At 40.9% G+C, this 251,792-nt stretch overlaps 16 protein-coding genes across 38 annotated transcripts; 8 read left to right on the plus strand and 8 right to left on the minus strand.

The window, feature by feature from the left end:
• Positions 1 to 11,665: 11,665 nt before the first annotated feature.
• On the minus strand, positions 11,666 to 20,094 carry LOC131692738 (tetratricopeptide repeat protein 17). Its single transcript, XM_058979974.1, has 4 exons — positions 19,751 to 20,094; positions 18,743 to 19,647; positions 12,167 to 12,257; positions 11,666 to 12,099 (listed from the first exon to the last, which is right to left on the minus strand). Exons 1-4 carry the CDS (start codon positions 19,865 to 19,867, stop codon positions 11,830 to 11,832), a joined length of 1,383 nt encoding a protein of 460 aa, XP_058835957.1. The 5' UTR covers positions 19,868 to 20,094; the 3' UTR covers positions 11,666 to 11,829.
• A 4,409-nt stretch (positions 20,095 to 24,503) lies between these two features.
• On the plus strand, positions 24,504 to 32,777 carry LOC131692642 (ubiquitin carboxyl-terminal hydrolase Usp2). Of its 8 annotated transcripts, none has more exons than XM_058979832.1 (10): positions 24,504 to 25,124; positions 26,621 to 28,962; positions 29,459 to 29,666; positions 29,727 to 29,873; positions 29,936 to 30,158; positions 30,213 to 30,365; positions 30,422 to 30,594; positions 30,656 to 30,808; positions 30,880 to 30,958; positions 31,023 to 32,777. In XM_058979832.1, exons 2-10 carry the CDS (start codon positions 26,662 to 26,664, stop codon positions 31,090 to 31,092), a joined length of 3,507 nt encoding a protein of 1,168 aa, XP_058835815.1. In that variant the 5' UTR covers positions 24,504 to 25,124; positions 26,621 to 26,661; the 3' UTR covers positions 31,093 to 32,777. The 8 variants fall into 8 exon arrangements, with proteins under 8 accessions (XP_058835815.1, XP_058835824.1, XP_058835787.1 ...); XM_058979841.1 differs by having other exon boundaries at positions 24,508 to 25,124; positions 26,621 to 27,282; positions 28,513 to 28,962; positions 29,459 to 29,873; XM_058979804.1 differs by having other exon boundaries at positions 24,508 to 25,124; positions 29,459 to 29,873.
• Positions 32,778 to 34,788: 2,011 nt separating this feature from the next.
• On the minus strand, positions 34,789 to 39,822 carry LOC131692634 (transcription initiation factor TFIID subunit 3-like). The gene is made up of 3 exons (XM_058979793.1): positions 39,452 to 39,822; positions 36,188 to 39,390; positions 34,789 to 36,128 (listed from the first exon to the last, which is right to left on the minus strand). The coding sequence occupies exons 2-3, from the start codon at positions 39,388 to 39,390 to the stop codon at positions 34,985 to 34,987; spliced, it is 4,347 nt and encodes a 1,448-aa protein (XP_058835776.1). The 5' UTR covers positions 39,452 to 39,822; the 3' UTR covers positions 34,789 to 34,984.
• A 2,982-nt stretch (positions 39,823 to 42,804) lies between these two features.
• Positions 42,805 to 47,857, minus strand: LOC131692769 (zinc finger protein 492-like). Its single transcript, XM_058980039.1, has 2 exons — positions 47,473 to 47,857; positions 42,805 to 43,768 (listed from the first exon to the last, which is right to left on the minus strand). The coding sequence occupies exon 2, from the start codon at positions 43,600 to 43,602 to the stop codon at positions 42,805 to 42,807; it is 798 nt and encodes a 265-aa protein (XP_058836022.1). The 5' UTR covers positions 43,603 to 43,768; positions 47,473 to 47,857.
• Positions 47,858 to 51,607: 3,750 nt separating this feature from the next.
• LOC131692704 (palmitoyltransferase ZDHHC8) lies at positions 51,608 to 78,224 on the minus strand. Of its 4 annotated transcripts, XM_058979919.1 has the most exons (10): positions 78,034 to 78,224; positions 77,462 to 77,917; positions 71,304 to 71,425; positions 65,660 to 65,817; positions 65,426 to 65,601; positions 65,171 to 65,365; positions 64,825 to 65,104; positions 63,542 to 63,598; positions 61,446 to 61,921; positions 51,608 to 55,776 (listed from the first exon to the last, which is right to left on the minus strand). In XM_058979919.1, the coding sequence occupies exons 2-10, from the start codon at positions 77,551 to 77,553 to the stop codon at positions 54,753 to 54,755; spliced, it is 2,580 nt and encodes an 859-aa protein (XP_058835902.1). In that variant the 5' UTR covers positions 77,554 to 77,917; positions 78,034 to 78,224; the 3' UTR covers positions 51,608 to 54,752. The 4 variants fall into 4 exon arrangements, with proteins under 4 accessions (XP_058835902.1, XP_058835893.1, XP_058835921.1 ...); XM_058979910.1 differs by lacking the exon at positions 78,034 to 78,224 and having other exon boundaries at positions 77,462 to 78,008; XM_058979938.1 differs by lacking the exons at positions 63,542 to 63,598; positions 78,034 to 78,224 and having other exon boundaries at positions 64,894 to 65,104; positions 77,462 to 78,008.
• Positions 78,225 to 79,165: 941 nt separating this feature from the next.
• LOC131692761 (nucleoporin Nup43) lies at positions 79,166 to 80,680 on the minus strand. The gene is made up of 2 exons (XM_058980011.1): positions 79,852 to 80,680; positions 79,166 to 79,793 (listed from the first exon to the last, which is right to left on the minus strand). The coding sequence occupies exons 1-2, from the start codon at positions 80,554 to 80,556 to the stop codon at positions 79,380 to 79,382; spliced, it is 1,119 nt and encodes a 372-aa protein (XP_058835994.1). The 5' UTR covers positions 80,557 to 80,680; the 3' UTR covers positions 79,166 to 79,379.
• A 925-nt stretch (positions 80,681 to 81,605) lies between these two features.
• On the plus strand, positions 81,606 to 97,871 carry LOC131692695 (centrosomal protein of 162 kDa). The gene is made up of 7 exons (XM_058979882.1): positions 81,606 to 82,341; positions 92,271 to 92,992; positions 93,053 to 93,267; positions 93,322 to 94,160; positions 94,219 to 94,377; positions 96,175 to 96,440; positions 97,755 to 97,871. The coding sequence occupies exons 1-7, from the start codon at positions 81,811 to 81,813 to the stop codon at positions 97,855 to 97,857; spliced, it is 2,835 nt and encodes a 944-aa protein (XP_058835865.1). The 5' UTR covers positions 81,606 to 81,810; the 3' UTR covers positions 97,858 to 97,871.
• Positions 82,405 to 86,886, minus strand: LOC131692747 (carboxypeptidase B-like). The gene is made up of 4 exons (XM_058979985.1): positions 85,730 to 86,886; positions 85,453 to 85,644; positions 82,706 to 83,373; positions 82,405 to 82,647 (listed from the first exon to the last, which is right to left on the minus strand). Exons 1-4 carry the CDS (start codon positions 85,983 to 85,985, stop codon positions 82,405 to 82,407), a joined length of 1,359 nt encoding a protein of 452 aa, XP_058835968.1. The 5' UTR covers positions 85,986 to 86,886.
• Positions 97,872 to 98,688: 817 nt separating the features above from the next.
• LOC131692880 (inhibitor of growth protein 3) lies at positions 98,689 to 101,933 on the plus strand. Of its 2 annotated transcripts, none has more exons than XM_058980230.1 (5): positions 98,689 to 98,831; positions 99,140 to 99,211; positions 99,906 to 100,835; positions 101,086 to 101,468; positions 101,619 to 101,933. In XM_058980230.1, exons 1-5 carry the CDS (start codon positions 98,804 to 98,806, stop codon positions 101,733 to 101,735), a joined length of 1,530 nt encoding a protein of 509 aa, XP_058836213.1. In that variant the 5' UTR covers positions 98,689 to 98,803; the 3' UTR covers positions 101,736 to 101,933. The 2 variants fall into 2 exon arrangements, with proteins under 2 accessions (XP_058836213.1, XP_058836223.1); XM_058980240.1 differs by having other exon boundaries at positions 101,161 to 101,468.
• A 4,514-nt stretch (positions 101,934 to 106,447) lies between these two features.
• LOC131692827 (glutamate receptor-interacting protein 1) lies at positions 106,448 to 153,848 on the plus strand. Of its 8 annotated transcripts, none has more exons than XM_058980141.1 (10): positions 106,448 to 106,484; positions 112,526 to 113,272; positions 144,918 to 145,043; positions 145,658 to 145,855; positions 146,072 to 146,262; positions 146,323 to 146,615; positions 146,676 to 146,842; positions 151,361 to 152,168; positions 152,222 to 153,221; positions 153,283 to 153,848. In XM_058980141.1, the coding sequence occupies exons 2-10, from the start codon at positions 112,930 to 112,932 to the stop codon at positions 153,388 to 153,390; spliced, it is 3,234 nt and encodes a 1,077-aa protein (XP_058836124.1). In that variant the 5' UTR covers positions 106,448 to 106,484; positions 112,526 to 112,929; the 3' UTR covers positions 153,391 to 153,848. The 8 variants fall into 8 exon arrangements, with proteins under 8 accessions (XP_058836124.1, XP_058836139.1, XP_058836147.1 ...); XM_058980156.1 differs by having other exon boundaries at positions 106,456 to 106,588; XM_058980164.1 differs by having other exon boundaries at positions 106,456 to 106,588; positions 112,533 to 113,272.
• A 9,501-nt stretch (positions 153,849 to 163,349) lies between these two features.
• Positions 163,350 to 165,828, plus strand: LOC131692854 (pancreatic lipase-related protein 2-like). Its single transcript, XM_058980190.1, has 4 exons — positions 163,350 to 163,785; positions 164,056 to 164,483; positions 164,547 to 165,325; positions 165,392 to 165,828. Exons 1-4 carry the CDS (start codon positions 163,668 to 163,670, stop codon positions 165,687 to 165,689), a joined length of 1,623 nt encoding a protein of 540 aa, XP_058836173.1. The 5' UTR covers positions 163,350 to 163,667; the 3' UTR covers positions 165,690 to 165,828.
• A 9,897-nt stretch (positions 165,829 to 175,725) lies between these two features.
• Positions 175,726 to 178,024, plus strand: LOC131692861 (pancreatic triacylglycerol lipase-like). The gene is made up of 4 exons (XM_058980202.1): positions 175,726 to 176,142; positions 176,315 to 176,580; positions 176,637 to 177,456; positions 177,518 to 178,024. The coding sequence occupies exons 1-4, from the start codon at positions 176,019 to 176,021 to the stop codon at positions 177,925 to 177,927; spliced, it is 1,620 nt and encodes a 539-aa protein (XP_058836185.1). The 5' UTR covers positions 175,726 to 176,018; the 3' UTR covers positions 177,928 to 178,024.
• Positions 178,025 to 183,823: 5,799 nt separating this feature from the next.
• On the plus strand, positions 183,824 to 185,504 carry LOC131692914 (BTB/POZ domain-containing protein 2-like). 2 transcript variants are annotated; one of them, XM_058980326.1, is made up of 4 exons: positions 183,830 to 183,920; positions 184,008 to 184,115; positions 184,183 to 184,245; positions 184,307 to 185,504. In XM_058980326.1, the coding sequence occupies exons 3-4, from the start codon at positions 184,205 to 184,207 to the stop codon at positions 185,016 to 185,018; spliced, it is 753 nt and encodes a 250-aa protein (XP_058836309.1). In that variant the 5' UTR covers positions 183,830 to 183,920; positions 184,008 to 184,115; positions 184,183 to 184,204; the 3' UTR covers positions 185,019 to 185,504. The 2 variants fall into 2 exon arrangements, with proteins under 2 accessions (XP_058836298.1, XP_058836309.1); XM_058980315.1 differs by lacking the exon at positions 184,008 to 184,115 and having other exon boundaries at positions 183,824 to 183,920.
• LOC131692894 (BTB/POZ domain-containing protein 6-A-like) lies at positions 185,465 to 188,991 on the minus strand. Of its 4 annotated transcripts, none has more exons than XM_058980266.1 (4): positions 188,799 to 188,991; positions 186,979 to 187,045; positions 186,879 to 186,890; positions 185,465 to 186,697 (listed from the first exon to the last, which is right to left on the minus strand). In XM_058980266.1, the coding sequence occupies exons 2-4, from the start codon at positions 187,021 to 187,023 to the stop codon at positions 185,594 to 185,596; spliced, it is 1,161 nt and encodes a 386-aa protein (XP_058836249.1). In that variant the 5' UTR covers positions 187,024 to 187,045; positions 188,799 to 188,991; the 3' UTR covers positions 185,465 to 185,593. The 4 variants fall into 4 exon arrangements, with proteins under 4 accessions (XP_058836249.1, XP_058836273.1, XP_058836263.1 ...); XM_058980290.1 differs by having other exon boundaries at positions 185,465 to 186,808; XM_058980280.1 differs by lacking the exon at positions 186,879 to 186,890.
• A 10,162-nt stretch (positions 188,992 to 199,153) lies between these two features.
• On the plus strand, positions 199,154 to 207,261 carry LOC131692911 (ethanolamine kinase). The gene is made up of 5 exons (XM_058980304.1): positions 199,154 to 199,822; positions 201,273 to 201,715; positions 201,900 to 202,126; positions 202,180 to 202,399; positions 206,788 to 207,261. The coding sequence occupies exons 1-5, from the start codon at positions 199,706 to 199,708 to the stop codon at positions 206,858 to 206,860; spliced, it is 1,080 nt and encodes a 359-aa protein (XP_058836287.1). The 5' UTR covers positions 199,154 to 199,705; the 3' UTR covers positions 206,861 to 207,261.
• Positions 207,262 to 207,286: 25 nt separating this feature from the next.
• On the minus strand, positions 207,287 to 210,534 carry LOC131692889 (lipoamide acyltransferase component of branched-chain alpha-keto acid dehydrogenase complex, mitochondrial). The gene is made up of 4 exons (XM_058980252.1): positions 210,277 to 210,534; positions 208,277 to 208,969; positions 207,820 to 208,215; positions 207,287 to 207,761 (listed from the first exon to the last, which is right to left on the minus strand). The coding sequence occupies exons 1-4, from the start codon at positions 210,343 to 210,345 to the stop codon at positions 207,522 to 207,524; spliced, it is 1,398 nt and encodes a 465-aa protein (XP_058836235.1). The 5' UTR covers positions 210,346 to 210,534; the 3' UTR covers positions 207,287 to 207,521.
• Positions 210,535 to 251,792: the final 41,258 nt, after the last annotated feature.

Below are 251,792 nucleotides of genomic sequence, written 5' to 3' on the forward strand. Positions count from 1 at the left end.
AAAACTGAATGATTTAAAACTAGAACTCGCTCTCTTCAGCAGCAGTTTTAGCGGGTGCTCTATTTAATTTAAAATGTTTCGTCGTGTCATCAGCGTTACTGGACTCAAATTTATTTTCCCCAGTGCATCGGGACTAAGGATGCTCACAGAGTGGCGGCGAGAAGCTGAGCTGGGACTGGTACTGACAGTAGGATGCGAGATGCGAGAAGCCTGCTTGCAACATATCAAATGGAGCCTATTAGAGTAAAAGCAGGCATCCTAATGTCAGTCCCACCCCCAGCTCAGTTTCTCGCCGACACTCTGAAGTGGCCTAAGCGTCCGTGCTGAATACTCTCTATGTATTTAGAACACAATTCTAAACAAAAAAGACAGCGGCGTATACCATTTTTAAATTAAAAAAAAAATGCTTGAAATTGTAAACTCTGCTAGGGATGCGATTGTCTCAGTTCTAGTTCTACTTTGAAACTCCTATAAAAGTAAAACGGTGCTGAACATGCTCTAAAAGTGTGATAAAAGCGCTCGTCCACCTTGAATTCCCGAGAGCTGGATCTAAGTAGGCCTCGCTTGTGTATAGACGTCAATTTTTTCATGTGCTTTTTTTGGGCAAAAAGTGTTTTAAAATGTGTGTGTTATTCTGAGGAGAGTTTTTTCTAAAATGTATTATAGTGATGATGCGTTCAGTAAAGTGGTGGAGATCATTTTGACTTTGTTGGAGTCTCTAGCTAAATACGTCTAATGTTAACTATCTGTGTTTTTGATGAACCCCTTAAACTATTTTTTCTAACTTATTTAAACATCATTCATTGATCGTCAAACGCTTCATCTCCTCCAGCGACCGCTTCGCGTAATGTGCCAAGGCCAGTACCCGACTTCTCCTTCGAGTAGTGTTTTTTAATGAAGGCCGCAGATTCCGGTAAGTACTTTGTGCTTTGCACCTCCCCGTTGACCGAAGAAAAGTAGACCGGCTTTGACGTTCTCACTGATTGTCAGCTTAAAATTGATCTTTTTTGGGAACTTCCTGTGACAGATGCGCTTTGCATCGCCGCATACCTTCTGTCTGGGGGACATAAAATAACCTGTTTCCTACTAGCCATTACCGCTGATCACAACCTCGTTGTGCTTCGTAAGTAAGACATCCTTCACGAGCATCTTCAGTCTTATGATTGGACGACTGCGATTTCGACTTCCGCTTCCTCATGGCGATGTCGATGTTTGCAAAGTATTTTTTGACCGTCTGGCCGGGTGCACCGACCTCCTTGCCCAAGGCGCGAAAAGGTTTCGCCGCTTCGTCTTCTGTCCACCAAATTTGTGTCTGCTGTTCAGGCAATAATGACAGCTGCGAAAGCTATGTCAAGCACTTCAAACTCAACAGCCTATACCACCAGTAAAGAAATTACTACCAATGATGGAGAGTTTTCCCTCGTGACCCGCAAGGGCAAGAAGCTAGGAAGAACATCTGATCGCTAGTACGAAAGCAGTAATCAAAATCATGATACGGACGTAAACAGGATCTAAATAAATGCAATTGTGATTTTTGTATTTCATATCTTAATATACAAGAGACCCACGGCTCCTCTAAGCTAACGCATTAAACCGTGCCAAATAAAAGAATGATGACAGCACAGCTACAGTCAAACTTTGAGGTAAATCAATTACGAACTGAAATTTTAACGTTACGACCAATTCGAAGAACATACACCAGACCGAGCGCATAAAACAGTAAAACCGCAGAATGAATTGATTCGTGAAATTTTATTTTAAGCGACTTTATGAACACTGGTTTCGATTAGTTTTCATGTATGACTTAAAGCGGTGAGATAACATGGTTCTCACAAGGCTCCCATCTCATGCCTCCATGCGAGTCAAGACGTGATGACACGTTGACCTTAGACCGGCGACGACTGGGTGCAGTCAGTCTTCTGCCGATAGTTGCAGAATGAGGGTGTGGACGGATCTGAGCGTAAAAACACATAAAAATGAGTAAAATTAATAGTTAATCGAATATCAGTTCCATTACGACATAATTCTGACTAGTATTGATGATCACGGGTAAATAGGTTAACAATACCCTTTGATGGGCATTGTTATCGCTCGTATTCGCGTATTCTACAAATAATCCTATATGAAAAAAATCATAACTATTTGTCTTTATTACGTATTATCATCACAGACTAACAGACATAACGCTATGAGGAAATTCCTTAAAAAAATATCGATTCGCCAATTTTACTAGAACACTAGCTCCACCTTTTCTTCACGGTCCCAACCACTCATTTGCAAAAGGGTTATCCCTTAGGCTCTGGAACAATTTTTCACTAGTGGTCTATTCCCCTTATACTTGCGCATATATCGGTGGCGCCATAATCTCAAATGCGGCCACAGTCCCAACTAAAAATATATTTAAAATGACCGTTAAAGCGGTCGAAAAATTGTTTTCGAGTGTTATGTCTGTTAGTCTGTGTTATCATCACTGGTAATGAAAAATTCAAATCATGCTTCGTAACAAATATACCTCTTAAATCTAGAGAATTTAAATTGGTATCAGCACTACCGCTGGTCTTCTGTCCGAAGTTCAAGTTGATTCTGACGAAATTTACTCTCGACAAACCGTTATCCAGAGTTTACATAGAACTGCATATATTTATTCTAATCATTCTTGATTAGAATAAATATACAACAACCACAACTTAAAGTTATATTCTCAGTCGCATCACATGCTTGAAGTGAATCCTGACTAAATACCTACCCACTACCAAATCCGTGGTACTTATAGGGGTGTCACGGAGTCGGAGTCTTCCGTTAAGCAAGTACCACATCAACCCCTTCCTTCTAATATTCCAAGTTACGGTAAAGATGATCGTGGCCCGCAATGGTGGCTCTCAGATCATGTTCTCGCTAGGACTGGGACAATTGTCATTTCCAAACATCATTTCTCAAGCGGTCTGTGTGGGAATGACAGTTATCAGTTTGCAATCTACGAAACATACCGTGCTTATGCAACGCAACATCGATTATTTTCTATGCAAATCATGACACTAAATCGTAGACATATTTTAAAAATTCAAGCTTCTGAAAATGACACCAGATGTTATTCATTTTCTAAATAAATGAAGGACAGGCGAATTTGAATACAATCTTGAATATTTCCTGGTTTTAAAAGAATATCGAAGTGTTAAAAAAATAACAATTTCAATTAAAATTTTTGCACATGATTCTAATAGCATTATTATTATTTTACTATCTCGTTTGGAATCGGAAAATTGTAATGTTACCAAATTGTTATATTTTAAACAATGAAGGCCTTTTGTTTTACTCAGGCTCTGTGCGTTAGTCCAACTGGACCTTGGATTTGCAAATATTTACAAAATATTTTAGTAAAAGATAACAAAAATCAGTGCCTGTTCCCTAGATTCTATTTATACGATGATGGTCTAGATAAGTGTAGTAAATTTTGTTTCATATTTCTGTATAAATAACATAGGTCATGTTGCGTGAAGGGCGATAACAGATACGTGACAGTGAGGTGAAGTGCGCGCGTGCGACAATAGAAATACCTATCGAAAAAAAGCCGGCCCTCTGGGTACGGATACACAATAAAGATTGGTGCTGAATTGCCGCAATAGGGCTGCTAAGTGCCGAGGAGTTTACGCTAAACGTCAATGATCCTTAGCATCTACCCCTCTTGCTGTAGAGAATATACCGAACGAGCCTGCTCTCCTCTGCAGCTAACAGCCAAGAAGATGAAAGTAGGTATGACAACGGCTCCACCCTGGAAGAACACATTGGTGCCTTCTGAGGTTCCATACGAGGAGCAAGCGAATCCGACGATATCTCGTTACAGTCGCTAGGGAAGTTCCAACAAAGGAGCCTAGCTCACCTCCCTAACTCAACGCCAAGGACCGCTACCGCCGCAGTCCACGAAGATACGACCGAAGGAGAACGCGACCGTTGATGACCCGGCCGGTCGGAAGACACCGCTCGTCACCAGCAGCATCACATCAAGTATCAGCGTGCAGGGCAGAGAAGGGAGAGTGGAAGTGGCGTCTTTTTTTTTTTTTTTTTTTTTTTTTACAATGGAGAAGACCTTTATGTCCTAGCCCAGTACACGTGCTAACGGTAGGGTCCAATCTACCACACGGGGTGCACTGGGGGCGTGTCGGACTCGAATGGTGACCAGCCATTAATACCGACTAAACTCCATTGGGCTCCGCCATCATTCCTCCCAGGAACTACCTCTCGGTATTACTTCTGGGAGGATGGCTGTACTAAGTGTACTCATTCACTCTCACTCACGCGATCATACATCCTGTATGAGGCTTACTTGGGTGCTCTCTCAATCACACTTTGATTCGCTCTCAAACACTCCCACATGAGGCTGACTTTTGTGCTCACCTTTTACGTTCCATGCGAGGCTGACTTGTGTGCTCACCTTACTCATTCCTTGCTAGGCTTACTTTTGTGCTCGCCCTACCCATACATGTGAGGCTGACTTGGGTGCTCACCCTATCACCTGATTCACTCTCAATCGTGCCACTCTATTGTACCTTTGTCACTCCCTCTGGCATCCCATGTGGGACATTTTTCTTAGGCCCCACTTCTGACATACCATGCGAGGCTGACTTTTGTGCTCACCTTTTTCATTCCTTGCTTGCTACCAACCTGTGAGGCTGACTTTTATGCTCACCCTTAACATGCAGTGTGAGACTGACTTGGATGCTCACCCTTTCACTCCTCTGCCACGCCATGAGGCATCGATAGCTTAGTTCCAACATACTACGCTACGACCCTCCCGTCTTGGCATGAGGCAGTCCACTTATACGCCTATACACTCACTCTTCTGTCTTGCTTCGGGGTGGCTGGGTTTACCCCTTACGCGGTTGCCATTCGCTGCGCCAACCTACCTCGGCATGAACAGACCATTCACTCTCTTATTTTGCGCTTGGCCTTTTTCGCTCCAGCTAACCAATCACTAGTTAGCCGTGCCCGCCGTCTGTTGCTTGGTTCGCCAGATTACCTGTAGCCTACTGGCAATCTGGATGGTAGCAGCCGAGACTGCGTTCCACTTCTCCACCGTTTGACACATCCGCTGGATAAGGGTATCCGGGGTTGTGTCCCAGCCACAGACGTCAAGCATTGCTCTTCTTTCGACGTCGAACCGATGACATACGAACAGTATGTGTTCGGCAGTTTCATCTACACCTGGGCAGTCCGGGCAGACTGGGACCTCCGCGTGCCCGAACCTGTGGAGGTACTGACGGAAACAGCCATGGCCTGACAGGAATTGTGTCAGGTGGAAGTGAACTTCCCCATGGGGTCTTCCCACCCAGCTCGATATGCTAGGTATCAGCCGGTGGGTCCACCTACCTTTCGAGGAGTTGTCCCACTCACGCTGCCATCTGGCGACCGAGGTCACCCTGGTGCGCTCGCGGGCTCCCCTATTTCCACGTAGCTCAAAGCACTCCTCGTCTTCCCGAATGACCAGCCCGACTGGCATCATGCTCGCTATCACGCAGGATGCATCGTGTGATACCGTGCGGTAGGCAGATATCACTCTGAGGCACATCACGCGGTAGGTGCTCTCCAGTTTCTGTAGGTAACTGGTTACCCTCAGTGCTCTTGACCATGACGGGCCGCCGTACCTGAGGATAGATACGGCAACGCCTGCCAGTAACCTACGTCTACTGGCGCACACCTTTGAGCTGTTGGACATCATTCTCGATAGTGCCACAACAGCAGTCGACGCTCTCTTGCACGTATAGTCGACATGGCTGCCGAAGGTCAGCTTGTCGTCTATAATGACTCCGAGAGACTTCAGACTTCGCTGTGAAGTGATCGCGACTTCTCCCACATGGATAACTGCATGTTGTGCCGACTTGCGGTTGTTGACGATAACTACCTCCGTCTTATGATGAGCGAGCTCCAGGCCTCTCGCGCTCATCCATTCCTCCACCGTGCTAATCGCGTGTTCTGCGGTTAGTTCTACCTCAGGAATTGACTCCCCGTAGACCTCCAAGGTTACGTCGTCGGCAAAGCCGACGATCTTGACCCCAGGAGGGAACTTCAGTCTCAGAACCCCGTCATACATGAGGTTCCATAGCACCGGGCCTAGGATCGAGCCCTGCGGGACTCCGGCGGTAATCGGAACCCTTTTCTGACCGGCATCGGTCTCGTATAGCAGTACGCGGTTTTGGAAGTAACTTTCCAGGATCCGGTACAGACCCACCGGTAGGCTAAGCCGGTGTAAGGAGAGCGCGATGGCATCCCAGCTTGCGCTGTTGAATGCATTCTTCACGTCAAGTGTCACTAACGCACAGTATCGAATACCTCGCCTTTTTCGTTGGATCGCTATCTCGGCAGTATTTATCACTGAGTTGAGAGCGTCCACTGTGGACTTACCCTTCCGAAAGCCAAACTGGTTGCTTGACAGACCGTCCGTACCTTCCGCGTACGGGGTGAGCCTGTTGAGGATGATCCTCTCAAGCAGTTTGCCAGTCGTGTCTATCAGACAGATTGGTTTGTACGCCGATGGGTCGCCTGGCGGCTTCCCGGGCTTCGGCAACAGCACCAGTTTCTGCCTTTTCCATCTATCGGGGAAACGGCACTCGTCAAGGCATCTCTGCATAGCTAGCCTGAACATGTTCGGGTTCGCTATGATCGCTGCCTTGAGAGCGTTGTTCGGAACTCCATCCGGCCCTGGAGCTTTGTTCATTGCTAGGGATTTAGCCACTGCGAGTAGTTCTTCGTTCGTCACTGGAGCCACCATTTCGACCGTGCCCGCACTGTCTCGTAGTGCAGGTGGCCAGGGGCTTGTGGCTCGAGACGGGAAGAGTACTTCGATAATCGTTGCCAACCGGTCCGGAGACCGTTCTGGGGGTGAGGAGCCCCCTTTGGTCTTGGCCATCACAATCCGGTAGGCGTCACCCCACGGATTCGCGTTGGCACTCTCACACAGGTTGTCGAAACACGCTCTCTTGCTGCTTTTGATAGCCTTGTTAAGGGCTAATTTCGCAGCTCGAAACACTTCACGGCGGTTCTCTCTTGCATCCTCGGTGCGAGCTCTTTGCATCCTACGTCTAGCTCTGAGGCAGGCTGACCGTAGAGCTGCAATCTCGGCACTCCACCAGTATACCGGGCATCTGCCGTTTCTTGGCAGTGTTTTTCTCGGCATAGTGGCGTCGCACGCGCGTGATAGAACAGCTACCAGCGCATCCCCGCTTAGACTGTCGGTGTTGGCCTCCAGTCCCAGGGCCGCGGTGAAAGCTTCGCTGTCGAAGTGATTGGACTTCCACCCGCTTACCTGACAGGGATCTCCCGCCCTCGGATGCTGCACACCATAGTTGATCTTAAAGCGGATTGCTAAATGATCACTATGGGTGTAGCCTTCGTCTACCCTCCATTCCATGCCTGGAGCCAGACTCGGGCTGGCAAAGGTCAAATCAATCCACGCCTCCACTCCGTTTCTACGGAATGTACTAGCGGAGCCATCATTAGCTAGCACAGTATCGAGTTTCGCAAACGCTTCCATTAGCGCTTGACCCCTGCTATTTGTACAGCGGCTGCCCCACTCCACTGCCCAAGCGTTGAAGTCTCCCGCTATTACTACCGGTTTCCGGCCCACGAGGTCCGACGAGAGCCTGTCGATCATCTGGTAGAACTGTTCTATTGGCCACCTTGGTGGGGCGTAGCAGCTGCAATAGAACACACCATTGATCTTGGCAATCGCCACACCCTCGGCGGAGGGGTGTATTACCTCTTGAACCGGGAACCTTCCCGTTGTACAGATTGCCACCATTCCAGACCCGTCCGACACCCAATTGCCGTTGCCGGCAGGGATGCTGTACGGGTCTGATAAGAGGGCGACATCTGTCCTCGACTCCGAGACCGACTGCCACAGCAGCTGTTGGGCTGCTGCACAATGGTTAAGATTTAGCTGTGTGACTCTCACGGCTTCTTCTTATTTAACTCGCCGAAGGGACACGAAGGTCCGCCCATAGCATGTTTATGGGCTTGCTTCTTAGAGGTGCAGATAAGACACTTATATGCCTTAGTGCACCCCCGCTCTTTATGCCCCTCCTCGCCGCATCTACGACATAGCTTACTCCTGTCTAGGCCTTTGCATTCGTAAGCTTTATGGCCGGATTCTAGGCACCGATAGCACCTGTCCACTGAAGGCGGCTGGGGTATACTGATAGGGCATACCGACCAGCCGATCTTCAGCTTCCCTTTCTCGGTTACCTTTTTGGCATCCGCATTGAGTAGCCTGAGGTAGGCTACTTGGGTGCCAGAGGGTCCGTCCCTCAATCGCACAGAGGCCCGCTCGATTGTGACGCCGCAGTGCTCCTTGACGGCTGCGACGACGTCTTCTGCGGTCGCGAACTCGTCCAAGTGCTTGCACTGGAGAGTTGTTTCCGCTCCTAGCGACCTGATTTGGGCGCCCTCGCCAAGGACCTCTTGAGCCAAGGCCTTGTATATTGCACTTGATTGTGCGCCTCGCTTCAGCACCAGGAGCATCTCTCCCGTGTTGGTGCGTCTTACGCTACGCACATCCTGCCCAAGGGCCAAGAGGCTTTCGGCCGCCTTCATCGATTTAAGGACATCGGCGTATTTGTCCTTGTCGGTTTTTAACCACAAGGCTTCGCCTCTGTCCTTGGCCTTCCTCGCAGGCCGCGGTACCTCCGGTTTCGGTGCCGGCTTTTTCTTGGTAACCAGCGTCCAGGGGTTTGAGCCCCCCTGCCCCGGTCGTGTCGGGTTGCTGGTACCATCGCTCTCCACAGCGAGGTCACTCTCGCCCTCGCTTACCTCACCCAGGCGGCGTTTGACCTTGACGGTTGCACGCCGAGTGGTGTCGGTTTTGGCACCCTCTCCTGGCGACTTCCTAGGGCGCTTCGCATTCGATGCCGTCTTGCGATTGCACTTTCCCTTTCCCTTCGAGGGGAACTCGGTCGCCGCTCCGATCGACGTGGCTGCTCCATAGAAGGTAAAGGCCACTGTCTGTGAACCTCTATTAACCTTCTCTCTTTCCTCCCTATTGGAGGCCACTGTCTGGGTTTCTCTGTCGGGCCTCTCCCGACATTCCACCCTCTCAACATATGCCTGCTGTTCCTGTCTTGCGACACGAACAGCTTTCCGGAGCTCCAGAAGGCTCAACTTCAACTCCTTGGCTATGTTCTGCTTTGCGCTAGCGAAGTCGATTATAGCATCGAGTTGCTTCGCTACTTTGCGCATCGCAGCTATTGGCCCCTCCGATGCATTGGTAGGGGTATTGCCTACCGCTGCTGGGGGGTCACTGGTGCTTTCGAGTACAGCACTCATCGTTCCACTACTCTCCCCACGGGGGGGAGACCTCGCCAAACCACCTCTTGCGAAGGGGTTTGGCACCTCCGTCTGTTTATTTTTATTTTTATTTTGCTCCATGAAAATTCCCACGAGTAGCGCGAGAAATATATGTCCGCCACGCCAGAGCTCCGCATTAGCGTGGTAAGGGACGCTTACTGTGGGGGTTGCCCAGGTACCCCACAGGCTCCGTTAACGATCGAGCATCTTTTTCACCCCCTCGATCACTCATCCCTCGGCACGGGTCGCTTCACGCCTTGGAATTGGGGTTATGCCCTACCTTGCTTTACGTGGTGATCTCGGCCCGGATCATCACAACCATCCTCCTTTACCAGGGCTTTGGACCTGTAGCTCTGGTTCTCAATAGTTCCATGTACGTATGTTATTACAGACATGCTACTATTGAGATCCGTCATTCGCTAGCGGAGTTGGAAGTGGCGTCTAAAAGTGGACAAATGTATATATGTGTTTGGTTTGTTTATGTATGAAAATCCGTAAGTATAGTAGAGTCGCCTAGGCCGCTCGGACACATAGGGTCCACCGGGCAAATATGAACCCAAGTAGTGGGGAAACCCCTACTTACACGGTTTGAATGAGTGAGGACTATTCATTTTTGGCATATTTTGTTAAAAAAATCAAACTAAGATAACGTGACTTGTTGCTGGGAAAATATATCCGAAACCACGTTGTGTGCTTATGAATCTGAGATTACCACCTCTCCATTCTGTAAACAAGCTTTACAACGGGAAACCACGTGCTGAATCGCTTAAAATTAGGCACGCATTGAAAATAAAATTATCATGCACATAAACATCAGTACTGCTCAACCAGATTAGCATGTTTACTAAACAACTGTTGTACAGAAGACAAATAACTTTAATGATCTAGTAGACGTAACAAGACATCGGCGGCGAAAGATGGTCGAAGAAAACATCTCCGAAGAAAGTATACTGAATAAGGATCCCTAGGTGTTATTAGACAATACTGAAAATGCTTTACTAATTAGAGAAAGGATATTCCACAAGCTCACACAAAGCCTTGTCTCAAACAGACTACAGGGACCCGAGGAAGCGTTTCACCAATGTCAGAAACACGGCAGAATGAGCCCTTTCTTGAACCAACCATGACACCTAATGTCTCCTGTCTAGAATTCTATACATTCGAACAAATAAGAATGGTCCAGTAAGGTGATAAGGTAAGCAAAATTTTTAAAGCGTCATCTACTAGTAATGTACACTCAGGTTTTTTTTACGCGGGGGATACGAGCCGCGTAAATGAAAACCGCGTAAATTTCAAAATCCGCGTAAATGAAAACCGCGTAAATTTCAAAATCCGCGTAAATGAAAACCGCGTAAATTTCAAAATCCGCGTAAAAAAACCGCGTAAAAAAATACCGCGCAAAAAAAACCGCGTAAAAAAAAACTTGAGTGTACTTGTTTAATGCGTGACGAATGAATTAAAATTTAAAGTCACGTTAATAGAAATAAAAAAAAACTTGTTTAATAAAGTAAGTGTTGCTATTCTAATCTCCTTAAAGGATCGACTCAGTAAATATATCACCCATTATTGGCAGTTTATTCTACATGAAATATTATCACTCGATTGGTGTCACTCTAATATCGATTGTTATTACTGATTATTTGTTATCGAGGGTAAGATGATTGCGAACCACACTAAAACAGTTCTAATAATAAAATTAGTCATGTTTTGTTGTCAAAGAGCTGATAGTTTCATTATGAAAGTACACGCATTTAGGAATTCTTAATCTGTTCCTTCTTTCGTGATATCTTGGAAGAATGAATTCTAACAATATTCAATAAGCTAAAAAATTTTTAATGCGAAATCATTAAGTTCCGTAACACATGCACAAAATTCCAGCTGTAAATCAAAGCCATTTTTAAACGAAACCTGAGAAAAAACTATTACCCAACCACCTATCCGATGTCCTACAGTCGTTGTTTTACGCAACACTTAGGTAAGTTCTTACAGAAACAAGAACGCGAAGCGCCCCCAGGCAACCGCCCCTTTTGTTCGTTTCTGTCACGCAAAGCGACCAAATCAGTCCCCATCGGTTCCACCAAAAGTCACGAGACAGTAGGTATACTACATAGTTCACTGGGAAGGCGCTGGAAATTCCATCGGGATAGGACGAAGGCATAACACATACCCGGGGGGTACCTGCAAAATAGGTCTGCCATGTAAGCTACTGTACGGTTTCCCGTGCACTCACGAAGCAACAATAAGAAGAAACACCACAAGTGGGGGCTGGAAACCTCTCAACAGTAACAGGGCGGCAGGGACTAATCTCATTAGAAAAAAAAATGCACCTAAATACTTGGGTTGATTGTGCTGTACATTTCAGATTCTGGTATTCCATTTCATTTGTACGAACGATTTCAATTCATTTCACCCTTCAACGAGTACTAAAACTCATAGTTTGATTAAATCTCAATAAATATCCTAGAGGCAGGGAAAACGCAACGAGCGGGACTAGTCTCAGAAGTGCTCCACAAAGATCTTCTTGTAGATACCGAGCGAGTTAATTTTGTACGTATTGATGAGCTCCTTCTTCAGATCCACATAGTTGTTCAGGATCTCGACCGCAAAGTCCTCCATCAGCATCTGCACGTCGGAGATGAAATCGCAGGAAAGGATCGGTTCGCTCTTCTCCTTCGTCATCCGCGTGGTGCAGATCTGGCTGCGCTGAATCAGAAAGTCGACCTGTTTGCTGTACGCTTCGTCGAACACGCGCGTCTTCAGCGGGGCCTGTGGGAGGAAATGTTTAATAGTCTCGTTTAGATTATGATTCAGAGATAGAGTAGAGAGCGCTTACCTGTTCCCTGTCCAGCTTTTCATGGTACTCGTCGAACTCTTTTTGGAGAGAACCGTACCGCTCTAGGCCCGGGATGATGTCCTGCAGGAGTCTGTAAGGGTGGAAATTGAATATAGTTAAAACATAAAACTAGGGAACACCAAAAATTAATTAAATATCTAGATAAACAAATTTGATTTGCAATGTTTGTACACGTTTATTAGAAGGAGTCTGTTATAATTTAGATTAGCCTTAAGCGGCCCTTACACGTTCAATATTTTCGTCAATACCAGTATTGAACATATTGTTACAATATTTCAGTCCCGTTTGAAATCCACATCGTCAATACAACTTTTTTCCATTACACGTGCAATACTTTTGTCAATACTCTCTAGTATTGTCAAAAATATTGAACGTGTAAGGCCCGCTTTACGAAGGCTAAACAAAACAAAAAATGAATTTGTTAAACTTGTACTGGAATACAAATCAGAGCACTAAAAGATAATCGTCATGGTAGGCGATGATTAATAACAGTGTACAACTGTTATACGTTTATTTATTTGTGATTTTTGACACTACAATGCAAATTCAAGTAACCTGTGTCAGCGGGGACTAGTTTTCCATAGTAATTTACAAAATGTTGAAGGAAAATCAAAGGTAATGAATCTGTACTGATTTCTCAATCGAAACAGGTAGCTTGCGGAAGAGAATGTGCGAGTAAGGTAAGCAATCAATTTCTATCAATTAAAGGTAGGGTGACCATACGTCCTGGTTTCCCAGGATATGTCCCGATTTTCAACTGAATGTCCTAGCGTCCTGGATATCAAGGGAAAGTATTGATTTGTGTTGAATTTTCTCCAATAAACCTAAAATATTTGTGTTCGAGTTTTATTCACTCTGAACCAGTTCTCAGTTACGGCCAACAACTCACTCTCAAGCAGAATACGAGAAACTAAGGCCGATGACAAGCTGAAGCGGAAAGCGAAGCGTTTGCGGACGCGTCCATAGTGTTTTGCCGCGTTCGCCCCGCTTTTACTATGACAGTATTACGCGTTCTACATGCACACGCCAAAGAGATAGGTCAAACGCATTCGCTTCGCTTACCGCTACCGCATCGCAAATCGCGTAAGCATGTCATCGGCCTAAGCCTAATATACTCGAATCTTAGTCGTCTTGCAATCCCGGACCCAACAGATTTCCTCTGGTGCTTCTCAAAAAGCACGTTCGACACTCGGCTTCTTGACAACCTTCAATCATCTCTTGCCAGTGACACTTTTTTTCTGACATCAATAACTATCGTGGAATGACTTCATTGAACGCTATCTCAAACTAGGTATGGAGCTTGCACTAAAAAGAGGCAGTTTTCGAATGGATGAGGAAAAAACTAAACAAATTTTCATTGATACCTCTATAATTCACGATACCACAAAAATGATAGCCGTTTGCAAAGACCATAAATATGACTGATGGACTTCTTCGCTCCTGGGTGAAGCTGGCGGCACAAACCATCAAGCGTAGTTATTTCACTACTTACTCCATGATAGAGCTTTTAGTCATTTTTTCTGTGCATGGTCTGCTTGCATTCATTGACAAACACCGGTTGATCGTTACCACATATAGAGAAATAATTTTGATTGAGATGATTGTCAGATATCCACATTTACTTCTATGTCAGGAATACTCCAGGGAAGCTACATGGGACCGTTCATGTTTCTGCTTTACTTCAATAACGTATATTTAGCGCTGAAAATTCTCAACTGTCCTGGATTAGCAAAACCTTTACTTGATTCCGGTACTCTTATATACCAAGATTAAGGTTGCACAGAGAATGCGCAAAATTCGCAAACGAAAAAAGCAGTTTTTTTCCACACCGTATGTCAGATCTTCATAAAAATCAATCAGCAGTACTGTAACAACATCCTACATACGCTGATTGATTTTTATGAAGATCTGACATACGGTGTGGAAAAAAAACTGCTTTTTTCGTTTGCGAATTTTGCGCATTCTCTGTGCAACCTTAATTCAAGGGCGCCTTCGTCCCAATGGTGGTTACTTAGACTAGTTCCACTTAATGAGACAGCTTAGTTTCAAACGAATTTTTCGTGGAGTGGAAGTCGCTCTTCAAGGCGGATTCGCTCTTAGCGGAGCATCTAACGAATTCACCACCAAATCATATTCTTCACTCGCTTGAATTGACTTATCACTAACAGCAACGAGACAAGCAGATCTGTTTTGAACGGTGACTTCTGCACCCCACATAAGACGTACCTAACCAAGTTTCTTCGAATAAGGCACGATATTCAACGGTGAATACGACGTCGTATGTCGCTCAGCAGATTGTAACTACAACTGTGTTTCTTTGCGACAACACTTCTGCAGATATACCGACATTTTCTTCTCCACGATCTGTTGTAGCACTAAGTTCCTAACAAATCATTTCTCGTGTCTCCTCATACGCTTCTCTGCCATACTAGAACTGACGGAAATCGAATATCATCGTCTCTGAAGGCGTTTACCGACGCGTATTATTGTCCTCACCAAAATCTTTCCTGGATCTGCAATTAGCATCCGATTCTGGAGCCATGTCCATCGGCGGTCCAATGGTGCAAATGCTTCATTCAAATTAAGATAGGAAGTGTTTACATCGGACAATCTATCACCTCAAAGTAACCTTGCCTATAATCGCAAGTAGATAGGGAACCCCATAGAACATGAGGTTATCTTACGATTATGGACAGAGTAATTGCTGGTAGTTCTTCACAAACTATTTATCTAGGGTGGAGAAGCCACAAGCTTTTGTTGTCGTCTCGTCGCTGGTGATAAAGATTGACTACTCTTGTGTCTGTGTGGTCAACGTCGGTTATCGTCATGCCAAGAACAATCACGCCAACAGTTGTTCGCTCCGAACACTCAAGCTGGAATCACCATCACTTTCGCTACCACTCTCCGATCGATACATGCCTATTACCGATCGAAAGATCTATCGGGCTGGAATCAGGAATTCTATCAGATGGGAAACATACGACACACTGATATCCACACTTGCTCGGTGCTCGCCCACTAGTCATCGTTGAACACTCGAGCTTGTATACAAAGGGCAACAGCGATGAGCACACCACCACTCGATGGCTTATGGCTGTAGATGCCTTGCGGTCACAACGGTAGGCTCTAAATGCTGAACCAAATACCTGACGAGACAGAATACATGTCTCAATCAAGGTGATGACATAGCAGCAGCCCGTATCCGAGAGCAAATAGCTGTCTGCTGATGAATTTAGTCCTTCGATTTTCTAGTAGTTAACTTTGTAACCCGTCAGGGTAACAATTTAGCACTGGGTGGAAATATACTCTTTTTTGGTTATACAATCCATAGAGTGTAGTGTTTATGTGTTTTATGGTTATGGTTTGACTACAGTGGACGCTGACCACCGACGGTACCATTGTTTTCGGATAACTGTTTTGATGTGTTTGACGGCGTATGCTCCCGGAACAGATACAGCTAATGGAGCAATGTTCCTCGCTTCTCCTGCGAGTCTGTCAGCTTCCTTGTTACCACGGATGCCAGCATGGCCTGGGATACAGCAAAGATTGATTTGATGATTTCGAAGCAATCTGCTGAATCTACGGATGTTGCGATGTGCTAGCTTGTAATGCCAAAAAAACGCTTCTGCCGAGAACACACTTATTGCGATAGGAGGCCAACTAATTGTTGAAAATGTTCTCCAAACACTCCTGCGCCTTCTGCATTGTTGTCTTTCGAGCTATCCGTGTAGACGACTGTTGAACGGTTGAAACGATCTGCCAGGAGCTCCTGAAAAGCCGGCTGAACAATTTCCGAGGGATCTCCAGCTTTCACAAGTTTCTTTATGTCCCACACGATCTGGGGCTTGGGTTCGTACCATTTTCGAGCAATTGAACGCGTACGAGTGCAAACATCTGGAAGACGGGTTCCGACCACCTCTGTCAACGATCGGAAGCTCGATGTACCAGGGGGTGATCGGTATTGTCCCTACTTTTTTCCAACATATGAATAGTCAACCGGACTATGCTTTGAAGAACGAGTAGGTCGAATGGGAGGGTTCCTGCTTCTGCCTAGCCTTCTTTAAAATTGAGCAGCGTTTGTGTCGGATCAGCTACACCATCCACTTTTATCGCTTGCGTGGGTTCTCAGCGGGGGCTACAATAAATGATGTTGGATTTCGTTGCAGATATCGTAAATCCAACATTTCTCGACCACTTATCGACAGCTTTTACTGCGGACTGAAGTTGTCGGTAGAGCGACAGGTCTTTCTTCACCCATACTAAAAGCAGAATATCATCGGCATACAGCAACACGTGTACGGAATTCGGAACCACGCGTAAGATGAGTTTGAAACGAGAAACAGCGTAACCGATAGCACTGAGCCCTGTGGCACACCTGGAACGTTCTTTCGGCCAGAAAACTGTTCAGGATGTTCATCATTCTTCCACTTATCGGCCATTTCTGTAGTGTTCATAGGATGCCATATCTCCAAATGGTGTCGTATGCCTTAGACAAATCAAGCGAAGCTATCAGGTAGTGATCGTCACGATCCGGTAATGACTGCTTGAATCCTGCAAAGTATGTGTCAGTGTCCCGGTTAGACCTAAAGGCATGTTGTCGTTTATCGAGACGCCCGTTCGACTCTAGTTCGATGATCAACCGTCGACTGACTATTCGTTCAAAAACCTTCGCCATACAGCTCGTCCCTCGAGTTTGGCTTTGGAATTGGTACGATTATTTCAGTTCGCCAACAGGGTGGTAATAGGCCGCTGAGCCATATTCTGTTGAACAGTTCCAACATGGCAGTTTTCACCGAGTGTGGCAGTCACTGAATCATTGGATAACCGATGCAGTCCGGTCCTGTTCGTTCTCTGACGAGAGTCCACAGCAGCTCGTTCAGAGTGAAGTTGGAATTGTAAATATCGTAATAATAATGTTCATATCCTCGTTGCAGTTTAATCCTCCTTGGATTTTGTTTTGTGTCAAAAAACGCGAGGACATTTCTAACGTGAGAAGTACCACAATTTGGCTGGACGTGAGTAGATACAGAAACCTTTTAGCGACGCGCGAAATTTACTGATTATTTTTGAATAACTTGGTCTTTAGTTCAGCACAGACGTCATCCGTTTCCTCAGCTATAGCAGTACTAGTAGACCCAATTGAAGATCACTGTATTACGGAAACGAACGAATTGCAATAGCTTGCCATATTCATTACTCATCCAATTTTTTTAGGTTTCCAGCGAGAATTCTAAAGCACATTTGATTGAGTCGTTTCCCGCGCTGCACATGCACCTTATTTTTACAAAAGTTCATATATTCGATGAAGTTTTCGTCAAATTTGATGGTGCTGGAACAGTGATAAAATAAGAAATGATAATCGGGCTTGGTCCAGGTGATGCTGGTTACGAAATACTTGCTGAACAGCGTGCTCCTGGGTTCAATCGATCCATATTCGTTCGAAAAATCAATCCGTCCTAATGCACTGATTTGTAACTTGAACACCAGGAGCATTTTTCCTTATTTTATAGCTGCATTACGATGTCCTGAAATAAAATGCGAAGCCGGGTAACTGAATACATCGCAATCAGAGGGTGTCATCCGCTATGAAGATATACGTACTTTGACAGTAGTCAACATATGATGGGCCTAGTTCGCTTTTAGACCCATGCTATTGCAATCCAATCCGGGGTTTACTTGTAGTTGAACTGACTGTGTTCCTATCCCAAACTGTTGTCAAATGTATGCTTGCCAGCAGTTATATTTCACAACTGAGTCAGATTCAGCCTCAAACAAAAAAGGTGTGATTCTTGGGATGTAAATCGGTACACATCCATGCACTTCGACACTATCGTAATAACTGTCGGTCATTCCGTCTAAGATTTAACTAGAACTCTACTCCTAAACTTACGAAACTGTTTCCAGTATAAAATTCCGCAATGTGAACATAACTCAACTGTCAAGTAGCTCATTTCCAACTAATTTTCATAGCCTACTGACATCGTTATCTCTACATCAGTGTTTTTCAACCGTGGGTGAATTCACCCCGAGGGATAGTCAGATTATGAATTATTCCGGGTAAATTTCAACTTGTTATCCTAATATTTCCATCGAAATATTTTCTCTATATTATAGAGTAACTAGTTCGATGGAAACATTAGGATAACAAGTTGAAATTTACCCGGAATAATTCATATTCTGACATACCCGTGGGGGTGAATTCACCCCCGGTTGAAAAATATTGCTCTACATACAAGTTGATAATAGGCAACGACTCATTCGATTGGGGTTGCTTTGCCAACGTCAAAACTTATAAAATTTCAGGAATTAAGTTCAATGGCAGCATTAAAGCAAGAACGCAAGTAGTTGATTAATCATTTTAGTTGTCCTAAATTCGGTTAATCCGGAAACGACTGCCTTGGGTTTTCAATTTCAAGCTATTAATAATGGTTTACGATAGAATAACTTCCTACTCCCCTCAGTATTTTCATTATGAAAAATATGTTCTTAGCGCCGTCTAGTACACATTGCAGCTTAGCTAATGACTCAACGTAAAACTAACAAAACCCCACCTACCTCTCCATCGTGAGCAGATTAATCTTGAGATCTTTGAAGCAGTTAATAGACTTCCGAATGTAGTCGTTGTGTTCCGCGTACACCGAGTCCAAACTTTCCGCCGCTCGGTACGCCTCGAACGAGCGATTGAACTCGGACAGCAGCATGTAGGTGTTACCTAGGGCCATCTGATTTTCCGGTTCGTTTGGTTCGTGATCGACGGCCGCCCGTAGTACAATCAACGAATCGTTTACGTACTGTGACCGCTGCAATATCGTTCCCATGCTGAGCAGTGGGATGTCTTTGTACTTTCGTGGTGCGAGGACGACCGCTCGCCGGGCGCACTCCATCGCTTCCCGGGCGTTGCCCTTCTTGCGCCAGTAGTACGAGGCGATTGTGTGGTACTTCCAAGAGTTGGGATTCTTGCGCAGATCTTCGGCCAGAACCTGGGGAGATTTGACGGATGGTATGTAGTACTCTAACGATTTGAACATATCCTCTGGAGCCATTTTCAGCTGAGTCCGGTTTGCAATGCCCTCCAGATGATCGAAACTAGCCACACTAAAATTCATCTTCATATAATCGCCGCATTTTGGGGAGGGAGCTTTCCCTTTAATCGCAATCGCTTTGGAACTGATAGCGCCGGCTGCTGCCGATCCTCTCTCCGGAACCGTTATCCTATTGATGTAGTTCATGTTGATAATCGTACTCAAGATATCCGATTCATCCAGATAAAAGTTCGGTATGCAGCCGATCTTGTTGGTGAGATCGTTCGTGTAGGCATCCAAATTGTTCATCTTAGCAGTGAGATTCGATTTGATCGCCAATAGTTCGCTGATGATCAGATCTATTTTCTGCTTGTAGACATTTTGGTTGAGGAAGGCAATCAGATCGTACGATCGGCGTAGGTAAAAGGGTGAGGATAGCTGTTGTATCGAACGAGGAAAAAAAAGCAAGCAGCAAGTGGGTTACATCGATTGCTAATTATAAACGCACAGAAAAAGAGATCAATCAATCGTGAGTGATTACCTGGGGTATGATCTGTCCTTCGTTATTCAACAACCAATGGGTGCTGGCCTCGGAACTGTGATAATAGATGCTGTGAGCCAATAGAACCAGCAGCAAGTACCGTGACCTTGTTATCATGGTTTCGAATCTACGCGTAAGAACGAATCGACAAAGCTCAAACCTGCATGCAGATTGTAGAACAAATCACTGATAGAGATCACGAATTTTCGGTGACACGGTCTAAATTCGATTCGCGAGATAATAACGCACTGTACTTTGGCTAAAGCACCGAAGGATTCAGATGCTGCGGGCAGCAGAAAGCTAGTGTTTTTCTTTCTCTTGTTATCGCTCGTTCCTTCTTTTGACTGACACTGATTCGCCGATTGAAAACAGATGACGAGGGAGTGGACATTGTGACATACAAGTCAGCATTGACTTGTAAGGTATGCTCATTTTGTTAGTCATGAAAACTTGAAAATTTATTTATACAGTAGTAGATATTCGTTTAGTTGCACCCGAAATAAATTGAAAAAAATGGGAAATGATTCACACTTTTCTGCCGAATCTCAGCTTTTTTTGCATCTTTTGTCGAAATTTCAACAGCTGAGATTCAGCAAACATTATTTTTGCTGAGATGTCAGTAAAAGTGACGTTTGAGTGCTGAGACTCGGAAAATTTTTCACCGAAAATCAGCGAACTAATCTCACTTTACTGAGATATCAGTTTCTATATTTGCTGACCATGCAGCTGTTGGGAAATTACCGAGCCGAATCGAATGTGATTCATATGTTTATTTTACAGGAATACTTTTTTGGCGTAATAGTTGTATGATTGCAGTACTTCCATAGGCAGGATGTGATCCATAAAAGTAGCATTGGTGGGATGAACCTAGTGTAAAGTTCCACGTAGTTGAAAGCCATCAAAGTGACTTACTCCGAATGTTCATTTGCACAAGGTATGCAGAAGATGTGCAAATGTCAAAAATATAGATTTTATCAGCATTTAATTTCGTTTTACGGTCCAAGTTTAACCTTTTTTTTCTTTTTGTATGTCTCCCACCACATACCACCGTACCAAAAAGCTCGCACTGAGAGTCCCCTGGTCACGGACACATACATTGCCTCTTTTGTATAGAAAGTTGATTAAATCGTTCTGAAAAACGACAAACTTCAACAAACCGACAAACGAATGTGGGAAATTGTGGAATCGTGTGTAAGTATAGTGGAACATTATCTCTGACCTAAAGTCTTAATGAAAGTCAGATTGTGGTAAGTTTTGGTGTGCAATGCCAATTTCACCATTGATTCTTCCTATAGTTGGGTGGTGATTACCTACTATACTGATAAGTTTATGTGAGTAGATAATGAATCCGAAAATTTCACAAGTATTATTTGTAATTTTCATATTAGGCAATTATGGACGATTAAATGGTGCGTTCCCTGGGCGATTTGGAGGCGACAAATCGCCCAAATGTTGCATTTGAAATAGTTCCCTAATTGCCAGCAGTTTGCTGGCAAATTGAAGGGCCATTAGCGTATCCGAGTTGGAAAACAGCCCCCCGTTCGCCAGCAACTTGCCCTTTTTGACTGACTGTGTTGCCCCTATAGGGGCGGTTCATATGTGATGCATTTTTAAAAATCAGCGAAATCAAATGCAGTTCTTTCCATCAAAATAAAAATTGATAATGTATTTTGCGTTGCGTGCAATGTATTTTGCGCTACGTGAAACCATACAAAACTACTAGCCCACCTACATTCAACAAAATGGATTAGCGTAGAATATTTGTTTAACAAACTTTTCTGCGAGGGTTGTTGATGTAAAAATGAAAATTAAAGCATTTTTTCTATTTTTTTTCGCAAATTTGTTATATATTCCTAAAGTGATCTGCCCCTAGCTTGCCACTCAACTTATTTCGTGAAATATTTCAAGATCGTCAAAGTCAGAGTATTTTGCTATGCAGTCGGCCGACTCAATCTTACCGTGATAAAATCAGTCTGCGAATCCTGATTTTGCTTTAGCAGCTAGTAGATCTGTTTCCAAGATAATTCGTTCAGCTAGAGTAATGATGAATTTTTGAAAAGCGGCTGACGAATTAGTCTGCGCAGTGGATGCCGAGTGGATGTTGAGTGGAAGCCCTCTACTGAACTGAAACGCGGTGGAAAAGCTGAGCGTTTCAGTTCAGTAAAGCGCTTATCGAAATGAGCGCAATTTGGGTCTAATCGACAGCGGGCCGGAGAGAACTCGAGAGAAAGATCTCGACCTTTGAAGAAGTTTGACAGGATTTTTTAAAGTAAGGGGATTCGTAAATAATATTTGAAAAAAAGCGTGGACGTTAGGTGACGATTTCGATCGACGAGCACTGAAAGCAAAACCATCCAGCTGGCGAGCTCGGTGCTACTCGTCAACTACCGTAAACCGGGGTGACTTTGATCATCGGGGTGACTTTGATCACTCGAAACTTTTTTCGTACATCGCTTATTAAACCAGAATAGTCTACCGAATCATTTTAGTTTGAAATGATTTTTACTCTAAACTTATGAAATACTGGTTTGTTATATTTTTTGAGAATTTGTTCGGTTTTGGGTACAAAAACTACAAAAAACCGAAATTTGACTTTACCTTATTTTTACGAAGCTTCATAAAGTGTCTATTTTTTATAAAACAAATAAATCTCAGATTTGAGCAAGAGTAATAAATTACAAGCGAGATTTTATTTTCCTTCAGAGTGGGATGTACCAAATTTACTTTTAAGAGTTTGTTTATTTTTAGTACATTTTTTTGTGAAACTAGTTGGCAATTATTTAACATTTTTTTAAGCTAAAGCTCGCAACTTTTTTATTGTTCAATATTCCAACATGTTAAAATGGATGAAACATTTTGTACATTGATAAAACACTGAAATAAAACAATTTTAGCAGTTTTACAGGTTTTCAGAATTTTTTATTCTAGTTGGACACAAATTATACGAATTTTGGTTACTCGAATTTTACAGTACATTGAATACTTTGTTTAATACCAATTAAAATTTATTTAACAATGAGTCAACAATCTTTCCAGAATTAGTTTAAACAAACATTTGAATGAAAAACATTGACATCAATAACTTAATGTGGGTGAACATATAACCTGCATGCATGCAAAGTCACCCCGGAATACGAAAACGGACATCAACTTGAAATCATTTTTGGAAAAATAGCTGTAAGCGGACAATTTTAAGTAAAACCATTCAATCTTGTTCTCCTTACAGCAGTACATGGTTTAAAAATATTAAACTTGAAAAAAATGTATTGCGTCTAAAAATATGCAATGATTACTTCGAAAAGTAATCAATGTCACTCCGGTTTACGGTACCTCGTTTTGAAAAAACCATTACCGTATCGTGATTTTTTCGGCCGTCCAGGTGATACTTCAGATGAACACCAAAAGCCTTGTGTCGCACAGTTAGCATCTTACCGCAACGCCCATAATCATGTCCTCGTCAATATCGATCACTATCTTGCATGTTTTTGCACACCAAGGCGAAAATGTTCTCAGGATCATACGAACACCGTTCCTGATCCGTATTCGTCCCGCACCCCGAAACCTACTCTAACCACGTCACTGTCCAGCTTATCACCCGTACCCATCATCACTCTGTAGTTACCATCTCGAAAAGATCCCCGCCATCACGATTGTGATCATCGTCGCCGCCACCTGCATTTGTTAACTTCAGCCGCTGCCGTATTCAAAAAATTAGAAAAGGTATTTATTCTTGCCTTTTCAAGTTTAGGTCAGCCGAGCATCCGTAATTTCCCCGCATTCACCGCTCTAAGATTCGGGGAATAAGAGGTTTTTAGTGCCCGCTCCAAGATCTCCATAACAGGAGTCGGCGTTTTGGCGAATCTCCATCTGTAGTGTTGTATAACAGTTATTTCAGTAAACGTTTCCCTTCAATTGACTTTGGATACGGCCAGTAGATCAAGCTGAAGTTCATCACCACGAGAGTAGAGGACGCCGCACAGGCCTGTCGCGAATGACGACATGGTTACAGAAGATACAACTTTGAGTTCAAACTTCGTCTACGGCCGTTGGCAAATTGTAATGGATATGGTAAGCAAATACACACCAGATCTTGAAGGAAATGAGGTAGCAAAGATTGCAAAACGAAGAAAGATACCCCCAGGTTCTGCGAAAAATCGGAGACATAGTTCTGGGCTTTCCTTGGTGGAGTTTTTGATCACAGCAGCGCATAACCCAGAACCACTCATCGATTTTTTGTTTGAAATAGAAACTGGGTATCTTTATCCTTATTGATATCTTAGCTAATGGGCCATGCTTTGGATTTGAGCCTAACGACCTTTCGTTGAGGTATAACAGCGATTCCTTAAATACTTTTTGTATTTAGAATTGGACTCACGTGTGATGTGTCAGAATAAATTGGCATTGACTTCCCCGGTCGGGATGAAATATTATGAATGGTCAGATATCGTAAACGCGAATATGTACTGTTGAAATAATTGCTATTCATGCAATTTCAACCCGCAAAAACTGCTTGAAAAGTCATTTGATTGGTCCGAAACAAAAAACATTAAAAATCAGGTATGCTCACCACCGCAAGCTGCCCGTTCCCAGTCTCTGACGGGAGGGAAAACTCGATTATGTGATGTGCCATAAATATCATGCTACCTGTTCAGGCCGCCCCTGCACTACTGCTGCAGTGGGAGTGGTATGCGTACGGAAAACTCGCCCATTTGTGAACGTGTGTAATGATTTCATTTGACATTTTCCAATTTTCCTTCCCTTTCGACAGTCGTCTCCCGTGCTCCGATCCGGTCACTACACACGTCGACGCCTGATTCGCGACGGTCAGTCTTTTCTAGCACCAGAAAAGGAATTCGGCGGTGATCCTCCCACGGACCGTGCCGACTAGCACACGCACGGCTACCAAGGCCGAAATAGAGACAAAAGAGATGCAGTGCTGAAATTGCGAACGTAATAGAATAGGAAGAAAGCTTTGGAATTTTCATCTTCGGACAACGAAAAAAAGAAAGAAAGAACGAACAATTTGCAAATTCGCGTGAGCGAATCGTACATCGCCGTCGTTGTCGTCGAGTAGCCTGTGTTTGGTAACCAGCAAGTCGCCTTCCTCAGCGAGCTGTGTGAATCACGAGAGTGAAAAAAAAACAGTCGACATTTTTTTCAAGTTTAAATTTTCACTTGCGGCTTGTGATAGCAGCAGTGAGTGAATCGAGCGGAACAGTGCGTGATTAAAGAGGAGCTGATATAGCCACCGATATTTGATTGGCCCTTCAAGGCCTACCTGCCAAAAGTGGAGCAGAAGCAGATTTTTCACCCTCCACCATTCCCTCGGCAGAGCAGCAGCTGTGTGTACTATGATCGTTCTAAATTCAGACAGGTTGGTCGTGTGTGAGCTACTACAATTTATGTGAGCATTTTTTTTGTTGGTGCAGGTGTAAAGTTAAGTTGAATGCAGTGCTTTTTCCGAGCTATTGATTTTGACTTTTTCACGAGTAATGGCGTGTCACGGTAGACCTTCTTGGCACGCTTAGAAAAACAAGTAGCAGGGGTTCGAGGAAAACAGTTTCGTCTCTCTAAATTTATATCGATTTTCGTGTAATCGTGTGTAAGTTGTCGTCTAGTTTATGCAGCGGAGAGGGGAAAAAGCTCCACCGTGAAGAGGTGAGAAAATTTTTCGCGCTGACAATTTCCCTTTTCATCGCCACTAATTATGCTACATTTGCGGCGATTCGTGGGTGTGTGGTTTCCATATTTCACGTGCATACACCTCACCAGAAACTAGACTGTGAATTGACACCCACATCCTCTCGTTTGGTGGTGAAGAGCTGAGACTGGAGCAGCCACAAAAAAAACGCAGGTGGAGTAAGGTGATTGCTGCAGCAGAATTCAATCATAGTTTGGCTCTTGCATTCCACGTACGTGTAAGCAGAAAGGATTTCCCTTCACATTTCGTGATATAATTCAAGTCGGTTCAATAAAACACTTCTAAAAATAAACCAGTCGAAAAAAAATCGAAGCACGTCAAGGAAAAATCTACGTGCTACTGTTTCGGCTAGTTGATAGTGACTTTATTTCTGCTGCTGTTCATGACCGTGAGCGAAAAGGGGCGCCATAAATTACCAGAGAATTCTCGCGCCAGGCATCCAAATTTGTCAGCCGACAATGGAATACGAAAACAAGAGCAAACACTCAGCCAGCGGAATGAAACGTGCGAATCTGGTACCCATGTGGTAATTGAGCAATGGTTTCTAATTGTTGACACCTGAATGACGCAACCGTTCCATCGGTGTGATTTTTCATCGTGTGTTTTCTTCCCCCTCGATTTCATTCACTACTTCGGTCAAAGTCACAGACTGTCACAAGTTGAAAGCTCGTCGGAGAGATGACGTCAACCCCCGCGCACTGCGTATTGTTTACTGACATTGTTTCGACTGATTTCAAGTGCAGCCCTGGCTGCTGTGGTGCAGCGAAATATATTTTGTTTCGAATCGGGAAAGCATGCTGTTCGGGAAATAGTTTTGTCATCGAAAGAAGTTTTATGTGGTTCTACAGGAAATTTTAATAGTATGTCTGTTTTGAGAAACAATAATATAAAATGTTTATTTAGTTTGTATTTGGCAAAAATTGTGTATGGTGCTCCCGTAAAGAAAAGATTTCACAGAAACAACGATGGATTTTTTGTGTGGGTAAAATAGAACTAAAAAAACATTTGCCACTGAGTGAGTACGGGAAATAGCAACAGAATGGGTTGTTTCGTTTTATTAAATCAATAATGTTTAGCTGTCATACTGCACATACCTTCGCCGAGACGATATGATTCGATTAGTTTCCGTACAAAGTTAGGAACAACGTTTTCCTCTGTTTTATTTTCAGAATTATACTGCGCAACCCCAGGGAACTCGAAGCAGTCTAATATGCATGTGAAATCAGCATATTCGACTAGTGGCAGTAGTTACATCTCTCCGTCATCATACCGCTACAGATCCAGCCTAAGCGATCGGACGAGTTACACCAATAGTAGCACCACTAGCAGTAACATCTATCGGCGAAGTTTTCGCTATGATCTACCGTCTTCTTCGTCAGCATATTCATCGTACCGATCGGACCGTGCAGCAGATACAGATCTATCGACCTCACTGTCAGCGCTTAGTACCAAAGATTCGGCTGTAAGCTCTGGTAGCACACCATCAACTACAGTTAACAGTAAAGACACCTTCAGCAGACCCAGTCGTTACTCGACAGCTTATAGTTATAGTTCATCAAGTCAAGTACCCGCCAGAGATTACAGCAGTTCACGCATCACTTCACGTTCGTCGGATACACGACCAAAAGATCGGGACAATAATTATCTGTGCACCGGTGGTGCTGGATCTTCCTCCAGTTATATCTCAAATCTACGAAGTACCGCTCTTAGCGGTGCCGAAATTTACCAAAAGTATAGCATCTCGACCTACAAGCCAAACAGTTTTGAATCTCGGATTGCTGCTACCCGAACGCAACCGGATACTTCAACGGCTGCGTTGGACGTTAGCAAGGTAAACAACACCGTTAAGGATAGAAACAGTAACATTGACGCTGGCGTCGTCGTCAGCAATAACAATAAACACACTAACACCAGTGAAGGCATTCCCAGTGTTGCTAACACCCCTCAACTAGCATCTAACTGTAAGCTCGCGTCAACTAACAATACCAGCACTAAGTCAAACGCAGCATGTTCACTCAACGTCCGTTCCGAGACGCCCGCTAAACGCAATTGCATTACTGGTACTACAGTTGTTACTACTACCACTACTACAATTACTACCACTACCTCCTCTACATCCGTGTTACTGTCATCATCGTCATCATCTTCGGTGCTGTACGAATCGACGGCCGCTAGTCTTGAAACTGCCCGACTGCGCAAACCAGCTGCAGACCTCGCAAAGCTCAAAGCGTCAAGAACCGAATTCGGCTATCCGTTGAATAAACTGCGATCCGCCGGTAAACCTCCCATACCGAGAACCGCATTTACTAGCGGTAGCTCTAGCGATCTGTCCTCTACTACCAACGGGCGCAAAGAGGTGCTGGGACTGTCGGCCTATCGAAATCAAAACTTCCTTAAAAACGAGTGCGATCTGGTTAAACGCGAACTCAGTAAAAGTGCCACAGAACTTCCATTCAAACAGGGGGGCTCTTACCAAACGGCCATCAAGTCTAACGGAATTGGTTCGGCAACAAGTCGCGTGGGTGCCAGCGTGGACGATTCGAAGACGTCCAGCAGTAGCTACCAAACAAAACTGGAAGTTCCTAAAGTGAGACAGTTTTTACCACCAGTTCCCAATTTCAAATCTGGTCAGCCCAAAGATCATGAGGATGATGACAAAAAAAATCACCAACATCAAAACCACATCCAGATCACCACTACTACCACTAGTGACAGTTCACAAGTACCTAGCGCACGGCAGCCCACTACCAACAACTCTACCAGTAGTAGTACTTCAGGTGTGGAACTAAAACACATCGACCAACGGCCGACGTTATCAAACATTCTTCAGTGTACTCAAAGAAATGAAACTTCTCTTTTCAAACCATTTCTATCATCTTCGAAAACCACGACACGGACAACGATCACCACTTCTACAACTACAACAATCACAGAGTCGCTAACAACTATCTGTTCGTCACCACCATCATCAACCAGTAGCACAGCCTATACTTATTCTACCAATTCTCGTTCCGCCAACGTCAACGCTATGAAATCGCTACACATTACTTCCGAACTGGAGGAACCCGTTGCGCAGGCCACCATCAAACTGCGATCGTCACTGAACGGAACTAGCAATGGCGGCACGGGTTATGGTAGCCGCTGTATAGCAACTGCTTCGGCTACCACGGACGACATTGCTGAGTTCGATTATCACAACGTTACCGCTACGATACGAATTAAACCAAAGTCTAGTATAAATCACAGCACAAGTAGTAGTAGCAGTAGCAGCACCACCAGCATAAACAACATCAACAACAATGCAAATGATGGTGATTCGAATAACAGCAGCAGCGACGAACATGAAACTTCCAACGGAATCGTTCGTAATAATAACAACTGTTTAGATAACGGAGTCAACGACGGAGGCGGAGAGGACGTCGATGAAGTGCCATCGCCAGCAGCAACCGTAACCATCAACTCAGCGGATAAGGAACCGAAAGCGTTCGATGATGATAAAAAAGTTTCTTATGTAAGTAACGCTTGGTCTGTACTTCCCCAATACACAGTCCTTTTCTCTTCTTCTGCTTCTCATCCCTCCCGAAGTCGACGAAGCAAACACTAATTCTATTAACACAAACACCGTCTCCGTATATAGTTGTACCGCTCCGATAATACGGTTCACTATTCCTTCTCTGCAAAAGCTAGAGCGATTGATGAGTCCTGTACCTCGATGTGTTTGGTCAGTGTTACCTGTACTATGCCTGTGGTGTTCGTAACTTGCTTCCCACACTACGTTTCTATACATAGATTTGAACGTTGCGTTTCGGAGCGCCGCTTAAGCTTCCTTCATCCGGTTCAAAGATCAAAGTTTCATAGACCAGGACCACGGGTAATACGGCTGTTCGTCCGCATGCTAGCCTTACATGACTAAAACAGTCCAACCACACTATCCCATTCGGAAACGAGCTTCGTCCGCAAATGTTCATGTCTATCTCTCTCCCTCTTCAACCTATTCTGTATTCAAGCTACGTGCTGGCACAGCGTCCAAGAGCATCCATTCGACCAGTCCGGTCGGTTATCGGAGCCGTGAGTGCGACTCTGGCCTGAGCAGTTACCGTTCCGGACTAGGTATCGCAGCTCCATCGTTAGCAGTACAAAAATCCAGTTACAATGATCGAACGAACGGCGAGGAGTCTAGCGAAACTCTCGCTCGTGGTGGTAGCCGAAAGGAGGGTACGTTATCTGTAGCGTCTACGCAAAGCATTCAGTCTGACCATGTGCCCCCTCACACAGGTCTCTGCGGTCTATACAATATCGGCAACACCTGCTTTATGAACTCTGTGATACAGTGCCTAAGCCATACCCGGGAGCTCACGAACTTCCTCCGGACGCAGTCGGCGGTCGAGCGAGGAACGGTCAAAGATCACAAGATTCTAGCCGGTAGGTTCCGTACCATGAAAGCTCGCAGTTCTGTACCAAGATCATCTCATTTTTTTTTGTAGAGTACATCAAACTAATCAAAGACATGTGGAACGGGATCAACCGTAGCGTGAACCCCTCGGAACTGAAGTACGCCTTCTCCAGCAAGCATCGGATGTACTCTGGATCGGCACAGCAGGATGCTCAGGAGTTTCTACGGTTCTTCATCGATTCGCTGCACAGTGCGCTGAACGTTTCCATCAAACGGGAACCCATTTCCAGTGCGATCGAGGATGACGATTTGAAGTAAGGATGTTTTTGTGATTTACAGTTTGGTCTTAAACCATGTATCACTTTCAGTAATCGCATCAAAGCCGACATGATGTGGGAGTGGTATTCTAAGGTGGAAAATTCTGTTATCAAAGACCTGTTCGTCGGGTTGCTGCGTAGTACTCTGAAGTGTACGGTGTGCAACGGTTGTAGCGTGACATTCGATCCCTTCTGGGATCTCAGGTAGGCGTCCGCTGTTTATAACTATTTAAAAGTAAAATCACTCATGTTTCTTGCAGTTTACCGCTTCCATCCACCAACTCACGCTGCAAGCTGGAGAACTGTCTGGACATGTTCGTTAAGGAGGAGGTTATGGACGGAATTGATCAACCGACCTGCTCCAGATGCAAGACGCGGAGGAAATGCACGAAAAGCCTTACCATCGAACGGTTCCCCAAATATCTGGTGATACGTACGTTGACTTCTGTTGAATCTTAACATCTAGTCATTTAACTGTTAACTGTATCGCACAGATTTGAAACGCTTCTCGGAGACCCGGTGGAGTAAATTAACCAATGTGATTGAGTTCCCAACCGGTGAACGCGAGCTAAACCTGCAGCCTTACGCTTCCGAAGACAATACGGGACCGGTGTACTACTCGCTGTATGGCATCTCGAACCATATGGGTATGTTTGATGATCGGTTTGCTTTCGATTTGAAGTTGTTGATTGGTTTGTTTTTGTTTGGGTTTCTGTAGGATCCACTGCTGGCGGTCACTACGTTGCTGTTTGCAAGCATCCGGTCAGCAAAGAGTGGCATGAGTTCAATGATAACTTGTGAGTATCGTTATTTTATTTCGCTTTAAAGAGCATGTAATGGATTCCGGTTTTCTTGTTTCAGTGTAAGTGACGCGTCCGAGAGAAGTTTGGTGACATCCAGTGCCTATGTATTATTCTACGAGCGAGCGTGAATTGTCTGAACATTGATAGCTCGAGGGATGCGAGAGAAAGTTAACTAGTGGTTCTTTACTCTGAATTCACACGCGAGGAATGATTAGTAGATAGCTGAAACGTGCGAAAATTGCGAGGAGTTGTTACAGTATGTCTGATTCCTGATGGATGTGAATAATGATTCGCACAGAAACGTAAACGATGAGTTGGTCTTTTGTAAACTATGGGAAGGTTCTGTAACAATCAATAAGTCTCTCGTGAAAATAGAGATACTCAACCAACTAGTGTTGCGTCCAATAAGCCTGTGCAACACTGAACCGCGCATGGAACATGATCAACTGTAACAACCCAGCAGCAGAACTAGCACCGTATGCAAGGAGACTAATGCCGTTTTTGTTTGACCCCAAAACTAAAGAAGCTGAACCCCTATCCAATTTGTTACGTACTATAATGGCAGCCAACATTGCCCTGTTCGTGCTCAGACCCCATATTTTGACAATAGTCATTTATGTCACCTACCCGGTAAGAGGAAGTCGTCCTACGTGAGTCCAATGCGTTTACCATTTATTCAATAAATGTTAAACATTCATAACTGGACGTAGCTGTTACGCTGACGTAAACAACTACTGTCAGAATAGGGACTGCTTGAAAATTACGAACGACATAAAAATGACCGCCATTATGGCAGGTAAAAAGCTGGATATAAAGCTCGACAACTACATCTTTCGTTTTCCAATGCTTCTCTCAATGTTAACAACATTCAAATCCCTCGAATCCATAGTTCTTCTATACATATTGTCTCCTCAAGCAGGCCTTGCTTTAGTCTGCAAAGTCGAATGATTCTAGTATTCGGATTGGAATGACACTGATAGATAAATTGTAAACAAAAAATGGAGATGGTGAATCCTTCTTATACGGAGATTCAGCGTCTTTACCCGAAACTGAGTCAGTTCATACATTTTGACAGCAGCTAGGGTTAGAAGCTGACTTAATTTCGGCTCAAAACAGGAACCTCATTAATAAGACAAGATTGCATTAGTTTCGCTACCAATTAAGTGCGTGGTGGGTGTAAGGAATCACCTGTCCTATAGCTGACAATTCGTGTGCATATTGATAAGATCAAGATCAAAATATGAACAATAGTCGAAACTCAACAATGTAACGAAAAAAGATTATTAGCTGAAGAAGAGATACCCCAACTGATCGCAGGAATAGCTGATCGGAAATGACAGAGGATTAGATTTGTAATATTTATTTTGCTATTTATTCTAGAGGGAAACACAGAACAATATTTATACGTAGAGTGTAACGTGTTGAGATGATAACCAAAATCTTAGTTGTTGACCATATTTGTTTTCAATGGGCTAAATGCTACTTTTAAACTAAAATTACTGCAACTGATGTGTTGGGATGGACACGAAATGACGCAAATTGTTAATAAAATTTATTTTGTAGATCTTTCAAACATACCTTTTCTAGCAACTGATTCTCGGGATGGTAAATGGAATCTAATTCCCGTCTAAATCAAACTACTTACTATAGCTCGAGTGAGCTGATGGAACGAAGAAAAAAACATTCGGCAATGATTTTTAGTAGACATGCTAGATACTAAACAAACTCACGGAGAAAACAGCGCCTCTCCCGTCCCAATTAACCATTGTTGCGTTGTGTTGAAATTAATAAATCGACAGAAACACCAAAAAAAGAGTTCTGTACTCATTAACAAACTGATGACCGGCTTCCCCCAGGGCGAATGGCTGGTTTCAACAAATTCCTTCTAGTCACTAGGTGACGTGACTGTGGAAAAAGGGCTCTTGTATTCACCACTCTGCATCGATTCCGTTCATCGTCGCATTTACACTACCGGTGAACTAGTGAAACATCCACTGTGAACAGATGTCACTGTGGAATATTTGAAATGATCTGGGAATATGAATATTATTGCATTCATAATTATATCGAAAAATTCAATATTAATTCGTCAAAAGAGCGAAAGTGTTTTTTTGTAAGCAAACTTGTTTCGCTCATTAGTCTGCTGCAGAGTGGAATTTCATGAAAAATATGCGTTAATGTAAATTTTTACCCTTCGTAGAAGTAATTTCACTTGTTTTCTTCTTTGAAATTATAGTAAATTAAGAGAAACCATCAAAATAAAAGTTTGTTTACAAATCTTATTCTCCCTTTTGCAAATTTAATATGGAATTCTTCATGGATTCGATAAGTATATTAACATGTTAAAGAAACGCGAAAAAAAACCAAGTCCATTTCAGCCGCCAGAAAATTTGCCTAAGTATTGAAATTGCCTTTAAATCGCATTCGCAAATTGCATTTGTTCCTACGGGTAAATAGCACAGGCGAGTAGAGTAAAATGTCAAAATATTCAATTCGCCTGACAATGTTTGTCCGCCTTTTTGATGACTGGGAATATTCGTCCGCCTTTTTGTTGACTGCGGGCTGTCATTAGCGGGCCCTACACGAGCAGAAATATTGACAATAAATCATATATTGATCAATATATTGATAGTGTAAGATCATCTTGAAAATATTGATTCTGTAGAATTTAAATGGGATTGATGGATTGAAGTAGTCTTGTCAATATATTTATGGACAATATTCCTGTCTCGTGTAGGGTCCGCTAGATCAACGTCATTACACGGTAAAAAAAACTTTACTAATTTTATGTATTCAAATTGCCCATTTTCGGAAGATATTCCAGCTGTCAAAAAACTGGGTATATTTTTGTTTCTAACAATGAGTACGTTTTATCCATTTCACAACTACTCGATGAGGTAATGTCCATTGGTATAGTGATCTTAACAATGGGTGAAGAATCCTGAAAAGTGTGCAAACGTGGTGCCTTTATAGTTTTAGGCATTTTTTGACCAAGGAAACGTGGCCTCCATCTCCGGATGTCAACCCACTCATCGTTCCAATCTTTATACTGTATGAGTTGAACTTGCAAAAGAAACATGAGTTGAGTTTTTAATAAAAAGTTTGACCGATTTAGGGCTTTATTCTCACAGTCACGTCACTTGGTGACTATAGAAGAAAATTTCCTTCTAGTCACTAAGTGACGTGACTGTGAGAATGGGGCCCTTATTCACTAATTTTTGATAGTAACACCCTTTAATAGTTGAGGTAAGGTAGCTGAAGACTACACTTTAACCAGAGTTTAATCATTTGCTCAGAAAAATGGTCATTTGCGCTACAGCAAATGACAGCATCTAGGCCTCCTGCAGGACCATCTTGTCCATCATCGAGCGAACTTTGAGACCATTAGAAACATGCGACCTTCAAAGGACCTCACCGGCGTTCATCCACAGCATTATGAATTATTATAGGAAGTTCGTTCCGAACATGAGGAGTCTTCGATGTCCACCGAACGAATGACTCAAAACCAATTTATCGTTGGTCTCCAGGCGTTCGATAAGTTCAAATCGATTATGTCCTCTGATAAGTGTGTCTGCAGATACATCATCCACTCGAGTTGGAGCGCAAAGGAACCATAAGCTCCCCGACAGTAAGATTAAGTTTATTAAGGTATGTATCTCAGGTGCTCACAACTTCCAAAAAACGATGTTGCCAACCAGATCACAAAGTATTGGCGGAAATTCTTGTTCGGGAGGCTATTACAATCGACACTTTTCTCACCAGATTCTCAGAGTCCAGTTGAGTGAAGGACAAATAGAATTTGCATAAAACCCCAAAGTAACGAATATTGCATTAACGATTGTTTTTATTGTTTCTCAAATGTCGTTTTCTCCCGCAACCTTGCGTTCATTACAACATCGTACATCAATTTAGTTATTGATTTAAAATCAGTGGAATTAAGTTACTAATATGCTACATATAGAAGAAAAGAAACGCAAGCATTCCAACAACAAGACCATTCATTCCCACCCGCACTCTGCTCTACTCTTTGGGATTTCGCTTGTCCTTCTTCTTTCGCTTCCTCTGCTTCTCGTCACCGTGCGATTCCTGCTTCTTACCGATACATACCCGGCAGTACCAGTCCTCGTTGGAATCGGGCGGAACCTGAATACCGACGCAAACCCAGTGATACCAGGCATCGCAGCCATCACAACCGATCATCGGTGTTCCATCGTCAACACGGCCACAGGCCGGACAGATCCAGACTACGTTGCCATCGGCATCTTTCACGTTGACCGATGCACTGAGTGGGGCTGGAATTGTGACCCCGAGACTGACTGAGGCCGAGCTACTGCTGATGCTGCCATGTGACTTAGATGATGTTTTCGATTCCTTCGGTTGCTTTTTCGCTGAATGTGGCATTTGATCTCCAGAGACGCCGACAGCTGACGACGTTGATGCCGACGATGAAGGTACCGACGAAGCTTTGTTTGATTGAACAGTAGACGGATTGTGGGTGGGAGTAACCGAGAACAGATCGATTGAATCTGGTAGTGCTTGAATACCACGTGGTCGAGGTTTGGTTGCCACATCTGCACTCAGATCCGGCTTACCTGCTGCCTTACCAGAATGATCTACTAATTTTGATAATTTTCCTCCTTCTTCCTCCTTGATTTTACCTTTGTTCGGAGGTGCTTTCAGTTTTGGGGGCCTCGTCACTAGTGCCGAAATACGAGCTAGCTCTGGCGATGCTTCACGTTTGACTTCTACCTTTTCCTCTTTGACCACCCCAACATCCAAGGGGGTAACATCCGGCGTGTTAGATCGCGGCGACGGATTCGCACTGGAACCAAGTTTCAACATAAGCTTCGGTACCGATGCGGTCGATCCGTCGCTATGATCACGCTGATCCGAACTGCTCGCTGTTGTAGTTCCAGCAGCGGACGTTGAACCTAAACCGAAACTGCTACGGTGATGATCGGAAAAGGAAGCTGCTTCCAGGGCAGCAGCCGCCACACGTTCCTTCTCCTTCCGTTTCTCTTTTTTAAGTTTTTCCTTCTTTTTCTCTTTTTTCTCCTTTCTGCGGAACTGCTCCTGCTGGGGGTTCAGTTCCTCAACCGGGGCACTAACGATGTCGCTTGGGATTGGTTCTATCGCACCGTCCGGGTGGAACGAGTGAGAAGATCTGGCAAAAAGGAAAAAAATAAATGATTTTTATTTAAAAAAAACTGTGTCAACACTTACTTTGGTCTCTCGCGGTCACGATCTTTACTTCTGTTCTTATCTTTCTTGTCCTTCTTCTTCTTGATTTTACCCTCCTTCAGCTTCCTGTCCTTTTTGTGCTCCTTGCTTTTGCGTTTTTCGGTTTTGTCCTTTTTACCAGCCTCGTCGAGACCCATGGCGGTCATCGTCACCGTCGATTGACTGTTTGTATCGGAATCGGACCCGATGATGATGGTTTCACCCGGAGCTATGGGAAGCACGTTGGGAGGCAACGGGGCTAACTGTTGTAATTGTGCTGCTGTGGCGATGTTCAACATCGGAGTCTGAGTCGGAGGTGGCTCCGGTTTTTGTGGCGGTAGGGCAGCTACAACTGGTTGACGTACCTCCGGATGGATTGCTTTGACGATCGGAGGTTTCTGAACGGTCGTTTGATTTGTCAGAATGGCGGTTTTGGTGGAAAGGTTCAGAGAGTGCTCCTGCGGTGGAGGTTGAATTGTATGTTGACGTTGTTGTTGTATCTGTGTAATATTTTGACGTTCTTTGACTGCTGGCGAAACTTGTTTGCGGCTTCCTACTGATGACTTGACGGGCATTGGATCAATCTGAAGCGATGGTGGCACGAGCGGAGCCACATTGCAGGTGCTTTTCTGTAGATCCAACGGAGTGTGTGCGAGCTTTGTTTCCGGATCTAGATTGTCGTAATTGTCCACAGGTTGGGCTTTCGGGGGACGTGGATAGCGCAGAAGATTACCAATGTCGAATCGTGGCGGCATTGGTGGCATTCCAAATGGTCCCGTCGGAAGGAACGACGGTTGTCCGGGAAATGAGTTAAAGAGTGGATTCTCTGGGATGAGGCCTGGGCCGGATGGCAGTGGAAACATTCCAAACATTGGGTTCCGTACCTGGGAGGACAGGAATGCCGGTGGCATTGCTTGATTTAACAGTTTAGCGTATGATGAAACTGCATCCTGGAGTGGTTTCTTGTCGATAGATGATGTCGACACCGGAGGCAACTGTTGCTGAGAGGACTGTTGATGTTGGAACTGTTGTAATAGATTGAAATCGCTCATGAGTTGATTATTCTTCGCTTTTTTAGGATTTGGAGCTCTTGGTTGCTTTTGTCGTTGGCGTTTCTTTTTCTCCTCCTTCGGAGCGGGAAGCCCGAAGTTTGGAAAATCGCCGAAAAGTGGTCCAGGTCCGGTATTTAGCTTGCCAGAATCACTCATCCAGGAGGCACTGGAGCTAGAACTGGACTGCAGCTTTATGTCCGGGGTTTTGGGCATATTGGAAGGCGTTTTGGGAGGTGAAAATTCTCGAGAGAATGACGACATCAGTCCTATGCCAGAATGTTCGCCGGAGTTCATACTGATATTAAAGGGCAGATCCGGAGAGGACAGTGTATCCTGAAATGGAAAGACACCAGCAGTGGACGTTTTTGGGAGTCTCTTTTTGGCCATAGGCGTAGTCGGAAATTGAGGCTGATGAGGCGGACTCTTATCGTCGTCGATGATAATTATTGGTCCTTGGGTAGTTGGCACCGGGGATGGTTCCTTTTTTGCTACCTTCTTGAAAATGTTGAGTTTATGTTTATCGGGAGAAGTACTGTGTAGTCCGGCGGGTCCAGCGGTAGATGGACCAGGAGATGGTGTTATCTCCAGACTTGGGTGGAGCTTCTGCAAAATGTCCAGCTGAGTTTGGGCAGGATGTTCCGAGAAATTTGGTTTCTGCATCATCAGTTGCTGCGGGGGAGGAAACATAGATGGTTGAAATAGTCCCGGTAGAGGTTTCTTCCCAGGTGAAAACATTTCCAGAATACTTTGTGCATTTAGAGGAGCTTGAAACTGTTGCAGTTGATCCATATATTGTTGCTGAATTTGTTTTTTTGTGAGCTTGGGGCGCTTGGGTTTCGGTGGTTTTGGGGGAGTGATTTGATTCATTAGCAGTGGAGGATTCTGAGGAGAAAACAACCCTCCCATGTTCATAGCCGGATTCATTGGCATCGCAGAAACCGGAGACTTCTGTTTCGGTTGTTGTTGCTTCTTTTTTCGTGGTACTCTTTCTTTCTTCACTTTAGCCGTCGGTTTCACGGGGGTTACAGGCAGTGCTGGTTTCTCTATTTCCGGAGGTGGCAACAACGGTTCTGGTGGTTTAATATCCGGTACAGGGGTTGGCGGTTTTGGCGGTGGATCCAGAGTAGCTAAAACTGGTTTCACATCTTCTGTATCTACAAGCAAAGGTTTCACTTCAGCTACGGGAACAGCTGCTGGAGTTGCTGGTCTACTAGCAGCTTCCTTTTCACCACCTTCCTTTTTCTTCTCCACCTTTTTGTCTTTCTTTTTCTCTTTTTCAACCGGTTTCTTTCTACCCTTTTTCGCAAACTTATCGTCCATTTTGGATACTGGAAGCACAGTCGTCACAGGCGGGGGAGGTGGTGGAGGTGCAGGTTTTGGTTTCTCTTCTGGTATTTCGGGTACCTTCGAATCCGGCAATTTTCCTTCCCGAGCCGGTGAAATAAAACCCGACGTTGTCATAATGACACTACTTATCTCCCTCGTTGGTCTCCCTTCATCCGGCAAAGTTCGGGGCTTCTTAGCCTCTTGTCCTCCTTCAGTAACAAATTCCGGTGGCCGCTTGAAAGTAACAACCTCTTCATTTGGACCGGTTTCCATCATCGCAACCTCCTCAGCACCTACTTCCTCAAACTTCTCAACAAATTCGTCTACGTCCGGTTTCACTTCCTCTACCGTTGCTTGCTCCTCCTCTTCAAGCAGCTGAGCTCGGAGGCGCTGCCTTCGATAATCTTCTTCTTTTTCCTCCTCCGAATCGACTAACATCGGAGGCATATGCTCAGGGATGTGTACCGGTCGGGTTAGAACTTCCTTACTACCAGGTTTCATAAAATTCAAATGCGTTTCCTTCGGCAACGGATACTTGGGCACCTCGAACGGTCTGGCGATGGGATCCACAAACTGCAGGTACTCCTGTAGGTCGCCCAAGTTAATGCCGATATCCCGGTAGGCCAGAGCCACATCATCTAAATTGGGATCCGTTCGATTGTACAGTTCCGAATAACGATGAGTTAACCGGGTTATATCCCTCAGGTACTGATCCAGTATATCCATCATCAGCTCCAGCGGGGTCGATTGGATCGAATGCCAACCGATAGTCTGGCATACCTGGGCAACCACTACCTTCAATAGCTGGTGAGTGTATCTTTCCGACATCTGGAAGAAAAGGTGTTAAAATTAATTGCAAAAAAACAGCAAAAAGCTAATAAAAAAAAACCTTCGAAAATAGTTTGTTTACGATTCTAGTAGTGTTGTCAACAACGCAGTGCTGCTTCGTCGCTTTCACCAACACACTCTCACGAAGCGCTCTTCAATCGGCTTTCGTCTCACACCTTAATCTTCTTGCACAGCAAGCAATCAACGGAACAAGCCAGATTGGCAAAAAAAGAAATTTCAACTCAAAATTTCTTCACCATTTCGCGAATTTTCAGAGCAAACTTCTAGTTTATTCGGCGTCAAAAATCGTCAGCTATGAAATGAAACTGTTTTAGGTTGGTTCTGAGCAAGGTTAATCGATATAATTTTCAATTAATGCACACGACGGCACGTAATCACAATTTTCACTCTGATGAATCGCACTTCGTTCAGATATTTTTCTCCTACTAATTTTTGACGTTTTACCTTATCACGCTTTCGTCGAACGGTTATGCGAGGGATAGGACTGCGAGAGAATCATACCTCTAGTACTTTACAGTCTAGTACATACACGCTCATTCAGAACAACATAAAATATGGGTTCCGAGTACGAACTCAATTTTACAAACTTAAGCGAATCGTTATAAAAAGGTGTTTGGCGATGAACAGAATGATCTCAACTCTTGAGTGACGGTTTATATAATGAAGTCTTCATGGCGGCGTCTCGTCAGTATGTAACCTTCCGGATTCTTTTAGATTTTTAGGCATATAGATTAATGTTTGTGTATTTAATCCAGATTTTGAATTATATGTCCAGATTTATCCAGAGCTAGGGGCTAAATAGAAATTTAAACTGTACTTTGCATTGCGTGTAACACGCAAAGCCTTGCAAGAAACTAGCTCTATACCCAACAAAGCATCGAACGAAGCAGATCAGCGTAAGATGTTTGTTGAACAAAATTTTCGGCGAGGGAGTGCAATGTTGATGCTAAAATGGAAATTAAATGCATTTTTTCGAAATGGATTCAAATTTCTTATACATTCATGCACAGAAAAAAAAAATGTTGGTAAAAATAAGTTTTTCGCTTTTTACAAAAAAAAAACAACCAACATAATCTTAGTTTGGAAATAAAACTTTTATTTAGATCGCTATTCTCCAATAATTAAAAGGAAAACTTTTTTGATTACTATTACTACAGTCGTGATTCGCTGGTTGGGCCACACCTCTGTCCAACTAACGAATTTGATTCGTTAGTTGGACCGACTGACAGATGTAAAAAACTCTCCAAAGGAGACGCTAGTAGTGTAATTGCATCTATTCACATCTCTAATAATTGTCAGATTGATTGTCAAAGTAAATTTGTCATAAAATTTTTACATTCAGATGCTTTTTAGTTGGACAATGGTCCAACTAGCGGAGGTCCAACTAAAAAGCGGTCCAGTTAAAAAATGTCCAACCAGCGAATTACGACTGTACTTGATTAGTTTAAGTTTTACTTTCAACCTAACAGCGGGCGGTGGTTGGTTTGTATTAAGAGCGGAACACTCTTTCCTTATTTACCAATATATTTTTGTGTGTGTAGAGTTATCTACCCCTAGATCCAGGCCTTATATTCCCACAGACACGTCACCTAATTACTAGAAGGAAATTTTCTTCAAGTCACTACATGCAGAAAAGATTTGTAGGTTCAGTATTTTTTGTTACAATAAAAAGATTTATTGTTCTCTTTTTAAATAATTTTTTTTATTGAAATTAAAACTGTTGTTATTGAAAGCAAAAGTTTATTAACGTTCTAATAAAAAATGTTTTCAAACCAATAAAATTGTTGGTTGAAGTAGTAAACAATAAATCTCGACAAACATATGATTAGGGCTCAAAAGCCAAATGTCAAAAATCACTTTCAGGAGAATTTCTGGAGAAACCGTTATTATTCAACCACGGTGCATACTGCCGCTAGAAGCATAACTGTCCCATGTGCTATGGGATTCCCTATACACATGGGACAATTGCGCTTCTAGCGGCAGCATATCAGTCAACGAAAGAGATAACTTGTCTCTTTTGCTTGCTATCAACGGCTGTGCTGGAGGATTAACGGTTCGGACGGAGTTTCCCCCCGAAAGTGAATTTTGATAGTTGGCTTTTGAGCCCAAATCATATGTTTGTCAAGAAATGATTGGATTCTATTCTAAAAAAAAAAATTGATGTGATTCAGACAGATTCATGTTCTTCTTCTTCATGCTCTAGTTATTTTCCGTTGGCCTATTTCCAGTACGAGGCCAAACACCGACGTCAGAGAGGTGAATCCACTATCTGGACTAAATATTGACATTAATTCATAGACTGTGTAACCTTTGGTTACACCGTTTATTGTCGGCTTCGCTGCAATGAAATATTACACGTGATTTCATCAGTGAGGCCCACCCATCCTAATTCTGTGTTCTAATTTTATAACAAATTACACCGTCTTTTATATCCTTCCTGAGACCTCGTGAATCTTTCGGTGTTTGAAGTATGAGTATTTCCGTGCAAATCCTTTTCCTCATAGGGTAACGAGGGTATTTTGGACCAGTACCATATTTTGGACCACTTGACGATGATTTGTACATTTTTCCATTCAAAGCTCATAACAAATTGAAATATTGCTAATGTAACACTGAAATTATCATGTTAGAAAGCAACTCCCGTTATATTCTGAGCAAATTGGTTTAACAGGAAGCATTGAATTGAAAATTTTTGATCGTGTTTTCACATTTCAGCTGATCTTGTCCAAAATCAAGAGGAGGTGGTATTGTTGTAACCAACATCGAAGAGTTATTATTTCTAAAGTATATACATTTCAATCATTCAAATAACGTTATTATGCTTATAAAATACATAAGATATCGATTTTAGGTTGAAAAAAGTAATCAGATGTATTGAAATTGTTATTTTAAGTATGTCCGAAATATGTGAGCTATTTCCAAACGATAACATATTATCGCCATGCTCCCAATTAACTCTGACACCTCGTTGCATATCTACTCTGCATTTAAAAAAAGTTCTCTTTTTGTTCCCAGAAAAGCACTTCTTACCCAATCATGTACAAATTCATCATACAAAGAAAGATATGTGAACATTTGGATGGTCCAAAATATGTTTCGAGATCGGTCCAAAATATGTTTGCAGCAATGGCACAAAGGAAAGTCAATGGTCCAAAATGTGCTTTGTTTACGGTCCAAAATAAAATTCACTGGTCCAAAATAACAAAAATGCGCGTTCACTATTTATCATTTTTCCCAAGTATTTACGTTTATTTGACTATATAGAATACAACATATCCAAAAAATGATAAGGCCGTACATATTAGCCTATTGAATGATCCAGAATAAATAGCCAAACCGTATTTTTTCAGATTTTTTTCTCATGACTTCCTAAAGCGGTCCAAAATACCCCTGTTACCCTATATCACACTCGTACGGTTTTCCACCGGTGTGCGTCAACATGTGCAGATCGAAGTAGTGTCGGAAGACAAATTCTTTTCCACAAGTCTCACACCGAAGTGGTGGTTCACCGACATGTTCACTCTTATGCGAGTCCAGTTCTTGTTGAGTGAGGAATCGTTGTTTGCAAATCTCACAACCATAAGGAAGCTCAATACCATGTGAATGCGTATGCCGATTCCGGGTTATTGCTGCTGCAAAGCCTCTGCCGCATATATCGCATAAGAATGGTTTTTCGCCACTATGCGAGCGCATGTACACGGTAAATTGACATTTCTTCAGAAATTCTTTGTCACAAATGTCACATTTGAAGCGGTAGATGCCCTCGTGCATGCCTTTGTGTAGGACGAATAGATAATTATCTTTGAATTCTTTTCCACAAATATCACACTGAGACGGTCGTGCGTGAGTGCGTAGGTGAACAACCACTTGATCTTTTACAGCAAATCCTTTCTCGCAGATATCACACTTGTATGGTCTCTCGCCGGTATGAGTGCGCTTGTGCTCCTTCAAACGAATACCATTAACGAATCCTTTCCCACATACATCACACCTGTGAGGGTAGTTACCCGTGTGATGGACCATGTGGGTAATTAGGTTATTTTTGAACTTAAAATCTTTGCCACACACGGTGCAAATATATGGCCGCTTATCGGTATGTAAAAGCCGATGGCGAGAAATGCCGCAGCGTGTGGTGAATGCTTGACCGCAGATATCGCATTTGAATTGTTTTTCGCCACTATGAATGCGCATGTGCACCTTTAAATTATATTTCTTCAGAAATCTTTTGCCACAAAGTTCGCATTCATAACTTTTGTAATCAATGGTTTGGATGGAAGATGCTGCCTTCGAGGTGTTAACTGCTTTTCCATTGCTCTGTCCGTTGTCATTCGCTCGATCGACTACCAGTTTTTCCGTGCTGGAAATATTATTATTATTAACTTTTTGTATGGATTAGGAAACAAGAATAGATATAATAATATTCTATACATAGAATAGAGCAATTCTTGGCTGAATCAAAGTTTGATCGTACACGATCTGTCTCACGTCTACGTGTATTTGTTACGTGCTACCGAAGTTTACCTTCGGTAGCACGTAACAAATACACGTGATTTAAAGCGTGTGTCGGCCAAGGTAAAAATACGCACCACAAAGATTAAATTGAGGTGCTACTCTGGAAGGATCATCAAACCGAAAGGTAGAGCAGAATTAGATATCAAACTGAAGGATGGAACCAAAACGCTGACATTCCTGGTCGTCAAGAAAACGCGACCGCCTTTACTGTCAGCGCAGTCAGCTATAGATCTCGGTATCATTAAGGTCCATGATATATATAATGTGAATTCACTACATCAAGATTGTGACGAACTACTACGTAAGTACAAGGATGTTTTTGAAGGTGACGGTGTGTTCCGTGGAAAATTCAAAATTGAAGTTGATGACTCCGTTACAGCTGTTCAACAAAAGGCCCGACGGATCCCCCTCGCATATCTCCCAGAGCTAAAGCAAAAGATTGACGATTTGGAGAAACGAGGAATTGTGGAACCAGTGAACAAACACATGGAGTGGTTAAGTAATCTGGTGCTAGTGAAGAAAGGCAACAAAATGCGGATGTGCCTGGATCCGGCAGAGCTCAACCGGGCTGTTAAACGAGTCAATCACCAAATCCCCACCATAGAGGGACTGCTTCCGGAATTCGCTAAGGCTAAGGTGTTCAGCGTACTCGACGCCAAAAACGGATTTTGGCATTTGGAACTGGACGAATGTAGCTCGGATTTAACAGTTTTTTGGACACCAATGGGCGTATATCGTTGGAAGCGGATGCCATTTGGTATTTCGTGCGCACCAGAAGTTTTTCAAAAGGCGCAACAACAGATTTTTGCTGGTCTTCGAGGCGTACGTTGTTTGGCTGATGATGCAGTGGTATTTGGTTGTGGAGATACTATGGAAGAGGCAATGCTTGACCATAATCGAAATTTGGAGGAGGTACTTCAAAGATGCAGAGACAGAGGACTGAAGCTGAACCGAGAAAAAGCGAAAATTGCGTTGACATCGGTACCGTTCTTTGGACATATTTTAACCAACGAAGGAGTGAAACCGGATCCCGGAAAAATATCAGCTGTTGTGAACATTCATCCTCCGAAAAATAAGAAGGAATTACTGACATTTTTAGGACTTGCAACATATCTGGGACGATTTCTACCAATACTGGCTGAAGTTAGTGCTCCTCTTCGGAAACTGACCCGAGACACAGCAGAATACATCTGGGATGAGGAAGCAGCAGATGCTTTTACACGCATAAAAAAGTTGGCGACATAGGCACCAATATTGCGTTATTATGATCCCACAGAACCTCTCGTGATTCAATGCGATGCAAGCATGTTGGGTGTTGGATGTGTTTTGCTTCAAGAGGGTCGACCAGTGTCTTACGCTTCTCGAACACTCAACAAGACGGAAAGCAACTACGCTCCCATAGAACGCGAATGTTTGGCAATCGTGTTTGCGTGCAAAAGATTTGATCAATATGTAGCCGGACGGTTTGTCGTAGTAGAATCAGACCACAAACCTTTGGAAGACATTTTCAAAAAGCCGATTACGGATGCACCGCTCAGACTTCAGAAAATGAGAATGACGTTGCAGCGATACGATGTACTTGTTCGATATCGGAAAGGTAGTGAGATGCATATAGCTGATTTGCTGTCTAGGACTGCCACGGAAACGAATAAATTTCCAGGAGGAAAAGTGGACACAGCGTTTCAAGAGATCGCAGACATTAATGTAATGGAATTTATTAACATTTCGGATGAACGTTTTCAAGAAATTTCGACAGAAACCAAGAAGGATCTCACTTTAAGCAAACTATCGCAACTGCTCATCGAAGGATGGCCAGAACGAAAATCTGATCTTGATGACGAAATGCACATTTACTGGACAAATAAAAACGAGCTGTCAACGCATCAAGGAATTATCTTCAAAAATGGTAGAGTATTGGTACCAAAAAGTCTTCGGAAGAAGATGTTAGACAACCTGCATATTGCGCATTTGGGGATTGATTATACTATACGTGCAGCAAGGGAGTCTTTCTTCTGGCCAGGAATGAGTGATCAGGTCACAAACTACATAAGAAACTGTGAAGTGTGTATGGAGTTTAGTGGACACCAATGTAAACCTCCAATGACAACGCACCAAATACCAGAGTATCCATTTCAGCGGGTTAATATTGATCTGGGCGAAATAAAAACAGACAACAAGAAGCTGACAATAATGGTAACAGCAGACAGTTATTCGGATTTTGTGGAAGTGGATTTTTTGAGCGATACCAAGACAAAAACTGTTGTGAGCGCATGCAAACGCAATTTCGCACGGCATGGCAGTCCTGAAGTAGTGGTTACCGATAACGGACCGCAGTTCGATAATGAGGAATGGCTTAAGTTTGCACATGAATGGGATTTTGCACCAGTAACGTCATCTCCATATCACGCTCAAGGCAATGGAAAATCAGAGTCAGCAGTAAAATCAATGAAACAGCTCTACAGAAAATGCACAAAAAGCGGAACCGATTTTTGGAGAGCTCTACAGCAGCATCGCAACACTCCGAACTCCATAGGATCAAGTCCGAACCAGAGATTATATTCCAGGGATACGAGAAATACAGTACCGGTCATCACAAATCGTTTGAAACCACCTAAAGCACTGCAGGTGGAGGAAAGTATTCGTCATAAGCGAGCTATCACCAAGGTGAGCTATGATAAAAATTCAAGAAAGCTACCAGATTTGCAAGTCGGAGAGAATGTACTGGTTCAACGCAGGCCGGATCTTCAATCAGCATGGGAGCAAGCAATTTTGTTGCGGCGACTCGAAGATCAATCATGTGAAGTACAAATGAAAGATGGAGCAGTATATCGCAGAAGTGCTGTGCACGTGAAGCCAGGTAAACGAGTTCAAGGCAGTAAAACTGAAATGCAGGCAGAAAACACACAAAATTTGCAACTAGAGCCGGTGGAAAAATCAGTTCGGCAGGAACCAATGGTTGAACGCGATGAGGAACATAATGTATCGGCAGAGTCGCGGAAGCAGCGTGTGTTTGAACGATATACATATAACAAGGTAAACTCGACTGGAAACAAAGGTATATTAGCTAACCAGAATCGAAAGCATCCCCATGCGTTGGATATAGAGGGTCATCTCGATTCAACCGTAGAGGAGAATGAGGTCGCGTCAACATCTTCTTCAGCTCGACCTAGGCGAGAGGTAAAGAAACCTGCGAGGTTCTCAGATTATGCGATGTAAACTAGACTTGCCCTTATATTTAATTAAAAATTGAGCTTCCCAAAAAAGGGAAGATGTTGTATTTGAATCACCCTATTATAATCCACATATTTGTACCACCCTAAGTTTTCATATGTCAATAAACAGTTATAAGAAGATACTCAACAACACCACATGTCGTATACAAAACACTTGTGACTAACAGATATTTACCAAAATCGAACGCACGGATCAGGACAAATAGGTAACAAATCGAAAATGATCGAGACAAAAGGGTACTCTGCATTTTTTCACGCTAGAATCGGCTCTATATCAGCAACTATATGAATTACATAAAAAATATAACGGACGCACCTGTATGGTTGGTCACCGGTATGAATGCCCTTGTGTTCCTTCAAACGAGCATGGCTAACGAATCCTTTATCACACACATCGCACTTGTGACGGTAGTCACCCGTATGAATAAGAATGTGCCTAATCAGGTAACGTTTAGAGGCAAAACTTTTGTCGCAAAATTTGCACTTGAACGGTCGCTCACTGGTGTGTGTCAACCGATGTCGCAAAGTATCGCTACGTCTGATAAATGATTTACCACAAACATCACAACAGAATGGTCGTTCGTTGAGATGTGTCCGAACGTGTCGGCGAAGGTTCCTATTGTGGATAAATCGTTTGCTACAAACCTCACATTCGTATGGACGTGCGGAGTCGACGATTGCGGGGGAAGACACTTCCTGCAAACTTTTGGGTGGTTATATCAGCTTAACATTCAACATGGGACTAGGCAAATGTAAAGAACGAACTCACCTTTGATCCGGTACATTGAAATTTTTAGAATGGATTGTCGGTTACTCGCCATTAGGACACTCGAAACGAGATTTATTTGGTGTCTCACTTTCACGCAACAAGTTTTCTGATGTTCGATCCGTGCTTTTAGTGCATTCTTCCATATCACTAAATTCTAAAATTTAGGAAAATGTTCATTGATCAGACTAAAGCAACTGCATATAAACGATATAAACCTATAAAAATGCCTTAAAAAGATGTTTCAAAATTCAAATTCGTCGCCAGTTTTTTGACTTGTCAGTGGGAAAGTAAATATAAATATTCAGCTCGCTTTACACTGAATTACACGCTACCGAGAAAGAATGCATCTGAATGCAACATGAATACCTATCAACTGCAATGCTAAGACAAGACGTGACAATCGGCTTCTTGTTTTTCATTAGACATTCTTCTTTTCGCAGATTTCCACCCTGCCGAAATCTTCCGAACAGTGTTGCTATTTTTTAAAATGAAAATGGCTTCTTGTTAATTTATTTTATGCCTGCAATATTTTGTATCTTGAATCCATTATATTAATAAAGGGCACCGTTTTTCCGTGTCATGGGTGTTTAGTAAGGTTTGATGAAACCATTTTCTGACAAATTTTTAGATTCATTTATTCATTTTTACTCCAAACGATAATAATATTATTTGTCAAAAGTAATTACATTTTTTTTCTATAAATATAGCAACACTGCCAAACATCATTTAGCTATCCCTGCAGTAACATTACGTACGGTGCAAGAAGTCAGAATCAACCAATCAGGAGCTGGAACATTCTGACGTAAAATTGGAACAAAAACGACCCCCTCTATTGTCATGTCTTGTACAAAGAGAATAGGAAAAGAGACGAATAGTGTGAAGCCAAAAATACCTTATTGAGCAGACCAATCGTGCAATGTAAATAAACATTACTCATGCCTGAGTTGGAGGAGATAAGTATTGTAAATCTATCAAAAAAAAATTGAATTTTCGTCAGAATTTAGTGCAATCGTGATTGTAATGTGCATTCTAGAGTCTATGTATGAGTAAAAACAAGTTTTAGAATTATTTCATCTCTTTGTTTCGAAATGCACATCGTTTGATATACAAATTCAACGATCGACAAAAGGTTTGTTTTCAAAATATAATAGGAGTCATTTAAAGTGCTGCCTTTGGAAACGGTTGCCAAATTCTAGTGTTGAAATCATCGTAAAGGGAGTGTTGCCGTTTTGACTGATTTTCACTCTGCGTCTCTTTCACTATTCTCTTTGGTCTTGTATAGCTGCAATGCAAAAAAAAACTACCCATTTCTCGACAAACATATGATTACGGCCTAAAAGCCAACTGTCAAAATCCACTTTGAATGGAAATTTCGGACAAACCGTTACACGCCAATCACAGATGTTGGTAGTACAGGAAAGAGAAAAGTTTACTCTTTCATAAACTGTTGTGAACTGTATTCGACTAGTAACGGTTTGTCTGGAATTTCCATTCAAAGTTGATTTTTAAAAGCTGGCTTTTAGGCCGTAATCACATGTTTGTCGAGATTTTATGTATTCAAATTGCACATTTTCGGAAGTTATTTGAGCTGTCAAAAAATGGGAACTTTTTTGTTTCCAACAATGGGTACTTTTTATCCATTTCACAACCTCTCGATGAGGTAATGCCAATGGGTATATTGATCCTGATAATGAGTGAAAAATCCTTTAAGAATAATTTAAAACGAACTAACCTGCAAATTGTGGATCGTTCCGGAACCAGCAACAACCAGCAATTATCGGCTCGTAGCCGAAACCGTGGCATTTTATTTAGTTTTGTGGCTTTAGAACGGAATCCTTATGGAGATTCGTATACTTTCATGAGAGGGAAATATGTAATGTGAAATCGATGTTTTGTGATGTCTTTTTTAATTCAGAAATGTATTTTTAATATTTTTCAGCCCAACCCAAGCAACCAATAAGCATTATAACGTAGCATAATATCTGCTTTAGATCCACATATAAAGCTATCTTAAAGAGCTGTGAAGCCCTAAATACTGATATAATTCTGGTATCATGCCAGAAAAGACGAAATATAGTGCTATTACTGTGCAGAGATTGACAGCTCGTTTCTGCAGTACTAATGCTGTTATATAGCACCAGCGCACAAATGTCGAATTTGAAAGCCTAATATTGGCACTACTAATGCTATTAAAAAGCTTCAGTTGGCTGTCATTGTCCGCCATGGTCTCAAAACCATTTCTTATGTTTCCTTTCGGTATGATGAGCAAAAAGGAAATTTTTTTAAATAAAATTACAGAGAACAGACGTCCATCTTCAGCATTCAACTTGTGTAAAATCTCTAACGGTTTCGAAGATAGTTGGGATATCCAAACCAGGTGCGCTACTGTCATGTTTAATGGATTTAATGGGTTCTCGACGGATAGTTGGGATAGGTTGGTGTGGCGGCGCTAGTGTTTATCGTATATTAATTCAAATGTTTACACGTTTTTTAAATATTTTTGTTCGATCATGGATGTCTGTTCTCTGTGATAAAATGTTCTGTTTAAAACCGTAATTGACTCTCTTCTAATTCATTGTAATGAATATCCTTAATGGGTTCTCGTTCTCACATGATATGTTTTACGAAAATTACCTTTAGTAAGACTCGAACTGAGGTACCTTGCCTCGTCCTTCACGGTAAGTCGTGAAAAAAATATTATTGCTGTCGTCTAATCTTAGCGCACGGTTTCCGCTTCTCGCATTAATTTTCTTTCTTGGTGGTAAACAATGGTCAGGTTTACCCTCTACCGCAGGCTGATCATTCCGTCTACCTTCTTCCTTGCTCGTGTTCGCCGTTAGAAGAGCTCTAATTTTCGCTGTTGGCTGTTTGGTGCTTTTTGTTTCGTGAGATTTTGGCATAGTTTTCTTCTTATTTTTTTCTTCCCTACGTTTGTAGGCTTGGGGATACTGTAGAATATCGTTTGCCCGGCAGGTAAGTTGGTTCAGCCGCACCACTCGAACACCGTTGACCATTCGAACACCTTTGAGAATTCCAGGAAAAAAGTTTCTCCAAGTGTCGTTTGTGACAGATTCCACTTCTTCATTTTTCGACATGAATCTTTTAATATGGTAGTACGAGGTGTCAAATCGTGGAGGCGAATTTCCGTAAGATCATTGTCCATATACACGGGGATCTTGGTTTTGACGTTTTCGTATTCGACCTCGTATTGCATGTTGTTCTTCGCTGCGAAGCATTCTGCCTCGGCTAAGGAGTTGAACGTTATTAGTACTACTTGTCTCGTGTGATGTAGTTGTATGTGTGACACTTCTGTAAGCACAAGTTCCATTTTCACCTTGATCAACCGCTCCACCCTGCGCACTGTAGATCTAAGACGGGTTTGCGAAAAATTATTCGGGGTTTTGTTCTCCCGTATTTTGTGGTTCACTTATTTCACTTGCAATTGCGGGCCAGGAAACTTTGCTGTGTCCATATGTTACACTTACACATTAGAGCGGCGCGGCTCAGGCGGCACAGGTAGTATTTTTTGTTTGTATACTGTTCGCTAGAGGTGACGCTTTTGATACATTTTTTCAGTTTCAATTCAGTTTCCCCTATATGAAGTTCTACATTGCTCAGCATACTTGATCACGTGCTCTCCTTTCTTTTATATCTATTCGAGTTAATATCACATACTACAGAGTTTCTTCACTTTTTTTTTATTTTCATATATATGTATATATTCACAGTGAAATATTACAGTTTCTTTTGTCATATATATAAGTGTTTTCAGCTGTTTGCTGTATCATTATATCCTTTTTCAAATCGTCAAATTCTATTTTTGTTCACTTGCTTGTAAAACACCCAACCGACTCGGTTTGTCTCTTTCGTGAATCTGTTTTATTTCTTTACTAACTTTCCACAAATATAACTAGTTTTTGTTTGTCTTGAACACAATCTAAAAAAACACGATTTGTTCCGCGTTATAGACATTATTTTGTGAGTTACGGAGAACAGTTGCCAATGGATCAGTACTATTGTATGTGGGGTCAATTGGCACATTGGATCCAAGTTCTGTGGGAAGCCTTTGAATGCATATTGTTAATTCAAATTTTTCGTATTACATTATTAAAGGTGAGCTCAACAATCAGTGTAGCCAGCTTTTTACGTACCGTAATAGCGACCAACATAGTCTTGGTAATAACATGTAAACAGCAGAAATCTCGAAATCCCGAGAGACCAATGGATTAGTGGAACTCATCGACCACCAGTGTCTTCTACAGCCCACACTATATATTTGAAGTAAACGGCCAGAAGCCTAGAACAAAGTTTCAATAACCTATAACATGCCTGCATCTATTTTAACCTGCTCGGTCACCATTTCGTTTACTGGGACAATTGAAATGATCATCACCACACCCAACTGCTCTTCGTTCAGTTATTAGGAGAGGTTCGCGTGAACTAACAACGGTCCCCTGATTGTTTTTAGCTAACAACGTTGTTTCCATTATGCCAAATGACCTCATATCAAACACTTAAAGATCCAGTAAAGAAAAACGATATTTCAGCATAACAAACAGAAAAAAACGTAACACATAGGAACAGACTCAAGCGCTATCTGTCGGATCGGTTACTGCAACTTACTATTGTCGGTGATTGCGCATTCTCTTGTTGTGCCCGTTAATCTGTAGGTATGCTTTACTTTACTCAAACAAGGTTAGTATTTATCTCGTTAAAACATCCTCTTAATATAGTTTTCCTTTCCTTCACTTCCTCCAAGGTAGATTTTTGATAGTTCCAATCAATGACATTGCAAACCGAAAGTGATGCTATGGAGGTGTTATATCGCGAACATCATGCGTACAATTACTATACAATTTATTAATAAATACATTTAACTATCATTTTCTCGGTTTCATCATCAACTGAGACATATGTGTCAATCTTTTGCTTTTACTCGTTTGATAAAACTTTAACCTTACCTCATAAAAACCATTTCATCTTCTTTGCGTGATCCTGGAAAATTTCCGAGTTCAGAAAGAATTCCATAATAAACTAACAGTTATACACGTGTACAAAATGGTCGCTGCTCTAGCTTCTGCTTAATTGGCTACCGTGTGATGTAGATTTTTTCAATCTCGGAAGGGGGCGGGAAACTATTTTGCGAGTGGAACTTTGAACACCCTCTAACAACACGGGCAGTGAATGCATCCTTCTCCAAATCATCATTCAACTGTTCATTAAAGAATCGTTCACTCCGAAGTTCCGTGTGTACTGAATAGAACCTAAATGCCCTAGGCTTGTGTAGTCCCTGGCTGTTATTTGGCAACCTTTGGCGCTTCCGGAGAATCACCTTCAGATTTCATACCTAGCAGTTCTTTATTAATAAATTTGTTCGTTTTCATATCGGACATACATACGACTTGCTTTGTTTTTGTTTTTTTCCTAAGATTACAATGAATGTTTGTATTTGTATTTGCGTCAGTGAAAAAGGACGTGTGAGTGTGTTTACTATGAAGAATCTATTTACAAGTATGTGGGTCTATATACTTTCTTGAGGGGGTTTACAGGATCCCTCGCTGGAGACCAACAATCGCTTTGGAATAGGTTAATCGTTACTCGCTAGCAGCACTATTACCATTCATAGGTGGATACCTATCCCACATAGGTACACTCTGAGTGTGCACATATACTAGAAACACAGCGACATTGATCATTTTAACAAAACTCAAACAAAAAAAAAAACAGAACAATAATCCTCGATGGGGAGGGAGGGTAACCAAATATTAAGGTCGCAGTACGAAGTAACGTTAAGAAGGGCGGAGTTCGATGAGCAGTTACTAAAACTAATCAGTTAAATTTGTGTAAAGCGAACCGTTGGCAAGTGATAACATTTTCTGGGTACCAGGCATCGTAATTCACACTAAATCACGCGAGTAGGGAATAACCTTACAGCGCCAATATATTTACACTATTAGCAACGAAACAAGAATACAAAGCTATTAACTGTTTTTAGAGCGTGTTTTGAGCGTGGCAACGCATCAAACACGAAAGGGAAGTGTGTCTAATCTGCTCATTACAATGCCTGTTGGACACACTAGTAAGCTGGTGGCAGTTGCTGTATTTGTCAATACATAAATGTAATAGTTTAATGATCTTAACTGAAGATCACAAATATCCTTCAATTTAGAAATTAGAAAGGCGAATCGTACTTCTCAACGACCTCGCCGATTTTAAACTAGATGGAATAATATTTCACACTTCGTCTATATTCTATCGGATGTGACAGATTCTCGATTTGAAAATACAGTATCCGCCGTAATGCAGAATAACTATAGGTATAACACAAAAATATTCGAAAAAATGTATGTATAAGGTCTTTACTCATGCTACAGTCCAGATTGACCAATTCATTACATAACTTGAGAAACCTATCCTATGATTTTTCTAATAGGTGGTAGATCACTCAACCGAGCGATCTAGTCAAGCGTCCCAGCAATGGCACCTCTTTCTTTCGTTCCCCGAAAATATTACCACTATAGTAAACCAACTGTACACGCCCTAGACAACAGCACAGGTTAGTACGTTAGACTATTGTGTAAAACAAAGACAAGACTGCCATAACTAAAATCACGTGGCACATACACGCTAGAAATCTACCGTAAGGAGGGATTGAACTGTACAATTGAAATAAGAATAAATATAAAAACCCAAACAAAACAACCATGGCGTCTACCAACAAACGACAATTCTTGCACGCTTACCACCACTAATTACCAAGTCGTTGCCTACAACTATTGCTACTACTGTTGCTGCTGCTGCTGCTGCTTCACCACCGGCTGCTCTTGTTATACGGAAATCTCGTAGTTCATATCGTACACGCTACCCCGTTCCGGTGGCGTCGGAGTAGTTGCCCGTCCGGACTGCCCACCCGGCTGTTGTTGCTGCTGCCCGCTACTGCTGCTACCGTCGGTCGGGTTCATCTCGATTGCGTCAGTCATCTCGAGTGCCCTCACAAACGACATCGGTCTGGTAGGGATGGCCTTCCGTTTGATCTGCGGCGATGGAGCCTGCGGACCGTTGGCAGATTGTGCGACTGGATTGCCTGTGGCAGTAACAACATTTGGTACTGCCGAAGCTGGAAGGGGTTGAGGAGGAAACACTGGGACACCACCGCGAAGTGCCGGATGGTAGCTGTTCATGCTGGCCTGCTGCTGTTGCTGCTGTAGTTGATAGCGGGCCGCACTAACGCTACCATACTGGGGTAGTTGTTGCGACTGCTGCTGTTGAGGTGCTGTTGGACTGGGTGTGTTCTGGTAGACAGATTGAGCCATACTCACGAATACCCCTGGAGATTGTGTCTGATTGCTGAGTAGTTGTTGCGTCTGATTGGCTGTTCCGTTTCCGTTGCTGAAACCAGGCGAGGTATCCTTCCACATGTAAACTCCCCGCTGGGGACTTCCAGCAAGTTCGCGAATGTTGTCCACCGTTTGGTTACTCCTAGCATAGGACAGTTCGGCTCCCTGGCGAGCTAATTCTCCCTCGGAGAGATAACGTCGCTGAGGACTTCCGTGGTGGTAGACAATGTTCGGAGGTCTTTGCTGTTGCTGTTGTTGCTGCTGCTGTTGCTGGGGCAGCCCACCATTGTGGTGAATCATCGGGTATTGTGACTGTTGCTGGGACATTGGCGCCTGCTGATGATAGGGATGCACTGGTGGAAGACCCGTTTGATGAAGCTGTACTTGCTGTTGTTGCTGCTGGAGGGGAAAATCGTAATAGGTTGCACCTGGTTGCTGCTGCTGCTGTTGGTTGACCATGTTCACTCCGATGAAATCTGGTCGTCGGGGTTGGGTTGGCGTACCAGGATTCGATCTAGACGATGAGAGGAAAAGAGATTGTTTTAGACCGCGAAAAGAATTGGGGGTGTAGAATCAAGAAATTTCTACTGAGCGAAGAATTCTAGCAAAATATCTTTTAGATAATGGGAAGCATTTAGCCGCTATATTTACGGCATATACTGAGCAATAAAAATGCGGATCTTCGAGCGAAGCGATATATTTTTTTGACAAATAGTATGCGATATTATCAAGTTAGCTAAACATTTTCTGAGGCATAGATTTACCCAAAAAGATATAATAATCCATAGTAAAAAATAATTAAATTATTTTAACGAGAAAATTACAGTTCAAATTTTATAGCAAAATAGCGTACTCATAATAAAGATCGAAACTTAACAACTAAAAAAGCCACTCATGTCTCATTTCTCCTCTTCTTCTATTTCTTCTCACCTGTCACACACTTATTAATATTTCTCATTTCTTACTATTCATCTCATTTTAACTTCTTACTTCAACGCCTCACAGGTCTCATCTTTGTTTTCAGACTTCGTACTACTTAACTCTCATTTATTATCCATTCCTTCTGATATCTCACCTGTCATTCTCTGTCATATCATGCCTCTTATTACCATCTACCTCTCATCAATGTACTCTCACCTCTCCTCTTGCTTCAATATATTATCTTACATTTCGCGCACTTAACTTCTCTTGTCTAACAACTTTGCTTTCATCTCACACCTCTATTTTCTCAGTGGTACTAATCACATCTCACTTCTCATTTTTATACACATCGCTCATCCCTCACATTTTACCTATCCCCAACAATGGCATAATAAATCTCAGAGCAAATCAAGAGATATTAATATATTAATATTAAAGAACATTGTTTTGAACTTTCCGTGCAAAACAATGTTCTTTAATATTTCAACTATTCAATACGTTGTGTGTTTTGGAACTGTGTTGCTCTTTCACCGATATGATGTATGATATGCTATACGGAATATTGTTTGATGACATCTATAAAACACACCATTTTGTTGAAAATAGGACTCTCATTTTTTTACGAGATGATGCCAGATCGCGATTTTGTATAAAAATTAAATTATAAGGTGCCTTTCCAAGTCCCGACTAAACATAATCCTATGAAGGCAATTTTCGAAAAAAAATAAATATTTCGAGATGACAAGAGATCTCGATGTTTCATGACATTCTCTAAGACATTTGAGGTCAAACATAGGAACACTTTTTTTTTAATTTCAAAGGGTTTTTTCACGGATGAACATTTTTGAATTTGACCGTTTTGCCAGTCTTTTAATTCGAAACACAAATTGTTTTTCCGTTTTTGGATCTAGCGTTAATCCAGCGCTAAATTATTTCGGTTTTAAGTTAGTGATGGATTCTGATGAGACGAAGTCAAAACGCAGCACATGACTTTATTAAGTTACGATTTGTGTCCTTCACGCACTAAGAGTGGTTTCACCAAAAAATTTCGCCATGGCGAGAAATATTGGTATTTACCAAATTTTCTCTTCTTAGGGCACAATATAGCATAAATCAGTAGCATATTTTAAATGTAATTACGAGTTTCTATGGAATTTTACCTTGTTTTCTGCATGAGCTGTTTCTGAAAAATAATGGCTGTAATTTCATTGATTTGAAATAAAATTTGTTTGATTTTGCTTCAACATGAGCGAGAAACAAAAGCCCCGTCAAATCTAACATGTGCTACCATGTTTTAATTGCTGCAAGGTACTACTATATCGATTTTGTTGGCTATTTTCGGCAAATTTAAGACTAAGAGAAATGATTTCATTGCTTAAATTGAAAGATGGATAGGTATTCTAGAGTGAATCAGTTATAAACTTAGAACGGAAAACTACTTCATGGTTTGATGCTAACAGAAGGGGAAAAGAATGATCGCATGGTCGTTCTGGGCGAGGAGTCTCTTCTTCCGGCGTTGGCGGTAAAGCATGATGATGAGTAATGGTCTATCAATGACCATGCGGTAGATCTGGGTGCAACGCCAAACTCCTACTTAGCAGAAGGCAAAGGATTCTCACATTTCCTTTCGATCATGTCCATATGAGCCTGCCTAGTCCTACTTTGCCGTTCTAAGATTATAACTGATTCACTCTAGAATATCTATCCGTCTTTCAATTTTATTGCTTTCGTTTCTCTTAGTCTTAAATTTACCGAAAATAGCCAACAAAATCGATACAGCAAATCTAACATGTGTTCGGAAAGTTTTTGAAATAATTTCAATGCACGTCATTTGGAAACAAAACATCAAATTAAAAATTCTTCTTAATGGGTATTTCATTTTATCTATAAAGTGGCGTAAATTTAAAGTGTACTTTTACCTTGTCCAATTTTTTTCTATTCAGCTAATCCGTCGTTTTTTCGCTTAATGGCGTCTTAACAGATCCGGCCAAAGTATGATTTCTTCCCAACTGTGATATTTTTCGATGAATTGCTTCAAATTCGACAAGCATTTACTGATATAACCATGTGCATCGACATTTCCATTCGTAAAGTGTTTACGGTGAAATGTACGGCAGCAAATTGGTATTATTTCGAGTTGTTTCGCTATCTATTTTGGTGCTCGCTTACGTTAATACAGTGGACAGTTGAGCTTGAAATATCAAATTTTGATGTCAATTTGTGCGCTGATTGTTCAACCTTGTTTTTGCGCCCAAGGCAGTTTTCTTCAGATTGGCGCTAAATTCTGATGGGCGACCGACTTTTTGCCTTCATGACAATCCTTCAAAATCTTGAAAATAATTGCAGCAAGATTGGCTGGTCTTTGAACGCTATAAGAATTTCTTTTATGCTGAGTAATCCAAAAAGGTTAGCGAATGATTTATGTAACTCCAGCTTGTTAGTGTGACAAATGTATTGGTAGACATTTTTGTGCTTGTTTATACTGTAGAATAAATGCTTGAATTTAGTCTAAAAACTTTTCGACCAGATTAAAGAAATCAGCATGCATAAGATAGTACCGAGTCACTAGATTCCTACGTTTCAAGCCCAGAATTCAGCTGCTAGACTTCAGAAATCGGAGTGTAAAGTCCAGAATTTCAGAGTCAAAAGCTCAGACCTCATATTTAAAAAAAATCAGACTCGAGAGAGTCCCAAGTCCAGAGGACAGCTTTTAAATAACAGAGCTCAGATAACAAAGACCAGAACAGAGAATACAGATATCGGAGTTCAGGGACCCGAATCCAACATCCATAATGAAGTGTAACAAAATGAATCTAGAAAAGTGACTAGGGTTCTGAGTCTAATGTCTCGCATTCTTAACCATAGACCCAGGTTCAGATCGCCGAATTCGGCATCCAGTGTTCGGAGTCCTGCGTTCATTGTCCAGCGATCCATAGTCAATTCAGAAGCGAGAAACTGGAGTTCCGAGTGCGCTCTTACTCGCTCCCGTGTACGTCCATGTCGTCTTCGCTAGAGTAGTTTTGGTTTTCACTGTTTGAGGTGTTTGATGGTTTTTGTTGTTTTTTTTTAGGTTCTGGGCGACTCTGGTATAACCGTCTTTCTTTTCGTTTGTTACTCGCTAGGTGTGCTAGCTGTTGGATTGGGGTTGTCGAGCATTTTTGGTTTTCTGGCAATTTTTGATTTAGCAGCAGATGTCTATGGCTGTTTGTTATTGTTGATTGTGGAAAATAAATGTTCCTTAGCAGTTTTGGCGCATGGCTTACCATATTGTGCCGTCTAGTTATAGACCTGGCACGTGGGCGTCTGCCCATAGTACTTATATAGTTTTTTGAATTAGTTAAGCTGATCAATTTGGAAGAAAAAATCGTACCCCATGCTGCAACGAAATTTAATCGCTGACCGTGCTCAACCAGACGGTCTGTATAGTGCACGGATTGTTTCGTCAGAGATGATTTGCAATTGAAAGTCAGATTAGAAGAAAACCTCTGTTTTAACATTTTCATATACTACGTCTTATTGCATGTTGTTCTTCACAATTAAGCATTTTGCGTCAGCTAAACTATGGATCGGCATCAGCACCACATTGCGAGTATGGTGTAGTTGGATATGGAATACTTCCGTAAACTCCACTTTCATTTTCACCTATATCAACTGTTCCACCTCGCGCACTGTTGCTCTAATGTAGGTCTGCGTTAGTTTACGCACCTTGTTTTGTGGTTCACTCATTTAAGCCACAGTAAGGGGCTACGAGACGTTGTTATTTCTACAGTTTATAAGTAACAGAGCGATGCGAGTAGGATTTGCTGTTAACAAGGGGTGTGTTTTTAGCTTCTGATATTATGAGATGAGAAGGTACATTATCCATGGTGTCATGTTCTCGGTTCAAAATGAGTCCAGTGACAAGAATTTACACAACAAATAATTTAGTTGAATAATAGCTTGAATCTTTCTAGTTTCGGCTTATTCTTTCGTATCAAAGGCGTGGTTAGCTTTCGTTGTTTGATGGGTTTAGTTTAAAATTCGAAGTGTAGATCACATAGTTCAGTGTACAGAGTCCAAGCTGCAGAGACCAGATATCAGCGTTCTGAGTTCCTGAGTACTCAGAGACTTGAGTCCAGAATATACAGTTTAGAATCGCGAATACTGGGACACAAGGCCATATTCAAATATATTCCGGTGTTCGCAGCTCCGAAATCAGATTTCATAGTTCAGTAATCAGAAATCAGAGACTCCGATACCGAGTTCCTGACTCTCGAGCTCAGAATGCAGAATTTCCTAAATGTTGATACTCAAGGTAATAGTACCGCTTTGCGTTCGTAGTGCTAATATTTTCATTATGACATGCTACGCGTTGTATACTTGAACTAATGATCACTCGTTAAGTGCTTGCCGTGATCGTTGATATCGAAACTTAATCCTAGAATGAGTAGATGGAGACCACTGCCTGGCGTGGAGCAAGCGTTATCTAGCGTTCTACCGACCTAAGAACTACATCAAAACAACTCAAACATACAAAAACTGCACAACAAATTGGTTGCCCAAACGAACAGAACCGAGCTGGCCTCAAACACTATTTTCAATTACCAGTGGCAAGGCAGGTGGTTGTCGTTGACGGCAATATGCGTCAGGGCGTTTCTGTCCCGATGTGGAGAATAGTGGAGCGTTTAACATTTCGAACAAAAAAAGGCGATGTGTAGGGTTCTGAAAACCGACCGACGAGGACCGGTAGATTAGGCTAAAATTAATCGGTACCCAATGCCTATCTTCATGCAGTTGTCTTTTCAAACATCCGGAGAAAGCATGCTCCTACGATGCTACGGAGGTCGTCATCAAATCCGCGCGCGGTGCCTTTCGGTGTATTTCCAGATAAAAAGAAAAACACGCGGAACAGAGACTTTGTGGTTGGGTGGGTTCAGGTTTTGTACGACTTGTGTGGATGGGTTACCGATGACGTTGGCCCAGCTACCGACCGTAACTTAGTCTATTGTTTGATTAAGAATTAGGTTTTCTCCGGCTTACGTCCATCTGTGCCGTTTTTTTGGGGGAGGGTTTATCGAGTAGGATAAAATAAGAAACGCGATGGAATCGGGGGTCATTTCAAGAGAAAAAAGAGAAACAAGCAACATAAGACGTCAGTAATAATCAGAAAAATTTACACTGGATTGTTGGATGCATGATATTCGAATAATTTCTAATAAAATTAACTGGAAATATAATGTAACTCAATGAATGGGAATTATTGGGAAAAAACGTTTAACATACCTCCTAACAGGACTAGACAACGCCAGAGGTGTGGCTACACCGAGAGCCTTGATCCGCTGCTGCATTGTCGGTGTTGCCGAAGTGCCCCGTGGCATACCGGACTGATTTTGCTGCTGCTGCTGTTGTTGTTGCATTTGTTGGGCTTGCTGTTGTTGAATAGTTATCATCGGCGGAGGCTGATCCGGTGATAGGCCCTCCGGCGTGAAGCTTCGAGACGGATCCAATCCTCGTTGGCGAGGATGCGGACTGTGTCGTGGATGGTACATCCGTATGTGTCGTGGTGAATCACCACCACCGTTGCTACCTTGACCCTGACCACCACCTCCTATGTTGATTCCTCCGTTACCATCAATCGGTGGTAGGAAGAAATTACTCTTGGAACCGTGTCGCTGTAGAGGTGGTGTCGGTTCACAGTCCCGACTTTGCGATGCCTGCGGTTCCATGTCAATGTCGGAGCACTCCCGACCCGGTGATAGCTAATGTGGATGATAATGAGATCTTCGATTAGAAATTGGACCAACATTCGAAGGTGTGGCAATCATTTTTTTTTTCTTAATCAATTATTATCATCAAAACAACTATTTAAATATACAGATATACTTTCAGATAATTCCACATAAATACAAGGCATTCTCGTACGGAAAAAAAACTAAATCAAGCCAGCATTTATAATCCATCTGTAGATGGCTATCAAGCTTCGGGATTTTTCGTTTCAAACTTTCGGATCAAGCATCGGGATTTGCGGAGCAATGCGTTTGGTGTAAGCGAAAAAGCTATCATCGGAGCTATCATCGTCCTCAAGACTGAGCCCACGGCTTGTAGAAGATCCGGTAGCCAGCTGGAAGGCGAGCTGATGTCGTCCGAAACGACTGACTCGGTGAAGCGCACCCAGCTGGGCTGCTCCATTGTGGATTGCCAGATCCAAGCTATCGTAGCTGCTTCCGCTCGGAAGCGTGGAAAAAGACGAACTCGAACGTAGCGCCGGTGGAACGACACGCAAGCTTGAGGAGGGGATTTGTTGGGACGGTTCTTGATAGGTCTTCGAGCTCTGGAAGAGGAGGGGTTAGGGAGAAGCGTATTACAGGTTGGATTTAGGATTGGGTGAATTCTACGCTATAGCAGAAAGTTTTAGCCACACTAGTTGAGCTTTGCACAGAACGGGCTCAGATTCTTGGACAGATGAACTTACCTTTTCGCGGTTATGTTCGATAAGTAAACTAACATTCTCAACAGGTGGAAAAAGATCTGAAGTACAAGCGGAATAGGATAAATACGCTTTCGAAAAAGGTTTAAATGGGTAATGCCAGGGATATAAGCAGAGCGACGTAGCACTACACGTAGAGATGTTAATTCAAATGTACATACTGATGTTTAACGAACTTTTTTGCGGAATAACTCTTGTTCGTCTCATCTAGTTTTTTGAGCTAATTAATTGTATCTTAACAAACATATTTTTGGAAAATTATTAAATTTTATTGAAATTCAAAAATATTTGAGATTACACCTTCTTCTAAACATGAGCTACTTTTAGAAAAAAAATATTGAAAATGGTATATTCTGGGAGAAATACATTTCCCAGAAATGGCATTTCTGGAATTAGTTTTCCACGAAATGGTGTTCTGGGAAGCAACGTACAATCCTCTAGATCAAAATGTTGCTTTATCCAAGCAAGTTTTTATGGTGTCAACAACCATACTGGTCCTTAAAAGACCACAAATAACACAACCACAGAAAACATGTCATGAATACACCAAATCCCTAACGCGTCGATCAACAGAAGGTACTTTATAATGAGGAAACTAAGAATTTTGAACCGAATTACACGCTATAAATGACTTAACGAGGAAGGCATAAAAGTGTACTTTCCGAACAAGTTCGAGTATGATAGAAAGGTTAGTGTCCTGGCATATTTCCGGAAATATTTCTGGAATCAATAACACCTTTGATTTCGAAACGCTCTAGAACATGCAGCAAAAAGCAATTTATCTGACGGGGAAAAGGACAGGCACAACACAGCTGATAGAACCTCGCATAACCAACACCAAGCTTCTTTTTTATTGGCATATAAAATGTGATAAGTTAGTTGGTACCGTTACCTCCTTCTCGAGGAACATTTTGCTAGAGTTCAAAAATGATTCGAGAGAGCACGAGAGCTATACAAAAATACAAGTACAGACATATTTATAAGGTATAAAGAATGGTTGTAAAGATCAAATTGAGCCAATGAGCAAAATCAGTTACAAACTTAAGGAAATCATAATAAACGGTATCCTAGTTAGTAGGTAATGTTGAGAGAATGTGAATTAAATTTAGGTTAAAATTTTGATAAACGGTTCAATCGACTTAATAGTTTTCCTTCTTTTTCGTAAATAAAACCTCGTAGAGCCGAAAATAAAGTGTGCACGTATAGACTGCTTGTTGAATTGTTATTAAAGTGCGTTAGTGATAGATAGTTCATGAGTAAGTGCAAAATGAAACCACATCAAAACTGGTGAACGACGATCACAGAGAAACAGAGACAAAGAAGTTACTACACTTCACGATCAGAGTGGAGATGTTAATTACTTAAAAACAAAAATTGTAATAGAAAAACAAGTAAAAAAAACTTGAAGGTTTTTCAAAAATATTTATTTTCTTACAGAGACGAAATATCACTCTTAAAAAATCAACTAAAACATACAAAGAAATTCAGTACCGGGACAAATGGTCACTTTATAATTTAAAAAAAATACATCGTTCCTCTGTTATACAATAGAATTCGAAACTAAACTGAGATGTGTGTTCACTGAGGAATCAAGGGTTGAAACCCCGTCCGTAAAGGAATGTGTTCCATTTCATAAAAGAGGGTGTTAAATTTAGGGCAGGCCGTGTGATGTAGCAGCTTCTTCTCTGCTTCCCGCGGGGCTGGTCTCTGTGTTCGCGGAGCGAGCTAGGCACGCGTGTGTGTGTGTTTTTTTTGTTGAGCATAACAAACTTCTCGCAAAGCAGTAGGTTTTGTGTATTGTTTGTGAAACCGAAACATGAAAACGAGCGTTTTTTTCTCTGCGTGCACTTTTAGTGGTGCGACGAAAATTTGTTGCCGGCGTTTTTTTTTACACGAGATATTGTTTTTGTACATTTTTTTCTCGAAAATGGGGGATTTTTGAGTATACACTAGGTTACGGATCGCTCTGTCAACTACAAAAACCAAACGAAAGAAAAAAAAGAAAAGGTAAACAAACCTTATAAATGATACATAATAGTTCGCGCAAAGAGGTTGTGTAATATTGTTAACCGAAAGTCAGAACGGAAAAGAAACAGCAACGAAAAACAGAACTTAGGACAGGCATTCAATAAAAAAACAAGCGCAAATATAGGGAAGATAACAAATACTACGCACCTTACTGTAATGACTGGATCCAACCGTACGAATACCGTGACCATTGCCATGATCCATATAGGTTTTTACCTGCGTGTGGCGACTGTTATCATAGATGCCCTGGCTACCGCTACTGCCGCCGGAACCACTGCCGCTAAGGGCCTGCTGCTGGGAGTTGAGATGACGACTGGAATTACCTCCGCCTCCACCTCCACCAGGACCACCGTCGTTCGTGATCGTACTGATCGATTGGTTTTCCTTGTTGGAACGGCGAGCGACATACTTCTGCGGTTTCAGCAAACTAAAAAGAAAACGCAACTGCTTTTAGCATACGCGAAACAGTAATGCACAATTTGTTGCAGCAAACCTTGGATACTGCGGGCCGCACTGGGCATAACAGCAGTTGTTCCAACAACCGCGTGAAAACGGATTGTAGCCGCCTTTGAACTTTCCGGTGACCTGCTCATTGGTTGTCCGTCCTCGTGACACTAAAACCATGTGAAAACCAGTCAGCCCGAAGATCGGAATCGCCAGCAGGGTAACGATCGCCATAAGAACCATTCTGAAAGAGAGCGGAACCGTTTCTATCGAAGGTATCGATTACATTTGTAAGGTTACTTACGACACAATTGGTTCCACCTCGGTTAGCTTATCCTTCTCCTTCTGTAGCACGTAGATCAGCGAGAGGGCAAATATGCTCATCATGTGGATTGATAGTGAAATCAGGAAGAAGAAAAAGAAACGATAGTTCCGTCGACCGATGCAGTTGTTCACCCACGGACAGTGATGATCGAAGGTCTGTGGAAGCGAAAGATTGAAGTACACTCAAAATACCGGATAATCTAAACACACTCACCTCGATACAGTGGTTGCACACGGAACAGTGCGAACAGCGTGGTGGCCGGTAAAATTTGCATGTCACGCACCATTTCATCCGCACCGTGATGCCGTTGATTTCGGCATTTTTGTACAGTGGTGCGCGAAACTCATCCTCGCGATCTTCGTCAGGTGGGGCTGGAAATTTTTAGCGAAACGATGAATATTGACAAGAGATATTGAGAAGTTTACGAAAATTGGAAGGAAAACAAACAATGACCGGAAAGCTGCAAGGTCGTCGTGATCAGCGCGAAACGTGTATGCTGCAAATGAGAAAATAATTGCTCCATCATGTGTATTCGATTATCAAGCCGGGGCACTTTAGCGTCGCCGATTGCCTCACCGGACCACAATTATTCAGTTCGATCGACTGCGGTTCGTAATAAACAAACATTACATTACACAGATGCGTAAATAAGCTGATAAATTAGCAACAGATCAAACACGATTCGATTATGGGGGATGGAACTGTTTGATAGGTTTTCAACTATTTGAAGATTTGTTAGTATTCTTCTATGGAGCTGAGTCGGGTCAAAAACAAATATCACCCACCAGTTTACTGAATTGTACCAATGTGACGTTCTGTGAACGAACTGAAAAAATGCCTAGAATCAATATTTGTACAGTCTCCACGAAATTTCTTGTTTTCAACACATTACATTAATCATTCTAACCGCATTTCAATTTGTAGAATCTAAATAAGAACATTTAAAATTTCCGACTAGACTGTGTTCCTTCCTAAAATATGGTTTCACTCGTATCTGCCGGAACGAGAAATGACAGTATAGATTGAAGACTGCATAACATCCCCAATCTCAGTCAGCTCCGTAGTACCTCAGGGTAGCCACCTTGGACCGTTTATATGTGTACTATACCTAAACGACTTAGAGCGTTTGTTAAACTGTAGTAAATTCTTGCAATTGCAAAGTTATTAAAGTGATATTAAACCCCTCAAAATGGTGTGTGTTCTTGAATTCCAACATGGATTTCAAGCGCCACATAGAGTACACTATTTCTAAGGTCTCAAAGCATCTAGGATGCATTTTTTGAGTCACCAAGACTAAAGATTTGATGCGTTCTACACTCGAATACATTGTTGTTATTTGGTCATTATTAAAGGGTGTCCCACATCAAATTGCATCACGATAAAACGCTATGATCACCCATTGGGTATTTTCTCTTGAAAATTTGGGCAGAAGTAGTTTAGCGTGTATTGTTTACATTGTATTTTTTTATTGCTGTCAGTTCTTCAAAAATTGAAAAAGAATGTCGTGACCCGAAAAACAAGATCGCGAATTGATACTGCGCAAGCATCTGGAAAATGCTCAGCTCTCTCATTGGAACATCGAAAAACAAATCGGAATCGTGCAGTCAACCGTGAATCGTGTGATTACACGTTACTGCCAAACTCTGAGCATCGAACGGAAGGACAAATGCGATCAGAATGAAAGTTCTATTAGTGATCAGGATCACGAGCTTAAACGTTTTAAGCGGAATCCCAATGCTTCGGTCAGGGAAGTGGTCAAAAAGATGAATCTGTCCGAGCCTCCGTTCAAAAAGCCAAGGACCGAGAGGGACCGTATACGTACAAAGTGCAGAAGGCTCTAAATCGTCACGAACTGCAAAATACGGTGGAAAAGTCACGGACTCGGAAACTGCACTGACGAAGCCTCATTTTTTTATTTCGACTATAGAGGTTTTAACCTTAAGATCACTCGCCTCTTCGGGTTAAAAAAATCTCTTATGAAAAATTTCTAACCCTATGTGCGGGGTCGGGACTCGAACCCAGTTGCACTGCGTACAAGGCAATTGATTTACCAACTACGCTACGCCCACCCCGCGGAGTCTCATTGTCTCATCATGGATGATGGAACTTACGTCATGGCGGACTTCCGACAGCTTTTGAGGCTACTGTTCTTAATCTCCCAGCACAAGTTTGATGTTCCGTAGGAAGTATGAAAGCAGAAACTTTCAAAGTTTTACAAAACAAAAAATATGATTTGGTAAGCGATCTGCTCATGTGGCAGAAGGAGCGCGCCGTTCGTGACTACCGGAACCGTAAACGTTCTGCCTCAAGGAGTGTCTACAACAGCTTCTGCTTCCTCTGTTGAAGTAACACGAGGAGCCCACGATCTTCTGGCCGGATTCAGCTTCATGCCATCATTAAAATGTTGTCGTGGAGTGGTACGAAGCCAACGTGATCACTTTCATACCCAATGACATGGCCCAATGCACCGCAACTAAGTCTCATCGAAAAATACTGGCCAGTTATGAAGCAGATACTACGGAAGCATCTCTAGGGGGTCAAGTCTGAGGAAGACATGAGGAAAAAGCGGGTTTCCGTATATATAATAGGTTATATTTTGTCTGAAAGTTTAAAAGGAATCGGTTCACTAGGTAATTTTCTACAGCATTTTTCCGTGATGCAATTTAATGTGGGACACCCGTTAGATCGAAGGCCTTTGAGCGGAAGGATGACTGGGATTGTCTGCAAAAATTGCCACTTAGGAGCAGACATTTAAATTGGTCATATGAGAGGTTTCAATACCCATACTACTCATGTACAGTGACAGTTCTGCCTTGGAGAGACAGCATTACCAGTGGATGCGAGTAGACTTTAAGTAGACTGAGTTTGTTTATCAATATATTTTTTTTGGTACATTTCATAGGGACAATTCATTAATTATGTAACACTTTTAAGGGGCAGGGGGTGAGACAAAATGTTAAATTTTGTGATATATAGGGAGGGGGGGGGGTATACTAGAGCCCGAGGGAACAAGTTTTTTACTGTAGAAAATAAATGATTTGTTGTGTACTGGGCAGGGGAGTTACGTGATTTTTGAACGGGTGGGGTCGACTCGTAAACAGAACCACATATGCACATTCCGTGGGGAACGGAGAATTTCTTTGCAACACAACAATAACGTCCATCCACGTGAGGGATTATGGAAGGAAAGGAAAAGAATGTTAGTCCGATACATGCTTTTGCTAGAGGCCGTATATACTACTGCGCACTCCACAAGTATCACGGGAGGAGGAATTTTGTTAGTAAGTATAGAAATTGGATTCTACTTCTGCATTACCGACGCCAGAGAGGTGACTCCACTATCTGGACTAGATAACGATCCATCAACTCATGGACTGGGGGACCAACGGTTTTACTTCCCTTCCGAAGGAAGACGAGACCACAGCTTTTATTCCACCTCAGAAAAATCTCAACGACCTCGGCTGGGATTGAACCCCGACCAACTGGAATGAATGGCGGTCCTGCTTACCATTCAACAACCCCTGAGTCGAATGCTAGCTCCGCCATGCATATCTGTTCTACATTTGTCCCTAAACGGACAAGTCTAGCTACAGGACCAACGCACTTGAAGTTTGTTTGTGTTGTTTGACAATTTAGATGGAGAAAACCCACTAGCTCGCATTTTCATCGCCAGATGACACTGTGTGCATTACATTGCTACAAGTGAAAAGAAGAAAGAAAATTTTATTGGCTACAGTTTTGTCGAAGACTGTGAATAAATTCAGCCTTCATGGGAGAAGTTTTAACGAAGTGATGTCTGAGTCATTTTTACATAAGGCTAAACAGTGACTCCTAACTTCTTTTTCTCACCGTTAAAAAGTTAGTGTTGGCACCCACTATGCGGAAATTTGGAACTAAAATTTGTCATCCAAGTATTGAACCATTATGTAATAAAACTCTTTCAAATGTAATATTCAGCTAAACCAAACCGTTGTTTCGCAAAATAATAAAATTCGTTAAATTCACCACCTACACTGTTTGGCCCCATACAAAACTGACTCAGATATCACTGCGTTAAAAGTTTAGCATCTTCTTTCAAAGCTACGTTGATTCGTAGTATTCGACAAAGTTGTAAACAATAACATTATTTTTTTTATTTTCATTTTTAGTGATAATCTGATACATACAGTACCACCTAGCGGTGAATATGCGAGCTATCGCAATTCTCGCCATATGATGCGATTTATGCGGATGCCAAATCCAAAATAACTATGTGCTAAATTGGCGGCCGTTTTTTATAGATAAAGCTTTAACGGTAAATCGAAAACAGACATGATGCCACAAACTAATTATGTCGGCACACAGCGAATAATGGGAACCAATCAGAACATGCTAGAAAAATTCAAATTTTGCATTATTTTCCGTTTGTTGAAAATACTCAAAAATTTTGGACAAGACCGTTGTAGTCATTTTCAACCAAATAGTATTCCGTTTCAGTTTAACCGTTAAACTTGAAATGCCACTGTCAAAATTCACTTTGATAGAAAATTCCGCACAAACCGTAACTCGTCGAGAATGTATGTTAACATTTTACGAAAGAGAAAATTTTCCCTTTTGTTTACTGCTGTGGTGAATAATCGGCGATAAATGGTTTGTCCAGAATTTCCTCTCAATGTAAAATTTGACAGTATGCTTATCGATCCTTTTAAAAAAACACACGTTAGATGTTGAATACTCTGGGCTGGTTTGTTGGTTAATGGGAATCAGGAGTACATTGCTTCCCCATCAAAATAAAACAATGTGCGATAAAGATTTTTCAGCGACGCAGGGCATGTTAATCTATTCAATTAATTTCCATACGATAATGCAACATTAAGCAACATCTTCCTAAATTTTCAGTGGAAAATATTGAAATTAGGTGAGTGACAGTGAATTTTCAGGAAGCACCTCAAAAAATGCGGCATGTACCATAATTCAAAATCTGGACCAATCGCTCGAAAATTTTGCACAGTTCTTCTTCAAATAATTGCCCAGCTAGCTACGGGAACATCTTTCAAAAAATTAATTATTATTTTTACAATAGCAATCAGACTTTTGGCTTCAAAGCGCTTCGAAAAATTGAAAAATCGAAGTAAATAAAAGCTTCCGTAGTTACCTGCGGAATAATATGAAGTAGATTGTCCTGGACAATTAGTCCAGTAGATTTTGAGTTATGATGTAGGGGGCGAAATAAGTCTCCTACCAAGCGCCTTCGGATATTCACTCAATTTTCAGTATTTTGAAAAAAATATCTCAATTGCGGTATATTTAATTGAAAATTTGATGAATATACTAACACACCAAATTTATACAAATGTATCTTTTTGCTGAATTAACCTTACTTGACTGCTTACAAATTTTCGCAGTATCTTTAGAATTGCTACCACCAGCGACGTACGTGCGTTTTCAGCAGCCGCCGTGTCGTGGCAATTGTTTTAATTTGGAAATATTTTATGTGATTTATAATAAGTATTATAAATCAACTTTTACAGAGTCTCGATTAATCTCTTCATTGCACCAAGAAAACTTCCCAAAATATGCCTATTTTTCGTGTTCCACAGTGGTATCGCCCTTTAAAGCTTGGTATACCAGTATATAAATACTTCACTTTAATTGCTATGTCCTCTGACAAAATGACGACATTGTCGTCGTCTCAAACCATAGGCCTGATAATTATGTTGCACGAGTTACGTGTGTTGTTAAAGGGGATACATAAAAATAGTCAGATTACGCGACGCCGCATTTAAATTCATAGTTGAAAGACTTTCTTTTTCATTGCGCTGACGATAGTCCTACTACTTTTCACTACTATAAGCAAAATCACACCACAAAAACTCACCTTTCGGTATGACACCGGGATCCATAAAGGTGGCCAGCGTAAAGTTGGCGATGACGAAGAACGTGATGACAGCCTGATAAGCCGGTACCCATGGGTGTCGATGTATGTAAAACTGGCGGCATCTGTAACGGGATAAACAGGAAGGCATGAGAAAAGTTACGTTTCGTTGATTTATACAAGAGCAAAGAGCATGTTATGTAGATTGCTATGCTTGGTGAGTGACATGTTTGCAAGTACCATCCTGGCAAAAAAGGTCATTATGCTGCTCTACCAGAGTCGCCGTCGTTGTCGTAGACACAGGTTGCAATTCTTTTGCACTCACAAGGTAAGGTATGGGGTGAAGAATGAATTATTCTACTCTGCATAAGTTTTTGTTATACTGTCCACCTTACCCTACTCAGTTGAAATAATATGCAGTGCTAGACGAGGCGAATGTCTTCGTTCAAGCGTGCCCGCAGCTCGTCTGAATTAGTTTTAATAGTCGTACCTCACGTCCAAGGCAATTGGAAAAACATGACTGACGTCGAATAACATAAAAAACACTCACACACACCCAGACCGCACCTGTTGTCGTCAGCCTGACCAAAGCCTTGTTGGGTGGGTGGATGGATGTGTGCATTCCAGTTCTACTGTCCGCGTCAAGGCTGGCTAATGGCTAATGTCGAAACCCCAACAATGCAGCGTGGCAGCGATGAGCGCAGCTAAGCTCATCGCTCACTACGATCAAAGTTGGTAATTAATCACATGTTCTAATTTGGGGAAAAAAGCCAAACCAGTTTAGAAACCGCACCCGTGAAGCCGCTGCCCCGGTAGTCGTCTGTTACAGTCGTTGCTTTAAAATGTTGCCAAAAGTTTCTCATTAGCATACAGGTTCCAGTAGGAGGAGGGGTTCGTATAGGACAAACAGTGTGGCATGGCAACAAAGTGGAAAATTGAATCCGTCCCTGATAGGTGATTATAATAGGAATAGTAGATCGGTCTGTTGATGCAATATGGAAAAGGAATAGACTTTTGTACAGAACAGCAAACTTGTTCCACTACACTTAGTTGCTGCTACGTACTATTTATAGGTTTTTGATTGGCTTTATCGAATGAGATAGAGACAAAATTTGGTCGGGCAAGCCCAACGAAACTAAACCTTACACAAATTAAACTATGATATGGAGAGGGCAAGTAATGCCCATCTTTCTATTGGATAGAGTCGGGCAGGTTTTACTATATGTTTGAAAGAAGGTGGTGCAAAGAGTGGCGAAAGAAAACTTTCCGTCACCTGTTTGGGAAACTCGATTTTAATTTTAAAACGTGTACTGGGTGTTGATGGATAGCTAGCTGATGAACGGATAAGGATGATAGTGAGCAGAGAAAAATATTAGAGAACTTTACAGTTAACTGACTTTAGAGGAAAGTGAATCACTCTGACTAAGGGAAAATAAGTATTATTTTTGTTTAGTAATCGGGTGGACATGTTAACACTTCTATTGAAACACGAAAAAATCTGTTCATAAATTCATGAAAAAATAATTACAATTTCGTGAAATAAGCCGTTTATGAAAATTGTGATCGAGCTTCCGACAACGTAAAAACCAAACCTTGCACTCAGGACATTATTTGGTTTTTTACAAAACTAGTTCACGTTACATGGCGATACACTCGAATGTTTAGTAGGGTTCCTGAGGTTGTTTCCGGAAAATGATTGATTTTTTATTACTGTATTTCGTTGATAGCTCGACTTAGAGCGACTGGATTGCGCTAAAATAGGTATTATCATTACAGTTTAAGCCTGGAAAATCTAACCAGCGACAATCGTTTTTTCTCTTGTTTAGTTTTAGTCCATGATGTCGGAAGTAGTGCGCTGTATGTATACCTAGTACATTATTGCACGAATACAGCGCACTACTTCCGACGTGATTCTATTGTTTAGAACCAAAGAAAATACGATTGTCGCTGATTGGATTTTCCAGTTTTCAACTGCATCCAGAATATCATCATCTTTGCTTCGTTCCAAAGAAGCAATACAGGTAAAATTTTTGCCTGGAAAATGTAAAATGCTCGCGTTTGAGCAAAGCGAAAAGTCGAGTACAAGGTACCCTTCTTCATCTTACCATTTGAGCTAATGCGTTGCATAGAGATAGCAGACGCATCTCTAACTAATGCATTCAAACGGGTGGGATGAATAGAGGAGCTAAGATGAATTAGGGCGCAGTAACCCTATGTATTAACTATATCGACGGCCGAGAATTGAATAATATTCATGATTTCAAGAGGTCGACAACAGACTTCCCATGAACATCGACAAGTTTGCGCCTGTGTTCAAAATTTCGTGCACGCGTTCAACCTCAAACATGCTTCGTCTCGATGTACCAGTTCGCCTCGAACATCTAACCCAAGTGAACGATGTGCAAACTCTAGTTTAAACATCCGTGTACGTACATCGGGTGCATATACGAGAACGATTCGCACAAGGCAAAAAGAGGCTACGCTAGTGATGACTTTGTGTGCGATGTTCATTTGGGAAGACTGGTTGATAATGATTTTCGTAATGATATTATATTTATTCAAGAGTTTGTTGTCGGTTTTTTCTAGAAGAATAATGTAATTCACGGTCATGAATTCACTCTCAGATATTTCGCGTGGAGTAATGTGATTCATGTTCACAGTTCTAGGAACTAGTCAGGAGTCAGTAGTCACGATTTTAGTAATTCCTATGTACGTTATAATCATTTTTTATTCATGACATTGCTATCGGATTTTTTACGAGTAGTAACGCGACAACAATATGAACATAACATAATAAAACATGAAAGTGTATCGGTATCTCATGGTTTGGTGAACTATTTCACGAACACGATTAGTGACTGTTTTGGCGTTCAATTTCTGGATATAAATGCGTTATGTGGGTGCTACGAAAGAAAACCTGGGCACGCCTAACACATGATTTTTGGGCACGGTCCGGTTTTCGTAACGTGAATGTTCCAGATTTCACGACACTTTATTCACGAATATGAGAAACAAATTAGTGTAATTTTCATTTGAACCCATTAGTTAGAGGAACATTATATATCTTTGTTCAATACGTTGGCTCAAATGGTATAGACGTGGAAATGTATTGTTCGATTCGATTTTTGTTATTTTACTGATTCTTGTGTAGGAAGCAGAGAGGAAAAACGAACCTTTATTAATTTCATTATTCAGGATGTACACAATTCCATTTATTATTCGGCCAACAATGAATGGATTGTGCCTAAATCAGTCTAATAACAAGGCTAGCGTAAAAATTGTAAAATAGATACCGATTTCAACGTAATTCTTTGATCATGGTTTGAGTAATCTATGATGTAGTGTGCCACCCTGATCAGGTGTCGAATATGCCAGGGAATTCCGCATTGTTATGCATCATTTTTGTTATTTAACATTTTTATTCGTATTTATTTTTCGTCGGTCTACGTTCGCACTGAGTTCCTATCATCGACGCAAGAAAGGTGATTCCACCATCTAGACCCTAGATCAGGGTTACATATTCACAGATTTTTCTGTAATGTCACAGATTTTTTTCACAATTGTTTATCACAGATGACAGATTTTTGGCATTTTGATAAAAATGCCAAAATTTGATATTGATATTGATTTTTCACAGATTTTTTGGAAATTTATCACAGATTTTTTTCCTGTTTTAGTCTTCACAGATGGTAAAAAGATTTTTTGGCCGAAACGCAGATTTCAATGTGGCATCCCTGCCCTAAATATCGGCCCATCAACACATGAACCGAGACCCATTTCCTTTCCGATGGGAGACGAGATCACAGAATTTTCTCCTCAGAAAATCTCAACGACCTGGATTTAAACTGGGGTGGGAAGCGGCTACAATCAACAACCCGCGGCGTCCTTTCTAGAAAATGCTTTACTCGACTATATGGACCTGGGGCTATGTGTAAAACTGAAATTTGTTATTGAACCCGCGTCACAAAAGTGTGGCATAATATTAAACGATCGTAGCGTTGTTAATTGATATATTTCCGTTATTTATCTATGAATCTATTCATGCAAGTTTAACTTAAAAATTGTTAGAAAATTTATTTAAGTGTTTTAATTATACACTTTACAAAAATCCGTATTATTGTGAGAAAATAGATGTTTTTGCATAAATTTCGTTAATTGTTGGTGGATTTTCATAATTCGACCCCCTAATCGATTTAAATAAGTGCCAATTGCTGTCAAATATGTGTTTTAATACTACAGATACAATTTTCGCAAATTTGGGCAAGATTTTCCCCAACAGACCCCATTTCTATACTCATAAGCGTCATACAAAGCTCATCCAACAATATAAAAGGAATATTTCAGACCGAATTCGATCATTACTGTTACTACTCTGTTGAAAGCACGAGTAAGAGTCTAGCTGCGGTTTCTGGTAGGGTTTTGCCGTTTCAAGGCCAAGTGCGAATTGTACAACCGATAACGAAAGTTGGCAGGTTTATACTGTGCGTATGAGCTGTGCCAACATGGTCCAAACTAAAATTTCCGAAAACTTTTGATCCGATTCGTTTTGAATGGGAAATACAAGCAACGACAGATTGGGATAAATATTAATAACTGTCAGTGGAAGCATTGTATTTTTCATTTGAATTGAAATTACGTTTTGGGAACGGGGTGAAGACTTCTTTGAGAAATCGGGGTAATATTAACTCAGGTACTTGGTAATTTCTGGCGGGACATCAAAAACTGTCGTAGTTTAGTAATGTGTTGAAAAACAAAACAAAGCCAAGTCCTTTGGTGCCTATGTTCATAAGTTTGGCACCATCTAATGTTATGGTTGCACGAACTTATATGGAAAATCACTGTGTGATCATATTTTTCTACTATTTATCCGGAACCGCAATTCCGATGCCTATGGAAGCGTTATACCGTTTGCCTGAAATTAAGTTTGTTCAAATCGGTTACATACACACACGCATATAGAGACATTTTCTGGTCTTTATTAGGTCTTTATATTACTGATTGTGAATGGAATAAATATTACCCTTGGCTTTCCAACCTTCGATTGAAAAGTTGATCATTTCAAAGTGATTGCATGGCCTGTCTTTATATAAGACTGAAATTTAAACTTGCTAAATGTTATTGTTGTATCCTATCGCAAAAATGCATACTCATAACAACAGATAAAAAAGAATGCTACCCTGACTCACCGACGGAGCGTCAGAGCACGGCTTAAAAAATCTGTCTATTCATGGGCTGCTTTCAATATGGGTCACGGTACTGCTTCAGTGACGGAACTATCTGTTTGAATCTTACAACAGGCCTTTTTTGTGTCACATGTGAACAGAGTTCTGCTATGTAGAACCTTGTCTTTCCAAGGATCATAATCCCATTCTGTACATGAATGGTTCAGATCGTGTCGTGAACAAGTTTTGCCAAACAAGTGCCGGATAAACAATGTTGGAACTAGAACCTGACTGACGTAATATGCCAACATGAACAATAATTTGTCACTACAATATTATAAACAATAGACTTGCAATTCAAGTCCAGAGAAAGATTCCAATTGGTACAAATGCGATTAGTAATAGTTTATACTGGACATAATCCGCTAGATAAATAGATACTGAACAGTAGTGAATCCTTCCACATTTCCTAGTTTATTCGGTAACACAAGTATGCGCCCACTGCGTTTATCAGAAACTGCATTATGGATCCGAAGCAGAAATTGCGACACAGTTTCATTATTTATGATTGCAAACAGTCCCATAAGCTTTGAGACATAAGCATATGTGATGATAGGATTCGAGAGCGTTCAACCCTCTGTCCGTTGGAAAACTTTTTAGTCCAACTCATGAGAAAGAAAAAAAAGGTCACTGATATTGATAGCAGCGATAATCGATAATACGGTTGGTAGATTGATTGCATGGAGTCAACTTGACTTTAAGTAAGCTATGTCGTCCATGTATTGAAAGAAATAATAGATACGGTATGAAGTTTTGTGATATAATCGTCCGTTTAGTGTGATATGATTATTGATTAGCCACCACCTGTGTGAACGAGCAAGCACAATGATTCAGTAACCGGACTGTAATTGTTATTTATTAGTTCGCGATACTCGGTTCGCTACATTTGTATACCTTATGCCAGGTCAAGGATAAATTAATAGGAAACATAATACTCACGGATAGTAGAAAAACAGAAACGTCGTGCCCAGCAACAATGTCCAGGCGAAGGTCGCCGGAATATACCTAGTTTTAACATCACATTTCGGCATCCTCTTTCTCTGTTGCTACTGTTACCCGCTAAAACAATTTTTCCAGGTTTTCCGAAGACCCTTGAAAAACCCTAAACTTTGTGTTTTACTATTCAATCAATCAGTTCGCACTGGGTATTTCCGTTTTCCACCTCATTGAGATTGCTGTTGGATTTTATTTATCTAAATCCACTTGCTTCTTTGTTTTTGTTTTCTTCGTGATTTATCTACACAGTAGTAGTAGATTTTTCCTTCTGCACAGGCTGCTATGACCATAATTTTGCACTATTTTTGCGCAAAATTTTCATCACTCACTAATCTACTCGACTCTTTATCCATTTTTTTTTATCGAAATCCGCGAAGTTGATTCACCATTTTTTCATTTCTTGGAATGCCAAAAAGGGAAAATTCTTTCACCTATAATCGTGTTTTTTTCTCTATCTCCCGTGTCAGTCAGGGAAGAGTTCGTGGTCCTCCTCCACTTGACCACTTTTCACTCACTCGCACACTCCGCGGCTCCGCACGCACTATTCCGGAGGTTTTCGCAGCCTAGAAATCCGTATTTTTGCAACACCCGTAACCAGTAACAGAAACTCTACATTCTAGAAGAAGGCTGCCTGGCAGATATCGCGAGGGCAAGAAAAAAGTTGAACCTTCGCCGTCATGAAAGTTCATCATGATGGCTGACTGACAGTTGGCTGCAAAGATGCCGCACCACCACATGCAAACTGATCGCGTCAAACATGACAGGACAGTGTTGCGTTGCTAAATTTTGCTGAGCGGGCCATACTATGTGGGTAGTGCGGAAAAGACGACATGTTCCTCAAAGTTCGACGCCACAAAATATTTTTTCGTTTACTTTTTAGTACATAGGGTAACTAGTCAGAATACATATTTTGGATACTTTTGATGCATTTGTTTTCTTTAATGCCCCATTTCTCTAAATTTGTTTGGTTTATGAAGGTAATTACATTATTTGGTTTGTTTTAAAGTCTCAACATAGTTAATCTTTTATTGATTTAAATTGTCGACACACTTTTGATTAGGGCTAAAAACCAACTGTCAAAATTTACTTTGAGTGGAAATTGCAAACGAACATGTAAGCAGAAACGTTATTTAATAGACCAGCTGTCAGTTTTTTGGCTGAATTATTTTCTTTGATTTTAAATCAGAAAAGGAGGTTTAAAAACGATATCAGTTTGCTGATAAGGAGACCCGCCATCGACGCATATGAAGAACTGACTGATTTTTACCAAATTAAATATCCCTATTACGTTGGACTGACCATAAAACAGCAAAACATACATTTACGCTGCAATACTCCACTAAGTATTTTTATACGTTCAAACGAAATTCAATTTCATAGAACTGGAAAATAGGAAGAATATGAAGTCAAACTATTAAAGGTAAAATAAGGATTTGTAGAAGAATGTACCGAAAAGCGAAACAATCCATCAATCGATTCAACTTAAATACCTACTACCCGAATAGAAATACTTCGTGTCAAAAGCTCCACTGTGACAGTACAGTAATATTCCAATAATTCACATTGAACAAATAAAAAACAAATTAACGTTTTTTAGGCAAAGAGGGGTGGTTCTGGCTAAACATTGAAAGATTTGTTTTTCTCAGGAACGAATATTTCATATTAATTTATTTTTGGGCCATTGCACCCATAATAGAGGATCGTCTGGCTGTAGTAGCTAATATAAATATAGCGTTCCCGTTTCCAAACAGTGCCATTACACCGGTGTAGTGTAAAAACAGAAATATATCCAAATTTTAGTGAATGAAGTCGATGTTACACCGGTGCAGAGCAATGTCAAAAACGAAAGCGCCATAAAATATTAGTTCAAGTTTTCCACCAGGTAGATAGCCTCGTTGTCTCCACCGCAAATCACCTTCGACCGGCAGGAATCAAACGAATTTATGGCCTTCCGGATGCCGCTCAACAGAGAAGTGACGTTGATCTTGCTTTTGGCTCTTTCGCCATTCAACCAGGGATTGTTTGTTTCCGTTGATTCCACACCCGAACCGGTAACCGTTGAATTAAGTAAACCTCCTGCTGCAGTTGGAAGTGTATTTTGATTCCATTGCCACAGCTCACCACCCTCCGATGCCGAATACAGCCGGGACGGTTGAGTCTTGTGGAAGGCCAATTCAGTGATTGCGTGTTCGTGTGCTTTCAGATATGAGGCAGGAAACTGCGGATGTCGTAGGTCCCAAACGGTGATCGAACCTTCTTCACTACCAGCGAGGATCTAAAAGAAAAAAACGCTGAGTACTTGTGATCGTTGCTCGATAATACAGTTTACCTACAATGTGTCTCTGAGTTGGATGATAAGCCAAGCAAGTAACGCAATTCGATCTTTTCTCATCCTCGCAGGATACAGCAAAACTATTCGTGGGTTTGTGGCTCTCGGCTCTAATGTCAAAACATTTGATTATTCCTAACCTATTGCCGGTCAATATCTCTTTCGGACTCAGAAAAGCAACGCAGCTTAGAGTGCAACTGTCCGCATTTGAAATGCTTCTCAACACCGTTTGACCGACGGTAGATACGATATTCAATCGACCATCTTCTCCCACAGAAGCCACATCTGTTTCGTACACCGATAGAGCCGTGCAAGGCGCTTCGTTCATAACATTAAACGTATCAAACTGATGTAGATTTTCAAATCGATGCCGTTCCTGTAAATTATCCTCGTCTCTGTCCCGGTCCAGGGTAATAAGACTGACGAACCCTTCCGTGTTAGATACAACGATGCTTCGTTCATCCACAAACTCCAGTCCACTGATATCACCGGCGAAGCAGATCTCGGCAGTACATTTGGGCACAAATTCGTTCTCATCATCGGCATAATCGTTCCGATACAGCTTCCAGACCTTCACATTGTTTATGTTCAAATCCCAGCTAGTGGTGATAAACGAGTTCGACTCGTCGTACTGCTCCGGAATCCATCGGATGCGGGACACTTTTTCCGAAATGAATGTGCTATTTACTTTGCTGGATTCCGATTGCATTTTGAATTGAAATTTTTGGGGATTGTTTATAGATTTTGGCACAGTTTTTGTTATTTTCCGCGCTGTACACCGACCGGCAAAGAATCGAAGCAAAACAACCGCAGTGCAATCCGGGACGATCCGCGCGCTGTCACGAGTAAAAACTGTTATACCTGGTGGTGAATATAATGGAATGCGTTCACAGACGAATTTAAATATCTGTTCGATTCCGTCCTCGCGCCGTAGTAGAATCAGTGTTGTCAGATATACCGATTCTTTTATTCCAATAACAAAACTAATTTAGTCTAAAAGTGCATGATTTTAAATTAATTTAGATTAAAGCATAATTTTATTGAATGTTACTATTTCGGAACGATATGTGAATGAAAAATTAATACATTATATTACAATTGTTACTATAAAACAGCAGAAAAAATACGGTAGTGTCAATTGCTGTTATGTTCACGTTATAAGCTATCGCCTTTCCAAACCAAAAACCAACTTAGCGCAATAATTATTCAACTTCGGATATCGGATCAATGCTGGACGAATCCAACAGGATCAGCAGATAAATTAAGCTTGAAATACCAATTCGCGGACAAGCAATTAATATCAATTATATTCATTTGATTAGTTCAATATAAAGCCGAATTTACACCTATCCGATCCGTTTCAGTGCCGGTTCAGTTCCGTGCACGGACGCCAATATTCTTTCATACAAATCAAATGCAAGCGTTCACACTTGTCCGGCACGGCACCGTCCCGGACAAGTGTGAAAGCTTGCATTTGAAGTGTATGAAAGAATTTTGGCGTCCGTGCACGGAACTGAACCGGCACTGAAACGGATCGGATAGGTGTTAATTCGGCTTAATGTGTGATTTCAATTCTGGTAGCCAGACACAATTATGTAAATCTTTAAAATTCTATTTCTGTGATCTAGATGATAATTCCAAAGTTTAGCGAGACGAGAGAGGCTAATTTTTTATACGCCGCTACCCTAAACTGTTCTACAAAACTTTTGCTCTTTCGCGATGTGTGCGTGAAGCAAACACCACCCACCGTGCTTGACAACCCATCCCTCGCGATCCTTTTAGTGCAAAACACAAACAAAAAAGACAAAAAGGATAACGCAAGCAAGAACCAAGCTCTAGACGGGAAAATTTTCCGTGGCGTGATTTTAATTTTTTCCTCCTAACAAATGTGTTTAAAGGTTGTTATACTGATTTGTTTTGCTTTGTCATGAAATTCACGTAGATTCGGTATCGTGTTGAATAAATGTCGCTCTGGCAGCAGCAGAAGCTAGCCGCTGCTAGTCCGGAAATGGGTGGATCAAGTGTAATGGAAAAATTGCTCGAAGCCCAACAGCAGCAACTGGATGACATAACGAGTGAATCGTCATTCTTGGAGTTTCTCCGAAACGAGCAAAGCTGCTTGGCAGCGGTAATATCTGGAAGTTGCGGTAGCGCCAGGGTTGCCGTTAAGGAAAACGGTTCCCGGGAAGATGTAGATGTGGATAGAATATTTGAGCAGGTGAGCCAGCTGGCTGGGACGGGGGAAGACAGCAGAAGTGTCGATGAGATCCTGCAGGAGGCGGAACAGTTGATAAGAAAGCAGCCGGTTTTCGGGGAAGTGAGTAGTCGGAATGATGATAGCTCGCCTGGGGATGGGTTGTTACCGACGGAACAGACGACTAGTGCTTTGAGAGATATTTCATGTGAATCGACGCCAACGGAGATGAGAGGTGGAGTACTGGAAGAACTGGAAGTGCTTGCGATGAGAGAAGACGGATTTCAAGAGGTTGACAAGGTAAGTTAAATCAGTGCGATTTGTGATGGTAAATAAGTCTCCGGTAATTGGGTTTTATTTTGATCACAATTTTGAAATAGCGCTAGCGATAGAATCGATAATTAACAAACCATCTTGTCCGGATGGCTGAATCTCGCTTGCCGGAAGAACGAACCCATGGCGACCGGTGTCTCTCAGTTCTACAGTATAAACAAATTTAATATTCATTGCACCTCGTGCCCAATCATCTGATCCACCGGCTGCAGGATATAGCGTATTTCCCGACGGTCCAACCGTGTACTGAGCACCTCCTTTTTGAAGCATTCGCTAGAATGAAACATGATAGTATAATGAATCAGTTTTTCAATTGGGGATCCAATCTCACCTGAGCTGCCTCGTCGCCCACCCGTTTCAGATCTAAATGATCTGGCGGAACTGATCTATCGTGCCCCCACGGATACAGAATATATTGGCCGTAACTATGGAAAGTTAGAAATCCTTTCCAATCGGCTGCCGACTTTTGCATAAACTTGTACACAGCCTTCGTTTCCGGTTCTGAAAACGCTCCCGATCCGGCATATATTTCTGAGCAGGGTTGTTTCGAAGAGCCTTGTCCACCCCACTTGTATCCGTAATTTCGATTCAAATCAACCCCAGCGCATGGACCGAACTTTACGGCCCGACGGTTCTTTCGCCACAATCTGTCAATCTTGTGGGTGTATTCGTATCCATCCGGGTTGTGCACCGGAAGCACGTACCAGTCGATGTTTCGAATGTATTCCGGTTGATCGTCCCATTCCTCGACCAGATTGTTTATGATGTAGGTAACCGTAGCCGGACTGATCCATTCGCGTGCGTGAATACCACCGTCCATCCAAACGGCTGCGTTCGATGGGTTGCCGTTGGAAATACGGAGTACCTTCATATCGCGCCCTTGAAACGATTTTCCAATGCTGTTGGTACTGCACAGATCCGGGTATGTCTTGCCCAAATACTCCATCCATTCGTGGATGTCTTCTAACCGATGATAGGCTGTCCATGTCATTCGATGACCTGAAGCAGAAAAAAATAACAAAGTATCCTATAGGTTCTTTGATTATCTTCATGTAATAGCACTCAGCCAATATTGATCGTACAATCGAAAGCGATGCTGAGTAAAAAAGCGTAACAGGCGTTGTCGGGGTGTTACTGAATGTGCAATTGCGTTGCAAGCCTTGACGTATGGCGGCGAGGGTACTTAAATTTTTCCCCTTAAAGTATTGATAAAACTTTTCGAAACCATTCCGGTGCCGGTTGATTCCCATAACAAATCGGGAGCGGTAAATTAATTACACACCTTTTGTGCAAAAGCGCGCGCCCTGTCCGCACGGAACGGATCAATCATAAAAGTTTTGAAGTTACTACCTATATGGGAATTGAAACAGTTGAAGTTCTATCGATAATTGCTTTAATTATCGTTCTTGATTGGTTTACGAGGGAAGGTTAGAAACTGTTTTCGCCGCTCTTCAAGGGCAGTAATCACGCAACTAAAGAAGAAAGGATTTTATAACACCTCACAAATGGATTGGTTTGAGGTAAGCTGTAGGACTATTACATGCTAATCGCACCGGAAATGAGCCAATGGTGGAAATATTGCTTTCCACTGGATAATTTACTGCTCATGTTTGGAGAGTTTAGTGTAGGTCTTTCCTAGCATATGTGAGTAATACAACAATTCATCGACAAAAGTGTGGCTTGATGCAAGCACAGCTGAATAATTTCTTCAGTAGTGTCAATTGATAACTGATATCATCGAGTAAAACGAGCTATTTTGATGATGGTAGGTAGGTGGACGTTTGATGGATTGATGGCAAAATCCATCTAACGGATAGAAGGTGTTGAATGTCTATAATAGGATATTCACAAAAGTTGCATACATTTAGAGTGAAGAGAAGAGGGAGCACAGTACAAGTCATGCTGTTGCCCTTGGTAATCCCTACATAACAATCCATGTGTGAACACCCCTCTCTGTGTGTTTTGTCCGTAACTTTTCATACTAAAATGCAATAAAAATCCGAAAGTCAATCCTGAAATCATAGAGCAAATTGTTCAATCTTTTTTAGGTGTAATGTGGGTCTATTTATGTAGGGGAGACGCGTGTATTTATTTGCTATTTAAACATAGTAAAACATTGTTTTGTGTGTTTGGATTTCTCTTGAAAGGTTGAAGTGAAATTCCAACTCTAAAGATATCCTAAAATTTAGAAAAATTGTTTTCACCAATGTAAATTAGAGCACTCTAGTTAGAGTGTGGCCATGAGGAAGAAGAAAACATATGACGTATCCAAACGAGCACGAAATTTGACCTAGTCACCATAGAAATACGTCAAATTTCATGCTAGTTTGGATACGTAATGTTTTCTTCTTCCTCGTAGACATACTCTAACTAGAGTGCTTTAATGTAAATTCCTGTTCAACTTACAATTAATACTCAATTGCTGTTTTCAGACATAGGATTTTTAAGACGAAATTCTTCATAGAAGTGGAATGAATGTGAAATAAGTTGAATTGGCCTTTAATTTAGCACCAAAGCAAATATTCGGCTACGTTATCATGCACATACAGGCACAGAAGTAGCTTTATTTCTGGTCCATACTCGTAGCTTCCCCGCATCGATAGGGACCATGTCCCACTAATATTCTACAATTTATTTACAAATTGCGCTAACGCAGAATTTTTACAACATAGATAAGTAAATTAAAAATTCTGCAAAATTCATGGAAACACGATAACCGTTACAAGAGTTGAACTGAAAACCTGAACAAGTTTCCTCTATCCACAAAATTCCTTCTTCCGTTTCGTCAAACAAAATGCTCACTCACGACCAATCAAAAGCATTTCAATCAATCAAACCAACCTGTTCCTACCCGGTGCCCCATTGTGTTACACAACCCGCGAACAAAGCATTCCAGAAGGAAGAAGGGTGGGAGAACAACTCACGCAACTCTTCAAAATAACACTTCCCCGTGACAACCGGGTAGTAATCCGTTCACACCAAATAAATCGGGATTCGTGCCTTAATCGTCACAGTCGCGTTTCTATCGTTTATCAGGTCGGTTCGGTTCAGTTTCGGTTTGTTGTCGGTTCTTATTACCATTACGATTTTCCCACATATCCAGTTGGTCCTTGGGTGGATTCTCTTGATCAATCGCGCGCTGCATATTATCGATAACGACGTTGAAGCGGACATTCGCCTTCCGAAGAAAGTGACAGGCCTCAGGAAGCTGCTCTGGACGTTTGAGGAAGATGTCCACCGAGGTGGCATTGAAGGCCCACATAGCGGTTTCTGTCAGAGCGGAGGAAAAAGTAAATTCGTGAATTTCGCGGGATAAGAACTGAAGGTGAATTTAAACTGTAATCACTGAACACACCAAACTTTTCCTGCAGCTCTGCTACTGTGTTCTTCTTTTGTTGATCATCGAAATCAATCCTCCACAGTTGGGCTCCGTCATACGAGACAGGCCGATCTGGTTCCTGTTTGATTGTTTCATCTGAAATTTCCTCCGTAACCTTTTGAGGGTCGACTATCAGTGCATCCGCTGTTCGCCCGACAGTTGACAAAGCACATGTTTGATCAAGAACCACTAGCACTGCTGAGAATAGGCTCAACCACTTCACTTTTTCCATTTCCTCAATGAGCTGATCTTCTCAGCACACAAATCAACCGCGGAATATAGGTCAGTCTCCGTTGAGACTTTCTATATCATCCTGACTGAACAAAACCAAAAAAAAACCAAATCACTAACCAGTGTCAGTTCCCAATCGCTACTGTCTGAGAATGACTGACCGGTGAGCCATCTTATATACAAATGGGTGCTTTCTCCCGGTCACCCCGTAGGACCCCTTTCTGATCCAGCAAACATTGCCGTTGCATAGGGTAAGGAGTTCAATAATCCCGTTTTTTAAGCGATGTGCCACACCTTTCCCGTCTCGGAGCACGTCTCCGTCGGTTTCCATCTTACGTTATAGCTATACTGGGCACTCTGTAATGACTAAACGGTTCTCAGCACCCAAAAGAATAATAAAAAATAAAAATACACGACTAACAACGACGGCTTCAGAGATTGGTGATGAATGGTCAAATATTGAAATGATGAACACGCGGCAAGACAAGTACCTTTCCCAGATACCTATGTTGTTGAGGTTAGTAGGTGAGAGGGACGCAGAAGGTTGTTCTTTCTCCGGCGCGCAACGGGGGAGTGCTCATTATAAAATCAAAAAGCAGTGTCCCGGTACCGCAGCGACACTGCATTGTTTGTAGAATTTTAATAAGTAACGAAAGTGGCAATGGGAAAATAAATGTGCTACGGTTGTTATACCTGTTTACGGGCTATGTTTAGACCTATATGCGGTGTTATGTGATATGAGAATTGATTGATATTCCCCGATCGGTGCCGCGGTTGTGTCACTAGCTGGAGATTGCTTGAACAGTAAGTCCGTCTTGGTTAGCTATAGATCTTTCCACTACTGTAAGGGCCAAATGGGGACGGAATCGTAAGCGGGGACACTTGCACATATCCCGATTTATTTCAAACTTTGTATAAAGATTCTATGTATAAAATACCTTACCCCTTACGTTGAGTTTTCGAGATAATTTTTCAATAAAGGGAATTTTTTACTAAAAGTGGCGGAATTTTTCGTGAAAAATAGCAATTTTTTTTATTTTACTTGATTTACACTTCAAATGATTATTTTTTAGCTTACAGAGAAAATAAATGAATCCAGCGACACACGATTATTTCACGAGCATCATCTTCCCGAAACAATTGAAGAATTTTATCTTTGAACAAATCGCTGTAAAGCTCAATTATCTTCGGGTCACCTGTAAGAAACAAAGCCTACAAACCATAAGAATGAGGCGTACTATTTCGTCTCGCAACTACTCTTGTATATGGTAAATCGGGCATGCGTGGATTCTAAAGTCCGGGAGCTTCACGCTTATTTTTATGTGCAAGCTGAAATCGTCAAGAGATTCATCATCTGCATGCGAATGATCACTAATGCCGTTCTTGTCTGACCTCTAAACTAGTGTGATTTCAACCCCAACGCGTAAGATGGGGCTCGAGAAATTTCACCCGTAGGGAGAGAACCCTTTGTTCGGGGGTCAAAGTCGTATTTTTGATGCCTATTGTCTTTGAGGTGCGTTAGGCGTCCGGAATCGTTTCGAAGGAGATCTTTTTTGGTCGACGGTTTTTGTGTTAGGATGGGACTTGAGTTTGGAGGTGCAGCTCTAGATTATTATTGTGCTTTGGCAGGTGTGCAATTCTGGAAGTTTTGGGATGGGGGAAAATTAAATACTGCATTTCCGAACTTGGCTCGGAAATTTTCTGAGTCCCGGAGAGCTTGAGCGTGTGCGACCACCTCTGACTACTACTGCGTTATTGCTCAGAGAATCAATAGAAAATAATGCCTGGGAGTAACAAATCATCCTTCAATATACAACACCTGGCAATCTCAAGTTGTTTATTGATTAATACCGGCGCTGGCCAGGCCCGAACATAGATCGCATTAGGAAAGAGAAGGAATGTTAGTGCGACACTGTGCGCCCACGAGGAGACTTACTAGGTGCTTAAAATACGTTTAGAAATATCGTAATAATACGTAAATAAAATAGACAATATCTAAAATTATATTTAATTCATATATTTTTACAAAAGACAAACTAGCAAAGAGAAAAGCAACAAAAATATTCGAGAACAAAAAAATAAAAGTGGAAAACCAGCTGAAAAATATAGGGGTCATTCCACGTCAAATTTACAACCAAAATTTTAATTCCCTCCAAAATATTTTCTTGTATTATTTAGCTAAAAATCTTCGACACGCATTTTTTTTTCTTTTGGCTGAATATGACATTTTTTCAAGTTATTAGTTTTTGAACTGTTGAAGTTTATAAAATTGGACATTTTTCAAGCACTGATAACTCGGAAACGATTCGATGCATGGAAAAAATTATTAAATAAAAAATGTGTTTTCAAATAAGCTTACTGAAAAAATTAACATTTTTTTGTTGTTGGATAATTTATGAAATCTGCCACCATTATAAACAAATTAATATTTAAAGAAAATAATAAGCAAAAATGATCAACTTAAAAAAATAAGCTGGCCCATTTTTTACTTATTATTTTCTTTAAATATTAAGAATCACCTTAAAAAGATTGTGTAAAAATTTGGGAGAGGATATCAAAAAACTTGGCGAGATATTACAATTATAAACTTAAAACAAGGTAATTTTACATTGAACACCTGGTGACAGACCTGTTATAAAAGTAATAAGAGATCCATTCTGATATTTCTACACAATCTTCTCAATATATTTATAAATTATTTTAGAAAAATTATATTTTTTGGCTCAATTTATATAAAAAAATGATTAAGTTCAAAAACTCATAACAAGAAAAAAAATATCATATTCAACCTCAGCAAAAAATTCGTATCAATTATTTTTAGCTAAAGAATGCAAACAATTTTTTTTGGAAGGAATTAAATTTTTGGTTGTAAATCTGACGTGAAATGACTCAATAGTTTATTTTCGCGACAAAGATATGGAAAAAATTTGAGCGGTGCAAAATTAGCTCAAGTTAAAATCTTAATTTATTGTTGTTTGTTTGTTTATTGGGGCTTTAACCTCCTGGTCATTCATCCACCTTAATTTATTATTATCCCAACTACTACAGAGAGAAGCAAGTAGGTTTATCATAAGAAGATAAGAAGAACCATTAGAATTAATTTACTAATTTAGTATAAAAAAACTAGAAAGTCTAGAAGATGCAGGAGATCAAGTAAAGAGTCTTGTTTTTGTTGCTTTTTATGACACGAAAGTAGGACAAAACTGAATTACTAGTTTAAAACAACAATATACTAAAACCAGAAAATGCAGAAGATGCAAGAAATAAAGAAAGGTCTCTTGGTTTTGTCACCCTTTAACACAAAAACACAACAAAATATTTAATGAACATTATTTACTGAACTAAAAGCAAACTAATGAACATGACACTAAACTATTTGTTCTTTGTGCTGACATGACTGAATGAAATTGGTAACCGGTTTTCAATCCTTCTCGCGAATTGTCAATTCTCAAATCTCATACATGATTGAAGTCATCATTCCACTCAGACAAGACCATGCGTGTTCCCCATGCACATTCACTGTCCTGTGGATTAGTTCCCTAGTCGGTCAAATAAACACTAAAACATATAAATTAGTTTGTTCAGCCCAAAGAAATGTTAGCTTGATTGGCATCACCCGGCGGATACGTGTTTCCTTACAATGCCATCAAATAAACGAACATTTAAAATAACATAAGACAAACTATGTGCAATTTTGAAAATAATGAGCTAAATATACAAAAGCCCATGTGAATATGCAAACGACAAAACGAATTTTCAAATAGAAATATATGCGAAGTTACATACACACTAGCACACGCAACATGTAAACGATCCAAAACTTTGACATACAAACGCTCGTGTATTCGCGATAATATAAACCAGGTTGCAATCACGAATATGCAATCGTAACCAACCATCCTCGATTCAAACATCTATGCTCAGTTTTTCAGTTGCACCATTTCCACAATAGAAAACAAACTCATACACTAGTCTCAAGGTCTCAAATTTCAAGACACCATAGCCGCAGACTGTAGCTAATTGGAAGAACGCACATTTCCAGGGTCTGTCATTGCCATTGTTATTTCTCAGCCCGCACCCCGGCAGCCGTTCATCCGCCCATCTAAACTCTGTCAAGATGAGGACATACAATGCCCAACTGTTCGTAGGTGCTAGTCCGTATAGTACACCAGTTTCTTCCACAAGCAGGCGCCGGCTGTTAACCAGTCCCACAAGTTTCAGATACATTACATAGAGGATAGTCGGAGGCAGAAAATGAAGAGATAGTAGAGATTTTGGTTTGCTGAAACGAGACAAGAAAAGCAAAACAATTGTGATTAGTATTAGTTATAATAAATAAGTAGACGATTTCTCATCTGTTGTTTGTTTCCTTGTTCGTAGTCCTCCTTCCTGGCTCCTGATCTGTTTGGACTATTGGCTTTGCGTTTCCTTGGCCGTCACGTTCTCTTGCACCGAGTTGCATATATTGTAGCAAGAGAAATAAATGAAAAGACAAAAAATGAAAATAAATGCGAAATGCTCTCCTTCCAGACCACGAATATAACCTTTACTTTCCCATTTGCTTATCATTTTGGTACCACCCGGGAAGCACTTGGCCTTGTACCCACTGCTCTTCCACCATCCTCGTTGTTTTCTCCATTTATCACTGGCGTCACGTTCTCTGAAAGAAGATTTCCAGGTAATTAGTGCACTTTCTGCACCAGGTATCATATCGCATTTGTAGATACACATATTAAGTGTATTTAGTATACGATATGATGGTTGGAAGGATAGATAAGCAACCCAAGCTCCCCAAGAACGCACACTTCCAGCATCTGAACCGCAAATTCATTATTAAACATCAGTATCACATGCAAACATTCGAAAGTTCACGCAAATATGCAAATGACCTCACGGTTTTACAAACGAATTTATACACGCGGAGTTACAATACTCGCTAGCACACGCAACAAACGCCACGCGATTAAACACGTTAACGTGCAAACGCTCAAGCTCTTCTCGAACAAACCTAATCACAAACGCAAACATGCAATCGCGGTCGAATACGTTCGTGATCAAAGTGATACACGCTCCGAGCAGAAGAAAATAATTTCCGAATACCAAATTCAGGTATGCTGTACCCAATACATGAGCACCACAATAAGGTATTGAGGAGCCTTGCATAAGAGGTAAAATACCTAAAATAATAACTGAGACATGTACTAGGAATCACTAGTTAATAATGAAACGAGTTTTTTAATAACAAAACCTTTTCAACCTTCAAACAACAAATTCATTGCTTGAAGGCATTCAATATGGTATTGATTTGGTATTAGTAAAAATCATTGGAATACATAAATAACACTAAAATCAAGTATTATACCTGATTGAGGTATTAAGACGGTATTGCAGAATGTTTCTTCAATACCTGCTTAATACCTCAATGAGGTATTAACAATCAATTAAAACCAGGTTTTGGTATGATACCAGAAAATAGTATGCTCGGGTTATTGGCCAGTTATTTTCTCCTGGCCGGGGCAGCAACGTAAAAATACGATCACACAAGCAACGTTCATACAAAGACGCATACTAGTACACAGATTGTAAAAAATATTCGACTGGCGATGGGGCGAAGTACATTTCAAACGTAAAACTTGAAATTTCAATAATTGCCGTGGTTCTGCGATGCTATTGCTCACATACAAAACCATGGTTTAGTCCCTTAAGTTAGGAATTTATGGAACCCAGAAGCTCCCATCCTCAGTCGCGGCCCAGCAGTCTATGGAGGGAACCACAAAAAATTCCACACATTAGATTTGGAGCTAGAACAATGGTTTTCCGTGCTGATCTGTAATTTCCCCATGTATTTTGTATTCTACTATCTGAAACGAAAATATTTACCCCATCATAGATGAACATTCTATTCTAATGATCAGTCAAGTCTGTCAGTCAATTTGTCGAAATGTTAACGATGTGATAATCAACAGTACGCCAGAAAACCACCATTAATCCCCTTCGACACCAAGTCGCACCGCGGGTGGCGTCGGTAAAACTGTCGAATAGAAGTTCATAACAATCTGAATCTACATCTGATGTTGCTCCAAGTGTATATGATCCAAGACAACATATCAACAACATAAATACAGTAGCGCTTCATATAACCAGACAAGAAAAACTTAACTAAAAACTGCACTGGAATGGAGCCCTCTTGCTTTTTTTCCATTTAGACAATTTTGAATTTTTTTAACTAAGCGTACCAGTCCTAAAACTACCTCTTATTAAATTTCTGCTCTATACTTATTCGCAGATAAATATTCAAGACGAGGACACCGATCCATCGGCAATAGATTTATCCCGCCGTCGAAGTTTCGTCATCTGTACGACCGAACAACAGGACGACCAAACCTATCGACGACCCCACTCAGATCTAACATACACTGTACCCCTGCCGGTGTCAGTACCAGTGCCAACCGAAATGCGCACCAAGAAAAATAGCGCCACTACGTCCACCGGGAAAATTTCTCCTGCTACAAGCGGAAAAGTGTCCACGCCAAAGAAACGAACCAACATCGGTAAATCAACGCTGACAGCGCCTCGCAAATCCGCCGAAGATAACAAGGAAAATCAACTGTTGAGCCACGATGATCGAATCAAAGATCTGGAAGAAATCTACAATTTGACATTGAATGACACACGAAGAGAGCGCAACAGTTCATCGCCGGTAGCGGCGATCACTAGACAGAAGACCTTCTGCGACAAATCAACGGCCCCCTCGCCAACTCACTCTGCAACCCCGATTATCGACGACTCATATAGTTGGACAAAGGAACGTGAACTGGAGAGCAGTATCAGCGAACTTCAGGAAAAATTGAAGGACACTAAAGAGCGGTACGAGAGTTTGAAGATTCAGTACGACACGTTGTCGCAAGTGCACCGAGCGCTGCGGGAGAATCATGGAACGGTACAGGAGGAAAATGATAAGTTAAAGCTGGAAGTTCAACACCTGACGGAATGTGCCAATGTCTTAAGGTACTGTTTAGTTGAAAAGAACAATTGAATTGGTTGAACAAGATTTATTTTTCAATCTAGATCTGAACTACAATCCGCGCGAAGTGATCGAGATGCTGCCCTCGAGCTGCAAAAGATACTTCAGTCGGAGCTAGAGGAATCTCGGCGGGAGAAGAAACGGTACCAGGAACTTAACGAGAAGGATGCCAAAACAATCCAGGATTTACAGCGCCAGTGTCGCGAGATGGAACGGATTCTGATGCGAAAGCATCCAGATTCGGTATCAGCACTGATCGGTATGTTACTATGTGATGTTTCCGTTACTGTAAAACAATTTTTTTTTCTTTCAGTGGCCAGTAAGCAAACTGCCAACAGCAAACCGGGCGAAGATGCTTCCCAGACGCGTCGTCTGTTGGAGCAGCGCATTGCGCAGCTGGAATCGGATGCCAAGGAGCAGGATGCTAAGGCACAAGGTATTCTAGCAAACGTTCAAGCTCGCTTCAATTCCGTACAGGCTAAATACGAAACGCACATTGCCGATCTGGAGATGCAGGTGCTCAGTCTGCAGGAGATTAATTCCAAGCTGAATGAAAAAATCATCCGGCAGATTGATGAACTCTCCAGTATTACGAGTCACTCGGCTTCTTCGCTGCCCAGGGTAGCGGCGCAAACCAGCAGCAACTTTACGCAAACCGAAGATTTCCCCGAAAAGGAGTGTATTAAAACACGATCCATTTCAGTTCAAACGGATAGCAAATTAACGGGTGCCGTGGTCGCTGGTGGACGCACCCAGGCGGCATCCACGACGAAACGCGCTGCTTCTGCCAGTGCGGGTGCAAAAATTCCCAACTCCCTGTCGGACTCACACATTCAGAACCGAGAGGATGCTCATCTACTTGCCACGATTCGAGGAATGCGAGTGGATTTGGCCATCAAGGAAAAGGCCGTTCAACGGCTTACTCGCGAGTTGGAAGATTGTAAGAAAACTATCAAGAAGCTGCAGAAGGAGCGTGATGCTTATCTGAGACCGGATGGAAAACCTACGAGTAGCACGAAGGGTAAAATCTACGATCCTTCGCAATTTTCTGATGGAAGTGCGTGCGAAAATGGCGCACTAAAGGATGCACATCTTAAGATTAAGCTGCTGGAGGCAGACTACAAAACGTTGCACGATAAGAGGTTGCAGGATGTGGGTGACATTTTTCGGTTTAGAAAAAGGTAAATTCCTAATTAAGTGTTTATTTTAGCTTAAAACGCTTCAAGCAGCTCACGAGCGAGAGTTGGCCGCCTGTCATGAAACGGTTCGAATCTTACAGCAACGTTTGACCGAACGGGAAGAGCATGCACATACCAAGGAGAAGCGTCGACCGAACCACAACATCGACTACTATGCACTGAAAGCGAAGGTAAGCGGGAAAAGGGTGGATTCTAAGTAAAATATAAAGGTTGGATTTTTATTGAGAAAATTTAGTTGCACTCCTACAAACTCATTGAAAAGAACATCGTTTTATGTTAGATTTTTGTTATAAAAATCACGCTTCTCGCACTGATAGAACTGAATCCGACTATCTTTTTCCTTTTCTCGCTGCCATTCATTTGCCATCTTGATTGCTAACTGCGACGTTCCGGTTTTTTGGTTTCTGGCGTGCGTGTCATGTGATATTGCATTTTGCTTTCGATGTCGGAAGTAGAGAAAGCAATGTGTTAGGAAATCACTATCCGTATCAACGCGTCGGTATTGGCTTCCTGGGTCATATTGTCGTCGCCGGCGTGTCTGGGTAAATGCGACGAAGTTGGTTTATTCAAATCTGATTTTCAAGGGTGATGATAGCATTCAATACACGACAAGCAAGAAATCGAAATCGGTTTTATATGAAACCAGTAGTCAGAGTAACGGTCATTCGCGAATGGTCGTTCAGCCAGACAATCCCACTTGCACGTAGCAGTAGAATGTGCTTCGATATTTTATGTCCCGTTATTATACACGATATGTGTGAACTGCTGTTTGAGGAATAGGCATATATCTTATTTTTCTATTTTTTATCGAAAGATCCTCTAATTCTTAAGGTTACTCCCGTGGGAGTACAGCAATACAATACAAAAATAGACCTGCCGTATTTTGTTGTATGTTACAAGCAGAGATGCCAGGTACTTTTTTCAAATGTCTGCAATAATAATTTTAAAAGTCTGGGAAGAACAAAAAATGTGAGGCAAGCTAGGGTAACCAAAAGCCTTTATATTCAAAAATCTGCAAATATTTGCAACCAAACTAAAAAATCTGCAAATATCTGCAACCAAACGGAAAAATCTGCAAATATCTGCGTCATCGAAAAAATCTGCAGCTTAAATTAAAAGTCTGCGAATTTGCAGACTTGTCTGCAAATCTGGCATCTCTGGTTACAAGCTAATAGAAAATGAGTTGGCATCGCGTTTGATTCATATTTTTTAATCTTGCAATATATTTTTATGCGTCTTAACCCTCCGGAAGTCGCGCTTATGGCTCACTGAACCAGCAGACGCTGGTGCCCTAAGACGATTTCGCTAGATTTTCAGAGCAGCGCGCACTCAGTGCACTAGCGCGACTGCCGGAAGGTTAAGTATCTTGATGTTTAAATTAAAAATCAACGACTAACACCATTGATCAGAGGGCTTTCGATAAAAAAAGATTTTTGTTCGACAAGGTTCAGTTAGGCAATCCATGAGACGTTTCTGATCAGCTGATTATTTCTTGTTTACTTATTCTGACGTTACTCCGAGGGGTGCGACGTCCGACAATATCGTTGATTCGATCCAACATCAAACGAATCGGACTAACAAAGTTGTTTGTCGGACGAGTTTTTCTGTTCGCAAGAGTAGACTTGTTGACAGAACCCACCGCTGAATTGTCAAACAAACGTCTAATGGATTGCCTAGTTGCCGTTCTGAAGAGCCCTGCAGTAACTTTCAACGTTTTTTGGTGTTTTGCATGTTTATAATATATTTCGAAAATTTTGCTATTTATTTTACTCTTTTTTACCGTTTCTACATAATTTTGTTTGGTTTCCCCTCGTTTCCTTTTTTGAGCTCGATGTGAAAAAACTTCAAAAGTTCTGAATAATGTAAGAATTCCACAAGATTTGCTTATAATGTTCCTCTATTCTTCTGGATATCATCCATGCCATTACAACCCTTTAACAAAAACACACGACAAAACGGATTAACAGGTGACCTCGCTGGAACGCCGCCACACGGAGCGCGAACAGCGCCTCCACATGCTAGTGGAAGCTCTCAGCAAGGGAGGAAGATTGAATGGTGTACACATTCGTTCATTGACCGCTGGCGGTGCTGCTGCTGCTGCTGCTAGTACCGTGACAACCGCCACCACAATCGGTGACGAAGAAAACCACAACCCAACTATTGGCAACAACCGTAAGAGCAACGTTGTAAACGCCCATCAACACAATAATGCGACCACCGTTGGAGGGAATCTGTAAGCATTACCCGACTACGTTACCTACTAGGTTTTCGTTTTCTCTTTAAAATTTTTACACTTTTGATGTTGGTCCCAGTCACAAGGTGGTACTTTTTAAGACTCTCATGTAGTAAATCCACTATAGATCTAAATAGGCGTTGGGTTCCTAACTACCGATTAGATGTCAACAGATTTAAGCAATCGATTTTAGGTCGTTTTCTCCCTTAGAAATAATATAGTCTCCACTTTGACAAAATCGGTAAGAGATCATCATTGTTACTCATGCTAAAAAGTTCAACAATTGTTCATTTTTCATAATTAGTTAGCTATGAATTCGAATAATTTAAAACCATTCTTTTTAACTATTAACTTTCGAAGAAGACTGGCAACTCTTTCCTATCTCATATGTGAATCATCAATGCTCGCAAGGTATTCTAAAGGAACTATTTGTAAAAGTACCATCTGCTAGAGCATGACCCTGTTTTAGCCTCTCCTAGAATTGCCAGTCTTCTTGATATGCTGTCTTCGTTTTCAAGATATTCTTGAATTCCGAGAGGGTGCGGGCGTATGAAGGAGCGAACATCTAACAGAATATTTTGATAAATATAGAATAAATAAAATAGTATGGTAGATACAGAAACGAAAACAAACGAGTGTGAAAAAATAGCGTTTGAGTAGACCGCGCAACATTGGAGCTAAATCATCCACTAATTTTGCGTCCAAAGAAATGTTTTTAGTGTTTAGGAATAGTGGCTGTAGCACCATGTTAGCGTTTATTTTTTAATTGTTTGATGGGCTTTTCCCATGGACTAGATCCCATTGTTCATCGAAGACCATGCTATTTTCAATCAAATGATTTGAATTTTTCTAAAATACGTTTGCGGGAATATTTTAATTTGCTGCTTGTCTTTTTTCTGTTAGCCTTGGCGATCAGAAAGGTGCTGATTTTTGTAGAATATATTTTGATAAATTCCAAATTGGATTGGTAAAAATTTACATTAGTTCTAACGGACATAGTCTGTTTCCGTCAATCGTACTGTAGTTGTAAGGGTTGAACCACTTTCCATCAATCATTCCGTTCAATTTAGAGATCTCAGTGAATGGTAGTTTGCGCTACTAAAGAGCATCCGTTCCATACATGTTAATTGTAAGCATAATTATTTTAGCATTTAGCATTGTATTGGTCGTAGTTTTTCGATGGGTGGTATAAGAATAAAGTAACATAAAAAAATATCGTGACAATAGTTTTAGCAACAGTTTTTTACAAGGAGTCGTATTTTTGTCGCAGTCATTTTTTCACTCGATTTACAGTTAAATTTATAAACTTCTAAGTTTTCAGAATGCAAACCAGATTTTCAAACTACTGTCTACCGTTTTGCCGAGAAGAAGATACTCGCAAGCAGCAGTAAACAAGTTATCTAATAACATTCAATAAATGAGTTCAATTAACACGGTGAGGATTTCGTTGTATCCGAAATTCTAGCATTGGGAGGAAGTAATCGGATCTTTTACATTGAACCCGATTCTCAGTCACGTCACCTAGTGACCAGGAGAAAAATTTCTTCTAGTACTACGTGACTGAGAGTAGGTCCCATTACACGCAGTTTTGGAAATTAACCTAGGTCGACTGTGTACAAAGCGAACGTCTTGCCTTGCCACCTTACTACTTTCTTTCTATCGTAACCCTATTAAAAACATACACAAACTTTAACCCATATAGTCGAACGATTCCACTTATACTTTGGTTGATTCTCTGAACAAATCGTTAGGCTCTTCGATCATAAGATGTTTATAAGGGAATGCTTTCGGAATTAGATTCAAATATGAAAACTCAGCCAGCATAATATTCCAAATTTATTACCAACTACGGCAATTCCAGGAAACCGATTCTCGCTCGTATCTCCTGTTTCGTTTTCGCCATCCCTACCTTCGGTAGCATCGTCCCCGATACCTCAGGCGTTCTTATCGAGTCAGTGTCGCCGGTGGGGGCCGCTGCAGACGCTGAGCCACTTAGGGATGAGTCCTCTGTGGCCCGTGCTAACCGTTCCTGTTTGGCCACGTCATACTCCTTCAGATCGCTCAATTTGAGGGTAAAGTTCTGAATTTCACGGCGGCGCATTTCAATTTTTCCTTTGTTAGCACCTGAAAATAATTTGCGCCGTGACTGTGATCCGTAAATTTATCCAAGACACCCTGAATACTCACCACTCGTTCGGTGTGGAACACGTTCACTGATCAACCGCAAACGTCAAAGTGCAGAAATCAAAACAACACACCCAAGCGCTAGCGAGCGTATTTCCAGTTTTTTCACTTTTCAGCAGAAAATATTTCCTGTTTCTATCTATATCTACCGGTAAAACATTCAGTTCAACTGCCGCAGGATGCTGTATCTGGAGGATTATCTCGAAAGTAAGTACACTAAGTGCGATAACAGAAAAAGATATTCCGTCCCGTTGTTTCTGCGAGTATTTTCACATACGGTGGGTGGAAGCAAAATGGACGCTACTGTTTTAGTGTAAAACCTTACGGGAAACATGAGCATCGATTTTGAAGGTTTCGATCACTACTATAAGTGGTTACGTTCACAGTTATGCAGAAATTTTGAATTAGGCGCATCATTTGCGAAACCATGCCTTCGTAGGATGGCTCAAATAAAACTTCATTGAAAGATGTTTCTTTAATTTTTAACAAACTTTCTGCTTTTTTTTCTTCCTCAGTGATTGAACATTTACCACAAGAGCTACGGGATCGTTTCACAGAAATGCGTGAGATGGATCTTTCCGTGCAAAGTAAGTATATTGTGTAGCTAGGCTAGGATAAGTTTTTGATTCGCTTAAATGTTCCGCACGAAATTTTTATGTAAACAATAAAATGTTACAATATGTCTGTGGGTGTTAACACAATCGCATCTGTACATCCCTCCCTAAATATGACTCATACCATTTTTATTTGAGACTCGACTTCGAACCTAACTGTAGCTAATCCGTTTGTTTGAAGTCAATATCGAATTAAAGTTCCCGCCACTGAACTGAAAATCGGATTGGGTTCTAATTTGGATTAATATACATTAGATTCGCTCGCTGTCAGTCAGCTCCATTAAAAGCATTCGTTTGGTGCAAATAAGCTGGTATTGTTTCGAGGTTTTCAAGGAAAAATGATGTCGGTTTCGCCTCGACCAAAGCCATGAAGTAATGATTAATGAAATATGTCTCGCTTCTAAAGGGTTATAAAGGGTTCGAAAAATTTAAACATTAATGAGGGGGCATAAGCTAAAAGGATACATTTTTATTGAAAAAAATATGACTACTATGATGCTAGTAGAGCGGGGTGTATTGGGGGTAAACTGTTACTGGTTCAAATTTCAATAATCTTGAATAGTGAATGGACATAAACTCATCGTTTAATTAATTTTTGTCATGCAAATTAAGCTAAATTGTTAGTTCGTTACTAACAATCATTTTTCCCTTTTACTCTGTTCCCCAGACAATATGGACTCGCTGGATAAACGCGTCCGGACGCTGTTCCAGCAGTGCCGCCGTGGTGAGGTAGCCGGAGTACAGGCCGATTCGGACTTTCACTCGATTCGCAAGGACTACTACCGGGTGCTGGAGGACTCAGACGAAAAGGTCCAACTGGCCGGACAAATGTACGATCTGGTGGATCGATATCTGCGCCGACTGGACAGTGAACTGTACAAGTTCAAGTGTGAACTGGAAGCGGATCACAACGGAATCACGGAAATTCTGGAGAAACGATCGCTAGAGCTAGACTCGTCAACGAGCAATGGAGGATTGAATCAGAAAGAGAATCGATATTTTGATACACTGCCCGGTTTTACAAGCGGTGGTATCCTGAGCAGTGGCGGTGGTGGTAGTGGAAGTGCAGCCCGCGTGGATCGTTACAAAGTTAAACCGGAGAAACGGCGTGATAGTGTTGGGATGTCGGTTCTAAGTGGACCTCCGCCGGAAAAACGCCCGGCAGTTACTGTCACTACTGCAATCAGTAGTGGGCCTCCCGTTCGTCCGACAACACCGGGTTTGAGCGCTTCTACTGGTCCATACCATATGCTATCATCCTCCGGTTCAAGCACTCCGAACGCAACAACTTCGATAGCGTACAATCTGCAGCAGTTTGGAGCGGGCAATGCAATAGCAGCTGCTGCCAGTCAGGCCATAGCTCAGACCCAACAGATGCAGCAGGGTAGAAGAACAGCCAGCTTGAAGGCCTCGTACGATGCTATCCATGGCGCAGGTGCCACCGGAACTGGGCCTCATGATCTGCTGATAAATCGTGAATTGGCCGGAGCCACTCATAACGCGTTGCAGGCCGTGGAGCGTGAAACGAACAATGCGTTTTCCAATCAACAGCGAAGGCAGCACAAGAAAAAGCTGACCGCAAATACGTCTGCAGCAGGTTAGTGAGATTCGTTTGTGAACGACTTTTAGAATCTGGGTGCATCCCAGTTTGACAAATGTTTTAATTGTTTAATTTATTTGATATTTCCGAAAAGAATCATTTTATTTTTAATTTATTTGGTGAATTTGGCCAATGGCTATCATTATCACAAATAAAATTGTTTTTAATTTTCTGTCATCATTTCGTTTCGTTTTCCTTCTTTTTGTACATTCCCATCGCAACACCACAACAACAACCACAACACCAGCCACACTGTTACAAGCACACCAGAAGCAGCAGCACTCAGTCGCCCTTAATCCTAACCTGTCCTCCTCGTCTCTAGATTTGCTGGAACCGACCACCAGCGTTGTTCCCGGGTTGCTATCGGGGGTAACGAGTGGACCATCGGTGGCATCCACCAGCATAGGAACATCGAGACCACCCAGTTCCAGCTCCGGGGGTCCACCGCCAATGAGTGCTGCTGGTTTGGGGATCTCATTGTCGCTCGGAACCGGAGCAGTGCTGAACGAGAACGGGATGGTAGTGGAACAGACGCCCGATGGCGAGTGGACTTACGATCCGAACGAGCCGCGCTACTGCATCTGTAATCAGGTGTCGTACGGCGATATGGTGGCATGCGATAATGAAGATGTAAGTATAGAACCGGGTTAATGCAAGGGACTTCAACTAACAGACAGATATGAAATATGCCTTCAAGAAAGATGAAGTGGAAAAACTTATATTTTATTTATAACTCCATCAACGCTAATTTGTTCTACCATCGTTTTCTGTTTCTTTTAGTGTCCTTTCGAGTGGTTCCACTACCCATGCGTGAACATAACATCCTCCCCGAAAGGTAAATGGTACTGTCCGCAGTGCAGTAGTTCTATGAAGCGACGCGCTTCACGAAAGAACTAAAGCGTACACTCAAATATCCGGCATGATACGGTAATTAGCTGTTTTCCTAATCTATTACTACTCTATTCATTGCAACCCATATTACCATGTGAAAATGTTGTTGAACGAAAAAATAATAGTTGGCCTACTCCGGGACGGCGTGTAGCGTCCCGGCTACTTTTTAATCAGCAAAATTCAATACATGCAAGAAAATAAATCACTGGTATAAAAAACTCTTTCCGTACATCGATAAAACTGCTTCCGAAATCCGGTGTGTTCTATAAGTGCTGGTGGGAAACTCGCTTACTTTGATGAGTTGGCAACTTACAATTCTCGGCTATCGGTTCCTTTTCACACATAAAACAAAAACGAAACCAATGTGAACTGCGACGACGGTGACTGCCGTACCGCTTTAGAACAGGATATGGGATTTAACAGATTTAACGCTCACTTCACTCGCTTCGTCAGGGTCGCTTTGAACGGTTGTGTTTTCGCTCTGTTGGACGTGTTTTTTTATTTCTAAGCGCAGTGATTAATGTGTCTGTGGCTGCGCGGGTCCGCGCCTAGTTGTTGGTTGGAGAACACGTGTTCTACCTATTACGGGTTGAACGTTTATTAATATTCGTGCATAGGAGTGACAATTTTATTACTGGATCGAAAAATGGGTCTTGAGGTAAATTTGGTACTCAGTTCTATAGCTTTTTAGTGGGTCTTCTACGATATATTTTTTCTTTACGACTTTCCTATGTCGTTTTTGTTTGAAACGAAACTGAGTTAGGTTTTAACCCCAACTGCTATCAAAATGTATGAAATGACAGCGTTTAGGACCTAACCCAAGAGCCCTACAATTAGGAAGCTTTCGGAAGGAATTAGGAAGTGGGTCGTGAATACCCACTATTCCGGACATTTCCATTCTGAAGAATCGCAGCCTAAGAACGATTACCAGCTGACTCGGAACATGGTGTTCGCAGACCTATCACACCGGTTTTTCTATGACTGAATTACGCCATATGCACACATACTTTATAGAGACAGTTTGGGCGCAATCGCTTCGTCTACCGCAATTGCACCGCTTTCCTCGCAAATATGTCCGCGGTTAAGCCTTTTTCACGCTAAAATCTTCCAACTACAAGGAAGTCTGATGTAAATAACTTCAACATGCAGTTAAAATGTTTTTGATTATTTCACTGTCTAGGATCAAGCATCGTTGAGTTCCAGGATCTAGGATCCTTGAGTTCCAGTAAACTGTATTTTACTTCAACAAAGTCATGCGTACGATAAGCATTATAGTTAGAACGTAGAATAAATTCACGCCAGAAGGGGTTATAAATTCTTTATCCTCCTTCGATGGCATTTTGTTTTGAACATAACACTCGGGGAGAATCGAATCGACAAACAAGTCAGCCACTATATGAAAGTACAAAGCTAGTACTTTCAGAATCTTATGATGTTTACTCATTGACGTGTTGTTTAAGGTGGAAGTTTCCCTAGAAATATCGCAAAATTTGGAATATCTTTTTAAATACAACAGATAGGAAGCTACTTTGTTCCGCAAAAATAAGTGATTCGACACCGTAAGCATATGTGTGGAAGATTCCGAGAACATGGGACAGTAACTAAAAAATTTATCACGAAAAAACTCATTTTAAGGGGTCTTCAGCAATTTCTTTTACAGCAATATTTTCTGCAACTTTGTCGAAGATACGAAATTTATATCTTAATTAGTTCAGGAAATAAATTTCGTATATCACTTATAGGTGATTTAATCACTGAACAATATATTCCTGTAGATGTGCTGTTCTCCGAACAAACGATACTGTGCAACCTGTCACGAAATTCGACACAAAATTGTTCATTTAGCAAAAAAAAGTAATCAAAAATCCTGTGTACGTCATTGGACAAATCAATTTCGAATATACTGTGAAAATTTCAAAACGATCAAAAATCTTTTGTTCGAGTTACATTTCCGGCCAGCTCAAAAAGGTGGGTTCGAGAAAAAACGCTGCTAAAGTTTTCAGCACACTCGAGGTATACATAAGAGGCATTGCGGCAGAATTGAAAATTCTCGACAAACATGTGATTACGGCGTAAAAGCCAACTGTCAAAATTCTCTTTTCCAGGCAAACCATTACTGGTCGAGTACAATACATGGCAGTTAAGAAAACTTTTCTCTTTTATCTACTGCTAACATCTGCGATTTGTGAGTTACGGTTTGTCCGGAATTTCCATTCAAATTTAATGTTAACAGTTGGTTTTTAAGCCGTAATCATATGTTTGTCGACAATTTTAACATTTATATATTGTTTTCGTCTTCCATTTATTGGGATATCATTTTTAAGATCCTATAGCGCAGTTTAGGCCAATAAATACAATATTGATTCGTTAAAAATTCTGCGGTGGTGTAACCCCTTAACCTGTCCGGTTGACCCTAAGTGACAGGGCGAGATTTTCGTACCTACACGACAAGAAAGGGAAACAAAGAAATAAATTAAATTTCACCGTATATTGTCTCCACATAACTCCTCTCGGCTGGCAACTACTGTCGCTGGATGCTACCTAAGATGGGCAGGGGGGCGGTTTCTTCCGACCAGCCGGAAAAAAACAACAACCACGTTCTACTGGGTCGTATCTTTGGTCCTTGTATTTTAGCTAGTGAGATGAGCTCGGCGTCTCTGTTGGAACCAACCCCGCGACGGTGGTGATAAATCACCGGATCGTCTACTCGCCACCAACAATCCCGGAAGTCACCGCTGTGATCCTCCCAGAAGGAGCCTTTATTCGCCCTGCTTTGTTCTCCTCGGCAATTAACTGTGGAGGAGAGCTTAGCTCGTTCCTCCACAGTGAGAACGGCCGGTGTTCGCTTTCTATCGTTTAGCCGGGGTAGCGGGAGCACTGCTTTGCGGTTAGCTGTCCTCTATATCGAGCCAACAGAACACACAGGAGTGCCTGAACCATGAACCGGGATTTTCGCTGTCCCACTACATTTAAATATTCTTTCCTTTGCTCGTGAGTTTTCTGTACCAATCTCGGAATCTCACTTGATCCATGGAATGGTTCGACCTTTGAGCGATTTAGCTCCCAACTCTTCTCTTGCTTTCCTTCTTGCTTGCTTGAACAGTTTAGCCCCAAACTCCATCCGGATATTCCTCAGCAGTAAATTGCCGCATACCGTTTAGCTTCGGTTTCCGTGAACATAGCTTTTTTTGTTGGAGACGAACCACTGCGACCAGTATTTCAATCTATTGTGGTACCCTAGCTCCGTCACGATATACTTTGATAGTCCCCGGCAGTGAATCTACCCTATTTCCTCGGGGGTGCATTTTTCCCGATTTCGTCGCCCTGTCACGTAGTGTCTGCAGGACAGGTAAAGATAGAACCCGAGTAGTGGTTAGCACTGACAAAAATATTTTTCAAAATTGTAAAATATTTTTTATAATTTTTGCCTTTTCTAAAATGAAAAACTTTCGTTGAACAGTTCTTGTTGTTTCTTCAGCAATATTTTCATATCTCCTGATTCGGATCTTTCGGGTGTCCAGTGATAGCGGCGCCTTCGGGAAATTTTGTTCTACATCGCAAATAAATACATTCAAAGGAAGTTGAATATAGCAAAACAGATTTTGTGGACCTAATCAGTGTTTCTGAATATATCCTAAAGGTTATTCTGAAATTTCGACTGGGCAAGATTAGGATGCAAATAAAATTACAGCGGATAATTACAGTTAAATTTTGCTCTTAATTTTCTTGTAATAATTCTATAAGTATCTTTTTCGATATCTTATTATATAATTAATTAACAAATCATGATAAGATCTTATGTAGGGGGGAGGGGGGTTTAAGGTTCAAAAGTTCTAAAAAAGCCTTACATAATTAGTGCACGGCCCCTATAGTAGCTCTGTTTCTTGTAGCTTTTATACATAAATCTGATTTATTAGATAAATGTGAAAATTCCCTTTTTCTATATTATTTTATTAGGAAAGAATTTGCTCGGTTGTGAATACCACATGTGTGATGTATTTGAATGTTCCGCATGGTAAAATTTGGTATGGTAAGTCATTTAGGTGTAGATTTTAGAATTATTAAAATTCTTTCTCTAACGTTTTATCGGGGTCCGGGAGTGACTTTGTAGTTTGAGTGCCCATCATTATTTAGTAAAAAAAGACCGAAAGATTCATACATTAGTGTCAGTATGAATTACCGAAAGATTCCCCGTTCGTTTATCGAAACGTTCTAAGTGAGACCTATCTGTACTTTTCCATTTTCTTCCACGGTATACGACAATATTCCCCGCACCATTCTCACTAACCACCAGACGAACGAGAAGCGAGAATCATAATCATCGAAACGCGCAGTAGGCCAGAACTTGTTTCAACATCCAAACATGCTGCAAGCATAGAAATGTCTGCCAAAAATCAATCACTTCTCTCTCATTTTCCATTCTCATCGCACGCTCCCTCTCTCTTTTCCTTGAAGCTTGAGATTTTCCTCTTCTGTACCGTGTGATACCATACATACAACCATCGAAGCAGCTGATGTTTTGCTCGAGTGGGTGGCAGCCAGGACGAGACGGCGGAAAATTGCGAGAACCTCTCGCTCACCCAGCCGGGGCTGCCTGGTGTGTATGCGGACCCTCTCGTGTACCCACACCGCGTACATACCGACAGTTGGTTCACGGTGAAAATGTTGTTGAATGCTCTGATCTCCACCCGAGAGCGCCGATCCTCGCATTTAGAATCCGGCAGTTGAACGCGTCGCAACTTTCGGCGGTCTACGGTACGGTGTGCTCTCAGACCATTTTCGGCACTCGGTTGACGTTGACGGTTTTTTTTCGGGTGACGACGGATACGGGATTCGCCTCTTCTAACGTTTGTGAGTGTGTGCGTGTTTTGACGGACGGTGATTAAAGATCATCTTTTTCCGCACTGTTTTATTAGCACTCGTGAAAAGTTATTTGACGCGGGAAGAATTTTCTTTTTTGTGAAATTTACGGGTTGATTGTTAATTTTGATTTTTAACTGAAACCATCAAATCTAGGAAAGAGTTGGCAAACTGACGGAAAAAGTGTGGTGCCTGGTACAGGTGTGTGTGTTTGTGTGTATTGGTGATCGTGTCACAGAGACGGCGTGTCACAACTTTTAGGTGTGCGGATTTCCCTATTTTCGGAGGACGAGAATGGGTGGCCATCAGGCTGGTTAGCGGTGGCGGCTGACGGTGATTGACGACGAACCGAGAATGAAATAAACATACACTCACTGTGTGCGAAACCGATCGTGTGTGATCGTGAAAACTTGATCGTGCTGGATGTTGGTGTTTTTTGGTTAGAGGTTTTTAAAAAGGGCGTAAAATGAATGATTAAAATATTAAATGTTGGATAAATCGTAGTCTATCCAGATCAGAAGATCTTAAAGCATATTGCTATCAGATTTTTATCTCCAATAGCTACTTGTTATATTATTTTCATATCCGTAACGAAAATCATGAAATTAAAAAAAATCGATTGCCATTGTTCATGCCCACAAACGAAAACGTGAAGAAAACTTACAAATGCGTGACAAATTTTGGTTCTTGAACTACCAGTACAACAACCCAATGGTCGTTGAATGAGAATTTTAAACGTTTGTCGATATACGCTCAAGATTTCATGACACCATCGTAATCTTTGACAACATTCTAGTAATTCTACATTGTAACCTGATTTTAATATTACGATAACATACTTTTCGTAGACATATATTTGATTTTCCGAGAATTTGTTCTAATACGAAACGTTGAAACAAACGTTTTATAATTGAAACATCGATTACAATTAATCAGGTTCTAACCAAACTCAATTGATGCTTTCTTATGTGATATGAAACTTGTGTGAATGTCGATTTTAGTTTTACTTGGCCACTGCTGACCCATTTATGCTCCTTAAATTTAAAGCTTGTGCAAAAATTGCACGTATTTTTTTGAGTCGCATATACATCAATCTAATTCGCAATCTGAGAAATAAACCTTTTCGTACCACATGGGTTAATTCAATACACACTTCAATGCTTTTTTTTAGTTTACAAAAGTTTTCTAACAGTGGTGCAAAATCTCAAATTCAGTTGCCTATTTCTGCGTGAATTTAGAGCCAGCACAGAAATAACATACAGTTTTCAACTGAAGTTAAGTTTGAATCGAACGTAATTGAATGACTACGCAACACCGAACGAATGAGCGACGAAGCAAACGACCAAAACATGCCATTCAGCGCAGCGGGAATGAATTGAATGAATATTTCTGAGCAGCAGATCTAACTTTTGCGAACGTTCCAGAAAGGGCAGGATTTGTATCCGGTATGTGAAAATTGGGTAGAAATTCGAGCCTTTTAAATTATTCTTTGATTATTCACGGTTCTTTGGAACGATTGGCCGACCAAATAATCATCGGTGAGCACCCTTTGAATATATTTTCGCTAGAAAACCCTGGTTAAAAATCTGGTTACAAGCAAGCCTTTTTTCGTAGAACGGGCACTCATATACGATTCTACGAGTCTTCTTTGACTGTTATATTTTTTAGGTCTGTGATCTGTGTGTCTCAGCCTTGTTACTGGGTACTACCGTTTTGTCCTTTTTTCTTCGTTGAAATCAAAGAAATGTAATATTTATTGCGCGTTAGGGCGCTCGATACGAATTTAACACGAGTATTCACAAACATCATATTGTTCCGTAGGGACGAAGCGCAAGCATTGATACCAGTTTACACTGTTCACCAAAAAAATAAACTTTAGAGGCCTGTAAATCATAGTATTAATGAAAATGACCTTCGCACTTGCAAAAAGGGTTTTATTACCTACTCAGATTCTCTTTGTAACCTGTCCGGTCGACCCTTTGTGACAGGGTGTCCAAGATGCCTCTACCAAAATTTTCGATCTATCCAGCAGGAAACAAACAAATATCTACTAATCCCCTCACTGTTGCTGCTGCTAATCTGCTGTAACTGGACGCTGAGAGTCCGACCAACTGGGACTACAACGGCCGAGTTCTCCCAGTTTTGGCTGCTTCAGTAGCGGTCATTATCTACTAGCTATGGATGTGAGTTTGGCAGCTTTGTTGAATCTTCCCTCGCGATGTTGGTGACGAATAATCGGTTCGTGTTACTCGTCATAAAAGATCTCAGAATGGTTAGCTGTGGAGATTACGCTTGGCTCGTTCGATCTATCCTTCTCAACGAAAATGGTTGTTTTTAAGAGTGATTAATGTTTAGCGGAGGTAGCAAAAACGCTTTTCTTCACCTAAGAAGAGGCAATGTCCTAAATACCCCTGAAGTAAAGTTTGCGTTAAAATCAAAGATAAAGTTTACCTATTTTTATACGATTATGCTGTCACCTGGTGGAAAGTCCACCGGCGAATTGTCAATAAGTAGAAGTAGGCTACATACCGAAAAAATGACAGCTCTATTAGTTCTTTCACGGCAGCCACGGCGAAAGAAGTAAAACAACTACGTTCGATGGTTTGTAATTATCGACGGTTGAGCGTGATCACCCAATGCAGCAAGCACTGAAGCGGAAGACGAAAGGTAAGGTGAAAAAATCTTTCCGCGCTTTGGGCCGGGAAGTTGGTTTGACCAGCCAGATGGTCAAAAAGTATGGCCATGAACATGAGACAAAAAATAAATTTCTTTTCCGAGCAACTTTTTGGGTACCATTTGAGTTTTAGAACAACTGCGCAAATTCTTAGCATAATCGGCAAAATTATATTTCCGCAAATTTTTTTTGAAGTATCCAACGAGAAAAAACAGACCAGAATGGTTAGTTGAACGAGAGCAATTATGTAAAAAAAATATCCCCAGAGGCAGGATTCGAATCTGCAACCCTCGGGACTCCGGCCCAATACGCAACCCCTTATGATATCCCTGGGCTATGATCTATTTAACTTCCCCCGCTAGATACCAAGACGCGGATTTTTATTATTTTTATTTATTGTCTAATTTTGGCTCATTACCTATCGTGCTTCGGTAGGTGACAGAGCTAATGGAGACTGTCGATTTCTGGTTCCTTGACCAGTTAACAGAAGTATGACCAGAGCGCATCCGCCGTTCGAATTAAACGAAAATGTATTGTTTTTTGGTTTTTGACGTAAGTGCTAATCTTGGGACGTCATTATATCCGGAGTCCGAGGGGTTGCAAGTTCGAATACTGCCTCTGGGGGATTTTTTTTCAAATAATTGCTCTCGTTCAACTCACCATTTCGATCTGTTTTCCTCGCTGGAAATCGCAAAAAAATTAAATAAGGTATTGACATTAACGTCAAAAGCCGAAAAAATGAATTATTTGCATATATTTTTGCTCCTATCGTATAAAGCTTACATGGGATTTCGTATGGGGAAATTGACTTTCGTAAAAAAATTCCTTAAAGAGTCACGCATTGCCTCCTAAAAATAAATCGATACGTGGTTTCCATAGCAAATTTAACAAAATCTCGAAGATCACGAAACGATTTGGCGCTTGTGGAAAAAATATTAAGAATAATAATTTTTTTTCTGGCACCCCTGTTTTGGCTGTCGAATTATATGCATTTTTTACTTGCTCCCGAATCATTGTTTAATAACTTTTTCCACAAGCATGAGATCGTTTTGTGATTTTAAGACTTCGTTTCCTTGATAGATTTAGGAGGCCATTGGCGACTCTTATGGTAAAAATTATTTTGTAAAAGATGATTTCGTCATACGAAACCGTGAGCACAAAAATATAGTTTCACCGATCGAGCTTAGAAATTGCCCAGTTGTTCTAGGGCCCAAGTGGAATCTACAAAGTTGCTCGTAGCAAAATATAATTTTTTTTCATGTAACCGTGTTCAACTCTAATGAAACGCAATTGGCCACCCTAAAAACAGTGGCTGAAGGTTCTCGTCAAGGATGTCATTCCTGCAAAGCGCGACTTGGTTTTGATCATGCGTGACGATCAGCTGTGTACCTGACTTCCAGCGGCAATGACTGGCAGGGACTGGCTATTTCACGTCCCTCAGGAAGCGGGTTGTTAGCGACATAAAGTGCATTCACGCGATTTTAAAGTTACTGAATGCAAAGCATCCCCAAGTGTCAAATCGCTTAAAAAATACCATAGTGTTCAGTTCAGTTTTGCGGGTACCCCGATCACCCTTGTTTCCTTGATTATCAATTTTCTTTGTGATGATCTAAGATTTAACTGAATACCAATTTCCAGCTTAAGGAAGAGTACTGCAATTTAACGGAATATAATCTGAAAAGGTACCCGGATACCCTGTCGGACACATAACGGTTAACAAAGTTCTTTCACATACTGTAGCAACAGCTCTCGGGCAAAAATAATCAATACAAAACAGAATTAAAATTTGTATCCTGCAATAAGAAATGCAAATATCGAGAATGAGGGAATCACCCATTTCGAACCTACACTATATCGATTGATTTCGAGAGGTGCAAGATAATGCCATATGTTAACGCAGTACAATGATTATTAAAAAATGGCTTTTTTTTAAATGGGAAATTACTTGTGTTCAGTTTCATCATATCAGGATCGCATAAATGCTCACATTCAAGAAGTTTTAAGAACAATTTTAAATAGAATAATTAATCTGGACTCTACTGTACATACCGTATTCTAAAAGCACGCCATGAGGCTTTAGTTGAACTACTTTCAAAATTTCTTCACCTCCCTGGTTTGAAATACTGCAAGCCTTTTCTCTTTGAAGTAGAATTCTGGAACACTCTTCTGATGGCATGCTACTCAATATTATGATGGAATCTTTTTCAGCATTATGGTTAGATCCTTCTCAGTATTTTGAAGTTATTGTATTCAGGATTCTGTTGAAAATCTGTTCAGTATTCTGATAGAATCCTTTCAAGGATTCTGATTGAATTCTTCTCAGTTTATTCCACTATACTACTCAAGCTAAAAATGTGCTCACGATAATGATTTTTTAAAGATTTCTAGCGGAATCCTAACTTGAAAGCAGAAATGAAGATATATTAAAAATGGAAATGCCATAGAATGGACTCAAAACCATCTCTAGCAGCAATATTTTCAATTCAAGAAATATTTTGTCTCGAAAAAGATCAACTTTCCTGAAACTCAAATATTACCCGAATACCATGTCCAGCACATTTTACGCCCTTTATCCCAAAACAAAACGCCAATTTTCTCAGCGCACACTACGATACGCACACCGCCGTCACCTCTAGCAAGTTTTCCGCCAAAAACTGAAACCTAATGAGTTTTGTAAGCGCGGGACTACTTACGAGTCGCGGCCGCCAAAATGGCCAATCGGGGAGTTAATTAGCGTCCATATAAAAATTCATATAGGATAAACTTTACCATCAGGGAAACAAAAATCTGTTGCCGCTGCTACCGTGCCAACAGAGAGAGAGAGAGAGAGAGAGAGAGAATGGTTATGAAATCACCGTCCTCCATGGTCGTAGCGTTGGGTGGGCAGCAATCGAGTGTGGTGACGAAGGTTTGCTAGCCGGAGGTGGGGCGGGGCGCGGTCGCGGCCGCGATTGAAGCGCAGTGATTTTTCTTCTATCGGGAAGGGTCTTAAAAATAGATTTTCGGCGCTTGGAAAATTATGTGAAAACATCACGGGACAGAGGGAGCAGAGAGATACAGAAAGAGAGAAAGAGAAAGCAACACTATCGAAGGTGGCTGAGAAACTTTGCGCGTTTGACTGCCAACCGTCGCAGTCTGCTGTCAGTCAGTCGTTGGCTGGTGAATGGACCGAGCTTCGGTGGTTTACGGGAGTACGTTTTAAGGATTTTACGGCAGTTGATCAGATTTGTTGTTTCGTTTGGTTCATTCAGTTTTTTTTAAGATACCAGTGTTGGCGAATATAACGGCGGCAGCATGGCGACGAAAACCGGTAAAGACTCGGTGTAATTTTGAGCTGGGCGACGATAGTGGGTGGAATTTCATAACAAACAGTGGAGATGTGTCACAGTTACCGCGGGATTTAACTAGCGTGTGCGAATCAGTGCAAATAAAAACAGATAAAAGTGGCAATTATACTTTTTGCGTGTCCCAGTTGGTGACGAATTGATTTTTCATCTGGCGTCGAGGATCTGCGAGTTCGTAGAAGCAAACGCAAGCAAAGAGAAGAACAAGTGTTTTTTTTTTTGTGTGAAACCAGAAAAATAACAGAATAAAAAGAATTTTCCCACGGTTGAGAGAAAAAAGCCTCAGTGCCAAAGCGAAAAAAAAACCGCAAACCATTCGGAGATGAAGCTGTGGAAATCGAAGAAAAGTTCTTCCGGCGGCGGAGGAAGCATCAGCACAAGCTGTGTGCCCTCCGGCGGTGGCGGCGGCAGTGGTGGGGGAAAGGGCGTTAGCGCACTATCGAAAAGCTGCAATTTCAATGGCCACAACAGCAGCAGCAACAACAGCTTCGAGGATAATAGCGTCGAGACGTCGTTCATCAACCCCACGGCGGGAGCAGCGGCAGCGGCGGCGGCTGCTGCTTCTGCTGGAAACGGAACGTCGGCAGCAACGACGACGGCCGGGACGCCGTCGGCTGGTCTGATGCAGACGTCCGGGGGGAACAACACTGGCAGCATCCTATCGGGTGAGTTGGCACTATTTTGTAGGCTTTTTTTTTGTTTTCGCCCGTTCATTATCCTTTTCGGGTAGGTTGGTTTTTGTGCGTTCACAGAAACATGTGCTAGTGGTCCGGTATTTCGGGGAGGGCTGACTTACTGTACTCTAAATAGTGTGGCGCTGAGGGGGCCAGGGTGGTAATAATACAATACAAACTTGATGATAACAGCGTGTTCAATTCGCTGAACAATGGAGCTAGTCACGTGGTGGTGGTGATCAACGGTCTCGTTGTTTTGGTTGAATAATTTCGAAGCAATTCGTTATGTGTGCTACTAAATTGAAAGAATCACTGGAGCGGTAAATTCTAATTGCTCCATATGTATACATTTAATATGAACTATTCTGGATCTGAAGAAACCTTGGTAATTGAATCACGTAGCTTGAGGCGCCGTAAAATGTTCAATAAATTATACGCGTACGAGTTCACCAGGAATATACAAAATTGGATCGCAGCAACCGTTGGCGACGGAGGTAAAAGTTTTTCGCTGTCATAATTCTATTGGGATAAATTCTAAAAAAAACTACGAGAATGGCAAAACTTGCAGTGAATCCTAATGTTGGTATTCCTAAAATATAAGTTTATTTGACTAGCTACGTTGTGCAGTGGAAATAAACTAAAATAGTGAACTGGGAATGAATCTGCTGAAGATGTATAACCCTCCGGAAGTTGCGCTTATGGCCCACTGAACGAGCAGCCGCTGGCTGGTGCCCTAGAACGATTTCGCTAGATTTTCAGAGCACCGTACACTCAGTGCACTAGCACGATATCCGGAAGGTTAAAACAGTGGACAAAGTGAAGCAGAAAGCAGATGAGTATTTTTCCTAGATTTTTCTGTATTAATTTTTGTGCAATACTGTTCAATTTAACCTTCTCAGTAACCGGCTGGCAGACAGTCAAATTTTGCCAGTTATTTTCGCGTATGTTCCGCTTCAGAAATGACTGCCTTGTGATAAATTGAAGAAGACGCTCTAGTTTTTTTCAGTTCAACCCCCCATATAGTTAGGTTTTGTTGTAAGATTTAACCTATTCTCTGGGTGTGCTGTTTTTCAATGTGTGTGAAACATCACAATTCGTTCAACTGTAATTTCCTATTTATAAAAAAAAATGCTGAAAGAATCATACTGTTCTGTTCTATTCGGTTCTATTCTGTTCTATTCTATTCTATGCTATTCTATTCTATGCTATTCTATTCTATTGTATACTATTCTTTGATCAGTATTGAAAATCATTCCGGAATACACTGCTGTAATTCATTATCTTTATTTATTTAAAGATTCAATCAAATCAACCAACGATTTGCATTTGAATCTTGCAGAATGAAGAAATCTAAACTGCCGCCGCATTTTTTTTAATTAGGGTTATTGAACAGTGCTTAGAGCGTCAGCTTGACTTATCCTTGGGTCCTTTATATTTGCAACGTAAAAAGAGGGCTGGGTAGCGTAAGGGACACAACCTGAGTGAGAGTGAGTCCCTTAAAGTTAGGATCCATATTCGTGGTCGAAACGACCAAATACACTGCACCTGAAATCAATAATCGCTCACCACGAATAGCAACACTGATCTAGGCGTCTTAGATCTGGACTTACAATATTAAGCATTTTACCCGCCATATTGATAAGTTATGGTTCAAAGTTATAAAATAATAGTTCCAACAATCTTGACCCAAACAGTTATGAAAAAATGAGAACCACATTTTTGGAAAACCTTGGAAGTGACGATGATCTCTCAGGACACCATCGACGACTGCAAACAATGTATGACTCAGCCAGAATATGCCATAACTTACGACAATAAAATGTATGCCCACCAACTTGCATCCAAGCAGGTCGATGTGCATCTGGACTGGATGGAGCAAGGGCCTGCCTGTCATGAATAAAAACGTCTGACGTTCCGAAAGTAACAGTTGAAAGTGTGAAATTTCCTCGTCGGCTGTTTCCATACCCCACTACCATTGATTGAGCGGAAACCAAACCAACCCATTCAGAGGGGTTTCTAGTTTATTCGATTAAATTTATCGCCCATATTTTTCTACCATCCCCCGCATCACGCAACAGATGACGATTAATTGAGCGACTGCCTGCAAACGGATTGATACATTGTGTGTGTGTGTGGGGTGGTAGTGGCTGTTCCGGAGCGGTCACTTAGAGAGTGACCTTTGCCGGGAACCATCTTCGGCGAATCGGAATGAAGACGTTACGACTATGTACACATGATTGCTCTGGTTTCGCCATATTTCATCCCGAAAGTGACGTTAATTAGTAAATTGGAGCAAACTTCTGCGTCGGTGCCACCACCACGGGAAAGGTGACAAATTGTACTCAAGCACCAATTTGTTGCGGAAAATAGTTTACCGCCGTGCTTTTCTGCTAATGAGGAAATTCTTCGGTGTGACAGTTTTCGGCGACTGCTTCTTTTATTTAATTCTTATACGAACGGTAATGCTTTCGGTGTTCTTTTGACAGCCAAAGAGCAAACGAAAATAGTTTCATACCCTGTAGGAATGAAAAGTATGTATAAATGAACAGAACTTATTTTGTAGCCTCTTGATCGGTCGATGCCTCCCACGATCTGTTCCGCGATCATTATCGTGATTAATGCTCATCGGAGCGTGGAAAATCGAACGATGCTTGAAAAGAGGATTTTGGGGTTGGATGCTTCATGTTCGACACGATCCTAAATAAACCATGCCTTTCAATACTGATCGGGGATAACAATATCATTTTTTCCATTTCCCAGCTATTGTTCAGGCTATTGATTTTAGTGATAAAAATTATTTGATATAGAACAAAATAGAAAGAATGAAGCCACGTGAAGCAAAACTGCTTCACCACACCCACCACATTCTGCCCAGCTCTCCCCTAACCGATTTTTAAGTGCCGCGCTCGTGCCCTAACCGGACTATGTATGTTTGTTTACAGTTTACTGCTTCTGCTGCTAAGAGTGACGTCTTTTCATTCTGTTTTTGTTTTTTTCTTCTTCAACGTTTCATTGAGTACTACACACTTATGCCAATGGATAAAAACGCACTTAAACCATTACGGAAGACAAGGGAAGAAAGATTGAGCTTGTTCAGTTGGTACAGTATAATTGAATTATTTTTTTTTATTGGTACGCGTTACTATCTCTTCGGGGCTTCTGGTTTTTCATATGGAGAACTGCCATAAACAAATGCCTCTGTAGCATCAGTTCTCATAACTTTATCTTTATCTTACTTACAGTTAACCCCACCGATGCACGCACATTCATAATATTGTTCCGGGTTTTTCTTTTACCACTAATTGCTCGAGCGTGTCTGTCATCACTTTGTAGAAGTTTAGAATGAGATTGAGAAGGCGAAACATGAAAGGGGTCGATCTGCGGGTTGAAAGTTTTGCTAGAGTTTTAGCAAATATAAAATAAATACTCCTTCAAGCACTACATACAAGTTTGGCGAATGACCCCCCGGTTAAAGCCCTCAATAAACAAAATTACAAAAAAAATACTACGTACAAATTGCTCACCACTTTTGGTTCAGGGAAGATGAAAATTTGTCTGCCCTATTCATATGATTTGTAACCGTTGTTGGAAAAATATTGATTTGGCAACAACTTTTGATCAAAGCAAGCTATTACTTTCGTTTTCGTGTTTTTTTCCTTCTTGGTGCATCCATTTTTGCCTTTCTCATATAAAGAAAGGCTATGCAATCACTGTAAAAATCGACTTTTTAACCGAGGCCCGGAGGGCCGAGTGTCATACACCATTCGATTCAGTTCGTCGAGATCGGCAAATGTCTGTGTGTGTGTATGTATGTGTGTGTGTATGTGTGTGTGTATGTGTGTGTGTGTGTGTCATTTAAACTCACACAATTTTCTCAGAGATGGCTGAACCGATTTTCGCAAACTTAGTTTCATCTGAAAGGTATAACGCTCCCATAAGCTGCTATTGAATTTTTAGTTGATCCGACTTCCGGTTCCGGAGTTACGGGTTGAAGAGTGCGGTCACACAGCAAATTCCCATATAAACTGGTACCACCATGATGTTCAAATGATGTAAAACATATTAAAATTGATGTAACATTACTCTAGTTTGCGGGTCTGGATCACTAATGATCAATCAAAGCAGCTTTGATCAAATTGGCCACCTATGACAGGTCATGACGCCCCCGGGGAACTCGCCAAGTTCCTAAGCTAATATCACACCCATTCCCCAACGAATTCTCTACCGATTTTTACAAACTTGATTTCAAATGAAAGATACAGTAATGCCATTGACTGCTGCTGAATTTCATTCGGTTCTGATTCTTGCTTCCGGAGTTACAGGGGTGTTAGTAAGGATACACTGGAATTTCCCATATAAATCGGTACAATCGTAATACCTCAGAGGCTAAAAACTATTGAAATGGTCACCAAATAACTTCTAATCGCAGATCTAGATCACTGATTGCCAATCAAACATTCTTTGAATATATTGCCTACTATCGACGATTCCGGAAGTCCGGAATTCCGGGCATATTCCACAATTAAAGTCAAATCGGTTCTTCGGTGATGACTGAACCGATTTTCTCAAACCAAGTCTCAAATGGAAGACAAAATATGCAGTTGAGTATTGCGTCGCCGCCCCCCTCCCCCCCTCCGTCTTGCCCTTACACCTCCATCCTTCATCACTCCCCTCCCCTTGGACCACCCTCACGCCCGCATTTCCTGCATCCATCCCGTATACCGAAATAAGATGAAGGATTTCTGACGCATCCTCCACTCCCACTCTACTAACCCCCCATTCCCTCCACTTTCAAACCCATTCCACCACCATTTCAAAATATAATCACATGAAAATACTATTGAACTCATGCTGATTAAGCTAAATATTATTCTTTTGCCTTTCTCATATAGAAAGGTTATGCAATTGCTCCAAAAACCGACTTTCTAACCGACTCATAACATTCGACTCAGTTCGCCGAGATCGCAAAATATCTGTGTGTATGTATGTGTGTATGTATGTGTGTATGTATGTATGTATGTATGTATGTATGTATGTATGTATGTATGTATGTATGTATGTATGTATGTATGTATGTATGTATGTATGTGTGTATGTGCGGATTTGTTAACAAAATGTCCACATCGGTTTCTCGGAGATGACTGTACCGATTTTTACAAACTAAGATTCAAATGAAAGGTATAATATTCCCATAGGTTGCTATTGAATTTCATTTTCAACCGACATCTTGTTCCGGATTACGAGTTGAAGAGTATGGTTACAAAACAAAATTTGTTGATTTGTCCACATCAGTTTCTCGGAATTTTCTGAACCGATTTTGACAAACTTGATTTTAAATGAAAGGTCCATCAGCTGCTGTTGAATTTTGTGTGGATACGAGTTCTGGTTCCTGAATTACAGGGTGATACGTACGATCACGCAGCAAATCCCGATTCTAACGAATTCTGCGATGAATGTAAAAAGGTGAATTTTTTTCCAAAATGTAAACACATTTGTTGAATTTGTAGATCTAGGTCACCAACAGTCATTCAAAGTCTCTTTGGCCACACTGGCCACCATCGACGGATCCGGAAGCATCCAAATTCAGAATAATGGTTATATTGGTTTCTCAAAAATGGCTAGACCGATTTGATCAACTTAGTCTCAAATGAAAGGTGTTGCGTCCCCGGAAACCGATATTAAATTCCATCTCCATCCGACTTCCGGTTCCGGAGTTACGGGTTGTGGAGTGCGATCACATAGAAAACTCCGATTCAAACCGATACCGCGATGAATGCAAAAAGGTGCTCTTATATATACTTACCAAGTGTAATAAGAATGAAAAACATTACCATAATGTTATATTGTACGAACCAGCTACTAAATCATAGTTTGGAGAAATGAGAAAGGCACAATTGCACCTCTAGGTGGATTAAAACAGGTTTTTTCTTGAAAAAATAAAGGTTGCTTATTCACATGGCTCTAACGCAAAAAAAAAAATGAATTCGTTAGCGACTCAGAGCTTCTGCGCTCTGCTTACTGATACATCACTTGGTACCACCCAGTTGCTTCAGGCGTTCATACATGTTGTGTGGACTGTTTGGATTTAATGTCTAACTGGCGCCACTTTGATGTTAGTTTGGATATAAAGTTTAACTGCCAGCAAGTTGGTGTCAGTTACTGACGAGTGGAATACAAAAAACTCAAATCCAACTTCTACAAATTAGGTGTCGTGCGCGCACATTGGTGCATTTATTTTTTTTTCCTTTGGGAAAAAATGAATGTTGTATATCAATCGTTAATTTAATGTTCTTTACTATTCTTTATAATTTGTTTTATGACATTTTGTCCCTATCTCTTCTGGTTTCGCTGCAATTCAATAGTAAGCACAATGTGACTTTAATATGAATGAGTGAGTTCGAAGCAGAGATACAACTATTCGAAGGTCATTGAATAAAAATCCATCATATTCGCCTGCACTCGACTTCAATATTCAGAAAGGTTACCAAAAACGACAAACGTCGCAATCACATTTTTATTCAATGAAAGTTTTCATTCGTTTCCGATTGTATTGCATGAATCGAGCGTTGGGCATCGAATCAAACGCATTTAACTGGACGCTGGCGCAATGCTAGTGATAATAACCATCGTTTTGTTTAATTTACTAACATTTAAATACATATTCCTAGATCAATTGAATGAGTCACACAGATTATTGAATGAATATTTTCGCGCAATTCTTGCCTATAATGGTATTCCGTTTTGTAAATTTGGTAAAAGTGAAATGTAGCTGAAGAAATACTCGACCCAATGCCATTATTATCTCCTTTTTAAGAATTTGCTGCTTAGTACATTCTGACTTAACACCGACCATGTGAAATGATAGCATAGCATAGCATATGGCCATGACCTTACGATCGCCAAAGGGAAGGAAATGTTAGTTGAATACCTACTTTAGAAGATGCGGGAAACCCACGCAATCTCCATAGGCATACCGAATGTTAGAATTGGTTAGTAGGGAAGGAAAATACGATGCGGGTTTGGAGTGATTTATATAATATTCAACTAAATGTTTAATAAAAATTAATTATAAATTAGATTGATCTCACCAAATTCACTTTGCTGGTCTGTAACAGGTACAGGCTTCAGGAACCACCGTTATGCTTAGATGGGATACCGCAACAATAAAAAATCTCAGATGAAGTTTACGAAGAAAGCATCGATGATGCTCCGGGTGGCTGGTCTGACTACAAACCATTGCAACTTGGGACAACCTGTCACGTCTTCCGAATGATCCTTGTTGATATTATTTTTTTTTAGATATATTGTTAATCGGAAAGACTAATTTTGCACAATCTTTTCTCGATACAAATGATGTAAATTCACCAGAATATAAGGAAAATTGAAAAATGCGTTTCGATTTAGTTGTTGAAAACATTGACGAGAACGAAACTGCGATTAGAATCTTAACACCGACCATGTGAAATGATGTGCTTAAAATGATATTGGGTTTACCTTCTCAGCTCGTACAGAGCAGAAGCTCCGCTATAGTTGTCAGTAATGCAAGCAACCATTTCAATCTACCACTTTGTTGTTCATCCACTGCATAGCAGTTAAGTGTCGTTGTTACCGTTTACACGAAACAATTTCTATTGACTTTTATCAAGATTATATTATTCGTACAGTGACCGGAGTTGGACAGTTACTTGAAAGTGAAAAGTTAGCCGAAAGTGGCCTTTTTTACAGTTACACCACGTGCGTAATTGTGTACTGATAAAGCTAAGAAGGTTAGATGGGCCAGGAAATTTTATTTTGAAGGGTAACATGAAGCATGGTGTCAAACATTATTACGTAAAAAACAGGATTCTCGTATACATGAATTATGGTTTAAGGGGGGTTTGGGAGTGGTTAAGAGTTTCAGCGCGAAAAAAAAGCTTTTTTGCGATTTTTTAGACCTTTGCGTGAAGCGAATTGATCAAAACTTTTGTACATCATAGTATCGCATTTCAATAAAATGCTGTAATATTTTTATGCAAAAATATCAACAAACGACTCGATGACGAAGGTTTTTGTAGAACGTCTCTGGAAAAACATGATTTGCGGTGTCTATTTGCACCATTCCATGCAACATTCGGCATACCGCAAGGAAGCCATCTCGGCACACTAATATTCCTCCTCTACTTTAAAGACGCCAATATCAATTTACAAGGATTCTTTCTTTCAATTTACAAGGAGTCTTTCTTTCGCCGACGACATGTATTTTTTTTGACAAAAACGAGATAAACCGATACCGAGGTTCTTCAAAGTGTATGGTAGAGCTTTAATGCGTGGTGTGATCTAAACAGAATCGTTTTAAATCCGAATAAATGCTCAATTGTCACGTTCATGTGGAAACGCCTTCCGATTCAGTTTAACTACTGACTCGAGTATTCCAAGACGCTTTCGCAACAAGGACTTTGGAGTCATCATGTTTTCGGCAATAACGTTCAAACCACATACTTCATATAGCGAGGATAAGGCATCAAGACGGCTTGGGTTCATCTTTCGAATAGAGAAAAACTTTACGGGCGTATACGTCTAAAATCGCTCTATTGTTTGGAGCCCGTACTATCAGAAAGCCATTGACAGAATTGAGGCTATCCAACGCCGGTTCATACGCTTCGCACTCCGACACAAATTTGAGTCGCTGAACTACAAAAACCCTTGCCAGACACTCTAGGCACACCAAAGGACTGCTTGCGAGTCCTGCTTGTCTCGAACTTACTGTGTGCTATGGTGGATTGCTCTACAAACTTTAAACGCCTTGATCTGCAAGCCTGCATTCGAGCTCTACGCAATAACTCTCTCCTGCGATTACCGTTCAGGAGAACCAACTATCGACGTCAGAGCGCTGTTATCGGACTTCAGCGTATCTTTAATAGTGTGGCGACAGTTTTTGACTTCCACTTGACGAGGAATATGATAGAAGCTAAAATATTGTCCATTCTTAGGGGCCGTACACAAATGACGTAGCTTTTTTCTGGCGATCTTCGGCCCCTCCCTCCCCCCTCGTAGCATTTGGTCACAAAATTCAAACCTCCCCCTTGTAAATGACGTAGCATTTACTTACTCCCCCCCCCACGCAACGCAACCGGGAGATGAAAAAATTACATATGTTTTTCAATTCTTTTAAATATATACCCTTACAAAATGTTTGACGACTTTTATCAACATTTTCCTTATAACAGCAAATTGCCTACAAAATAAGCTTATTTCATGACAAATATACTGTGGATAGTTTTGTTTAGAATTTTACATGTCATAAAGCATGTAGAGTAGTTCACAATCCTGCAGCCGCCAACGATTTTAGGAAGCATAAGCTCAACTAAATTACTAAATTTTCTTTGATTGAATCCGAAAGAAAATTTAATTCAGCTAGCAAAATAAGTCTACTAGTTAGCAATATTAGCTAACTAATGTGGAAATTTAAATCCGCATGAAAAATCTTTCCTTTTCTTTGCTAGCCTGCCATTCCGCGAACAGTAAAATTTACAAAATGAAAAACCGCGCGAAAAGCAACTTAGGAATGGAGGAACATTAAATTGTTTTCTCTAATTAATGGGTTTTGATGCCCGTCAAAAAATTTAAACTTAATGCTACGTCGTATAACTTCTGACCCTACCCTCCCCCTCGTCACACATCGTCACAAATTTGGTATACCCCCCTACCCCCTAAAATGCTACGTCATTTATGCATGACCCCTTATATGTAATTAGTTCAAGCAACATCATTGGGTCCAGGGGTTGTATTGGTCACGATACAAACATTAAACAAACTGTGGACTATATGAGAACTATTCCCTCACCGCTTGTGATCTGTGTATTCATATACCATCAAACATGCGGCTCACGGTTAATGTAAGGGGTAAATATCTCAACTTTGGAAAAAGTTTTCTCTTCGTCTTTGGAATGTACTAACACATCACCTTTTGAGATATATCCCCATCATTATTTAGTAAACTCTCAGAATGTTTATACAAAATCGTATCAGTTTACCCTTAAAGCCCCAGTATAGTCTCAGTCGGTCTTATTTCTTGAGCGTTTTTTCAAAACGTCATATCTGCAATGAGTTACTCTCTGTTTATACTTTCTCTTTCGATTTTTACGGCGTCACTATAACACTTTTCACTTATTTTACAGTACAGATCGAAAGACGGTGGTTTTAACTAGCATATTATGCAAAGAGCTGAGGGATAAATATTAAAGTGACCGAATTATTAACAGAAGAGAAAGTAAACAAAGAGAGTAACTCATTGCAGATATGACGTTTTGAAAAAACGCTCAAGATTTCTAGGTCTTGAAAAATAGTAATTTAAAAATAAAAATATACAATGATTAATATCTCCACCGTTTGTCGATGGATGTTTACCATAGCATAGCCAATTAATACCACAAAATTATCAAATTAGGGCTTTCATTTGAAACTTTCGTTATTTATTTGGGTTGTGGTAGGCGACAGATACTTTTTCCGAACATTCCACTTAGCTGGGTTATCACACCAATAAAAATCTGAGGTGTACTTGACGAAGAAGGCATCGATGAGGATCCAGGGGACGATTCTAACTGCAAATCAGAGATGCTGATGCTGACGTTTTCAATAAACTGACAATATTATTTTGCACATTCGAACAAGAATACTTCACTGTTTTGAACGGTTCATTTCCTCAGTCTAGTCTACTCTACACATACACCTTAATGTTTGTGGCACATATGGTATGTGACACAATCATTATGAATGGTTTAATCAACGTATTATTTTGAACCTTTAATAAGGAAGAAACTTGGACAACCGTTCCGACCGTTTCAATTTGATGGGGGTATGATAAATCGTTGGGAGTTATTTGGTTAAGAGGGTTAATGTCACTGCTTTGGTTCTAAGTTCCTGGGATGGGGCAATTTTGAACGGTTCATTTCTTCAGCATAAAAACTTGCAGACCAAGAACTGTTTTGCAATCGATGAAAAAACGTGACATATTAGGAAATCGTGTCCAACTTTCTGCTCCGCTGTTGTAAACTCAACTTGTTTCTAGCTGTATCCATCGGGAACTAATTGTTCCTGGTAGCCAAACAATATTTATGGGATCGTCTCGATACTGTCACTTCTTCCTGAGTATCAGTTCCTTGAGCAGCCGTGTGGATCTTGTAGGTTCAAATAGTCGGCGGTTCCAGCAGCAGCAGAAATGATCTCTTCGTTTACGCCAGGCAGGTCGGGTACCGTAATGTACAGCATTTCTCCGTTGGGTCAAAGTTGATGGAGCAGCGCAGTGTCCGTCTTATCCGCATATCAAGACGACCTGTTCGACTCACATTGCACTTTCCAGCGTTTGGTCATCGTAAACTGAAACATTCTTGCAATCCTCACGCTAGATAAAATTGTTTCGGCAGTTTGTTTAGGACAGCGTATTCAAAATCGAAGAACCAACTTATTTTACAAATCTACTTAATTTCAGAGTGAAGTTGACGGGAGCGAAAAAAAACAACACCTAATTCGTCTAAGCTTGCTGCGATCAATTATTAGTATTTGCTTCTCTATCCTGAAATCATTTAAAGCGATGAAACTAATGGGGGTTTTGCTTGAGGCGAAACTGAGTCAGATTCTAATTCCACTCCAACTACTGGCAAAATGTGTTCACTGACAGTGTTTGGGGTTGGAACGTAATTCAGTGTCGGGATCAAACTAAAACGGCAGAAAACCAATTCTCCTGATACATTTAGAAACGCCTTCCTTCACGATGGTTTCGATCGAATGTAATTATTGTTGTCGTTGTTGAATTATTCCCCAGAAGACTGACTCAAATTAGAAATGGGAAATATACTTTACAAAATAAACTTGCGAAGGTAAAACGAGTAAAACTAACATACATAAAAATACTATAAAAACTAGTATACCAGCAGCATCATTGCATAAGCTTTTTATGAGCCATATCCTATATTTTCGCTTACCGAACCTTTATGGCTGTTTAGCAGCAATTTTGACAGTCCGTTCGGCAGCATAAAATAAATCTTCGCTAGTCTGACTGTGAAGCGTCTGTATAGGTAATAATAGAAATGTTACATAACATTAAGGGATGCTACGTGACAATTTGTTTGCTTGCAACTAGAGATGGAAAACATATGTACATATCCAGCTTTGTATGTTTGACCAAGTCTGAACTTTACATTCGAGCGGATCTGCGTGGGTGGTTGTTACATGGTACGCAGTACTGAATTAGACAAATATTGCAAAATTACATAGAAACATCACCTTTTTCTGATATTTATTTGAATCGCACTCGCTTCAAAATTTCCTGTTAAAATGTTATATTCATCATCGATCCAATGCAAGAAATAACTTATGCCGGTCAGTACAACAGGAACTATTAAAATTCAAAGACTCACCGCTGATGTTTTGAAACATTGAAAGCTATATTCTACATTAACATGAATTCAGTCCTTGGAATCACATCCCATTTTCTAATAATGTGACCGAATCTGTCAGAATACAAATGAATGAAATTTCAACCATCACATTTGGTGAATTGGTAATCATACAAGGTACGGCTATACTGATGAACTAATGACGGGCACAAATTTAATAGTAATATTTTAGTTAAACGCACAATTTTAATGCATGCTCCACCATTGTTCATACCAGTCGTTCGCCAAAATTCCAGCTACTATTTCCTAATACAAAAAAAATAAACATATATCAAGTTCGTGCCATAATAATCTTGAAGGCTGTCAGAAAGTTAAATAATTTATAACTCATCAGTGCGTTGATTTTTTGTTTTTTTTTTTGCTAACTACATTCAACCAAAACTCAAACGATCTTGACGGGCGAGAACACGAGACATTCGGTCTGTTCTCTTGCTCCGGATGGAGTTCATAAATAATAATAGGGCGAGTGCTCGGGGTTATGCACATATGCGATATGATGTTTTATGTCTAATTAGCGCATCAGCTTCGAATCATATTTAGCCCCAAACTTCATTGCCGTAGTGAATCAGATTCTCTGCAGAGACCAATAAAACAACACATACGATTTATTGTCCTGTGTTAGCACTTTTCGTGTACCGTGATGTTACAGTATTACGACCGAATTCCTCATCCTAATGAATCTTTGTTTTGAATGACATTTGATATCCAATTACCTTTTAATTGTACCTTTGGTTTAGAAGAGCTAAACTAGTAAATCTAATAATGAAACGGGTATGATGGTTTGTATCGTTCTGACGGAACCTCAACACTTTACGGTTCTCGTTGAACTCACATTTGTCTTTCCTACCCGAACCCGAATGAGTTCTGCCACGCATTGGTGTTATTATGTTAACAGCTGACACTGAAGCGACGCATCACTTTAATTGAGTGCACGTGATGCATTATTTATCAGACGGGATCTGGTTGACGGGAGCAGTTTGGGCATCGATCATCTTCATTTATTTCGTTAATGAAGGGTCGCGTTTTAGCTGTTTAGTAACATTCGACCAAAATCTATAGCGGTTTAAATATCAGAAATCGTATTGAGGCCTAAAGTGTAGCTCTCGTTATACGTTTCAATATAATTTGCTTTGCCGTGCGTACGGACGGATGATTTCGCCTGCTTGGATGGCACTCTTGTCCCGCAGAGAACAAGTCACGCTCGTTGCTTTTAGTGAGCGTGTAATTTAAGGCAACAGACTTTTGAAAACCAAAATTATATCCCGTTGCCAGCGTCGTCATCGTCGTCGTCACCGTGGTAACACGCACAACTGCGACGAATCATTCCGAGTTCGAGTAAATGTCGACTGGGCGCTGACGATAGGTGAAGCCAGGCAGGAAACGTGCGGCAGTTCAGGCCGCTTGCCAAGTGTCACTCACAGTTTTTGAGAAGATGCACATCGTAAGGCTACAGGCCGCTGTCAAATTTTGGACGCCAACACTTTTACCTTTATAATCGACGCATTGGAGGTGCACCGCGTCGGGTTGCAGTCGGAGGGAAAACTCCGACGCAGACAAATGGATGTAATGCGCAAGAAATGAAGGAGCATTTTTCGTCGGTATCGGTAATAATCTCGATTCTAGAAATGTTAACATCTTTTACTTGATTAGAGAAATCTTTGACCCGATGTGTGGGAGATAAGTAGCAAACCTAGGTGAGTAATCGATTCACCAACTACACTATGTCCACTATAGTCGGCGAGTCTCATCAATCAGACGTCGCTCGAGTGTGAAGAGATATATGTCACATTAAGCCGAACAATAATAAACAGAATCAAAGCGCAAGTGAGACATAAATCTGTTAACACTCTAATCTAATTAAAACTATTATTTCGTGACCCCCGTGTCGGCCGAACCATGCATCCCCAGCCGCAGCTTGAAATTAGTTTAGTTTCACGCAATCTAATGGCGTCCCATACTATATCGCCGCCGCCGCCCCGATGGCATCATCGGTGAAGGAGGAAATTGGAGGATGTAACGTTCAAAGGCTACTACTACCGTTGATCGTCTGCGCCTGCTTTGAGCAACGCGATACAATCGCAATTCTAAACGACTAATGAAAACGTTTTATAGCAGGCGATGGCGGCGGTGCGACAGATTTCCAAGAGATCTAATTCAGGTCGGACCAAATCAAGACCTCTGGGCCTGTGATCTAGCCGCTGGTTTTTTGTGTGTGCTTGAAATCGGAACCCGCTTGAAAGCAAAAAGCGCACCACTCTGGCATTAGTCATCTTCTTTCTCGCTGCCAAGCAAAAGTGTGTGTACACACGTTGCAACCGGTAGCTCATCTGCACGGTGAAGAGCGGCCTCCTCCACGCGGCGAGTGAGACAGGGCCAAAAAAAAAATGGTTCACTTTGGCATCATGGCATGCTTTTTTGTGTGATGTTTGATGCACACTAGATGCACATTAATGGCATCCCCCGAAGAAGAAAAGATGGCGAACTCGCCGGTTGCTTTGGTAATGCACGGGTTTACTGCCGCGGTAACGCTTGAATTGCTGCAAATGGGATGTGCTTCGATTGGTAGCAGGATTTCAGCGATGTTCTAGCAGTTCGCTCCAAAGCTTCGGGACCTCCCCTGAGGTGCATACTGGTTTGGCTGGAACGAGCTGTCAAAAGGGGGAAATGGATGCACTTCCGGTTCCGTTTCACCGTAATTTAATTTTTGTTTTGTTTTATTAATGGTCCTATCAGATGCAATTTGAGAATCCAGATAAAAAATAATAATTACAGAGAAATATCCTGAATTGACTTTTTTTCTATTTATATGGAACAACGATGTAAAAAGTGACGATTTTCCGACTTTTATCGTGCAATAAATCAATGAAGAAAAATTAGTCAGCTTTCTACCTTTGCTAGAGCTTCGGTTAAATACCGTAGTCATTGATTTAAAATATTGCCGAATTGGCCCAGAATTCGAACCATTTATTGGAGGCGAACAATTAGCTCATATTAACGGAAGTCACCCCTATCCGACTTCAAACTACAGAAAATGATATTAGAATCGTTCAAAGCTTTAGCCAGGAGAGAAACTTTATTGTGCGTAACAATCTGCAATACGTCATTGAGTATGAAAATATTCAAGTCAAGATCCTTATGTATAAGAACGAGGACAACACCGAGCTACCACTACATGATCTGTCCTCGAATAGTTCCGAAAGATTCTTAGCAAACATCTTGTCGTAAAGGGTGTTACGATTATTTTTTATTTTTCCTTTTTTATTAAAGACTAAGAGTGAGCTAATTCTGCTAATTTTTTATGTTTTTAACGACATTCAATTAGCAAGGGACTGGAAAGTGAAGTATATTTTTCAATATTAAGAGCCATAGTACTCAAGGAAAAGCAAGGAGTTGAAGTAAGAAAGTGCAGAAAAGTGTAGAAAGGATCATATGAGCAAGCTTAGAGTTTACCGGCGACTTAACCCTTTGTCTGCTACCGTAGGAGTCAGGATCTTTTGGAATTAGAAAAGCGAATCACCTGAGTCTACGGCATGTTCGGACGAGCGTAAAGTAACTTGTTACTTCATGCTGTCGGAACCGACAAAAAGTTAAGTGACGGTAGACTTTCACACTAAGTTTTTTACGACGTTAAAAATCATTGAATGAACTAGTTTTTGCCCTCACTAATTGCCTACCGAGGTGTTTTATTTAATTGGCATGTTGTGTTTGCATCAACAGTTGTGGCTTATGGTCACTGTGTACTGATTGAACACGGCGTCGACAGCTTTCACCCAAAGCTGCTGGATGGATCCCCATCATGATACTTTTTTCCGTTTTTTTAAAAAGCAACTAAAAGTGAATCAATTTTCCTTTTGTTATCTTTTTAACAACATTCAATTAGCAAGGGACTGGAAAGTGAAGTAAATCTGCAAACTTTTACCCGGTTTTTAAACGATTTTAAACTAATATCTGCCATTGTACTGGAAGAAAAAAATAGATGTTTGGGCTATCTGATTCAAAATATGATTCAAAATATACACAACAATTTTGTAACAAATTCCGTAGAATGTAAAAATAATGCAAAAAACGGAAATAATGAATTTTATGGAAGCAGTAATTATCTACACCATGATTGGTCCGCACTATTCGACCGAGCGAGCTAGCGTTGTTAGCACGGCCCCTTTGTCGTCAAATGAACTACGACACGCATATAAGGCATAGTCCAAAAGAAAAAAAAACATGAGAAACTCAATCAAATACATAAAGTCACAAATAGAGGTACCGCGTGTACGTTTGAATCATTCGTCGCTCGCCTGCCAAACGAGCAACATCATGACTATATACTCCGGAAGCGGTTAAACACCGTTAACCTTTGCTGTCTGCGAAGCTTACCGTGCGCTGGATTTGAAACGAAAGTCGTGTATATACTATGATTTGCAGAGTGAGTGGGTTTGGTGTCACCATGAGAGCCCGACACTCCAGTACACCCCGTGTGATAGCTTGGCATCTACTAATTGCACGTGTACTGGTTTTGTGCGTAAATTTCACTCTCCATTGAAAAAAAAAGAGTGAGTAGGTTTGGATTGAGTTCAATACACTGCAGGGTGTGACATGTGCGTGTGCTTGTGAGTTAGTGTTGAGAAAAAGTATGCTTTCTTGTGCGTTGGGCTGGTAATTCTCATCTCAAAATGCTTCTGGCGGTTTGTAGGTAGGATAAAGTACTTATTTCGGCACTATTATGGAGAGTGCCGTACTATTTCTTTAATTACACGGCCTACATTCGATGGAATGCGCATACATTGGCAACAGCATCTCTGCTCTGTTCCTAAGAATAAATAAAATAACGAAAATAGCCGGCGAATGGTGCGATACTTCTGCTTGAGTACGGCGAAAACTCGAATTTTCACGCTACAATTTGAGCCAATGCAGTGGTTTTTTTCGCCAAAAACGTGCGAAAAATTATTCACGCGAAAGCGGTAAAGCGTACAGCAATGGTGTCTTCTAGGATGTTTTATTAAGATCCAAGACCATTCATTAGAGTGATTAATCCCCCTTGAAGTGAGATATTTGCTACATTTTTTTCAAAGTACGAAAAATAGAATGAAGCCTTCAGGAATGTTGAAGAACTTGTTTTTGCGATCATCTTAACTGAAGGCCAAAAATCTCTATTTATAGTACACTCGAAGTTATTGACCGTTATTTGTGAATGACCCCTTAAAAACTTTTTTTCAGTATAACTTCTTAAACATCGAAGATAAAGCTTCAATATTTTCCAATAAGTTGTTAGTCTTGTCAAGATACATATCTTTTCAGAAGAGATCATTCGCCGACCTCTTGCGACTTAGAAGTTATTGGGTAAATTTTGGTAAAATTTGCAAAAGTTTTAGTTTTTAAACGGGCAACCAACTCTAGTTACAATTAAAAATGCCGCAGTAACACTATAAAACTTAAAAGAGTTGACTTGTCTCTCGTTGTCTCCAGGAGAGTTATAGATGATTTGAAAAAAAATGTTTTTAAAAAAAATGTCCAATATCTTTGAAAATACTCGAGATATGAAAAATTATGCGTTAATAAAAATTGTGTATTTTGATGATTGAAATAACTTCATAGAATATATGAAACCCGTAGGAATGATAGTTGATAAGATATTTTTTTTAAACATATTTTTTGGGTCGTCCAAATATAACGAGCTATAACTTGTTAAGCATTACAAGAAAAGATTTCATGTATTCGAAAAAAAAATTAATGAAAGCAATCTCCATAACTTTTCCAAAGACTTTAGCTCATTTCTTTTAGCAGAAAATAAATTTAGTTGAAAAATCTCACTTATAGGAGGATTAATCACAAAAATCATAGCAGCAAATAACATACCTTGCAATTGTTGGTAAGTAGTCCGAAAACACTATTGACGTAAACTCAACCATTTCCACGCTAACAACCAATAACCATTTAAAATAAATTGTTTGCAAAAATTGCAAAATCATTTAGAAAATACGATAATATAGAAAGTTGTCCATTTTGATAATTCAAACCTTATTACGGAACATAACGAACTCGTAAGAATGATAGTTGACAAAAGTTGTAGCAACGAATTGACTTCAAAGGATCATTTACGAACAACCAGCAATAACGTTGAAGATATTAAAGATGAAGCCTTTGTGTCTTCAGCAAAGTTGTTGGCAAAAGCTTGCTCAACAACTTTTCCGAAGACATACTTTTAATATATTCACTTACGAGAAAGTTTGTATATATCTCACTTTTAGGGAGATTAATCATCAAAATAACAACACCATATGAAAGCACTTGTGATGCTCACGAATTCTTCCGAAGACATCATTGACCCAAATCTAATGATTTAGGCGTAATTAATAGATCGCATGATTTCGGCGAAAAAAACATTGCACAATGGTTGAACAAAAATGACAGACGCTGCTCTAACCAACGTCTTCAGAATTATGAGGTAATAATAGAAGCAGGGCGAAAATAGGGCATTGTCCTACTTGGGATAATGAACCCATTGGCACACACGTTTCGTATATACGTGTTGCGTTTGTATCACTAAAGCGTCTGATAACATGCTTCTGTAGGTATTTCTAAAGCACGGGCGGACTCAACTGGGTTTTTGTTTACATATAGGCGGCAGTTAGTTGAAGATTTTGATGGGTTAGAAAATTGAATTATGTTAGAGCAGTGGCCAAGAGAAAGCACTTTATCACCGAATTACAAGCATTAGTATGTTATACCGATCAAATTCTTTACGGTATATTTAGCAGCGGAGTTTCAAGTGGATTTGGAACGGAGGCAATCACATCCCCAGCGGAATGTTATGCTCACATCGGCTGCCATGGACTAATGACATAAAGTTGAAACGTTAATTCTAACATTCTAAAATTTAAAACATTCTCCTATGCGAGTAGCTCGAGAGAAAACCTAACTAATGGATACTCAAGCTGCAAATATACGAAATTTATTAATATATAAAATAAAATGATGAAAATAAGGTTCAAATTGGAGAATAAAACACATCAGCAAAGAGATTTTTGGAAGGAAATACACTTTTCCAAACAACAATGATTATTACGTAGGGCGACGATCCGTAGAAATTTATTTAATTAGAAGACAATCTTGTCTGTCGCGGTAGCACGTGGAACGATATCACGTTTGGATCTGTGACGGCGTAAAGAAAATCGACCGTACTGTTCGAGATAGTAATTTCAACTGTTTTATTCGTGCTTCCTTTAACAATAGGATGCCAATTGCTACCAATTTTGCATGTGTGTTTGTGTTTGATCATGATAAGCGAAATCAGTGATAATTTTATAGCAAGATTTAAATTTAAGGTAGCATGCTCAATTGTAGGGTAGGATATTTGTGTTTACATTTAATTCATATATAGATTTGTAGTTCATAGAAAATTATAGTTTTAGGGTTACAATTTAGTTAAGAGCAAATTAGTTTTAAGATAAAATAACAATTGATGATAATGACCAGCGTTCGTAACAAACAAACATGGCCCTAAGGATACCGACTCCATTCGTCGCATGGCTAATTATGTTACAATATTTTCTTCCGTCATTTCTGATAATCGAAATAGAAAAAAAATTAAATTTCAAAGAGGTTCCCATATCCCAATTTCACGTAGCAATTATGTAAAAAAGAGCTGTAGACGAAGAAAAGTTCCATTTGATCAGGTCATCCTTAGTGTCGTCCAAAAAAGCAGGCCTTGCACCGAAAAACCTTTATTCATTCTACCATCCATGAGACAGACTTTTGGGGCGCAAGCGTCTGAAATTCGGACTAAGGCCCTTATTGGAGTATCTCCAGTTAGACAGTCTTTCATCATATCTCTATCATCATGATACATCTGCACTTTCTCAAGCAACATTGCTCCAAGGATTACCGACTCCTTTCGTCGCTTGACAATGTTACGGCATGGCCAATAGAGTGGGACATGGTTATATGAAAAAAATAAAATTTGGCTCCGAGTAACTTTTTGGGTCCCATTTAGCTCCCAGAACAACTCTGCAATTTTTTAGCTCGATCGGTGAAACTATATTTTTGCGCCCACTGTTTAAAGTTTACATGGGATTTCGTATAGGAAAATTGTCTTTTGCAAATTAATTCGTCCAAGAGTCGCCCGTTATCTCCTAAAAATAAGTAGATGTCTGATTTTTATAGGAAATTTTTCAAGGAAACAAAGTCTAGAAGACGGCAAAACGATCTGATGATTGTGAAAAAAGTTATTAAGCAAAAACCGATGGATGCCCTGAAGATTGATGAAAATTTTACTTTTCATAGCATCACTGCTTTTGACGTTCTAATTATGTACAAAAAATTTAACTTTCTCTTATTATGTACAAAAGAAGCCTCAATTTATCCCTCAAAACCTTGCGAAGTGTCCAAATAGTATAGATAAACGATCTAGACATATTAAGAGAGGATTAAAACAAAATTGCGTATAATTGGACAACCAACAGCAGTGGTGCTAGAAAAAATGAATATTTTATCAATCGTCAGAGCATCAATCGGTTTCTGCTTAATAACTTTTTTCTCAAGCGTCAGATCGTTTCGTGGTTTTCGAGACTTTGTTTCTTAGTTAAATTTCCTATAAAAGCCACATAACAATTTATTTTTAGGAAATGATGGGCGACTCCTGGAGGAATTAATTTGTAAAAGTTAATTTTCCCATACAAAATCCCATGTAAACTTTAAACAGTGGGCGCAAAAATATAGTTTCATCGATCGAGCTAAGAATTTGCACAGTTGTTCTAGGACCCAAATAGTAACTAAAAAGTTGCTCGGAGCTGAAATCTAATTTTTGTCCCACCCTAATGGCCAACTATGTTACAATATTTTCATCCGTCCGTTTGAACATGGAAGCAAGAGAGGGCGATGTATGGATGTCAAATCCATCGTCGCTTGCTACGTTTGCCAATTGAGCTGAACTCAGCTGGGAGAAAGGCCGGTCATTGAGCCGAACACGAACATACGGCGCCTACTGTCTATCTAGTACCGTCTTGATAGCAATGTTCCAATGCGTATATGGAAATTTGCCAAATATGAAAAATATAAAGAAGGCTAAAGGAGCAGCATCTTGGCGGCAGTTCAGCTTGCCAAGTCATACTCGCCCCAGTTCAGTTGGCAGCCGATAAACGTCAGTCGGGTTTATTGTTATGGGTCATTACAGCCGAATAGTTGCCTCTTCATGATACATGTGTTATTGCTCCATGTATTACAATCAGCTGCTGGAGAAAGAAAACTTTATTTGTTCGAAGCGAGAAAAAAATACAGCCCGTTGATTGACGCGTTAACAAATACCAAGCGTTCCCATAGAAGGTGGAATGTGCTTCAACGACTTAATGTCGATTCGATTCGAGAAAATAACTATAAAAAAACAACGATTGTATGGTACAACATATTATTCAAAAAGAGCTACCCATAAATTAGACGTGGAATGAGAAAACTTCAACCATGGACCGGAATGGGACGAAGGCAGCATCCTAGAATCTCCAGCGGAAGCAAAGAGTTGTGCTGCTGCATAAACAGCATCCCGTCGGCGTTGAATTGGTGACTGAAATTCCGTTTCATTAGGGAAAACTTACCGAACGTGAGATAGGAGAACGAAAACCGGCAAAAGAAACGAGCGCAATGTGATTTCAGCGTGGTAAAAGAACCGCTCTTCTTTTCTTCGGTGCATATGATTTATGGTGATTTTGGAAGGGGAGAGGGCTTCGCCACTACTGCAGCTGAGATTGTTTAAGAACCCCCTCCGGTAAAATTAAAGAGATGGTTAACGGATGAATAAAGTTTAGTTTCAAGCGTTTTCCACTAAATGTAGAAATTAAAGTGTTTGTGGGAACAATCTTTTACTGTGGTTTGGGAATGCCGCAAAGGTGGTTCTTGAAAATACTTTAAAATCAAAGTTGGCACGTTCAGTTTTCTTATATGAAACAAAGAAGGCATTGTAAAAAGTATTCTCTTTTATTCTGGTCCAACATTTTTCTTTATACAGAAGCGTGACCAAAAGTGTTTGTGTATTTAATGGTGTTGTTATTTCCATTCCTTACAAAAACACATTTCAACAGCTACAAATCGGTCTGTCTGCGTACCTACCTACCAGTACGAAGAGGGTACGAATGAACTCTCTGATTCGGCATTTGCTACTGTGCATCAGGGATGATCCATTCGAGTGTACGACAATTTTTCCTTCTTTTTATTGCGCATCACTGTTAAGTGATTTAATGGGAGACAAATGTTACTCTTCACCCAACTGAATCCTGGACGGGAGCAATCGTAGTAAGCTGGTGTATTAATATTACGCATTGGTCAGAAAATGTGTTTTTCGAATTTATCGTGATGTTATCTTTGCAGGTTAGTTTAAAGAACAGTTTCTTAAGAGTTGAGTAAAATGTTTCAATTTTCACTAGAGCATTTTTTTTTTCGGTTGTGAAAGAAAATGGAAAGCATCCACATAATTTGAGAGGCGGATTTCCACCCGGTTCACAGCTCAGTCCAAAACTGGAAGAAAATAATATCGGCAACTGCTGGCTGGGCGTGGAGAAGCCGTCTGGGAAGATTCTAATTATGGAATGAAAATTCATGCTCGAGTGTTCTCTATTGAAATGTACGTCATCGTTTCGGTTGGGTGTCAACAAAATGTGCTGGAGATGATGGGGAAGCTGCGATGATGAGTGCGCTTTAAGGGATTAAAGCTAGAACATGCGGGTCGCAGTATTTTTAGTACGCTGGAGGTTACGAGTTTAACGACACTATTATATGATGAAAGTGAAAATACATGCAATTATTTTTAGTTGAATTATATGCGGTCTCCAGGCATCGGTTGAAGGAATCGTGCAGTTACCAAACAAAAATAAGCAAAACAGTGTTGCATTTTCTTGGATCGGTTTCCACTCACATACGAGAAACGTCCGGTCGATTGGATGAGTACAACAAACCCCTTCTGATCAGTGAATCGGACCGAATGCGTGTTGTTTTTCCCACAGTTATTGAGTCCTAATAGAAGTAAGTCGAGCAGTAGGTTGTTTGTTTACTTTCAAGCCGTTTACACAATTACTGATAGAGATGATGATGTGTTGATGTTTGTCGTGTCAAGTCTATCTCTCAATTCACTAGAATTTTCCATTTGAGTGGGAGTCACGAGGAAAGAGGATTTAAAATAGGAATGTTTTGTGTGGCTTTGCGAAGCGCATGGCGTTCACTGGAAGGGGGGAGTTTGAGAGGTTATGCGAACGTTCGAATTTTTTCTGATCGGGGTTTTTTCCGGATGTTACATGTAGCTAGTACTGTTGAATTACTGTCAGTAACGCTACGAAAACTATGCAAACATAAATGAGATTGAATGAGAAACGTTACGGGATGTCAGTGGAGATTGTTGTGGTTGGTATTTATTTCCTCGGGAAGATCTGAAATGCAAATTAATTGTGTGATTCTGCTACGATTATTCAACTTTTCATTCTAGTACCATCCCCCCCTCCCATTCGAAGGCACCGCGTTTATCTTTGATCCGTGAATTAGTGTTTTATCTTACGAGTAATTAATTCTGCACTATACTGTGCGGTGCGTTTAGTACTTTCAGATGACCGTGTCGCTGTAAGCCGCTGTTATTTTATTTACTATCAGATAGAAAAGATTTTTGATATTTTTTGGCTTCAGTTCCATCAATTACCCCATTTCTAAGAAAATTATTTTTTAGGATGTTTTGTTTGGATATGTGTTTTGCTTTTTATTGTACACACATTTTACTACCTTAATTTCTGTGCACGGTTTGTTATGGTGTAGCGACTTGTTACAAAACTGTCCCGAAGAGATTTGGGTGCGTTATTAAGATCCTTCGACACCATGAATATGTTGAGATGTTGATGGTAAGTTAGGAGAGGTTAGGATTTGTTGGTCGAATTCACATCGCATGAATACCGCTGGGAACATCGGTCTTTCAAGTATCTTCCTTATTTCTCCATATTTTGATATGTCGTCGCTGTTGTGCTATCTTATGACAAACGCCATTTTGGGGTAAACTGAGTTAGATATGCAACATTACTTGTCTGAAAAATCTCTACAAAGTGGCGTTTTCAGAATTTTGACATTCTGCTTGGGTACTAAGATATAGTGAGAAACATACTGAGAAATTCTATGATTTTTGTTTAAAATGACTGTGATTGGAGTTTGGCGCAAGCTATCTTGATGTACAACTATTTACAACTGAAAATATAGAATATTTGGCAACACTGTAACCTTAAATAATTATTTTTTCTAGGTTCCCTGACTCATTTCCTTCAAAATGCATCATACCGATTGTTCATAGACCAAATGAAGCCAAAGATATGAATAAATGTAATTAATTGATGATTTTTTTCTATGGAAAATTTTCCATGCACGATTATGACACGCCATACAAATTTTGTTATCAATACACACCTATGACACGTGTGAGTGCGACTTTTGTTTACATTTTCAGTAACAACTCGCAACATAGTCAACCGATCTTCGTAATATTTGAGAGATTAATACAGAATAGATAGAAGCATAAATTGTCTTCTATGAAGTGTTTCTATCATTTATAAGTTTGAAGATATTCAATTTCAAACTTTAAAAATCGTTTTTCTCGAAATGTGCTAAATGGCGCTTGTCATAAGATAGCACAACAGCGACGATGTGGGTTTGTAATATCGCACCTTGACGTGTACGATGCGATCCTCCAGCTCTCGCTGGAACCAGAATGAACTCAGCGAATTTGGTAAAAGAATCCCAGATATTGAAGAGATTAGAGAGACTTCTTTGCCCAAGATATTAAGGTTCATTAGGCGAACTTGACGGAAGACTAAGCATTTTCAATGCGCTTTTAGTGAATTCACAATAGTTCTATGCAAGGACAAAGTTATCGAGTTTTCCGCCCTATATAAGTATACATTACCAAGGAAAATCATTTTAAAAACGACACTTTCGTTTACCCCACCATATTGAAGGACAGTTTCTGCGTGGATAATGGTCCTAAACACACACAGTACGGTATGTCTAACATGATGGAATTGCAGAGTGTAAATTTCTGGCGTCTTAAGCTTCTTTATTGTTTCACTTATTGTATAAAGCTGGTCTTATGGTATATTCCGATTACAATACAGTTTTTCTGTGGCGGAGTCACGTTTTGTTTCAAATACTCACTAATTTTTATTCACATTCCAATCAGCATTCATTTGCATAGTTGACAAAGCAACGCACGAACGGATTTATTCGTTTGCCTGGCTCATATCAGCAAATCAATTTTTAGATGCTGATCTGAGCAATATGGGAAGGAAGACTAACTATTGTTTATGTTTTGTTTTCATCCAGATTGCTTTTCAAGTTCAATGAAAAAATGTAGTAGCAAATAGAGTTAGTTTAGCTTAGCTTAGTTGACCGCCTGTAAATTTCCAGTGATTGATCAAAGCCTGTTGAAATTGCATATTGAACCAATTGTATGATACTTGGGAGTAGTACATCATACTCAACGTGCAACCTAAAGAGACTAAGATTAACGTAGATGGCCACGCCCATGCAGGTCAATTCTGGAATGAGAAGAAATATTAGTTCAACACTTGATACTATTATGACCGAAGAATTCTCTGCATCATACACAAGTGTCGCAGGATACGATTTGTGTTAGTAGGTAGGGAATTAAATCAGAATATGTCTTGGTAGATATTGTGTTTTAGCTAAGTACTTCTAATTTTAGATGAAAGTTTTCTGGTGTGCGACCTCCAGTAGAAATATGAATGCCGTTCGAATATGCATTTTAATAATTATTCACTCAATACAGAATGGATAAAGGCTATGACGCAAAACCTTAAGGTTCATTCAGGTTAAGTCTTCGGTATGGAGCTATACCTAGGAACTCCTAGCATGTTGTTAGTCGCTTTTTACGACATGGGAGCAGGTTTCCAGTGGTGCTATTCTTGACTGAAATAGTGCAAAAAGATTTTAGTCTGATGGACACCACGCGGCCTTGTGGTGGCGAATAGTTATAAAGAAAAAACTTATTTTGGGGGGCTTTATATGTTAAATGATCCATAACTAGAAAAATATTAATGTTAGGTATATGGTGTCTTCAATCATTTCGTTTGTAATATCATTAGTTACAACTTAACTGAAGACACAAAGTTTTTAACTAAATCAGTAAGGAAAAAATTGTGTTTCGAATCACTGAACTGTATATTCCAATAGAAGCGCAACCGCAAAGAAAAAATTTTATCCGAACAAGCACACAATTTTGAGCAAGAAACGGCGTTTTAAAGAGTTACACCACTGTAGAACACGAAAAATAATGCATATTCCGGGATCTTTACTTGACGCAATAAAGAGGTGAATCGAGATGGAAAAGGTCCACGGTCGGAACCGTAATTTTTGACCTAGAGCTTAAAATTAAAGTTTTCACGATTGCCTATAATAATAGTAATCGACGTACGTTGGATTTTTACGATATTTTTATTATACAAAAAATGGCGCTCTGTTTAATGAAAAAAACTTCATATGTCATAAAAGTCGACACAAAATTGTTCGTTAAAAATAAATTAAGCAATAAAAATTAAAATCTCACACACCTCGCTAGAGAAATCATTTTTTAACCGTTATGTATCCAACAAAAAATACCCACAAATTGAAATGCTCATAACTATGGCTTTCTTTGACCGATTTGGACACTTTTAGATGTTTTGGATTCAAGAACTCATCAACTTTTTGATACTGTATAATTGAACCGCATGAATGGATCTGGTTGTTGATAATCCGGATTTTCCGGTACAATGTTCTAGTACTAGGGTATTAATTGTAAATTTTAATAATGTCCTAGCAATATGAGTATCAAAATTCTTCAAATTGGAAATTACCTAAGTTATTGGAATTTCAGTTTTGTGGGTACCCGGGTACCCACGTCGGCCTGTTATGTAGTAAAAAAAAATCAGGAGCCCCTCCTCACTCCCCCTCTTACAATATCAACAAATTTTAATTACCCAAAACCTTGACTTAATGAAATTCGAAGATGTAACAAAGTTTCAATTTCCAGCTATGGATAAAACATGGAAATTTCGTTAATTGAAAACTGAAAAGCTACTCGGGTACCGCGTCAGACACATGACGGGTAATGTTAACTTTTCACAACCGTTAAAAACGATTTGCTCGAGTTACGTTTCCGGCTAGCTCAAAAAATGTGGTTTCGAGAAAAATACGGGTTCTCAGTACGCTCGGAATATACATACATAAGAAGCATTGTGGTAAAATTGAAAATTTGAACTTTTAGCTATTATTGTTGCCTTTCATTTTTTCGTATAGAATTTTTAAGATTTCAAAGCACGTTTTAGACCAATAAAAATCAATTTTTAAAAACTCTACGGTGGTAAATTAAATATTAAAAAGTATTTAAAATAAATTTTAAATGCTTTTTAATATTTACAACTTTCCATAGTTTGCTTGATAAATTTTCGAAATATTGAATAGCGAAAATTATGATAGTTCCAAAACTATCCCGATTCTCATCATATATAAACCGTTAAGTTTACCAATTAATTTAGTGTACCCTTTTAACATAAACTGTCGTAGCAAACGCACGAATGGGAGCAGTTCGCCAAATTTTGGAAGAAGTCGTTAAATTAACCCCTTTAAAAACTACCAAAAGTTTCGTGTAGTTCTATGCAATAGAAAAACAATTCTTAAAAATTGGATGTACCTATTAATGTGAGGCACAGTGAATAATACACATTGAACGAGATAGGCAGTATTCGAAGACGTTTCTTGTGGACGAGTGTAGAACGAGTTTGTTTCTACTTACTTGAAATGAGGCGTAGCCAGAAATTTGGTTTGGTGGAGATTTGGTGAGAATCGCAAACAGTGGATCTTCTGATATAATAATTCAAGCATTTTTTTCTGGACTGATTATGAAGAATTAATTCTTAAAAAATATAATACCATACGTCGTGCCTTTATCATTTTTTAAATCGTCACTTAAAACAATTTCTTTGAAGGTATATACTACATGTAGCTATATAAGGATATTTACGAAATTTTCTTAAATCTAGTATTATTTTTTCAAGTTAGCTCTTTTATTGTGAGCTTCACAAGCTCAAGCCGCCAAAAAAAACTAAGGCTTCGAAATTATGTGATATGGTCCTTAAATAACCGTTATCGAAAATTCATTTTACCTATTCATATAATTGATAATACAACCACTGGAGTCAAACTGAAAACGCCATTTCCGAGAAATTTCTTTCTACTTTCAGAAAGTGTTATTCTCGTCATTAAACATATTAAATTTTAGTCTCACCTCTACGCATTCTCAAAACAAACACATTTCCAGAAAATGAGGAAATTTTACCATTTTTCGGTGAGCGGTTCTATGTTTCATAGACATTCAACCTATTCCAACTTCGCTTTCCATTCAAGAAATAGTCCCTAATCTCCATATTTCGGTACATCCCTGTAGTATTAAATTAAATCAGTCAGCATAAAAAAATATTCTTCGATCAAATTTCTTTTAGTTTTTGGTGTGGTAATCACCGGGGATTTGGGGGTTTCCGATATATGCTCCAGATCGATCAAAATTTTTCACCGATAAGTGATCAAGGGCCATCCAAACAACTTGGAATTAGTCAGTGATTGTTTTTAGCGGTAGTGGATTGGAAAATTAAATGCGTGTCCAGATATCATCCTTTATATTTTATCGATAAAAATACGCCCTATTTAAATGGATAATTACTATATTGAGCAATAAAAAGGCGACAAAGGATGTAAGCCATAACTTTTAAAATATAAAAAAGATAGATATTTGGTGTCTTTAGTAAAGCTGTTCGCAAAAGTAAGTGCTGCGAATTTGCTGAAGGCATCATCTTAATACCTAAAAGAAAATTAATAGAAACATCTCACTTGTAGGGGGATTGATCTGCAAAATCACAATATCAAATGAAAGAGCATATTGAATCCATTAACTTCTCCAAAGATGCTTTTGGCCAAAAATTATCCATTTTGGCGTTAATAGTAAATTGCATCATTGCAGATATTTGGTATAAGGTCCGGATATGAAGAAATCTAATTATCCGGACAAGAAATTTTTTAATTGAAGCACCAAAACTCGCTCATCAATAATGAATGCATTCTAGGTTAAACTAATCAGATACACAATACGAAGAATGCGGTCAGTCATCCGAACACATCCACATTTTACAACTAGTTTCGAATACGATGGAATCCGGTTCTCCGGACTAAAGAATATTTACGGTTTTCCTGGTAAGCGGTACAAAATACATCAACTAGATCGCATAAGCCAGAAATAAATCTTCCCTGACAAATGAAGTCCGGCGGAAAAAGCTGCCGCGAAATATATTGCGTCAAATAAACGCAATGAATAAAAAAAATAATCAGTTCATAATCTGCAAAACATCAACAAAAAAAGACTACTAAACGCACCCAATTTCTGCGGTATACTTTTTTTGCAGATGCCATAGCAACCATAGCCCGCGAGACGCGATGAACGTTCATGTACGCGCCTACTAAGTAAACAAGCACGTGTCCCGCGGTTCCGACTGCTCCTTCTCGCGCTGCAGCATAATGGATGCAATTCACTCGGTGCAAATCCTTTGATTAGTCACACGATAAATGTTGAGGACAGGAAAAAGTTCAAGAATGTGATGATGCCATTAGCGCGCCATTGGAGGAGTGGCTGTCAGTAGTCAGTGCAGTAGTCGGCCCGCGCTTTACCAGATTGATGATATTCTGTTGTTTTTGACGTAAAACACGGTTTAGGATAGGTACATACGCATTAAAAACGTGGCACCCCGCATGCCAGAGTGACAGTTGACGCTGTGCGTCGGTGAACACTTTAGTTAATGTAGTTTTTGCTGGAGGCTGATCTGAGTCACCCTAACGGTAACTGATGTCTCAGCGCGAAGAATTTTCTCCGTGATTGAACAATGAAATGTTTTGAGAAATATTGAACTTTATTTAGTTACTTTAGATCGAAGAATTGTGGTAGTATTGATGAAATCTTGTTTGGAAGCAGTATAGCAACCAATGCATACTTTGTTTTGTTGAAAATGTCACAAAAAGCTGACCAGCATGAGTTACAGGAAAAAACACTTCCGATCGAAGTTGCAGCGACACTACGCTGCTAAAAGTCCCAATCATAACGAGACAGAAAAACGAAAAATATTCGAAAACAAATTGACTCCGACGGCAACGGCATGCATTTTCCACTATACACATTGCTATACTGGGAAGACGAAGGCGTTGTTGTGGTTGTTGGTTTTGTTACCATTCTACAGATTTACCGAAAACATGCTCTACACTCTTGTTTTCGAATTTTTTTTTTCACTCGACGCACGCCACACGCCTACCCGAAGCTTAGATTATTTATACGTGTTGAGTAGAAGTGAAATATTATACAGCTTTAGTTAAATTTATGCGAGGTTCAAGGCATCTTAGTTGTAATAAATAAAAGAATCACAACAAGATAACAACCACATACCATGCGTCTCCATGCAAAAACAGGCAAACATTTCTGTCGAGCTGTATGTCAAAAATGCCCGTCCAGGTAGGCGTTGTCACCGTTGCTTGCGTTCTGTTTCGCACTATCCTGTTGGCGTTGTTTTCCTCGGTAGGTAGGTTCGTATTTAGTCTACCCGAATATGTCGGAGTGGGTTCTTTTTTCACACCTAGTCCCATATTTTCCTGAAACAAATAATAAACACGCGTGTCGTCCAACATTTCGATATTTTCTTAAGCGAACAGGTGCTGCTCAAAGTATCAAAAGCGTCCATCTTTGAGCGGTGGAATGCAAAGAGCGCTTATCATGCACGCCTACTTCTCTTTGTCGCTAATGCGAAAAATTAAAAGTTGTAAATTCGTTGCTATGTTACCTCAACAAAAAGTACCCACGAAAATTGTCAGCGCGAGTGTTGATCGAGTAAACATCGCCAGCGATTTCAGTTTACGTCGGCCATATATACATAAGCGGCATTTTCCAATCGAAATTCCAGCACGTTTGCCGATCGTGAAATTATCCAGCTGCACATTTCCCGCCGGAGAGGGCGAACCGTGCGGAATGTCACGCACCCGTGACACTGACAGCAGCTGTTGTTCCAATTAATTAAATTTTAAGTTTGTCCGTGGTTCATTTTTCCGCGGATTGGATAAATTGAGTGAGCGCATTTGCTAATGAGTTGTTTTTGGTTCTCTAATTACAGCGATCGATCGTGCCATGAGTCCGGCACAGTCCGAGGATTCCGGGTTGGCAGCGGACCGCGGAACCACCTACGCGACGATCTCGATTCCACGCGATCAGGGCCAGCCACTTGGGATCATACTGGCAGGTAGGTGTTGCGACAAAGTTTATTTCGATTACAAAACCAGAAACAAAAGGAATTCAAACGGGAAATTTTCCGAGGGATGGAAAGTTTTCGAAACGGATTGCTAACCCGATTACGATCTTCAGTGGTCATAAATTTAAGATTTTGTAACACTACGCTCCAATTCCGTGCGTGTTGAAGGAGTAGCACTTATTCACACTCACGCATTGTAGGTGCGATAGTTGCAGGGCGAGTGCAGGCCAGTTCCGTTGAAGAATTTTATTTATTTTTACGACGCCATTAATTTGAATTAAGACCATAACCTCTTGTGATGGCATGTGGGATATTCGCCCAATAAAAGTCAAAATTCATACCAATCCAACTAAAATGGTTACTGTTTTATCGCGAACGATTCACGAAACACCTTCTGTCGTAAAACGTCAAATTGACCAATCAGATGGCAGTTACTGTCCGTTTTGTAATATTTGGAAATCGCACGGATTATACGGTCATAAAATCGAAGTAATTGGATTGAAATATGAGTGCCCCTAATATTTTATCGGTTTATGTTAGTCATCAGAGCAGTGCTGTCAGTTTCACCGTCAGACTAATCCACGTTTCAACTTTTTTTTACACAGAAAGAGCCGACCTCTCCTATCCTCCGGTAGTGGAATCCATCAACGGTCCAGCAGCAGATTTGCTCGCACCGGGTGATCGAATTCATCAGATCGATGGCATTTCAACGATCGGACTAACAAATCAGCATTTATTCAGTATATTAGCTCACGGCGATGGACCGGCGGTGATTGAAATCGAGTACTCGTTCCCGGAATACAGTAAGTATCGTTTAAGAGAGAGAAATTATTCTCTCGTCTCTACTGTTTCTCGTACCTATTTACTCAGAAAACGTACGACATTCGTACCATCCCCGCGATCCTTTGATCCGTCGGATGCTTAGGCCGCCGTCCATCAACCACACCGCGCATCATTTGCCGTGATGAACGATCGCCGATTTAACCGCTCCTTCTCACTCTTCTTGTTATTGTTTTCAGTTTCACAAAACAGCTTGTGCGTGACTACGAAGCTGGCCCAGATCACGGTGGAGCGAGAAAATGGCTGCCTGGGATTGACGCTGCGTGGTGGCGGTGAATACCCGCTAGTCGTGACAAACGTGCGAATGCTCGGTCCAGTGTTCAAGACTGGACAGATCAAACCGGGCGATCGGGTGCTGCGAGTCGATAATGTAGGTCTTCCAAAATTTATTTTTCAGTGACAATTCATCCAATCAGAAGTATCATTTCAGATTTCACTGGTTAACAAAACCCTGTCGGAGGCTCAGCACATTCTAAAGAACGGACACATGTCTGGCTACACGAACCTGACCATCGAGTATGACGTGTCGGTAATGCAGAGTGTAGAGTTTAGCATGGGACCGCTGCTGTTGGAAATTGAACGGCCGATGAACGAGAAGCTGGGATTGATTCTGAGCAATTACTCCAGCGCGGTCAACCAGGGGGAGATCTATCACAAGCTGGATGAGGTGCAGCCGGCAGGGATCTACATTGCCAGCATTCTACCGGCTAGTATCGCGGATCGGTAAGGAAGTTTTTAACACTTTAATCATTTTCAATGATTTAATTTTTCTTTTATGTACAGTTGCGGAGCTCTCTCGGTAGGCGACCAGATTTTATCCGTAGACGAAACGATCGTGGAAAACAGCGCCTATTCGCCGGAGGAAGTTACAGCTCTGATGGATGCTAACTGTACCAAAGGCTACACCCAGCTGCAGATTCTACCGGCTCACACACTCATCAGAAGGAGAGGTAGGTGTTTTATCATTATCACTGTCAAATTGAACCGCTTCTAATTTCCACAGATAGACCAAACAAATGCGATCGCCAAACGCAAACATCAGCAAGCCGTGATTCATCATTGCGCGACGATCCTCGTCGCCACTTAAATCACCGTCGCATTGGTGCGCCGTGGGTTGTCTCTTTTTTGCTCGTTTTATTATTATTTCGTTTCGCTTCCTCTCCGGTGACTTCCTGTTTGCTTTTGCTGTGGGTTACCATTTTCCCTGCCTGCTGAGATGATTTTCACTCAGGGCACAGAAATTTATTGCAGACGTTTTCTTGTTCGTTTTTTTTTTATTTGCAGCACAAAGTTGCTAGAATTACGGTTGGTGTAATATTGCGGTTGGATCGGTCTTTTTCGTGTGTCAACAGTGTCACTCTGTTAGTATGAAACTGTCGAAAAGAGAATACAAATGGGGAGGGTTCGGAACGTCGGTTTTTCGCACTACTAGACAACGTATTCGTCATGTGGCACATTTCGTCGCTCCTGTCACGATCGTTTTTTTGTCGGCTCAATATCGCTTGATTCGTGACACATTTCATCATTTATTTTTCCATTTTTTACTTTATGCTTGATGTCGCTCGGAGCAGTTTCTCGTGGGGGGATGGCACACGATCATCAACTTTCCCTTCTGTCGCGAGGATTGGACGGACGAGGGACTGTTTTCCAGCACGCGTCCACATTAATTAGCTCTAAAATACGTCATCTGAGTTCGGTTGGAGATTGGCTTATTTTCTAGGGGGATATTTTGGGATTCGACGAGGGTGCGGAGCGATGTTTGTTCGGATAGATCTTGCGAGTTTGAGAGGTGCACGGTGACGAATGAACTGGACAGTTTTAAAGTCAGTGCTTTCTGTCGCGGTTAGTGAGCTTAAACCATTTTTCATAACCATCGTCGGCTTGGGTACTATTGTGGGGATAGTGATCAGATCGAAACAAGGAGGGAATAATTGGGAAATCAGCCAGAATATTTCAAAAAAAAACTTTTCGACAGATTATCATAACGCTTGCATAGAAAAAATGAGACAAGCTCACCTATTTTCCATTGTTCATTGTCAATCAACATAAGTAGGCTATGAACAGAAAAAATTGACACCTCTATCAGTTAGTTTATTGCAGCTATGGCGGAAAATGTGAAGCAACTACATTCGATGGTTTGTAATTGCCGCTGGCTCCACTCTGGAGCGAAGAAGTCCGTCATCGTGGCGCACTTTGTGTTGGCCGGATACAGCCGAGCGCTTATAAAGGGCGAACACGAAATTATTGCGACACATTCAACAGGGCATAACTTTTTTACCATTGGGTAAAAATCAACCAAATTTTGCACACTTTCTTATTGATATGTATTGTTTACATGCTGTCAAACTCGAAGTCGTGTTTTTCGATCCAACGAAAATGGAGGTGAACCAACGTGAGTCGAGAGAACAAATTCTTTCCAAACACCTGGAATTTCCTGACCTGTCGCACCGTCTCCAGAGTGTTGAAGCGGTTCCAGGAGCGGTTGACGTTGGACCACGGCAAAGGAGCTGAAAGAAAACCGGGACCGGAGAACAAAAAGACGGAGAGAAAGGTGATTAAAGCAAATCCCAACGTCTCAAGCCGTGATTTGGCTAAAAAGATCGGCATGTCGCAGAGCTACGTCCAGAATGCAAAGAAGAGAGCTGGACTACCTACATACAAGGTACAGAACTTCCCAAACCGCGATGAGCGGCAACAATCGACGGCTAAAACTCGGGCACGGAAGCTCTACGAGAAGATGCTGACAAAATATGGCTGCTGTGTGATGGACGACGCAACGTATATAAAAGCCGATTTTAAGCAAATTCCGGGGTTGGAGTTTTTCACCGGCAAGAGCAAGTTCTATGTGGACGACAAATTTAAGAAGAAAATGTCGAAGTTCGCCTCCAAATATCTCATTTGGCAGGCCATCTGCTCTTGCGGACTGAGGAGTGAGCCTTTCGTGACAAAGGGTACAGTAAATGGCGAGATCTACAAATCTGAGTGCCTCGAGAAGCGCCTTTTGCCGTTCTTGCAGCAGCACGACGAAGCTCCGCTATTTTGGCCAGATTTTACATCATGCCACTATTCTAAAAGTGTCCTGAGGCCAATTCTGTCCATTTTGTTCCAAAGGACATGAATCCGCCAAACTGTCCGGAGCTGCGCCCGGTGGAGCAGTACTGGGCAATGATGAAGCGGGAACTTCGGAAGAGCAAGAAGAATGTTAAAGACGAGAAGGACATGTTAAGAAAATGGAAAAAAAAACTGAGAAACTGGTACCGAATGACACTGTAAAGACTCTGTTGCTGGGAGGGCATCAAGCAAAAATGCGTTCAATTTTACACTCAAGGCTCCATCGATTAACTTTTCTTATGATTTTTGAAGTAAATATATGTATAAAACTACCCAAAAATTTTGGTTTGATTTTAAACATTATAAGAAAATTGGCATGACATTTTCGGTGTCGCAATAATTTCGTGTTCGCCCTTTATACAAGGTCCTGACGCTCCTGGAGAAAAGTGAGAGCATCGAGTGTAAGCCGGGTTCTGGACGTCCTACGGTTTTGCCTGACTGAAAGGTTCAGTAAGTGCTGAAGCGGATAATGGAAGGCAAGGTGGAAAAATCAGCTGCGTGAAAGGCCAGGAAAGCGTTGCGACCGGCCAGACGGCCAAAAAGTATTTGGCCAACATGGACATTGCCATAAGGAAGCGGAAGTCGGAGCCGAACGTGTCGGAAGCGCAAGTGGGCACCCAAAAGCAGCGGCAAAAGGTGTCCGTCAAGTATGTTTTCCCTACGATGCGCAACGTGGTTGTGATCATGGACGTACCTGACGCTCAACGGTAATGGGTATTTTACGTCCCCCAGAAAGGAGGTGAGCGGCGACGTAAAGTGCATCTTTCACGCGAAGTTCCCAAGTAAGGCCCGTTTTGTGGCTGATAATCAGTGAGAAGGGGATGTCAAAACCAGTCTCCTTTTCTTCGCAACTTGCGGTCAATAGGGAGGTGTACTGCACGGAGTTCTTGCCGGAAGATTTGATCTACATTAAGAAATGTCAATCGAAGAACAATGTCGTCTTTTTTGGTGGTAACCAACAGGAAAAAAACGGTTCGAAATGGTAAGTGAAGCGAAAGCAATTATGTGAAAAAATTCCTCCAGATGTGAGGTTCTAACCCGCAACCTTCGAGACTCCGACCTGATGCACTAACCTTTCTGGTCCCTTGCCAGAAATCGACAGTCTTCATTAGCTCTATCACTCACCGAAGTACGATAGGCGATGAACTAAAAAATTAGACACCATAGGATAATAAAAACCTGGGCCTTGGTATCTAGGGGGAAATTAAATAGATCAAATGTATTTGTGTGGCAGCTGTGGTTGTGTGTGATCTCGCTTTGCAGGTAGAGTACGATCACCATCGCTAGTGCGATAATCATATGTTCTTTCTGGGACATCAACATATTCCAGGGATAGCATAAGGATTAGTGCATCGAGCTGGAGTCTCGAAGGTTGCGGGTTCGAATCTCGCTTCTGGGGGAAATTTTTTCACATATTTGCTTTTGCTTTACTCACCATTTCGACCAGTTTTTCCCCGTTGGATAACACCAAAAAAATCTTAAATAAGGTATTGGCACCTACGTTAAAAACTAAAATAAATGAATTATTAACAATGCCGTGTTCTGAACGGATCTGGTCTTGGCACGTTACGCGAAGAGGTCGGCGGAAGAGACGCGGCGTTTGAAGATCCCAGTCGTCCCCAAGAACGCCAACGCCACCCTAACGTGCCCCAAAATTCAAAATTTCTGGGCGACCCTGAGGCGGAAAATCTATTCGAATAATTTCGTGAAGAAAATTGAAAAGGAACTGATCAATTAGTCAACCAGAATTGAGGAATATGCCAACATCTTTCTTTTTTCGACGGCTAACTGCCGTAAGTCTGTCCGTAAGGGATTGGAATCATTTTCGTGAAATCATGAATTAATGTAGGAATCAGTGTATTTTTTTGTTTTGATATCTTTTACAATTTTTTCCCTTATATCCGAAAATTGTCTCATTTTTAAATGCAATCGTTATGATAATTTCCAAGTCAAAGACAAAACATGCAAAATTTTCATAATCCGATCCGATCGATATAGCGAAAGAACCCCCAGTTATTAGGCCACTCATTTCCCTGCCGTAACGGGAGAAGATCATTTTTCACGCCCCACCCGTGTATAATAAACGACGTCGCCTGATCTATTTTTAGCGTCCATTTTTTTTGTGCTCGTTATGGGTTCCAAACGTGAATGTCGTTATGCTGCTCATTAGAGGGGAACTCGGTGCTTGAAAAACATTTCAGCAAACGATGGAAGTGGTTCTTGAAAATAAAAACAAAACCTGCCTGCACTCGAGATGAAAGGGTTCGTGATTTTACAGCGCGACAGCTGCCTCCTAAATCCCAGTCCGAGGAGATTATCTAAAACTTGTTTTTATTTTTTTTTTCGCATTTCCACAGGCATCTCCTGTTCCAGCCCAAAGTACGGTTTCAACACTGTAGATTCACGCAAGAATCTAGCCGCCGGCAAAAATCGTCGTCTGGTACGAAAAAGCTCGCTTCCGCAACCGGCTGAGAACGGAACGCTGCATCCGAATATGGGCCTGTGTAAGGCGGAAACCATCCAACTGGTTCTGGACTGCTCTCAGGGCTCCGGAATCTGCCTGGGACCGAAAACACCCTGCGGAAGAGGCTACATAATCGCTCAGATCCTACCGGACTCGGTGGCCGAACGTTCCGGGAGTCTACAGAAGGGTGATCGTATCCTGGCGGTTAATAAGATGTGCAACCTGGATGCCGGCACGATCCGGCAGTTGCTGGGTGATTTTGGACCGAAAACGGCAGCAAATCACTATCACAATCAACCACAGACCACGAACTGGGTCGAGTTGGAGCTGGAGTTCGATATGGCTGACAGTGTCATACCGTCCAGCGGGGTGTTCAATATTAAGCTAATCAGACAGAATAAGTGTGGCTTGGGGATCACGGTTAGCGGCAACAATCACGGGTCGTTTGTCATATCGGAGGTTAAACCGGGTAGTGCCGCACATCGAACGGGATCGCTGAGAGCAGGTGACGTTCTGCTGGCAGTGGACAATCACCCAGTTCAACACTACAATCTCGATCTGCTACTGAAGGAGAGTAAGAACGAGTACATAACGTTGACGGTCAAAAGAAACTCACTGCCGGACTTTTTGTTCGATGCCCAGCAGAAAACTAACATGATCTACGGCAGTACGGAGGATAACGCCTACATTTATGGAACTAGGTAGGTTGCAACAGATATCCAAAAAAAGACAACCGTTTAACGAATATTTTCAGGTACAACGAATCGCCATCGTTAAAGTCCAACAACAACGTAGACTACTTCCAAATCGAAGATCATCTTCAACATCAACAACAACAACAGCAGCAACAGATTCGGAGACCCATGTGGAACCAGCCTACGCCGTACGACATTCTGCCGGGATCGGGTAATCTGATGTCACAGAGCACCGGAACGCTGAAAGCGATTCACCATCCTTCGCAGCAGCAGAATTCATCTAGCGCAGAGAATCTGCCGCATCCTTCCAGCCAGATGATCAATGGCGACGGAGAACTGTGCGAGGATCGTTACGATGATATCGTCCACTACAAGATGGCATCGATGAACATCAACAGTACCAACTACGTGGGTTTGGGTAACGTTTCTGGGGCTGTTGGTGCTGGGATTGCTGGTGGCGGAAGTAGTTCAGGAGGACAAGAGATACAGCAGATAATTTTCAATGTTCGCTTGGAACCGAAGGGAGGACCGCTGGGAATAACCCTAGCCGGCAGTGATGATCTGCAGAAACCGATCAAGATCAGTGCTCTGACGGAGGGTGGCATTGCGCACAACAACGGTCAGCTGAAGGTTGGCGACTGTCTGCTGGCAATCAACGGAGAAAGTGTTTGCGGAGTCCCCTTAACGACGGCCACAAAATTACTGCACAAATTCGAAAACGTTGTGGATCTTCAGATATCACGCACGGAATGTTTAGGGGGAGCATGTGGGCCACGACCGAGTCACAGTGCGGAAGCGCAGACACAGGCCCTGTACGCAAAGGTTCAAAGGAGGCCTAGAAGTCCCTCGATAACGGATGCTTTGTCCACAAACTCGAACTCCAGCTCCGGTAACTGTCGGACGCTACACGTGACGTTGTTCAAGGATCGCGTGTACGACGACTACGGTTTCTCGGTGTCGGATGGGCTGTACGAGCGGGGTGTCTACATCAACCGGATTCGAAGTGGAGGACCGGCCGATCTGGTCGGGATGCTGAGACCGTTCGATAGGATTGTGCAGGTATTAATTTGTTTTAAACACGCTAGACTGGTAATTATAAAATTTTTCCACTCGTTTTCAGGTTAATGGAACGAAAACACAGGACTTCGATTGCTGCCTGACGGTGCCATTGATAGCAGCTGCAGGCGATAAGATAGATCTGGTCCTGCAGCGGCCCCTACCGGAATGACCCCGCATGCTGGCTGCCATCTGGAGTGCCATAATGACATATGCCAATAAATAGAAAGAGAGACAGAGTATCCAACAAGTGCCATTTCCAAAACAATAAACTGAACGTTTGCGTTTTTGCGCCAAGTCAAAACTTGTCCGCCACAGTGGACCCATACTTAGAATAGACTACTCCCTAATATTTATCGACTTTCCCTATTCCTATCTATTCTCGAGCAAGCTCCGACTTGTATTCCTGCCTAATTCACTCATAAAAAATGAACGTATTTATTATTTATAATATTTAAAATCTATTCTGATTATTACGCAATCATGATTATACACACCATTTTTACAATCAACTGAAACTCTTAGGACAATAAAATAGCTAGTTGAAGGTCTCCTTTTCCACGTTTCGTATCATCTTATCGCCATCTCTAGGGTTTGCCATAAACTATAATACAAACCAATTTTTACAACTGATGCTTCCTCGTACAACTTTCAATTTTCACTCAGCTACTTGTTATCTTCGAATGCCTTGACTTTGTAGTTGGTTTAACCCTATAGCCCTGGTTTTGTTTTTGTTATTGAACTGCAAAAACCGCAAATAAATTGACGTCATTGGGAGGTGTGTTCGCTGGTAAAATTAGCCTATTCTGCAATTTGAAATGCATTTTTTACCAAACATCCCACGGGTGTGTAATCTTGTTTCTAACTTGTACAATCACAACAATCTATTTTCACCGAGCAATTGGACTGGAAACAAAACACAAATAATAATAGAAAACATTGAAGCCGCCGCGCCTCGGTAGGGGCGCTGCCGCTTTTGGACTTTACCCGAGACGCCGTTCGGCCAAGGCGGATCCTTCTCGTCAAGGCGACCTCTCGGCGAACCTGGAGTTTGATAGCAGAAGAACAAAAAAAAACCTGTTTTAATCCACCTAGAGGTGCAATTGTGCCTTTCTCATTTCTCCAAACTATGATTTAATAGCTGGTTCGTACAATATAACTTTATGGAAATGTCTTTCATTCTTATTACACTTGGTAAGTATATATAAGAGCACCTTTTTGCATTCATCGCGGTATCGGTTTGAATCGGAGTTTTCTATGTGATCGACCTCCACAACCCGTAACTCCGGTGCTGGAAGTCGGATGGAGATGGAATTTAATATCAGTTTCTGGGGACGCAACACCTTTCATTTGAGACTAAGTTGAGCAAATCTAGCCATTTTCGAGAAACCAATATAACCGTTATTCTGACTTTGGATGCTTCCGGATCCGTCGATGGTGGCCAGTGTGGCCAAAAAGACTTTGAATGACTGTTGGGGACCTAGATCTACAAATTCAACAGTTGTGTTTACATTTTGGAAAAAAAATCACCTTTTTACATTCATCGCAGAATTCGTTAGAATCGGGATTTTCTGCGTGATCGTACGTATCACCCTGTAATTCAGGAACCAGAACTCGGATCCACACAAAATTCAACAGCAGCTGATGGACCTTTCATTTAAAATTAAGTTTGTCAAAATCGGTTCAGAAAATTCCGAGAAACCGATTTGGAAAAATCAACAAATTTTGTTTTGTAACCATACTCTTCAACTCGTAATTCGGAACAAGATGTCGGTTGAAAATGAAATTCAATAGCAACCTATGGGAATATTATACCTTTCATTTGAATCTTAGTTTGTAAAAATCGGTTCAGTCATCTCCGAGTAACCGATGTGGACATTTTGTTAACAAATCCGCACATACACACACATACATACACACATACACATACACACATACACATACACACATACATACATACACACATACATACACACAGATATTTTGCGATCTCGGCGAACTGAGTCGAATGTTATATGAGACTCGGCCCTCCGGGCCGCGGTTAGAAAGTCGGTTTTTGGAGCAATTGCATAACCTTTCTATATAAGAAAGGCAAAAGAATAATATTTAATTAGCTTAATAAGCATGAGTTCAATGTTATCTTCATGTGATTATAATTTGCAAAGGTTGGTGGAATGCGTTTGAACGTGTAGGGAATGGGGGTTTAGTAGAGTGGGTGTGGAGGATGCGTCTGAAATCCTTCATCTTATTTCGTTATACGGGGTGGATGAAGGAAATCTGGGCGTGAGGGTGATCCAAGAAGAGGGGATTGATGAAGGAGGGAGGTGTAAGGGCAAGGTGGGGGGTAAGGGGCGGCTACGCAATACTCAACTGCATATTTTGCCTTCCATTTGAGACTTGGTTTGAGAAAATCGGTTCAGTCATCACCGATGAACCGATGTGACTTTAATTGTGCAATATGCCCGGAATTCCGGACTTCCGGAATCGTCGATAGTGGACAATATATTCAAAGAATGTTTGATTGGCAATCAGTGATCTAGATCTACGATTAGAAGTAATTTGGTGACCATTTCAATAGTTTTTAGCCTCTGAGGTATTACGATTGTACCGATTTATATGGGAAATTCCAGTGTATCCTTACTAACACCCCTGTAACTCCGGAAGCACGTGTCAGAACCGAATGAAATTCAGCAGCAGTCAATGGCATTACTGTATCTTTCATTTGAAATTAAGTTCGTAAAAATCGGTAGAGAATTCGTTGTAGAATGGGTGTGATATTAGCTTAGGAACTTGGCGGGTTCCCCGAGGGCGTCATGAACCGTCATAGGTGGCCAATGTGGTCAAAGCTGCTTTGATTGATCATTAGTGATCCAGACCCGCAAACTAGAGTAATGTTACATCAATTTTAATATGTTTTACATCATTTGAACATCATGGTGGTACCAGTTTATATGGGAATTTGCTGTGTGACCGAACTCTTCAACCCGTAACTCCGGAACCGGAAGTCGGATCAACTAAAAATTCAATAGCAGCTTATGGGAGCGTTATACCTTTCAGATGAAACTAAGTTTGCGAAAATCGGTTCAGCCATCTCTGAGAAAATTGTGTGAGTTTAAATGACACACACACACATACACACACACATACACACACACATACATACACACACAGACATTTGCCGATCTCGACGAACTGAATCGAATGGTGTATGATACTCGGTCCTCCGGGCCTCGGTTAAAAAGTCGATTTTTACAGTGATTGCATAGCCTTTCTTTATATGAGAAAGGCAAAAAAACTACGGTGGATTCAAAGTTCCGAACAGATGAGAAAAGTGAAACGACACAGAACCAGTTACAACTGGTTGTCCTTCGATTCGAGAGAACACAATCAGTTTGTACCAGAAAAAAGGTCAAGTTTCTTTTTAGCGAGACATGTCTTCTTTTTTGGTCAGAAACATTGTCCGAAGGAGTTTAAAATAGTCTTATCGCGATGGACGCGGTTGTAAATTTATTGAGTGCCTCTTTAATTGTTTGATGAGTTCAACTAGAATTTTCAGGGATATTAGCAGACTAAATAGGAAATGGGTTTTGCACTTTGAATTTTTGTTCGGTTTGTTTGGTACCATCTCTACATTGTCAGTCACTCTTGTCAGAAAAATAATGAATCCGACTGGCGAATTTAAAACGTCTCCGTAACACATTTATTAGTTTTCTTTCTAGCTAAGCGTTTAGTAACGATTTACAATCTCTTTGTCGACACTTTTCTAAATAAAACAACATGTAATGAAAATAGTTATGGAATTTTCGTTTCGACTTCATCTCATCAAAATCCGATACGAACTTACAGCCGGGATTAACGCAACATCTAGTCAACTTTTAATGGTCGATCTGCATTTTCTTATATTTCACAGCACAATCGATACTAAAACTTTTTGTTGGTAGAGAAACACGACCGACCTTTTATTCTTGGTTTCTCAGTGCTTTGACACAAATATATGTAAGCAAATCGCAAAAGAAAACTTTAACGTCAACGACCGTGGTGACCATACCAACCGACTAACATTTGAGGAACACCATGGCTAACTATGATTTGTGCAATTGTCGAATTTTCGTATATCTCACATCTAGAACAGTTCACAGTCGTAACATTGGCTAATTGGTAGTAGATTTTATAAATACAAATAAATATTTTTTTTTATTGATTTATTAATTTGAAGACGTTCTGTAAGCCTTCAACGCCAACTCATTCGCCTCAGAGAGATACTTAAAAAACTTATCGCTTTATTTAACAGCGTAGTTTAATTTTATTTTATTCCTAGTAAGAGGTTGGTTGGCCACGTAAGTCATTTCTAGAGACCGCATGGATCAATACCAAGCCCTTGGGATGATGCATTGGGGACGCTTGACGTGAATCTTGTAATTATAAAGAGGGTGGGATATTTGTCCAAAGATATTGCATACGGCATATGTCTTCAAGTAATGATGAGTAATGAGGGTAGATCTGCGAATAGTCCCGATTAGATATCAGCCAACAAAATCACAACGGCGATAGCCGAAGTCGCTCTTCTGTACCGACGGACAACAATCTCCCCTAGGCCGCGAGAAACCTCCTCTCCCAAGTAACAATTTACAAAAGTTTTATAACTCACTACAAGCGCAATCTAAGTTTAAAGAGAGACTTCAAGAGTGCTATAAAACCTCAATTGTTACTAGGGCTGTCTCTGATGGGCAGCTCGCAGGCTCGGCTAAGATATGTAGCGGAGGACCCTTCGGAGGCTTATAGAAGTCGTTTGATTCGAAAAGATGGTTTCGTGGGTCGTGGAGTGTCTCCCCAATAGAGATAATGATTGAGGCCTCCACTCGGCCTGCCTGTAGAGCCTAAAAAGTTCTTATCAAAGGGGGGTCGTTTGCCGAAGTGGGTCTAATATTAAAAGGCAGATCGTACTGCCGGCAAATAGTGTTAAACTTTTGGCAGTTTAGCACTCAACAGTATGCCTAGATCCACAGGAAACACGTGACCTCGTGCGGAAGGATGGACAATGCTTTTTGGTCAATTCTATTGTCACGGTCGGCCCATTTTTCCGAGACCCCCCAATGCTTAAATTTCCGGTGAGATTCTATTATTCCACCATATCAGTGGTCGGAACAATTCTTGAAAAGAGAGTACGGTAGTGACGACCATGGGACTCCGCAGTGAGGAGGAACCCCACAAATGGTTCGCAGGCGAACTCGATCTCAATAGATTGGACACAGAGGAGCCTCCCGATGCCAGCGAGGTTATGATCGGCAAGGAGTCGGAAATCGAAGGAATTTCTACAGGTTTCCCGGCCATTGCAAGAGCTACGACGGCGGTAACTTCGGTGTAGAAACTGAGCACGGAGAGGTTGTTGAAGAGCGAGAATAGCCCCAATGTCACTTACCCCAACCCTCATCTATGTTCGCTCAAAAAGTTGAAAATAGTTATTTCTATACCTACACTAGGCAGATTACCGGCTCTGCTGAAGATGGTTGAAGTAGTGACGATATTCCGATCGCGTTCGGGCCAGTAATCGGTTGATGAGAATTTGTGAACCGTCCTGAGAAGAGCACAGTAATTGTCGGACCTTTTTTTTCGTGGAATCCTATGGCGGGTCTTATGGTTGTCTCAGGCACAGGGCACTCACAAGGAAGAGCGCTAACCTCCAAATACGGCACATCATTTGGTGTGCTAGACGAATCGAGCTGTGGTAAAGTTATTTTCCAATTGCCATACATTCCCAGAGACGATTTGTTATTTCCAGACCGTAGAATAGCTTGCTGTAGATCAATGCCGGCGGATCAACCACTTCCAGGTCTCAGCCGATTTTCCAGAAATTATATTTTCTCATCTACGATGATAACATCTGTTCGGAAGGTTCTTAGACTAAACTAGTTTATTTATTCAATTGCATAAAATAGTGCGTTTATTCTGCTGCATAAACAAACACAATTATGTCTACCAATGCGCTTATCTCACTTAACTGCTCCCCTACTGCAATATTATCCGTAAACAACTCAAAAAGATACTCATTTGCTGCCGTACACTACACCGTAAACACGTTGCAATTTGTACTTTACATTTTTGCATCATAGGTCAAGTGGAAACGATGGCGCAGTGTAATGACAACATTGAATCAATACCAGACACTATTAAATATACCGGACAATCAAAATTCGAGTCAAAGGTGTTAGTGTGGACAGCCATTTATGAGGAGGGTGTTTCAATGGCTCCAAACAAGCAGCAATTGATTTCTCGAATCATGCGAAGGTTAAAAGACATCACAATCCTCCGAAACTTAATTCGAGATGTTCTTCGTACACTGCGTAACATCGAAGACAAAGGTTAATTAAGTGCAGTGTAAAATTATTTTTCGATAGTTTATGAATAAAATAAATTTCCATTAAGAGGACTTTTAAACTCTAGATTTTGTTTTCAAATGGTGCACACTAGAAGTCTCTAAAACTAAAAACTTCTCTAACACATGTTACTCAAGGTTCTGGATTTTTCGGTGAACAGGTGCGAAAACCGATCGACTGTAGCAAGATTCCAACGACATTTAGCGCCTCCAGTTATTTTATACACAAATGTGAAAAAATAATTTGTCCCTATTTAAAAAAGCGTGACCACCAGGGCAGAGTCCTGGAATACTCCATTGGCCTCATCGAAAATATCACCGTTGATGGTCACCAGAAACCATCTTTTATTTAACAAATAAATAAAATCGGATTTTGTGTTGCGAATTAATTTCAACAATAACAAGCACCAACTTGGGATCAATCATACGATAAATCTAAACTAGAAACAGATTGGCTCCAGTTAGACACCACCAAAAATACTAGTTAGACATTCAATCAGTACACCAGAGCTTCTGCGCTTGCTTCCCGAGACAGCACTCGGAAACACACAGTTGTTGTAAGCCTTCACACACTATATGAACTTATCCTCCTGGTTCCAAGTTGGTGCTAGTTACTGATGAGACGAATTCGGAATACAAAAGTCAAACTTTATCTATCTTAGTACTATACGCACAAATTGGTGTAATCCAATTTATTTCCCTGTAAGGAGTAAATTTTGCGTAGATTCATAAACTGTTGAACAAATAGGTCGAATCTTCCTGCTGTACCCACCATCTTGGTGTAGCCTTAGCCATGTCCAGGATCGTGGTGTTGACGTGGGGGCCATCTGTTAAAGTCACCATCTTACAAAGGCACCCTAAATTCCTGCTATGAGATCTTTACGAAAGATGATTTATGTAAGCTTGATCAGGCTTCTGCTGTCCAGCAGTGTAGGTAAGTCTGTGATTGCCCAACCTTTCCCTGATCTTAGTCGTACACGAGCGTAGACTTGTGGGTCAAAAGACAGTATGAAATGTAGGGGGATTCTTTTTTGGAATGGCTAGTACGATGGGCTTACGCAGGTATCTGGGAAGATACCGTATTCCAAGATCCTATTGAGACTACGAAGTAGAAGGGTCTTTCCAACCGACAGGAGTTGTTTCAGCATTAAATGGGACATATCCACCGCCAACTACCCTCTTCCAGAAGCAATGGCAAAAATCATGTTTTATGTTTGAGAAATATGTGGGAACAGACCCCGAGCGCAGCCTTTCGTGTAGTTGATACTTTCTTGAAAAATACCTAACTGGGTTTCGAGAAGGACGATCAACGACAAATCCTGGCAGAATTCCGGGAATCAATTTTGGTTCAAAATGCGTTAGATAATTTGAAGCAAGGCGTTGCACTTATCATCACAAGATCTCACAAGTTTCTTGACTTTGCGGGTTGGCGTCGATCACAGAGCAGTGGAAGAGGCATCGCGGCTTCTAAGAGAGAGAGGCGGCTCTTTAAACATCGGTGACATGTTTCAACAATACTAGTCGCGAAATAAAAGAGCGTGTTACTGCTGCGAATAGAACTTTCACAGTCCTGTTGTCGATAATGGGATGATGCCGTCAAGCATGTAATACTAAAGGACGGACCTTGTCCTCTTCAATAGTTTCACGACCATTCCACGAACTAAAGGTACACCTGCACCTAGGCCAATTAATTGATAGCACCGTGATGCTGCCTTCGCCATGAGAATCCACTGATCTGCTCCACATATCCTTTGAAGAATGTTCTAAGTAATGTTTCAATCTACTAAGTTCCGTTCTAAGATCATTCTAATTAAAAGATGTTTTCTTTCGAATATCGTCTTCTCAGGTGTATGACTGAGACGACGATACCTGAAAGAAAACGTTTCTAATTAGAATTTTTTTTATTAACGACTTATAGTAAGTCAATCTCTTTCCCTTTTTTTTGTAATATTGTAACGACATATAATTAGCAAGGGACTGGAAGGTGAAGTATTTTTCAAATATTAAGAGCCATACCCGAGCAACACCGTTTGTTGACTAGCAGTTTCTGCAACATAATTTGTTGGAAAGAAGCATACATCAACCCTTATTCAACTGATTCAGCAACCCAAAAAGCGCACCACCAAAAGTGAATGGTTATGCAACAAACGGCGGCCATTACATGTTGCAAGTGTTGCTTGGGATAGTACTCAAGGAAGAGCAAGGATTTGAAGTAAGAAAGTTTAGAAAAGCGTGGAGTAGGGTAAATTAACAAGCTTAGAGTTTCCCGGCTACTTAACTCTTTGTCTTCTGCAACGCAGGAGTCAGGATCTTTTAGCATTAAATGCGAATCACCTGAGTCTGCGGCATGTCCGGACAAGCGTAAAGTCAATTTAATGACTTATGCGGTCGGAATGTTTTTGGGACGTTCTACAGGGACCATGTGAAGCAGAGCGGTAAGTATTTAGAGTGGTATCTATTAATTGTCCTTGGTAAATATGTTCCTTTTGTTCGTGAAATGTTCGGGGCTGCTGCTCGCATCCGTCCTGTAATTGCAATCTATTTCAATAATTTACAAGAGGTTCTCCTCCTACGATAGCACTGACCCAAATTGTATGGTCTATGGTCGGTTTTGTTCGGCCACGGAGAAAGATTGTAATGCAGATAATAAACTTCAGGATACTTTTTCTTCATTGGCCACATTTTTGTGCCACAAACGGCACGGTGACCATTAAACCCACATAATATTGACAGGGGAGGACATTGTTTGATAAGGTCTCGAAGTTTGAGTTCGACATTGCTGGTTTTTTGGGAAGGCATATTGAAAATAGCTAAAGTTGTGTTTCGGAATCCGCTCATCAGTAACTGGCACCGTCTTGGCAATTGGTAGACACTAAACCAAAAAAGTCACACGTCTTCAACAAACGCCTTAACAATTGAGTGATGTCTCGGGAAGAAAGGCAGGATAATTTTTGTATAGATATATGAGGTTAAATTGCATCTCGTGTGACAGATAATTCTGGACGCTGTGACAATAAGGTCCGTATTCTACTGGATTGCAATGCAATGGTTTGGTTTAAATTGGATCTACTGGTCGTTTACTATTTGTACCAGCAGCCGAATGCTGCCATGATGTTGAGTATTTCTTAAAAAAAACCCTGTCTTTGGTCAATAACCTTGCTTAACTTTATATGTCTTGCTAAAAATTGTCTTTATCATCCAAAATTTCTTATTAGTCATTTTCTCGTTAATTATATTATTGAAAACCAATTGAGGGGTTCTGAGCAGATAAAATTGATATGGTCTAAGAAATGATCAATTATAAACGTGAATAAGAGGTCAACGCATTTTCAAAAAGTTATTGATAAATTCCACAAAACGTTAAAAATCACAATGTCATTGTAATATTCCACGAAAACAAACTTTTCATTGACGTACCAAGTTGTAACGGATCGTTTACAACGACTCGAGATAAACAAAATGCGCCCCTATACCAATCCCGGAATCCACACAACCCCCAGCATCAACAAGCTAGTGATTAGAACTCCATCGAAGCAGGCGGAAAAATCTATCAACTCGTGCATCCTATCCCACGAGGGCAAAAGCATTGCACAATAAACCGCTCGAAAGCGGAACCAGCTTCGACTGGTTCACAAATCACAGCCTACTACCGTCTCCATTGTATGATCTCAAAATGCGGCGCGCCGCTCACGCTCTCGAGCGAGAAGAGATACAGTCAGCATCGAGAGCGCCTCCTGTTATAAGGTAGCACGCGCCAAACTCCGCCAGTCAGTCATTCATTAACACAGGCCGGGTGAGGTTCATATAGAAACCAATTAAACAAGCAATTTGGCAGACGTCCAACAAGGAAGTGGCTTATCAGTATATGCTGCAATTGACCAACTGAGTGAGTTAGTGTTCTGAGGTCGGTCATTCTGATTTAGCCGACAATTAAGTGTGCGTTAAACCATTGTGTCCGAGTAGAGATCAAACGAATTGACCTGAACTTGAGTTTTACCGTAAACGAGCGAGACTGCACGGGGGTGTGATTTAGGAGTTTACATAAGAGTTTTGTGAAGTAAATGTAACTGGAAAAAATGCATCTATCGAACGGAACTGGACTGCTGTTTCCCACGCTGATGTATTTGGCGAATTACAAGGAAAATGATAGCTTAGTCACGCTGAATCCTGCCATCAACGAGGAGTATCGAGCAGGTGAGTAACAGTTTGATCCGAGATTGTAAAACTAGAAACCATTTTGGGAAAGTCTCCCTATATAAAGTATACAAAGAACAAAAATTAGGTCATCCCGAAAAACATTATCACATATAAGAATGTACGGAAGCCAATGGTTGATAAGACGAATTGCAACTGGCCTATCTAAAAGAGTAGAGTTCAAAAATGTTAATGCGAATTTAACCATTTAACAGTACCTCACTTTTGTCACGCAATACACTAAACGTCTCTCTCGCTGTTCCCAAACAGACCCCAACAACGTGGTATGCTACGGTGTCTACGGCTGCTTCCCCATCACTCCACCCTGGACGGATGAACGGCGCCCGATCGCTCTCTATCCGGAGAAACCGTCGAAGATCAACGTACGCTTTCCGGTGTTCAACAAGCACACCCGAACGATTCCGAAATTCATCAACCTGGACGATCCGGACTATCTGCACGAGGTCGGCATTAATCCAAAGGGTAGGATTTACTTCATCGTTCATGGTTTTCTGCAGTCCGGTAAGGCGAAATGGATTGAACAAATGATCAATCGGTTGCTGGATCAGGATCAGGAAGGTACCGCCAGCTGTATTGTAATCGACTGGGGTGGCGGTTCGAGTCCTCCGTACAATCAGGCTAGCGCCAATATACGACTGGTTGGAGCGATCGCGGCTAACGTGATTCACATGATCTTTGTAAGTACTAAAATGGCACTAATAACGCCATTCACTCATAAAATCTTTCTCGTACAATTTCAGGAGGAACTATCCCTTAAAAACCTAGATAAAGTTCACATGATCGGACACTCACTGGGCTCACATCTATCCGGTTACACCGGGTACTATCTACAGAAAGACTTTGGCTTAAAATTAGGACGCATCACTGGGATGGATCCGGCGGAACTAGCATTCACCGAAACGAACCCGATCGTTCGGCTAGACACTACGGATGCCAAATTCGTGGACATCATCCATAGCGATGCGACACCGTTCGTTCCGAAGATCGGACTCGGATTGTACGAACCGATCGGTCACTTGGATTTCTACCCGAACGGTGGATTCGATCAACCCGGCTGTGAACAGACCTTCTGGAAGCGTAAGGACGGTTCGTTCATATCCAGTATGTATCAGTTCTTTAGCTGTAGTCATGTGCGATCGGTGAGCTACTTTATCGAGAGTATTCAGACTAAATGCCCCTTCACGGCCATCACGTGTGAAAGTTACGACAAGTTTCTGGCTGGAGATTGCTTCGAATGTGATCGCGATGGCCACATGTGCTTCACCTTTGGACTCAACAGTTTCGATAGTTTCCGAAGGATGGGACACGCCAATCAAATCGTAGGCAGCCGTGATATACAGGCCTACTTGATGACGGGACCGGGTGAGCCTTTTTGCAGAACCCATTATAAGGTGCTGATCAAGGTTTCCGACTCGGAGGAGAGTGTTTTGCACGGTGGCGAAGTCGGTCGGTTCCATCTGAATATCTACGGGAGCAAGGGTGAACACTCGCAAAAAATGGCGTTCACTAAGGAGTCAGAGTAAGTGTTTTATAAATAGATCAAATCAGATTTGATTACAATTGTTATTTTTAACAATCATTTCAGACTGTACGAACCGGGCAGAAACTACACTAGGGTGCTAGCCGGTGGCAGCGTAGGTAAGCCACGAAAGATTACCGTCAGCTGGGAGTACAATACGAGTTTCCTGAACCCGTTGACGTGGCGAATTCTAAGCTCACCACGTGTTTACATCGAATACATCATTATCCAGTCGCTTGAGTACCGAACCAAGATTCTACTCTGTCCAAACTACAACATACCAGTGACGAGCAACGTGGATAGTTTGTTTACGCAGGAAAAGTGTCGGTTCTATCCGAAACCCCTGGAGACTGTGCTAATGTGAGAAGGTTCCAGAAACCCTTTACCCCAGCAATGTGTGTCAATCATCGCCGTATCAATGCAATTTATTATTTATACTAGTCTATACGCGAACCGCGAGGTTACTCTCTATTAAGAAAATAAAACAACACTAGAATATTGAACAGCGCGTGGTTCTTATCAACTCTGACTTCAAAGTCCTTGCTGCGATGCTACACATAGAATCCAATGAGCAACGATGCACTCCTCACCGTTTGTGTTCTAGCTGCGCGGAACTGATTGTCGCATGTCGTCAGACTTTTTTTTATTTGCAGCTTTGTATTTTTCCAGGCTCAAAAAAATCGGTTTCTTGATTTGCTGCAAGCCAATGTTTAATCTTGCATCAGTAGTAAACAGCAAATCAAAACAAACAAACCGATGACGTACAATAGTAAAATTCGCTATCAGAGGCAATAAATAAACCCGGATCTTCGCACAATACCTATGACGATCGTCTTTGGCTCCAAAGTCCACTACTCACTCTTCTGGAACGCTATAGTTGTCGAAAAAAGAAGGGGAAAAGGTCACATGGCACATATTTCAGGGAAATAAAAAAAAACATTATGTACATAAATTTGCTGGTGATAGTCCCGGTGTCTGTACTGTTAGAGAAGCAAGTATATTTATGAATAACCCTTCAGAAGTGAGAAAATGCGAATGTAAAGTAATCTTTAATGCTGAAAAGTTTTTTTTTCTAAATATCGAAAAGCGGGTGTCTTGATATTCATATTAACCCTCAACATTTTTTTCTGATCTCCGAAATTTAATTCAAAAACAATCTAATGGGTTTAGCCTTAATTTTTTATGTTCAAGCAGCAAAGATAAGAAAAGTCTTTGATAAACAATGGCATTTTGGCCTTATATTTCAATAGATTTCGCAACCGTTTGTCAACGTGCAGGATAATTGGGTCATTAAACCATATTCTGTTTTTGGTCTATTTCGATGCTAAAGTTACGTAGTTCAACTAGCTTTTCACTTTTCAGTTTGGTAAGTAAAATAAAAATTAAATTCCTTGAAATAAAAACAGCAATGCAAAATAAACATACAAATATCGCTTGTCAAGATAAAACAGTAGATACATCGAATTTTAGTTCATATATTTTATCAACGGGTTTTCTGATTGACATTCAGAGGGACCCTCTAGTACTACATGAGTTGGTATCTCTTCAGCCAGAACACTTGTGAATCCAATCTTCTGTACACGGTTAAAACATTTGTTGAAGAAAAATTGATCTTAGGTTTCCAGAAGTCACTTTTATACAATTGCACCATACACGCAATTCTGCTAAAATCACGTTAAATCGTTCAACTGAAGAAGAAAACTTTGGTGTGCTTGCTAACTCGCAACAGGTCGTGCTATTTTACGTTCTGCCACTGTCTTCTAGTGAATTCATTGCAAGTATCATGTTGAAGTACCTAGCGGTGGAATCTTGATAATTCTTTTTCTATCTAAGCTTGCAATGCCCCAATATGAGGTGTTATTAGTTATTAGATTATGTTATGTATGAACCAATGCCAGAATTTCAAGTGGAAAACTACGAAAAACCCAACACAGAAACCGTCAAGCAGAACATATCTACTTTAATTAACACCAACACACAACGTTTACTAACCAACGCACCACGAGTTGTCCAACCAGTAGATTCTACTCAAGCTGCAACGAATGCTTAAACCGCAAAGACGGTTCATTCTATCTCCAAACCAACAGACAGTCCCACCGTCGAATTTGCGTTTCAACTTCGTCTCTTAAGATTCCGACATTAATTTAGTACCAGCAATAAGCTAGCATCGGATTGACGTTAGCTCCAAAAACGTAGATAGAAAATTCCTATCTAGTATTCCTGCGTAAACTTCTAGTCTGCTCCGTAAATTCTGTAACTATATTAATTATAGGTTTTGTGTCCTTGACGTGCAAATATTATTTTACCCAATTTTCTCCTTAGCGGAGAAAAATCGGTTAGCAACTAAGTTTTTCTCCTAAGGGAGAAATATGCACATTGCACTAGGCTTGCTAAAACGAAACAAATTTCGATTTCACTAATTCTCATCAGCTTAACAGAACTCTTTTTCTTGCGGGATATCGCGCTCGACTCGATGGGTTTGCCCAGGAACCAGTGCTGCAAAAATTCAAAATCAGTTACCTATTTCTGCTTGTATTCACCGAAACCAACATTCAGATTCACCGCCTGCCTCATTCATTAACTTTCCAACTGACTGAAATTTCATGCAGAATCGAATGTTTGAGTGCAGAGGAAACAAAAATTTCTTCATCAACCAAAGCATTTATTTGTTATTATGTGGACAGTTTGAAGGCAAAGGTTGGCATCTTATACATTTTCGAGCATAAGTGAACTGCGTAATCTATATCTGGTGGACTTTTGCTAAATAATCCTCAGAACTAGCATAGAAACAAAATACAGTTTGCTTCTAAAACCGGACATAGCCGAACCTGAATGCGCTGTGTCGGGCGAACGAATGACGAAGGAAACGAACCAAACATTTCATTCATCGCGCCGGGCATGAATTGAATTTCGTTTTCTTTCAAGTCCACGCAGGTATGTCAATTTTTTTGAGGTCTTCCAGGAACATAGCACTGCGTTACTGGTGGATTCTGATGAGACGAAGTCGATTTTCCATCACCATTTTAAGAATATTCTACCGAGATACCCAATAGAGCATCATCAGCGATGACCACATGGACGAATTGCAACATGTATTTTGTAATTGGTTCACGGGGAGTGCGCGATGACAAGTCGTGTAGCCTTACCTCTATATAGTCATTTTCTATGTACAGCGAGAATCTTGATTTCACCGCTGTCTTTTTAACCCCTATTTTGAAATCTTCTGTAGAACGAATCTGTTTGGTCTAATGTGTGCCCGATGAGAGGGGGGGGTCAGCCAGGTCAATTGCCCTGGGGCCCGGGTCGTATTTGGGGGCCCGCGTTTTTACTCGGTAGATGGGCGAACACGACCGGTATTCATAGAAGAGAAATAAAAATATCAATAGTAATTTCTTTGTAATCATTCGTCTTATTAAATTATTATATGATGGAGGCGTAAAAAATGAAAACTTTATTTGATAGTTGACATTTGTTAAAACAAACGTTCTTACGGGAATTGTCTACTTTGCGTACAAGTTAAAAAGCGAGTTTCATTACTTGAATCGAGGAATACACTACGAAATATTGAGAAGCCAATTCAAAGTATGTTCGAAGAAAGCAATAGAACGTCAAACAGGAATGCGAGCGCACGGACAAACGCATCCGTCCTCTTCTACGTTTGCTTCTTTGCTGGTTGTGCTGGTTGTTGGCGTGGAGATACTCGGCGTGATTGTTGTTGAGTGAATATTTGTTCCTGTCAGAGCCGTTGATATTCATTTTGCAGCCGTTTGTGGTTTGGCATAAAATAACGATTTGCTGTTAACGGTTATAGCAGATGGGCTTATTGTTCTTTTGCACAAAGTATTCCGTGGTGCAGTGTTTTTTTTTGCAGAATTCGTTCATAGGAATCTTCCATGGGTGCATAATCATTTATCAGTGTTGCCTGATGAAACGTCCCATTTTCGGTTGATCCGCATAAAATGGTTACGTATGAAGGAGTTGGTTTGTACGGAAGCATTCTCACCATAAGAACAACGTTAGGGACATCCGGGAAAATGCAAAGTTTCAGCTGTTATGAAAAGCTTTTCTCCGTATCTTGACATAAATTTGTTAATCACGATGTCAGGGGCGTGTGGAGATAATTCATGTAAGCGTATCTCTCTAGAGCCCTTGCCTATATATACTGGGGTGATGTTGTTAACGTGGCAGCTTTCGTTGGTGTGCTGCACGTTGTTCACTATCTACACGTTTAGTAATTGTTTCACTTCCCGAGTAGCTGATCTTACAGGACATTTCCAAATCAATATCAACACAATTAGTCTGCAGTCGTTTTTACCGTGTATCTATAGCGGAACGATTTTCAGTTTCTACTCTTGGCGAGATGAGAAGGTAGACTGACCTTAACTAACCGTTGAATAAAAGGTTAATTTTTATATTTTTGTATTGTTATAGAACGTACTAGTATTTTCCCTCTAAAAATGCATTGTGTTGAGATAGAACGAAGATTTTGGGCCTCACCAAAGATGCGTGTGATGTCTATAAGAACCCAATTATGATGCGCAAAATAAAGAAATCAAATTAGTTCAGCTCATTCAACAGCAGCAAAACTCAATTGCCTACTGTACTCACAGTTGTGTTTTTTGCGTCTGATTACTGTGTTCTGTGTTTATATAATTATCTCGTCCCACATATTTTCACAGTTTACTTATGTAAATAGAAAATCTTTTTGATTTGATAATTTTAAACAAGAATTTAGAGCTGCATTTGCTACCTTCTCATTTTGCTTACAACAAAAGCCAAAAACTGCTCCACCGCTACCAGCAAAAAAAAACAATCCATGTGTCGCTTTGTCTGCACAGTAGAAGCAAAATATTATGTTTCAAGCTACTGTGTCGAAAAAAATGAGTGACGATTACAAGTAGAAAGTGGCCTATTGCGGTCAAAATATATTCCTATTTACTTTTCGAGACGTTCCTTAAGATCTATTGTTAAAAGTACAAATGGAGCTAAAGATGGCCAATGTTTTCACCATACAATTTCACCATGTTAGACATAGCGTGCTGATTATGTTCCAGACCATCAACGAAACAGAAGCGTTTGTTTCGCGAATCAAAATATATCCGCTCACTGTTAAAATACAAAGTCTAAATCCCTCCGTGGGTTGGAAGTATTATTCCTGCTATTGTAGCACCTGCAGATCCTGTTTTCCTTACCCCTAACCTTACTACTTCCCCAATCCTTGCCATCAGGGAAATGATGAAAAAACGATTCATGGCAAGGCACAGATCTCCGATCTACATGGGGAATGTGCCATTTGAGCCAGACGCTGCTGATTCCTGAATACCCACAAATTTAAAAACTTGTAACTATGGCAATTTTATCCTATTTTGATACCACGGGATAAGAAGCTGTCGAAATTCGCCTGTCTGGCACGCTATCTGTAGATGTGGCAATATGAGTCAACCGGAGTCTAATAGAAACCACGGACTCACGAGTTTCCCATGGCTGAAGAGATACTAACTCATACTGCACTAGAGGACATCACAGTCTATAGAGAACAGTTGCGCAAAGAGTGAAGTCAAAAAAAGCTTACCTATCGAGCACAATTGGAATCCATCTCTGATACCTCTGCAGCAAAGTTGGATTCTAATTTTGTTCGATAGGTAGACTTTTTTCGGCTTCACTTTCTGCACACTCTTTGCGTACCTTTATGCTAAGGCCTTTGGAGGACATAGGTTTAAAAGGGCCCGGCAGTAATACAAGCCTTGGGGCCCGACGCGGCTCTCGACGGCCCAGTGTATGATACATATGATAGCGTCGCAAAATCAACTAGGAAACTGACAATCTATTGAAGCCTGATTCTGATGTGATTCAGTTAGTGCAGACCCTTCGCATTTGTTAGTCGAAATTGGATTATACCAGCATAATGGTGCACAGACTTCTTGGAACCGAGGTGACTATCAACGACACTGAATCTCTATCTCTGAATAAAGACTCGGCATCTCGTTTTCTTTTTGTTTTCCATTTATATGTCAGCGTCATGCCAATTCAGTACGAGACCGATCAAATGCATTTAAATCGAGGAAAATGTCTTCGAATCCTTCTCGAACGAGGGTCTTTTGACAGTTCTCGTGCTCGATTGAGGTGATGCTGATAGATAAATGATAGATAAAAGATTGAGTGCGGATAGAAAAAAATCAATATTGTCACATTGACCCAGCTCTGAAACGTCATTTTGAACCAGTGAGAGCCAGAATGAGAGAGCATATCAGTAATATATGAATACCGTCAGTTCATACATTTTGACAGCAGTTGCTGTAAGAACCTAGCTCAGTTTCCCTTGAAGTAAAAACGGCATAAGTGAAATCAATTTGAACGTCTTTAACACACATATTATGCTCAGTTAAAGTTAAGCGTGTATGTATCCAGCACAAGAGCCAATGAGGTATATATAGGTATGGCAGAACACACGGTTTGCTAGTGTTGGCAACCAAAAATATGCAAGCAATTCAGAAGCACAACGGGTCGACGTCATAGCGGTCACACGATTCAATGGGAGCGGAACGACCGCTATGACGAAAGCAAGTCGATTTATACTGTGATCACTCACACCACTCATGTAAGATTCATCTTACGAATACCAAAATGCCATCTTTGCCAGACCTGTATATACGACATTGCACAAGAGCCGCTTGTCATTTGGCTGAAAGTCAAACATCATCAAACGTTTTGCGATAACTGTATCCATTCTGTCTGTCAGTTGCAAAAAGAATCTTTCGTACGTGATAAAAAAACGGCTCCGACAGTAACACGAGTGAAGATCCGGTCAAAATTCAGGGTAAGCAGAACGGGACAAAACAGCCGTTCCTACGCTAATTGTTTCCTCCGGCGTCTATCCACACCAGCTTCATCGATCTGATCAAGGTTGTCTCTGGACAGCACTAAATCGTACCGGATTTCACCGGGACGGTATGTTGAATAATTACAGAATTCCTCAGAACATACCAGTAAAGAACCATGTACTTCTATACTAGATAAGAATCCCGAAGACTTTAGTACCAACGAGTACAAATCCGCTAACGGAAAGCGATCCGCTTATAACCGCCGTAGTAAATACCAAGCCAAATGAGTCAATCTCAGCTATTATAGATTATATGACGACTAGAAAAATATTGCAGCGGATCTTGTCCGCCATCCAATAAAGTGTCCTACTCCATGTATCGGAGCTCAACAGAAGATCCACCAAGGCGTTGCTCGAACAGGAATGATTCGCAAGCGGGTCAATTGTCAGAACCGAGGAACGCAACTGCGCATCTGAACGCAGGTGAGCAGCCAGAGTACAAGTATTTAGTAGAAGACAGTGACGCAAGTAGCCCCCAGCTGTCGAGCTTAAGGTTGTCGTGAGATATTGCAGTGGCATTGCGGGGGTCATGCGCACTAGATTTTAAGTAGTTGATAGAATCGATAGGCCGGAAGTGCGAAGCAGCTGAAATGGGATGATAAAAGAAGGAATGAAGGAATATGTGAAACTTGTCAATATTAGTTAGTTTTAGTTCTATAAAAAGTAGACCTTGCAGGGGTAAGTTGTGGTCGACGCTGTAGAAAGGCAATTTTACCTTCTCTTTTCTACCTTTTTGCACATGGTTCTTCATCAAAGCGAGGAAGGAGATTTTGCTTTTTCTCACCTCATTCTATTGCACGCAAATTTTCCGTAATCGACTCGATGCCTCGATAGATTCATTAAATTGCTCATCATTTGAGCCATTTAGTTCCGGTTTACCTCCATGATTCGGTGCAAACGTGTGGCTTTTTAGTTCCTCTTTATACTTGAGCCATTTAGCTCTAACCTTCTTCACGGATATCCTCCTGAGGTAAAATTAATCTATTACGACTGAGAGTTTCTCGGCGGCAGAATTTCTCCCCATAGCAATGCCCGCTTATATAAACCATTAAGCTAACTGTTTTGTCGCGAACTATAGCGGGATAGACGTCGGTAGTGAATCTACCGCGAGCTTTTCAATCTTGTCGCCGACAGTGGATCCTACTCCACGGTAGGTGCTGAGATCTGATGATTTGTCGCTAGCGCTTCAACGAGACCTACTCGATCTAGTTCCCGGCGATGGATTTAGGCTACCCAAGTAGCATTTCTAGTTTTATAGCACACTACAAGTGCATTCTAAGTTTTAAGAAGGGATTGCCATAAAACCTCGATTGTTACTGGGGTCCCGTTAGGATATCTAGATCGGTCTGTCGATTCCAGGTGGAGCGTGGCATCCGGTAAACTAGTGCCTCGACGACCTGCAACTAGTACATTGACACGAACTAGTCCTTGGCGGTAGTCTACTCCACGAGGTGATCAGTAGGGTGCGTTTATTCGAACTGTAGACTCTGGTCACTACTTCGTTGAACTTCATTTCGTCCGGAGCTCCACTAGTATCGGTGCGATTACTTTTCTAACTATATTCTACGCCATTCGTCTACGAAATCCGCTAAACACTCAGAACCGGCAACTGGCTTCGTACTTCCTCGAATCCGGGGCAGTCGTAAGATAGACGTCATCAGTGATTCCAACTACTTCGACTCCTATAGGCAGCTTTAGCGTTGGAACGCCTTTATTTATCAAGGTTCCAAAGCGTTCGGTCATGTATAGAGCCTTGTGACGCTCCTGTCATGATCTTTTATCGACTTCTACTACGAGTCGTAGACCAGTACTCGGATCTGGAACTAGCTTTTTCAACGGAAACCTCGTGACCTAGTTTTATTTGCTTACCCTATTTGTTGTTTGGAAGTGTTCCATACGAATCGAGCCTCTTGCAGCTACTACGTTATCTATCTGGCCTAGCTGAAGTTGCACAGGGAATCAGTAGATAATTATGCTTGGGAGTAGTAGCGGCAATTCCTGGTGATACTAAAGTGTTTATTGACCAATACCGGCGCCAGCGAGGCCTGAACGTAGATCGCGGAAGGAAAGGGAAGGAATGTTAGTCCGATACTTGTTTTGCTAGAGGCCGTATTACGACAGGAGTATATTTGTGGTTAAGTATAGGGTTGCGATTCTTCTTCATGTTCTAGTTATTTTCCATCAGCCTATTTTTGCTACGAAGCCAAACACCTACATTAAAAAGGACTAGATTTCGACCCATCGACTCATACACCGGGGATCAACGGTCGTACTTCCCGTCCGAAGGAGGACGTGACCACAGATTTTTTCACCTCAGAAAAATCTCAACGACCTCGGCTGGGATTGACTCCAGATCAACTGGGATGGGTGGCGGTCACGCTTACCACTAAACCACTGGCGCCGTCTGAAAGCGTTCCGCACGGATCGAATCAACTTATTTTTCCAACTATCTTTTTTGCCTCCCAAGGGAGGCATTGGGTAAAAAAAAATTTGTGCATGAGGGCACATAACCTTACTTTTCGAAGGCAGGTTTATCGTTTCGCATTCCTCCCATCAGTATACGAAAGCGGTTGTGACCGTCGTATACTACTGTCTGCTGGGAAATCATTCAGTTTCATTAACACGTCATGTGAACCTCAAGGAAGCAATCTTGGGTCTCTGTTATTTTCTACGTTCTTCAACGCTGCTTTCTATACCATTGTATAAATATGCCTACCAAAATACGTGGACGACCTTAAACTGATCTTCATTGTACAATCCATAGCAGATTGTATTGCACTTCAGTGGTTTCTAGATAATTTCTGTAATTGCTGTAGCAGAAAATTGTGAAAAATCGCTTAACGTTTAAACTAGGTTTAACGCACCGGTAAACCTGGTTTAAAAGTTAACCGAGGGTGAAAAAATCGACCCTAAGCGTAGCTAAATGGTCTGTATTTTCTTTTACACGCGAGCGTATGACTCTACAATTACATTATCTCTGGGGATTAGCTTGAGAGAGTGTCAGTTGTCGGACACCTAGAAGTGCTTCAATACTCTCAAAAGCCCTTCAAAGGTCATTGTTTCCATGTCATAGCACAAGGCTTGATTATAAGAATAATTAAAGAATTTTTGATCCATATTGTTTGTAAACACTGAGACAGATTGATTACACCCATGCTAGAAACTAAACTACAACAAGAATACGCGAAGGACCCTTCTATAGACGCATCGAGATCTTCAATCCCGCCTACTATGATCACTCCCCGACTGTCACTTTTCATTCTCACCCTAAAACTTTCCCACCGCCTGCGAGGTTCCTGATCAGCTGTTCCTAAGACCGGTAGAGAACCAGCGCTAATAGGGTCGGGTTCAAGTTATGCAATCCGATGCTAGTTCTCAGGAATCGCTCCGAACTCACTCTACTCTATAGCGATAATTGTTTATTTAATTTGCCGAAGCGCGCCCGGGATAAGACGAGATTCGCCGACATCGCAATAACAATTATGATTCGCCATCGCCTTTGTACTAGCTGATTGATAATGAGAGCGCTGATCGGGTGCCCGTCGCAGTCTTCGAATGTCAGCCAGCGAGTGCAGAGGATCAGCCGCGAATGGATTAAGTTAGGCAGCGATCGTAATTGGTGTTCTGTAAACCGTGCGAAAAAAGCGGCATCGAACTGAAGTTAATGGTGAAGAAATTTGAAAATTACGACAATAGAGTGTTTGATGTATCACCCATAATTACATGAGTCTCTAATTATTAAAAAGAGCTCACAATTAATACGTTTAATCAAACGACGCTGATAAGGAATACGGCGAAATCAAAGAGGGTAAAATGGAAGTAACTAACACAACGGGGATCCTCCTGCAGACAATGTTGTTTATGGCAAACCATGAATGGAACAACAGTTTGTTCAACGCGATTCACAACGTCACCACGGTCCATAATATAACGTTGAGTAAGTAGCAATGCGAAGAAATCTACTTTGACAATCTCTGATAGGTAGAACAATCAATTACTAGGGGTAAGCTAACCAAGACTATACCGGCACCGTGAACAAGTCTTATCAAATCCGGGGAAAAACCTTGACCTATTGAACCAGAACTACACGAATTCGCTTCTGATTTCAGCCTCCGAGAACACGCGCTGCTACGGAGTGTACGGCTGCTTTCCACTAACCTATCCGTGGGTAGATGAAAAGCGACCCCTGGCATGGCATCCACGATCGCCGGCGCAGTTAGACGTCAGATTTCCAGTATTTAACAAACCGGTCCGTGAGCATCCCCAGTTTATCGACATCAACGATCCGGATGCCGTCCGACATCTGGGGATTAACCCAAACGGTAGGATCTACTTTGTTACCCATGGCTATATAGAGTCCGGCGATAGACCGTGGGTGAGTTTACCGAATTTTCTCCTCAAACGATCATACGCTACAGGTTTGAATTTCAGATTCAAAACTTCGTTAACACCTTTCTGGACAATGACCCGGACGGGACGGCAACAGTTGTGGTTATCGACTGGCGCAAGGGTTCTGTACCTCCGTACACTCAGTGTGTCGCTGATATCCGGTTGGTGGGTGCTATAGCGGCTCACGTGATCCACATGCTCTATCAGGAGTTGGGTATGCGAAACCTGGATAAAGTGCACGTCCTTGGACATTCGTTGGGAGCACATGTCTGTGGGTACGTTGGATATTATCTGCAGAGGGACTTCGGACTCCAGTTGGGACGCATCACGGGTATGGATCCGGCGGAACCGATGTTCTCCGATACGGATCCGATCGTGCGGTTGGATTCTTCCGATGCCAAATTCGTGGACATTATACATACGGATGCCACCCCCTGGGTGGAACGTTGGCCACGACCCGGAGGTCTTGGAATGTACCAAGCTATTGGACATGTCGATTTTTACCCGAATGGGGGAAATAGCCAGGTCGGCTGCGGTGATCCGATGGAGAAGTTTATCAGCAAGCACGAAGATTCTTTCTTCTGGGGATTCCAGGAATTTTTCGGCTGCAACCATCTGCGGTGCCATCAGCTGTACACGGATTCTATTCCGCAGCGCTGTCCATGGATGGCGATCGGGTGTGAATCGTGGGAGCAGTTTCTGGCTGGCGAATGCTTCGAGTGTGACGTGGATGGTCATTACTGCATCGATTTCGGTCCGAATGCGCAGGGCAGCTACAAGCGGTTGATCGAGAACGGTGTTATGATGCAAGCGCGGCCGATTCGTGCTTACATGATTACCGGGGATGACTCACCGTATTGTCGTGAGTGATTTAAGTGGTTTTTTTTAACAACGATAAACTTAAAGCAATATTTTCGTCACAGGAACGCACTATAAGGTGACATTGTCACTATCGAAGAGCGACGAGAGTTTGATTCACGGCGGTGAAATCGGTAAAATGGCACTGGAAATGTTTGGTCAAGAGCGACAGCGGTCGGACAAGATGGAGTTCACCAAAGAACCGATCTATTTTGAACCGGGTCGAAACTATTCGGCAGTCATGGCCGGAAAGGATGTGGGCCTGCCAAAGAAGGCATTCCTGAGCTGGGAGTACAAGACAAACCCGTTGAATCCACTCACCTGGCGGCTGTTGGCAGCACCTAGAGTTTACGTCGCGTACATGATTGTCCAAACGCTGGAGCACCGGTCGTGGCAGAAGCTATGTCCTCTGCAGAACGCACCGGTTCATGCCGATCGGGATAACGAGTTCCGGCAGGATTACTGTAGTGACTAGTGATGGTAGAGGAAGCGGAAGAAATTTTCATGTATTAGGGAAATAATTTATGGCTGCGCAATAAAACTGTTAGTTTTCGAATTGAGGCTACAAGTGACCAGCGTTTACGGCTAGCTTGACACTTCACGATCTGACCACGGCATTAAAAATTGTCATTGATATTCCAAACGTATGATTTGTGCTGATAATTCGCACCAAAGAGACGCTTGTCCGGTGAAAGAAAACACAGAAAGTATCAAGAACGACGATTACCACGCCTCCCATTTCATCTCCACACACCGCTTCTTTCGCTCCAATGGATCTAGGTAGCATTACGGAAGAAACATTTATTTTTTGCAGCAATCAATGTTCCAATTGATGACTGCAATGCTAAATTCTACCTCCATTTTTTCAAACTGGATGCGAATTTGCAAATAAAATTATCATGAATTTAAAGTTCAATAATGACTTTTGATAATCATTTAATTTTTTAAATTGGAATACTTGTTCACTAAAAACGTGCGAAGACGAAATTTTCAACTTCATGGGCGTACATAATAAATTGGATAAATTAATGAAACTTAGTTTGTCATTCATCAATTTGATCGAATTGTTGCATTCCGTGGAGGATTCGCAATAGCGGTTTATCGCAGAATCAAGCATCGCGTTTTACCCTCTTTTGGCATCAAGGTTATCGAGAGTTTGGGTATTGAAGTTGAACCCGAACTTAAGCCTGCGAAATCATCCGAGTGTGCGTAAGGAAAATTATCTTCACGAAAGTGCTGCGCGGCCGAAAGAGTTGGAGAATCCGTTTAGCGCATCCGCCAGTAGCGGCGACTCAGCAAGGGAGAAATGGATTAAAGGTAACGTAACGCCCTGTCTAAAGGGTCTGCCGGGCAAATCTATAACAGAACCCTAGTACTGGGGTAACTCCTACTTACCATCATTATAATTCAACTATTATATATCAACAATATCTTCCGAATCTCCTAAATTAAAGAATAGTATACTACATTGCACTTTTGTGTCAGAGGTTAATATTGCTCTAGTGGTCTTTGTTATTCCTACATCTGTTTACCCTGCTCCAAAAACCTGTAGATTAACATGATAAAAAAAAACCTCGTCTTGCAATTATATTACGGCGATAGCTGAATTGGATAAAGCGACAGTCCACTTAGTGTCAACGAAACTTTCTTCAGGAGATGGTGTGTGACATAACAACTTCATCATTCGATAGATTTGAAAATGTGAAAGGGAAGAAGTTTTTTTCTTCGCCATAATATTTTAGGCATAGCTAGGTCTGAAATATGCATATCACCTTAGACTATATGCTTCTTGAATGGTATTTTATCAAAATAGTATGGTGATGCATGATGAGCTTGATGACCGTACAATTCGTAGTTTCTACTCCATGATTGACCAGAAAAAACGAAATTGCACAGAGAATCAACGAATGGAACTTGTGAGTAGCTATTTATCCTCATTGTACACGTTACGAGAGTTCTATACTTTGAAATAACAATAATGGCGCCGGCCACATACTTACAGTCATCGGGGAAGGGAAGGAATGTTAGTGTAACAAACCTTGTTATAGAGGCCGCGTATACCTCCACGTTTGCCACGGCAAGGTGTTTTTATTAATAGGATGGGGTAAAAAGTTTTTTTTTTTTCGAGAGTTGTCCTACTGGAGCTGTAGAGCTAGGTTCTCGGAAGGGCTCCCCGTCAGAATCACATACTACAATTTGCAGACGAGACAGGCAATGTCGCCCAATAAAACACTGCATTAGGCCAATTGTAGCGGGCCGTGATTCTAAATGTGATATTCATTGTACGGTTCAGGTATGTGCGGGAGTAGGGACTCGCGATCGCGTGTATTATCGTGAAGGGCTCGAAGATTTGTACGTTAACGTGCTCGATCGCGTGTGCGTTTGTATGTCGCGTGTGCGTTTGCATGTCGCGTGCGCGTTTGTATGTCGCGTGTGCTAACGTGTATGAACTTCGCGTGTATACATTCTATTTCATAACCGTGTACCTTTCGCATCGTCGCGTGTGTTCTAGAATGATCGCGCGCGGACCGTGAATCTGATACTTAATTTTTTTTTGGTGTACGGTTCAGATTTCAAAAGAAGGTGGGTTCTTACATATCATTAGAATTCCCATTCATGTCGCCGTAGAACGCGTGATCTAGTGGATATGAGCTTTATTTTTTTTTTTGATTGGTCCAACTGAATGTATGGACCTAAATTGCTAGAATGAATGCTAAAGATTTCCGGACGTGACCGATTCATGATCGCGCGCGTTTGCGGGTTCGCGTTTGAGACCGCGTTTGTAACGTCGTAAGTACTAAAACGTTCACACAATTGCCGGAGTGTTATCAAGTTTACGCGATCTCGGGCATAGGTGTGCGAAGATGATCGCGAAGGGCTTAAGCGTTCGTATGTTGACGTGTTTGTTGCGTGTGCTCGCGCGTACGTGACTTCGCGTGTATAAATTCGATTTTGAAACCCTGCGGCCATTCATATATTCGCGGACCGTCATTCTGATCTTTAGCTTTCGGTGTACGGATCACATTCTGACAGGGAGAGAGTTACCCCATATCACTAGAGTTTCCGGTCATGTCGCCATGGAACGTTTTGTCTAGTGGATATGGGAGTTATTTTTCAATTTTATTATTTTTTTTTTATTAATTAACAAGGACCTAGATTGTTGGTACCGAGGATAGAGAGTTCCGGACGATCCCGATTCATGATGGCACGAGCGCGGGAGTTTGTAGGCTGACGCTTGAGATCGTGTTGCTAAGTTTATGAGTGCTGAGATTTTCACCTTATCACCAGGGTGTCATCATGTTTGCGAGTTCGTAGGTTGCTTGGAAAGTCGCGAGGGGCTCTAAGGTTTGTGCGCTGACGTGATTTTGTAACGTGTGTTCTTGAATGGTCGCGCGAACCGTGAGTCTGATATTAAATTTTCGGTGCGCGGTTAGAATTCTAGCAGAGAGTGGGATCGTTTATATCGATAGGGTTCCCGGTCATGTCGCCATGAGACGTGTTGTCTAATAGGTATGGGCGTATTTTCTTAATTGGTCCAGCTGAAGGCATGGACCTAGGCTTGTAGGATCAAGGATAGACTTCCGGACGTGATCGATACGTAACCGCGCGCGGGGGCTTTTTTATAGGTTCATGCTTGAGACCGCGTTTGAGAATGTGTGAGTGTTAAGACGTTCACTATCACCATCTTTGTTGACCCAGCTGAAGACGGGTGTAGAATGGCAGTATAGGACTCAAAAAGAAGAAATAAAGGACAATATATGAGAGACGTAATAGATTAGGTAGGTACAAGATACAGCTGAATTTATGATCATCACATGAAAGACATACATTAGTACTGAGAATTGGGCCCTAAACCCACATTGTATATTATTTGACCATGGCAGTGGACAATAAAGGTCGCCAAGTTAAGTACTAAAATTGATCACAATGTAGCTTAACTAAAAAGAAAATAATCGTATCCCAAGTTTATGTGATATAATCACTGTAATACTGCTTTGGTGGAAAAGCCCCCGGACCACATCAAGGTACAGTATCATGCCGAGGGAATAGGATGGGGTAAAAAGTTACACAAATATGAATTCAGGAGTGTTTTCATGTATTTATTGTTCTGGGCAGATTTGAATTGGGTCATTAAACTATATGATGTTTTCGATTTTTTTCCGATTCAGCTAACGTTTAAGATACATAATCGAACTTTTTCTCACGTTTTTGTACGCAAATTAACAAAAGAATTTTTTTTATAAAAGTGAATTATTACGACCACACCTTCCATTGATCCCTATCCATTTGCTGGGATAACTGTCAAAAATGCTAACCCGTGTGGCCAAATTCACTGTCAAAGAAAATCGATAGTTTCAAATGAGGACGTGTTTACATATTTTAGAAAAGCAATGAAAAATCTTTCCAGAATTTTAAAAAGAGATCTTGTATATGGTTATATTTAGAAAGATGGGCTCTATCGGTAATTTATCATTCATAAACTTTGGTATTATTGCTTGTAACCGCACTGCGTACTTACAATTCTTCTTTTAAGTTCATCTCATAGACTAGTTAGTTCGGCTGGTCCGTCTATGAAAGTGCCATCTCTATGACTTGTAAGACATGTGTTCCGCCAACTCGCAGTTTTAAGATCATTCGCACTTTGAAAGTGTGGAGTCCAGGTTAGTGGGAAGTGCGTAATATTAATGAAAATTATGTATTTGGTTTCTTTCTACGCGGACGATTGATTCTTATGTTATAATTATTCACGCGCGTTGTTATGCTCTACAGTCGTGATTCGCTGGTTGGACCACAGCTTTGTCCAAATAACGAATTTGATTCACTAGTTGGACCGGCTGACAAATGTCAAAAACAATCCAAAGAAGATGTTGGCAGTGTAAATGCATCTGTTCATATCTCTAAATATTGTCAGATTGATTGTCAAAGTAAATTTGACGCGAGATTTTGACGTTCAGATGCTTTTTAGTTGGACAATGGTTCAACTAGGGGAGGCTCAACTAAAAAGCGGTCCAGTTAAAGTGTCCAACCAGCGAATCACGACTGTATAGTACATGCACTATATTATTTGCGCAAAAGATGACAAGATAGTTTCATTCGTTCTTATTGTCTCCAATCTTGCTTCGGTAATTAACGTTGAAAAATCGCGCACCGTATATTCGACATACAAAACGGCATAAAATAAGCACTATCGAAATATCTGAAACGATTAGCTTTGTATGTTGAATATACAAGACTGGAGACAATAAGAACGAATGAAACTATCTTGTCACCTTTTGCGCAAATAATACAGTGCATGTACTACTTCAAAGCATATGAAAGTACTCAATACAATGAGAACAATTCATATAAATGGTTGACGATTTAATGAACTAAACGTAAACCATTAAATATGACAATAAAACATTTGTTCTTCGTGCTGCTATGGTTGCCGCAAATTGGCAATTTGTTTTGAACTGATCTTTCACTCAGACAAGACCGTGCGTATATCCCACGCGCAATAAATATCCAGTGGATTAGTTTCCTATTTGGTTAAATAAACACTAAACAAACAAATAAATTAGTTTGCTCAGTCTAAAGCAATGTCAGCTCGATTGGCATCAACCGGCAGATACGTGTTCCCTTACAATGCCATCAAAGCAAAGACCATTTAAAAATACAGCGACAAAATATGTGCAATTTTGAATATAACAAAATGATGACTGCTTAATTGGAACCATATTGGAAATCGTTTTTTAATGCTTGATAAAATGGTTGGCATATGGTACACATTTATGCGTAAGTCCAAGGAAGTCCGGTTTTATCCAGGGTTTTAGGTATACAATTTTCTCAAGTTACTGAAAAATTCCTTTTTTATCTGCTGCAAGGGACGAAACAGTTTAGTCCTCATACGTAATAACACAAATTGTGCGTGGACCGTAATCTCATTGTAAAGCTAATCTTGTTTGTGTTTTCATGTAATTTTTTGTGACATCGTTTCTGAAAAATTTACAATCGCGCTCACACATAAATAAATGTGACCACCTTTCGAGTTCTGCATCTCACCAAAAAATTACAAATTTTATGTTCTCACCTTTGTTTGTAAATCATAACAGTTTGCCATGCGATTATGACCAGAGATGCCAGATTTGCAGACAAGTCTGCAAATTCGCAGACTTTTAATTTAAGCTGCAGATTTTTTGGATGACGCAGATATTTGCAGATTTTCTAGTTTGGTTGCAGATATTTGCAGATTTTTATGTTTTGTTGCAGATATTTGCAGATTTTTGAATATAAAGGCTTTTGGTTACACTAGCTTTCCTGACATTTTTTGTACTTCCCAGACTTTTAAAATTATTATTGCAGACATTTGAAAAAAAGTACCTGGCATCTCTGATTATGACAGTTCAAAAAATTCAACTACTGTTTTTGATCGAGGATCGTGTAACTTTTTTATAATTGTAATTTGTTGTTTTATTGGTGTACGAAAATGTAAGTATGAGATTGTATATCAGGTCGTTCTTATTCACACATAACTGATTTGTCTTATTTCATATATTGTTATTGCTATTATATTAGAATTTTTTTGAATTAACGGGCGACCAGTTAGGTTCAAGCAGTCGCCATTCTTAAAATTTGTGATTTATAGTTTTATGAGGCTACGAGAATCTGTTAGTTGTATATCAGGTCAGGGATATAAGTTTCACCCAATACCAATACCATAATAAGGGTCAATATTTCGTTTATTCTGCAGCCGGGTGAATAGAAAACTCAACATGTCGAATAAACATGTATTTAACGTAACGAATGGAGATGGGTAAGCAAATCTATAGATATCTGAATATTTCACCACCACTTATTCTTCTGTCTTTCACTAGTCAATCGAAGATGGGTTTCGTGGGACAAATCGCCGAGCGCAGGGATCACCTGATCAACAACCAGTTCATGTCCGACATTGTTTTCATCGTGGGAGAACAGAAGCAGCGAATCTATGCTCACAAACTGTTTCTGATTACAGCTTCAGAGTTCTTTACTACCATGTTCACCGGGGGTTTCAAGGAGGCTAGCGCGTCGGAGATCACACTAGATGATACGGATCCGACCATCTTTTTGGAAATCCTTCGGTTCATTTATTCCCGCACAATGAACCTGACGCCGGAAAACATTCACAAAATTTGCGTTCTTTGTGAAAAGTACATGCTAGCGGATGGTTTGGAATACGCTTCGGAGTTTGTCGTAAAGAGCGTCACCAAGCAAAATGTTCTGAAGGTTTTGCAGCAGAATCGGCGGTTCAAGTTTGGCAACGTAGACGCACGATGTGTGGACTTTATTGCGGAAAATCCTATGTTTTACTTCCAACATGAGGATATAAATTTACTCGATCGCGATTCACTTGAAGTGATTATCAAAACAAAGCGCATTAATTGTTCAAATGTTGAAATATTGAAAATTTTGGAAGAATGGCAAAAGAGCGACGAGGGAGACGTGGCTGAATTAAAATCCAAGCAAGTTGCTGAATTGAAGACGATTCTTGAAAATACGCCCCGCTCGTTAGGGTGCAATACATTAATCGTTTTCGGTTTTTTTTAAAAAAGGTGCTACTGGAAACAAAAATGTCTATAAATTTCAAGTAACATCAATAAAACCAATTTTTCTGCTGGGTGTTGGAGTGTTCGTCAAGCCACCCATTAAGAGCACCTCCATCACAGTAAGATGTCGAAAATTTACTCCGTATAGTACAGGTGACGACGACGCGGTCGGGTTCCGCGAATATATCCCAGAAAATGCAGTCACTGTAAATGTTGTCGATATATTTTTCCCAAGAACTAAAGTGGAACCTGAATCCGCATACGACATAGTAATCAATATGCCGAAACCGGAATTTTTTATCCAGTGTCCAAAAATTCATGACGACAATATCACTTTAACTTTCAACGATGAAATTATTCCCATTGCTCGTCTTCACTATCTGGAATGCGTGGAAACATCTTTAGAAGATTTATAAATTTTCCAAAACAATTCAGTTGACTTAGCCTTATCGGTTATTGCTTAAAAAAATAAAGACATAAAAATGTGTTTATTGTATTATTATTATTGAGAAAGACAAAACTTGACGAATTCTTGCTCTTCAAATGCTCCACTCGGACCATCAACCTCACATCAGTTCACTTTTTAATCTCATCACAATAGAAATGCGACACCACGCTCCGAATCGTTTGGTAGTTGTTGTCGTAAAACAGCTTCAGCTTGTCGTGACAGATCTGCGGATTGGTAATGCAGAAACAGCTGCTTTCGGGGATGAACGTGGCCGAAACCGTGTACCACTCGCCCGGTCTCAGTGTCAGCTCTTCGAAGAACAGATTGGCCACGTTCACTGCCAATTGGTCCTTGTTTTCGTACTCGAACTGATACTGGCCGAGGATTTCCAGGTTTTCCGCAATCTCCACCTCGATCGTAACGACGCTGTCCGGCGACTTGACAAATACTCCGATGCCGTAGAATGCCAAACTGTGAGTATGATCGATGGAGAACTTTAGGTATGTTTCCGTACCCTCGGTCATCGACATGTTGCCGAAGAAGCGAAGCTTCGAACAGTTGTACGATCGTTTGGCTTTGATCACCGACTGCAACTCGTTAACGGACTCGTGCTCGTTCATTCTCTTCCAGTCGCGTAGTGCCTGAAATAGCTGATCATCCGAACAGTTGATCTTCTTGCTAGCAAATATTATCTCCAGTGACTTTCTATCCAGTACATAGAAGTCTTCATGGTGAAGATAAATCAATGGATTCTTTGTAATCAGCGCCAAACACTTCTCGTTGATAAAGGAGAACTCATACAGTCGATTCTGGGCGAAGATTTTCAACGCATTATCCGCGTCAATGTGGTTCTCCAGGAAGCGAACCGTCCGGCGACGCAGCTCGTTCAGCATGTACTTCTGTGCGTGCACGTAAATCTCCAGCACGTTCTCGATCGTTAACCGAACCTTGCCGCAGTAGATGAACCGAAGAATCTCCAGAAAAATATCCGCCTCGATGTCCCGCACCTCGATCTCGTCCGAGCTCGATTCCTTGAAGTTACCATTGAACATGGCGTTGAAATACTCGGAAGCGATGATCAGCAGCAACTTGTGGGCGAAGATCGGCTGACGCTTTTCACCCACAAGGAACGTCACATCCGATTGGAACCGGTTGTTGATTAAGCTCTCCTGGCGCTTCATGAACGGGATGTCATACTTTAGACCGTCCGGTGATTCGATGCTGTACGGGATCTTGGAGAAAAATTTTGAAAAGATAATTTGATTCTTGTGAGACTATTTCAACCTTCCCGATGGTCTTATTTTTTCATAGTTCATCATAAGAAAGACAATGTTCAGTTCACACTGTATAGGATTAAATAAACGGGATCGTTTAATGAGAAAGCAAATTGCCTTCCGTCCGCCAGCAACTTACCTTGTCACAATTCTAGATATCAAAGTAGGCAAAGAAACGGGAGTTCGAATTTCGTCATTTTCATAGCTATTAGAAAGGCAAATTTTCGTTTAATACATACCTGTTCGACAGCTGATATCATTCTAATGATATTTGAGGGATCCATTCAATGGCACGAACGGAACACGCTGCAAAAAAATGTAAGACAAACTTACATGAAACTTTCTTCCAAATCAGGCGTCAGTATAAACAAGTTGAGTCAAGCATATTGTTCCACTGTATACTTTATTTATAAAGATTGAAATTTTTAAGTACTCCTACGTAGAATTAGAGTTAACAAAATTCTTCTATCACGATGGAAATCTGACCTTTTGGAGCCTATCAAATAAATATGCAGAACGAAAAAAAAAGTTCACTTCTTCGCCTTCGGCATGCGCTCTTTACAATGCAGATGGGCAATCGCACAGAACAAGCTATCGCACCGTCCGTAGACCGCATTCGAGATCGACATCTTGATGCGATCGTGGTGAATCTTGGGATTTTGAATGGTGAACGGTTCCACCGCCGGCGTAATGTTCAGCGCAATCTTGTACCGGTGGTGCGGAATGAGGACGATCTGCTCGAAGAACAGATTGGCCACATCCACCGTAACAAAGTCATCGTTTTCGTACTCGAACAGATCGCACCCGACCTCGATGTCGTTCTCCCAGATTTTGACCTCGATCGAGATGACCTTGGCAGCGGATTTGATGAACACCCCGACCCCGTACATGTGCACAATCGTTTCCGAGGTAATCGAGAAACCGAAATCGTTCTGCTCCGAACCGGACGAAGGCCCAAAGAGGCGTAGCTTATAGCAATCGTACGATCGCTTATAGTTTTTGATGATTGATTTCAACTCATCGACACTCTCGGTGTCGTGAGTCTTCTGCCAGATGTCCAATGCACCCATCAGCTGGTCATCCGTACAGTTGATTTTCTTCGAGCTAAAAATCAAACTGAGCGACTCGCGGTCGATCAACGCAAATTCTTCGTGATTGAAATAGTACAACGGATTGTTTCTGATCAGCGTCAGACATTCTTCGTCAACAAACTGAAACCCGTAGAACCGGTTCTGAGTAAATATCTTCAGGACGTTGTTCGGTTCGATACTTCGCTCCAGAAAGTTGGAAGCCATCGACAGCAACTCCATCAGCATGTACTTCCTCGAGTGAATATAAATCTCATGAATGTTATCGAAAGTCAAATCAATCTTCCCGCAGTACACAAATCGCAGAATTGCCAGGAAAATCTTCGGTTCGATATCCTCCAGAACAATCTCGTTTGCGTTTGATTCCCGAAAGTTGCCATTGAACATCGCAAAGAAATACTCGGACGCCGCGATGAGTAACAGCTTGTGGGCGTAGATTCGTTGCTTGTTTTCGGAACCAACCAGAAAGACAACATCCGACATAAACTCGTTGTTGACTAGGAACTCCTTCCGGTCGGTGGTGGATCCTCCGTAATCGAGCACCAGCTCCGACTGACCCTTGCCTTGACTCTGGGCGGCTGCCATTTTGGCAGACATCAAAATCTACAGGGAAAATGAGAGAAAATGCATAACATCAGAGCTTGAGTACCGCTCCAAAGGTACTTCTTTGAATTGGTTGTTTTTGTCGAACGACTGCGAGGAAAGTTTTCAGAATGGACTCAGCAAAGCATTTATATGCATTTTCCCGTCATTCCAATCGAATGCCAGGTCACGGCGAGGGACCGCAACGTGGACATGCTTGCAGAAAAAGGCATATAAAATGATGGCGCGAAGTTTTTGTTTTAAAACCCGCCAGCCAGCAGATTCCATTTCGATCTAGTGCACAGAGCCAAACATGGAAACAACTTGCAAACCATCGCGCATTTTGAAAGGAGTGGGTCACTTTCATGGCTCACTCAGATCATACTTACCGGGCAGTGCTCGGCACAGGAATCTTATACCGTCGGGAGCTAGGCTAGAGTGCGGTCACCTTTTTAAACTGTTTGCGGCATTTCGTGTTTTTAATCTTGGTAAACAAACTTTGCCGTCGCTGTTTCCACACCTTTTGGTTTTATATTATTAGTTCGTGCAATAACTGAAACTGAAAGATGACAGCACTACCGACCGCTGAACGATAAGGAGAAAATAAAGGTGTCCACATTGCATCAATCAAAATACGCTGTTACAATGTGGTATATATTATAAACGACATTGGTTACATAGCGGTATTTTCCGAACCTCAGATAGACCGGAATGACATTTGGTGCGCTCTTTGTTTACTTGGCTGATCAGCTGTTCTTTTCTTTCTTTAGGAAACCTGTGAACAGCCGATCAGCCAAGTAAACAAAGAGCGCACCAAATGTTATTCCAGTCGAGCAGGGGTAGGAAAGTACCGCGTGGTACTGCTTCATCAGTGATTTGTTTTTGTTTTTTCGCAGTGATCGATGATTACCTACATTCCCAGTAAACAAAAGGGCGGCTACGCGGATTAAACTAGATGCTGATTGCGATCGGTAGGCTATTCAAATTTTGTTCTAGCGTTCTAGGTTGCCTGCCGTAACTTGCCGTTCACTGTAATAGTAGTGTGGGTTACCACAGCAGATGTTTAGCTAATGAGAGCAGACCAACACCAACCGCCTCAATACATGCATGCCAGTGACGGGCGTACGAAATGCAGGCTCAGATGCTATAACCAGGCGGGTGGCAGCTTTTAGAGTGGCAGCGTTCTTTGCTATGAATATTAGCCCGGCCCAGAGATGCCAGGTCATATTTCTTGAAATCTGTGCGCAGCCTATTAAAAAATCTGTGTTAAGGAAAACGTACAAATTTGTCTCAAAACAAGAAGTGGTCAAAACTTGAGAAATCTGTGCTAATCTATGCATTATAACAAAAAAACTGCGCAAATCTAGCATTAACACAGAAAATTACAATTATAAATATATGTATCTACCAGAAAAGATTGTTGCATTAGAGCCGGCAGGCTGGCAGAGTGGCTTTTACTACCGTTCGCACACCATCCGGTCACCAGCATGCCTGCAGGCGAGTGGTACGGTCGAGTGGAGTATCCGGCGCTCCCATAGAATAATGAATAATTAAACGTTGTTCAAAATCGAATTAACGTGTGTACACTACGTTTAAAGACAGTGCATGTTCCATCCTGGAATTTGTTATTGTTCACAAAAAATTGAAAATATTTTACAAAATACATTTAATTCTGTAATTTTGTAATGTGTGAATTTCAACATAATTTATTCGTTTTAATACAATAATACAAAAGAAAAATATTACAAAAATATGCAAATACCAAAATTCGAAATATAAAAATACAAAACAAAAAATATACAAAAATGCAAAAATATGGAATACAAAACGAAATTCATAAAAAATATAAAAATGCTTGAATAGAACAATTGTAAAATAGAAAAAAAATACAGTCGTTTTCAGGGGCCGTTCATAAACCACATACTAATGGGGGGAAGAGGGTTGCAAAAGTCTACGTTGACTTTGATCATTTGATATTCTCGTATTTCGAATTATGAATGGGATTTAACGAGTTGTGTTCAACATTTTAGTCGATTCAGCTAGATGTACTTATGCAGACACTTCGAAGCTAGTTCACTATTGAAGTAACTAATATTTAGGCGATTACACAACCCAGAATCCATGTCCTTTTTTGACAAAGCAACAACCAGACACGTTGCTGTTTCATGCGTATATTTAGATATACTTTGGATCTCATGAAAAAAAAACTCTCAGAATAACCCAAAATTACTCTCCGCCGAAGGTTTTGACTGTGAAAATTCTGCAGTCGTGAATTATCATCCGAGACACCACTAATTTTCAGACATGCATGGACCCCTAAATGCATGAATTATAAAAAGTTCAAAAATGGTCAAAGTTAAGCATTAAAACTGCCACGTTAACAACAAAAAGGCCCATTTTTAACAATAAGAGGATTGATTTTTTTTAAATTTATTGATTTCGGTGGTTCAAGCAGTGGCGTAGTTAAACTTCTACAAAAAATTCGAGATAAGCAAAATTTTCTTGTAATCTTTTACACTGATCTCAAATCATTAAATGCATGGTAAATTTTACCTATTGATCCAGCACAACCGATTAAAAAATGCAGGTTTAAAACGCGACTTCAACAAGCATCGCTATTAAGATTCAGTGTAACCAAAAGTCTCTTTTTGTGGTTTTATCAGTGAAAGAAGTGAACACCGAAACGGACGATTGAGGGAATAATGGTGAAAACCGACACCTTAAGCATAATCCTTTTTCTGAGTTACCACAAAATCAATAAAATAATCTATTCCGACAATAAGTTAGTGTCGGTTTCTGATGAGGCGAAGCCGAAACGCAACATAGTATGAAATAAGGATTTGTGCCCTCCTGTACAAAGACTGGTTTTTACCAACAAATTTTCACCCTAGTGAGTAATTTTGGTTTTTACCAAATTTTCCTCCTTAGGGTGAAATATAGCATAGTAATAAAATTATAGTTTCTGCGCAATATTCTTCTTTCAAAAATGCTTGACAAGGCCTAATTTTATCAATGCTGAACAGTTTAAATTTCTTTCAAACATTGTTTGCAAAACTTCCAGGTCCTGTGGATAAAACCGACACTCCAAAGGGACATCCCTTTTAATTTCTTTTCTGCACTTTTTTTGTTAAAAATGTGATATGCACGTATGTAATAAATGTATGTAATGCGTTGCATCATTTGCAACCTTCATTTTATTTCGTAAGAGAAGATTTGCTAGCGTTCTACATTCTGCTAATTCACTTATAATTCAGAGATTGATTTGATATCCACGACAAATCAAGAGACCACTAGCAAATTGGCTTGACGAGCTTATTGCAGAAATGCAAACGCTTTGAGAAAATCGGATAAGTAAATTACAACTTTTGATTTTACAAGAGACCTATAAGAAATGAACAGAATAAATTATGGGTGGGTAATGTCTATGACATAACCAGAATGTCGTGACTACACACTTCGGCCTGTTAATTCTACATTTCGGCCTGTTAATTCAAATCTAATGATAATGATTTAACCTTTCATAGTAGGGAGAAGAGCGCTAGAGAAACTTTACACATAGCGAGGAAACGTGCCCAACCAATCCATATGTTGCTCATTCAAAATCCAAGTAATGAATGGTACACAAAAGAACGCGTGGGACCCCATTCGTTCGTGTGTGTAAAGTTCAACCTCACACGGCAGCGTGACGAGCGCTCAATAAACATTACACCTAGCTAGGAAATGGTCCATATCAATCCATGTTGCTCGTTTAAAATCCAAGCAACGAATGGTAGAAAAAGAACGTTCGGCACTTTTATTTATAAGCTCACTCTCTTCGATTGGGTCTCTTAGATTTCCTATATTGACGGCTCTGCCGGAAACAGGGAGGACAATTTCGTTTTTTCATGTTGCTTTCGAAAGATTTTCTGGATATCAGGTTTTTCTTCGTTTATAGAAATTATGTAAACTTCAAAATTTAACACAAAGTTGATGCGCAATTTTCCGAATGATTGGTACAAACGTGGTGTGATTCCACCTAGTACAATGCAAGTTACTCGCATTCGAAAACTCTGCGTGCTGTTCTACGTTCTAATTTATAACGAGGATTACTTTAGTTTGCATCACGTTGGAGAAAGCGCACTTTTTTCTTTTGTTCACTGCTACGGCCGTTTGTTGATGACATTGCAAGCGATTTTGATGTTGTCAAACTCTGTATGTAGAGATAGGGATGTTGGTAACCTGGTTATAACCTGGGACGGGACTTGATGTTTTCTTTTTCTTTTTTCTGTTCATCGTATCGTTCGTCTCGCATAGCCTCTCATTTTGCCTGACATAGTTTAAATGGACTGGCTGCATTGACAATACCCCTGGCTGCATTTGACGTTCGATTTTTTGCTATCTGCATGTCTCGTCTCAGGTTATCACCGTAGTGTGATAATATTGTAAATGAAGTGTCACTAAGGTTCCCATCGATAATAATGGGTACTAATATAAATCCAACTTGTCTTCAAATACTCTACGTCAAAAGAGGTATTGGGCCATTTGGGACATAGCTTTAAAATTTTTCTATTTCCGCTACACAAATTTTATTTTGGCCTGTGGCGGAAATATATTTTAGCCATGGTAACAATTTTGCAAACATATTATCGCTTACTTCATGTATACTGCAGTAATTTTATATTGTTGGAATAAACTACCATCAAAACAATAAAAAATAGAGAATTATAAAATTCCATTGTTCTTCTAGCTTTCTCTAGATGTTTCGCCGCCAAGGAAGAGGATCTCAACACGAAGCAGCAAGCTGCGGCAACAAGACCCGATAAGCAGGCATTTTGAAAGTTAATTTTAATTTTTACATTGCATAAAAATCCTAAAAGTCCCACGGCTCAGTTATGCTAACACATTAAGCCGTGTGCGAAACAACAAGCTTTGCCGCCTACACTCTTCATTGAATAGCAATTACGCCAAGAAACGGATGAAAAGGTTAATTGCAGAAGCTATAGCAGAACTATGTTTTTCCCTCCGTCGTACAATATATTGTGGTCATAGCTTATTGTATGATCTGCGATGTATTTTTTCGTACAGTTTACGCAATTTTACTTCCATTGATTAGTTACAATTACAGTATGTAACATAATTAGTTCAACAAAACATAACGTATTTTAATTACAATATGTTTTCAAAGTAGTTCGCAATATTGCTACTTTCTCCAATTTTTTCTTCATTTCGGCCTAGCGGTTAATGAGTTTCTACCATTTTGTGGATTTATAACGTTAACATGTATCTTTTTTTCGAGAGTTGTCCTACTGGAGCTGTAGAGCTAGATTCTCGGAAGGGCTTCCCGTCAGAATCACATACTACAATTTGCAGACGAGACAGGCAATGTCGCCCAATAAAACACTGCATTAGGCCAATTGTAGCGGGCCGTGATTCTGAATGTGATATTCATTGTAAGGTATAGGTATGTGCGGGCGTAGGGACTCGCGATCACGTGTATCATCGCGAAGAGCTCGAGCATTTGTAGTTAACGTCTTCGATCGTGTTTGCGTTTGTATGTCTCGTGTGCTAACGTGTATGTAACTTCGCGTGTATAAATTCTATTTTATAACCGTATGCCTTTCGTATATTCGCATGTGTTCTTGGATAATCGCGCACGGACTGTGAGTCTAATACTTTATTTTTTGGTGTACTTCTAAGATGCTAAAATAGTGTGAGATCTTCTATATCACTAGAGTGCCCGCTGATGTCGCCATGGAACGTGTTGTCTAGTGGATATGTGCTTTATTTTTTTTTTGGTCCTACTGAATGTATGGACCTATGTTATTAGGACAGAGTGTAATGGTTTCCGGACGTGACCGATTCGTGAGCGCGCGAAAACGGACGTTTCTAGGTTCGTGTTTGAGACAGCGTTTGAAACTTCGCGAGCGCTAAAACGTTCTCCTTATTACCAGGGTGTTATTAAGTTTGCACGATCGCTAAAGTAGGTGTGCGTTGTTAATCGCGAAGGGCTTAAGCGTTCGTACGTTAACGTGTCTGTCACGTGTGCTCGCGTTCATGTGACTTCGCGTGTACAAGACTGGATTTTGTAACCGTGTGGCATTTTCTATATACGCGTGCGTTCTTGGATGGTCAAGCGGACCTTCATTCTGATAGTTAGTTTTTGGTGTACAATTCACATTCTGACAGGGAGTAAGTTACCCCATATCACTAGAGTCCTTGGTCATGTCGCCATGTAACGTGGTGTCCAGTGGATATGAGAGCTTTCTTTTTTTAATTGATCCAATTGAAGGCATGGACATAGTCTGCTGATATCAAGGATAGAAACATCCGGAAGTGATTGATTCATGATCATGCGAGTGCGAGTTTTTAGGTTCACGCTTGAGACCACGTTTGAAAATTTATAGGAGCTTTATCACTGGGATGCGATCATGTTTACTAGATCGCGGGTGTAGATGCCGGGGATGATAGCGAAGGGCTCAAACATTTGTATATTAACGTGTTTGTCACGTGTATGTGACTTCGCGTGTATAACTTCGATTTTATAATGACGGATTGTGTATTTTTGTTTGATCGCGCGCGGACCGTGAATCTGAAGCTTAATTTTTAGTGTATGATACAGATAGTAGTCCGTTTCCCCATATCACTTGAGTTCTAGGTCATGTCACCATGGAACGTGTTGTTTAGTGAATATGAGTGTCACTTTTTTGATTGGTTCAACTGAAGGCATTAGTGCAGGATGGTAAAACTTTCGGACGTGACCGTTTCATGATCGCGCGAGTGGTGGGTTAATGTTTGAGACCGCGTATGGAAGTTTAAAGATGCCACGTTTACTTAAGTACCGGGGTGTTTTCATGTAGGCGAAATCGCGGGCGTAAGTATATGTGGATTATTGCAATTGCATGGTCGCGTTTGTGGCCAGTTTTGTATTATCGCGAAGGCCACGAGCGTTTGTACCTATATGAGTATAGATAGCGTATAGCAGAGATATACTAATAAAAGGAGTCATAACATGCTGAATAAAGAAAAAAAGATGCAAAGAGCTTGACTAGAAGTGTATAAATTGAACAATACTATTTTGGTATACGTAAATAATGGAAAAGCAAACTAAAAGATGCACAGAAGAAACAGACCAATGAAGTAGAATAGAAAAACACATGTAACATGCAATCAAACTCGTCTAAATGCAGCAAATGTTGTATATTTATCATTACCGACAATTGCATGCTGTTAGACTTTCATCATGCTATGCTGGCCGGGAATGGATGACTCACGTGCGTCGGTAAATTTATTTTACCCTAATTTATCCAGCCCGACTTTCCCCAATTAATAGAACTAAATACTCAGATTGATCACCAGAAGTATTAGCCACTATTCTATCATATACGTCAGTTCTGCATCCATTCCCTGACCCAACTGTCAAAAATACTCAGACGAATACATACATAGATACACATACGACTAGCACATAACAGTTGTACACTAGTACGAAAAACAACGATTATCACAAAGCTACAACTAATAGGTTTCTACTTATTCTACTTTATTAAATTAATTTAATTATTAAATTAATTTAATTGGTATATGCACGATGACGAAGTCGACCGATAAATGGACACACAATGACTCCCTCCGTGAGCCCCGTCCACGAATACCACCAATAGAACAATATTTGCAAACATGGCACACAGTGGTTTAGCGTTGGTATGCGCTGGTGCGGAGTATGAAAAGACATATAACATAAAAAAGGCGCATAAGCCCTCTCGGTACCCTCGATGCACCACTATCGAGGCGTAATGCAATACCCATCTTAAAGCAATTGATGCTTGATGATGTTTGCAATACCGTCAAACCCCTAAACCTTGGGGAGGGGTTTATAACGTTAATATGTATCTTTTTTTTTTTCGAGAGTTGTCCTACTGGAGCTGTAGAGCTAGGTTCTCGGAAGGGCTCCCCGTCAGAATCACATACTACAATTTGCAGACGAGACAGGCAATGTCGCCCAATAAAACACTGCAATAGGCCAATTGTAGCGGGCCGTGATTCTGAATGTGATATTCATTGTACGGTTCAGGCATGTGCGGGCGTAGGGAATCGCGTGTATCATCGCGAAGGGCTCGAACATTTGTACGTTAATGTGCTCGATCGCGTGTGCGTTTGTATGTCGCGTGTGCTAACGTGTAACTTCGCGTGCATAAATTCTATTTCATAACCGTGTGCCTTTCGCATATTCGCGTGTGTTCTAGAATAATCGCGCGCGGACCGTGAATCTAATACTTAATTTTCAGATTCCAGAAGGAAGTGGGTTCTTCCATATCATTAGAGTTCCCAATCATGTCGTCGTTGAACGCGTGGTCTAGTGGATATGAGCTTTTTTTTTTTTTTGATTGGTCCAACTGAATGTATAGACCTAAATTGCTAGAATGAAGGTTAAAGATTTCCGGACGTGACCGATTCATGATCGCGCATTTGCGGGTTGGCGTTTGAGATCGCGTTTGTAACTTCGTAAGTACTAAAACGTTCACACAATTGCCGCAGCGTTATCAAGTTTACACGATCGCGGGCATAGGTGTGCGTAGATGATCGCGAAGGGCTTAAGCGTTCGTATGTTGACGTGTTTGTCGCGTGTATGTGACTTCGCATGTATAAATTCGATTTTGAAACCCTGCGGCGATTCATATATTCGCGGACCGTCATTCTGATCTTTAGTTTTCGGTGTACGGATCACATTCTGACAGGGAGAGAGTTACCCCATATCACTAGAGTTTCCGGTCATGTCGCCATGGAACGTTTTGTCTAGTGGATATGGTAGTTATTTTTCAATTTTATTATTTTTTTAATAATTAACAAGGACCTAGATTGTTTGTACCGAGGATAGATACTTCCGGACGATCCCGATTCATGATGGCGCGAGCGCGGGAGTTTGTAGGTTGACACTTGAGATCGTGTTGGTAAGTTTATGAGTGCTGAGATTTTCACCTTATCACCGGGGTGTAATCATGTTTGCGAGTTCGTATGTTGCTTGGAAAATCGCGAGGGGCTCTAACGTTTGTGCGCTGACGTGATTTTGTAACGTATGTTCTTGAATGGTTGCGCGAACCGTGAGTCTGATATTAAATTTTCAGTGCGCGGTTTGAATTCTGGCAGAGAGTGGGATCGTTTATATCGATAGGGTTCCCGGTCATGTCGCCATGAGACGTGTTGTCTAATAGGTATGGGCGTATTTTCTTAAATGGTCCAGCTGAAGGCATGGACCTAGGCTTCTAGGATCAAGGATAGACTTTCGGACATGACCGATTCGTAATCGCGTGCACGATGGTATTTTTGTAGGTTCCCGCTGAGACCGCGTTTGAGAATGTGTGAGTGTTAAGACGTTCACTATCACCATCTTTGTTGACCCAGCTGAAGGCGGGTGTAGAATGGCAGTATAGGACTCGAAAAGAAGAAATAAAAGACAATATATGAGAGACGTAATAGATTAGATAGGTACAAGATACAGCTGAAGTTATGATCATCACATGAGACATACATTAGTACTTCAAACACTACTAATACTTGAATAGCCAATCACCACACATAGCACATCCTTTCTCAATTATCTATTTGTTACTGGTTGATTGTTGGTTATGAGCTGGTGAATAGAGGAAAGGTATAGAACAGACAAAAGGCTCATATCAGCCCTCCCGGCCTCCCCGACACACCATTATCGAGGCGTATTGTAATCAACATCTTGAAGCGGGCTTCTTATATAAATCAAATCCTCAGTAGTCATAATGTTTGGTGGAATATTAACATGAGAACTAATTAACCTCTAATAGTAGAACTTGGTGCAAATAAAAACTAAAAAGAGCGAAGGTCCTTATATTTAGATAACTCTATTGAATATATTGTGGCTTGATGATGTTTACAATACCGTCAATCCCATCAACCTGCGAGAGGGGTTTATAACGTTAATATGTATCTGTAACAATAATTTTGATATACAATAACTGTAATAAGAATATTTCGATATAACTACTTCTAGATTTTCAAAATTTTATGTAAATTTGTTTAATAAACATAAAAAAGAGGTTGGGTGCCACCTAGGGGCAGATCACTTGTGATGCATTTTTAAAAATCAGCGAAATTAAATGCATTTATTTTCATCAAAATAGAAATTCATAATATATTATGCGTTGCGTGCAATGTTGTTTGCGTTGCGTGTAAGACGTCAAAACCCTACAGAAAAACTAGCCCTACATTTAACAAAACGTCGAACAAAGTGGATCAGCGTAGAACGTTTGTTAAACAAACTTTTTTACGAGGCAGTGCAAAGCTGATGCAAAAATGGAAATTAAATGCATTTTTTTCAATTTGATGCAAATTTGTTACACATTCTTAGAGTGATCTGCCCCTAGGGTGCCACACACACTGCACAAAATTTCTCTGTTACCTTATATAATCGTACTAATAATAAACTGTCATTATGAAATGAACAAAAAATTGATTGGCAGGCAAAATTGTGGGGTGTCAGTTTTACCCGTAAGTCCCCTACTATTAATATATATTATATGAAAAGTTTATTGTTTGAAAATGGTTTTTAAATAATAAATTAGTTTTCCCACCGAATGCTCGCCAACCAACAAATGAGTCACTTTTGCGAGTACAAGCAGAACTCAGTGTGAGTGTGGCATCCAACGAACACAATCAAACTCCGGGTCGGTTTTCCACTCAGCCCGACCGACCCGACTGGGTATATGTCATCAAATCATTAGTTTGCTTTCTTCGTTTGTTCCAATCTGACGTGTTGTGTCTGATGCGGTTGCGTTCATCGAAACTATAAACATTCGCTACGGCAGTATTTATTTGAATGGAATAGATACCCATCGGAGCTCTTACATAGTGAGTCATTATCCAGCGAAGAACCAGTATTTTAAACTGCGGCTGTTGCCTGAACGGATAAATCAGAGCTCTGTGTGTGATTGCAGAAGTTTTCCCACAGGAAAAGATGTGTGGTCAACAACAATAACACTAATCATAGGGAATATTGATTCTAGTGATAAGTGCACCAAAGTTAGCAGCCGTCCCTTCAATTGTAAATAATCTGGCAATTTTTCGGGCTAATCTCTGCGACACTGTCCATCACAAAGAAGCTGTAAACCCGCGGATCTTGCTGTATAATCTACTATTTGTTCAACCTATTATCAGCTCAAGTCGCAAGTAGGCTGTGAATACATTGCTCTTTCGTCCGTGCGTCGTCGTACCTACCTACCCAGTGAAGCGTTGTCGTCGGTGCTGTTGTTAGCTTTGTAAAAGTCTACCATCGACCCCGGTAGCGAGAATGGTCGAGGTGCCGAAGCTAGATCTAACTGTCGATGAGCATGACGTGATCCGTGGCGCTACCGAAGTGCTAAAGGTTATCAGACCTCACTGGCTTAGCGACAGTGTCCGGTTCAAGGTTGGTATTATGGTGTGGATTTAGGGGTTTGCTGACGAGGTTGGTTCTGTGTCACAGATGTTCGAGAATGAATAGAAGAAAAAAATTGATGATGTAGAACCCATAGAAGCATAACACAGTCCGTTTAGAAAAATATCAAAACAAGTTGATTCCATCTCAACGATAAATTAATTTTTTAAAGGTGTTTTTCTCGTCTTACCGTTTTTCAATATAAGCCCAGCCCTATCAGACTTGAAGGAGAGCGCGCGCGATTGAAACATGTTTTGCATTTGAGGTCATCCGTTAGCCTACTACGACTATAATAATTGCAATGAAAACAAGCAATTTGTTTGTAGTTATTGCAAATGACAGCGATTATGGTTCTAATTTTGATCGATCTTCACGGAAAATGGCACTAGCAATTACTGCTATTGACATCGTGAATTATTTATTTGTACAGCTTTCTTTGTTTATTGACCCTTGAACAATATTGCATTTCGATGCAAAAATATACCATGAACTCATCAATATCATAGGCTCAAACACATGCTGAATTAAATATGAAAGTACATGCAGTGTTAAAAAATGAAGATTAAATGGAAATGTGAGTCTACTGAGTGAGTAATCAATGGATACTACTATTAAGATGAATAAGGGTTCATCCACCATACATGGATATCATTCAATTTACAAAATTGGTCGTAAACGGGTTACATTATTCATTTTTGTTTTTCCAGTTAAATTCTAATGGAAACTTCAAAACGTTCTTTCAACTGAAATTGTGCTGTGGTACCTATAGTTCGCCTTTCAATATTTCCATAAAAGGAGCATACACAACGTTGTCAGTGTTAAGGATTAAAAGATATGCCTCAAATTGCTGCCCTGTGAAGCAATTTTGGAGACTTTACTATGGGTTTTCTAGGTTGCCAAGAATGCACAAAGTAGATATCACTGATCAAGATCTGTAGATTAAAGTGTCCTGACGAAACTAAAAGCATGTCTTAGCGAACCTATTCACATTCAAGCTGCACGTGCGTTCCGTTCAGCAAATATATCATCATTCACAACCACTTCACGAATAATGATTTCCCGGCAATAAAACTCATTTCTAAGCTCAATTGTACAACTAGATCAAATTAAAACAATTGTTGATAACGATAAGGTTCTTTACAGTAACATTAAGATAAGTAAAGTTGAAGTAGCGAACTTGTTTTGAATTCCAACAACGACGACGAAATTAACTGATGGAAGTCGTACAGGTCAAATGACCAGACCTTATCGAACCGGCGCCAATATCACCACGCGGTCACAATCAATTTAAGTAATCAATAGATTTTAATTATTTCGAGCTGTCACGATCGGGAAGCCGATCCACACAGGCCCCAGTTTGCATACCAATCACAGAGATTGCTTTCAATTGCAAGGCTAACACCCATCAATAAACACTATTTAATTCTTCCTCTTACCCTAGCTATTCACCGACGGAATCACCAACAAACTGGTCGGATGTTTCAATCAAAACAACAACCGAAGCGACCACGACCACGACAGTGGCGACGCCAGCCCGGGTGACGTCGTTCTGGTACGGGTGTACGGAAACAAAACCGACCTGCTGATCGATCGTAGGAAGGAAACGGAAAACATTCAACTCCTTCACCGGTACGGATACGCTCCCTCACTGTATGCCACCTTCCGGAATGGTCTGGCGTACGAGTATGTGCCGGGGGTGACGCTGACGCCGGATAGCTGCCGAGAGGAACGCGTCTGGCGGCTGGTAGCCAAACGAATGGCTCAAATGCATAAGGTCGATGATGGGATGGCTGGTAGCGGGAGGGAACCGATGCTACCGGCCAAGTTCGACCAGTTTCTGAAGTTGATTCCGCAAACATTCAGCGATCCGGTGAAGCATGCGAGGTGAGTGACTCGGGGCTGCACGTTGCTCTGCGCAGTAGCAACGGTTTCGCAATGTGCGTCGCTTGCTGCGATTGCGCTGGTGTTCGGCAATGGCGTCGGTGTGATAGGTTTCGAACGATTCAGGCCGAGCGAAGTGGCGTTGTTTGCAGACAAAATTAGTATTATTGCTCATTGTTTTTTTCAGGATATCTCAAATATTCCCGAACACCACTGAGCTGAGACGTGATTTCGACGAACTGTACGGTACACTGGTGAAACTGAATAGCCCGACTGTGTTTTGCCACAATGATTTGCTGCTGGGAAATGTGATCTACTGTGAAGAGCGCAACCGAGTCACGTTCATCGATTACGAGTATGCCGCCTACAATCATCAAGCGTTCGATATTGGCAATCATTTTACAGAGTTTGCAGGTTAGCTTTTTGTGGGTCAACTAATTGATGGTAACTATGGGTGTCGTTTTTAGGAATCGATGAGATCGATTATGATCGCTATCCCAGCAAAGCGTTCCAGCGGCAGTGGTTGAGAGTTTATCTGGATGAATTCAACGGACAAACCAGCACGGATAGCGATGTCGAGCGGTTGTACGTACAGGTGAACCAGTTTGCACTGGCTTCGCACTTTCTGTGGTCTATTTGGGCGCTCATTCAGGCGGAACATTCGACGATCGCGTTCGATTTTATACAGTAAGTATGGGTTCAATAGTGGGCTGGTTTGAATCAGTTTGGACAAAGAGGGAGATTTTCGGTTGGACACATAGTTATGAAAAATATGGTTAACTTAGGGAAACTACAAGTTCTTTCAGCTTGCAATGAAAAAAGGTCGAGTGCAATTTCGAAATTAATAGTTTGGACTAAAAATTTATGACCAGTTTATTTGGTTCTTATTCAAATCTAGGTCAAAATATTTCCAAGCAGATAATTCCCGCTGAATTCGGCCTAATATCTACTGCACGTTCTCCACTTGTTGGAGTTTATTCAGTACTCGATAGAATTTTTCAATGCATTCTGAGCGATATTCTGCTGGGATCAGTTGTTGCATTTGAAATTGATTCAAAACAGCTGGAATGAATTTTCTGTTTCTTTGAATTTCAGCCAAGCTTTCGAAATCAACGATTTAGAAATATCGTTAAAGCGAGAAAATGTGAAATGACAACTTCTCTCATTAACAGACCATCTTTTTCGGCAGACCTTGCTACCAGTTTTTAAACCTGCAAAGTTACTAACGTCGCGGTATAGTCAAATATCGTTATGCTCAATTAAAACATGGTTATTTCACAAATCTTAAAATCGAAAAATAACAATGTTACAATCAAATATTGTTCCAGGGCTCAACTGATATGGTGAGTGCAGAAATATTTGTTCAAATTCTGGCACATTTCCAATTCGGTCCATTCAAATATGCCTGCCGGTCGACCGATGACAATCTTCGACCTTCCTCAAATTGTTGCCAGAAGTTTAGCTCGGAGTTACGGAAGCAAAACTTTGAAAGATGTGCGAAGTTTGGTCAGTATGTCGAGTACCTGCCATCTTTAGTAACCGACAGACCGGAAATAAATCAACTGTTGAAGCACCAAGTGAATCTTCGACACATATATCGCGGAAAAGTGGCCAATTTCCTTTTTGAAACCATCACGATGTACCATTTAATTCCCAGCTGTCCTAGCAGGAGCGGTGTTGAGTCATATAGCGTCCAGCTTGGTTGCAGTCTACGCTAATAGTCCCTGGTGGCGATTCCTTCTGATACCGATGGCTGTTGTCCTGAACCATTTAACTCCTAATTTTGTAGCGATCTACTCGGATAATTCACGGTTGGTGAATCTACCTAATTTTGACAGAGATCCAAATCTCTAGAAGTGAAGTCCCGGTTTTTCGTTCCTTCCAAAAATGTTGTCCATTGTGTCCGTAACTCGTACGCCAAATTACATTTTACCTCCGGCGAAATTATCAGACTGCCATCTTTTCCACCATTTAGCTCCCGGTGATCTACTCAAATAATGCCCGTGCGATGGATCTACGTTACTTCGATGAAGAGACCTGCAGTAGATACCGATATTCTGCTTTTCTACTCCATTGTCTCTTGTAATTGCTCACATCTTAGTATTCCCCACACTCAGCGAACATATCCCTTTGTGCTTTTGTGAATTTAGGACAGACATGCTCCGTGTATAAACCGATGTAGGTATACTGTCTTAGGCAACAATGATTAGACTGGAACTGCGCTAAGTAGAAGGTCATTTATCGATGCTCCACCCAGAGCGAGAGATCTGAATTTGCTTCACTTCATACCGGTAACTGTGTGTATCCTGCTTCCAAATTCTCCGTGTCTGCTCACGACTTGTATGGTCGTAAATCTGAATGCACACTCAGCGGTGCAACTCAAATAGGACGAAAGACGCCTATTACTACTGCTTGACTCAGTGGCCGCCTTCTCACAGGCGTTGTCGACATGAGTGTTGAAGTTCAGTGAGTCACTGATCACCGAAACTATGAACAGAACTTTGCACTGAATAGCTTCCACTGTATGACTTTCTTTTCGGAACACGACATAGTTCATCGACAAACCATAATGAGGCGAGACTTGGCTCCCTGAGAGTACTAAAGGGTGAACCACTATTTGATGGGGATTTAAATGGCCACCTGAGTATAATAAAGGAACTTAAACTAAACCCTCTCTTGACTACAGTTCAAGTTTAAATGGAGGCTAAACCGAACTTTGATACCTCATATGAGGTCCACATAGTGGATCGTCAGATATGAGATGTAGGGAGTCTCATACTGCCTCAAGGTACAATATCATTCTATACGGATGGTTCTAAAATGGTGGAGCTGACTGGCTCGGGAGTCTACGGGCCAAGAATTAAAAAAGCGTTATCAATGGGAAAGTGGCGTATAGTTTTCCAGGCAGAGGTTTTTTTTTGTACCTGGCCACCAAGGAATCGACGGTAACTAAGTGGTCGACGAATTATCCAGACGTGTTTGTTGGACCAGAGCCATTTCTAGGTATATCTACCTGTGCCATCAAACTAGAACTTTCGGCTCGGGCAAGAGACCAACTACTAAACGACTGGCGTAACGTAGAAGGCGCTCGACAAGCTAAGAAGTTTATACATCCAGATACAATGAGAGCCGAGAAACTAATGGATCCAAAACGTAAAGATTTATGCATAATCACAAGATTTTACGGGACATTGTCCTGCTAAGTATCATCTGAAAAAAATTGGCAAAAGTCAAGATGATATTTGTCGACTCTGTAACTACGAGCCCGAGAGCTCGGAACACATTCTCTGCCATTGTGCAGTACTATTTCTTCGAAGGAAGCGATACTTCGGAAGGCATCTTATGACGCCTCACGAGGTATGGAATACCACCTGCTCCAAACGGATCCTTAGCTACATTAATAATGTACTACCCGGTTGGGATGACACATGTGGACAAACAAACAACTCGCTTCCAAATACATTGGATTCGGGCAATTTGTAACATGTAGAGCAAACAGGGGCAGCCACAAAAGATAACCTGAATAGTGGTCGCAGTGGCAAAGTTTCCCCTAAAAAAAGACAAGCCATAATCGCTTTCCGTATATGTTGTCGGCATGTTAAAGATATTAATACAGGCATATTGGTCTATACAACGGAGGATCCTCATAAAGCTTACATCGTTATTGGAGCAGCACTATCTTCTATCTGTCAGGGAAGTAACTCTCATCTGGAAGTTTTTAGAGCAGCTTTCTAAATGTGTACGGGAATGCCTGAATTAGCACTCTCAAATATACGTTGAGGATTTCATCCAGCTCAGTTGCTTTCTTCGTATATAAACTTTTCCCCACTGTTACTAGTTCCTCGCAGTAATCCTATATCACTTTAGTCTTATCCCGCTCTATCTAACCGTACTGTATAATTGCCAATATTGTTAGATCGTGCTTCTAGAAGAGTCCTTCTACGATTATGTTCAGTTAGAGCACATTTCCTTCTAAAATTCGACATCGCCACATGGGATTGGAGTCAGCATTTAGTTACGGAGTTTGCGTTTCGACTTCGTCTCATCAGTACCCGATACCATCTTAACGACAGGCTAAGATTGACGCTAGCTCGTCGGTTTCAGTTTTATTGGCATGTGGTGATGGCACATACACTCGCCAACGCTCCTTTTAAATCTTCAGTGTACAAGTTAGAAGAGTGCGCGCAGTCCATCCACAAAGAGATCCTCACCAAGACTCATTCTTTTACTTCAGTTCCAAGATTCTCGTCCTTTGCATTGCTGTACGATTTCTTTGATCAATGCCGTATCGAATTGTCAAGTGGATACTATTAGCGAGGCCTTCACTATCTCTTCTACACAGCGGAATGCTGAGAAAATTTTTTGGGTAATCTTGAAAAAATGAAACAGTCTCCAGGAAAGAATTATTTCAGAATGCCATCAGAATTCTTAGAAGCATGTCATTAGAATTCTATAAGAGTATCTGAAAGTGACTTCAGAAACACTGAACTGAGTTAAATGATGTTCTATTTGTCAACACGGATCTCAATATTCAAACTTTACTTGATCAGATAGTGAAGGAGAGTCGGGATTCAAATACCGAAACTACTGTTGCGGTTCAAGAAACAATATGAAAAGAATGATGGTTCTGAAATCTGCAATAATTTCAACCTTAACTCAAAGTGCTGAAGAACCTACAACAACTCCAAGAACATAAAATAAGAAAATTAAATTTTCCCCCTTGAAGGCAAGTCTTGATCTTGAAGATTGGAAAAAGCAATATCTCACCAGCAAATCTGTATAAGCTGAAAAATCTAACAGGAGTCGAATTTGATCTAACCTTATTCGATGAATCAATTAGTCGTAAAGCAGAATAGGGCTGAATATCTAATAAGGCCAACTAAATTCATATTCGAAATTGGGCCCTTTGTTCTCAGTCACGCCTTCTAGTGATTAGGAGGCAATTTCGTTCTAAAAGATGCGTCTGTTAGAATAAGCTGCCTAATTCCGATGAAATCTCATCGCATTTATTTCAGCGAAATGAAATTCATACCACCATAATCATTTAAACAAAAATAACATCATAACTCTTTCAGATTCGGCGAAACCCGTTACCGAGAGTACCTTCGGCGACGCGAGGAGTTCCTCTCGTTAACCTATCAAAACTAAGACGACCGGAAAATCTCACCAGCATCCTAAAGCACGGGCACGCGAACGAACCTTGCGCCGGAGAATCCACAAAACTGGACCAGTACTGTCCATCTGCTTTTACGAAAGTCACGCGGACCAACATGGAACATATTAGCCCTCCCCTAACTGCGATAGTCATTCCACTGATCCTAGTGCAACACGACAGACCCAAAGCTCAATTTTATCACAGTCAAAACAAAACTAGAAAACAAATGCTATTTAAGTTTAGAGATCTAAAAGAACAAAATTATGCAGGCCAAAGCAATATAGTGGTTAGATTTGCTGTTGTTTATTTGTTAGAACTATTTTTAAACTGCACCTAGTTGATTTCGAATATATGTATGCCGATTTTCAATGGATAGCACTGGTGCATTTCAAAGAAAATCGGCATTAGTCACATCAAACTGTCTTTCAAGTCAATTTATTTCCTATTATATACAGACCGGCATATCTCCATATGGCTACAGCTGACAAAATCCTAAACTAAACAAGTTTCAATCTCTCACAGAAAAGTGCTTCATAAATGCAATATTGGTTTCATCTCCCTGTCGAAAACGCTTTTGAGGAATCATTTTTTTAAATGCAATCGTTTCCAGTTTCTCCTCGGCTAATCCCGTTCGCACAGCGTAGCAATCAGCGCCTACTTCGCATCCAGCAAAAAGAGCTGCGGTTTCTCCAGCAGTTTCTTCCACGCATTCGAGAAGCTCGCCATAGTAACGCCATCGATGACTCGATGATCTGCCGACCAGCTGACGACCATGATGTGTGCGGCGATTACCTGTCCGGAAGCGTTAAATCGCGGTAACAGTCGAGTTTGTCCGATCGCTCCGATGGCGACCTGTGGCGCCAGGATGCAAGGATGTGTATAGGTGCCACCGACCTGGAACGGAGATGGGGATTTTAAGGGGGTGAATGATTTGAACTATAGGAGGAGCTACCATCCCAATGTTGGAGAGGGAGAGAGTTCCGTTGGCGAAATCGTTTGGCGTGAGTGATCCTTTCGAGCCCCGTTCCTGCAGGGAATTGATGTCGGTTGCGATTTCGAGGATGGATTTGCGTTCGACATTTTTTACATTTGGAACTACCAGCCCCTGGGGGGTATGCATTGCGATGCTGATGTTGTGATACGACTTGTAGATCAGACGCTCGTTGGCTTCGTCGAAGGTGCTGTTCAGGATGGGAAATTGCTTGAGGGCATTGGAGGCGGCTTTGACGAAGAACGGCATGTATGTCAGTTTGATTCCCTGGGCTTGAGCTTCGGCTTTTAGGTCCTCTCGAAGGCTGACTAATTTGGAAACGTCAAGCTCGTCGCTGTAAGCGAAATGAGGTATTTTCTACGGGGAGGGTTATCGTTTTAAAGCGAAATTGTGGGTTTCGATATTTGGCAACACTTACCAGACATTCGGTCATGGATTTGACCATGATCTTGGCAACGCCCTTTATTGGCACTATAGTTTCAAGCTGACGCAAATCGGTGACTTCTGGACTGGCCGTCGGTTGTGTGCGTAGCAAAGTGGGATGAGGTTTGACGGTTCCTTCCGGGATCATATTCAGATATTCGAGGACATCCCCTTTAAGAACACGCCCGCTGCGACCAGTAGGTTTCACCCGATGTAAATCGACCTTATGTTCCATGGCTATCCTTCGAACGGCGGGTGTAGCAAGAACTTTTCCACAAGGGGTTAAAGCAACCTTCACTCCATGTCCGCCACCAGCAGCGACTGCCACTGCCTGCGCCGGCACATCCTCATCCGTATCCGAACTGCTATTACTGTTGTCATCACTGACCTGCTCCTCATCGTCGACATCGAAATCCAACAGCGGGCTGCCAACCATCGCAATCTGGTCCACCTGCTTGTGTAGCTTCACGATCTTTCCCTCGTACCGGCTGGTGATGGTTACCGAGGCCTTATCACTCTGAACTTCGCACAGATTGTCGAACTGTTCCACGGTGTCGCCCTCGCTGACGAACCATTCTTTGACCGTTACCTCGCGGATGCCTTCACCGATGTCGGATAGGTTGAAGGAGACTCTCTTGTCTAGCTGGGTGCTGGTGTGGAAACGTGCGGTGGCCAGCGAGTTGCGGGTCTGGCGATAAAGGGTTCAAATGTTTAGATGGTCATCATCACAGTCATTTTATGAATTTCAGTGGTATGTTTGTTTCAATAGTTCTTATCTTTCATGCGATATTTATCCAATTTCCAGCAGATTACCTGCGTTGTTAGACAAATCGTTCATATTTGATGTCCCATTCGAATTTGATCAGTATTTGGCATTAGCAAACTATTCGTTTCCGGTCTTAACCTCCAAACTACCTTAGAATACACTTTGAACAGTGTTTTAAATGAAAAAATTGCTGGCCGTGAAAAGAGCCTGTTTCGGCACATATTAATATCTATGAATGTCACTACGCATCCGTCTGCTGTTTATCTAACTTGGCAGTGGTGCCATCGAGCATTAAAAGAATCCACACTATGAACTTTGTATATTGCTTAATGCATATGTCCTATATCTTCCAATATTTATAGATATTGCCAAAACCATTAAAAGTAACAGCTTTTAGTCGAGTTGCGTAATTTTAGTATCGCTTACACATGTTGATTCTCAAGTTGAACACTTTCTTTGGTTTTAGATTTCAACGATATTGGGTGGCAGCAAACTTACATTTGCTTCAAAACCATCAATGTTTGAACAAATAAGTGAAACACGAATAAAAATCGTCAAAATACGAGCGTCGCCGTTCCATACATTACTTATATAATCAGTTATCAATTCAAATCAAAGTTATAAGTTGGGGAAAGGACCATTCATTTTATTATCCCGTAGCGAACTACATTTCACCAGTTTGGCAATTATACCACAACTTAAATAGAGATTGACGTCTTTTGTCTATGTTAAAACGGACATAGCTCAACGTCATTCCTAGTTCAACGACGTCATTCCATGAAAGCAAAACTACACATCAAACAATGCGCCTTGTTTTGCTGTGATATTCTTCCGTCAAAACTAGAGAATTCCGCGCGACTACTGCGATCGCAAATCGGCGCAGACTCGGGTGACCGTGGTCATCGCGTAAATACCAATTCCTTCACCAACCACGCTTCCCTAGCAACGCATGTGTTTGTCTAATCAGCAGTGTTTTGAAAACAAGTTCTATTTTCATGCGACCGGTTTCGTTTTTTTTCCTGTGTTCGTCACAACCACACCTCCGAAAAATACAGTTTTGGACATATCCAACGCGCATCGCGACCAGTGATAAGATTTTACCAACATTTCTACCGATCGTCGTCGCAGACTTTTCGCTACACTTGCGAGGCGGCTGCCCTCCTCGGAGGGGGTCAACCGGCCGGTTATGTAAGGTTTCTATTTTTTCACAAAAAAAAAATCAAACTCACAATCCTCTTTCCACTGGCGAGAAATCGTCGCACTAGGACCGAACCGTGTCGTTGGATTAAACCGGCCATTTCGAATAATGCGGGTATCACAGATTTGTGCACGTTGAATCGATTCCTTTGGAAGCGTTAAGCGGCGTGTTTGTTTAATTGAGCCGAAGGAGCAACAAGTAATATTTCTCCGCTCGGTATCAACGTGCTGCCCGTTTGGCCAAATAGGCTCCTTCCGCCTGGAGATTCCGTCGAGAACTGCGCCGCGATGAGCGAAATGGTGACGTTGTTGCCATTCGGTCGTTCGATAATATTCACGGAGGGTTGTGTTTGTGTCGTTACGGTTCCCGGTGGATTGCACTGAAGGATGCTCAAAATGTCAGCGACCTGTTCCGAAGGTAACCTGAACAATTATTATATTTTTTAATACAGCTAAATAATGTTTTTAGCCATTGGACAAAACGTGAGAATTTTTAAGATTAAGAATCAGGCCAGAAAAATATTAATGCGATAAAGATTTTAGAAAATGCTTTCGATGCAACGAGACATTTTTGAGAGCACGAAAAATTCAATTTTAATTCATCTAAATAGTAGGCCGGGATTACTGATCTTAATTTGACTTTTTCAGGGAAACAGAAGGTGACAGTAGATTTTATTAACTACTTCAAACGATCTGTAAACTTGACCATTCCTACCAGAGCTCCGCTCTTTTTTGTCGGTTTTGTAACTTGATTTGTTACTTAACTATGAATGGCAAAATTCGCATTCAACTCAAGCCAACCACACTCACACTAAATCACACACCGAAGGAGGTATAAAATCGCTTTGAAATTAAAAACAACTTTCCTCGGTAAGTTCTATGTATGATTTTGTCGCTTTACTCCGTCTGCGTATTTTTTGCCTTTATCGTCGGTCCGTCGGCTGAGCACGTGTTAAGTATGTACGACGCACACTGGCTATGTTATCATGGGCGATGAAGTGATCGTGTGTTTGTATTTGGATTCCTTGGAGAATTCCGTGATAGTAAAAAATGTAGCCTATTTCCGTTATGAAATATTTGTCAATCGTACAAATTTCATTGCAATTGCCGTGCACTAATTTATCGAATTTAGAGATGTAGTTTGTAGTCCCATAATTACTTTCAATCGCATTGTGTACGTCATAAAAACTGTTTCACTTCATATTAAACTTCAACGAGCGTCATGCAGCTTTGTTCGAAGCAACCCTTGAAATACTTGCATGCAATATCGCATAACAGAAATGGAAGCTTTCGCATCCGCAGTGGCTTGCTATGATGTTACGGTTATATTAGAGCAGAGGAAACGGTTGGGAGCTTTCCTGATTGAATAAAAATTTCAAATTTATTAGAAGACAACGGTAAGAAAAATAACACTATTAGTTTCCTACGTTTTCAGGATGAAGAAAAATCCACGCTGCAGTGGAAGTGGGATAGAAAAAAAAGTTCCATGAACGGTATTCGTCAACTGGAGTTTTCGAATGGAAGCGAGAGAGTTATGTCTGCTGCATTACATTCAGAAGACAATAGAAGAGAAGCATTACTTTTTCAGTGATAGCGGATACAGCAAAAAAAATCGGCGGGAATAGAAAGAATGTGATCGCGTCAAAGGTAAGAAGATGCCAAACGTAAATCCGTTCTAATCCGCAAGCTTGCTGATTCCCAACTAAGCCATCTAAAATTCTTCTTGATGAAACAGGTAACCGATGTGTAGTAACGGGTGTTCAATAAAATATAATTTCAATACTTTTCTGTAATTAAAATAAAGAGCGTTTTTTTTTCTCTAGACTCCCTAGAAATAGGTGGCATGTTTCTTTTCGCTCGGGTGCTGTCAGCTCAATCGAAAATCGAAACAGCAAGCACTCCGCGAGCGTGTTGTACGGTTTCACGAAACGTATGGTCATCGTGGAAAAAAGTTTACTTTCGCGACGAAAATGTGCCCGTGAGTGCAGTTCACTGGATCCTTGCATAGAGCTGAAGGCCGATAGCGGCCGTCCGCAGAAGATAATGGCGAAGAAGAAGAAGAAGAAGAAGGAAGCGTGCTTTACAAAGAAACAATCGTGTGCAAAGGCTTTTGTTCGGATGGATCGGATGTTTATCATCTGAATTGCGCTTCTGTCACCGGTTCTGAGGCGATCAGTTGCAATAATAATTACAATATCTACTGGCTATGCACTGCATGTGGCGAGATGATGTGTAATGTTCGCAACATGGAGGTATTTCGAGATAAACGAAAGCTGCTTGATATCGCTAATTTTTCATCCCATTCCACCGTTGTTGCTACCGCTGCCGCCACCACAGCCGCCACCACCGCTACCGAAACTCACAATGATACGAAGGCTAAAAAATTTAAAACAGATTTGCGCGATGAAATTTCGGCCCTGAAGAGTGAAATCGCTGGAATCCATCAAACGTTGGCTGGCTTCCCCTGCTCGTTCAATGCTTCAGTTTCGTCTCGATCATCACCACTTTCATCGACAAAGCTAATGCAAGGCTCGATAGAAAAGTCTTGCTATCGCCGAAATGCTGGATTTTTCTTACAAAATTAAGAAACACCGTCACCGAAAAAGAAATTATAGATATGGTTTCGCATTGCGTTGGTGAATCACAAGACGCAATTATTGCACAGAAACTAGTACCACCATGGAAGGATATATCGACGATGCCGTATGTGTCCTTCAAAGTAGCCTTTGATGTTAGCTTACGGGGCTTGGCGCTGAACCCTTCAACTTGGCCAGAAGGAATTTTCTTTCGAGAGTTTCAACAACTTGAATAGAATTGATTTAGATATACGTAATGATTATTAATTAATGTTCCCTATGTTGTGTTTTGTTGTACATCGCATAATATAATGTTGTGTTGTGAATATTAGTATGATTTACCACCAGTCTGTACGAGCTTGCTCGAAGACGATGCGTAATAAAATAAAAAATCTGTCGGAAGAAGACTCGTTCCCCCCAATGCACGGACGAGCCGATAGCGATCGTGGAATCGCAGTGCCAGTGGATGACGAAGAACTACCGCGGGACGTCGTTCGTGCTGGACGACTAAAGTTACTTTCCGCTCTCGAAGACCACCATTCCAGGAAATGACAGCTACTATTCCAGCGACAAGTCGGCCACACCCCCCGAAGTAAAATTTAAATTTAAGCGTAAATAAAAAAGTTATGCTGTACATCGTCATATCGGCCAGAGGGATTTCAAAGCCGTCGTTCAAGCCCAGCGGTTTGGCCATCAATCAACAAGTGTACCAGGAGGAATGACTTCGGAATTCTTCTGCCGTTCTTAAAGGAGCTTCATGCGGATGGGAAGCACGTCTTCTAGCGTCTTCCCATTACGCCAAGAAAATGCTGGAGTATCCTGAGCAGAAAAAGATACCGCACGTGCCGAAGGAAAGGAGCCCGAGTGCCGTCCCATTGTCGATTTTTTTCGGCTCCCTCAGTGCCCTTGCGTACAAAAAAAAATGGCGGGCCAAGGATACGAACCGGTTGACTACCAGGATTCGCAATTGTATCCGGAAGATGGACGTCAGTGCCGTCCAGTGCTCTTGTGAGAGCATAGCTACTAAGTTGCGTCGTACGGCTGACCAGGGCTCCTACTACAATGTCGTTTTTTTAGGAATAAACATGTTTTTAATAAAAAATATTGAATTCGTTGAATTTTCTTTTTGTTTTTTAACTATATGACTGAAAACATTCTCATTTTTTATTTAACATCAGTTATGACGGCCGAAGTTGTATTGAGGACATCATTTTTGTTTTGGAGATGATTGTTGGAGAACTGGACGCCACCAACAAATTTGATGAGTTGGTGGTGGCGTTCTTTTCGCTTCAAATAATGCCGAAATCTTTTAATCAACTGACAACGGTACCTGGTATTTTACCGATTGAACAGTACTTGATAGAATTCATAAAGTCGATACTGCTGATTGAAGGTGTAAAACGACATCACAGAATTAAGTACAGCTTTTGCTGGTAGAGACGGAAATGTTTCAACTGTGACGCTTATACCATGTCAGGACACAAGGAATCAATCTGTCCGATGAATGAAATGAAGGGGTAATCGACTGGCAAACACGATCAGTAGAAAAAAAAACAAATAGCGCACTTAATTGATTTTGAAATGAACATGTGACTTTGCAAAGAGAGCGCGAAAGCAATGATTTTGGAGAGCGATGAATCCGAGTACATGGTTAAAAATTATTTGGTGACTGTTTGTGCGCTAGAAACATGGGAAACTGAAGATGACAGCAAAATAATAATAATGGAATAAAACCTGGTACAGACATAGGCGTAGAACTTTTAAGATATCACTAACGGTTTTGTTCGTAACCTATTCGGTTTCCTTTGATTCTCCTTCTACGATTATTTAGTAAAAGTGGAATACTTCAGTCACCGAAAAAACGGCATACTTCCAACCAATTAAATGTTAAACTGGCAACAACAATAAACAATCAATAGCTAGTAGCTCGTTCTATTGATGATAGCCTCTGTTGATTTTCCGGCTGTTTCCACAACAACTTCTAACTATGAGTCGAAAAAGAAATGGAACAAAAAACTCGCAGTAGGCCCTGAGCACGTCCATCTCCCAGTGGTACCATGCTCCCGTGCGAAACAGGGTGCGACCGTCGCGATGCAAAAAAAAAAGCTAACAGAAAAACTACCACCTTCCCAACTTCCGATCGGAGGCCCCCATCGTCGGTCTGACTTCGATATTAGTACGTGACGAAATCTAGCGTAAATTGGCCAAAGGTCCTAATTCGTTTTGATTGATAATCAATTACAATCTGAAAATCCAAGTCGCTTCAATTGAAAATGTTTGCAATTTTTCTTATCCGAAAGATCCTAAATAGATTTAATCGATTTCAACAGTCAATCAAACCCATTAAACCCTTTCATCAATTTACGATCGAAATGTTAACCTCGTCCAGCAGAGAAATAGAAGTAAAGCAGCTCAAGATGAAATAATAAAGAACTGTCAGTTGCACGACGTGCAACAGTTTAGCACGATTTCAGGTTTTCCCGTATGAAAGTTGCAACTGGCCTTCTTGGATGCTTAAATATTTGACGTGTGCACAGTGGGGAAGAGGGGGGGGGGAAGGTGTAACATCCAATCCAGCGAGCTTTATGGCTCTGTTATTGAAAAAGTGCAAAAACTCGACCAGCGGAGATGGGAAACTCATCGGCAGTGAGAAAATTGATGGTCAATAAACGCTTTACTCTGGGTTGGGTTTTACCAAGCGAAGGTTGTATAACGAGAAGACTGACAGTTCATACAAATGAGAAGCGACAGTGGTTACAGCGCCTCTATCGTCCGAAGGTAGCTTCAATTTGGAACTTCATCCTCTAGCTGGAAGATGTGTCACTGCTCCTACTACTAGATTTTGATCCAGAGTGGCCAGTCTGTTCGATATCTTGTATTGGTATTTACTCACGCTCGACCGGGCCGTTCAAATGCCCCTTCTTCTTAGCCTCTCTTTCAACCGTGGAAGGGGGCAGGCGGGCGTTGCTTCATCGGTTTGCTTTACCATGAAATTCGATCGCTTGGCGAGGCACTTTGACCTCTCGTCCACAAAAGGGTGTAATGAAAATATAAGATGAACGCTATTGAAAATATGGCTTTTATGAGAGCATCTTTTGCGTCATCGGTGGCTAGCAGTAAGCGAGAATTTACTGGTAGCGGTTGAAGACTGACGACGGGTCGTTAATCCGTTGGCAATTTTTATTAACCGTCTAGTTCAAGATGAGCAGAATTTTTATTTATTTTGTTGGTGAGTTGTGGAAATGTTTGAGGAGGAGGAAGCGGGTAGAGTCTAGCACATATAGAGCTGCTAATTCAAATAAATTGTTATTCAAAGGATTTTAGATGTTCGATGGTGATTGATTTTTTATTTACGACCTTTTAACCGTGGTGGTCATTCGGGTCGTTGAATTAATAAATACTTGTTTGATGTTATTTATTTACCCAGCAAGGCCCAGTATACAGACTTATTCTGCATTACAACAGGTATCGAATCAAATCGAGTGTGCTTTCATACTTTGTCACACCGATTTCTTGGCCAAATGTGAATCGCTTACCTACATTACCTATCAAAACGCCAAAACGCCGCAGAGCAAACGATAGTTACATTTAGCTGCCCCGGTGTAACAAATAATTGAGGTACTAAGGCACCAAATAAGCATAAGCATAAGCATAAGAGATCGCCCGTAGTTGCTACTCCGTTATTGACCAGAACCAAATTAGGTTGCAAAATGTTGATTGGAACAACATGCTTGGGAATAACATGATGAGCCACATTGTACAATCTATTCCGATCCCTGCATGCTGATCAATACCGACGCCGGCTACGTCCGAATGCAGATCTTCTGGGAAAGGAAGGAATGTTAGTCCGATACATGTTGCTACTAGAGACCGAGGAATCCTCTGCATCTCCACATGTATCACGGGAAGGGGAGAGTTGTTAGTAAGTGTGCCAATGCCGTTATCATGTAATAATTGCTCTGGGCAGCCGGCTGCCGAGAATTTGGGAAATTTATCATTTGTTGTATTAATACGATTAGCAAAATAAGCAACTTGAACTCCGGATAGCCGGCTATAAGGAGCACTGCTTATATTTTTAATAATATTCAATCACGCGACGAATTTATTCGTGGTTTCTATCGTGTCGGTGCTGATTTTACCCGGCGATCGTTTGAATAAAATGAGGAATCTTACACCGAAGGTTCATCAGACTCCTCCACAGGCGTCGCGGAGTTGGCAGTTTGGAAGGAAACAGGGTCTAGGATTCGCTCCAAGCAAGCGATGCGACCTGTAAAGCATAGTTTATTAGGGATCATCCATAAATGACGTAGCATTTTTTGAGCAATTTTTACCAGCCCCCTCCCCCATCGTAGCATTTCGTCACAAACCTCTAAATACCCCCTGGTAATTACGTAGCTTGACGGTAACTCTCCCCCCTCCCCCCTGTCCCCGTGATTTTTTTTTAAATAAAAACCGATGTTAGTTATTCCCCTTTGAAAAAGCTACATAGCCTGACATGACCCCCTACCCTCCCGTCGTCACACATCATCACAAAATGCAAAACTCTCCCCTCCCCCATATAATGCTACGTCGTTTATGGATGATTCCTTAGTTTGTAGTTCAGTTAGTCCTCGAAAACACGATCGCTCGAAAAAGATCCTGTTTAGTTTTCTGCTCTTCCAAAATCTGGGCAGCCGGCCACCGAGAGCATCCCATGCTCTCTAAACAAAAGCAATCCCAACTCCACACAGCCGATCGTGGGAGTATCGCCCAGAAAAACCAATCTTATCTGCCGAATGGGCCGGATCACTATTTATTGCGACACCATTTAGACTAACTTCGCTATTCCCTCTCCACGATATATTCCTTGGGTTGCAAACTATCGAGTGATAACACGTTATACAGACAAAGAGTTATGATAGCTCTAGATGTTATAAATCAGCGAAAGTGTTTCCCATTTCTAATATCGGATTGTTTGTGAAATACATGTACACGAACGACTATATCGAACATTGAAGGGAAATACAAAGGATCGCCAACCTGATGGACAGGCCTGCTACCAAAAACGGAACTCGAAACCAGATTCACTAAAACAGACGCGGCGAATCCCCAGTACGCACCGATCCGCGTTCACCGATACTAGTCAAACTAAAGTCTTATTGGAGCTGATTATTCACTTACCAATAGCTTTTTCAATATAATAAACTTTCCCCAAAAGTTGAACAAAATCTATTTTCACACATCGTCGAACCTCCTGTGTATTGAAAATGTCAAAAACTATTGATTGTCAACTGCCAATAACTTTCTCTTCAATATAAAACACTCCCGAAAAGTTGATAAAAAATTCGATTTTGACACATCGTCGGACCCCCCCCCCCCCGGTCCTTAGAAAATGTCCAAACTATTGATTTTCAACTGCCAACAACATGTTCTTCATTATTTATTTCTAAACAATTGAAATTTAACCGCATCAACTTCAACTCCAATAAACGGGAAAGTAACGTAAAATGTATCGAGATAACCACCGATGAATTATCGACGATGACGATGAATCCGACGATACATTATCGTTAACGGAGTTTCCGATGACGTTGACGGGTGGTTAACGTTATCGACGATGACGATTAATTATCGATTAACAACCCTCGACCTAGGAACTTCTAGCATGTTGTTAGTCGCCTCTTACGACATGGGAGCAGTTCCCAGAGGTTCTATTCTTGGCTGAAATAGTGCAAAAAGATTTCAGCCCGCCGGACACCACACGGCTTTATAATTGAGGTACTAAGGCACCAAATATGATTAAAACTGTGGTGATGATTAGTGGCTTGGGATCTATCTGCGTTTCATCCGGCCAGTTTAAAGACATTTAAAGATGGAATAAATTCGGGTATCCGCTATGATCATGGTATCGGGTTTTCTTTTAGCTCTTATGGTTTTGCTTTAACCGATTTTTCTTTTAATCACAACAAGTACTAACGGTCGAAACTGGGCTTACCTTCATCTTCTGTCAGGGAAAACACCTACGAAGGACCGACCGAGTTGAATGGATGAGTTTTCAATCGGGTTGACACCACAAATACACATTTCTTCAAAGCTAGGTCGTTTTAGAATATTTCTGGTAATAGTTAAACGTAAACCGTTTAACAAACCACTACAGTTTCTCAATATTTTCTAGTTCCTATTCGTATTATCCTGGTGACGGTTGTGGCACTTGGGTGAGTTTGTCGATCTTTATTGGACATCACTTAGGATACTTGCTCTGCTTAGGTGTTTCCGAAAAGCCAAAATTGTAGATCGTCGCTGATATTGCATGGTTGAATATTGTTGCTCATGATGAAATGCTCGGCACTGAAAGATGAATAAATAACATTAATTGTGGACTAAGTATACTTGAATGAATAAAGCTGGATGTTTTGTATCAAACTCATTTCAGACTGTTTCGGTCGCTAGACATCAAATCCAAAAAGTACCATACTTAAAAGCACAAACCGCTAGTCCCGACTGATGGGTTTGATAGTGAGACATGTTCTGTTTGTAGAAAATCTCAGCATAGTAATAATACTTATATTTCTGTACCATTAGGATGCCCTACATTGGTGGCAAAAATTTCCTCCTTGGGTAAAAGGGAAAAGTGGTGTTGTTGATCTTCACTTTTTGACTTTAATCACAACTGGTGCTAAGTGTCTCGAAACTATCGTCAATCAAATGTTGTAGAGTACGTGCCCGAGCTATATCAGACCTTATCAACATGGATTTCATCCGAAAATGTCTCGGATCATACTGATGCCACAGACAAATGAATGTAAAAATTTATTCGACAGAATCTGTCGAGTTTTCCGTCCGTTCTCCGGCTTGCCCCAAGGAGGCAATCTGGGTCCTCTGATATTCACTTTTTTTAAACGACATTGCAATCCTCATGGCCATGGTTTGCTCTTGGATCATTTTGTTTGTTGATGCAGCTGCAACTTGCTCGAAATGAGTGTCTCGAAACGCTGTATTATTCAATGTTGCAAAAAATCCATAATATACGACTACACTATTTAACGAGAGCGACTCAACCGAGTTGTTCCTTAGCGTATTGCTTCACTCTAAATTGACATTCAAGATTAATTACTCGACTATATTCGACATTTCATTACATTGCAGTATATTACATTGCATTGCATTGTTGAAAATTGAAAAAAAAAACGTGAACAATTTCCTCGAATTGTGCTGAGTTTGCGTTGCACTTTCCCAACATATGTTCAGAGCGGAATTTATCGTTCCCGCGATGATGGCTTACTTCCGTCGGTGGAAGTAAACAATACCGGTACGCCGCCCACACCGAAAATAAACACTGCGGGTGAACCGAGCACCGGAAACAATTCCACTTTATGACTAGTTGACATTACCATCCGTTGCCAGTGTGCCATTGGCGTTATATGAATGCTTCCGGTAGTTGCTCAGTATGAACATGTTCAACGTTTCTGAATATTGTGCTGGTAGATCCAAGATGGTGTTTGTTTTTATTGCATTTAGTTGACGTTTTTGGAAAATTGAAATACATTGCCGGCGTCATGTTTACCAGCAACTGGTTCCAGTATCACATTTGCCAACCATAACGTAACGGTAAACGCTACATTAGCTGTATTATTATTGCTATTAGACGGGAGTAGGACATTTTGTGTGACCTAATAGTGCTGGGGGCGGTCAGCACAGTATCCAAACCATTAGATTTTGATATCATAAAAACGAGATTAGATACGCATGGGATCGGTAGTGTTTGGAGCTGCTGGCGATTGTTTAATGACGAGTCGTTCCCGTTCTGATAGTCTGCCGCAAATTGATGGATGTATGGCGTCCGCCAACGCAGATAGCTATACAATAATGGAACATACCTTTTCGTCGTCATTATTACAGTTACTTTATCGCACAGGCAGACAAAGATTGGTTTTTATGGAGACAAACAAACCGTCAAAAAGTATTAGTGCTATAAAGTCACCTGTTAAAACTCACTTTGAAAAGGAATTCCGGACTAATTTGAATCACGACAACGAAACAAAACGAATGTACTTTTGACGAATATGGTAAACATGAAGAAAAATCTAGATATCTAGATGTCATTTTTTTCTAGCCTACTACGCTGTCGCTCGAGCTCTTGTACTCAACAACTAGTTGAAGGGTGGTAAGGGGTCGTTCAATAAGCGATAACTTTTATTTTTTTCAATTTCGAGTAATTATAAAAGAGCAAGCAAAACGATACTTTCATTCTTATTTTCGGGAGGAGAAAAGCATCGACCCAGTTTGTTTGGATCACTACTACAGCCGTAGCTATTGATTTATGTGCACATTGGTCGGTAATCTTTTAATCCTGTGCATAAAATGAGACTGGCGTACGTTCGAATCCACGTATTCTACATTTTTTCTTGTTGTTGTTTTTGCTGGTAAATCTCAAAGATTAGTCGGTGTATGGCGCAATAAGTCCACTAACGATTATTTAAGCAGGCCACGTGACAGGATTAGATGGTCTGGTACAGTCTCTCGGCGAGAACCAGTGCAGGTAAACATCGGTGATGCAACGTGGATAATATTGAATAGTCTTGATTGAGGGATTAGTGCAACGTTTTTTTATAGTTGCTTAATCGTTAGTCAGATAGCGAAAGCTTATTTTTAACACTATAATAGATGCATAACCAAACTTTTTCCCCGGAACTCACCGGTTATAACGAGCTCGTAGCTCTCAAAAGTTTTTTTATTCATTTTGCTTCAATTTTTAATCCTTCATAATTTTTAGAAAGTACTGAAGCATCCAGACAAACTTTTCTCTAGAAAGGGTAACTAGAAAAGGGTTTGTTCGATCGATTTGGAGTTTGTGGCAATGTTGAAGATTGTGGTTTAAACAAATTAAACTGGTATTGTTGAGGGTTCAAATTGAAATCGTTCATGGGATTTCCACGAAAGCTTAAAAAAGAATTCATGAAAATTGACGTGGCGTGCAACCAATCATTTTTTAAATTATTGAATATTAAAATCAATTCAACACCGAACCAACCTCTCCACAGGACAAACGTCAAAGTCAGCAATAAGCTTCCAAACAGATGCCCGACGATTGAAAGCTTTTCGCGGAAATTGTGCAATTTTTCATTCGATTATTTGCCCCCCCGGACGATGCCACCAGGTTGCGTGGTGATAATTTTTTTGTACCTCACTCAGGGCCAACTTCGTTTAATTCCCGTTGAATTCTTAACACCCACGGAGCAGTGCCACGAGCACGGGCTTTGAAATGTCTAAACCGGTGAAATTTTCCTGCACGCACTTCTATACTGGGGCAACACGGGAGAACAAATAGTGAAGCATCGAAGTAGTCGATGCCGCGGTAGGTACACGTTGCCAGGAACTTTGAAACGTCAACACCTCCGCCATCATCATCATCAACAGCTAGCAGTGGCATCCATCGAAGCAAGAGGCAGGATGTGTTCGCGCTATCGGCAGGTTGGCTTGTGTTATTTTTAACCATCATGACGGTGCTAACGGTTTCACATTACGGGCATTTCCTCTCCGCAGCGCCAATGGTGATGACAACGTTCGCAACGTTCCGACGCTCAGGATGCGGATACTCAGCCGTCCTTCGTTTTCCGAATGGTCCGGATCCGTTTACAAGGTGAGTGTGTCAATCAAAACAGCCATTGTTGTTTGTGTGTCGATGTGCATGCGAGCGTGTGGGTGGGATTGCATGTTGCATCAATTTGTGTAGGAAGGTGGAATTCAAATATTGATACACGGCAGGAACGGGATGGGTAACGACGCTTTCAACCCGTCCGCAAATTAGAGCATTGGTTGATCGATTGAGATTGAGATAAATTGCTTATTGCTGCGCTGGTGCGATGTGGTGGAAAGTTGATTGAAATGTGTGAAGCATTACTAGTGCGATTCGTCATTTAACTATTCGACAGTTTTGTAAACTTTCACCTCTTCACAAGCCCGGTTGCCAACCGACGACGACCTTTCGTCGCCTACTTGATTTGAGAATTACGTGTTGGGGGGGGGGGGGGGGGGGGGTTGGATCACCGCAAGCTTGTTTGCTGGTCTGATGTTGATGTTTTTACTTTCATCTCGTTTCTGTTGATTCAACATCCCCTCCCCAGCAACTCGAGTGAGTGAGTGAGCGAGTGCGGGGGGTTGTTGGACATTCATGCTCGGCTAACCACATCGCCGGATGGCGAAACCATTTGAATAGCGGAAGGAAACCACTGCCGATGCTGATGATGATGATGATGATGGTGATGGCGATGAGCGCAAAATTAGAGGATAAAGGGATGATGAATATAAATTCGACACAGTTTCGCTTGTTGGTGGTTAGTTTGAGGTTTTTTTTGTGTGAATAGCCAGCGGGGGGTTCAGATACGAACAAAGCTGCAAATGTTTACTCAAAACTAACGACACATCGTTTCGGTTTGAGTTGGTAATTGACGAAGGCAGACGAATTATTAGTCTAGGTCGAATTCATTTGGATCGTATTAGGACCTTTTTTGCGTGGACGACAAATTTTGTCATTGGAATTGATTGAGACGGATAAATTTTTTCTGAGAAGTAAGAAAATGTTTGGAACTAAGTCCCGTTTGTTTACATAGATACTGATAAATTTTGATTGCCGCAAAAAAGAGGAGCGAAAACAAATAGAAAAACGACAAAAAATCAATGATCTTTCGTTGTAATGAGAGCAATTGAAAAAAAAATCAAGTGAATAAGAATGTCAGAGACATTTGAAGTGGAATAAAATATACTTCGTGCTTTTGGTTCGAATTCAGACATTTTTCAATGCGAGCATTTTTTTAAAAATCGATGTTTTTCGCTTTTATTACTAGATAGAAATATATCAAAATTTAATATCAAATTTGTGTACATTTTTCCGAATGAGTTGTGCAAAACTTAAGTAATTTCATGAAGCACAACAAAAGTTTTTAACGCAGTGTACTTTCTACTTCTGCCGCAGTCAGACGTACAATCGAGCCAAGTGAACAACAAGCCTCTCGATCTAGTGTGCATTGTCTCGAGAACAAAGGAAATATCGGATTATTCTTGTCATCATGAGTAAAGTTGATGAAAAAGCTCTACTCCGACCCAACGCAGCGGTCGTTGACTTTAAATTTTGTTTAAAACGACTGAGTTTTAGTGAAGTGGAATACCTTCTGAAGGTAAAAATGCAACTTAGGCTTGCGGAAGTCTTGTACCTTCAGTATCATCATCTTCGCAATGTAGTGTTAATATCATTCAACACGTTAGCACAAGCCGAGCGTTTCGTTTTGAAGAACAACTTAAAACACGTGGTTGAAAGTGACAACGTTGGAATTAAGATTCCAGTATACATTGAGAATGATTATATAGATGTAAGGTTATATGACCTATCACCTCGTACCCCTCCTGAGCCCATTGCAAAATGCATGTCGCAATACGGAGAAGTAGAATCCGTTACACCTGATACTTGGAGAAACTTCTTCCCGGGTACTCCAAACGGCGTTTTTGTAGTGAGGATGCGGGTTGAAAGGCCTATACCCTCCTACTTGGCAATAAAACTCAATACTCACGGAACTGCAATTATGCAAACTACGCTATGCACCCATGAGGGGCAAACTCCTACGTGCAAGTATTGTAATCAGACAGCTCATCCTGGACAACCTTGCGCGGAAGATGTAGAGGAAAATGCATTTCAACCGTTTGCCAACTCATCTACGGCAAACCAACCTAAAACAGAGTTTTCATTACCAATGCCTGAACCACAAACGGTGGCCAAATTTGTGGCAGCTGTTCAGACCATAATGACAACCGTAAAAGAATCATCCAGCCCCCCAAAAGCAACTGTAAGCAACTTCGGCAACGAATGCAGTAACAATGACGACGGATTTACACTGATCAACAATAAGTGCAAGAAGCAAGGGAGAACATCTGATCCCGGACACCAAACCAGCTTCGACCGGGACGTGAACAACAAGAGAGAATTAAATGACCCCTTTGACGCTGTTTGTCAACAGACCTCGCGAAAAAATGTCTCCGCTCGCAATAAAAAGTTGCGCGCACGAGATCCAATTAATTAATTCTTGTTTTTTTATTTTTACATGTATTGTAAACGTATAAAAGATCCACGGCTCCGTTAAGCTACCGCTATGAGCCGTGTCAAATAAACGAATTAAAAAAAAAAGTTTTTAACGCTCGAAATCTATCACATCTATTTTTTACGAACCGAAACTGTTTGAAGTGTTCTACTCTTAAATATCCAATCCATTATAAAGCGCCTGTTTTACAAATATGTCCATTGTGGGACGATGTGTACAAATCAAGTGGCTGACGCATCGCTAATCCTGTCTAAACGATTAGTGCATGTTGTGGGTGCGAATAACAATCATATCGCTCGAAGGCTCCGAATAATCTAAATTTCATCCTAACGAACAGTAAGACTACTTTTAGGCGAGTGAAAAGTTTATTGTCCCTTGAAAAGTAATTTCCAAGAAAATATCAAAACTCACGACTTTGCCACAAGGGGCGATGCAAAAACCAAGAAGCAAGAATGAACACAAATCAAAGACCTATTCCTACTCCGGCAAACCCTACGAGTGAGTTCCTGTTTGCGATATTACCACTACCGAAGCATGCCATGGAAGTGGGTTACCAACCACCCCCAAAAACCACACGCGCATGAGAGAACGTGAGAGAGAGTGAAAAAGAGCAAGAGAATAACCAATCCCATGTGGGTGGAAAACTATTTTGACACGAGCGAAAAAGCGTCTCGCCTCTCCCAAACGCCGAGATGGAAAAGGGTCTCCATTCCACCCGGACGAACCGGAGTTGGGTCAATCCGGTCGTCGTCGACAAACGCGGTAGCATTGGTCAACACTGATGCCACGGTTGCTTGCTGCAACAAGCTGCAAACAAAGTGCGCTTCTCATGCAAGAGCAACAAGAGGGTTTTTCGAAATTGTGGCCACAGCTGACGGGACACGCGCGGGCGGGACACACACACACACAAACACCCTGAATGTCAGCTGCACACTTTCCGTGGTTTTGTTCTGCTCGTTCGTTGTTCGCACCTTGGAAACACAACAAGTGTTAAAATCAACAACCGAAGGCGATTTCCAGGCTGGTTGCAATTGACCCCAGACAGCAGTAGGCCGGTGGTACGTTTGGGTTGCGTTGCGGCAGCGGTACGAGCAACAGTGCAATTCAACCGAAGGCGAGAGCATTTTTCAACGGAATTGAGCACATTGAGTGCTGATTGTCGTTTGAGCGTCTCGAGCTCAAGTAGGCGGTGGATGGCAGTGCAATCCAGGAATCAATTGCTCTTTTATGGGTCGTTGAAGATGCACGTGGCTCGGTTAGCAACGTTGGCCAGGAAACAAACAGTTTTAAAATAAACTGCTCTCGGCTGGTGTCCGATTCCGGAAATGTCTGTCCATAGTGGAAAATAAACGCCTAATTAGCACATTAGAAACACCTTCGTTATTTTTTTAGTGCGTTCACGTGTCCACTTTTAATGGCTTTCAACGCGTGCCCGGCAGGCTAGCCATAACAACCCGGACGGACGACTGCTGGTGATATTTACCATTTGCTTCGAACCGGAGACCCATCGCGATAACTAACGTCGATTTTCCTGGACGAAAACGACTTTGCAAAGTACCTACGTGCCCGTGTCTTTCTAGCCATCTTCTGCCATCGTTGTACTGTGGTAGGTATATGTGTACTTTCTTTCTGGCATCAGATAGAAAATCGGAAACCTTCGTTGTCGTTAAGCGCATTGGCGTTGCTGGTTGAGAGGGCCTCTAACGAATCAGACAGGTACCACTGGCTAGCTACGCCTGTGGGCTTCACAGCGAAACTAAGCACGTGTAGATTTATTGCAGATTAGAGCTAACCTTTAATGAGCTATATGGCTTCTACTTTTAACTAGCAGCCATCATGTTTCGAACGATCTGAGATTGAATGCGGTGGATGGGGCAGAGAAAGAGGAAGGGCTCGGTGGTGTGGTGAATCGGCTTACAATTTTACATGCATGATAGAATACACCTTCTTTAACAAAATAACTCATGCAATTTGGCGCCTTCCGGGCAACCGCGCATCACAAGGCGTGTGTGTGTGTGTATGAGAGTACGAACAAAGCAAGCCTTGACTTGCCTATTCTTGTACTGCACATTCTTGGTAGGTGATGATAAACCTGGTCGGAGTGGACGGTGGGGCGGGCGAGGGAAAATAAAAACAAAAAGATTTCCAAAGTCTGATTATGACGCGCTTGCTGTGACCTGGCGGAGTTTTACTAGGTTGTTTGCTACGGGACTGTTGGGGGCAAAAATGGCCTACGGGTTTTGTAATTTGTGTGACAATGCTATGGCAGTATATATAAAGCCTGTTCAATGCATTTTTTAAGGGAACAAGTAACCTAGCTTTGTAAAATTATGGTTGTGGATGGTATTTTGAAATACATATTTTACTCAGAGAAATCCAATATTTTAGTGCCCAATATTACCCGGATCGTCAATTATTTCCACCAACTCTATGGCTAATGTCCAACAGGGGTTAGCCCTTATTTTTTATTTTTCACAGATCATTACATGTACAGCTTTTCGTCTAACGAGCATTTTCGTAATGCTACTGGGGGTACTTGCCGTTCCCGTAATTCGAGCGTCCCCTTTCCTTATGTTCTTTTATTTTAGAGCTAGGTTGTCTTTGGGAATGTTGTTGCATATCACCTAGCGCTTTTTTATCAAATCTTATTAGAGCAGCGATGTTATCAACTTTTCAACGAACAAGACAAACAGATACTATCTTCGACAAAAATTTTGGTTGTGTAAGTATGAGTATATAGATTTCAATATTGGGAGCATTTTTTAAAACAATCTGAGGGATTCCATGAGAAACCGGCCGACCACAAAATATGACCATCGTCGATTTGAACGAAACTTTGAAGTTGAGTTCGGTTTATGAATTTCCTTGATTTTCTCTGACAACTGCAATGTTTTGATACAAGAGCAATTTTTCAAAAAGGCGTAGATATTTCTTCGAGCTTTGATTTTAAATTTTTTTTGTTCAATTACTGTATTTTATGCAGCATAACTTTCTGAGAACGAATTACAGGGAATGAATATTTTTGTGCGAAAAAATATACACCGAAAAAAATGTCATTTTTCATAAAAACAAAAAATGGCGTTAAAAATTTAAATTGCAAAAAAGCCAATTTTTCTTTTTTTTTATATTTTGTCAACAAAAACCTAAAGAGAAAAGGAACATTTCTAATATGATTGTATGATGGAGAACTTATCGGTAAAAAGTTTTTCTAGCAATAACTATGAATTATGAATTTTTGTGTACATTTTTTTCGTTCAGAAATGTTCATTCCCTGTAACTCGTTCTCAGGAAGTTTTGCTGTATAAAATACAGTAATCGAACAAAAAAAATTGAAATTAATGCACGTAGAAATGTCTACGCCTTTTTAAAAAATTGCTCTTGAGTCAAAAAATCTTACTGATAGTGGAAAATGTTTAGTCTTACATGCCGGTGAAATGTGTAAAGTTTCATTGGAATCTAAGATGGTCGGTCACGGTTTTAAAGATTTTCGGACGGATCTTTGTGGAATTCCTATTCTGTGAAGCCGATTTTTACCCAAAACTAGCTGAATTTTAATCTGTTCGTGTATCATTGTTCAGAATATTGCTTCACTTCTTAATTTGAATATGCAGTGATGAGAAGAAAAAGAAGAATGAGAAGTGTGGGGCCGTTTTCTTTTCTGACTAGAGGATCCTTGCGATGACTATCGCCAAAACGTACTTTGAGGAAATAGTAAAGATTTTTATTCAACATATCATTTAAATGCTAGAGTTAGTAAAACTTAAACTAGCGTTAGCAGTAAATGCATATAATGTTGGTCCCGCCCATATGGCAGTCCTCTCTTTTCTTCTTCATATGGCAGCTACACTAGAAGAAATCATAGCTTCTTCAGGCAAAGAAAGGCGTTTACTTTAATGATTTGTATTCGTGTCGTTTTGGTGCGTCTGTATGTGCTTCAGTCCCCTGAATAGATTTCTTTGCCTTGGTAGCTTATATACGCTACGCTATTTTTAAAGAGCAGGTCATAAATTTTATTATGCTTGGGTTTGTTTTTCCCACGTTTATTTTGTGGTATCTTCGCGTTGGCTAGACTTGACGTCGCTTCATGTTCATTATTTCTATTTCCATTTGTTCTTATCTCTGCAAGGGACTAGGCTTCGATGGTTCATTGAACTAGTCGGCATAAGAAGGATATGTAGAATGACGATGAAGAATATTCAGTGATGAGAAGAGAAAGAAGTGTACTGCATGTTACGTCTTCTAAAAGTTGTTAAGAAAGCTCAACATTGTTGATCCAGAAGACATCTGTATTTATCGAATGAGCAAATTTGCTGAATAATAATACACGATGAGATAAAAATAAGCAAGCTTTGGGTAAATATTACCATAATTTAATATTTTCCAAAAATAGCCGCATTTCGCAATGTATAGAGCCTATAAAGTTCTTCAGCAGATTTACTAAAACATGACCTACAACATTATCTAAGACCCCGCCTTTCACTTTAGCTTTTTTGTGTTAATAACAGCGCCGCTATAGCGCACGAATTCCAAACTAATTTCATACAATACAATTAACCCTCAAAAAGGCAAGAGGTCTCAGAGGCCCGGCTAGTTACAGTTCTCTAGTTTTAATGAACTTGTAATTTGAAATGCATATGATCAAGCTTTTCGGGCTATCGATAAAACGACAAAAAAGAGGCTTTTGATTTCACTGATAAAATGAAAAAAAGAGGCTTTTGATCTCATTGCGTCTTAGGAGCGATGTTTCTTGAAATCACAATTTTAGCTTGCCTTTTTGAGGGTTGAACGCTAGGGGCTATGAATCAACTTTGCCAAAAAACCATAACTCTAAAACGAATGATACTTGAAGCTACGGTTTTTAATTTTGCTACCACTGTGTGCTGCTTTTTCTATTTTGAATATGGAGGCATGACACATAGACTAGAATTCGAATAAATTCGCACAAGAAATATATATTAGATAGAAAATGTCCATCAAAAGCAAGTACAACATAGATTTGTTAGTTGAGTGTTGGATAATTAGGTCGTGTCCCAACTAAAAAGCTACTGCATGTCAAAATCTCATGCAGAATCTGGCAATTAAACAGACAATTGTTACCCCCTTTTGGATTTTCCCTATGGTATTGTTTAGGTTACGTCAAGCCGTGCCCCAGTGCTCAGTAATGTTTCGCTCGTGAACCCGTCGACGAACTGGCGCCAATAACTACGTTTTTGATTGTTTCTGACGGCCTTGAACCGTTAGCAATTGAAATAAAGATATATGAGAATCTTGAATTAGGATTGATCTGTAAAGACAAACCCATGCCGTACCGTGGGAGTCAAAGTCTCCTATAACTAACCGCGTTGCGAGTAGGAACCAGTGCTGTGGAACTTCAAAATCATCTACCTATTTCTGCTTGTATTTACCGAAACCAACATTCAGATTCACCGCGTCCCTCATTCATTTACTTTCCAACTGACTGAAATTTCATGCAGAATCGAATGCTTGAGTGCAGAAGAAACATAAATTCCTTCACCAACCAAAGCATTCATTTGTTATCATGTGGACAGTTTGAAGGCAGAAGTTGGCATATTCTACATTTTCGAGCATAATTGAACTGCGTAATCTATATCTGGTGCACTTTTGCTCAACAATCCTTCTCGTAGGTAGAATAGAAACAAAATACAGTTTGCTTCTGAAACCGAACATGTCCGAACCTGAATGTGCTGCGTCGGGAGAACGAATGACGAGGGAAATCATTTCATTCATTGAGGCAGGCATGAATTGAATTTTGTTTTCTTTCAAGTTCACGCAGGGATGCCAATTTTTTCAAGCTCTGGTAGGAACTCCGTGATAGTACAAAGTGTTCGATACCGTACCGAAGCTATATTGGGGTCTTTGTCTTAACCTTTGATTTGAACTTGACAAACGAAAACTTCAATGCCTGGTATCGAAGGGAGGATAATTCGATCGAAACGATAGCACTTTTTAATCTCCAAAAAAAATACTCCTCTGTACGGGTTTTCAGGATCCAGACGAATAATATTAAAATGGTGGAAGTTGTGATCTATAGCGGGGAAGTTAGACAAGTTTTGAATAATGCAAATGTATCACATCTTAAACCTCGTAACCTTCTGAAGGAATCCATTTTCGAGAGCATACCTTGTTCGATGACTTAACCATCGAAGGATACTACCGATTCAAAAAGAGGCCATTTAGAAGTCAACTGATTTAAAAATGTTCTCACTATTTTGGAGAAAAATTATCAGAAGATGTCAGAAAATCTCATTAGTCTAGTAATGGACTGTTCGAAAAAAGGGGACACTTGTGGTTTTTTGTGGTGTCCTTGTTGGATCTCAAATTTCCAAATTCGCAAGGAGCAAGGAGAATTTCTGCTGGATTCTAATTAGTTTTAGTAGGCGCACTCTCTAAGGAGGACACCTTGGGACCCTTCCGAGGCAGTCTAGGGGAGAAAAGATTTTTCCTTTTCCTGAACTCCCCCGAATTAAAAAAAAGATTTTTCCTCTTGTGGATCATCAGATTCATTCTCAACGCGAGCTAAAAGAGGATAGGTATTTTCGTAAAAGGCAGGTGGTGAGGTATTTTTTGCTATTTCTGCATCAGAGCGTTTCGAGCTTAAGGAAGCACTTAATTTATCTCCGCGCTGGTTGTACGCAGGATATGATTGAAGATCACGCGAGGGGTCCCCGTAATAAATATATTTTTCAATTTCTCTTTCACAGGAATCATCTTCATGATCTCCTTCGCAATCATCACACTAGTTCTTATTGTCCCCAAAGGTGACTGTGTGGCCTAACTGTTCATGATCCGCGATACAAACAGGCGAACAAGTAGACGAACCTTTTCTGATAAGAGTAAGTAGCCTTATTCTTTTCGATTTCTAGTTCTAGTGAACGCAATTGATCGCAGCTCAAAATATTCACCTGTTGAAGTGAGGGAGCCCTTGAAACAGCCGACTGGGTAGTCAGCAGGTCTTCACACTGTAGTCCCGGTTTGAATACCACGCCTTCGATTCCCGCGGTCATTGTAGGTACGTAGACGAAAAAAAAATCCCGCTTGAATCACTCGCAGCAAGTCTTTCGAGGTGTGCAAGGAAAAATGAAAGAAAACTGATCTTTTACTTATCTGAGTAAATGCGATTGTACTGCTCTAGTGAGGACAACATACTGGATTTAATACCGCCATCAGTAGAGCGATGGCGAACAAAACGAACAAAGGCTGGTTTTCGTTCAAAACTTAACTGAATACAATACAGTAAAAGAAAAGGATCTGCTCCGGTCAGAGGCTTGGAAACGTCTGTGTAGGCTATGTTTTTACATTAGTACAACCATAAATAACTTTGCAATATAGGCGGTCGATTTAAAATGACCTCCCATTTGGCATTGCGATTGTGTGAAAATTATTATGGAACAAACCACGTTTTTGCATATTAATTTGAATAGACCAGTTTTCTATAAATATGCTACTTTTTTGTGAAAATCTAATCCCGGAGGTTCTTAACAACTTAGCCGAAGGAAATACAATGAAAGGATATCTTTACAAAAAGTTCAAAATTTGAGGGTCCTAGTTTAAGGGCAAACTTAGTTTTTGCCAACACACGAAAAGATCAGGAGCATCAAAGATATATCAGTTTAAAACTTTGCTTTCGCCTACAAAATTAAAGATTGCAGTTGAATGTTTCAAACACATACCACACTAAAATAAAAAAAATCGGATGTTATATTAATATGAAATCAGTCTTCTATTGGAGAACTGCAGTGTTTGCTTAAGAATCCTATTTCGTCGCTGTTGTGCTATATTATGACATACGCCATTTTGGGGTAAACTGAGTTAGATATGCAACATTACTAATCTGAAAATTCTCTACAAAATGGCGTTTTCAGAATTTTGAAATTTTGCTTGGTTACTGAGGTATAGCGAAAAAAGTGATGAGAAATTGTTAGTTTTTTGCTTTAAATCACTGTATTTTGGGATTCGCTTAAGTAATGTAGAAGTTTTAGATGTTTTTATATGTAAAAATGTCTGAGGAACACAATGGAATAATAATTTTCAAAATAAAAATACATGTATTGCGAGAAATATGCAGTTTTACCTTTAAATTGGCAATATTTCATGTTTGGCAACACTGTAATTAAAAATTACTATTTTTTCTAGATTGTTTGCTCAATTTCCTTCAAAATACATCTCATCGATTATTTTTAGGCCGAATAAAGCCGAAAATATTAATAAAAGTTAATAATTGATGCTTTTTTTCTATGGAAAATTTTCCATGCACAATTATGACACGCCATACAAATTTTGTCATCAATACACGCCTACGACACGTGTGAGTGCGATTTTTGTTTACATTTATAGTGAAAACTCGCAACATAGTCAACCGAACTTCGTGATATTTGAGAGTTTAATACAGAATAGATAGAAGCATTAATTGTCTTCTTTGAATTGTTTTTACCATTTATAAGTTTCAAGATATCCAATCTCAAACTTTAAAAATCGTTTTTCTCAAAATGTGCCAAATGGCGCTTGTCATAAGATAGCACAACAGCGACGATTTGGTGTTTAATTCAAACTATCGTACTTTAAACAATAGACCCTAAATTCTGCAGTTGTCCGGGATCAAAAATTGAATTAAACAAGATTCGTTTTCTTGGTTTGATTTACTTGCTTTCATGCAATAGTACCTCATTCTAGTGGGTACTGAATTTATAGAACTTCACTCTGGAAACTATGCTCTAAAACCGATAAATTGAAATCTGAAGCACTTTAAACACAGATACGCTTCCTTCTACTCAACGAATTAACAGGTTTACCAAATGAAAGACAAGTTTTTTTCTCCGTAAAGTTTATTTAACCCTCAATATAGCACATTATAAAAAATCGAATCCTATTTCTAGTTAATTATTGTACCTACTTTTGAGTATCTAATGATACGGCATTTGGAACAAATCTACACTATCAATTCATATCGGCAATTTCCAAACAGTCGTGTAGTGAGCAAATTTAGAAACTGATATCTCAGTAAAGTGAGATTTGCTTGCTGATTTTCAGAGAAATATTTTCCGAGTTTCTGCTATCAAACGTCACTTTTACTGAGATCTAAACAAAAAAAACTTTTGAGATTTCAACAAAATAGGCGGAAAAAGCTGAAATTCGACAGAAAAAAATTAAGTGTGTACCGTCTCGTAACCTAAATATTTGATTGGGTTTGAGGACTAGATACGAGTACAGATCAAACTGCGAAAGAATGATTTAATTGTGGACCAACAGATTTACTAGTGACAACATAATCCTTTTAAACTTTTTAATCGATCCTGAAACTCAATTTCGTGTACACGTTAGCAATCTCCCCAATAACCAAAGTAAGACACTTATAAGCCACTATTGCCATCCGCCCTGCGATACCAACTTTCACCCAACACCTGCTGCAGAGTTTCGAACGAAGCAGCACAAAAAAGCAACATTGTTTCCACGCCCATCGCGTTTACCGGATGCACCTGTAGCCCAACGCCAACTATGATGATGGGGTACACGACGACGAATAATCCAGTGACGCTCGCTCGATAGGGAGACCCTAACCCTAACCCTTTTTGTTCTTCTGGGTACCATTAGTAGCATGAGCTGCGGTCGTTTGTCAGCACTACTCTATGCATCAAAATGGTTGACTTTTAATTTTTATAATGCTGAGACCGGATGTTCGGCTAAGTGAAGGTTGTTGATTTTAATCGAAATAATTGAAGTTGGGTAGTCGTCGTGAGGAAACTTGATACCGGTCATTCTCATCCGGTCCCACATGTAGAACGGCCCAGCAACAACGAATGAAAACAAGTACTGGTGAGTGTTTCGACATTTAGCCTTTTAGCGGAATAAGTACGAAATGGCAACAGACTGTAATAATTTCCAACTTAACAGCGTAATTATTCCTTTTAAGCTACTGGTGTGTCTGCCAAGTGGCATTAGCTGTGAGTAAAGCGCAAGTGAGCCCCCCCGATAAGAACACAAATCCTTTTCCACCGAGATTCTTGCTGTCTGATCCTGCATCGGTAATAGCATCGCGAATGCTTCTAATTTTGTTCTGCTATTTTCGAACGCTTTGCTCTCAATTTTGCTCGCCTGTTCGCGCTTAATGTCCCGGCACAGAAGACCGGAGCTTAAAATAAAATGAAACACATTTAGGGTGATGAGCCTATTTTGGCACCATTAGGGAGAGGGTCGCACTATTTTTTGAACAACTTTAAAAGAAGCCATATTATCTATAACCTTTCTCAGAATAAAGTATCAGTGTACTGTTTCTTAAACATCTATATAACGCTTATTTGGCAGAATTGCCTCAATTTTCAGCATGAATGAAAATAAATGTTCCATTCTGTGCATCTATTCCCACCTCAACGATCCAATTATCGCCTCATGGGTGTGCCAATTTCCACCTCATCGAAAAACAATCTAGTTGAAACGCATTGCCTCATATTCCATTTGCGTCGATTCTAACTAGGTATCCAGATCATGGACGCCAACGTGTGATTTGTAAAACGAATCATTCTGCTTTTTTCAGCCGATCAAAACAAACGTAAACATCACGCACATCAATGAAACTCATCAGCTGTTAGTAGAAGAGCGCCCAGAATTGCGCACGCAGAAAAAACCATTCGAAGGTTAGCAACTGGAATGGAATGTGGAATGTGACACATCACACATTGCTTTCTCCCGATCCGAATTGTATGTGCAGATGAAAATAAAATATCTGCAATCAACAATTAGTTGAATAACTTGAAGTAATTGATTACTTATACCAGAAATTGCATTACATTATATTTACAAGTTCATGTTTTGGTTTGGCCGCACTGGTGATTCTTTTCTGTATGATGGATACAAAAAGTTGGTTTTGATTGTGGTAGTGTATCAGCAAAACATGCCAATAATAGGAACCCCCGTATTTAGTTTTATCCTATTATAACACTAGGCCTATTCTAGTGTTTGACGAGTGATTTTAAAGTGAAATTATCGTAAAAAGATTCTCCAGCTAAAATAAAGGTATGTATCAGTGCAATGTTTAGTATATTTGTGCTGGAATAACGAGATATGAGGCGGTAAATGCTGGCTCGTAAGTGTTTATTTTGCTAAGCGCCGTTGCATCCAGTTTCGGTTCACTACGTGAGTGAGGCGGATTAGTAGATATTTCAATAAGGTGATTTTGTTTTAATTAAAAGTTGGATTTAGAGGATAGTTCTAAATACATATGTGCACAACAAATAAAGAATATAACTTGAGCTTATTTTTTCTCACCTGCTTTAGCCAAATCGATAGTGTCATTATCTCATATGCTTGGTTCGAAACCAAGGGGTACGAAATAGGGTCACAATAGGCTCTACTGCCATAATAGGCACATCACCCTAGCTGTTGTAGGAAGAATCATCCGGATATTTATCTATCTTGCGTGACGTTTGGGGATTTTCTTGGAAAGCAAGCGCACCAGCGAAGCAACAAACATCCAAGAAGGCGACGACTGCCGAGTGGTCGGAGGATGGCTCTTGCCGTTTGAATAATTTGATTATCTTTCTGTTTCGGTAGAAAATTAAAAATGTTTGTTTGTGTTATTATCTAGCCGGATTTTTTTTTGATGGTGCTGAAATCGATTCACTAGCATGGAAAAGTTAATAAGCGAAGTGGGTTTGAGCGATGGAGTCGCTTGGCTGCCCATTCCAGCACAGACAGACACAATTTGTTTTTCAAGATAGTTTGATTCTGTTTGCTCTCTAGGGAACTTCTATTATTTACAGTAAACTGACATACATGCATTTAGTTTTGCATCACATAATTGTTCCGACTCGTCGTTATAAAACTTATCAAATTAAGTTTACATAGTTCTCACAACATAACTTCTTGTAGTCACTACTGCACCTAAAGGCTGAAAAATAACGCCATCTTTATTTTATGCATACTATATCCGAAAAAGAAAAGTCGCATGTACAAGAGCTGTTCGCCGCAAAAACTTTTTTATTCATACCTATCATACTTTACTGCTAGCACCTGCTGCTTTTTAAAGTAAACTCTTTTTTATGCATACGACCAAATGAAATATTCTCGGCAGGCACACGATAGAGGAAATATATTATCATATGTACTGAGTAGCTCAGCAAACATCTCACACCCACGAGCATTGCCGGAAGAGATGCAAAACATAAGAAGCCTCTTTCTGCTTCCTTCAACACCCGAAAGAGCATTAATCATAAATTGTAACTGCAGTTAATTGTGTCGTTTCGATATATGAAATAAGTTCGCCCATGAATCAACTACAATTTTCCCCTTTTGGTCACACGGAAAATGTTTGAATCGAGAGTACATTCCCTTCGAGAATAACCTTGGTAGTAGGCGCTGCCGCACCTCATACTCGGGCTGGCAACCGAAACCACATAACGATTGCAAACAAATGCGGTTTTCTGCATTCAGGAGTTCCAACGAATGTGTGTGTGTGTGGATTTTGAAAATTTACGCATCAAGCGCAGCACCGTATGTCGTGCCAAAACAGACCGAAACCAGTGATGCCATCCGTGGTGTGGCAGAGAAAGAGAGGGAAAGAGATAGAGAGAGTGAAAAACAAACATTGGGTTATTTGGAGTTTGCCTGTCTGGAATTCGGAACAATATAAAACAATTATCTTATGGTTCTTGGAGAGGGTGTTAGAAATTTCTGGACAGCACAGCAAGCACAATCGATGTACTGAGCATCGGCATAATGGAGCTCGGTCGGCAGTTGTTTGCTGTTTGTTGTTGTTGCTGCTGTTGTTATTGCGGTTATGACAGAGAAACTTGCTATCATAATGTGGTCATAGTTTGCCATGCAAATGAATTCTCGTTAAATAGAAAATTAAACACTGGACACGATTCACGAGGATGAGAGGAGAGTTAATGTTTGAGAGGTCAGTCGGAAGTTTATATCGTACAGGAGACCCAGGTGCATAACTAGCAGGTTTAATTTCGTGCCCGGTTATTATAGAATTCTGTGGAGTGACGATGTCAGGTTGGGTTAGGTTAAATTAATTCAGCTTTCAGATGTTTGCATTTTCGGGCCAACTATGATCTGGCTTGCTGTGATCATTAAATTATGCGTTTCGGTCCGCAAATATTTCGGTGAAAAATTTTGGTTATGCTTCGGCCTGTAGTTCTATTAGAATTACAATCATTATCTTCGTTTTAAACATGGCTTTAGATGCTAAACTGCAATTTTTTACATTCAATGCTTTTCCTGATACCAAAAACACCTCATAAATCGTCACGAAAAAGCTATCTTGAATTGCAAAATGTTAACCTACCTCATTTTTTTGAACACCAGAAATTTTTTCTATTCCGAAAACATTCATATGGAATGGTTTCAGATAATGAAATGTCTTTAAGGGTCCGTTATCACTAATTTTAGTCTGCTATCTTTGATTCTTGTATGGCGACCAATAGCAATCTTTTACTTCGATCTTATGCTGTAGCGAATAATGAATTTTAATGAACGAAATTTAGGAACATTTTTAATGTAGAAAACAGTTAAGCTTGTTTCAAAATATCAGCGGTGGCAAGCGCGTCAGTTTTTGAAATTAATTCCGCAGAATGTTCAAATACTATAAATTTAATTATGATAATAATTCTTAATTTTATTAAAATCATTCCACAGTGCTTTCTGATTGGATAAAACTAATTTACAAGACAGCGCCGTCCGTTTATCGCCCAACGTATCAGTAGTGTGTAGCTGCAGATTGCACATCAATACGGACAGTTAGAAGAAGCTACTATCGATAGTTTCGGCAGTATAATCAACTTATCACTTGTGCATGGTTGATGTAGTAGCAGAGAAGCTGCTGCCGATTTGTTTGTTTACTCCGTGGCTCGCATGTAATTTATTCCCATACACTCGGAAACATATTTCGATGGTTGTTTCGGATTTTTTTAATATAGACGTTTCAAAGCAAGAGAATATGAAATCTGTTAATTTTATGAATGAATGTCTCAAATTTTGTATGATCTTTCCAAGCAACATGCATTGATATCGTATTTGTAAAAAATTGGAATGTAGAAAACCGTAGAAAGATATATTTCCTATTTTTCATATCACCGAGCAATACTTTCTTTAATTGATCCAATTAGTTTATTTATAACATGCAATATACAACGTTTGATAAAATTATAATCGGTTGACGACCTAGACTTACACCAATCACATTAGAAACGCATCCATGGACAAGCTCGGAACTAGTGAGAAGTCAGAAGAATCCAACGAGAATCGAATTCAGCACACCGCTCCCACTAACGCCAGCAAGAAATGAATCAAATGAATCTAATGAATCCAATGAATCTAATAAATCCAATGAATCCAATAAATCCAATGAATCCAATGAATCCGATGAATCCGATGAATCCAATGAATCCAATGAATCAAATGATTTTTTTGTTTTCACCTTTTCGTTTTCGTTCTTCTTTTCTTGACGATGTCGTTTCTACTTTATTGATGGACCTTAATTAGTTTTCAGGAGCCTGGAAGTTTCAATTTGTTTTGGAATTCAAAGTTGTGTGTGTGTGTGTGTGTGTGTTAACCATCCTAACTCCCACTAGCTGGTAGTGATTTACAGAAAAAAGATGTTTGCATGTATTTTAACATATCCATGCAAATAACTTGGTTCAAGGGTTTAGGTAGGTGTTAGCTCAATTGACTTTCTGATGACCCATTTCGTGTACAGTGCCAGATATGTTCCGAGGTCATCGTTCCGTCAACTAGCCCCGCCTTACTGTAATGTTTGTATCAAATGGATTATAACATTACAATAAGACTTTCGATTCCTCACATGAGGTAAGAAATCGACGCGTATTTAGTGTATTTATTTGATTTTTGTATATATACATTAGAATATGTCTGTAGAAAAATATACCAGTTTTTCTATTTCCTTCCTCATCTCCTACTTACGCGAGTGACTGATACTTGCTTATCCATTTTTCGTCCCATTCCAAACCTTCTCCAGACATCCTCAAAATCTCCAGCATTCTTTCTCACGCATCAAACAGCCCGAGCAATCCTTTCTCTTTCTCACATTTGCAGGTACAGCGCAATCCCTCCTTCAGTTTCCGCTGGTTTCTTCAAAACCAGTTCCCGTATGGTATATTCCTGTGGGGTGGGTTGGCCATCGGCATCCGTCCATCTCCCTAGAAGCTACCTGTTCCTTTTATTTCGTTGTAGGCTGAGACTGTTGCTTTAAATGGGTAGGATGATCAGAGAAACAGGGTGAAAATAGGCTCACTACCCTATACACCCAAAAATTAAATAAAACGATCTCACCGACAATCAATCTATCCCGGTCAAACCATTCGGAATTTGATTCGGAATCCTGAATGGAGTCAGTATGGACAACCGATGCCGAAACCGATTGATTCGGAATCGGTTGCTGCATCTGAGCTGGAATTCATTCCGACTCCATTCAGAAATCCGAACCGGTTCCTGAATGGGTTTAACTGGGATGCCTTCCCTTTGCGAAATTTTCTCCTCTATCATCGATCAACCAAAGCGATGAACCTTAAAGTCAGATTTAGATGGCGCTGCAGGCACTGAGTAGAACGAACGGGAGTGTATTTTAGTGGCTAGAATCACACCCGTACTTGGTAAAACAACGAAAAAAATTTTTTTTTGTTAAACTGAACCATTCTCGCCACATTTTCACAGCTTAATCAATTTGTTTTGGAATTCAAAGTTGTCGTTTTAATCACATATTCCAGAGAAAAGTAATCTTTTGACAGAATACGTAAATACGAGCAATTCGAAATAAGCCCCTTAAACAGTGAGCGACAGAGCGAGCCCCTTAAACGTTGAGCGATTCGTGAATGAGACAGTTTTCATTTGCAATGAAGTAAATAGTATCATACGTCTAGGCTGTGTCGATGAAGTCATCCTTGGATATTGTTTCGTTCGGAATTCTCGTTCAGGAAATATGGATAAATGAGTCCAATACGAACCAATACTATGAAAAAGAAATGGTTCAAACAATCAGAAAAAGGATTTAAATTGTTGAAAACGCAAGTCGCCACTGGACATAAAAACTGCTTTTGATGGATGGACATGTTTAATACTACAAGTCTTAATTTGATGCGAATAGATATGTTTCTAGTCACATTGGTCATGAAAAGGGCTACTTCGGGTTCATATGTTGCTACACAGTAATGTGCATGGCAAAAATGTAGTCAGACCAACTATCTGTCCAATGCATAAGCTCTGATTGAAATCCTCGCTAATTAACTTGTACAATACGGAGAACTCAAACGAAACGTGTACTGGATTATCCGACGCCTCTCTACTAATTGTGACTGTCATTGAAACATCAATTGAAGTGTACTCAGTATAGAACAGATATGGACAACGATAAGTTATAAGAAATGTTGTACTTGCATCCCCCATCGATTCAGGGTTACCATATGAGAATCTAAAGAACATGATTGATGTACATGTGCCATTTTTTGGGATTTTCCATTAAAAAATATCGAAAAAACTGATTCTAACATATCCTTGCAGAAGATAGTACAATTACAGTATTTGTATTAACAGCTTAAAGTGTATTTGAACTAACTGATAGTCTAAAATGAAGACTGTATAAATTCAAAACCATCGGCGATAAGCTTCCATAGAGGTGGTGACAGCACACCACCTTGAGGACACCCGCAGACAATCAGTTGCCTTATCTCTACTTGTCTTCACGATGGACACTGATGTCGGTTGCTAAGCATTGCGTGTATTCAGTTAGTGATATATGCGGGTACCCCTTTTTAAAGTAGAACTGGATTGATTTCATCTTTTCCTAGACTCTTATACGAAGCAAAACTTTTAATCACTAATTTGATCGCTTCGGTTGTCACAATTCTACGAGCAAATGTCCAAGAATCAGAACCACCTGAAAAAAAAACCCAGGGGCAGTCGTCAGTGATGACTCCGTAGAGCCTGGAAAGTGTGTGTCAAACAGACAGTTGAGTACTACATCTTCAACAGACGAGTAAGCACAATTAGCAGTTCTAATCGAACTGATAAGGAAATTTTAACTTGTTTCATCCACTAGTCTCCAACCTGTCCCTGTGCTTGTGGTTTCAAGCTCTTCTACATTTATTTTTGAATCGAGCAAGTGTGGTACTTCACCAAGGAGATCCTCAAAATGTTCTCATAACTTGAAGTGAACAAGTCTCTTGGTATGCTGCTACAATGTGTGAGTTTGGAGATTCAATCCTCTGACCTTATTCAAAGAAACTTAGTCACCAAGCCCTCTTCGTAGAGGTCTCAGTTTGTAGATTTGTGATTACGATATGTGACTATATCTAGCTAGACACTCAAATGAGATCATCAGATCGTAAGTACATCGTCTTTACTTACCATCTGATAAAGACGATTCGAGCTCGTTCGGTACGAGCCTGTTTGCCAATTCATGTGTAGTACCGTCAGAGTGGAGAGTTACATCTAACACCTCTTCTCTGTCAGATAGTGCAAATGTTAGGCGGTTTTCTACATTAAGTATATGCATATTTGTACTACTTAAGTATTCTATTAATTCGGTGCCTCTCAAGTGGATATCTGAGCTGCCTCAAATTATGTGGTGAGTATTTGCATCACTGCCGATTATGAGAGGACGCCCATTTCTGCCACAATAATATGTAATAATATGGTACATACTTTTGAAATCATCAGAAGGTGATGGCTCCTTATGCGGAAAAAATACCATACAATGGATGTATTTTAAGTTTATGTTATCAACTGTTATATTGACTGTGACAGCACACAGATCGCGAGTTAAAAGACATGCGTCGATGGCACTATTCACGAGTATACATGCACGAGACATTTCACGTGGATTTGTCATGCCATTTTTATTCAAAGTTGCGAAGTGGGTATGGCTGCAATCAAGAATCAAGATGGGCGAGGAAGCAATGGTTTCCTCGCGACGAAAAAAAGTTGCGGACACAAAGATTTGATGGGCACTTACAAAATATTCGAGTTTGGGTTTTATCCTTTATATATTGTAATATATGGAGAACCTACTACTCTTGTAAGCAAACGCCGTGTCAAATAACCGAACTTAAAAAAGTGTTTAATTTCGTCTTGATTTAAGCACTTGAAACTAACGTTGTTCAGGATCTTATTAGTTTTCAGATTGCATTAAAATTGAGTGTGAACAGCACAACATTGCTTATATGATGTAACTGGATAGAGTTGAATTCCAACTTCGGCAAAAATCACATTTTTTCTATCGATAACAAGTTCAATTCGCTAACAGAACGTCCAATCTTGCAACCCTTAAAATTAATCGCTGCTTGATTGATTCTAAGCTGGCGACCCCACCTAAAAATTGGCATTTTTTAATTTGCTCGTTCCTCGCTGCATGAATACGAAAAGCATTTTCTAATTTCGGCTGTGGTTAGTTCATTCTCGTCAGTGAAAACATGCTTCGCTATCATAGATTTTAAATGGTAGACTTTTCCCCTGAAAGTTGTAGATTCTCGGCATAAGAATCTCTAAACCCTTTGTGACGCAGAGGGACGTATACGTCCCACCTACTTCTCCTAAGCTTTTATTAAATTTCTAGTTAGCGTTGACATATAAATACGAATTCTTTCTTTTTAATCAACTCTTACGGATGTAAGGAGTACAACTAGCACAGAAAATTATGTGAATTTGTTAATTACTTATTAGTTATAAACAATTAAAACTCGAAAATCTCGCCTGTGTCTGAACTAATAGTCCTAGAGATCAAAAAAAATTTTGCAAGTATCTCAAATATTGAACTAAATAATAGATTTTTTGCAAAATTTTCCATAGGTCAGTTTTTTCAAAAAAAAAAAAAATATGCAAAAATGAAGTTTATTGTTATAGACCATCATATAAAAGATTCTGAGAGACAGGGATAACTTCTCAACTAGCATAAAAATAGATTATGTGATTTTTGAGGTCGCTGATTACGATTCTGATAAGAGAATTTGAAAATTTAAAATGGCGACTAAACAATGTCAGCCATTTTTAGCTGAGCACAGTCGCCATATTGGATCCGCCATTTTGAATTTTACATTTTCGACGTCAGAATCAGAATCAGTGACCCCGAAAACCCCCTTGTAAGACGTTTTAGGCCAATATAAAAAAACATGAAGTTTAGCCACGCACAGTCGCCATATTGGATTCGCCATTTTGAATTTAATATTTTCGACGTCAGAATCAGAATCAGTGACCCCGAAAAACTCCCTTGTATGTTTTGCCTTGCTCATATAGAAAGGTTATGCAATCACTCTGAAAAACGTCAATCTAATCCCGGCCCGGAGGGCCGAGTGTCATATCCCATTCGACTCAGTTCGTCGAGATTGGAAAAAGTCTGTATGTGTGTGTATGTGTGTATGTATGTGTGTGTATATGTGTGTGTATCTGTGTGTATGTGTGTGTGTATGTATGTGCGTATGTGTCAAATAATGTCACTCATTTTTCTCAGAGATGGCTGGACCGATTTGCCCAAACTTAGTCTCAAATGAAAGGTGCAACCTTCCCATCGGCTGCTATTGAATTTTGGATCGATCGGAATTCTGGTTATGGAATTACGGGTTTCAGAGTGCGGCCACACAGAAATTTCTCATAAAAACTATAGGAAAAATTAAAAATAGAATTTTTACTTTTGATGCTAAATGTATTCAAGGTGCATAAAACGTCGAGATTTGTAATGCAAACACGAAAAAAATTTGACGAAGATTCACTTTTTTGGATTTTGCACATTTTTGCCTTTCTCATATAGAAAGGTTATGCAATCACTCTGAAAAACGTCAACCTAATCCCGGGATTTTAACAGGGGCGTAGTTGATGGTTTACGGAGAGGGGTTACACCCCCCCCCTCTACTGTTCACTCCCCTCCTTTAAAAATCTCCTTAAATCACCCATCAGACCACCACCTCATACCCCTCCCTTTCAACCCCATCATCTTTAAACCACCACTATATTACAAAGCATACCAATTTAAGCTGGGGAGTCGTTCGTTCATGGGACTTTCGCCCTCCTCACATACCCATCCCCGCATGACAAAATGAGTTAGCAAGCAGATAACATTGATCTAATGCTGATTAGGCTAATGGAGTATGATATTTTTTTGTTTCAAGTGTTTCACCGTCGACACGTAGCTCATCAAGTTCGTGGCTGGCATGCCATTGTGTATAAGTGCAAAGTGTACTAAGAATGTAATGGACATTTCCACAATTATGTTGAACATAAAAAGCCTCCGTGCCATAGTTTAGAGAAATGAGAAAGGCACAATTGCACCGCTAGATGGATTAAAACAGGTTTTTTTTTATATTTTCGACGTAAAAAATCAGTGACCCCGAAAACATATAAAAAGCTAAAAATAACAATATTAAAAACGAAAAAAAAGGGGTTAAAAAGTTCTCCTCCAAGAAAGTCGACAAGGATGAAGTTTCAGTATAGAAACCCGGACAGAATAAAGAAATCGTACATTCAGATTTAAAAAAACTACTAAGAATAATAACTAAAGAACCTCTTTATTTTCGGTTTTTATGTTTTTTTTTTTCAAGTGAAGCTTCCACTGAGAAGATCCAGTCCGGGTTTAAGCTTTAGTTTTATATTAGATTTAAACATTCTATTATATTACAAGCGGGTTTTACTAAGCATGTTCTGTTCCAATTTTTAATAACCTTAAAATTTTGCTTTTTAATGTAACTATTTTAGCTTGCTTTTTCGACGAATAAATAGTTCCAAAAGCACTTCATAAGCTAAGTATCAGAATTTCTCGAATCTAGATATATGAGAGGAACAACTTATTTCAGCGTCAGCGTGTGTGAGAGAGAATAGAAAACACGCCGACTGTACGTTGTCGTTATGGTTCATGATTTTTTTACGTTTACCGCGTATCCATGGTTTAAAATTTAACAAGGACAAACTAATAAGAATTACTTTTACATTATTAATTTTGTTAGCAAATTGATGGCTAAGTGAAACCAAAGATAATGTAAGAAATCTTTTCGCTTCTGTTTCCTAGGAGATGGCGAGCGATTTATTAGAATTGAAGCATGGGGTCGGGAAGCAAGTAAAACTCATTATTGTATACCTTGGTACCCAATTTTTATTTGTTTTGTTTCAGTTTCACTATATCTCAGATAAGTGCGGGGCCCCTGGCCCTAGCCCATTGTGCCACGACGATAGACATACGTTCGTTAGGTATAATTTATTAGTTAGAAATAAGCGTATATTTTTTTGTTTGAAGAATGACTACACCAAAACGTATCCTATGCTGTGCAAAAAATCTGGATCGATCTGGACCATGTGGACTGACACATTTTTCAAAAATTTTAAACTACGGCAGGGAGTTCTGTATTAGAGGTGAATGACCACAAATGGGTAAAACTTTATAGTTGCTAGTTTTCATGTTGATGATAACATCCCCATCACACCATTTTCCTTCTTTATTTCATGAGCGGTTCTTAGAGGAAAATATTTTATTCCGAAAGAGCAACATGTAGGTATGTAAAAACGAATCAAACAAATATGATGTTTCCGTAATTTAACTGATATCGATTTAAAACCAAGGTGTTCACATCATGTTTCTATTGTATTTCAACATTTCAGAAATTTTATATACGTGTCAAAGCTTTTTTTACAGTGGCGAAATTTCTAACGCGTAGTATCTATTGAGAATTTATCTGTAGAGTAAGTCGAATAAATAGCGTGGGCTCTCCGGAAAAATTAAGAATGAATTCACTGAACAAAATAACTAAGCGAAACAATTTCTTGAATGAATGCTGATTTATGTTGCCGCCGTCAGTGAGGATAGAGACTCATGAAAGTAAATTCAAATTAATTCTCCTTATACATAACAATCGTTTAAAGCAACTCGGCGTAAATTGGGAGCGTTCCTTTTGTTGCTGAAGAATTATTTTACTCAAAAAAATTCTCAACGGAGCCGAAAATTGTCGAAAACAATTCAGCTGGGTACCGCCGCAGTTACGTTCCGCTTCCTGTTCTTCACCATCATTCAAGCAGCCCCCTGCAGAACACCAGAATGGAGAAAACAGTAAATAAATCACACGGACGATCCAAGCAACCGGGAAAAAATGTGCGAGAAACTGGATGACAGAAGCACCTGACGAAAATCTGAGTAAACTTATTAAATTTTTGAACAGTGCTCAACCGTAGCGCTTCGTTTGGGAACAAGAAAATTCCAATCACGTAAGATTTAAAAATTGTTTATACTCACTCGTTTAAAGCGAAATAAAATCTGACAATTTGACTTCACTGCTGGAGGCGGGGGACACCACGTGGCACTGTCATCAAACGGGACGGGTATGCTATGCCGCAAAAATGAAGTGCGAGCGAATAAGCACTCGTCGGAAGCACCCTACTAGGACAAAGCTGTATGTCGAGCACGGAACCGGCATGTGTTTAGCCCTAACCCCCCCACATGAACAAAATTTTTACAGCTTCCGAAGAGCATGCGATTTCGGGGACTGAATAAAGAACATAAATTTAATCATTTCGAAAAACCCAGCCTGCTACGGTCGGATACGTGTTTGATGGTGGAGTGTGTGCATTCGTGGATGCAGCAGTGTGGCAACGGACGTGGTTGATGGAAACCGGGCGATGCTTCTGCTGTTGCTGCTGTGGCTGGTGGTGAATCCAAGTGGGCTATCACCATAACCCATTCGAGAAGAGCTGCGAGCAACGGCGCATGCTTTGGTTCGTGTGTGGAAGCGCGAGAGTTGGCGGGCTTTGTCCGTCGTAAGATGGTGCAATTTCGTGAAGCAATAATGATGCTAAGGATTTCGTTCGAGGGAAAAAATAGACTACCACCACTACGTTCGTATTTGGGGAGTTGGATCGAAAGGGTGGCTTAGTGATATTATGTTTTCTTATAGTTTATCTTGATGGTGTGCCATCTTGGGCACGAAGCTATGTTCGTACTAGAAATAGACCCGCAGATGTTGCAGCCGGCGAAGAAAGCTTTGGTAATGGGAGGATGGATGGATTAGGTTTATTTTATCGGCAAATGAAGTTGGTTGAGTTGCAGCAAATAATAATGGACCAAAAACAATTTTCACGACTTGCTATTAAAGCTAGAACGTCAGGCGTGGATAATGGTTTTAAATGTTATGAACATTTTTAAAAGCTCTTACCCCGAGGACCTGAGTACAAAAATTCAAGCATCCGGTTTACCGCCATTATTTCTCACCTTTCAAGCATCTCCTGCACCATCACCACCCCAGGAAGTTCTACCAGGTTTAGTGTATTATCCTTTTTTGCTTCCTCGTTCGAAGGAAGTGTGCCATCCTCTCACACGGACTAATGCCTCGCACCTGACGGTATGCGAATGCGAATGCGACCTGATGCTTCCAGCCATCGAAAAATGGCTATAACCCCATTCCTAGCATCCTTCCCGTAACTCCCCTATGATTAGGCATCGAGTAGCGCGGAGCGGAGAAGTCGACTTGCTTCTCGGAAGAACGTCCGCTACAATATTTGCTAGCATTAGCACAGCAGGCAATGCAGATCGTGAGTGAGAAGACACGTTCCGTACCTGTATATATGTAAGGTCTGACTGAGTCCGGGAAGAACTATGTGCCGGTCTGGCAAGATATCATTTCTCTGTCTTGCTGCCGCAACACCAGCCTGCTATATGTACTACCATCTCGACAAGTTCGAAAGGCGAAACAAGCCATGCCATCCAAGGAATGTTCTTACGACTTGGGCGCCATCAAGACCGCCTATGCAATGTTAATTGTTTATCAATTCTGAATGATTCATAAAAGATGCAATGCCGTTAATGCGATTATTCACTGTGATCTGAAATTCTCACTGAGAACAATTCTAGTCGAATGCCCGCCCGAGACAAGATCAACACTCAAATACGTTTTCTATCCTGGCGTGTTTCCATGACGACCGGCTGTGAAGCTGAATCCTTCACTGCAAAACAGTCGGTGGTAGACGTACTGACAACCAATCGCAATTGGCGCTGAGCGAACGATAGAACCGTAAGGTAATAAAAATCAAACAAATGATAACGCCAAATTGTAAAATCGATATTTTGTGACAATAAAGCCGGGTGATTTGGGCGTTAGATGCGGCGAATATATATTTGTGAGCTCGGTAAGACTTTTACGAGTAGTCGAGCAAACCAGCCATTTCGAAGAGATTGGGCCATTACTGTGGTGTCTTGAATATCGTTTGTGTCTGTCAGTGGTGACAAGAATCAATGCCCTGCCGAAATCAGCATTTTGATGGAGGAAAATAATTAGTTTCAAATTTCCTCGCGAGACCACAATTTCAATTACTCCGACGATGAAAATCAATTTTGAAGATTGGAAGCTTAACGGAGTAGAGTAGATTGACGTTTCAAAATCGGTGCCTGCTTGAAGATTGATTTAAGATTTACGATTGAAGAATTAATAATTTAAGACTGCACGGTCTGCTGTTTTAGAGCATTGGTTCCCTTCCATGCACATCAACTTACAGTCGGTTTGACTCAAGAAAGACTTCATCCATTTCAACTGTTAGCGGAATTCGCAACGAATCATTCCCAACGTCACGTTCTTTGTCATCCTATCTGACACCTGCTTTCTTCCAAATCCAACGGAAACGTCTCGCAAGATTTCCGCATGCTCCGATTCTACTTAATCTCTTCGAATGTTTGCGAAGTTCTTTCTTATATAAACCATGTAAATAAACAACTCCACTTCCCCATCTCAAACACACAGACTGGCATCCCTTTTTGCTGACATATCAAACTCAAAGTGTGTATTTTCCCTCCCCATTGTTTGTACAACGGATGTGTTTCATAAAAGCTTCCCGCTGCGTGCACGGATGCTGACATCCAGGTGGACCGGATGGTTGAGTATGAAAATGGCAGTGAGCAACTTCGGTGGAAATTTGTTCGGATTGAATCAACTTTCCGAACCGAAAAGTTTCTGCTTTCCAACCGGTGTACAATTTTTTTTCCTACAGATTGCTGACAGATTGTTGTTTAGAAAGTGTGGCACTTGGCTAATGACGTGCAGATTTAATCTTTCAACCGCCTACTTGATTTTCTTCTGGGGTTAACGTAAAACTGACAGAACCTTCTTGATAACCCGTTCTGCTATCGTTATCTTTTCGAGGGCATCCCCTTTTCAAGCTGTCCGAATAGAAAAAAACAACCGCAACAGACAATGTCAAAGGCTGATGACGCTTGCCTACCTCCCCCACGCCGACCAGAAAGGGTTAAGTAAAGTACGCAAAGATCCTTTTAATAATACAAAAAAAACTTCCACCTTAAGGTCGGGTCTGTTGTATACCTTCCCGAAACTGATACAACAAAACTGCACACGACACAGTAGGCGAAGACGGCGAGTGTTGTTATGGAGGAAAGTTGTTTCTTTCATCGTCGCGCGTTCACGTCGCGTCGGTCGTGGGCGTTGTAGAAAAAGGTAGAATTTCATTTCACTTTCGCCGGAGTGCTACCGTTCCTCTTGACCCGGTGTCACCGTTTTTCCCGCCGGGTCCGTCTTCATCAAAACTCATTTGCCGAGTCGAGCACGTACACTTACCCGACACCGTGCCAGCAGCTTGCTGTTTTTTGGCGATTCCAAGAGCGTTTCAGATACTGTGTCGCGAGGACTTTTGTTTGTCAAATTCGCGTCGGTCGGCTTTTTTTTGGCAATTGAATCGAGTAAAAGCAAACGTTATTTATGTAGGATCTATTAATTTTCATTCCGCCGCTTTTCATTTAGATTTCAAGCGGCTGCGATTTTCATGCCACAACTGAACGATTACATCTGGCTTCATATGTAAAAGTTTCGATCCAAAACCAAAACCGGTAAAAACTTTGCTTGGCTGTGCTCATTTATTGTCACTTGACAAAATAAAAAAAAACTTCTACGGCAGGTAGCAATTCAATAGCTAGGGGATGGCTGTCTGCCAGTCTGAGTAGGAAGTTGGATCGTAGCAAGCTTCGGCGGTCGTTTTTGCAATTTTACCCTGAGCTGTCAAACTTCTTGAAATATTTGTTTTTAATTTTCAATGCGTGCGTGGAATCTAGGGATTTACTATTCGGCAAGAATTTTTATACTTCTATCGAAAAAAATCGTGACGAGTGGATTTTGATTTTTTATTGCTTCGCTTTTAACGGTTGTAAGGGGGTACATTACAGTCGACTGCAGTGCCATTAAGTTGACATTTGTTGACTACCGAAAGTTTTGGTCGATGTTTCGATAGAAATCAGTTTCAAGCTCAGATTGTGCGTGGGAAGAGTTGTGAAAAGAACAATTTGTACTGTTGGTGTTGAGGTTAGTGATGTTTTTTTGATTATAGAGGAGAAATTATTTGTCTCTTATTTTGGGTTAGAAAAAATTCTAACCCAGAGAAGGGAGTTTTTCCTAATTCTTTTTCAGGGTTTGCGAAACTAAGTGGAAGGCAATCGCCTCACCAACTACTCACAAAAACACTCATTAATGGACCTCATAGACGACAGTAAATGAGGGGGGACAAGGCCAGCAGAGATTGTAAGTCAATTCTTAGAGCATTAATCAATAATCTCCGAGTATCGAACCACACACTTCGCAGAATAAAAGAAGCTGCGAAAGTACATCATAAGTCAGGATGTAAGATGAGAGAGAGAGAGAGAGAGATTGTTTCAGCCGACGGAGCACCAACAGAGAAACTTTCTAAATAATTAGTAAATGAGTTCCAATCCATGCCAAAAAAATTACCAAGTCGAACAGTGAAAAATATGCGATAATTCTTAGATCAACTTTAATCAATCATCTGGAAGAGTGTCCTTACTTCAACAAAGCTTTGAACGAAAGAGTACTGTTTCAAGATTAAAGAAAACTTCGACAAACAAACCAAAAGAGCACAGATGGGGAAAACGCTGTCGTCGTTTTGATCTAT

This window comes from Topomyia yanbarensis, chromosome 1 (genome assembly GCF_030247195.1).
Source record: "Topomyia yanbarensis strain Yona2022 chromosome 1, ASM3024719v1, whole genome shotgun sequence".
Classification (NCBI taxonomy): Eukaryota; Metazoa; Arthropoda; class Insecta; order Diptera; family Culicidae; genus Topomyia; species Topomyia yanbarensis.

Bases quoted from the DNA above. Each gene is read 5' to 3' on its own strand.
- LOC131692861 (XM_058980202.1), top strand. From the start codon at position 176,019: ATGGAAGTAACTAACACAACGGGGATCCTCCTGCAGACAATGTTGTTT. The intron at 176,581-176,636 runs GTGAGTTTACCG...TTTGAATTTCAG, and splicing joins AGTCCGGCGATAGACCGTGG to ATTCAAAACTTCGTTAACAC. The intron at 177,457-177,517 runs GTGAGTGATTTA...TTTTCGTCACAG, and splicing joins GGATGACTCACCGTATTGTC to GAACGCACTATAAGGTGACA.
- LOC131692642 (XM_058979804.1), top strand. From the start codon at position 26,662: ATGCATGTGAAATCAGCATATTCGACTAGTGGCAGTAGTTACATCTCT. The intron at 28,963-29,458 runs GTAAGTAACGCT...TCTGTATTCAAG, and splicing joins ATGATAAAAAAGTTTCTTAT to CTACGTGCTGGCACAGCGTC. The intron at 30,159-30,212 runs GTAAGGATGTTT...TATCACTTTCAG, and splicing joins ATCGAGGATGACGATTTGAA to TAATCGCATCAAAGCCGACA.
- LOC131692914 (XM_058980315.1), top strand. From the start codon at position 184,205: ATGTCGAATAAACATGTATTTAACGTAACGAATGGAGATGG. The intron at 184,246-184,306 runs GTAAGCAAATCT...GTCTTTCACTAG, and splicing joins AACGTAACGAATGGAGATGG to TCAATCGAAGATGGGTTTCG.
- LOC131692704 (XM_058979919.1), bottom strand. From the start codon at position 77,553: ATGCCGAAATGTGATGTTAAAACTAGGTATATTCCGGCGACCTTCGCC. The intron at 63,599-64,824 runs GTGCGTAGTATT...ATTTTTGTATAG, and splicing joins GATCCAGTCATTACAGTAAG to CTCTCGTGCTCTCTCGAATC. The intron at 61,922-63,541 runs GTAACGGTACCA...CATCCACATTAG, and splicing joins AAATGTTCCTCGAGAAGGAG to CTATCACCGGGTCGGGAGTG.
- LOC131692854 (XM_058980190.1), top strand. From the start codon at position 163,668: ATGCATCTATCGAACGGAACTGGACTGCTGTTTCCCACGCTGATGTAT. The intron at 164,484-164,546 runs GTAAGTACTAAA...GTACAATTTCAG, and splicing joins ACGTGATTCACATGATCTTT to GAGGAACTATCCCTTAAAAA. The intron at 165,326-165,391 runs GTAAGTGTTTTA...CAATCATTTCAG, and splicing joins GCGTTCACTAAGGAGTCAGA to ACTGTACGAACCGGGCAGAA.
- LOC131692894 (XM_058980266.1), bottom strand. From the start codon at position 187,023: ATGGATCCCTCAAATATCATTAGAATGATATCAGCTGTCGAACAG.
- LOC131692880 (XM_058980230.1), top strand. From the start codon at position 98,804: ATGCTGTATCTGGAGGATTATCTCGAAA. The intron at 98,832-99,139 runs GTAAGTACACTA...TTTCTTCCTCAG, and splicing joins TCTGGAGGATTATCTCGAAA to TGATTGAACATTTACCACAA. The intron at 99,212-99,905 runs GTAAGTATATTG...TCTGTTCCCCAG, and splicing joins GATGGATCTTTCCGTGCAAA to ACAATATGGACTCGCTGGAT.
- LOC131692695 (XM_058979882.1), top strand. From the start codon at position 81,811: ATGTCGCTCTGGCAGCAGCAGAAGCTAGCCGCTGCTAGTCCGGAAATG. The intron at 94,161-94,218 runs GTGGGTGACATT...TGTTTATTTTAG, and splicing joins ACGATAAGAGGTTGCAGGAT to CTTAAAACGCTTCAAGCAGC. The intron at 94,378-96,174 runs GTAAGCGGGAAA...ACGGATTAACAG, and splicing joins ACTATGCACTGAAAGCGAAG to GTGACCTCGCTGGAACGCCG.
- LOC131692634 (XM_058979793.1), bottom strand. From the start codon at position 39,390: ATGTCGGAAAGATACACTCACCAGCTATTGAAGGTAGTGGTTGCCCAG. The intron at 36,129-36,187 runs GTAAGTGTTGAC...CCTTTTTGCCAG, and splicing joins CGTGACCGCGAGAGACCAAA to ATCTTCTCACTCGTTCCACC.
- LOC131692769 (XM_058980039.1), bottom strand. From the start codon at position 43,602: ATGCGCATTCATAGTGGCGAAAAACAATTCAAATGCGATATCTGCGGT.
- LOC131692761 (XM_058980011.1), bottom strand. From the start codon at position 80,556: ATGCAATCGGAATCCAGCAAAGTAAATAGCACATTCATTTCGGAAAAA. The intron at 79,794-79,851 runs GTAGGTAAACTG...TTTTTCTTTTAG, and splicing joins ATCCAACTCAGAGACACATT to ATCCTCGCTGGTAGTGAAGA.
- LOC131692747 (XM_058979985.1), bottom strand. From the start codon at position 85,985: ATGGAAAAAGTGAAGTGGTTGAGCCTATTCTCAGCAGTGCTAGTGGTT. The intron at 85,645-85,729 runs GTGTGTTCAGTG...CCGCTCTGACAG, and splicing joins AGAGCTGCAGGAAAAGTTTG to AAACCGCTATGTGGGCCTTC. The intron at 82,648-82,705 runs GTGAGATTGGAT...GTTTCATTCTAG, and splicing joins TGGGCGACGAGGCAGCTCAG to CGAATGCTTCAAAAAGGAGG.
- LOC131692889 (XM_058980252.1), bottom strand. From the start codon at position 210,345: ATGGCCGGTTTAATCCAACGACACGGTTCGGTCCTAGTGCGACGATTT. The intron at 208,970-210,276 runs GTGAGTTTGATT...CTTTATCGCCAG, and splicing joins TCGCCAGTGGAAAGAGGATT to ACCCGCAACTCGCTGGCCAC. The intron at 208,216-208,276 runs GTAAGTGTTGCC...CCCTCCCCGTAG, and splicing joins AATCCATGACCGAATGTCTG to AAAATACCTCATTTCGCTTA.
- LOC131692738 (XM_058979974.1), bottom strand. From the start codon at position 19,867: ATGATAACAAGGTCACGGTACTTGCTGCTGGTTCTATTGGCTCACAGC. The intron at 12,258-18,742 runs GTAGGTGGGGTT...CCACCCTTACAG, and splicing joins AATCTGCTCACGATGGAGAG to ACTCCTGCAGGACATCATCC. The intron at 12,100-12,166 runs GTAAGCGCTCTC...TTCCTCCCACAG, and splicing joins AAAAGCTGGACAGGGAACAG to GCCCCGCTGAAGACGCGCGT.
- LOC131692911 (XM_058980304.1), top strand. From the start codon at position 199,706: ATGGTCGAGGTGCCGAAGCTAGATCTAACTGTCGATGAGCATGACGTG. The intron at 199,823-201,272 runs GTTGGTATTATG...CTCTTACCCTAG, and splicing joins GCGACAGTGTCCGGTTCAAG to CTATTCACCGACGGAATCAC. The intron at 201,716-201,899 runs GTGAGTGACTCG...TGTTTTTTTCAG, and splicing joins GATCCGGTGAAGCATGCGAG to GATATCTCAAATATTCCCGA.
- LOC131692827 (XM_058980141.1), top strand. From the start codon at position 112,930: ATGAAGCTGTGGAAATCGAAGAAAAGTTCTTCCGGCGGCGGAGGAAGC. The intron at 146,263-146,322 runs GTAGGTCTTCCA...GTATCATTTCAG, and splicing joins GGGTGCTGCGAGTCGATAAT to ATTTCACTGGTTAACAAAAC. The intron at 153,222-153,282 runs GTATTAATTTGT...ACTCGTTTTCAG, and splicing joins CGTTCGATAGGATTGTGCAG to GTTAATGGAACGAAAACACA.